We start from the raw sequence: 284,911 nt of genomic DNA, 5'->3' as shown, positions 1-284,911 counted from the left end.
GGAGGGGCCACCATGGGCGGCCATAAGTAGAGAGTGGCAGAGGCGCCATCCAGGGCGACAGAGTGGGTATAACAGGAGCCCTGCTGGATCAGGCCAGAGGCCTACCTAGTCCAGGGCTCTGTTCTCAAAATGGCCAACCAAATGCCCAGTATGGGAAGCTCGCAAGCAGGTCGTGAGCCATGGGCGTCCCCAACGGAGAGGGCAAGGGGGCACTTGTTCCTTCCTGGGTGAATAATGCTCCCAGCTTTCATTTAAAAAATAAAAATAAAAATAGTACGTTTCTAGCATTTGTAGAAACTGAGACAAAACGTACAAGGGAAAACAAGTGAACAGGCAGAGGCTGATCTCTGGCAGCAGCATAGGGCCTAGTCCTCAGCATGTGCTGTCTGGGGTTATACTCTTTTCCCCTGCCTCCTTTCTCTCTAGATGCCCCTTTGTTCCAAGTTCTCTTTGTCATGCCAACTAGAGGGGGGGCAGAGGCAAGAGCAGTTGCCACCTCCTCTTCCTCATTTGCATTGTCTCCCGTGGCAGTTCAGTGCTCCTCATCCTTGCTGTTACACAGCCAGGCCTAGAGCAAGAGGGCAGGCGTGGCACTGGAGGCAGTGGCAACTGCTCCTTGCAACACTACTCACTTTCTGAGGCGCGAGAGCAGCAATTGCCCTGTGCCACCGGACTTCTGAGAAGGAGGTGTTGCTGTGCATGGCACAAAGTGGGGGGGGAGGCATAGCAGACAATCACCCACCCACGCAATGGGGCTTGTAACTCCAAGGAGCTGCTGCTCCCAAGTAGTGTCTGTGAGTTTACCTGAGGCAGTGAGATCTTAGCAGCTGCCTTACAGTGCCAATCCCTGGAAAAAAGGGTTGATGCTAGCACCATAGAATCATAGAGTTGGAAGGGGCCTTATAGGCCATCGAGTCCAACCCCCTGCTCACAGCAGCAAATCCACAGCTGGAGCATCTCCCGCAGATGGCTGTCCAGCCTCTGCTTGAAGACATCCAGCAAAGGGGATCCCACCACCTCCCTAGGCAGTCGGTTCCATTGCCGAACTGCCTTTACTGTCATGAAGTTCCTTCTACTGTCCAATCTGAATCTATGCTCCTGCAACTTAAAACCATTAGACCTAGCCCTACCCTCTGGGGCAGCAGAGAACAAATCTGTACCCTCCTCTGTGTGACAGCCCTTCGGGTACTTGGGGAGTGCAATCATGTCACCCCTCAGCCTTCTCTTCACCAGACTGAACATGCCAAGTTCCTTCAACCTTTCCTCATAAGACTTGTTCTCCATACCGGCTATCATCCTCGTTGCCCTCTTCTGAGCCCGCTCTAACTTGTCTATATTTTTCTTAAAGTGAGGCGCCCAGAGCTGAGCGCAGTATTCCAGATGAGGCCTGACTAATGCAGAATATAGTGGGACTATTACTTCCCTCGACCTGGAAACTATGGCTCTGTTTATGCAGCCCAAAACCGCATTTGCCCTTTTTGCTGCAGCATCACACTGCTGGGTCATGTTCAACGGATATGTGCAACAGGGAGATAGGAGGCAACAGGCCTTCAAAAGGGTAAGAAGGAGCCACCGGCTGCTTAGGGACAGGTGTCCCTTCCCCAGTTAGACTCCGGGTACTGTGAACTTGGTTAGCAGGCTACCCGGTTTAAGGGTAGGTTTTATGTTATGGTGTTTGCCTTTTGTTTCCCAGTCTCATACCCCAACTCCTGGCTGGCCTTCATGGCCTCCAACTCGCAGCTGGCCCTCATGGCCTACAATCTTCACCCCGTTTAGTCATGGCAATAACGGCTGTGGTCAGAATGTACAGAAGTACACTTGGTCACGCCAGTCTTATTCAAAGGGGCAGGCAGTGAGGGGTCCACACTAGTTAGTCTAGGATCAGTGAGCTGCACTCCATCATCATAGTGCGCGCATATGCCTTATGCATTTGTAGTGGCAGAACATTACCTACGGAATGCTATAATTCTCGCATGGAGTGCTTCAGAGCCTTCCGTGAGGGGGCAGTCAGGAGACAAGTGGGCTCCTAAGCAGTGGGGCACTATCTGTCTGAGTGGATGTTCATAGGTATGGCAGCTTGTGGGAGGCATGTTAGCACCTGAGGTTTCAGCTTATAGTATGAAGGATCCTGCCCCGGTGTTCACATTTCTGTAACAAGATTGACTCTTGCCCAGGGCTGAAAGCACACAGGGGCAAGCTTGAACCATCCCAGATGAGATCCTGGATTGGGACCATGAAGTGTTTCCTTTCGGCCCTCTTGATGTTGGGGTTATTTTAATGGGGTTATTATGCTATGATGGGGCTTAAACACCCATACTACAAATTCAGGGTTATGGCTGCCTTATGCACCGACCTGGCCGTGTGGTTCCCTTTCCTGCAGTTGCAAGCCTGGATTCGGGAAGGGGTTTTAACTATGAATGTTACCTTTCATTAACTCTTTTCCAGGGTTGGAAGGCGACTTTTGGACAGAAGAGCTCATGGCCTGGGGTTGGGTATCATAACTCTCTTATAATTAGGAACACTAGAATTCATGGCCCTTGCCTGTCCCGTTGTTCTGGGAGAAGTTTATGCAGGGAGTCAGAGAAGGCCATAAGCCTATCTATTGCCCTAGCATGATCACCAGCTATCAGAATGCAGAATAGGGCAGCAGGGGCAGTGTGAAGGGGGGCTAATCCCGTGAGCTGCGCGCTGGAATTCCCTTGGATTCAATGGGTTACATTGCCCCCAGCATGTTCGCCAGCTTCCAGAAACAGGTATTCAGGAATTCTGGGCCGGCAAGGGCTATATGCCAGAGTGGCCTTTCCGGTGACTCACCTGCTGATATTCCTGATAGACGGCACGGCAGGAGAAGGGGCATGGCAGTGGGAACACTTAGAGGTAAGCTTTCTTCGCCAGGCTGGCGGTTTTTTCCCTATCCCCATCGACCCTTCTCGCTGGACATTTTATGGGTGTAGTGGACCAGTGGGAAACGGTCTGTTCCTTCAGTGAAGACCCAAGCTATTCCAGGCAGTGGCTCATACACTGTTTTGAGGCTTTCAGGAGAAAAGAGGTGGTGGCTGGCTCTACGTGAGACCTCTCTCGACATGCCCTCCAGTTTTGATGTTTCCAGGGAGGGGGGGTTATGCTTGCTCAACGTGGAAGGTCTAGAACGGACCAGAGGTGTAAGGGAAGGCACATACGGTTGACCTTGCCTCAGCGCCCAACCTCTGCCGAAGGATATTTATTCACCCAGGCTAATCTGGACCCCCTAGCTATAGGCCATATATGCCTGTCTGGGTCAACAATACCAGTTTTGGCGTTAACAAAACAAGCATTGCAGGGGCTGGGGTATGACCCCTTCCAGTCTGGAACCTATTCAATTAAAATGGGAGCTGCTTCTATGGCAGCAGGTTTTTGGTTTCCTCCTGGCACTGGTACAGGAAGTGGGACTTTGGGCCTCTGGTGCATATAATGGCTATATTCCCCCCTTTTAGAGGGCAGGGGGATGCGGCAGCCTCACAAACAAGCATTGTAGGGGCTGGGGTACGACACCTTACAGTTGGAACCTATTCATCTCGAATTGGGGCTGCTTTTACGGCAGCAGGTTTTAGTTTCCCACAGGCACTGGTACAGGGCGTGGGACTTTGGTCCTCTGATGCATACAAGGGCTATATTCCCCACTTTTAGAGGGCAAGGGAATGTAGCGGCCTCACAATCTTCATTGTTTTCACAGGTTGCTGGACAGGGATGGAGCAGATGCACAACCTAATATGCAGCCACAGCATGGTCTTCCGGGCACCCTGGAGGGCAGCGAATTTGAGCATGGGCTCGCAGTTGGGCCTCAGTAGAGGGGCTGTTGTGCAGTGGCTGGACCGACAAGGAATGCATGGGGAGTGGCTCCTACCCGCTCTGTTCCAGCAAGGTGTGGTGCAGATATTTCTGCAGGCGATGGTCATCCACCTCGGTGGTAATGACCGCGGCGTGAAGCAGGGCAAGGCCCTCAGCTTACAGGCATGTAAGGACATGCAAGTGATAAGGCAGCGTTGGCCTTTGGTGCGTCTGATGTGGTCAGACATGGCGCGGCATATGGGATCCAGCTGGAATTGATCATGCATGGAAGAAGGTCAACCGGCAAATTCGGTGGGCTCTTCTTGGGCAGGGGGGGTTGGCCATTCCGCATCCCCGCATTCAGCACTGGAAGGGTGAACTGTACAGGGCCGATGGCGTTCACCTGTCTCATGCAGGTAACGACTTATTTTGGGCGACCTGCAGGGGTGTCTGCGAGAGATGTTTCTCGGCAGTGGGGTAAAGGGGGACTAAATAGAGATTTGTCCCCCTTTTGTGGCGGGAAGGTGCGGGAAGGGAAATAGGTAAGGACAGCTAGGTGGCCCCCTTAGGGACCTTTGGAGGTGATTGGCGGTTCCAGAGGCCTGTCTCTCAGGGCTTTACGGCTCGAGGGCAAGATATGGGCTGCTTCTGGGGCCAACTTATCCTCATCTACCCAGGGGTTATACGGCCCTGGGTGGGGATGATGTGGGAAGGCCCCCCTACTCACCTGCAGGGTGTGGCTGGGGTAAAGGGTAAGCAGATGGGCTTACCCTTGCCCCAGCAGGGGCTGGTCGCCCGAGAGCTGTATGGCAAGCTACTTGCTTATAGACAGTTCCCGCACCTAGGTTTCCCTCTGCAGGTCACTTTAAATTGGGTTTTGTTCTATAATTTAAATAAAGTGGCCCTTGTTCAACCCAAGCTGACGTCTCTGTGTTTTATTTCACCCCTCAACTGCAAACGAAGCTCCGCTCGCCGCGCAGCTGACGAGCAGGGCATGATTGCAGGTGGGGGTGAAGACGCTGCCCCCATCTGTTAATGGGGCAACATCGCGCGTCGCGCCCGTGACGTCAGCGCGACGTGCAGCGTAAGGGGCGGGGTCTATAGGACTATTTGAGTCCAGCCGCCACTTCCACCTTCCTCTTCTGCTGCTCGACGCCCACCCCGCCCGCCCTCTTTTATGGTGTGCCTATGGGGTCGCTTCAGGGCCGAGTAGGAATTTTTATCCTGCCCACCCTCATTGGCGGGCAGGTTTTTTGCCTGCTCCACACTATAGGACTGGGAGGGAATCGGGTTGGGGGTGTTGTTTTCAATAGGCAGATTTGGCTCATTTGGCTAATTGAAGTATTCGCAGGTCATGCCTCACAGGACAATGGATTCAGCACTGGTGCGGGAAGGTGCGGGAAGGGAAATAGGTAAGGACAGCTAGGTGGCCCCCTTAGGGACCTTTGGAGGTGATTGGCGGTTCCAGAGGCCTGTCTCTCAGGGCTTTACGGCTCGAGGGCAGGATATGGGCTGCTTCTGGGGCCAACTTATCCTCATCTACCCAGGGGTTATACGGCCCTGGGTGGGGATGATGTGGGAAGGCCCCCCTACTCACCTGCAGGGTGTGGCTGGGGTAAAGGGTAAGCAGATGGGCTTGCCCTTGCCCCAGCAGGGGCTGGTCGCCCGAGAGCTGTATGGCAAGCTACTTGCTTATAGACAGTTCCCGCACCTAGGTTTCCCTCTGCAGGTCACTTTAAATTGGGTTTTGTTCTATAATTTAAATAAAGTGGCCCTTGTTCAACCCAAGCTGACGTCTCTGTGTTTTATTTCACCCCTCAACTGCAAAAACAGGTTGGCTGTATTTTCTGGAGATAGAAAGTAAGTGAAGCCTTGAGACATCCAGTTCAAAGTTGGAATTAACAGATGAGTTAAGCACGTTATATGCTTTTAGGAAGTTCTCCAGCTTCTAGGAAAATACTTGGCTTGATAAGAGGATCAGGAACAATTTTATTGCTTAGGATATGTAACTATAGCTAAGCCAAGAGACTCTGACCAATATAAATGGAACTCCTCTGAACTGTGTTACTAGCACTCCTTCAACATTAACCCCGTTTAGCCTGATAATTCAATAAACACTTTACTGCATCAAACAAAGAAAAAAACCTCTTAAAACAGACAAGATAGGACATTCCAACACTTTTGTATTCTTTACCTTTGAATGAGCAAAAAATTTTTTTTGCTGATGTTTGATAGCTATTCTAGCTATCATTTTAAAGTATTGTTTTTACTTTAATTCTATGGAGGATGATACTTTTTTAAAAAAAAAATGGAAGACATTTGGCAACCATACAATCTAATCTACAAATAACATGAGCCAGTACAAGAAGCCAGATGAAAATCTGGCAGGTAAATAGTGGTGCCAGGCAGTGGAGGCTAGTGGCTCTGATGTCAGTGCGGCAGTGAATCCTCTCTGGATTTGAGTCCTCATTGGGCTGTTTCGGGGGGAGGGTGTCCTTAAAAATGTTGTACTTCTGCAAACCTTAGTGTTTGCCCAAAGCCTGCTGATGTGCCTCTGTTTTTCATGTGGATGTTGCAGTTTTGGCTACATAAGCACCCACACTCTGAGAACGAGCTCTTTATCAATATATATGGCACTGTCACTGTGTTCAACCACAACAGCTTAACTTTCTTCTGACATAGCAGTGTTAAGCATAACACTTTTGTGACACATATCCTTGGTTAGCCAAAAAAGTTTTTTTTAAAAATGAAGGTAGCACATGGGAATCTGAGGGTGACAGGGAGTTATTTCAGGGCAAAGTCTATTTATTCACACAAAGTAATATACTCTCTGTTAGGCACTGGGTACCCTAACAGATTAATGAACTGTCTGTCACGGATATTTATTCAAAGCCACAATTCAGGAGAGACCTTGAGCAGATGTTCTGTAGGCCATGCTAGGAGTACTTTGCCAGAAGCAGAGAGTGCCTTCTTCATTGCCCACCAAGGTATGATTGGACCCCTGAGAGTGTGTGACCAGCTCTTTGCTGGCTGGAGCAGAGAAAGTCTATGATCCGGCTTTGTTTTCTTGGCTTTGGAAGAAAAAGAAGTAGTAAGTCAACAACGGGGGTGTGGGAGTGGGAAGGATATGTTTTAAAAGCTCTCTGTTAACTTCAGGCTATTTACAGTAATTTTGTAGTACAGCGGTTAACTGTTCCAGTCTAGTTGAACTTCTATTTGCAGAAAATAAATTTAAGAATTTCTTCTGCACTGTAGTCATTCAACAGTAAGGGAGTAAGGAATGTGGAAATTTGGAGTGTCAAGCCTTCATAAAACACTTTAAACTGTACAGCAGTTCAGGAAACTTATTTGAACGCCTTCCCACTCCTGTCTAATTAAAAATCTACCAACAGAACAAAGTTTTGCATACTACTTCTGGCTTTTTACTGTACAGCCAGTCATTAAGCACTCGTTGATGCTCTGTGATTTTGTGGTTTGAATATTCAACTAGGAGGGGAAATCCAGGATCAAACGCCCAATAAGCAATGACATTTGCTGGGTGCCTTTGGGTCAGTCGCCATCTGTTAACCTAACCTACCTCACAGTGTTGTTGTGTGGATAAAATGGGAGGAAGAAAACCACACTGAGCCACTTTGAGCTCTTGGAGGAAAACAGGATAATTATATTAAAATATTTCATCTGGAATACAACAGGATCCTTACTGATCTGACCTCTGGTGAGTCCTTTATGCTCCAGTCAACTCAGAACATCATTACTAAAAAGCATCTTTGGCCCACTTCCTATGCTCACTGGACCTATGGACCTCTTTGTGCAGTGGAGGAGCAAATGAGCACACTCAGACACCAAATATGTAATGTATGAGGTGGGCATGTGTCGTGAGCCCCAAGGCACCATCAGGCTCAGGCTTGGGTTGGCAGGCCAGGGAGGAAGATTAGGAGGGAAAAGAGGAGGATTGTGAAGGGGAGTCTGAGACAGTGGAACAGAAGGTGATGGAGGGAGGTCCTTCCTTCTCCTTAAACCTGGCAGCTCTTGATGGAGAGGCAGAAGTCCCGCCTCTTCCCTCTCCTCCTATGGAGGGAAGAACATCGTTGGGGTCTGGCAGCTGGTGACTCCATGTCAGTGAGGCAGTGGAATCTGCTCTGGGTTTTAATCTGACCTTTCAAGGAGCTGCCCAACGTTCTGAGCATCTTTGATGGCTCCTTGAAAATTCAGACTAAAAGCTGGAGTGGATTCCACTTCCCCACTGACATGGAGCCACCAGCCGCCACAGGGGTCTGGGGAGGGCACCAACTTGCAGCTTGCAGTGGATAGACAGTAGATGGAAAGGGGAGGCAGGCTGTGTATTGTCTCCCAGGACCAGGTGGCAGCCTGGAAGAAAGGAGCAGATCCACTCACCTTGATGAAGTGCACACCTGCAAGCTTGCAATTCTCACAAGGGTGAGGAATCCAACAAGTGAGTGTGCTATTCATTAACTTTAAAAGTTTGGCAGGTAGGCATGGTGAGAATTTGCTGGAACAACTCTAGAGCTCCCATATAGTTTTGAACTTCTTGTCCTGACCTTGGACTCATGAACTTGGGCTCTTGCTCCTAGCCTGGCTAGTCCTGCTACCCCTTTGCTTAGGAAGAGCTTTGGGGCTGAAATAACCCTTTGCCTGCTGCTGAGTCTGTACCCTTACTTTGCTTCAGTAAAGATTGATTCCTTACTTCTGAGCAAGAGCTTCTGTGTTGTGTGTTGGACAGGAGGCAGGACAGCATGTACCTCAGAGACCCAAGCACCCATAAATCCAACCTGCATGGTCTTTCCATGTCTTTTGTGAGAGAGGAAAATCATAGGATTTGGGCCTCAACATGAAGCACATATGCTTCCTTCTGCTGTGTTCTGGAGGGACTGGGTATCTGCAACAGAAGAGATTTCGTCCAGCTGTTCTGGATAATCAGTGAGTTGGCTGCTAAAGCAGAAAGCAAGATCCCGAACAGCTGCAGCCCTCAGAGAGACCCTTAGGGGAGAAACTCCTTCCATCTCTTCAGCCTCAGCCCCAGCGAAATGCAGGAGACCTCTCTGTCAGGACGTAAGACGGAGGTAAGTGCATGAAGGATGCCTCTTTGTTACTTACCGTTAGGGATATTCTTAGCATTGTTCTGTTGTTAACATGTGCTCTCTCCATGATAATTTCAAACCCTTCAACTGAAGTCGCTCTCTACCCCAGTTTCTCTTATATCAAACATTGCTTGTCTTGTTTTTCACTCCATTCTCTGCTCCATGCAAATATGTACAGGAACAGGAGTGTGGATGGAAACTTTTTCACCTCAAGGGCCACATTCCCTTCTGGCCAACCCTTCTGGCCACATGCCAGTGGTGGGCAGGCCCGGAGGCAAAAGTGGGTAGAGCAATGGATATAAATTCTGCCTTTGTACAGTAGGCCAATTTCTATACACACACACCCAAGCTCCTCTCTATCCTTCATCCAGGCAAACAAGAGGCATTTTCAGAGTTCAAGACACGTTCCAGCTAGGCAAAAGCACCTAGGGTGTGAAGCAGGGCCAGTGAGGGGTGTGGCCTGGGGAGAGTTCCAAGGGCCTCACAGAGAGGCCTGGAGGGCCGCACATGGCCTCCAGGCCTGAGGTTCCCTATACCTGCCTCAAACCAAGTCAGAATGTTGGTCCATTAAGCCTACCACTGTTAATTCTGAAGGGAAGCAGCAACTCTCCAGAGCTTCTGGTGGAGACAGAATTAACTGTATTAATAATTAATAATAATTAATTATTATTGTGATTTAACTGTAGAGGTGGCTACACCACAGACCACATGTGCGCAGATCATGTAATGTACAGTCAGGGAGCAATGGCCTCTCCCATGCTGTTGATACCATGTGTAGGGTTGCCATATTCCAGTTCCACAAATCCGGGCAGGCTAATTTGCATATAATCCAAATTATTTGCTAATTATGCAAATTAAGCATATTAAAGGTTGCGTTGTCCAGTTCTGTTTTTGTGCCCATAATTACCACCAAAACTGGGGAAGGATGTGAGGATTTTTTTAAAAAACTTACATTTTCAGCTTTTAATGCCCCTAGACCAGTGATTCTCAAACGGTGTGCCCAGGCACACTGGTGCGCCCTAAGAGGTGGCTAGGTGTGCCTCAAATATTATGAAAGTATATTTTAAAAATGAGAAGAAACCCATTTGTGTAGGGTAAGTAATAGTTTTCTATAGTTTGTTATTTTCATTCATTGTTTAAAATATATTAATATATATTTAATTTTGTACATGAAGTGCACCAGAACATTTTTATATGTTTTACACTGCGCCGCAAACCAAAAAAGTTTGAGAACCACTGCCCTAGACTCTAGTTTCCAACACTATGGAATATTTATTTATTAAGAGGGTTTATATCCTGCCCTTCCACTGTTAAAAACAGAGCTCAGGGCACCTTACAAACATAATAAAAATACACAGTCAATGTAAAAACATATAAAAACACAAAATAGAAACAAACATGAAACAAGTCAATGCAGCAATATAAAAATCTAGCATAAAACAAAAAGCCAGCACAACATCAGTTAAAAGCAATATTGTGACTAAGAGGTTTCCTGTTGCAACAATTAGGAAATGTGAAATGACCACTACAAATTGTATCACAGATAAAAATCAAGATTTCAATATTATCAGTTCAGTCAGTCATCTTATCTAATAAGAGTAGTGTCTGAGCATGTGAGAAGTGGCTTTAGTACACTGATTCTCACATACAGATCAGGGAGAGGGGAAACAGAGCCTTCTATGACAAAGACTGGAACTTGATAGAGACTTGAGTGCTGGCACCTCTTTTTAAAAAAATACTGTGAATTTTAGACACACACACCCATCCATCCCTGAGCTGGCAAGGAAATTAAGTAGGGTGATTTTTGGTGGGGAGATGCCTGCCAGTCATTTTGAAGAAGGATATGTATTAAAAATACTTTTTAGCCTTTTCTGAATTGCCAAAGAGAAGCTCTGCCAGGCAACAGGGTGAGCAAGGCTGCATTCCAACACAACTTTACTTGGGAGTAAGCACCATTTAACTGGGTGGGGACAGAGCCAAAAAATGCAAATGCTAATACCTCAACCTTTTCTACACAGAGGTTTGCTTTTATATCTTATATTTGTTCAGGGGAGGGAGTGTTTGGTGGATTCAAACCCCTTTATTCCATCCTCCATGATGCCAGGCAGACACTCCCATTGCATTTACCACTTAAGCCACATTTCCTGAGACACAGAGGCAATTGAGATGAAGGCTGCTTCTCCTTGCTGACTCAACCAGAATAAGGGGTGGAGCTGCACATGTTGATCAAAAGAGCATGTACAGTTTTTACACTGCATAGTTTAAACCGCAAATGCAGCTGACAGGCAAACTAAAATTCTTGATTTTCCCAGGACAACTGTGGTGTCCCTCATTGGCTAAGAACAATGGAAGACAGGAGTAGGCTGGTTTCTCACAAAATGATTGGGAAGAAAACTGCCTCCACATTTTGCCTTGTATCTCTGGATCCACAAGGGCTAGAGACTTGCTTTTTGTTTTTAATGAACGTTGGGAATCTGAGCCACCTAATGGAGTAACTTGGCAATATGGCAGCCCTAAATGTGTGACTCCTTAGTTGTCTTCTTTCTAACATGGACTGCCTTCAAGTCGATTCCAACTTACGGCGACCCTATGAATAGGGTTTTCATGGTAAGCAGTATTCAGAGGGGGTTTACCATTGCCTTCCTCTGAGGCTGAGAGGCAGTGACTGGCTAAAGGTCACCCAGTAAGCTTCATGGCTGTGTGGGAATTTGAACCCTGGTCTCCCAGGTCATAGTCCAACACCTTGACCACTACACCACACTGTCTCTCACTTACACATTGCCAAAAAGAGCACAAGAGAGGACACAGATTTGTACAGATGCACATTTAGAAACAATGACTATAAATATAAGTATTTGTTTGCTTAGAAAAATGATAAATTCTCCAAGCATTTAAAAAATGACGGAAGTACAGAAACCAATTAAAAACAAATATACATAAAACCATGACGAAAAACAAGGATAAACTACAAGAATAAAATCCATAATATTTAAAAAAAGATGTAACTAAATCATGTGTCTGGATAAGCTTGTTGAAAAAGAAAATGTTTCAGCAAACATTTGTTGTTGTTATGTGCCTTCAAGTCGATTACGACTTATGGCGACCCTATGAATCAGTGACCTCCAAGAGCATCTGTCATGAATCATCCTGTTCAGATCTTGTAAGCAAACATCTAAAACAGCATAATGAAGGCACCTGTCTAATGTTAATAGGCAGAGAGTTTCAGAGCAAAGGTGCTATAGGCTTCTCACAAAGACACTACATCTCAGCTTAGTAGATGACCAGGTGACCTGGGTAACTGCTTAGTCTGCTGTCCAGGTGCTCTCCAGGTGCTTCAAGGCCCCTGTTTCCCATTATTCTGATCCTTTAAACCAGACTTGAAGCAGACAGCCCCTCAAATAGAGGATTATTATACCATGGTAAACAGTCATGCCAAATGATCCTGGGAACTGTAGTTTGTTAAGGGTACTGAGAGTTGTTAGGAGACCCCTATTTCCTTCATAAAGCTACAGAGTGGTTTAATAGTGAATCCCTCTTCCCAGAGAACTCTGGGAATTGTAGCTCTGTAAGGGGAAAAGGGGTCTCCTAACAACTCTCAGCACCATTCCCAAACTACACTCACCAGGATTCTTTGGGGGAAGCCATGATTGTTTACAGTATAATAGTAGTGCTTTAAATGTATAGTGTAGACGGGGCCTACTTGTTTCTCAGAGCCAGCCCAAGATATTTTGCTGCGTGAAGCAGAGCAGCAAATGGCACCTCATCCACCCACCAAGTCAAGGTATGTAACGCCCAAGGCCAGCCAAGTCATCGTGGCACGTGAGGCAGAAAATCCTGCAAGCACCTCTTCCCTTTCCCTGGTAGTAAAAATACAATAGCAACAAATTAAATAACTAACACTTTGTTACCTTCTCATGAAACCCAAAGGTCACATCCAAACCATACACTTAAAGCACATGGTTTCCCCCACAGAATCCTGGGAATTGTTAAGGGTGCTGGGAAATGTAGCTCCCCAAGGGGTAAGCTACAGTTCCCAGGATTCTTGGGGAAACCATGGCTGTTAAAATGGTATATATGTGCTTTAAATGTATGGTGTGGATGTAGCCAAAACCTGCTGCCTCACTTACCCTAATGGTTGGGCTGGCCCTGACTGTCCGCTGTACAGCAGGACACACAGCAGCTCTGCTTCTTCCACTCCTGATTTGGTGATTTGTCATTTTCAGCTCCAGATACTTGAAGCAGTTTCACCTTCGCCATCGATTAAATGAACTCCATCTACTAGCACCCCATCTCCCTCCCACTCCCTTCAAAATCTTTTCTGCGAACATTTCATGGACCACCATGGCCTCATCTTTCCTGTGCTGTCCTGTTCTTTTATCAAGTCACATTCTTCTCCTTTCTGTGCACTAACGACTCACAGGTGACCATTACAATCAGCACTTTAGAAACATGCGCTTCTTGGGGCTTAGGAAGTGGAACTGGAGACAATTTCCCCCATGGCTTTTGTGTGAAACTGCACTGAGGTAGTGTCAGCCCCGAACCCATTAATAACGAGGACTAATAATACAGCCTGTATTATGAGGTTTGTTTTAGCTTTCTCGTGAACATATTCATATGTGGAACAATGAATGGGCATTGTAAACCAATTATAAACCAGCCACAGGCGTTAGATCGTCTCTGCCGCATGAGAGACAAAGCAATTGCATAAATACGTATTTTCCTGTGTCTCCTAATTCCTCCACCAGGGAGTCTTCTAAATAAGAATCATCTTAAGTTATTACACTGCACAGGGATGCAGGGAATATCATGTTTGTATCTATAATGCATGCAATGCGCTGACAAGAAATCAGTAGAATGAAAATGAATGAATTTATCTTCCTGGTGGTACCTATTTCTAGTCATAATGCAGCTGACTGAAGACTCGCAAAGAAGCTTGATCGTTAAGCAGTAGAACACACTTGTGTCGTAGCTTCTGCAAAACAGAAAGTACAAATTAGACTTGCTTGGGAATTGTTTTGTGCCTCTTCTTCCAAGCTAATAATGCTCTTTTTATCAAAATGTGTTTCGTCTGAAAATTGGTTTCCATTTTTAATCCAAAAAACTGGAAACAAAGTTTGAGCTAATTAATATCCTCTTCCTTCCCATCACTTATTTTGCCAGGATGGTGGTGGTGGTAGAGAAACAAACCAGTATGGGTGAGAGCTATAGCTGAATGACAGAGCATATGTTTTGCATGCAGAAGGCCCCAGGTCTAAACCTTGATATCAAGGGTAGCCACTTATGTATTGTAAAAAAAAAAAAAAAAAAGGCATTGCAAAAAAAAAAGTGGTCAAATTTGCACATAATTTTAATACGCTAATTTATATATGTGAACACAAATACATCTCACAATAGTAGGAAGACTGTGATCAGGTGACCTTAGTCTGGTGGCCAGATGCCAACTGTTGATGGGCAACTTCATTGTCCTTGCTCTGCCTTCTTATGGTTCTTTATATTTAAACTAGACCAGAACAGAAGAATAGAGGACTTCAAATAGAGGACTGTTCTCCATAAAATTAAGACACGCACTACCAACATCTGTAGTTTAAAGGATCTCAGGCACCACATCTGGGAAAGATCTCTGTCTAAGACCCTCAAGAGTTACTACTGGTTAGAACAGACAACACAGGGCTAGATGGACCAATTGCTTGATTAATGACTTCAGATGTTGTGACAGCATGGACAGCAGCCTTCACCGTGAGAGGGAACAGAGGAAAGCAAACCAGCTAAGCCAACTCATCCTCCTTATCTTCACTGCTGCCACCAAGTGGATATCTTTATTTCTCTCAGGCTGCCTCCACTAAAAATCCTTTGAACTTTCTACACTTTAACTAGCCCAACCCACTCCCAATATCGAGTAGAATAGTATGACAAGGAAGCGTGGTATGAATTACAAGCCTCAGACCAATTTTTTTCAGAACAAACTGCATATGCTTAAGGTTTTTAGTAAGCCGGTAAGTAGAGCAGTTTGAGAAAATGATTTTAGAAAAAAAAGTAATATTGCATTCTGAGTAGTTAACCATAAGTGCGAATAAAAACAAATAGAGATAACATTTCCAGGTATTATTCTAGGATCTTTCTCTAACCAAGTCAATACGTATCAATTAGGAGCCCGCAGTTCAAGTTTGGGGTCTCTTTGTAGTCTTCTCCTGGCTTCTGCAGCAGTGCTGAATCCACCTCAGACAGCCCCAGGCAGAAAAACCAATGGTGAGGGATAAGGGGCGTTGCAATTCTGCCCCAGGTTCCCCGTTAGACATATTAATGGAGGATAGGTTCAGCAGTGCATTTTGGCCATTATCGCAATATGGCAGTATGTCTCTGCATACCAACTGCTGGGGAGCTACAACAGGAGGAAACTATTGCTTGCTGACTTTCCAGACGCATTTGGCTTGCCACTATGAGAAGCAGGATGCTGACCTACAAGGATCTTTATCTGATCCAGAATGGCTCTTAGGGTTTGCTCCACTGTGTAGGACTTCTCATGCTTACTGACTCACCATCCCAAAATGAACAAATACTGGCAGTGCTTGGACTGGGGGAACAAGAAATAATGTGCCAACAGAGAGAGAGAGTAAAAACTGGCAGCATGCCAAGAACAGTGTCTACCCCCAAGTATGTTCCATGTGCCCTTTAAAATGGCTAATTAATATAAATCCCTGTCTTTTTAAACCCAGGACTGAATTTATGGAAGGTGTTTTGGATTATGGTGTTCTTGGCCAGTGTCCCTGGCTCATAATATAACCTGTATTTCCCATTCTTCAGGACAAGCATTCAGCATTCTGAGATGAATTTCCTGTTCATTTCATCATTTCTAGTCTCTCACATGTTTTAGATAAATAAATACTAGAACACAGAACATTGCTTATTGGCTGCATTTGCAAAGCACGTATTTTCCTTGCATGGAAAATGGCCTAGAACATCACCACAGAGCAATTAAACTCAGACTGACAACGTGTCACACACCCTGGATTTTTACAGTTGAAATTAAAACATGAAGGGCACCCCAGTTTTAATACTTTTTGAATAATTAGCATATCAGAACACTGATTCTTGATATATAGATATCAACAGATCAGCCTAGGAATAGCATTTTTCACTATGAATAATATCTTTTTTCACATTTTGAATACTAATATATATATTTTTCTTCCTGAAGGTGTTTCACAGTATGTTACTATATTTATAGTAGCATTCTGTGAAACACTTGCAGGAAGAAAAAATATGTAACTATGTGAGAGAATATATATTATTTAAAAAATTATGTATGAGAGAGACAGTTCCTGGCCTCTATTAAAGTTTCTGTTAGGTCAGTGGCCTTTTTAATTTCCCACAATGCCTTGGAGCAATGCTATGCTGGGAGCATTGTGGGAAATTACAGGATGGGGCAGGCATCAGCACAGCCATGAGCCTGATGCACAAAGGTGACCCATGCTAATGCTAGGTCTGGATAAAAGCCACAGCCATGCTACACCAGATTTCCTGAAGATCCTACATCACTTCACTGATTTTGAAAGCAAAGCCTTAATTCCACATTTAATAGGGGACATCAGATAACACCCCCATGCATTGTAAGAATGTGTGAGTGGAGTTGTGGTGTCCTGCTCCCCATTGCTAATGTGCCTCATGGCCACACACCCTGCCACATGTGTGTTGAGGCCACAACAGGTAGGACTCTACATATTACAAATATCTTAGCCCGATCAGGATTCCCCTTGTATGGGAAGATCTATATGCATAGATTGGTATGCACGTTGAGCCCCTTCCAATGTACTCGGAATGTGTGGACACAGGTCTGTCCTTTGCTGCCCTGAAATCCCCCTCACATGTTCTTTCAACCCGTAGAGTGGTAACAAGAATGCTCTGAAGAAGAGTAAACAAATGTCTGTCAGTTCTTCCTCTATAATATTTCTAAAAATTGTCCTTTTTTCTACTGGGTCAGACAGACGAACCACACACAAATTCTGTCTTCCATTGAATACTGCCATTTCACCCACCCAGAAATATACTTTGCCCCTTCTGAACGCCTCCCAATTTTTTTCTAGTGTCTGTGGGGCACCCCCCATTTTTTTCTGGTGCCATTGTTGTTCACAGCCTCCTTCTATTGAAGCGTTTTCCAACCTGGTGCCCTCCAGATGTTTTGGACTCCAACTCCCATCAGCCACAGCCAGCACAGCTGATAGGAGTTGGAGTCGAAAACATTTGAGGGCACCAGGTTAGCAAAGGCTGCTCTGTTGTTTCACACTTACATTTGTTTAAGGCTGGGTACATGCCACACATTTAAAACACATTTTTGGCTCCAAGGATCCTGGGGATTGTAGTGTGTAAGGGTGCTGGAAATTGTAGCCCTGTGAGAAACAAACTACAGTTCCCATGATTCTTGGGGGGTGTCTTTAAATGTATGGTGTGCATGCAGCATAAGTCTCTTAATAGGTTTGCCCCTTCTTATCTATCTGTGTTGCTTCCTCTGTGTTATTGCCCCTAGTTCCTCTGCCTATCAGACACTAATGTTACCATACCTCTACTCCTTTGTCCAATTTCTTGTCTCTGTGCCTGTTCGCTAATGCCCCCTAGATGTGTGGAATTCCTCTTCCTTTACAACTGCAAATTATCCAGTGTACTAGGTGGAATAGTGCACTTCCCCTTAAGCCACAGTGATCACTGGTCATAGAATAGCCCTTGCACAGGGGTTTTGACTGTTTCACTATTCTTCATTGCACAACTATCCTTTGAAATTTGCACTTCTCTAAATTTTACAGTGCAGTTTTCTAACCATATATATATATATACACACACAAAAATGCATGTATGAGGGAGAAATGTGCATAAAAATTCATATATATAAATGAAAGTTACATATGCAATGCATTACATCAAGGAAAACAGCTTTCTAACTGCATTCAAAATGTGTTTATTAGACAAAATCTGCATAAAATGCTGATGAATTTTCATAAGGATTTTAAAAGAAAAATAACAAATTGCTGCAGAAATGTGTAGAACTGAATTTAAGATAGGAAAAATGAGAAACAGAGAGTACAAACACACTCACTGTTCTGCCGGTTCCAGTGCATGCCCACCTCTCTCTTCTGAAAATGTGGGGACATGATGCTAGTCAAACCCTGCCCCTTTTTACTGTAAAGCCTGGTGGGAGCAGCTTGAGTACATTTTTAAAAAATAATTCAGCTTCAAAGAGATTTCGCAACTGATCTGCAGATCAGTCTGTTTCCCCTTCAGGTGCACCTAATGCACATGCTTTACTCTGGCAACTGGCATGTTCACAACCTTAGACAAGTGAAACTGACAGATTCATCCATCTCTACCTGAGATACATATTCTGTAGGATCCATCATATTCCCTTGATTGTAATTTGTTTTAACTGGTTTTAACATTGTAACCTGCCCCGGGACCTCATGGTGAACGACAGGTAAGAAATCTAAATTAATAACATTTGTGCCTATGTTAAATATGTTGGTGTGCTATTTAAATAAGGACCAGATACAGTTACCATGTACAAAACTCTATAGAAAGGTTTTTCCCTCAATAAAAAGATGTGTTACTAAAAATAATAAAATATAGGCTTATACAGAAGGTATGATACTTCCCGTTTCTGATTCCTTTTTTGAAATGGCAGGAAATGTTTAAAGCAAATGAGTGCTTTCCCTGTCACTATTTGCACAAACGTAATTAACCTCCTTTTCAAGCATTTTTCCAGAGCAGGTTGGCTGTGTGCTGTTCCTCTAAATGCATGTCACTCAAGTCAGTTACTGTGTCTGCAACTAGCTGTGTTCCAGGTGGGAGAGTTTTGAAGGAAGTAATTGACTGCCTAAATGCAGAAGCTCAGCCTTGTGCTGAGCTGACCCAACAGATCCGCCCAATAATTATAGAGCTAGAAGGAGTGAAGAGATATCTATCTAATCCGCATTGTTGAAAGCAGGTCATCCAGCCTTCCTCCTTTGATTGAACTGTACTAAGGAAAACCACTGATCGCTCTGGGCTGGACCAGCAAGTTTCCTGGGTTGCACCTTCTGCTTCTCCCTCTACCCAGATTACACATACGAAGATGCAGTGTATGCGCTGTCTAGCCCAGTATGGCCTTGGTTGAATGGCAGCAGCTTTCTCAGGTCTCAGATAGAGGACTTTCCTAGACCTGCCACCTGAGATTCTTGTAACTGGAAATGGCAGGAGTTGAGCCAGGGACTTTCTGTATGTTCAGCATATGCTCTACTATATAAGAGCTATGGTCACGCCCAAGGCAAACAAGTGGCATGCATGGGCAGCATGTGTGACCATAAGACTTAGTTGCAGGGCCTCATATTTAATTTAATTATTTATTAAATTTATATGGTGCTTTACAACACAGAACATAACAATATTTGTGAATATTTAACACAATATTTGGAAAATGCAAAAACTAAAGCAATTATAGTAAGAAAAAATACATAATAAAATACAAAATTTCACAATGTAAATTATTACCCACCTATCTCAGATACAACTATAAAACATAATGCATATATAACAGCAACAATCTAAGAAATAAGGGAGGGGGAAATCTGGAGCAGGGTATATAAAACCCCAAACAAAATTGTACAAGTACTGTACACAATCTATTCTCTATGCAAAACTAGTGCTTAATTCCCCCCCCCCATCCTCACAGAAAACAACAGACCTTCCCAACTTTCACCTGGGAGCTTTCCTTTCATCACTCCGTCTCTCATGCTTGGAGATCTCCCCTACCTCTGTCACACAGGGTCCTTCCCCCACATGTTTTATTGTTATGTATTTCTTACATTTATACTTCACATTTCTATCGTCATAGGAGCCCAAGGCAGCATTCATGTAGTTCCCAGGCAGTCTTCCACCCAGGCACTGACCAGACTCAGACCTGCTTAGTTTCAGGAAGGTGGTGGCCTCATGTGCCTTCAGACCCCAGCCTGGGACCTGTTCCCTCATCTCCTGTAGTGGCCTTCTACTTACTGACCGGGAACCTATAAAATCTGGGCTGCAGTGCATCACACTCAGCATGAGCAGGCATATGACAGTGCAGAGCAAAAAGTCCTAAATTCAACTGAACCAAGCTGCATAAGCAACTGGTACAAAGAGTTTTGCGCCCTCTTTGGAATGGGAGAGGGGGAATATAAGAGAGCACAGCTCTGGGACTTTGTTTCCAAAGCAGGGGCAATGATATCATCTGCTGGGAGGCCAGGGAATTTCATTGGTCCACCTTGCTCTGGAAAGTGAATGAAGTGATAATGAGGCTTGCAAGTTTGTTTGTGAAAGCTTAGCCCTCAAGGAAATCAGAGAATGAGGAAAATAAGCAAGCAGAGGCTGGAAACCTCTTTCCTTTTCTTTGGTGGGGTTCCTTCTTCATGCTAGCAGTGCAACTGGTAATCCTTCTTTGCAATATTAGCTTGTAATTAGAGATGCAAGCAAAGGCTGCATTTAAGGTGGCTGAATATCATCTTTTAAAGTTCAGTGGTCTTCACAAGTTGAAGCTGGGCAGTCAAAAACAAGCACCACAGAGTTCAATGGAACTTCCACGAAACCATGCCTAGGATTGTAGTCATGCCAATCCTAATAAACAGGTTATTATGCCAAGTACTGCTGCTCTTTGATGTGTGCATGTGTAGGGTATATAGATCAACACAGCTGTCTGCACTTTTTGATTCTTTGGGGGCATGACTATGGGGCTGTCATGATGAGCTCAGTCAAAATTTAGCATCATACCACTGCCTGTACCTATTTCTCAGAGGCTGGATGCATGATGCCTGCATTAAAGAGATTATCAACTCAGCTAATTCTCATGGCAACTTTCAGACTGTGCAGTGGAAAGCCACTAGGTATTTTGATCAAAGAAAAAATGGAAAAGGCATATATAGGTTGTAGCTGCTAGTAGCAGACCACATTTCAGGGGCAGCCAACCAGTTAACCAAAGAGGTCACCCTCATAATAAATAGTGTTGAGTGGCTCAAAATTAATCTTGCAAAATTTGAATCTCAACAGGTAACAACAAAGACTCTGCAAATGTGTCATGAAATGTCTTTGGAGGAATTTGACTTGCACTCATTGAGGAAATTTTAAAAACATATTAATATCTAATAAAAGCAATTTAAGTTAGTAAGGGATTCTTTTCCTTTTCCTATTACAATTTGAGAATTTTTTCTCTGCTTCTTATGCAAGCGACAACTAGTTCTGTTGTAAGGTAATTTGTAATCTTATCTTACTTACTGGCTTGCAGAAAGGTCATAGCGATGAAGGGAGGCGGAGGTAAACACTGTCTGAAGCAAAACTGCACTCGTAACCGTCAAGAAGTAGCCGAAGTCAGGATTTCCCAAAATTAATTAGGTGTGCAAGAGTTAAGGAACGAGAGGCTGTATAATATTGGCAGTTAAAACATAATTTGGCCAACAGATTCAAGAAAATACAAAACGCTCTGAAGAGCTGTTGAGATATTGGTTACCAGCCGGATGCCATTTTTTCCCTTCATCCACTTTTTCAAAGCTTGTGGTCAGGGGTTGGCCAAAGTCTGTTGTCAATCTTGATTATCACATTTCTGTGACCGCTTGGGAGTCGCATTTTCATAATATCTATTCTGGGAGTCAATCTAGGACCAGTCATATTGAGATCCCTCTAAAAGAACTCCCCAATTGGCCACCTGTCTCGACGAAGGAAGTTATCTCGTTAATAGCTAGCTTGAAGACAGGCAAAGCCCCGGGGTCTGATAATATTCCTACAGAAGCTCTTAAATCTGACCCAGAGTGGTGGGCCCTGATCCTTGCAGCTTTATTTACGAGCATAGATCAAATAGCCTGTATTCCTGAGGACTGGGGCCCAGCTATTATCGTTCCCATTTTTAAAAAAGGAAGCCGGGTAGACCCGTCCAATTATAGGCCTATTAGCCTGCCGAGCCTTGTCAGCAAGTTATATGCAAGACATCTGTTCATAAAATTACACAGCTGGCTAGAGCAAGAAAATATTCTAGAGGAGGAACAAGCTGGTTTTAGAGAGAATCGATCAACTATTGATCACATTCTCGTTCTTCAACATCTCATAGAAAAGGTTCCGGTTGTCAACGTGGAATGAGTCTTTTCTTTCAGTCGACTCCGGCTGTTGCTAATATATGTTCTAAATATCTACATTCTCGTCGTAAATCAAGAGTCTCCACAACAAAGAATTGCTTAAACATCTTCGTAATTCAATACTCTGTCCGGCTGGAGAAACAAGCAGGAGTCAAGTGCTAATTAGTCAGAGCACTAGAAACCATTATAAACTGCCTAGGCTGTCAACCAGTCAAGAGTTATGTGTTAAGAACTCGTGTTAGGTGTTCAAGAATTACAGCCACATAATGGTGTTAACAAGGAAAGAGAGACAAGTACTGGGGCTTCCCCCTCCTTTAGAAAGTTTATCAGATAAAGAAACGAAAAAGAAAAGGAAGAGATGAGAGAAGGCTTTGCAGGAAACCCCGTCCCTCCCAGACCAGACTGGAAACTCACCTAAAGAGTTAAAGGGACAACAAAAAATTACGATTTTTTTTCCAATTAATTCTTATCATTGTATTGATCAGGACAGCCGGCAAACTGTATCCTCCCCTTTAGAATGGGCCTTACCCCTTAGGGGTTTCGTTCATAGCGCACTGTCGATTCCACCTGCTCTGAGCCTGGCTGATGAAATAACGCTGGCTGAAAATCAAAATTCTCCTAATATAATAAGGTTACAAGGTCCCAGTTGTAAGGTGACTTCTCCAGAAACTAGTGAACAGTCTTTTAGTAATTCCTCTCCAGCAATCTCTGATTCACCCCAAAAAGTTCATGCAGACCAGAATGCCTGTTTATCTCAACAAGTGGAAGTGGGTCCCTCTGTCGACAGGACTTCAAACCATGACGGAATTTCTGGTTCGGATTTTAAATCCATTCACCCCCTTCTAACAGATGATTTTTCTGGGCAAGGCCTGCCTTTAAAAGGTTGGTTGTTTATGCTGGCGACAGAGTTGGAGCATGTTAAAGCATATCTGAAGGAATGTAATTCGCTTTTAACTCTCTTAGTCACCGCAAAACACAAACTACAAATTACCCAATCGAATAATACTTATGCTCACCCCCCAAAGCCATCTGTGATGGTAGCACCGCCTCGGAAAATGACTATTCGGTCAAAAAGAAATAAATAAAAAGCGACCGCTACTCCAGATACAAAAGAGTAAAAACCTAAAGTCATATAAACCACCTCGAAGAAATAGGATGAATTTCAAGAAACTCTTTAGATTGTTGGACAGCCTACCAGACGAGGAGCGTATGAAGTTAAGTCCGAAAATGGGAAAGCGCCCCTCTACAGATCGCCATCACGTCTCAACTGAAGGTGGAGTTAATCTACCCTCCCCCTTGTCTGTTACGAAGGGGTTTAACCTTAATCTCCCTAGGAGTCCTGTTTGTTTCATTCCCCTTCAGGACCCTTGGCAAGATGCTTTAGAGGGAGTTCAGACAAAACAGAATATTGCGCCCTCAGATGTAACGCCCCGATGGAAACTTGTTTTGAATAGATGTAAACTGGCTTTTGAAAATTACCCCAAACCGTGGGGTCATATTCTACCAGACACTAGAAAAAGACACTTTATAGATATTGTAAGAAATGCGATGTCATCATCTTTAAATTCCAGTGATATTAAACATGTAGAATATCTCTATTATAATGACAACAACGCCCGAGCAGTGGTCACTTTCATCTCTCTGGAGGTCGCCAATCAATTATGGTTCAGTAAAGATTTATTGGCTAAGGTGGGCATAACTACCCTGAGATTCTTTGAAAATCTAGCACCACCTAGTGGTTTAACCTCCTCCCCCCACCAAGACCAACATAGTGTATACTCACTGGCCCAGTTTAATCCCGGCCTGTTGATTGACCTGGATTTTCAAGATCAAACGGGAAGAAATGATAATTCTATTAAAGTCACAGGAGTACAGGTTACGGGTAAGGTTTCAAAAGATCGTCTTAGTCCTCAAATTATCGACTCACGGGTGACAATCTCGCCGAATTTGCTGAATGGGACGATCAATTTAAATTCCCCGGAGGCTATGATTGAGAGAGGAGATACTATCTATGCTTTGCCATCAAGCCCTGTACAAATCATAAATAATGAGAAGAACCATCGGGAAGGACGGAGGGAGGACTCCATAGAGAATGAAGAACAAGCGTTGCTCCAATCCTTCAGCTACTTACCAGCGATCGAGCGGGATGGAATTTTAAACAGAGTAGTTCAACTTATTCTACGTTTATCTGCAATCCATGAGCAGAAAGAGGGTGATCCGACCACACCTCTAGAAAGAAGCTTAGAGATGGAGAATGAGTCGAAAGAACAGATATCAACAGAACAAATTTTAAATCAGCCATTTCACATGACATCTTCACTCCTGGTGTTACAACGAGGGAGTTCACCTCCCAGGATGCCATTTATTACACGATCCAGGAATGGACAAAATTGTCCTTCCATCTCGACGGTTGTAACTGACATAGACTGACAGATGTCAATCCTTTCCTGGAACATAATGGGATGGGCTAATAAGTTTGAGGCGGCAGACCTGTCCCCTTTTTTGTATGATTTTAAGATCATATGCCTCCAAGAAACTTGGGCGTTGACAGACTCACCAGTGTTTTTAAATGGATATTGTGCTTTTACCCTCCCTGCGATCAAATTCCATAGTAAAGGAAGGGGTACTGGAGGTCTCTGTACTTTCATTTCTACGGATTTATCCGCAGAAATTCAAATCCTGAAACCAAACTGTGATCACTATGTCCAGGGCGTAAGGATAACTGGATCCTCTATGGATGCTCTCACCATCATAAATGCCTATTTACCCCCTTTCATGGCTAGAAGACTAGCTCCCGGTTGTATCTGGGAGAAACTATCAGAGTTTCTATCATTCATTGAATTCCAATTTCCATCTGATAGGGTAATACTCTGTGGGGATTTTAATGCCAGGCTGGGTCCTGGGTGGATTGATGGTCCTGCATCGAATCAGGGCCCGGCCCCTGCCATCCCCCTAAATACTAGGATCTCTCAAGATCAGATTATTAATAAACAAGGCTTGAAGCTAGTAGAACTTATTCAAATACATCACCTAGAATGTTTACATGGCTCAGCCGTAGACTTGTCCAAAGGTGCATTTACATACCTTTCGCCTAGTGGAGCTAGTGCAATAGACTTTACGTTTGTTTCAAGGTCTTTAATACCAGAGGTTTATAAGTTTCTAGTGTTAGACAGAATTGAGAGTGATAATTTCCCCACTCTGACAGTATTGAGTTTAGGTCACCCTTTACCCTCTACTGTTTTATTACACCAGGAGGACCTTCAAATAGCCGACCGCAGAATCCATTGGTCCCCAATTCTAAATACCTCGGTCTTGCAATTTTTGGATAGCAGTATTATGCTCTCTCTTAGGAGAGAAGCTATGGACCTTGAGACAGACACACTTAATTCTTACCATCATATTATTACCCTCTTGAAAGCTATGTTAATTCAGAAAGCCCGCTCTAAGGTTGTTCTGCCATTAAGCAAGAGGTGGTTTGACCATGATTGTAAAAATGCTAAGCGCCAAGTAGTTAAATTTGCACGTAGAACAAGAAAGGATCCAACCCCATTCCGTCGCGTCCACCTTACCCACTTGCGCTCCTCCTACAAGTTATTGTTAAGACATAAAAAGGCTCTGTTTGTGAGAGCGCAATGGCAACAGCTCAATCAAGCGCTGCTGGATGGTAATGAGCGTTTGTTCTGGGATATGGTAGCAGGTGGGTCTGGATCCCATAGCTACTCTATAATTGATCAAATTTCTGCGTCAGGGTGGTATGACCATTTTACCAAACTTTACACCGTCTCTGCTGATATTACTGGCCCTCCCCCGCTTCTTAATGAGCTGATCTACTCTGATTGGCCACCGATTACAGTTACCCAAATTCGTGTTCTTATCTCCTCGCTGAAAAAGGGCAAGGCCCCGGGGGAAGATATGATACCACCTGAACTTTTTATTAATTTCCCAGATTGGTGGGCACCCATTTTCGCCAAGTTGTTCTCCCAGATTAACACCACAGGCATTATGCTGGAGGGCTGGAAGCAGAGCATTGTCATCCCTATTTATAAGAAGGGCCAGAGACAAGATCCAAATAATTATCGGCCCATTAGCCTATTGGTCACTGGAGCTAAGTTATATAGCAAATTTCTTCTGCTCAAATTTGAGGAATGGGAAACAGCTAATGGGGTTATTCATCCAGAACAAGCAGGGTTCCGGAAAGGGCAGAGTACCACCGATCACTGCTTTACCCTATACTTCCTAGCTAGACAATCGATGCTGGGTCCCACAAAACACCTTTATGCCGCCTTCGTCGATCTAGTGGCTGCTTTCTATTCAATCGATAGAGGTCGATTGTGGAATAAGCTTGCTCGAACCAATATTGATAAACGCCTCTTATATCTAATCAAGGAACTGTACTCTAATAACAGCATGAGAATAAGAGTGGGAAATAATTTAACAGAGCCAATTCCGGTAAATAAGGGTGTAAAACAGGGTTGTCTCTTAGCACCCGCTTTATTCAATTTTTACCTGAATGACATCGTTGCCGAACTGGCGGGTCCCACCTACTTTCCTCCGTCTTTGGGAAGTAGGAAGGTCTCAATGTTATTATATGCGGATGACATGATACTCTTATCTCTCACCCCCATAGGCCTAAAGAGATTACTAGCGCATTTAGATGGGTATTGTAAAAAGGAACAATTACAAATCAATTATCAGAAAACAAAGATCATGGTATTCGGGAAAAGATACAACAAACATAAATGGGCTATTGGAGACCATCCAATAGAACAATGTTGTTCCTTTAAATATCTAGGGATCCAGTTCCAAGATTCTCTCTCCTGGAAAAAACAAATTGATACCATTAAACTCTCAGCCACTAGGTCCGCTGGGGCAATTCTCAGATTTTATAGGACTGTGGGGGGATATCTTGTGGCCCCCGCTCTGAGAATTTTCCAATACTAGGTCTTACCTCAGATTCTTTATGGGGCGGCTATATGCGGTTGGGAAGTTCTCTCCTTCCCCTCCCTAGAAGCCATTCAAAACAGTTTCATTAGACAGCTTATGCGCCTACCGCCCGGTACTCCTTCTGCGTTCCTGCGAGCTGAATCTGGCCTCTTTTCCATCAGTGCCCAGATTCATAAGTCCTTATTAAAGTATTGGACATCGTTAACTAATGCAACTACTAAGATTCTGGCGAAGGCTTGTTTTGATCTGGCCTTGAAGGCAAGACACTGGAATTCTAGACTTTCGAACATTTATCAGCAATATCATATTGCTTCCCAGCCCCTTTCCCTATTGAATAAAGCTAAACTGAGAGAACAGATTGAACGACATTGTATATGGATGGATAGGTTAACAATCGCCAATTCCAAGTTCTCAAAGTGGTATGGCACTTTTAAATCTGATCATTTAAGGGCTAAATATCTGTCGAATCTTCTATCTGTTCATCTGAGACATGCTTTCTCAGCTCTAAGATTGCAGACAATGCCTAGTGCTATTCTGTCAGGCCGTTTTCAGCAGATCCCATGGGGTCAGAGGTTGTGTATCTGCCAATCGGGCAAGGTAGAAGATCTGCCTCATTACCTACTTGAATGCCCATTTTACTTACATCCAAGATTTAAATACCTTGACTCTTTGATCAAGTGTTTGGGCTCTTGCGGTAAAGAACAAATTATATACTTTCTTCTAGCTGATACTGATTTCAAGGTCACCTATAGGGTGGCTCATTTTGCCCTGGCTGCTCAAAAACTGAGGGCTATGCACCTTATAAATCAGGGCCCTTAGGGTTTTCAGAGGCTGATGTTTTTACAGTTTTAATCGAGCTATTTATAGTTTAATATATTTTGTTATTAGAGTTGATGGTTTTGTTTATATAACTGTCTACGCACAAAATTTAAAATTTTAAAGTTTTTCTTTTATAAATGTTGTGATGGCCTATGGCCTGGCAATAAACTTTACTACTACTACTACTACTACTACTAGAAAAATACTCGAGCAAACCGGGTGGGGCGCTGTATGCCGCCTTCATAGACTTTAAGTCGGCCTTCGATGTCATACCAAGAGACAGGCTCTGGGCTAAACTGGAGTCTGCCAATATCGATAGGCGTTTATTAGCACTCATACGTTGTTTATATCAGGACACCCAAGTTCGTATTAGATGTGATAGTGCAGGCTGCTTGTCCAGGCCAATCACCTCTGCTAAAGGAGTTAAACAGGGCTGCGTTTTAGCCCCCACGCTCTTTAATCTTTACATCAACTCCCTAATTAGAAGCTTGTCAGCGGTCCCCTCGCATTGTCCTACTCTTTCGAATAGGCCCATATTTACTCTTCTGTACGCCGATGATGCCGTGCTGATATCTCTCACTTGCACAGGGCTCCGACGGTTGCTTAAAGCACTGGCTAGCTATTGTAACAATGAGTCGTTGGTCATTAATTATGACAAGTCCAAGGTTGTGGTGTTCTCCAGGAAGCGGAGAAAACATTGGTGGTGTTTAAATGGGACTGTATTAGACCAAGTATCCTCATATAGATACCTGGGGATAACTTTACACTCCTCCGGAGCGTGGCACATACAGGCCAAGAATGCCCTGGCCAACTCCCAGAGGAGTTCTGGCTTTCCTCTCTTTCTATTATATGAAAGGGGGACATGATGTACCTTCTGCCATACAAGTATTTACCACCAAAGTTATTTCCCAACTATTATATGCTGCGCAGACAAGCATTTATGGCAATTACTCCTCTTTCAAAACCATCCAAACTAAGTTCCTTAGGAGTATATTGGGTACTCCCCCGTGTCCCCAATGCCATCTTACGACTCGAAGCCGGCCTTCCCACAATTGAGGCGCGCATCTGGATTCTTAAGTTTAAATACTGGTTAAAATTAATGCTACTCCCAGCCGGTTTGGCCCCTCTCATCCTATCTGACGTCTTCCATTCAAAATGGAAGAAATCTTTAGCCGTGAAACTTTCACAATTAGGTCTCACTACTCCCATTCTTTTGGCGGCAGGTTTCCTTCAAGCGAAGTTGTGCATTACCCAGAGAATTTTAGACACGGAATTCCAAAACCACTTGGTTTTTGTGTGTGCTTATCCTGGTTTTAATTGTTATACAAAGCCTTTTACCCCGGCACAACACCTCGCCTTTCTAGATACCCCCAGGATCAGGAAAGCTTTTACCCTGGCTAAGCATAACATTCTGCCATCTGCCCTATTAGAGGGCAGGTACCGGAAAATTCCAGTTGCAGAACATCTTTGCCCTTGTGGAGCTGGCGTCATTGAAAATGTAAGACATGTCTTACTAGATTGTTCTTTTTATTATGACCTCAAATGTTTGCTTATTGCCCCCATCCTACGAAGACTCCTGGGCAGGGACGCAGAGTATAATGTGAATTATCTTTTAGCAGATACTGATTCTCGAGTCTCTTCCAAAGTGGCAAGGTTTTGCGCAGCGGCCAACAAACTTCGCAAAGCTTTGTTAGCACCCTAATTTTAATATTTCTGAGATGGTTTTAGCCTGAGGTGATGTTTTAGCGCTAGCAGTTGTGTATATGGTGTTCTGTACTGCTTCTTAGAGATGTAATGTGTTTATTTTTATACTGTTCTGGATATGCTGGTCTCCGACCATAATAAACCATTCATTCAATAAAAGCAAGAGCAGAGCATAGACTGAATTTGTTGTTGTTCTTATGTGCCTTCAAGCTGATTATGACTTATGGCAACCCTATGAATCAGCAACCTCCAGTAGCATCTGTCGTGAACCTCTCTGCTCAGATCTTGTAAGTTCAGGTCTGTGGCTTCCTTTATGGAATCAATCCATCTCTTGTTTGGCCTTCCTCTTTTTCTACTCCCTTCTGTTTTCCCCAGCATTATTGTCTTTTCTAGTGAATCATGTCTTCTCATGATGTGTCCAAAGTATGATAACCTCAGTTTCATCATTTTAGCTTCTAGTGATAGTTCTGGTTTAATTTGTTCTAACACTTAATTATTTATCTTTTTCACAGTCTATGGTATGCGAATTGGGATGTATATTGAAAGCTTCCAGTCTGTGGGCCATTGTTTAGTTTTCCATATTTGTTGACAAATTTTTGTCAAATGTGGACAGATTCAATCTCAGTAGCTTGTAGCAACTCTATTAGTAAGCCATCTATTCCTGGTGATTTGTTTCTTCCAAGTATTTTTAGAGCAGCTTTCACCTCACATTCTAAAATTTCTGGTTCTTCATCATATGGTTCCTCCGTGTGTCATCCTGGTATCTCTTTTATAGAGTTCTTCAGTGTATTGCTTCCATCTTCCTTTTATTTCATCTCGGTCAGTCAGCGTGTTCCCCAGTTGATTATTCAACATCCCTATCCTTGGTTTAAATTTCCCTTCTCTAATCTTTTGGAATAGGGCTCTTGTTCTACCCTTTTCGTTGTCCTCTTCTATTTCTATACAATAACGATTATAATAGTTCTCTTCGTCCCTACATACCAGTCGCTGTATTGTTGCATTTAGGGATCTAACCATGTTTCTATCTCCTTTTGCTTTCCTCGCTTTAACAATTTTAAGAGTTTTTTCAGTCATCCATTGAGGTCTTTCTCTTTTTTAAGAAGAGGTTTTGCCTTCTTCCCTTATAATGTCTCTGACTTCACTTCATAGTTCTTCTGGTTCTCTGTCAACTGAGTTTAAAGCCTGAAATCTGTTCCTTATTTGATCTTTAATATTCTTCTGCGATGTTTTAATATTTAAATTGTATTTTGGCATTATGATTGTTTTGTTGTTCTTTAGCTTTACTCTGATTTTCGATATGACCAGTTCATTATCTGTACCGCAGTCTGCTCCTGGTCTTGTTTTTGCAGAAAGTATGGAAGTTCTCAGTCTCCTGTTACCAATTATATAATCAATTTTATTCCTATGTTGACCATTTGGTGATGTCCACATGTACAGTCGTCTTTTTGGTTGCTCAAAAAATGTTTGCGAGAAACAAATTACTGGCTTCACAGAATTCAGTAAGTCTTTCTCTTGCTTCATTTCTATCTTCTAAGCCCCATTTCCCCACAATGCCTAGTTCTTCTGTTCCCTGTTTTTGCATTCGTCCTGCATGATTATCAGCACATCTTGTTTTGATGTGAGGTCAATTTCTTCCTGTACTTCTGCGTAAAATCTCTCCAATTCTTCTTCTGCATTTGCCGTTGGAGCGTAGACTTGGAAGATGGTCATGTTAATAGGTTTCCCGTTAAATCTCATTGATGTAACTCGCTCAGACCTTGCATTATAGTTCTTAATTGTTTTTGCTATAGACTGAATACAAATGCCATTTCATTTATTACATCTTGTGCTTCGCATTTGATTTGCTATTGCATCTTCCTTTTGGCAGGCAACAAAATCATGTGAAGTATCTCTATGGTTTCACCCACAAAACACGTGAGAACATAGTTCATGTACACTGAATAGGTTGGATGACAAGGGAATTTTAGCTGGTAGAGTCTTTCATGTGACATTTCTCCTGATATTCCTTCTTGTACACATAAGGACCTAAGAGCAGCCATGCTGGATCAGGCCAAAGGCCCATCTAGTTCAGCATCTTCTTTCTCAAAAGCAGGACATGAGCAATAGCCCTCTCCCACTACTGTCCCCCAACTGGTATTCAGAGGCATGCTGTCTCCAAATCCTGAAGGTAATACGTAGACATCATGAAGTAGGCACTGATTGTTTTATCCTTCATGGGTTTGTCTATAGACCCCCCCAGACCAGTGTTTTTTGCAGGTGTATTCTGCAACATATCATTGATACAATAATAAAGCATTAGGGGTGGATTTATACTGGATTGTCCACACATCATTTGTCTTTATTTGTTATTCCCAAATGTTACCATATTATTGATATGTGGAAGAGCGCTATTACTGTATAGCACAACAAAAGTGGGACAAAAAACCCTGTGAAAAGATTGGTGGTATAAAAAGTTGCAGGGTTTCAGCAGGAAGCTACAGAACATGAAGCAATTGGAAAACAAAGCAGTATGACCACCCAAAAAATTATTGCAGGTGCCAACAATATTGAAATCAGGGTAGCACAGAATAGTCCTGATACCATGAGCATAAATCATCATGAACACACAATAAAAGGATGGCTGGAGGGACCCTGATCTTCTTTTCAAGCCACCCAAGCTGGTGCTCTTCACTACTATGGCACTAAATCAGCGCCATAGTTTTACCATGTTAAGATAGCATTTCTTTACCCATTCTAAATCTCGCACCATTATTTTATTCAATGATCCCAGGCCCAAAGGTATAGGAGCCCCATCCTCCGCTGATTCTGCTCACTCACGTGTTAAAACAGGATTGGGGAATTCAGCTCCCATCAACCTCATGCAGCATGGCCAATGGTCAGAGATAATGGGAGATGTAGTCCAACAACATCTGGAGGGCCATAGGTTTCCTAGCCTGTCTTAAAGGATCTCAATGTACATTCACTGCCTTTTCTATTATGTGAAGTGCTTTAAAATGCTGTAAGAATGCAATACTGGCTACACTTACAGTACTTACTGAACTCAATCGAACTCACTTCTGAGTAGACATGCATGTCTGAATTGTAAAACACTATATGCTGCTGCTGCTGCAACTACTACAATTCTTCTGTCAATCAGTTGATTCTCTCCTGTCCTGGTAATGATCCCCTGCCTGGCAGAGATGCTACCCATAGCCTGTTCCTCTGGTACTGGTGCAGCCCCCCGTAGATAATTGAACAACTCACCACAGCTTTTTCCTACTGGATCATATAACTGCACAAGCCACATTGCAGAGGGGTTGTGTGGAAGTAGCGCTTGGTCAATTGAACTCTAGATGTCCTGCAACTGGCATTTAAGGGCTTATCCACAGAGCTCCCATTTCAAGGATCAGCAGCATAACCCTATACATATATACTTGGAGTAAGTCCAATTGAACTCAGTGGAGTCACTCCCAGGAAGAATATACATAGGACGGCAACATAAATATACATAGGTTTAACTAAAAACCTATCCCTGAGCCTTAGCAGATCCAACATCAACACGCAAAGTGAAGGTTTCTTCTTCCTTCTAAGTTAATCTATAAGGTATTGCTTGCTATAGTCCATATTTATTACTAGGGCTACAAAATCTGCAATTTGGCCAAAAAAAAATGACAACTGCAAATGCTGTTAAAGAGACTTTCTTGGAATGAAACTGCCTGTAAGCTACAGTTGCTAAATGGACTAGGGTCAATGATTTACATGTCCTGGTGGTGGCGGCTGCTAAACTGCTCCTGCTGAAAGAAGCAGCAAAGTCTGGCTTCTTAAAGCAGGAAAAAGCATGTGAAAGTTCCATTTACTGCAGATCACTGGGCCGACAGCTGTACTTGGTAAGACCTTGGTTGAAAATGCATTACAGTGTGTTGCTGTGATCCAGTGTGTACGTCGGTATCCCTAGTCAGATAATCAATGACAATACTGATCAGAGGTGCGGAGGAAAGGAAGGAAGGGGAACTAAATTTAGCCTCCCATTCACCTCTTGAACAGCTGACTGGTGCGCTACTGCCAATTTTCTGACTGGATCTTTGTGCATACAGGGCTGGCAGTGGGAGTGGACCGTTAACTTGTCCACAGAGCAACTTTTTGCATGCATGGTTCTTCACCCGGTTAAGATAAAGATTTGTACACATATATTGCCCCCTAGCTGGATTAGGGTAAATGGCTAATAGAGCCACAACTCCCAACTATAAATCAAAACAGGGTGTGGAGTCTGCACAGCTGCTTCCACAGGGCTATCTTGAAAGGAAGGAAAGGTCTTTTCACAGCACAGATCCCACAATTTCTCCAAATCCCAAGGACAGGAAACGCTGCTATGTGAACAAGCTGATGGACACAGAAAATGCAAATATAGCAGATTTTAAAACATCATGAATTTCCAGGACACCAAAAATTTATTTTTACTTTTGTTTTCATTAACTACAGAGAACACTTAACAGGGACAGAATTCAGGAAAAGATTTATAAAGTATCTCAAAATATAATTTTTAATAATCTCATCTATAAACAAATTCACAGAGGATTAGCTGTACTGAGGAAAGAGGGAAAACATTTCACTTGAGTGACTCAACAATGCAGCTGGCATCATAGTTGTATGACATCTTTAAAAAAAAGTGATGGCGTATTTAATCTTTGATTGATGGAATTTGGGGAGCCACACTGATCAGCTGCTCTAGATAGAAAAAAAGGGAAGTGAAAGTTGCTTCTTAGAACTATGCATAATGCACACGCGGACACACACACACACACTCCTTCACAGGCTAGACTTGTACAAGTCTAGAGAGATGATGCAATGCCCCCTATAGAACAGGGCTTGCAAGTGTGCTACTACATGTTGTGGACTACTTCATAACAATCTGAGGAAATGGGGATGTCACTTTGAGGAATGCCTTCATTCCAGGAGGGGAAAAGAGTTTGTCTCAAGCTGTGCCAGCAATCTTTCCATCACTGCCTACCAGAAAAAGCTGGTTTTAGACTGTGACTTCATGGAAGCATCTTGGATAATGCCTTGCCAAGCAGCCTCTTGATAATGGAACCATCCCACTGTCGCATCCATTGCCTTTTGTTCAATCACCACCGGTAACTAAGCAGTTCTCAACGTTCTTCACTCATGGGTTGGAGAGCGGATGTCAATGGACGTTGTTTGCTGATGTTTGTTTCTAGATGCTTTCCTTTGCCCTTCAGGAGTTAGCAATGGTGATGAAAGCCAGTCTTTGGCAACAGCAAACAGTGGGTGAGCTTAACCTCAGCATCCAGACTGAGCGATATCCCCACCTGAACGCTTCGTCACAGATAATGTGGTGAATACCTATAAAGCAAAGAAAATGGGGTGGGTGGAGTGGAGAAGAAAACATTTGGATTATGCTGGGGAGAACTTTTAGGTGGAAAGAACTCAAGGCTAGTCCATTCCCTGCCATTACGCTGCATTGGTTGACCATGGGATGTGTGGTCTTGCAGAACCACTGCTAACAACTTTGATGTTCTTATGACATCAAAGCTGTCAAAGACTTGTCCCCTTGGGGTCCCTTGTCCTAGTTCTCCAAGGTCTTAGATACCCTAAGTGCTCTCATCATACAACAGTCCTGCTTTCTTGCCCTCTTTCAAGGTTACTGACCTGACAAATAAAAAGGAAATTAAGGGGAAGTCACATGGCTTTTCACCATAAGTGCCTCTTATCTTTATAAGATAAGATCTTTATCTAATTAAGATACCAGGAAGAGGTAAGACTGAGGACATTGACAAGGTGCTTGGACAGGTTCGTGCAACCACTTCTGTGCCGGATCTTTGCCCTCCTTGGCTAATAAAAGCTAGCAGGGATGGAACAGCTGGCTGGGCCAGAGAGGTGATTAATGCCTCTCTGCGAGAGGGGGTGCTCCCTGGCTGCCTGAAAGAGGCGGTAGTGAGACCACTCCTGAAGAAACCCTCCCGGGACCCAGAAAATCTTAACTATAGGCCGGTAGCAAATGTTCCATTCCTGGGCAAGGTCCTTGAACGAGTGGTTGCGGGCCAGCTCCAGACACTCTTGGATGAGACCGATTATCTGGATCCATTTCAGTCGGGTTTCAGGCCTGGTTTTGGCACAGAAACAGCCTTGGTCGCCCTGTATGATGACCTTTGTTGGGAGAGAGACAGGGGGAGTGTGACTCTGTTGATTCTCCTTGATCTCTCAGCGGCGTTTGATACCATCGACTATGGTATCCTTCTGGGGAGACTGGCTGAGTTGGAAGTGGGAGGTACTGCATTGTGGTGGTTCCACTTCTACTTGGCAGGTCGCCTCCAGAAGGTGGTGCTTGGGGAACATTGCTTGGCACCCTGGACTCTCCAGTATGGGGTTCCGCAGGGGTCAGTTCTGTCCCCCATGCTGTTCAACATCTACATGAAACCATTGGGTGCAGTCATCCGGAGCTTTGGAGTGCCTTGCCATCAGTATGCTGATGACACGCAGCTCTATTTCTCCTTTTCATCTTCTTCCGGTGAGGCTGTCAATGTGCTGAACCGGTGCCTGGCTGCGACAATGGACGGGATGAGGGCTAATAAACTGAGGCTCAATCCAGACAAGACTGAGATGCTGCTAGTAGGTGGTTCTTCTGACCAGATGGTGGATGTCCAACCTGTCCTGGATGGGGTTGCACTCCCCCTGAAGGAGCAGGTTCGTAGCTTGGGGGTTCTCCTAGAATCATCTCTGTCACTTGAGGCTCAGGTAGCCTCAGTGGCACGGAGTGCCTTCTACCAACTTCAGTTGGTGGCCCAACTACGTCCCTATCTGGACAGGGATAATCTGGCTTCAGTTGTCCATGTTCTGGTAACCTCTAAATTAGATTACTGCAATGCGCTCTACGTGGGGCTGCCTTTGAAGACTGTTTGGAAACTGCAGCTTGTGCAAAATGCAGCGGCCAGATTGGTAGACGTGAGTGCAACAGCACTCTCTTCACTTGCAATTCCCAGAAACTGGCATTAAACAATATGCTGCCTCTGACAGTGGAGGTAAACATAGCTACTATAGCTAGTAGTTACTGATAGCCATGTCCTCCATGAATTTGACTAATCTTCTTTTAAAGCCATCGATGTTAGTGGCCATCCATAGTTTAACTATGCGCTGTGTGAAGTACTTCCTTTTGCCTGACTTGAATCTTCCAACATTCAGCTTCATGATACTCCCTGATCCCCTATAAAACAGGGATGGCGAACCAGTGGCCCGCCAAGTGCTGTTGGACTACAATTCCCATAACCCCTGTCCATTTCTCATGCTTGCTGGGGCTGATGGGAGTTTGGAGTCCACCAACATCTGGGAGGTCCACAGGCTCCCCATCCCTGCTATGTAAGCTTCTGCGTCAGAAATGGTCTGAGCAATTGTGGCTCTCTGTTGGGTATAAATGGTCTTCACAGGTGTCATGTAAGACTTTCACCCTTAGGATGATTTTTAGTTCCTAGTTTAGAGAGCACACTGAAAAGCAAATTACAGGAAATGTGGTAAGCTGCCTTTAGTTAAGGTTTATTGGACAACTGCTAGCTTTGTTTTGCAGACGTATAAGTATAGGTAGGAGGATTACAGGAAATCAAATCCACTTCAGTCTAAATGGTTCAAAGCTAGTAATTAGCTAGCATCAAAGTCATCTCTAAGGGAGCATAAATTGAGAGCAGAACAGAGCATCTGCACACGTTAGCTATGCAAATAAGCTCAAAGCTCCTGCAGAAAGCAAGAATGAACGTTCAGCAGGCTGCAACTGCTCTGTATGCAAGGAGTATCATGTATTCATACCCCCTTTAAAACATAAAAATTGCACAATCAGTTTTAAAATTATTATTACTACTACTACTGAATGGGCCATAGCTAAGGGGTAGAGCATCTGCTTTGCATGCAGAAGGGTACAGGTTCAATCCCTGGCATCTCCAGGTTCGACTGGGAGAGCCTGAAACCCTGGAGAGCCACTGCCAATCAGTGTAGACAATACTGAGCCAGATAGACCAACAGTCTGATTCGATATAAGGCAGCTTCTTATGTTCCTATTATTATTATACTGCAAAATAGTAAATGCAGTCATTTTCATGCAACCTTTGACCTCTAATTTTTTATGGCGTGTTCACCACATTAGTTGCATAAAGCAATCGTTCAACATTATCATCCTAGCAATTTCAAATATTTTGTTATTTGAACCCTACATCTGCAGAAAAATAATAATGAATGCAACCTGCAGAGGGGAGGAAAAGAAACACCGCCCACACAACTCATTTTTTAAAAAATTGCATTTAATTTGAACCTATATCATCAATCATACAATTCTTTAAAAAACACAACTAATCTCAGTATTCAAATGTGGAGGAAAAACTAATACGAAGGCCTGCTCTCTCTTGTGCATCATACGGTAAATGTTGTGTAAATACTTCTACTCAGGGCCTACTTCCATCGCAGGGCCTCTCTCCAACTACCCCTTCTTTAACGAAACGGTAAAGCATAACGTCAAGAGTCAAATGCCGGTCAAGTGGTAGCTGGTGCCCATTGGGACTGGTGAGGCAGAAGGCAGTGAGCCCAAACAGTAAGTGGAGACAGAGCCAAGGACAGGCAGAGCCAGCAAATTCTAGCTCTGTCCCCAACCTCCTCCCTGCTGAGTTCTACAAAGGGCAACACTGAGACTAAAGAGGAGGTGGCAGCTGATGGCCAGAATCCCCTCCTGCCTAGGGAGGTTGTAAATAAAAAGGCAAGCAGGTCCGGGCTGGCTAATGACAGACTGAGGTTGGTGGGGCAATGCCTCATTTGCCCTAATGAATTAGCCTCCACTGCTGCCAGTTCACCAGCTTGGACTTGCAATGGGGAGAGCTGCCATACTGTCCTTGGCCTCAGAGAGCATGATGTTTGGGGCCAGCCCTAATGACAGGCCTAGGGGAATGGTAGGCTACTTTAAACACCTGGTTTTCAGCTACCTCATACCGATTCAGACTATTAAGTCACTAGTGTAAAGTGCCCGGTGTTGCTTGGGAATTCCAGAACAAAAAATCAGTGCAGTTTTGAAAGATTCAGTCTCCCATCTTGATTCAAAATGGTGTCAAGTTGTATCCAAATATAGACAAAGCGACAAACAACTTTCCAAAATATACAGTAAATTCTAGTTCAGTGTTGTCTACACCAATTGGCAGTGGCTCTCCAGGGTTTCAGACCAGAGGATTTTCCCCTGATCTACCTGGAGATACCGAAGGCTGAACCTGGGACTTTTTGTATGTAAAGCTTGTGCCCTACCACTAAGTTATGTTGCTTCCCATCTCATTGCAGCATCTCATGGGAATAGGACAGAAGACAATTATCTTGAAAACAAAATTGCTACAGTTCTATAATCCCAGGAAAGACATCTTACGAGAGTGAACAATATCACTTCTTTGTAAACCAAAGCCACTACGCACCTCTGCACAGACTGGATGAATTCCTATCGTGTTGTCTAATTGTTCTTTTGTTATTCCACATTTTAGGGCCGCTGCAAATCCCTGGGTTATTTCTCCAGCATTCGGACCAAGCAAATGGAAACCAATAATGCGCTCCTAAAGAACAAGAGAAACAAGAGCTTCACACACCATAGCCTGGTACAATTATTTTCTTTAGACTGTCCAGAGATTACTTATACCTGAAAGAACTGTAATTAAATATCCTTCCAATCTATTTTTTTTTTTGGTATTTGGATACCTGTCCGAAGGGACACATTCTAACCCAATTGGTATAAATACTCTGAGGTTCGAGTATACAGAAGATGACAACAGTAAGCCTTTCTTGGACTATATAAAGAAAATATTGTTCTGGTTTACATTTTCTATATTAATATATATCAAATGGAAATTGAATTTAATTCGACAAAAGAAAAAAGTCTAAAAACATGAAAAACAGTGATTTCAGCTGATCTCTGTGCTTCTAAAATATTATCACCACCACCACCTCTAATCACTTCTGACATCATGAGGTGATTTACAATGCAATATAATAATTTCCAGTTACAAATATTCTACATAAAAAGCTTTCAGTTGCCGAAACTACAATGGTCAGATGTGGGCAGAAGGTAGATCAAGATCTACTACTAGATCTCTGAGTGACTTGCAGTAGGATCGACAACAGTTTCCAATTCCCAATTGTTTAGCAATAGCAACAACAAGGGCACTTTCCCCTCCTTAAATTAGGCTGGTGAAATAAAGAAAGCCTGGGTTAACCAAGAGCAGACTTTTGTGAAAGGACCATGAGCTCAGTCCTGGTACTGAAAAATTCCTAGGCTCGGAATTTGCTCAGGACACCATGCTCTTTAACTTATGCATGTGGCTCTTGTTGGTAGATCTTGGGGTTCTAGTAAAAGATGTACTAGATCCAATAAGCCTGAAATCTGCGCATCGCTGGGTTGGATGTAATGTCAACCCACCGGTTTGGCACTGTGTGAACAAGCCAAGCTAGAACTTCAGTTTAGCGCATTGCCTCCTCCCTTCACATATAGCAATTCTTTCCTTCCCTAGTTTAAGACAAATCAGTTTGCCACTTTGGACAAAATGGACTGCATACAATCAAGAAATGAAGGACAGAATGGAGTGTGTGAATCTCAGATTCAGATCCATAACACTAAACTATGGTTTGGTGTTATGTCTGAACCACCCCAGTGTCAGCAGGTTTGAAATACATCTTCAGCACAACCCTGTGCAAGTTTACTCAGACTGAAGCTCCAGTGAGTTCAATGAGACTTGCTCCAAGGTAAGCGTGCACAGGACCGCAGCCTTTGAACTCCACTATAAGCAACTCTAATAGCACACTCCCTTATTCTGGCTCTGCAACACTGTTTCACTAAAAAGGTATTTTATGAAAAGCATAGGGAGGTCATAATCTGTAACTAAGGTAATCTGTATCAGCCATGGATAAATAGAAATGCCTTCAAGTCGATTCCAATTTATGGTGACCCTATGAATAGGGTTTTCATGGTAAGCTGTATTTAGAGGGAGGTTGTCCTTTACCTTCCTCTGAGGCTGAGAGGCAGTGACTGGCCCAAGGTCACCCAGTGAGCTTCATGGCTATGTGGGGATTCGAACCCTGGTCTCCCAGGTCGTAGTCCAACACCTTAACCACTACACCACACTGGCTCTCTTATTTAATTCTAAAAGGAGTATTTGTTTAGCCCTATTCAAGTGTTCAAAAGAACATGAATTGGGGAAGGGGGTGAACACATGGCAGCAACTCCCCCCCCCATGGCCCTGCACATGGCTATCCCAGCCCAACCCTCCCAGAAGGAACAGTTGCTTTATGATCAGGATTCTCGATCAGGCATGTTCTGCCAAATGTATTTACAAGCTCTCTTCAGAACTCCCCGCCCAGCGCAGGAAGGCCAGGGATGGAGCAAGCACACTTGCAACACGAGTGGCCTGCTCTCCCTCCCCAATTTAAGCTCTCATGTTTTTTTAACTCTTAAATAGGGTTTACGGCATTGGGTGGAAAGCCACACTTGTGAGAAAATTTCTAGTATAGCCATATCTAAGGTCTAGTTTTCATCAATAGCAGATATAGAGATAAACCTGTTTCTTGACTATACACTTCAGGTTGCACATGGGCACTCGCATGTCTGAATGTTCCTTTTTACAAAAAACATTCCTCACACAGAAAGCCAGATGTTAAAGAGAAACGTTCCAGCCTAGCCTTCTCCCAGGATACTCATTTTCTATGTCCGACAAGAGGGAGGGAGACATTTTTCAGCCTGAAGGCCGCATTCCCTTCTGAGCAACCTTCTCAGGGCCACATGCCAGTGGTGGGTAGAACCAAAGGCAAAAGTGGGCAGAGCAATGAGGGAACATTTTATCTTGGTACAGTAGCCTAGTGTCCACATACACTCACATAACCCTTTAATATCCTCCGTCTAGACCAGCCTTTCCCAACTAGTGGGCCACCAGATGTTGTTGGACCACAACTCCCATCTTTCCTGACCATTGGCAATGCTGGCTGAGGCTGATGGGAGTTGTGGTCCAACAACATCTGGTGGCCCACTAGTTGGGAAAGGCTGGTCTAGACAAACAAGAGCCACTGTTGGAGTTTAAGGACGCATTCCAGCCAGGAAATAACACATTTGGGATGCGAAGCAGGCCAGTGAGAAGTGTGAGCTGGGGAGAGTCCAGAGGCCCAGAGAGGTTTGGAGGGTCGTATACGGTCCTTGGGCCTGAGGTTCCCTACCGCTGTGGTACAGGACCAGCCCAAAGAATGTTGCTGCCGGTGGCAAAGGAAAAGATTGCACCCTACCCAGAGTCCCACAAATAGAATCCAAATGGACTGGGAGCTGAAACTTACTTCAAAACATGCAACAGGACTGTGCCTATCATCACAACAGAAGATAGCAGGTTAGCATGGGTGGGTGGGGGTACAGAGCAGGCTAGTATAGGGATCCCAGGAGGAATGTCACCACCCCACCTCCCAGCATTTGCTGCCCAAGGCACCTGCCTCACTGTCCCCAACAGCAGAGCTGGCCTCATTGGAGCAGAGAATGTTTTTGTATGCAGGAAAATTCAGTGGGTTCATGACGGTTTACCACAAACACACAAGAGACTTCTGAAAAATGCAATTCTTGGCTCAGCATGACATCTTAAGTGTGAATTGTAGTTTGGGTCACTCAAAGCAATCCACTGTTAAGGTGTAATGCTAAGCCAATCATTGTGGCTTGATGCTCCCATTTATATTAGAGGAGGAGTGAAGCAGAAGTGACCTGTGAATTCACAGTAGACCAGTGTTTACTGTGGTGAGCAAATGTAGCCTGTGAGACAAACCCAACTGAGGTGGTTGGCTGAAAATCAACTTCACTACATCTGCAGTTGGTAAGAACTGTCCTGCTGTAGAGTGCATACCAGTATTTGAACAGCAGAGCTGTTTACCACACCAAAAAAGGCTATGAGGAGTTGCATGGTAGGGAGCCCTCCCGCCCCATCCCCGAAGGTACGAGTGTACGGTCAACTTCTTCATCATGAGATGACATGCCAATGAAAAAACAATGATATAAACATGCTGGAAGCTGCAGAGGGTTCCAGATATTTCAGGCCTGGCTGTCACAGTCTCATGACTACTGCAGGAAAATGTTGTTCATAATAGCTAAGAAAAAACATTATTGGGTAAACTGATAACACCAAATTCATGTTAACAGACCAGTGCAAATATATGCTACCTAAGTATTTTGGCTTGAGTGTTTAGCATTGCATTCTGAAAGCAGAACTAGATATGAACACTGGGTACGAACTAAACCAGGAACCAGTAGCTCTCCCGGTATTGTTGGACTCTCGACTCTCAGAGGTCCCAGGCAGCAAGGCCAGGAACGATGGGAGTTGTAGTTCAGCTATTTCTGAAGGGCCACAGGTTCCTCACATTGGCCTAAACAAATAGCTTCTATTTTTCATTGCAGCCCACATATTTTAGGACTGGCCTTAGTTTCTGCACAGTTCCAGAAATCCCTGCTCCCTACTCAGAAGTCCAAGATTGAGATAAATGGGTGAAATAAAATAACACTCATCAAGATTAGAAAACTTGATCAAAATAAACAAGATGAATACCATGGCTAGGATCCAGAGCCTCTTTTTCCTTTGAACAGTAGGCTCCCCTGCCCTGTCAGAAATTGCTTTAGAGACACCCCTCCATTTCAAAAGCAGCCTGAGATAAAGGCAGAAGGATCTGCTTTCCCCACAATTCTTTGGATTCTAGCCCGCACAAACTAAGGCATCTACAACTATTAACCAGATATTATCTTGAACAAAGACAAAAGAGGGATACTGCTTAATGACTGTTAAGTCTAGCTAAGGTATTATTAATTCAGTTACAAAGACGCTGTTAATTTAGAGCTGGATTTGTGGGTGTTTTTTAACCAGCCAATGCTTTCAAGCTAACATTTGTTTGCCAAAACAAGAGAGGAGCTTTATCCAAAGTCCAAACGCCATTTCAAATTGGATGTATGAAGATGACACAAATTCTGCTAGCACCTCAGGTCAGGTATCATTCTGTCAAAAATTGTATCATAGTATATCACAATGCACACAGAAATCAACATCTTAAAAAAATTAAGTCTTCTTGCTCCTTTAGGATGCTGATAACTCTGAGAAACAGCCATGAATTAGCTGCACACTACCATCAGTTACCTTCTCTGGAATATTGCAGATGATCTTTGCATAGCATTTGTTGTTGTCCCGGGATGGGACTGTCCATTCCAGTGGCCAGAAGTAGCTATGGTAAACCTGGGAAAGAAATGAAGGCATTTAAGTGTTTGTGCAGATTCCCCCCCCCCGAAACTAAGTAATAAAAATTAAACCAATACAATGGATTATATGAACCAGTCCTGAATACTTAAGAGGAAGTAAAAATAAGGCAAAAACAGGCCCAGATTTAAGTAAATACCATTTATCTTTAACTGGTGAATGAATGGCAATACTGGGTGGAATAGGACCTCTCCACTAAAGTCAGGAGCACTCATAATCCTTGGACTAGGGAGATGCTCACCAAATTATGTGAATGCACATAGAAATGTGGCTTATCATGACCAAAATTCATCTCCTCCCTCCATTCTCCAGAGTTTGGCCACAATGCTTTCCTGCTCCCTGAACTGTAGCTCTGTCATGTGTCCTCTCGATAAGTGTGCTGGTTGTTTGCTTTTGCATGCCCAAAATGACTCTTCGCATTTGTTTCCTAGGCTTATTACACATGGTGGCACAGGGCTCATAGATCCTCAAGTGCTGTGGAACTCGTCAACGGATACAGCTGTAAGTCTTGCCTTGATATAAAGGCCAGTCACCTCTTAGGCATTCTTGAATGTACAGCATGGAATGTGCAGCCACTACTTGTCAGATAGTGCTGGATGAGTAATACAAATAGGTACAAAATGACAGTGGTATAGTGTCACAAAAGGCAATGAAGCCTAAATACCCAGGCAACCTTGGCTGTGAGATGGGAAGAGAAAAGAAGCATTTCAGGGATGCTCTCTCACAGGCCAAACATAGCCACCTGACCAAATGCAGGCTTTGGTAGGGCAGCTCCACACTATACACAGCAAAACATAACCGTGATATATACACCTGTGTTATACTGGTATTTCCCTCAACAAATATACGAAGCTTGAATGACGCACTTGCATCTTTTAACATTTGCTCACATGCATAATGAACATAGGAAGCTGCCTTATACCAAGTCAGAACATTGGTCCATCTAGCTCAGTACTGTTTAGACTGACGGGCAGCAATTCTCCAGTGTTTCAGACGGGACATTCCCAGACATAGTAGGAGATGGTGGGGACTGAACCTGGGATCTTCAACATACAAGACAGATGTTCTGCCACTAAGCTATGCTCGCGCATGCGTTTTTAGACAGAGGCCTGCTGCTAGACACACCAACCTAAGTGAAGCAACTGTGTGACATGTAATTGTGAAGCCAACCTTGAGGAAGACTAGATGATGTTCCTGCATTTGCTCTTGGTCACTGCAGACTGGGGTAGTCAACATGGAGCCCTCCAGATGTTTCTGGACTGCAGCTTCCATCAGCCCCAGCTAATAAGGCCAATGGACAGGGATGATGGGAGTTGTTGTCCAACATCAGAGGGCACCACATTGGCTATTCCTGCTGAAGACAGTAGGATTCAAAACAAAAATCTGAGGCTCATATACATGCACACATGTAAGAATAAGCATAAGAAGAAGAAGAAGATGGGCACAACGCAGGCTTTATGTTGTATGTGATTTTAAGGATTACCTCAATATTGTCTATCCCAAATGTCTCTATAGCTTTTTCTTCTGAGTAACCACAGGCACCATACTCCAAAGGAGTGAATACAGTGGTGGGAACATTCACATAGTCACACTGTCAAAAAAAATATGTTTTTGTCACAGATCTCAGAAACATCACTGTCAGTAATACAACACTAGGATAGCTTTAACATCTCATAGACTGTTGGTTTAATGTGCCCTGGAAGCAAGGAAACTACAATACGCTTTAAAATTCATAAGAAATATCAAAACCCATATGAACAACACAAGACTTTCTCTCATTGGCCCAATGCACTATCAATCATGTAAAACAAGAATGTAGGGGATGAGGGTGGGGCAGCAGCTATCATCATGCAGGAGTGTTGCTAGGTACTTAAAAGGCTCAGAACACAGGCCCATGACACAAACTTAAGATTTTCCTATGTTAATTTAAGAGGTATATATGCATATTTAGGTGCCTGAGCAAATTAAGTCGATGGATGGATGGCTCCTCACTGGTACTGTGCTTTGCAGCATCCACTATAAGCAATTTTTAAAAACAAATTAAAATGGGGGGGGGTCCAGGGCAAGCAACCTAGTTTTTGGGCTCCTGCTATCATGCCCAGTCAAGTCTGGCACACAAAAGGGAGAAGGATCAGGAAGGAATTTGGAGCTTCCCTGTGAACTGCTCACCCCACCTTATAAAAGCTCAAGTCAGTACTATGAGACTCACTCACAAAGTGCATAGTATTGTCGTGGAATTTACGACTGGGTTCTTTTTGAAGGAGACTTAAGAATGAAGCCAAAGCCTGTTTTAAGGTTGTTTATTTAGCTAAGCGCTTAGCCAGAGTAGAGTACAGGACTCAACTCTCTTCCTCAAAATGGTGGTTAGTTACAGACAGTTATATACCTTTACCTTCATCATAATCATGGCAACAGTTACATTCCATTATTCTATGTTACAATGCTACAATGATGCTCTGCCCCCTGTACCATCCATCCTCCCTCCATTCCTGCGATATCAGTGTCCTTGGCACATCTTCACTCTCTTATAACAGCACTATTCCCTATTGTCTACGTGACCCCCTGTCTAAGGAAAATGGCAGTCAGGCTTGTTCATATTGATCAAAATCCTCCTCACTATTTAAAAGTCAGGGCAGCCATAGCTATTTGGCGACAACTAGGGCTGTAAGATTTAAGTAACAATTGCTAGATAAATTAATTAAAAAGCTTTTCACTAATTAAAAAGGTTCCCTTGATTAATTGGGTAACAAGGTATTTTTTCAAGTATTATATTTATAAAATTGTGCAAAAGGCAAGCAGTCTTAAGAGAGGCAGCCCTTCTTCTCACACAGAGAAACACCTGCTGTAACACACAAATACTTCATCCAGGAAAAAAAAAGACAGCATGCCTTTTGCTTCCAAACTACTTTTAGTCCTGTACAGATTGATCACTCAAAGATGTCTTTAAATCAGGTGACAGTCCTAGTGATAAACCTGCTCACTCACCTTTGTCTTTGCTTCACCATAAAGCCTCCGTACCAACAGCCTTCCTGCCTGAATTGCCACCGGTGTCAGTTCCAGTTTGCCTTCCAGCACATCTCCAATGGCATAGATATAAGGCACATTAGTTTGCTCCTCATCATTGACAGGGATTTTTCCTGTTCTACAAGTTGGTTTGATAAGAGAAAAAAATGAGCAATTTGTAGGTTGTGGATTAAAAAAAATCAGCACCTTGTAAAATTTATTTTACTTATTTTAAATTTCTATCTCACCCTTCCTCCCAAAGGAGCACATTCAGGCTGTTCTACTGCCAGGGGCTGCTGCATGCGTAAGATTGTGCTGGGACCAACTGAGGGACAAGCTTTTCCACCTGCCTCGTCCCCTCAGCCTTGCTCTTTCTGACATCGTTCTGGGGACTGCCCTTTACCAGGAAGATGAATGTATTTGGCTTTCAGTTGTGACTGCTTTTTGAAGATCTTGAGTTGTTTTGCATTAATTTTTTGTAAATTGTACTGTTCTTTTCTTACTTGTATTTTGTATTTGTATTTTTTGTGAGCCGCCTTGGGGCCTTTTTGGCCAAAGGGCGGCACAGAAATAAACCATAACATAACAGGGGAAGAGTCCATTCTGTGTTATTCTTGGGCATGCCAGGATCTGTGAGATGAACAACAAAATCTGCAGCGCCTCATCCCATTATCACCAGAACAACATTTATGTGTATTTGTAGGATACCTCAAAGAGGTGCAAAGGGGCACTGTGATGTTCCTCTATTAGTGTATATATGGTAAGTGCTGTTTGTATAGGAGATACAGGGTAAGTGGAATGAAAGAGGAGGGGGGAGTGAATGGGCAGTAGAATGCTGGATGATTGGCTGAATGTTTAAAATGGCTGACAGTATAAATGGGTGGATGTGAGGTGGAGTGTGGACGGTGGGTTTTTGAGAGGAGATTGTGTGGAGAGTTGGTGGATGTGAGGAGAGGGTGGAGTTCGGATTAATACTAAGACCAGTACCTCAGGAATAGATGAAACCATATGCTTAAGTGCCTTTATAAAGAAATCTTGTTATCTTTGTTATTTAATAAATATATTTGGTTTACCAAAGGCCTGATCCCTGGCTGGGGTTTCACAGACCAGAAGGGAGGGTAAGGTAAATACCAAGGCTGAAGAGTGACAAATGGTGGCAGCGGGGAAGGGAAGAATAACACCACAAGTATTCAGAGCAAACCAGAATTATCTGCATTGATACAAAGGGAGTGGGACAGCTTAAGCACTCAGTCACAGAGGTAACCTGATAGAGAGACTCAGGCAGAGTCTCTGGGAATACGGGTTATAGGACGTGACTGGTGGTGCTGCCTAGCAGGGGGATCTGGTGAGGTCTATGCTAGAGCGGGGAGAGAAACCATAAAAAAGGACAGTCCGGACTGGTGGAGTCCCTGGTGGTGCCTAGTGACAGGCAGTAACCACGAGCAGGTAGGAACCTGACAGGGAGAGCCAGGGAAGGGCGTCACAGGCACTTGTACAAAAGCCCATTTCCTGTCCCAAGGTGGGCACTTCTGTTCATTGAGCAGGTTGGTTAATGATTAAAACAAGACACAGACTGTGAGCTGCCTCTTTGCACAGCACCATGTAAAACAACTGATCCCACAACTATAGCTTTTAAATACCTCTCACTGCCTACCAGTTTATGATAGTTATGGGGCTCCAACAGCCCCTCACGCCTAGCCTTGCAGCCTCACAGCCTCACTCTCACTAATTGACTCATCAGTGTAGCAACTCAGATGGCCCTGGCTTGCTGTTGCCTTCTCCACCTGCTCTCTTTGAGCTGGAAGGAATTATAAGCACCTGGCCCTCTAGTCGCCCACGATGCTTCTACAGGAAGCCTTGTTCTCTCCCCTAATTCTTGCATTGCCTTTGCAAATCTTTTTACAGATAAACATCATCATCAGCCAACATCCATACAGTGAACTTCTGTTAAAGGCAGAGTTCCAACAGCCAGCTGAAAAGTTGACAGCTGTTCCTATGATATACCATCCAAGAAAGAATGAAATCCAGATTCCCAAGTTGCAGAATTGCCAGATGAAGTCCAAATTCTCCTCCCAATATCAGTGAATTAGAATAGACATTAGGGTGCAAAGATAGCGAGGGGCCCGGAGACCAAATCCTATGAGGAAGAGTTGAAGAAGTTGGCTACGTTTAGCCTGGAGAACAGCTGATGAAGAGGAGATATGATAGCAGCCTTCAATTATTTGAAGCGCTGCCACATAGATGGAGCAAAATTGGTTTCCATCACCCCAGAGGGTAGGACCTGAACCAGATGGTTTAAATTACAATGAAAATGATTTAGACAAAAAAAATTAGGAAGCGCTTCCTGATAGTGCCAGCTGTCCAACCGTGGAATTAATTGCCTCAGAAGGTGGTGGACTCTCCATCTTTGGAGATTTTTATGTGAAGACTGTAGGAGTATATTTCCTGCTTTAAGCAGGGGGGTTGACTAAATGACCTTTGGCATACATTCAAGCTCTATAGATTCTATGAAGGACTTTAGAAGGTAAAATGAGACACACCTAGGGTGAATAAACTGCACAGTACATTAGAGAGTTCACAGAGATAACCAATATGAACAGCATTTTTTTCTCATCTGGATCCTGGAACAGGCAAGAGTGAAATAATGCAGACATTTTGATTGTAAGAATGTTAATCGTTAGCATTTTAATTATTGCAAAGGTTTGCCCTCTTGGAGTACTCAGTAATGGGTAGCTGTATATTAAGGAGCTTTTCCTCATTGCAACAGAGCTGGGTTGGAAAGGAAATTTATCTCCTTCTGAAAAATTAAATGCTATTTCTACCCACTGATGTTGCAAAAACAAACAAACAAGCCACACAGGCCCCGTAATTAAATAGTCAAGATATTTAGGCTTACTTTTCATTGATCTTCACTCCAACTTTCTCCAAGCCAATTTTTCTTGTGCATGAATCCCTTCCTATGGCCAGCAGCACCTGTGGAACATCAGCGCTTGCATTAGTCATCTCTCTCCTGGGCAGTGGTGGCTGGTGCCTATTGGGACTGGTAGGGCAGAAGGCAAGGAGGCCAACAGTAGGCACAGCAAGAGCCAATAGCAGGAAACTAATTCTAGTTTTGCCCCCATCCTCCTTCCTGCTAAGTTCTAGGGAGGTAGGTGATAGCCAGTGCCACCCTCTGGGATGGTCAAAAGTAAGACAGCAGGGCAGGTGGGGGCAGAGTCCCACTTGCCCTTAGTGGACTAGACTCCACTGGTCCTGGGAGCTTAGGGAGATTTTTTTTTAAAAGACATTTGTTAATATGTTTATCATTGCATTAGGGTAACAACTGGAAGATCTATCAGGAACCAGGACCCTATGAGACTAATGTCACTGCGAAAAGTGGTCATGGAGGGCTGATTCACACAATGTCGACATACCAGCAGCTATAGCACTGCAATCCATGGAGAAATGGTGGTGTGAACCAGCTGTACCTAGAGACCACCAACAGCTCTTTCCACAGTTGCAGCCACAATTTTTGCATCAGCTGCAAGCATGTGAACAGTTAAACACATCTCCAGGTACAGCCCACATCATAGCTAGTCATGTTTTCCCCACAGAATCACAAGCATGCAGAGGGCCATAAAGCAGTTGCAGTTGCTCATGCAAAGGAGAAAGCTGAGAAACTGACTCAGCCCTCTTGTTACATATCTTAATGCACATAAATCACCTCTCAGAGCCGTTCAAAGTGAAACAGAGAGGACCAACACCAATTTACTTACTGTATTGTATTCCCCTTGAATTGTTTCAGCAGAGTTCTCTGTTGACTGAGATGTGACTCTTAGTAATCCAGGAGTTCCTTCTTTGATCTGTTCAATCTGCAGAATTTTGAACATTAAAACATATGACTGATGTGGCAGAAGCAGATAATTTTGTTCAAATCACGAACGCATCCCCTACAAGTGTATTTTTAATTCCGCATGTTGTTAAAATGAGAGGATTTAATGCAAGACCCTCAAATTCTTTGGAAAGAGCTACTTGTCTGGAATGGATCCTCCCTTTTTATTGAAGCTGTTTTCTCCAAATAGAAACCAGCAATTTAACATGGAAGAAACAGACTTTCAGGTGATTCACATAGAATCTAAGGGCCTGCATATGTGACCCTTGCAGCACACAACTGCTAAAAACCATACTAGATACGATGGCAGTCACATTCATTGTTTATGTGCCTGCCCTGGTCAAGTATAGAGCAGGAGGTGTGATAGGGACTAATGTTAATATCAAAAGGTATTAGGTGCTGAACCCTTCTCCATTTTACCTCCCTCCCACATCCAGGCTGGAATGTTTAAGTGCCTGGGATGACAGACAACAGTGATGTTAAAATCAGTGTTAAAATTATAAAATCCTCACTTAATATGCGACTGGGACAGACCCATGATTAAACAAATGTGCCTGCCCCATCGCATCTTGTTTGACCTTAAATATCATGGATCAACTAAAAAAGGGAGAAAAAATGCCACTGCCATGAAGATTCTGACAATTAGCCTTACATTTTCAACAAAATCTTCAATGCAATCTATAGACACTCCAAAGAAGATAATGGACTGGTGAAAAATATTTGCTCCGTCTCTGCTGCAGCAGCAGATTGAGGTCCTCAAAGGCAGCTTATAAGTGATGTGCAACCCCTTGCTCTTTATAAGTAAGTCATTTTTATGACAGCTCCATGACAACTCTTTTATAACATAGCTGCAGAGGAAATGAATATAATAAAAGTGCTGAAGCTACCTACATTGTTGATTTATACCACAGTACAGAGGATGAAGGGGGCCGAGCTCTCAAAACACTAAGAAAATAAAAAAGGAATTTAATAAATGGAAGCATAACTTTGAAAATACAATGTAGTTTGCTTCCTCTAATCAACTTCCTCAAAGTGCGAAGCCTTAGCCTAAAGGAGTTCCTTTGCTTTTAATAGCTTTGTACCAGGTAGAAGTTTGACAAACGCAATTTCTGCTGTCATTTTGTTCAGAACAAGTGTTCTTTTTGGTTGGTAGGTGGTGAGGCCCTTCCTACTATTGAGCCCATTTTACAGAATGTTGTCTGCCATACCTTCACTTACTCAGGTATCTTCTGTTTCCTGCCTCAAACACCACACACACAAAAATCATCTAACAATATGATAAAAAAACACAAAAAAAACACAGAAGGTGAACCACTGGCAAATCTAGCAAATTCAGAGTCAACTCACATGACTACTCTGGTGTGTGGAAAAGTAGTTCTGAGACTCCTGTGGTCTACACAGGATTGGAATTCTGTTCGTGTTACAGGGTCGATCCTACCATTAGGCAGAGTGAAGCATTCACCTGAGGTGGCAGATGCTGGTTGTTGCAGAGTAGTAGTGTGGAGTTGGAAGAGCTATGTGTACTAGTAGGCCTGCCCTACATCGCCCAGGCTAGCCTACTACCTTCAAGGGTAGCCTTTGCCAGAGTTGAACTAAGGTCATATCTGCTTCATACATTTAAAGCACTATTATACCACTTCATATAGTCATGGCTTCCCCCCAAAGAATCCTGGGAACTGTAGTTTGTTAAAGATACTGAGAGTTGCTAGGAGACCTCTATTCCCCTCACAGAGTTACAATTCCCAAAGTGGCTTAACAATCAATCTCTCTTCCCAGGGAGCTCTGTGAATTGTAGCTTTGTGATGGGACTAGAGGCCTCTTAGTAACTCTCAGCACCCTTAACAGTGGTTGGCCACTGCGAGAACAGGATGCTGGACTAGATGGGCCAATGGCATGATCCAGCATGGTTCTTCTTGCGTACTTATTTGTTTTTCTACCTCAGGGTAGAAAAATGTCTTGGGCTGGGCCCTGCCTCAATTGTTATCAGGATCATAGCAAGCAAGGAGGAGAGATTGACTCTTTCCTCCCCATTCATTATCCCCTTCCCACAAAAAAACAGCCTCCATGTGGCATCATCTGAAACTTTTAATTAAGCCTTGTATGGGAATGATATTTAGGGGATGGGGCTACAGTTAGGGAGGTAAGGAATTAGCCTTCCCTCCCTGCGTACTATAATCCTGAAAACAAATACCCCCACAGCTGTAATTAATTTTAAAAAAAGTGACACAGCTGCACACTAAACATTAAGCATGATGTACAGTTTGACACACACACACAGGTCGTTCAACTTGCACTGGCATTTTCACAAAAGTCTCCTCCCCAGTACTGGGCTAGATAGGTAAAAGGCAGCTTCCTGTGTTCTGAGACATATGTGGTTTTGTAAAGAAACAGGCACTTCTGTAGCCATAAAACAGACAACACAGATTTCTTAAAACATGTTTGTATCAAAGCTACTTTAAAAATTATGTTTATTGGATTTTTTTTGGCAGTTTATTTATTTCATTTGTTAGTTGTTTTTTACCTTAAAAAGCCTCAAAGTGACTTGCAAAATGGAATACCACAGATAAAAACAATTAAAACCAGAAAAATGTAAAACAATATATAATCAAACACCTAAAATGCTCATCCAATAACATAATAATGACAAGTCCAATCTACCCCACCAAAAAGATGAGCGCCGCAACTCTTACCTTACTAGGCACGTGTTTTCTAATGAACTTGACACCATGTTCTTCCATGTGCTCTCCTATTTTGTTTGCCATATCTTGATCAAAGCCTCTCAGGAGGATGGAGCGCACCATGACAGTCACGTCTAAACCAAGACCCGCAAGGAATCCTGCACACTCAAGGGCGACATAGGAAGCTCCGACCACCAATGTTTTTCCCGGGCAATAAGGCAGGGAGAAGAGATCATCACTGGAAAAATAATATGAATGAATACCTGAGACAAAAAATGCAAAGGAAATCCATACACCTGAGATACACCCAAATGCCACTGGTCAATTTTAAGGGGGCGTAATGAATTATTACTTTTTGTTTTATCATTATTTTTGTGTTTTATGAAATTTTGCACAGCATCTTGAAGGGACAATTGCACCCTAAAAGATGGTAGATAAATCAGGTAACAAACAAAGTGGAAGATAGCCAGCAATAGAGGCTGGTGCCAACTGGTAGGGGAGATGGTGGAGGCCAACAGTAGGTGGAGCCAGAGGCAATGACAGATGGAGCCTCCCTGCTGAATTCTACAAGGGCAAAACTGAGATTAGCGAGGAGGAAGCAGATAGCCAGGGACACCCTCTGAACTAGTTGTAAGGCAGCAGGCAGGTGGGCTTGGAGCAAACAAGACTGAGGTTGATGCGTCAGTGTGCCCCAGGTGCCCAAATGCACTAGCCTCCATTGGAAGTCAGAGCACAGAAGAAAAAAATAGTGTATGTATCAAGGAGAATGTAAGCCACATGAAGTGTGTATCTAAAGCAACCAATCACATATCAAGCAGTGTGTTAGCTGGTCATGAATTGAATGCTGTTTACATGGTAACCATCGCCAGGCAAAGGAAGAGTACCAAAGAGATATAGAGGTGCAGATGGCTCCCTTTCTCCACATCCTGATCTGCAAATGGAAGATTTCACACCAGAAACCAGAAAGTATAGGGCTACATCTCACTCTAAGTTTTCTCTGTCTCTAGCCTTCAGAGTCACCTATGAAGCTTAAACCTCCTTTGAGCCTTTCATGTTTTCCATGTGTGATCATTGAAACACAGAGAAGAAAGTGGAGAAGAGGCATTTGCAATGCAAGTGAGCATTCTAATCAACGTAGATCTTATACATGCAAGAAAATAACAAGCAAAGCAAGCAAAGCTTAAAGCTCTGTAAGTGAAAGCTCTTAAGTCTTGCCAAGGTTCGTTAGTGCCTGCAGCCTGAGAGAGAAAGCTTGAAATGCAGTCTGCTGAGGAAAAGAGATACAGATTTTAAGTGAGGAGCTGTTTCAGCAAAATAAATGCTTTTAAGCAAGCAAGACACATGTGAAAACAAACTATGCCGCTTCAAAACACTGTGCTTGAACCAGTCCAGAGTCATTTCACTTATAATACCTGAAGTGACAGCAGGCACTCCCCACAGCACAAAGACACATTTTAGCATTTTATTTTACCTGGTGATGCAATACTCTTTGTCTCCTGGGATGCCCAGATAACGGGGCCTCTCTCCAGTGGCAATCAGAAATTTTTCTGCAGTGTAGAATTTCTCTACGCCTTTGTTATTGGTTGCCTGTAAATAACAATACCAGTATTGTTATATTCTAAGCCTGGGGCAAGAAACATACATCCCAGATAATGCTATGAACTCTCATCCCATTAGGCCAGGTGTAGATGGGGCACCTGCAGCCCTCTAGATGTTGTTGGACTGTCATCTCCCGTCAGCCCCGGCCAGCATGGCCAATGCTCAGGGATGATGGAACATCTAATCCAACAATGTCTGGAATGAAGCAGGTTCCCCATCCCTGAATTAGGCATTTGGTTACGCAATGTACTCCTAAGTGAATCTGGCTGCCATCATTAAACCCTAACGTGTATGTGAAATGGCCCTTGTGTACAAGGAACCTCAGCAGTAACATTTTCTTACAGAAGATCAAGGCAAGGCTTAAGCCCTTTGGTAATGGGGTTGGGGGGAACGTTAAAATAGCCCTCTGCACCAGACCCTGGAGCTCTTTTGCTTCTTCCCTGTGGATTGTTGAGCCTCCTTCATATACATGTTCCCACAGGTGCCCAATTAGCCACAGCCTCATGGAATCCTTTCTCCTTTGCATCTCTCAGTAAGGCCTGGCCCCTGGACCTTGCCAGGATGGTGCAACTTAACTAATTCCAGAAGGACAGCAACCTTAGGCTGTTGTGGGGAGGGAGCAGCAAGGAGTCATCTTAAAAACTAGCATTTATTGTTGCATAAAACTATTCATAGATGAGGGTCCACCTTGGTAGGTGCATGAAGCATTAACCCCAATTGGCAGAGTTTTATTATACACACCACATGACATGGTCTTTTGGTCCTGTTCTACAGAGACCAAAGAGACACAAGAAATGAACAGAGACCCATTTACAACAGCAGTGACTATGGTGATTATTATTATTATTATTATTACCCCACCCTATTTTCCAAAATGGAACTCAAGGCAGCTTCCAGATAAAAAATACATATACATATAAATACATATATAATTAAGAACATAAGATATTAGATGTTTTGCATGCTAATTTCATGCCTATAATGGAAAAAGATTCCAAGTCCCAATTAAAACCAAACATAATAAAATATTCTGATCAATTTGAATCCAGTGATCTCATGCTGAACTTTGGAGTCTTTGTTAAGGTGTGACTTTGAAGTTAACAGAGTACCGCAGTAGACTGAAACCTTCTCCAAAAGATTTCCAAACATCAGCTGTTATGTCAGTTTCTTGTCCATTAATTCTCTTGCACAGAAACTGACCTATGTAGACAAATGAAGGGCATGCAGATAATTGCATATATTATATTGGAGGATATGCAAGTGAATGAGCCCCTCATGGTATGACTGATCTTATTAGGGCCTCTCTAATAGTAATGCCCGAGTGGAGATGGAGACAGTGTTGGCATCTCGGTTTATTGTAGGGCCTGGTTCCTGGGTTTGCATCTCGGTTATGTCACTGGCTTTTGCCGAGAAGCTGTTTAACGATGAGGGAGCTGTTGGTAAGCAAGGACAGGCCCACCCACAGTCTGTTTTTGACTTGCATGCATTTGAGGTCTGCACAGAAAAAATGTCACAGGCCTACAGCTATTCTGGGATTTCATAGCCTTTCAGTTCCCGTTTATAATATTTTTTCTTGTAGACATGTTCTGTGCTGTATGAATCTGACAGCTGAGGATAACGCTTCATGCATCCAACAAAGTTGGCTCTAGTCCATGAAAGCTTACACAACAATAAATCTGCTAGTCTTTAAAGTGCCAAAAGACTCTCTATTGATTTTGCTACTTAATCTGCTTATGCCTCAGATCTGGCCTTGGGACTGCTGAACCCAAGAGTCAGCCTTGGGCAGGGGTGGGGAACCTCTGGCCCTGGAGACTGAATGTGGCCCTCCAGACTTCTCTATCTGGCCCTTGGGACCTTCTCCAAGGCACAACCCTCTCCCCAACCACACTCCCCTCTTCCCCAGGCCACACACCCCACTGGCTTTGCTTCAATCCCTCTTTAAGGGTTTTTGCCAACCAGGCAAAAACCCTCAAAGAGGGATTGAATCAAGGCCAGTGAACTCTGTCCTTGAACTCTGCCTGGACAGAGGATAAAGAGTGATCTGGGAATGTGTGTAGAAATTATCCTACCATTCAAAGCTGAAATTTACTTTCGTTGCACTGCCCATTTTTGCCTCTGGCCTCACCCACCACTGGCCCTCGGAAGGTTGCCCAGTAGGGAATGCGGCCCTCTCGCTGAAAAAAAGGCATGGGGCATTCCTTGCCTCTGCTGCACTACCTTGACTTCCATCCTCTGCTGCTCCGAAACAGCAGAAACACAAGCAACCAAACTGGCATGAAACAAAAATGTTTTCTTCTACATCAGGAACTACCAGTTCTGGGAAAGCTGCCAATTCTGGCTGGATCTTCTCATTCAAAGCACACCTGCCACGCTTCTCTGGTAAAAGAAGAGTTCAAGAGCTGCGACACGAACCGAAATGTATGACAAACCACTCGGGAGGAGAATTCCATTACCTTAATTTTGTGCGGCCCGACAAATTCTCCATAAGCACTCTCATACGTGACGCTGTTCTCTCGGAGAGACACCCTGTAGCCCCAATTTAGCGAGCCAATGTAATTCTGGATTGCTTCAGTCATAGTATCCCAGCTGTGATTTACTGCTTAGGGTTCAAAAAAATAAAAGGCACAGATGAAAGGTCAACTCCTCTGCTTCCCACAGCCTTTGTTTCCCATTTGCATGTTGCATAATAACAGACACGCATAACTCACGGTTTGCCTCTCCTATTTTAAAATTAATTTAATTCCCCAACGTTTGTGGAGTTTTGCTGACATGGCACAAGGACAATAATGTGGGCAAATGCGGTCCCGAGTATTTTGCAGGTGCTGTTGCACAATCTTCTGAAACCACCCAAGCCACTTTAAATTCCTTTATACATACAGAGTTCAAACTTGCTTCGGTATCATTACTGTATTGATCTCACTACTATGAATGGGTGTGCAGTAACAGTCTTCAAACAGCCCACGACCAATACTCCTAGAACAGCCTTCCTCAACCTGGTACAGTCCCTGTTTCAGACTCCTCCCTTCAGTCCCAGCCAGCATGGCCTATGATCAGGGATTATTGGAGTTGCAGTTTTAAAAAAGCATCTGCAGAGTACCAGGTTGGGAAAGGGTATCTTAGAATATACACTTTGGGCATTTCAGTATATGTTTCAAAAGTAGGCCTCCAGCCCTTTAAATCCTGTCCCCACCCCCCTCCCATGGCCTCTTTACTTCTTCCCTCCCAGTTTAACACTCCAAAGAGCAGCACAGTATACACAGCCAACAGATAAGGCAGATTTCTATGTCCATACCTTTTTCATCTAACTGCCACCCAAACTTGGGTGCATCCTTTATGGCTTGCCCAAGCAAAGCTGTCTGGTGCATCAGCTTTTTTGGAATGCATCCTACATTGACACAGGTTCCTCCAAGACCTGCAAGACAAAGATAAAAATTTCATACAGCGACAAGCCAGAATCACCCAATCATGCAGTCAAATCAAATTCACAATCGGTAGAAATATCGATCCTCTATCATTGCTAGTAATCAGACTGATTTTTGAAGGTGTTCAACAAGGGAGTTGGCTCAGTCTGTAAGCCCATTCAGTCCTTTGTAGATAAAGCCAGTCAGAGCCCTGGAACTAGACACATTCATTTCATTTTCCAGGCCCAATTCAAGGTACTCACATTAGTGTCTAAAGCCCTAAACAACTTAGACCCCAAATATCTGAAAGACCGCCTCCTTCCCTAAGACCCTCTCAGGTGATAAGATCAGCAGAAGGGGCCCTTGTAGTACTTCCACCACCCTCAGAACCTGGGGAGTGGTTGTGACCCAGGAGATGACATTCTCTGATGCAGCACCTAAGTTATGGAATTTCCTCCCTACAGAAGTGCATCTTGCACCTTCATGATACAGTTTTCAACAAATGCTGAAGATGCACCTCTTTACTCTGGCAACTGACACAGGAGAGGGAATTCCCGGATGGGAAAAGTTTGACAATTTACCCTAACAGTGAAACTGATCCATTAAGAAATAAACAAAAGAGGTAACAACCAGGTAACTTTATGGCAAACGGGGGAGATTACTGCTTCCTCCCTCAAAAAGTGGCTTTTTCAATGTTTTGAGATATAAAGTCATTTACACTGGATATATAATATTGGTTACTGATCACTTTGATATTTAACCCAAAACAAATTGATAGAAAGGATTGGATCAAGGTTAAATGTCTGAAATATTGTTTCTTGTTTGGTATACTTTGTTTAAGTAGAGCATGGTTTTTTTTTAATAATATGATGGTTGTTTTGTTTATGAATAACACTGTTAAGGCTTCACTATGGAAATAACAATAATTTGAAAAAAAGAGCCCTGCTGGAAGAAGCCTATAAACAAGGAATAAAGGCATTCAGTGGTGGCTGGCACCCTTTGGGACTGGTAGAGTGGGAGGCTGGGGTGCCAGAAGATAGATGGAGCCAGAGGCAATGACAGGTGGGGCCAACTAATTCTAGTTTTGTCCCCACCTTTTTCCCGGTTGAGTTCTACAGGGACTAAGGAGGAGGAAGCTGACAGTCAGTGCTACCTTCTGGGCCAGGGATGGGGAACCTTTGGACCTTCAAATGATGCTGAACTACAACTCTCATCGGTCCCAGAAAGCATGGCCAATGGCCATGGATGATGGGAGTTGTAGTTCAGCAACATCTGGAGGGAAGCCGGTTCTTCACACCTAATGGACAAGCCTCTACTGAAGGCATTAGTCATTTTCCTTTGGTGAAAGGCCAGTGTCAACGGTAAGCATGGTTGGGGACCTGCCAAGGGTCCCCAGCCAATCAGGGAGCCTGACAAGTCCCTTGGACCTACTCTTCCTCCCAACCATTGCAACCTGGAACACAGGAACATAGCAAGCTGTCTTATACTGAGTCAGCTCATCTAGCTCAGTATTGCCTACGCTGAACGGGAGTGGCTCTCTGGGGTTTCAGGCAGGTGTCTCTCTCTGCCCTACCTGGAGACACCAGGGATTGAACCTGGGTCCTTCTGCATGCAAAGCAGATGCTCTGCCACTGAGCTATGGCCTCATTGGTCCTTTGCCTCTCACTCTGGCAAGCATGTAACAGTGCTGGTGAGAAGGAGTGGCAGTAGCTGCCATGCCCTGCTTGCTCCTTGGCTCTGCCTGGCAACAGCAAGCAAACAGTAGCAATGATGAAGCAGAGGAGCAGCAACAGCTGGCAACACAGGTGTAGACTCAGAAAAAAGGAGGTGCAATGGAGGGTGCCTTGCCTAAGGGACCTCCAAAAGCCTGGACTGCTTTGTTCTTACCTTCCTCTCCCTACCCTCAACACTCAAGAGCTATATGGCCTCTGAACCTAGAGCTTCTGCTAAGCTACCACAACTTAATACCTTCTCAGAGATCCGTTGTCCATGAATTTGTCTAACTCCCTTTATGTGGGCCACCCATCCTGTGTGAATTATACACTGTACGAAGCAGTACTTTATTTTGTATGCCCTGAGTTTACAGGCAGCTAAGGTCAAGGGTGAAGAGAGAGGGAGGAAACAATGCAACATGTGCCACAATGCCTAGGCTTGGCAGAAAATCCCAAAACTAAGTGAATGGCTTTATTATTACTATTACTACATTTATATCCCACCTTTCCTCCAAAGAGTTCATGGCTGTGTACATGCTTTTCCTCCTCCCAATTTTATCCTCACAACAACCCTGTGAGGTAGGTCAGGCTGAGAGACAGTGATTGGCTCAAGGTCACCCAGTGAGCTTCATGTCTGAGTGGGGATTCGAACCCTTGGTCTCCCAGGTCCTAGTGAAGTACTGAAACCACAAAGCCACACTGGTATCCCAGAGTAGCAAAGGCTGAAAACCAATGACTTACCCCATCTTGTTCCCAAAGGAGTAGGGACAACAAAATCGAGAACCAAGACCTTCCTGCCAAGTTTGGCAGCTTCCTGGAGACCAAATAAAAAAAAGAAAACCAGAGTTGAAAATCTGCATTAGACATAATGATGGCCGAGTCATAAAGAACAGCTGCTTAATTATGAATTTTGGGGATCAATATCTAGTGTTCAAGTGAGGAAAAAGGGTGGAAAAGTGTGTGTGTGTATTGCATATAGATTTGTTGTGCAGCATGCAGTTTATGAAAGGATGCAGGAGCAAAAGTTCTCCAAGCAAGTGCTAAGCACTGCTCTACTTCCTAGAGACTGCAATCTTCAAGGCTTCAGAGTAAGCCCACCAAGATGAGCAATGCTTACCCCTGAGCAAATGAAGACGTGCAAGTCACATACAGGAACTGGGAACTGAGCTACTCTGTTACCTGCAGGTGCTCCTCCCAGAAAAGCCAAGGCTAAAACCAGCACCTGGCCCACTTCTGGTGCTCAGTGAATGTGACGTAGGAACATTTTTTTTGGGGGGGGGGAATCAGCAGCACATACTACTCACAACCACAAATATGATTATAGGGGCAACACAGGAAGCTGCAGCCACTAAGCCAAGGCTAGGCAGTGGCCCACTGTCATGCAATGAACAGAAGCAGCAGCAATTAAGTTCCAAAAGGCTGTGAGAGCAACTGCCTGGAGGAGGCTGGAACCAGGTCTTATTTTTCCAAAGCATAAAAGGATTCCCACCACCACCAGGGCTAGCACTTTGCACCCAGGTTAGCAAGACTTAAAACATTTCCTGGAAGATCAGATGTAAACATCTAATGATGACTATCCCTGGTCTTGGCCTAGACAATGCAACCCCCAATGCTGTTTAAGAATTAACCTTGCTGGAACAGATTACAGGACTAATGAGCCCACTAGTTTGTTTTCCTGGGGCAGAATGGGATGCCAGGGCTGAATTAAGTTTTACAGTGCCTGGTTGAGCAGCTGACCAAGTGTTTCAGAAAACTGGGCAGGCAAGTCAAAAATGGGAAGGACACCAGCACAGATATTCCAGTAAAATGCGCATAATTCACCATCACCACTGTCATGATAACCGATGTTATTCTATTATTTAATACTATTATTAGATATACATGTCTCCATTCCTCCCAGGAGGAGCCCAGGACAGCAAACAACAATAAAACACAAACATCTACAAAACATATTAAAAACAAACCATCTTACAAAACGTTTTAAATATCCATGTGGTCATATATTGATAAAAATCAACTGCAGGATTTTGTTTGTGAACATGGGACTAAACATCATGAGGGGCAATTTTTGCCCCAAGCGGGTTACTGGTTGGTGTGACAGTCAAACTTTTTGTTATTAGAAAACAATAACACAAAGTTAAACACATTTTCGCTTTGCCTGAAGTCTTTTAGCACGTGTTTGGGAGAGGCTTTTCTGGACAACTTCAATTCAATCCTCCCATCTTTAATTTTATCTTCTGATGAAAAGACAAGATTGGATTTTCATGGCAATTACTTCAGTCACGAGAAAAACAACACTTAGTTGAATGCCACGGAGGCAAAGGAGGAAGGGGGGGGGGGAAATGTAACAACATGAACTTAATTAAATGTTGAAGGATAATTTAGCTGCTTGAATTAGCACAACTCGGTCAAATGATGGGTTGTATTTCATTGTGTGAATGGCCCTCAAGACTTCTGCATCACATGCCATTTAAAATAATGATACTCAGAAACTACTTCTTAAAATTAGCCTTATTCCCAGACATCAAATAATGTGTTTGTCAAGTGAGGCTGGAATGTGAATTCGGCCTTCGCCCCCAGCCATGGTCCACAGATCCCAAGACAGATCATTATGTATGAATATGCTAAATATAATTGAGTTCACAGCCCCTGTTTTGTAGAACTGAGTATGGGCCAAACTACACATTAAATTATTCACACTTTTCTAAAAGCAGACTTCAACCGACCACTTTTTCTTTTGAAGTAAAGGCAGCTGCTGGATCTTGATGTGGAATATATTCCTGGCCTAGATTGGAGATCCACATCAGTTGCTTGATGAAGCCCCCTCCAGACTAAAATGTACACCTTGAAGGGGAAATAGCAGTCATGTAGGGGCAGGGTTTTTGGCAGACAACTGGTACTAGACTGAGATTCAAATTAAAAGCACCTTCCTGATCAGGTCTCCACTGCTTCAGTTTGAAGAAAAAGCAAAGTGGACAGGTTAAGCATTTTTTTTTTTTTTAAAGAAAGCATCAACAATGCAATGTGTTATTTGGCCCTAAACTGCTAACCATGGCCGGGCGTATCGAAGGGGCAGTCACCAGCAAATCTGACATTCACCATTTACTTGGTGTGGTTGATAGCTAAAAAAACAGGCTGGTGATAAATTACAGTGAAGTGTGAGTGCATTATTTAAATAGTCGGATATTGCTCCTTTTGCAGACAAACAAGGTCTCTTGCAGTTGATTGCAGTTGGGGGCACAAGTGTGTAGTGTACTAACGAGTGATGTCAGTTATCTAAAGCCGACAGTGCTTAATCATCAGCATTTCACATTCAAGGTTAAAATAGGAGAGAATTAAATCTTTAATAGTTTTGTCATAGGTTCTAGAGCTATTCCAAGATTCTCACCAAAAAGTATTATTTAGAAGGATTCACTCTGAACTCTAGTCAATTATGTCACCTTCTGTAGAATGGATGCCATAAAGAACTGAGAACGCTGAATCAAAACAGTAATCGAAAGGTTAAGAGGAACTCTCTCCAATACAATACAGGAATTCTCTCTAGTTCCATATTTCCAGATATTTAGGATACAATCTCTGCTCAGTTATCAGGAGGAATGGGGCAGTGGTTAGAGTGCCAGATTGGAATCTGGAAGAAAAGTGTTAAAATCCCTGCTTGGCCATGAAGCTCACTGGGTAACCTTGGGCCAGTCACTGTTTCTCTCTAATTTAGCTCACAGGGCTGATGTGAGGATAAAATCGGGAGGGGGAGGAGAACCATGTTTGTACACCACCTTGAGCTTCTTGAAGAAAAGATGGGATATAAATGTAATAAATAAAACCCATGAGAATTGGAATCCAGATGGAAAACCTGGTCTTCAGTTGGAGCAGAATTATTTCCAGAAAAAGAGAGTTCCAGGTCCGTTCCAGAAGGTGTACCTTATACGGCTCAGTGATGTTCGCAGGTCACACTAAAATTTGCCTTGTATATCCAGAAGTTTCTGGAGGAGCAAAGGGTTGATCTTGTTATCCATCATTTTGCCACACTAATTTTGGAGGATGCACAGAGAAAAGTATCTATACAAGGCCTCTCTCTGTGCATGGCCAGACAGGACTGCAAAATCTATTCCAGACTCTAGAATCCATTCCTACAGCTTGGACAGAGAGGATCCATTCCTAGATATCTTAAAACATATTGGAGCAGGACCATATCCTGGTTTGCTAGATTGCTTTCATGAATATGTGCTTGGTGATCATACCTTGGAAGCTGCAAGTCCACCTGAACCCCCTCCAATGACTATTAGGTCGTAGTCATAAGACGCTCTCTTTGCTTGTCCATTCACTTCAAGCAGCTTATGAAGTGTTCCTTTATGGTACGCCTAAAAAGAGAAAACAAAGAAACCGGTTGGTTAAGAGTGTCCAAATAGCTCATGACACTATGAATCAAAGGAGATAAAGAAACATTACTACTGCAAGGGGGGGAAATGCACCTGGAGGTTTTAGGAACACAGGAAGCTACCTTATACCAAATTAGACTATTGAGACATCTAGCTAAGTATTGCCTCCACCAGCCACCAGGCGCAGGCAGATGTCAGGCCTGTGGGATCTACTCTGTTTTTCACTAGCACACCAAGTTCCACCAAGCACAGCCAGGTGGGGTACAATGGTGGCTTGGGCAAGGGCCAGTTGCCTACTGCACCCCATGAGCCATTCACTAGGAAGATCTGTGCCTGGGTTATTACAGACCAGGGATGCTAATAGGGAAAGATGGGAACTCCAGGTGCTTGAAGAAAAATGTATTTCAGACTAAACACATTTCGGAATAATCCTTCTTCAGGTGCACATACTTCCATCAATTGCATGAACCAATATAGTAAATCCTACAACTGATTTGTGGTGCTTTTTCAAGGATGCTAATGCCCTAACTGAGAGGGGGTGGGGGAAGCCTTTTTCCTGTTGCTATTTTTAAATAATTAGGAGCTGGAAGCTGTTGCCAATCTATTGCAAACTACCCAGACATCTCCTAGTATATCCTTCTCCAACCTGGTGCTCTCCAGATATTGTTGCACTACTGCTCCCATCATCCCTGACATGCTGACTGAGACTGATGTAAGTTGCAGTCCAAAACATCTGGGAGGCTGTCTTAGTTGCACTTACATGTCTTAACTGCAGTTTTACAGACTGACTATTATTAGTTATGTGTTACTTATGTAACACAACCTCTTTGCTTAAAATATGACACCTGTTTATCCTGGCCAATAACGCTGCTATAGTTATTATTAAGAGGCCCACAAAAGTAACCATAACAAGCCCTCTAAGTTGCAAAAAAGTAGCACATTTTCAAATCTTGAAGTTATCCAGGGGTGGATCTTTAAACCTTGATGACTATCTCGACCCCCACTACTAACAATAAAATAATCCTCTTGCAATGGGCATAAAATATATAAGGGTTTAAATTATCAAAATGTTATTGCAGGCCTGGAGGAAATTTCTTGCCTGAGCGTGCCTGCCATTCTCTTGGTGAAATTTAATAGCTTGTTCCTGCTCTCTGCTTTCCATAGTGTGATATGTATTACATGCATTACTTGGAAGTGGGGGTGCTGATCAATGGATGATTCAACCCTGGGGCAAGGTGTTGATTTGATAATCTTCTCTCCCTTTAATCCTATGAACTGAATACTGTAGCGAGTGTCCAGTGTCACTTGCCTACCTTTTTCCTGGAAACTTGCTAGAAACTGAAAGCTTAACTAGGAAAAACTAAGATTACCACAAAGTAAAGGAATTTAGATTTTAAGATTTGATCAGAATGGTTGATTTTAGAGTTTAAGATTTGATCAGAACGGTTGTGATGAGAAGTGCAATCATAACTTTACGTAACGATGGTGTAGGAGGATTCTAAGCAAACCATGAACAAAGTGGGAAACAAGGTTAAACCCTTTCATAGCCTCTCTAGATTGCATTCGGTTACACAAATACATAAAGTCATGGGGGAAACAGATGCAACTGCAAGTCACATCAAGTTAAACCTTAACTCCATTTTTGAAATTCTTTCAGCAAAAATAATGGCAAGGAGCACATGTAACAGGTTACAAATCATTTTTTTTAGCAGCAATTTTGCTGCCCCACTGTTTCCATAACGCTATGCTCCTCATAAATATCCATGCCTCCAAATAATTAACAAACCTGATTTGCCTGTTTGCCAGCATAAGGATCACATTTGCACGCAACTCTCCCCCAGTCACAGGTGGATCCCTGCATTTTACAAAAGCTGTAGGCACAAGGCACGGAGAGAGGTGTAACTATTGCTCCTCCAGCACCATCTCTATGACACGGACATGAAAGCCCAATCTGCTTTCCTGGAAGGGATGAGGAGGATATGGGACGGTGCCACATTGCCTGTTGCAGAGAAGCAATAATTTTGTGAGACTGAGCCCCTGTGGTCAATAAAAGGCATAGTTCCATTTGGCTTTAAATAAAGATTTGCATAAGTACACCACAGAACAACCAATCAAAAGACTACCAGTTTGCATGTATGCGTTTCCTTTACTCAAGTTGCCATTTGTGCTCCAGAAATACAGATAAACATCAAATGATGTCACAGTGCAGCATAGAAGAATTTGGCTGGTAAACCACATCCATAGATTAGCTACCATTTAACCATTACAGTATCTGAATTCCACAAATGCATTTTGACAGCTGGGGTTGGCAGCCAGAACACATATACACATGCACACATACCAATAGTCAGAAAACACCAAGGTAAAGAGCAAGGTCCTTAATTATATAAAATATAAAATTAAAAACAATACAAATACAATAAAAGAAATGCAAATTTGAGAAGCACTAAACACTTAAAGAAAACAGCAGAGCAAACTGTGCAATAGAACAACTAGCGTTTAAAAAGTATATGAGAAGTTGAAAAGCCAGGGAGACTAAAAAGCAAGTTTGCCTGGTGTCTAAAAGGTAACAGATTAGGCACCAAGCATGCTTCTTTGGGGCAGGAGTACCATAACAGAGGTGCCACAGATGAAACAACCTATCTCTGGACACCACCTAGCTTATCTCTGATAGTGGGAGTACCTGGAGAAGGACCTCAGGAGAAGATTTTTAATAACCAGACAAGCTGATGTGAAAGTTAGGCATTCAGCTCTTCTAACTCCCACTCTTCGGGCATGCTGTCTATTCTTGTGTGCTTCAGATCACACTGATCTCCACAAGGCTACACAGTTGGCACACGACTAGCATGGACTGGAAAGTCTTCAGATACAATTTCCAGTGGAGCACCCAGAAAGGTCCCAAGAAAAACCCTTTCCCCAGATTACTTCCTGCACTGCTAGGTAAACACTGCCCTACCCAACTACGAACACCAGAAACAGGCAACTGATGAAGTTCCTCTGTGTAAGCTCTCATGTGCTTTGATGCCATCAGAGATCTTCATATTTTTCAAGTCAGAAAGGAAATATGTGGCAGGGTCTTTTCTGTTTCAGCTCCTATTATGAGAAACACATTGCTCAAACAGATTTTCCCTAGCCCAAACCTGCTTGTTTAGTTTTTAAGAGACAACACAAATTGTCTCTTTTCAAAAGGCCTTTGGGGAAGTTGCTGTGAAAAGGGCTGTTTATCTGTGTTATTTTGCATAATTCTTAAATATTTTATTTTAAAGCACTTTTATGGCATTTTTGTGCTTGCTTGCTCTTTTGTAATTTGTAAACCACTTGAAGCATTTGTTGCATCAAAACAATTAACATTAGCACCAATAATAGATAGGTATCAAGGACTACTTGAGTGAAAGGTGGACACAAATTCAAAATGACACTTCTTTCTGAATGCTTTTATCCTATGGTTTTTTAACTTAAGTCGAAATAACTTAGAAATGCCATGCAATTTTCGGTGCAAGAGCTAGACACACAGGGATGAACAGCCTGTGGCCCACCAGATATTGTGGGACTCCAATTACCATCAACCAAGCCAGCACGGCCAATGGTCAGGGATGATTGGAGCTGCAGTTGAGCAACATCTAGAAGGCCACAGTTGTCTATTCCCAAGAGTGTTGTACTTCAATATGAAAAATATAGCTTCAGATTTCTACTCTACTATGAAACTGACTGGGCATCACCATCTCCCAGCTTAACACACCCTGCGGAGTTATTGTGAAACTAAAATGGTGCTTCAAGTTCTTTGGAAAAAGGGTGGGAGGCAAGGACTTGTCCTTTTGTAAATGCATGCACATACACACATGACATCACCATCTAAGTGTCCTCAGTTTACTTTGACAATGGTTTGAGATTATCTACAGTTCTTTATGACAGGCTGGTTGGAATCTTTCCCCTTCAAACACCCCAAGCCACACAATCCTCTTTCCAACTTAACAAGGTAGGTTCCAGATCTAATTTTGCTGAAACTAAGGAGGTCTGTACCTGGTCATTGTCTGGATAGGGTAACCACCTGGGAACCCAAGTATACACACCACCTTGGCTCTCGCACTCAGGTCCTCCTTGTGGGCTTCCCATGGACATCTGGTTGGCCGCTATGAGAACAGGATGTCGGATTATACAGGTCACTGGCCTGATCCGGTAGGGTCTTCTTATGTCCTTATGTTTTCATAATAGAAGATAGGTAGGATGTAAAATGTAAGAAAAAAGGGGGGATCGAGACTTTAAGATCACAAGCCCCAGACACTTAAGAGACAACATCCTGGTCCCATCAGCACCATACATTTAAAGCATATGGCTTCCCACACTGTGGACTACCCTTCACAGAGCTACAATTCCCAGCACCTTTAACAAACTACAGTTCCCAGGATTCTTTGGGGGGGGAGGCATACGCTTTAAATTTAGGATGTGGACGCTACCCCAGTGCAATCCGGCTCAGAAGTAACTCCCGCTGAATTCAACGGACCCTTACTCCTTGGTAAGCGTGGATTAGATTCCATCCTCAAGGAAGCCTCGGTTTAGACCTTATGAAGACTCTCCCAAACAGCTGGCGAAGACTTGTAACCAGTTTCCTACCTTCACGGTTCCGTCGTAACCTCCTATTTGGTTCTGTTGGACGAACACGACCGGCACTGAGGGCTCCATGGTGAGTTCAACGAGCGCGACTTTCAGTTGCTGCCCATCTTCTGCAAAAGAAAAAATAAAACGAAAAGCACCTCCCGTGCGCGAGGTCTTCCTTTTATGACGCTTTGCACAGGGGAGCGAGCCGAGAGATTATTGGGGGAGGGGGGCGTGGCCTTCCGCCACACAGACGAACTTCCCTGTTTCTCGACAAGTTCCTTAAAGCTTTCCAGTGATTCAGATGCAGTGCAAGCATGACTTGCTGTTTTTGCCCCCCCCCTTCCACTCGTAATTATATGCCACAAATCGAACCCTTCAGAATTCAGTACTTTGGGGCAGTAGTAGTAGTTTAACAGCACACTGAGAATCTAAAAACTTAAGTAAGCCTTTGAAAGCACTCGTATCTCAGCTTAGCTGGACTTCGCAGCGCCCAGCCCTATCTGTCTACTCGGAAGTAAGACCCACTGAATTCAGTGGGGGCTTGCTTCCAGGTAAGGGGATGTATACAGGCCTGCAGCCTCCGCACCTACGTAAAATATGTCTTAGGAATGCGCAGCTCCTACGTGTGTGTTTGAAACACTAAACGTGAAACGCGATCGACCACTGCTTTCACCGTCGCAACGGAAAAGCAGCACTCTACTCTGTTTGCTTTTTTAAAAAATCAGTAATTTTTATTGTCTTTGTAAGTGGCCTAGAGGCTATTTATGTACTGGGCGAGTTAGCAAGTCAAATAAATGAATCAATGTTTCTTGATTAGAAGAGTTGACATAAGCAGAGCCCTGCTAAATCATGCCAATGGCCCATCTAGTTCAGCAACCTGTTCTCACAGTGGCCAACCATATGCCTGTGGGAAGCCCACAAGTAGGACTTGAGTACTATAATAATAATAATAATAATAATAAATTTATATCCCACCCTTCCTCCAGGTTAGGAGCCTAGGGCAGCAAACAAAAGCACTAAAACACTTTAAAACATCATAAAAACAGACTTTAAAATATATTAAAACAAAACATTTTTTTAAAAAAAAATTTTAAGCTTTAAAAACATGTTTTTTTAAAAAAAAAACGGTTTGTAAACACATTAAAAAGCAATTACTTGGACAGATATTTTTGAGAACATTACATTCTTCCTCTCCAGCAGATCTCCTCAAGACAAGGGCAGCTACAGTGTGTGGGATTTACATGGGAGGCTGCAGCCTAACTCCTAAGCAGATCTCCTGGGGTGGGATGGGTTAGGACTCTGATATTGTCTTGCAAGTTGTTTGGCAGAAAGGCTGCAGCCTGTTGTGTGAAGTGTAGGACTGGGGCCATGAACTGCCAACAGGAGCAGATCTACTTGCATTTAAGTCAGGGGTCACCAACATGGTGCCCACAAGCTTCAGGGTGCACACCAGTACCCACAAGATAAATATTCTCTCAGAAATCCACAATGCATGAAGGACTGTTTGCTCTTCCTGTTCAGTTCCTGTTTCCACTGGCTCAGACTCTCCTACATTGAACACATCTCCTTAAAGATGCCCACATTTCACTGCATGCCAGGACTGGACATCCACCTTCCCTTCTGAACAGGGGACAGGTGCAAATAACTGCTGTCTGTCTATGAACACAGCTGTGACTAAAGTACATGCCCTTTTCCCTGGGGGGGGGGCTGCCTGCTCCATTTTGTCATCCTGTCTCTTTTTCTGCTTTTAGATGTAGTGGCCATTTTATAACTGACATCCACAGCACTTTCTCAAACTTCCAGATGTGCCCACTGGCCCAAAGCACTGTGAATATTCACAACAAGAGTAATTCGTAATAACACAATCACATGCATCACTTTCCTATGCTAATTTTGACACCTTGAGTGGAAGAGATAACCTTGGTCTGGATTGCGGCCTAAACAAATGGAAAACAACATACACATAAAGTATGTGTCATGGAGTTCAGTCATTTCACACTGGAGTCTCCCTTTGAAAGTCCTCCGTTGAAGATTCCCTCAAGTCAGCAGCAAGTGTCATGAGAGACTGAAATATTCTCCCATTGGTTTTGGAATGTTGCCATTTTTGATACCAGATTTGTGTTCATTTATTGTCTCAGGACACAAACAGATAACACAAGCGAAAGTGTACCTTTCTTCTTTATTTCTCCAGAATATTATCAATTTTTCAAGTACAGTATGAGAATTCATATGGACTACTGCACTGGAACTACTCAGGGTACTTTGGAATACTGGCTAGGATTGTGGAATGGATCCATCCTGAACACCACATAGTAATGTCTTTTTGATTATTACTTATGCTATGTTACAGATGATGATCTTGCTATTGTATATCACTCCTCTAGTCTCTTGTAAATAATTCCCCTAATTAACGGGGGTGGGGAAGTAGCACTGCTGATATTACTTTCCAACTTCTGTTATTGGGTAATTTATATGAGGCCTAAGGCTTTATATAAATCCAGGTTAAGTGAACTTTGGATCAAGTTTCAGCGAGATAAAAGGGACTTGTTTTCAAGCTGCTGTGTTTAGGATAAGGGTGCCGCATTTCAGATCAGCCAGTTGAGGCTTTATATAAACAATTTTAATACTCTTAAATATCTTGGTCTTAAAGTAGTTTTTAAAGAAACAATTAGTTTTCTGCCACCTCCCAAAAATTACAGGGTAGATGTAGACACAGGCAGGATGGAAGACATTGTGTAGAGCTTTTTAATGGGCCACTCCCTTTTGTACTGGGCAGGCTGCCAGATGCCGCATGACAAAGCAAAAAAGCACTTGTTCAGTATCATGGCAGAGATCTAAAGCTAGGTTGAGGAACCCTTTTCATCTCAAGGGCCACATTCACTTCTGGGCAATCCTTAGGGGGCCACACACCTGTGGTGAATGGAGCCAGAGACATGCACACTTTACCTTTGTACAGTTTCGACACACATTCACACTCCTCTCTCTATACACCATCCAGGCGTAATCAGAGTTCAAGGCCACACTCCGGGCAAGCAAGAGCACTCAAGGAAGGTGTAAAGGAAGACAGGTGAGAGGTGTAGCCTGGGGAGAGTCTCGGGGGCCAGATAGGGAGGCCTGGAGGGCTGCATTTGACCCTCGTGCCTGAGCTTCCCCACCCCTGATTTAAAGGAGCATGGGGTCTCTCCTCTGCATGCATGGCCCTTTCACTGCAGCATTTCCCACCATGCAGATAAAATAGAAATGCTGACCATTTCTTTATGCCATTCTTTTTGTTCAGAGTTTTCATCACGCACCATCTCTGTAATTCTTACAGAATCCTTTAAGGTAGGCAGTATGACTGTGCAGTGGCTTGCGTAAGATCACCTAGTGCAGCCTTTCCCAACTAGTGGGCCACCAGATGTTGTTGGACCACAACTCCCATCAGCCTCAGCCAGCATTGCCAATGGTCAGGAAAGATGGGAATTGTGGTCCAACAACATCTGGTGGCCCACTAGTTGGGAAAGGCTGACCTAGTGAGATTATGGCACAAGGCAAGAGTTGAACCGCTGGCTTTCTGGTTCACAGCTTAGATCAGAGGTCACCAACCTTTTGGACCAGAGGGCGCATTTCAAATTTTGAGAGAGTGCTGGGGGCAACAGTCACAAAATGGGGGCCATGGGAGTGTGGCATAGCTAGTCCAGGTGCGAGAATCTAGATCTAAAGGAAATTGATATTTTACCACTTAAAGTTGGCATTGGTTTATGGTCTCCAACACCTTGATAACACTACCTGTTTGTTACTGACTCTTCATCTAACACACCATTTAAAACTGATCTTGGCTTATATAAGGACTACTAGTTTTTTCTGCTATCTACCTTACAAGGAACCAAGATGTCCCTATTTGTGCTTTAGGGGCAGAATTGAGTGACTGCAGGCTTCTGTATTTCTCTTTGAGAGAACAGTCTTCCTTCTCCACTGCTGTAGTCTCTATGGTGCAACTTGAGATCATGGACTCAATCTAATTAACAGGACAGTCCTATCTATGTCTACTCAAGAGGGGCTATTGTGTGCATGGGGTATATTCCCAGGTAAATGTGTTTAGTGCTGGAGCCTAAGCCTGCATTAACACCTCCCCCATTCTTTTTAAAGACTATTACAATCTCCAAATTTTGCTTTGTCTTCTTTTTCCCCAGCCCAAATAACAGATCTGGGGAACTTGAAAACTTGCTCACTACTTTGTGACATTTTACTCTTAACACAGGTATTAGGTCTACTGTTAACAGTGTGGTGTAGCAGTTAAAGCATGTTGGACTAGGACTGGGGAGATAGGGTTCAAATCCCCACTCTGCTATGGAACACGCTGGCTGGGTGACCTTGGGCCAGTCACAGTCTTTCAGCTAACCTACCTCACAGGATTGTTGGGAAGATAAAATGGACAGGGGGAGGAGAATCATATATGCCACCGTATACTTCTTGGAAGAAAGATGGGATAGAACTGTAATAAATGAATTTAAAAAATATTTTTCCCCTAATGGACCTGTATTTTGCCAGAAATGTAGCATGGCTTTCATCTAGTATTAAATGATTTAAGTATCTTTAGACATTAACCACTATCCTATGCGCTCAACTTACCCCTAGGCTGTAATTCAACAAAAGGGGGAAGATGCATGTAAATAAGGCACTTCTCACCATGTCAGTTCACTGACATCAGTGGATATCAATTTCCCAGTGTGACTTCACCACGCCATATGTTAATCATAGGTGGATTCCGAAATGGATATTTAGCAGGAAATGCTTATTTTTTAAAGCATTTGCAATCTGCTTTTCCCTAGACTCAAAGTAGTTTTCATAAAAACAGTTTTAAAAAGTATATAAACCAGGGGTCACCAGCATGGTACACAAGCACCTGCAAAGGCTTACCCCTGATGCCTCCCCCTACTGAAATTAGGCTTGACAGAAGCATTCTTTTGTCACCAATAGTACAGGCTGTAGTGAGTGCTTAGTTGCGGGTGTGCGTGGTGCACGTGACAGTTTCTTTGGTTTGCAAATGTGCCCACGGGCCCTTCAAGGTTGGTAACCCTGCTGATGACACGCAGCTCTATTTCTCCTTTTCATCTTCTTCAGGTGAGGCTGTCAATGTGCTGAACCGATGCCTGGCTGCGACAATGGACTGGAGGAGGGCTAATAAACTGAGGCTCAATCCAGACAAGACTGAGATGCTGCTAGTGGGTGGTTCTTCTGACCAGATGGTGGATGTCCAACCTGTCCTGGATGGGGTTGCACTCCACCTGAAGGAGCAGGTTCGTAGCTTGGGGGTTCTCCTAGAACCATCTCTGTCACTTGAGGTTCACGTAGCCTCGGTGGCACAGAGTGTCTTCTACCAACTTCGGTTGGTGGCCCAACTACGTCCCTATCTGGACAGGGATAACCTGGCTTCAGTTGACCATGCTCTGGTATCCTCCAAATTAGATTACTGCAATGCACTCTATGTGGGGCTGCCTTTGAAGACTGTTTGGAAACTGCAGCTTGTGCAAAATGCAGCAGCCAGATCGGTAACAGGGACCAGACAGTCCGAACATATAAAACTGATTCTGGCCCGCTTGCACTGGCTGCCTGTATGTTTCCAAGCTCAATTCAAGGTGCCGGTTCTGACCTATAAAGCCTTACACGGCTTGGGACCACAATACCTGATGGAACACCTCTCCCGATACGAACCCACCCATATACTACGTTCAAGATCAAAGGCCTTCCTCCGGGTGCCTACTGCAAGGGAAGCTCGGAGGGTGGCAACAAGGGAGAGGGCCTTCTCAGTGGTGGCCCCCAAATTATGGAATGATCTACCTGACGAGGTACACCTGGCGCCAACACTGTTATCCTTTCGGCGCCAGGTCAAGACTTTCCTCTTCTCCCAGGCATTTCAGAATGTGTTTTAAATTGTTTGTATATTGTTTCAAATTTTAAAATTGTGTTTTAAATTGTTTTTAAAATATGTGTTTTAAATTGTATATTTGTTTTAATGTTTTTGATTGCTGTAAACCGCCCAGAGAGCTTCATCTATGGTGCGGTATACAAGTGCAATAAATAAATAAACCCATGAAGAAAACATTAAAAAATCAGACTGTATTCAATCCCTTATCCCTTATATACCCAGTAGGTCACTGTGGTCTGCAGGAGAGTTTCGCCAAGTTCAAAAGATCTCACAAGCCTGCTCTGCAGTAACTCAGAACAGGGCTCTGAGTGTGGTTCCGCCTGTTCTATGGAACAGAATTCCTATCAAGATATGAGAGGCACCCTCCGTCTGCACTTTGCAGAAAAAGTTGAAGACATTTTTGTTCTGACAAGCATTCCCAGCTGAATGAATAGGTCTCTTCTATGGGTGCCTGCTTGGTATTGTTTTAATATGTGTCTGTTGTTATTGTGCTGTTTTTAACTGTTTTTATTGCATTTGGTGTAAACTTGCAATGTTTGTGGAAGGCGATTTCTGAAAAAACAAATAAAATTGATACGTAAAGTAGTCCTATTGAATAATATTATTTATTTATTTATTAGATTTATATCCCGCCCTTCCTCCCAGTAGGAGCCCAGGGCAGCAAACAAAAGCACTAAAAACATCATAAAACATCATAAAAAAAGACTTTAAAATACATTACAACAAAACATGCTTAAAACATACTAAAACAAAACATCTTAAAAAACTTTTTTAAAAAAAGCTTTAAAAACATATTAAAAACCAATTCCAACACAGACACAGACTGGGATATTAGCCATAGATAACATTAGCACTATTAATATATTACTCTGAATGTGAGCAGGGTGGAATTGATTTGTGCCTGTTTGCACCTGCCAGCCCTGCACACACACACACACACACCCAATCTCCAGGTGCATTCAACATCATGTCTGAAAGATGAATAGACAGAGCTGTATGTGCTTTCAGATGATATGCCAAAGGAGGATGGGGACACTGTCTGTGGGTTCAATCCTATCCCTACCATTATGCACATTCAAACTGACATCTAATTCTAAACAGATTCAGAGGCAGTGTGTGACTGAATGCCAGGGGGTGACCAACACCTGGGAGGGGACTAGCCTCATGTCCTGCTTCTGCGTTTCCTGTGGGCATCTGGTTGGCCGCTGTGGGAAATGAGCAGTAGACTAGATAGGTCTTTGGTCTGATTCAGAAGGGTTTTTCTTATGTTCTTAACAGTGCTATCTTTTGGGGTTGTAAGGACATGGCCAAAGACTGCAAATGTATCCATACTTACTTGACAGTAAGTCACAGTGAATTCAGTGGGAATTACTTCCAGTAAACATGCATAGGAGTGGGCTGTAAGGCTCCCTGGCAGACTGGTAGAAGAGGACGGATGGAAAAGGCAACAGAGAGAGAAAGGGAGGGAGGGGACCAAGTTTCTTGTGAGCTTCAGACAACTGATTGTGTAACTTCTTAAAATGCTGCGAGAGAAAAGGAACTACCGTACTGCTTAAGTATGAAAATGCAGTCTTTAGTCTGCCTCCCCAATACACGGATCTAAGATTAAGATCTGTGCTCTGTGTATCACAAGGCAATAAACAAGAGTAACCAGAAGCAGACATAAAAAAAAGAACACACTAAGGCATCAGGCAAAGTTTTGAGGAGGGGTAACAGCATTGAAAATTAGCACAACTGCACCATGTGAGGTTAGTTTAGAAAATAATTTTGGCTAGAAGTTTTGAACTGATCACTTGGAGTATGCGATTATTTTACAAATTAACTTACTGCAGACAAGAAAAATTGCAGACAAATATGTATCTATCTTTTACATTAGAATCTCTTGTCAAGGTAGGTTTATTGTTGATGGGGACAGGACTTTTTCATTTGGGGGGAGTGTTAGGAGGCTGACAGCGAGTGCACCTGCCAAGCACACAGGGACTGTACTAATCTCCATGCTAATCCCCACTAGGTCACAAGGCAGATGTGTTCTCCCTGACCCTGCTGTGAATGTTTGCAGTGGGTTTCACCAGAGCTTTCGGCATTTTCCCAAGACAGCACAGTGTTTGTGGTGGATCAATTAGGGCAGTTAAATGAATCTTAGTTCATTAATAAAATGAGTTTTTACTTGATGAATTGCTTAAATTTGCAGTTTGCACATGACTAAGGCCACATTCACACCATACATTTGGACTGCCTTCAAGTCGATTCCGATTTATGGCGACCCTATGAATAGGGTTTTCATGGTAAACGGTATTCAGAGGTGGTTTACCATTGCCTTCCTCTGCGGCTAAGAGGCAGTGACTGGCCCAAGGCCACCCAGTGAGCTTCATGGCTGTGTGGGGATTTGAACCCTGGTCTCCCAGGTTGTAGTCCAACACTCTAACCACTACACCACACTGGCTCTCACTACACTATTATTCTACTTTAAACAGTCATGGCTTCCCCCAAAGAATCCTGGGAAGTGTAGTTTGTGAAGGATGTTGAGAGTTGTTAGGAGATCCCTGTTCCCCTCACAGAGCTACAGTTCCCCAAGTGGTTTAACAACCAGCCCCTCTTCTCAGAGAATTCTGAGAATCGTAGCTGCTGTATGAGGGGAATAGGGGTCTCCTAACAACTCTCAACTTCCTTCACAAACTACACTTCCCAGGATTCTTTGGGGGAAGCCATGACTGTTTAAAATGGAATAAAAGTATGTGGCCTAAGACAATAGTTTTGAAAAATAAAGCATACTTTGTTTTTAGGTGGTGCATTGATATGTTGCAACAGGTATTATTGTAAAAGAGGCGTTGTCTTGTGTGAAAGTGGAATGCCTCTTCTAAAATGTGCTTGCCATCTGCAGTTTTTATATGCATAAATCTAACATTTTTAAAACAACTACCAACAACTATGTTGCCTGATTCATCAGGGATACCTGTTCAGTTGACTGATTAATCAAACTGATGAAATCTTGCAGCCTTACAAATTGCCTTCTTTCCAGTGGTAAGTAAAAATTACCTCTGGGCAAGGATAGGATGATGCTTCTTAAGCATTAAATAATGTAGTAATACTACTCATCTCTCAGCATGTGTCTATGTGTTTAATTGCCACTTACACTCCAACCCTTATCCTGGAGCTCTGGGGATTAGGATTTGAGAACAGACTGTCTGCCCCAGCCCTGAGAAATTCCAGATCTTCTTTGCAGAAAAAAAATAATAATAGTCCTTGGTCTTGAAGCAGTGAGGACAGGTACTCTGACACTAAAGCTATTTGTATGCATAGGTAGAGTCGGGCCTCATTGTCAGATACTTGGTAAGGGCTATGGCACAGTAAAAGGCCCACTGGCAACTGATGTAGATTCTCCTTGCCTTCACCACCCACTTTGAGTGTCATGGAAGGTGTAGAGGACACACCAGTCAGGAAGCTAAACAAGAACTTTATTGTTTCTCAAGAACAGAACAGCAACAGAAGAGTCCTGGCTATGCCCAGATACACTAGGTGGTGCCTTCTAGTGATTAAACTAAATAATGCTAAAATCAGGATGCTTGCATCTCTTGCTCTGCCCCTGAATAAGAGAGCCACCAAGCAAGCAAGTGGCAGCTGCTGCATTTCCTTGCCACCGTCACACCTGTCTGCTTCTTCACACGCTTCGCTCCTGAGAGAGAGCAGCAGCCTCTACCACTTGTTTCACCCTGCCCCCTCTGCGTAGCAGTGGGGATTGGGCCCAAATTCCAATACACAAATTCTTGCAATATTGTTGTAGCTATTATTTTTAGGTTACGGAACAGGCAAAACCTAAAGCAGAGGTGGGGGAACCTGTGTCCCTCCAGATGGTATTGGTGGGACTTCAACTCCCATCAGCCTCAGCCAGCATGCCATTGGTCAAGGATGATGCAAGTTGTCATCCAGCTACATCTGGAGGGCCATGGGTTCCCCAGCCCTGCCCGGCCCTGTGGTGTGTCATTGGTTGCTCTTTAAGTGGAGAAACTGCTGCCAGTCTGGCTCCTAGCTAAGGCGGAGGGTGTGTTAGACCAAACACTGCAAGTTTGCAGCAATGCCAAAGTGCGCATGAGATACACCAGGACACATAAAAGTTAAGTTGTATGTAGTAATTTTGAAATAAAATATCCTTTACAGGAGGCAGGGCCGGGAGTCTAAATTATTATTATTATTGTCTTTATTTATACCTCGCCATTTTTCCAAAATTGGAACTCATGGCGGCTTCCAGATCAAAAATACATATAATTAAAAACATACAAAGTCTACATTAAAATAAGATTAAACTATTTCCAATATTAAAACCATACACACATATAGCTAAAAGAGTTCAAACTAGTTTAAAAATGATATAATAGACATTAGCAATGCAGCACCCTTCACGCCCTATCCTCAGCCTTCAATTCCAAAGGCTTGTTGGAATAGGAAGGTCTTTGCTTGTCGGCGGAAGGACTGCAAAGAGGGGGTCATTCTTACCTCCCTAGGAAGGGAATTCCAAAGCCTAGGGGCAGCCACCGAGGAGGCCCTCTCACGCGTCCCCACTAGTCGTACTTGAGAAGATGTGGGGATTGAGAGAAGGGCCTCTCCTGAGGATCTCAGGGCCCGGGCAGGCTCATACAGGGAGATACGGTCTGATAAATAGCCTGGACCTAAGCCGTATAGGGCTTTATAGGTCAACACCAGCACTTTGAATTGTGTCCGGAAACAGACTGGCAACCAGTGGAGCTTTTTTAACAGGGGGGTAGTACGGTCCCTGTAACCAGCCCCAGTTAACATTCTGGCTGCAGCACGTTGTACCAACTGACGTTTCCGAACAGTCTTCAGAGACAGCCCCACGTAGAGCACATTACAGTAATCTAAATGGGATGTAACTAAGGCATGTGTCACCGTGGCCAGATCAGACGGCTCAAGGAACGGGCGCAGTTGGCACAGGAAGCATGAAGAAGCAGACAAGGGAATGGAAAAACTCCACTAATGCACTGGGTGCAATTCAATAGGATTTCCATCCATTCCCAGCACAGTTAACTGAAGCAGGAAAATCTGATTCTCAACAATTTCCAGCACTTTCGCAGTGAAAGTCCAAGCCTTTTATGCATGGCCACTTTAAGAAAAGAGATTTTAGAACTGCCTGAAAGGGCTGTGTCTTCCTCCGTACCTACTTAAATATCTTAATAGTAAAATAGTGTTAAAAGTTCCATGTCTGCCTTGAAACTACAAGCAGGTGCAGAGAGGAGAATACAAGGACTTTATGTGGAGCTTTTAAACTGCCACACCTTTTGCACTGTGCATACCCTTAGTCACAGCATGACAAAGCAGAAAAGGCAGGGGAGCACACTGTTACTCTTATGGCTAGTATCTAACGATGTTGATGTTATATGTACAATATGTATCTATATTCATTTCTGCTGCAATACATTACCAAAGCTGCCTGTTTTCACTGTAGCTGTGTCCATTACACTGATATATTATTGTTGCTGTTTATCTGTAGAATGTATATGTTCCCTTGCAAACTTGAGGTTGAAACCTCACAGAGGGTGGAATGGCTTGGGGAGAGTGAACAAGAAAATGGCATACTCCTTCCTATTTTCTGCTCCAAATTGCACCTGCCAGAAACAGGTTTCCCAGTTCAAAAATGGGCCATCACATCAATGCTAGGTGTGTAGCTAGGGCCTCAGGCCTATTCCTTTATTACAACCTGACAGTTCTTCCCCAATGGAGGCAACACAACCTGATTTTACTTGATGACATTTGATATAGTGAACTAGTGTAGCAAATGTTCCAAGAAATGTCTAGAGATCATGATATACATTGGTGGGTTCAAATTTCTTTTTCTTTCATTTTTTGGGGGAAGATTTTCAAGGATCTGGTAGAAATGTACCATGATGTGACCAGACAGGATGATGATGATAACAACAACAATAATTAACCAAGGAATCCTGGTGTATGTGTCTCCACCCTGGGAGGTGAAGGCTCCTGAAACATTCAAATAAATCCCAACAAGATGGCTTTTAGACTAAGATGTCCTTACTTCCTTACTTTTCTTCAGCATAATGCCCCACCCCCCAAAAAGCAGGAGTGAACAGACACACAGTTATAAAACCAGTTCAGCACAGCAAACTAATTTTAAAAGGCAGCTTGTGTCAACTCCAGTGTGCCAAAAAGTAGCAACCTTAATCCGTGTGGCCCTTAAATTTGTGCACACATGGCTTGGCACATTCAGAGCAAATGGTAGCTTTTGTAAGATCTGGCTTTCCCCAGTGCCACTTCCACAGTGGTGGCTTCCCCCCAGTGACTGTAACACAGAAAAAAGAAATGGAAGGAAAGCTACCACAGCCGAAGAGCTAACAACTAGCCTAAGGATTCAGCGCTTCAGTTGCTTATTCAAACAGTTCGGCTCACACTAATCCTGCTGTGATTAGCTCATTACACCGAGGCGCTTGTGAGTCTTGGGCACTCAGCGCTGCCTGCCTGATACAAAATCCCCCCTCTAGAATTGTCAGGGACTCTGTGGCTTAAACAGGGAACCTCACAGGCCAAGGCTGGGGCCTGGCTGGATGTCATGACTCCACGGTTGGACTCCTCATGATTGGGCAGCCAACACCAAGGAGGAGGCAAATTCCTGGGGGGGAGGTTCCCTTAGTCTGAACACCAGAAGACCCACACCACTAGAAACCCCTATGCCAGAAGAGTCCCAGGAGATAGTCCTGCCATCTTCTCCTTGGCTCGAGGAGGTTGTTCTGCCCTCCTTCTCAGATTCCAAGGACTCTGCTTCTGAACCTAAAACAAAGCCAAAGACACACACACACACACCCCTCCAATTAATGCTTGCAAAATTGGGTAGGAGCCCTTACACTTCCCCAGCAAGGGGGGATGGGGTAGTGGAGCGAGCCATCCTGATTAGGCTGTAGACTATAGGCTTGTTCCCACATTATACTGAACTGTATAAGCCATCTCCACACGTGCAAGTGTTAGTGTGAAGGAGTGTGCACTTGTTGACTTGTACAACTCAACTACTGTGTACACAGGACACAGATTGTACACCTGTGGAATATATGATATGAACACCCTTTATATCAACCTTCTGTGAGCTTCAAGACTCCTCCAGATGACTTGTTTATTCAGCATTCATCTCTATTTGCTTGCACGAAGTTTGCACAGTTGTTTGTCTATGTTCAGTCTTTATAGAGCGTTCTTTCTGATTTGTTTACAGGATGGTTATATGACAATGAAGGTTCATCCCAATTTCATCCTGATTTGCTTGCAGGCTGTTTATATGTCTTCTCATTAATCACTCATTCATCTCACACTTTTCAATGCATTTCCCCATCACTTTCCTAGCATTCCAAGTCTTGGACATTTAAATTAAAAAAATGATTTGTTGCGCTAGGGTGACAGAGTGCTTTAATGATTTTTTATTATTTTAAAAAGTTATATACCACCCTTTGTCAAAAGACCACGGGTGGTGGTGGTTACAACATAGAACATAACAAACAATATATAAATACATAACATAGCATTAAAACAATACAAACAATTAACAGTTATATAAATACAATTCGAATAATAAGGAATATATAGATAATACATAATGGTACATAATAAGCAATACATACTAAGCAATTTATCAAAATATACACAGTGCCATCCCAGAAATAAACTTTAATTGCACAAACCTACTTTTGCAGTATGTGCTTGAATCCCTTGCACAAAATTATTTATTTTATTTATTATTTATTTATTATTTGATTATATCCTGCCCTTCCTCCCAGCAGGAGCCCAGGGCAATAATCTGGAGGCGGACTGGTGCTGAAGCACTATCTGAGCCTACTTTGCTTGGGTCTAGCCAATTCTAATCTGGCTCAATTTGGAGCTGTCTAAGGTCCTGCCCCTTCACCTGAATTTCTGTCCCTGTACTTCCTCTCCTGCTAAACCTCCAGTTTGGCAGGCAAACTCCATCTGCAGCAAGATGCCTAGTGAGCTATCAAGGCCTTTGGGTACTTTGATCTCAGAGCCCTCTTTAGGCACCGAGGGAAAAGTGTCAGTCCCTTTGATTGGCAGGCCATACAAAGCCTATGGATTGGACAGACCAGGAAATCCTGGGAACCTTGCCTGATTAGCAGAGCAGAATGTTTCACCTGATGCACTTCAGACTCTAGCTTAAGGTCTGGGTCTGACTCAAGCCTCAGTTCCAGTAATGGACAGCAAGTAATTGAGCTGGAATACAGCCAGCCCAGGATTGGATTTGGATACTGCTGCCCATGACCCCAGCTGGAAGCATCCTTATGGAGGTAAACTATTTTTGAATCAAGAGTAATTTCCCCCCTTCTCTTCTTACTGCTCTCTTCAGTGACCACCAAAGCAACTCTACTTTATACCATCTGCTTTTGGAAACTGCCGTGAAAAGGCCTATCCCTTTAACTCAGGACTGACTAACCTTTTTCAGGCCTAGGAGGAACTGTTTTGCATGCAGAAGGTCCGAGGTTCAACCCCTGGCATCTCCAGGTTTGGCTGGGAGAGACTCCCTGCCTGAAACTCTGGAATGCCGGTGCCAGTCAGCGTAGACAATACTGAGCTAGATGGGCTAATGGTCTGGTTCAGTATAAGGCAGCTTCCTATGTTCATGGACAATTAGCAGGGCCTGCGCCAAGCATGACTGAGACCTTGGGCATCAGCCTGCCCTGGGCCCATGGTGCCATAGCCCACCCACCCCATAGAGGCAGCACGGGGCTAAGCCCACCTGCGTGTCCCACCTACCTCTCCTGCCCCTGTGAGAGATGTGCATGCTGTGTGCACATGCCTGCCATCAACCAAGATGGCAGTGGGGGCGTCAGCCCCTTAGGGAAGCCCCCGCCACCGCGCATGTCATTCACAGGGCTGGGAGAGGGAGGTGGGGTGTGCGTGCAGGCTTATTGAAGCCTGCACTGACTGTATGGGGTGGGGTGCCTGGGAGTTTCCTCTTTGCAAGCTGTGGCAGGGTCAGGAGCCAATGCTGCCGCAGATCATGGAACGGCAGCCCTACCCTCCCACTCTAAGGAGGGGCCCTTCGGGGGTCACTCTGGGCTGCAGAGGCCCTTCGCTAGGGCCCGACCTGGCTGCCTTTTGGTGCCAGCCCTGATAATCAGTCATCCCTTCAAGGGCCGCTTGCTAGTGGTAGGCGTGACCAAAGTAGGTGTGGCTAACACACTCACATATGTACTCACCACACATAGAATATACATGCTCATACAGACCACACAGTCAGCACACATGCATATCACACATATTCAGGCAGGCAGATGCAGATTCAGACAGGCACACAGAGAGAGCTGTTGTTTGACTAAAAGCTTCAGCTGTCTCAGATCTTTAATCACAGCCTCACTGTTTGAACACACAGCAATTGAGGAAGTCATCTCACAGAACAATTGAATGGGTTCTTCACTATCTGCCAGGGGTGGCGGCAGTAGTTATTTGCATATAAAAAGTCAAATGTAACTGCCTTACCTGTTTGGTCAAGTTCAAGAGAAGCATAGGAAACATCCATGGAATTGAACAGTTGCTTCACCTACATAAAAACACATTGCATAAACACAGTGTAACTAATCCTTTGACAAATATCTGGAAACAGCAATGTGGTGCAGGCTGCACGGAGCACATTGCCCCAATAATTGCAACAATGCCGTTGGCTTCCAGTGCATTCTTTTCAGTGCATGACTTCAGCTGCATTCATTTTATTTATTTGAACATTTTTAACCAAGGTAGCTTACAGATAAAATAACAATCCAATAAAACCAATAAATAACCCCAAGTGTAACCCAGTACAATAAAACAAAAGTTAACCAACCCAAGCAGCCATTAAAATAAGCACAAGCTGAGCCAGCAAAATATCTACTGCATGGGGTTGGGGCTGTCACATACATCTCACAGCTCATCCCAGACACCCATTTCCTATGAATTTGTTTTCATTGATCCTCAAATAAACATTTCACCTGTCATTAACCCTGAATAATTGTCAATGGACAGTGGCTGTTGGTGGCTCCATGTCAGTGGGGCAGTAGAATCCATTCCAGGCTTTAGTTTGAACTTTCAAGGAGTTGTGCTCCTTGAAAAGCTCAGACTAAAACCTGGAGTGGATGCCACTGCCCCACTGACATGAAGCTACCAGCTGCCACTTCCATGAGCCCACACTTAAAGAGTTGCAGAACTTTCCCTGATGCCTACACCCACACAGTGCTGTTAGACTCTGACACTGTATCACTGTATGTAGGGACAGCATCAGTGTTGCTGTGATTTGTTTTTTAAATGGTACTATTTTGAAGAAGACTAAATTATCTCCTTCTGTTACAAAGCATAAGTGTGAATAGAATTTCCATCAACTGAACATTGCTTTTTATTGTTTTTACAGGTGTAGTTCCTTTAACAAGTGTATTATAGACTAATTCATGAAAGTTTATGCCACAATACATTTGTTAGTCATTAAGATGCTTTAAAGGCTCCATTGTTGTTATGGCTACAACAACAGACGAACACAGCGTCTCCCTGGAAATTGTCACCTGTGGCTATAGTCTGTCCTACCCATCTGTTTGGCTTCATTCTCTAGGGCTCCTGGCTAAGAAAAGGAGGTTTGAGGTTATATTGAGTCTTTCTTGATTATGCTTTCTGCCATGGCACATTTTTGTTGGAAGAGCCCGGAATAGTCTTCGGAATGACAAACAGCACAGGTAATGCCAATCAAGTTATGACAGTCAATTATACATGTTATAGCAATTACTCAGGGTATGGTCTAGAGCCATATGTTGCTGCAACCTTACCGAAGCTAAGCAGGTCTAGATCTGGTCAGTACCTGGTTTGGAGACCATGTACATCAGGGGTGGGAGACCACCAGCCCACAGGCCCAATTAGACCTGCCAGGCCTCTTCATTTGGCCCGCCAGGGCATTTTAGCCAAGCCACATCCAAACTGCCCTACACCTGACACCATATATGGGTAGACAAAATCCCAAAAGGGGATTTGCAGGCACCACCTAAAGCTAATTGGCAGTCCTTGCAAAAGCCCTGGGCAAGCTTTGAAAGGGTCTTCTGAAGACCCCTGTGAGCAAAAAAGGGCACCTAATGTCATTGTGAAATCAGGTAATTGGCAGGTGGGCAGCTCTCCCCACCCGTCAAATTGGCTGTGAGTGATGCGGGAAGATAACTGGTCCACTGTACGAAAGGGATGTGTCAGGAAATATGCACAGGGAGTGAGCTGGGGTGGTAAGGCCATGGAGGGTTCCGAAGGTTACGACAAGAAGCTTGTGCAGGATGTGAGAGCAGTGGCAGATGTCAGTGGGGCAGTGGAATCTGGTCCGGGTTTTAGTCTGAACTTTCAAGGAGATGTCCACGGTGCTGCAGGATTCCACTGCCTTACTGGCATGGAGCCACCAGCCACCTCTCTGGGAGTGAGGCCTGTGAAGAGTGATGCTGTCTACAGCACAATGGGCTTATTAATATGGGGCATGTGAAGCCAGATCTCAGTCTTATGTCAAGCTTCAGAAATTACTTCTTTTCACGTGACACCCATTGTGATTGGCTGCTTTGAAATCCAAAGTGATCAGAAGGGGGGGACTATCCTGTAAGGCTCAATGTCCTTCCTTATCAAGGTTCAAGAAGATTGTCCTATCTATTTAAGGGTGCCTCCAGACTGTCGCTATTTTGTGGGAGGGATACAAGCACATACTGGAAATTTAGATTTGTGCTATTAAAGTGGATTAAAATGCTCTGTCGCCCTAGCAGAATGAGTCTATTTAGCAGTTAGGAAAATAATGGGGAAAGGCACTGAAAAGTGTGAAATGAATGAATTGCCAACAGGAAAACATGCATGTACCCCGCAAGCAAATCAGGATGAATGCTCATTGTTGCAAAACCACCCCACTAACAAATCAGAATGAATACTCAATAAAGGCAGGACACAGTCTAGTTTCTGCATAAGCCCTGTGCAAGCAATTCAGGATGAATGCTCAGTAAACAGGTTATCTGGAGGAGCACTTGTGGAAACTAACCAGGTCTATTCAGAATTTAAGTCCTACTGAATTCAGTGGGGCTAGGACTGTAGCTTAAAGCTCATTAGTGCTGCTGAAGATTATTATATCCATGATGACGCTGGCAAGGAAGGGTGATTTTTTTCTGCTGATGTTTCATTGCTGGTGATTTGTGGTTTTATTACTCTTAGGCTGCTTTTCATTATGGTTTTGTTGTAGGCCACCTTGAGAAATGTGGAAAGGGAGGTTTTTTGAAAAACAACAGTATTTTAAATAAGTAAGTTAAATAAAGACCAAAGGCAGGATAAATCCAAAATAGGATGCAGAAACTCTTTAACAGCCCGATCCTATGCATGTTTACTCAGCAGTTCCACTGACCTGGTTCACATATCACATTAAACCATTATTAAACTAAATGATGGTTTAATGTGAATGTGCAGGGTCTGGGGGACATGGCTGAAATTGTGGGCACTTTGTTCCTCCCTTGTTCCTACTCTTGCTGCTGCCACACTGCAGGAAAACAAGCCATGGTCTGGCTTATCATGTCATCTGAACCCAGGCTCATGGTTTGTTTCTCTCCAAAGGAACCATAGCAATCAGCCAAAAATAGATACTGTCTTCTGCATGAGCAAACCATGACCCTATATTCAGAAGTAAAGTTTTAAGTCAGATCATGGCTTATTTCCCAGCAGTGCAGCAAGAGCAAGGAAGGAATGAAGCGCCCATGATTTTAGCAGCATACAGCAGCACCCTGCACATTTAAACCATGTTTAGTTTAACTATGACTTAATGCTGGAGCGAGAAACCTTTCTCAGCACAAGGGCCACATTCGCTTGTGGACAACCTTTCAAGGGCCACATGCCAATGGTGGATAGGGCCAGAGGTAAAAAGTGGGTATAGCAACAGATGGGACTCAAAGGCCTCATCTGCACTATGCGCAGCAGTATGATACCGCTTTGAACAGGCATGGCTTTCCTCAAAGAATCCTGGGAACTGTAGTTTGTTAAGGGTGCTGAGAATTTTTGGGAGACCCCAATTCCCTTCAAAAAGCTACAGTTCCCAGAGTGGTTGATTGTTAATCAATCCCTCCTCACAAGGAACTCTGGAAATTGTAGCTCTGTGAGGGGAATAGGGGTCTCCTAACAACTCTCAGCAGTGCTCTTAATGAACTACAGTTCCCAGGATTCTTTGGGGAAAGTCATGACTGTTCAAAGTTGCATGATAGTGCTTTAAATGTATAGTACAGATGGGCCTTACTTTTGTACGTCGTTGTTGTTGTTATATGCCTTCAAGTCGATTCCAACTTATGGCGACCATATGAATCTTTTTTGGATATATTCATAGGGTTTTCATGGTAAGAGGTATTCAGAGGTGGTTTACCATTGCCTTCCTCTAAGCCTACGGCACCCGGTATTCCCAGGCAGTCTCCCATCCATGAACTAACCAGGCCTGACCCTGCCTAGCTTCCAAGATCAGCCGAGATCGTACATGTTCAGGCTAGTACGGCCGTAGTACTTTTGTACACTAGACTACATTCCAGCGACACAGAAATCAGAGGTTTCTATGCACACCCATCCATCCTCCAGCCAGGCAAAAGCACTCGAGGAAGTTACAGGGTAGGGATGGTAAGAAGTATAGCCTGGGGTGTAGCCTCAGGAGGAGGAGTAGCTTGGGAGACTCCCGAGGGCCTGAGGTTCCCTATCCCTGATTTAATGTCATGTGCAGACCAAGCCCCTGTGTTCAATGAAGCTTACTCCCAGGTAAGTGTGCATAGGATTGCAAACCAACTCTTTTGACAGCAAACTCTCACAATTGTAGTGTTACAAGAATCAACACTAGATCAAATGACCTTTTACAAGAAAGCTGGTTCCTGTGGGAAAGTGCGAGAACGTGCACACACACACGCACACAAGTCTGTCTTCCCTTGCCCTTTTTCTCTGCCAAGTTTTGGAGGGGGTAAACAGAAAAGAAGAAACCCAGTCAATGTGCCGCTATTAATTGTGCCATTAGGCTGGGCTCCTTTGTGCCTGGAGGAAGGCCAAGATGAAAATTTAATAAATAAATTAAAATTAATATGCCATAGCACATACTTTTCTATAAAATTACATGCACATCTTGGGCCAGCCCTGGCTATTCAGACCACACTGTTGTAATATAGAATCCAAGCACTTGAACTGAGAAGCCCTAGACAGCAATCAGATCAGTTCTTGGTCACATTACTCCTATTTATGCTATATGCCTCAGTGCTTGTTGCGCCTTAATCACACCAGACTGAAGTGCTAAACAATTCACAGAAGCTTGCCCTTTTGACTTAAAGATGAGTTAGAAGTTAGGAAAGTAAAAAGTGCTTTACTGAACCCATGTCCTTGATACGGTAGTTCAGGATAAGCAGAGAATGGTGAGGATTTGAAGAGATGGAGATGCAGAAGACATGCATAAATAGTCTTAGTTCAGATGAATTGAGAAACTATAGTTTCCTGCTTTAAGAATGAGCCACAATATGTATAGGCCTTGCACGCTTCTCCCTTGCTTCTCCTCATCTTCTGTGCTTGTGAAAAGATCAAAAGCATCCATTTTCTCTTTTAAACTAACCACAGTTCCCCATGAAATCTGAATTCGAGGAACTATGGTTTATATAAATTATGGTTAATGAGAACAAAGCAGGACCAAACTGTTGTTTCAGATCCTGCCTTGTTATTAACATTTAACAAAAACAGCTGTTCCGCAAGTCTGGACATCACAGGGAACTCTTGTTGTTGTTGTTGTTGTTATGTGCCTTCAAGTTGATTATGACTTATGGTGACCCTATGAATCAGCGACCTCAAATAGCATCTGTCATGAACCACACTGTTCAGATCTTGTAAGTTCAGGTCTGTGGCTTCCTTTATGGAATCAAGCCATCTCTTGCTTGGCCTTCCTCTTTTTCTACTCCCTTCCGGTTTTCCCAGCATTATTATCTTTTCTAATGATTCATGTCTTCTCATTATTATGTGTCCAAAGTATGATAACCTCAGTTTCATCATTTTAGCTTCTAGTGATAGTTCTGGTTTAATTTGTTCTAACACCCAATTATTTGTCTTTTTCACAGTTCATTGTGCAAAGGTCTCCTCCAACACCACATTTCAGATGAGTTGATTTTTCTCTTATCTGCTTTATTCATTGTCCAGCTTTCACATCCATACACAGAAATCAGGAATACCATGCTCTGAATGATCCTGACTTTAATGTTCAGTGATAACTCTTTGCATTTGAGGACCTTTTCTAGTTCTCTCACAGCTGCCCTCCCCAGTCCTAGCCTTCTTCTGATTTCTTGACTATTGTCTCCATTTTGGTTAATGATTGTGCCAAGGTATTGATAATAGTTTGAGAATTACTGCATTCCCTGGGATCCCCTTTCTTTGGAATTGGGATGTATATTGAATGCTTCAGGTCCAGGGGCATCACTACCGGGGTGCGGATCGCACCTGCATGACACCATGAGGTGGGTGACACCCAGAGCCGCACCCCCCGCACTCCCGCTAGTGACGCCGCTGCCCCCCGGCACCCGGTGCGGTGCACACCAAAAGCAGGCGCCTGCTCGCTGGCAGTGAAGCCTGGACGGGCCTCCCACCATCAGCATGGAGTGTGGCAACCACACGCGCGAGACCAGCCACCCCTGTCCATGCCCCTGGGAGGGCGCGCACTGGAGGTCCACACCCCCCCCACACACTCCCGCTAGTGATGCCGCTGTTCAGGTCTGAAAGCTTCTTCTCTTCATAGGCACGAGAGAGAGAGAGAGAAAGAGAGAGAGAGAGAGAGAGAGACAGCATATGGTGCAAGCAATGATGATGGCAACAGAAGCAGCAATGAGGAGCAGAGAGAGTGCTTGGGCATTCTTCAGGTAAAGACATGCAAGATATTTTTTATAGCAGAGACCAATCTAGAAGTGACCTAATTGTATTTATTCCAAAAATATATTTCCTCTCCATGGTCAAGCACATAAAAGCCAGTTCTGTTCATTTAAAGCAGAAGCTGGCTACATATAGCAGTAATAGAATGGTTCACTGGAATCTTGGGCTTGCACACTCCCTCCTCAATTTTCATTTGCAGGCAAGTGCAAACCACGGTTTGGCTATTCAGACAAACCAGCACACCATAGTTTGCAGTTAAATGAGCACTGGAAGTTACTAATCATACTACACAAAGGAAGGGAGGATTTGAGCTTGGGGCCTGTTCTTGCAATGCCAAACCCTGGTTTGATGTTATGTCTGAATGGCTCCATTGTTTTTACTAACAGTTTTATCGTTCCTCTTCAAATAAATTGGCCAAAAACTTTTTAAACATATTCACAATTGATAATACCAAGTCACTTAATAGTTTTATTCAGTTGTTCTCCCCTCCCATGATTCCAGCTGTGTGAGAGGGACGGTGAGGAATTTGCTCTATGGGTGTAGGTTTCCCTCATGATTTAGTAAAATGGCTGTGCAGGGTTCTAAATCATGTAGACCGTTTGTGTATGTAGAACAGGCTCCCTGCCATTTCAGACTTTTAGCCCCAACATGTGGACAGCAGGGTGTTGGACCAGCAGGGGCCACAATGGCCGGGGCAAAGCCAGTAAGCACATCCCCACTCCCCCACCGCACAATTGGACTCATAAGAGGAGAGAATAGCTGAAAGGGACTGCTGGTAATTAACAATCTTGTCAGGAGCCGCTGGGACATCAAACTGCATCTGTGCACAGCTGTCCCATGTAGAGATGGAAGGATCCACCAATTTTGGTTCTCACAGCGTCTCATTTTTCCAATCTGAAATTCAGTTCTCCACATTTCTACAGAAATTTGCAAGTTTTTTTTAAATCATCATAGAAATTATTCAGCATTTTCATGCAAATTTCTCCTAATAAACACATTTTTGTATGCAGTTTTGACTGATGTACACATTTTTTCAAGCAGCTTCTCCCAATCTAATGCATGCTTGTCTGTTATTTTCACAAATATATACATTTATATGCACACTTTACTCTAATATATGCATTTTTGTAAACACTGCTTGGCTGCAGAACTGCATCACAAAATTCAGGTAAGTGCAAATTTCAAAGGATGGCTGTTTGTTGTTTCGGAAAGTGTGAGTTTGATAAATTTTAAACACGAACCAAATTGAATTTCTCTCCCATTTCTAGTGGTGAGCCACTGAACTGCTGGCTGCTGATCTACTTAGACAACAAAGTACCATCAGGCCCTGGACTCCCTCCACTTACCCAGGCTGGCCGTTACATCCTTCTGGACAGGAAGGAATATATGAGAGCTTCTGATTCCAGCATTGGAACACAGCCTTCCTGAGCTTTTGGATGTTCCTATATTCTTTGACTGCTCTCTGGTCCTGACTTCTGTGTTGATCAGGGCCGGCGCCAGACATGTTGGGGTCCTTGGGCACCAGCTTGCCCTGGGCCCCAGGGCACATGTGTGCGCACCTACCTGTCTCTCGCAGGGAGGGAGCTTCTTCCGCCTGCCCGTTCACTGGCTCCGTCTCTCCTGTCTTTTGCAGCTGTGCGGGCTGCTATACGCGCACATCGCTGCCATCAACCAAGATAGTGCAGGAGGCTTCAGCCCCTTAGAGAAACCCTGGCCCCCATCTTGGTTAATGGTAGTCCTGCGCACGCAGCCCATGCAGCCTCAAAAGATGGGAGAGACAGGTAGTTGGAGCCAGCAAACAGGCAGGCGGAAGCTCCCTCCCTGCAATCCGCAGCAGATTGCGGAAAAGGAGCGCTGCTCCCCCCCCCACCATATCAAGAGGCCTCTGTGGCTCCAGGGGCCCTTGTCCAGGGCCCAACCTGGCCACCCTTTGGGACTGGCCCTGATCCTGACTCATCCTTTATCCTCTAGCCCAGACCTGCGGCTTGCTCCTTGTTTCTGCCTCTTAATTTGTCCTTTGCTTCTGATTCACTCTTTGGTCTTACTACTGCCTTTGTCCTTCAACTCTGATATCCTAGTGTGGCTCTTGGTTCCTGGATCACTGCAGACTGCTGCCCTGAATAATGTTATTGATAATTATATGCTCATTATAAGTTAACTGACAAATAACGTAATCTATATATAATATATTTGTAATTAGCCTTAAATTTTCCATGATTTAAGAATAACAGGTACATATGATAAGAACTATGTACAGGTACATTTGATGAAAATGATGCACATAAATTGTTTGGGGTGTGGGTTTTGTATCTTCAGTTTTGCATTAATAAATAAAATAGCCACTTGCATTAATTTCCAAAACTCTTCAATAATTTTAACTTAGCATCCATACTCTTCAGCTACAAAATACTGTATCACTTTGCATAAAAATAAATGCATTACCTCAGTACATAAGCTGCAAGTTGTATTGCTGAAGATCATAACATCATTTTCTTCTACAAGTTCCTGGATGATTAATTTCCAGTCTTCAAATAAAAATATTACATTAATAGTAAGATTAGATGTTCAGTGGTAATAATGAACATTATTTATGCTCAAAGGTAGATGGATAAAAATCAAATATTTTAAAATAAAGTAATTAGTTTAAAATAATAAAAATGTAAATACTGTTTCTCTTAAATAATAACTAGATATCTGGATATATTAGCCCTATAGTTAATTTCTAAATTGAATCAATGCCTCTACCAGATACATTAAACTAAAAGGAGATTCTTCTATGTAAATTAACTAATTTAATAATTTTCCAAATATGAATATTTACAGTCTACCAATCAAACATAGCAATCTTCACCTGATGAAAATAAATTGCTCTAGTCTCTTCAGTAACTATCAAACTTTACTTGAACCCTAAAGTGCCCCATGATATTCTGATTAGTAAGCTAGCCCAGTGCTCTTCAATATTTTTTAGTGATCAAGTGATCTTGATAGGCTGGAGCACTGGGCTGAAAATATCAAAGTTCTACACCTAGGAAAAATAAACCAAATACAGTTATAAGATGGGGGATACTTGGCTCAGCAATACTATATGCCATAAAAATCTTGGAATCGTTGTTGATCACAAACTGAATATGAGCCAACAGTGTGATGTGGCTGCAAAAAAGGCAGATGCTATTTTAGGCTGCATTAACAGAAATATAGTTTCCAAATCATGTGAAGTACTAGTTCCCCTCTATTCAGCACTGTCTAATGTATTTGTATGTCTATTTTGTACGTCGCCCAGAGTGGCTGGATAACCAGCCAGATGGGTGACTAATAAATTCAATAAATAATAATAATAATTATTATGCCTCATCTTGAGTACTGCACCTAGTCTGGACATCACAATTTAAGAAGGATGCAGACAAACTGGAACAAGTTCAGAGGAGGGCAACAAGGATGACTGGAAACAAAGCCCTATGAGCAGAGACTGAAAGAACTGGGCATGTTTAGTGTTGAGAAGAGAAAACTGAGGAGAAATATGATAGCACTCTTCAAGTACTTGAAAGGTTGTTAAACAGAGGAGGACCAGGATCTCTTCTAAATCATCCTAGAGTGCAGGACACGGAATAACGGGCTCAAGTTACAGGAAGCCAGATTTCTGCTGAACATCAGTAAAAACGTCCTAACTGTTAGAGCAGTACAGTAGGGACCCGCTTTGCGGTGCTCCGCTTTGCAGCGTTCCACCAAAAAGGCGGCTGTCAATTGCAGAAAGGCCCTGCTCCTACGGTGCTTGTTCCACTTTCACAGTGTTTTTTGGGCGTCGGGCACCATTTTAAACAACGCTAGTCAATACGTTCCGCTTTACGGCGGATTTCACTTTACGGCAGCGGTACAGAACGGAACCTGCTGTATGAGCGGCGCCCTACTTTACAACAGTGGAACCAATTACCTGAGGAGGTGGTGGCCTCTCCAATAATGGAGGCATTCAAGAGGCAGCTGGACAGCCACCTATCGGGTATACTTTAAGTTTGATTCCTGCATTGAGGAAGGGGTTGGACTTGATGGCCTTAAAAGCCACTTCCAACTCTATGATTTTATGAATACCAGCTGCTGAAAACCGCAGGAGGGGAGAGTGCTCTTGTGCTCAGGTCCTGCTGGCGGGCTTCCCAAAGGCATTTGGTTGGCCACTGTGAGAACAGAAGAACAGGATTAGATGGGCCATTGGCCTGATCCAGAAGGCTCTTCTTATGTTCTAATTAGGCCGGGGCAAGCCCCAATTTGGCCCACAGACCATTCCCCCAAAACCATGCCCATCTGCCCCACACTTGATGTCATATGCCTGGATTGGACCTCCTTTGTTGCTGACCTCTGGACTGGACTGTTACTTTTTGATGCTACCCTGGGATCACTTTTTGGACTCAGACTGATGTGCCTGGCCCTCGTTTGTCTTTGCCACAGTATGCTTCACTTCTCCTAACATTGTTTTGACAATCTTGTGTATAAGACTCTAGCCAGATTGGACACTAAAGTGACAAAATGATGGCAGTCTTAAGAAGGTGTCATGGGTCCTGTAGGGTGGCCAAGCACTACAATATGGCTGTGATGTCCAAAGGCAGCATTAATCATAGCTGAGCTCACTAGCCTCTGCTTTGATAGCCTTACACGTGATTACAACCGAGTTTCAGTCAGGTGTACAGGGAACCAGTTGTTCAGCTCTAATTAAAGTTAATAGAGATGTCTTCATGTAGCTAAATAAATTAGGTTTCAACCTCAAGACACTTTCAGAGCATTCACAAAATTAATTACCCAAGCCTAGCAATTGAGGAGACGTCGTACAACTCAATCCTGAATTTCCTGAACATTCTCATTTCTTTCTGCTTTAAACAATGGAAGTCTTTATTATAGTGCTTTCAAGGAACAGATTCAGAGCAGATCCCCATTTTTTTCAACCATCCTAAGAGGGCACAGAACAGAAGATACTGCCTTATAACAGGCCAGACTATTTAAGGAAGGGCCATAGCTCAGTGGCAGGGCATTTGCCTCACATGCAGAAGGCCCCATGTTCAATCCACAGCATCTCCAAGTAGGGCTGGGAAAGTCCCCTGCCTGAAATCCTGGAGAGCAGCTGCCAGTCAGTATAGACAACACTGAGCTAGATGGACTCAGTATAAGGCAGCTTCCTGTGTTCCTTTGTGTTCATCTAGCCCAGCATTGTCTGTGCCAATATTTGCCAACCTGGTGCCCTCCAGGTGTTTTGGACCATAACTCCCATCAGCCTCAGCCAATCATCTGGAGGGCACCAGGTTGGAGAAAACTGATGTCCTCAAACTGTGAGCAGAACCCCAGGATCTCTGGCAGAAGTCTTTCCCATCACCTGCTGCCTGAACTTTTACACTGGAAAGTCCAGGGACAGTGGTGCAGGTAGGCAATGTTAGACTCTAGATCTAATTGTCTTTTCTGGGAGAGGGGAGGCTGTTTGTGATAATGTATATGAAATACTTTAAAATGTGATAAGGATACCTGAAGGACCGTCTTACCCCTTATATACCCAGTCGATCATTGCACTCTGCAGGTGAGGGCCCCCTGCAGATACCATCTTATCAAGAGGTCTGTTCCACACAATGTAGGAAATGGACCTTTAGTGTCTACCCTTTGGAATTCCCTCCCCTTAAATATTAGGCAGGCACCATCTCTGTTATCTTTTCAGCGTCTACTGACGACCTTCCTTTTTCAACAAGCCTTTTAAGTAGAGACCTTATCCCAGTCTGCGTCTGTGTTGAAATTGCTTTTTAAGATGTTTTGTTTTAGAATGTTTTTAAAGATATTTTGTTTTAAGATGTGTTAAAGTCTGTCTTTAAGATGTTTTAGAATGTTTTTAGTGGTTTTGTTTGCCACCCTGGGCTCCTGCTGGGAGGAAGGGTGGGATATAAACTAAGTAAATAAGTAAGTAAATAAATAAAAAGCAAGCCCTGCTGCATTTGGGGGCTGTCCTGCACATTCTGCTGAGTAAGGCTCTGGATGTCTACCCAAAGTCCTGTCCCGATGGCATCACTGGCCAGGGACTGAATCCTAGATAGTCCTTTGCATGCAGAACATATGTTCCGCAACTGAGCTATGATCCCTCTCCAGATTCACCTGCAATCCACCTGTGAGTTGCTAGTTTTCTTGCTGAGAAGAAAGCAGCTGCCTATTGGGATTCTTGCACAGAATGTGGAACTCGGTGGTATACTTACACCCTTAAGCAAGAGTGCATACTTTGGATCAGATTAATTATATGATCTACCTGTTTAGAGGTCTGAGCATCCATCTTTGCTTAGTATATTTAGAACACCTGGATGGGATAGTAACCTAGTTTGGTTTGTTTTTTTAAAAACAACAACGCAAGACTGTCCAGCCCACCCATTGTGTTTATTAGAGGCTTGCTGTATGAAACGGCCACAAGAGAGTCATCATTTTTTTTGTCAAGTGGACAGAGCAAAAGGCAAAGCTCTTAAGCTCTGCACTTATTCATTAGCTTTGAGAAGAGAATCAAAGAATTGGCAGAGATATCCAAAGCCATTTAGTCTCCCCCCCCCCTACTGATGCAGCAAATCCATCACACAGAATCATAGCATTCTAGAATAATAGAACAAGTGAACTACATTTGAATTTATAGTTAAACAATGGAATTTGCTCCCATGGGAGCCAGTGATGGCCACCAACTTGGACAGCTTTAAAAGAAGATTAGACAAATATTTATTTATTTATTTATTTTATTTATTTAAAAAGTTTATATCCCGCTTCAGTTCCAAGGAATTCTAAGCGGCAAACAATAGCATAATAAAACAACATAGTACAGTATAACATACCAAACAAGTTATAAAACATTATAAGAAATATACAGTATATCACACATTACAATTCAAAAGCTAACCGAAATAAAAAGGTCTTAACTTGGCGACGGAAACTAAACAGAGAAGGGGAAGAACGAATTTCCTGGGGAAGAGCATTCCAAAGAGTTGGTGCCCCCACTGAGAACAGTTTATTCCTAATGCCCGTCTGGTGAATTTGGGAAAAGGAGGGAATATTAAGACCAGGGTCTAAAGAAGATCTTAAAGGACGTGCCGGTTCATAAAATGACAAACGATTTGATAGATAACTAGGACCTGAGCCCGATAAAGCTTTAAACGTTAAAACCAGGATTTTAAACTGAACTCGATAGGAGATTGGAAGCCAGTGTAGTTGTTTTAAAAGCGGAGTAGTGTGAGCTTGGACTTCCGCCCCAGATGCCCCAGTTAGCATCCTAACAGCTGCTCTCTGACTTATGGCGCCCCTTTGAATAGGGTTTTCATGGTAAACGGTATTCAGAGGTGGTTTCACCATTGCCTTCCTCTGAGGCTGAGAGGCAGTGACTGGCCCAAGATCACCCAGTGAGCTTCATGGCTGTGTGGGGATTTGAACCCTGGTCTCCCAGGTCATTGTCCAACACCTTAACCACTACACCAGACTACACCACCCACTAAACTCTCCATGAAATTCATTTCATTTCCATCAGCTTAACCAGCCACTTCCAGTTGCTCTAGTCTTCCTTTTAACCCCCTTTCTCCCGTTAAATTTCTTCCCTCACTTTTATTTCTATGGTTGAAATAAATAACAACGAAGGCCAGAAACATCACTAGAACGCAGTGGGTCAGGAAGAGCTATTTGCATGCACACCCGGCATCATTTATAGGCAACGATAGCTTGGGCAAGACCCGTGATGCTCTATCTGTCAGGAGGAACCTCACTATAGTTATCAGTGACGGTAGTTCCCTCCTGTGGCTGGACGGGGATTCGGGTTGATACCCAAGCCCTGAGCAGGAGGGGACCTAACAGAAAGAGACGCTTCATTGGACACACATGAGTGGCAGGAATTGGGGCAGCAACCACCTCGTCCGCTCAGAAGGTGCTTCCTGTAGGAACAGCATGGTCCGCTTGCAAGCGGGACAGTGAAGCTCTGGAGCTTGTGAGTGTTTCCTCCGAAGTAAGCCCCGCTGTGGTCGGTGGACCTCCTCTGTAGGCAAATATGTATCGGATTGTAGCCTAGTGTATTGCCCGCTCACTTGAGGGTGAGCCCTGTTGAGGCTTACTTCTGAGAAAATAAGAACTAGGTAGTCATTTGAAGCTGCAGCCTGCATACGTATGCACGGGAGCAGGGCCGACCCCAGGCATGCCAGGGCCCTTGGGCACCAGCCTGCCCCGGGCCATTGCACACCCCTTCTGCGATTTGTGGTAGGATTGGTACCGCGGATCGCAGGGCGGGAGATCACAAGCCACCCCTCATTCCCCCACTCTACTTACCTTTCTGTCTGCTGTTTTTTCGGTGGCGTGCCTGCACGTGTAGGTTTCCCATCAATCAAGATGGCGGCCAAGGTTTCCCTAAGGGGCTGGAGCCTCTGCTGCCATCTTGGTTGATGGTACGCATGTGTGCTACACGTGCACATTGCTGCCATCAACCAAGATGGCAGCCGAGGCTTCAGCCCCTCAGGGAAACCTCGGCCGCCATCTTGATTGATGGCAAACCTGTGCGCGCAGCCGCATAAAACAGCAGAGAGAAAGATAGGTGAAGCGGGGGAATGGCAGGCGGCTCTGAAGCTCCAGCCCTACTATCCGTGGCAGCAATTCTGCCGTGGATTGCGGAAGGGGAGTGCAGGGGCCCCTGTAGCCCCAGGGGCCCTCGGCCCGTGCTCCACCTGGCCGCCCTTTAGAACTGGCCCTCAATGGGAGTAAATCACACTGGACATGGCGGGACTGACTTCTGAATAGGCAGGTTGCATAGTATTGCGTTGTATACCGGCAATTTGAGCAATGCCTGCCTGGGGAAGTCAAGCTCCTTGAATTTACAAGAAACACTGAAACAGCCCCCCACTCCCCTTCTCCATTAGCAATACTCTGGAGGGAGTAAACATGTAAATTTGGGGGCAGGGCCACAAGGAAACAATGATTCTAATTGTGAATGGAAAACAACGGATTGGAAGGCAGTGTGAATCTTACAAATCTATCGCGAAGGGAAAACCTGCATCTTTAATCCGAAGTTCACCTCCTGTGTGAATCAGCCCTTGGTTTGATTGGCTGAGGAGCCTCCTAAGACCACCAAATCGGTCTGGGGCAGGAAACTTGCACTGTTGTACCTGCTGATGACTCACTATCTGTGCCTATTCACTGTCCCCTCCATTCAGCTTTTCCCCAGTTTAATTGTATGTCTTGGAGGCCCACTTCTCTCAAGAAGTCCTTGCACACATAACCAGTCTGCTCATCCTTTTACTCCAGATTGTCCTGCAATTCAGCTTTTTTGGTCTTCTCCAAGAGGCTGATCCATGATTCTCTCTCTCAAGCCTACTCAACCTCGTGGATGCCCACCGGAACAGAACTCTCCAGCTCTAGCTAGATCCCCTCTCCTTGCCTCTTCTCCCCATCTCTCTGCCACCTCTCTGTTTGTTCTTCATGTCCTTTTAGGGGAATAAAGATTTCATGTACTACCATAAAGAAAGCTTTTTCTATTTTTAATCCATATTAAAGATCTTGGGGTTGCTGACAGGTTTGGGGCTCTATGGCGATCTACAAAGGTGTACCTTCCTTTGGCCAACCCATCACTGGATGCCCTTTTTGCTGGATGTCCATTGATAACAAGGAGGAGGGCTAGCTACCAAAGAACTCATGCTGAGATGCTGCTAGAACCCCAATATACAGCCAGTTGCAACCCTATACTCTCAGGTCACAGTGAAATTCAAGGAACCATCTCCCTATCTTCCGCTCAGACTGGAGCAGTTAAATAAGATCATTCTATTTCTTCCTTTGATCTCTGTCTCTCCCATTTCCTAAATCTCACTGTCTTTCTACCATCCTACAGTACAAACACAAGTCATTGCGTCCAAGCATTCGCAATGCATCTAGGCCTCCCTTGCAGCCCTGCTGAATCGCAAGCACCACTTCCTACTCCTTACACAATAGCCAATAGACTCTACACCACACATTTCAAGCACGTCTGACATGCATTTAAAGCCAATGACTTCCCACAAAGAATCATGGAAATTGTAGTTTGTTAAGGGCACTGTGAAGTTGTAGCTCTGTAAGGGAGAAACCATAGTTCCCAGGATTCTTTGGGGGAAGTCGTGTGCTTTAAATGTGCATTGGATGTGACTGAAATGTATGGTGTGGATTTGCCTGTGTCTATTTCTATCCATATCAAACCAAACTGCAAACGGATGGTCCAGGCAATATGTGCTTGGGTAGCCTGTATATAACCTTACATTAATTAACCACCACTGTATCTGAAGCTTAAAATTGCAAAGTGACCTTACTCCAACCCCCTATAAGCTCATCTACCAACAGCATTCTTTGAATTCCCACCCACTCCTATTTCATGCCTCCATGTTGCTCTTTGAATCTGAGGATAGAAACACACTCACTGTTCTGCTGGTTCCAGTGCAACTCCACCTCTCTTTTCTGAAAACAGGGGCACATGATGCTAGTCAAACCCCATCCCTTTTTACTATAAAACCTGGTCAGGTCAGATCAACTGCGTTTTCGTTTTTTAATTCAGCTTCAGACAGATTTCACAACTGATTGGTAATTGAACCCGTAGCCCCTCCAGGTTTGGCCCATGGAAACACTTTGCTCTGGCAGAGACAATGATTGGCCCAACACTTTGCTGTGGGAGGTCCTGAAACATCAGAAGTCAGCAGTGAGGAAGGGAGATAGGTCCAGCTGAGGGCAGAGTTGCTTCAAAACACAGCCAAAAAAACCATTCTTGCTATTTTTGAAGAGACTAGTGTGCCCACAGGATCAGATCCTCTCCTTCATCCGGATCAGTTTGCTAAGGCTTTCCCCCTGCAAAAATCCAGGCTGTAAAATCTTACCACTGCCACCTACAATGTGCTAATCATAACCTGGACTGGCTTTTTACAGGCCCTTGTATATGGCAGTTTTTCAAAGGAGGAATGATGGTGTATGAGAAAAAGACTACGTTGGCTCAGCTCAGGGCATGGCAAAGTAGTAGCGGGCATTTTCCACATGATCAATTCTGTTGCCTGTGGCCAAGAATCAGTGAAAAATAACAGCTGCTGCAGGCTCAAACACTTGTGTGGATGAGCTGTAATTTAATTCTAATTCACACATTAACCTTAACTTGGAACTTACAGAAGAGGGCTACTCACATAAGCAGCTCAAACTATTTGGGGAAGGGCCGTAGCTCAGTGGCAGAGCATCTGCTCTGCATGCAGAAGGTCCCCAGGTTCAATCCCCAGAATCTCTAGGTAGGCCTGGGAGAGAACCCTGCGTGAAACCCTGGAGAACTGCTGCATGTGAGCGCAGACAGTACTGAGCTAGATGGGTCAATGGTCTGACTCGGAATAAGGCCTCTTCTCCCAGGCATTTTAGCATGTGTTTTAAATTGTGTTTTTAAATTGTTTTTAAAAGATGTGTTTTAAATTTGTATATTTGTTTTAATGTTTTCAGTTACTGTAAACCGCCCAGAGAGCTTCGGCTATGGGGCGGTATACAAGTACAATCAATGAATCAATCAATCAGGCAGCTTCCTATGTTCCTAAGCTACACACTGATTTCAGCCACCATACCCATGGGGAAATTCCATGACTTTCAACGCCGCAAAATGCACCTTTCAGATCATGAATGTTGCTTAAGCTAAGAGATGTGAGCTCTTCTCAAGTTACACTTGCAAACCCAATTAGATGGTTCTCGTTGCCTAGCTCCATGCTACACAGGAGGCCCACGACTGGATACTTTGACAAATTTATGGAAGGTTATCAAATATAATCTATAATTTTAAATGTGATAATTATCATTACAAATATTCTTTCCTTCATAACTTTTCAAAGAAGTTCTTAATATTTTACAAAGGGAAATAGGAGTATTTTAGCAAAATATTTGTGTGTGTGTGTGCATACTTTAATAACCGCTGTAATTTCTATATTTGTAACATTTGATCTTTCATTGCTTATATCTTCACATATTAATTTGTAATACTTTATATAATATCTGAATAAACAATATTTTTTAAAAAAAACATTGACAATTTTATTTTTGATTTGAAACTGAGGGGAGGGGGCTTAATCTTCCCTCTCACATGTTGCATTCCTGACTTAAACCACCTTTACCCCCTGGCCAGGCTGCTGTTACTTCCTCAGGGGAAAATACAGGGTCTTTGAGATACAAAAGCTTCAAGGGGGCAACTCTGTAGCAGTCTTGATGCCCCATCCACATCTACTGTAGTCCCCAATGAGGTGTCCAGTGCAACGTCTGCTGCAACTTCTTGGGATTGGTTTCAGTTGATGCGGCCTGATGATGTGGGTAAGGTGCTTGCAATGATGTGGCCAGCAACGTGTCCCCTTGACCCTTGCCCTTCTTAGCGTATTAAAGCTTGCTGAGGGAGTTTGACCAAGTGGATCTAGGGTGTGCTCAATGCATCGTTGTGGGAGGGGGTGGTTCCAGTCACCCTGAAATAGGTGGTGATCTGACCACTCCTGAAAAAGCCCACCCTGGACCCATTGGTTTGTGACAATTACCGACTGGTCGCAAATACCCACTTCTTAGGGAAGGCGATTGAGAGGGTTGTGGTGCAGCAATTGCAAGTACTATTGGATGAAACAGATTATCCTGACCCTTTCCAGTCTGGGTTCAGGCCTGTTTATGGGACTGAATCGGCCTTGATTGCCCTGATGGATGACCTTTATCGGGAGGACAGGGGGAGTGCAACCCTGTTACTCTTACTTGATCTCTCAGAGGCTTTTAATATCATTGACCATGGTATTAGAAGGATCTGGGCTAACTTGGTGATATGGGTATCGGGGGCACTGTTTTACAGTGGTTCCAATCCTATGTCCAAGGTCGTTTTCAGAGAATAGCATTGGGTGATTGTCTTTTGGACCCCCGGCAGTTGTGCTGTGGGGTGCCGCATGGTACTATCTTGTCCCCCATGCTGTTTAACATCTATATGAAGCTCTTGGGAGCGGTCATCAGGAGATTTGGGGCAATCTCAGTACGATGACGATATCCAGCTCTATTTCTTTGTAGCATCTGAATTGGGAGAGGCCGTGCAAGCCCTGGACCGGTGCCTGGACTCGGTGGTGGGCTGGATGAGGGCCAATAAACTGAGTCTGAATCCTAGCAAGATGGAGGTTGCAGTGGGTTGGTGGTTCTGGAGCTCAGATAATTGGTCAGTTGCCTGCTTTGTATGGGGTCGTACTTGCTCTGAAAGAGCAGGTCCGTAGTCTGGGGGTGCTCCTGGATCCATTTTTGTCACTAGAGGCCAGGTGACCTCAGTGGCTAGGAGTGCCTTTTACCAGCTTTGGCTAGTAAGACAGCTGCAACCATTTCTGGTCAGGGATAGCCTGACTACTGTTGTCCGTGCACTGGTAACCTCCAGGTTAGATTACTGTAATGCGCTCTATGTGGGGCTGCCCTTGAGGTTGGTCTGGAAGCTGCAGCTGGTGCAAAATGTGGCGGCGAGACTGCTCATTGTGGCAGGATATTGCCAACATGTCACCCCACTGCTGAAAGGATTGCACTGGCTGCCCATTTGCTACCGGGCCAAGTTCAAGGTTCTAGTTTTGGTGTACAAAGCCCTATACAGATTGGGACCAGGACACCCGAAAGACCGTCTTATCCCTTATATACCCAGTCGATCACTATGCTCTGTAGGTGAGGGCCTCCTGCAGATACCATCTTATCAGGAGCTCTGTTCTGCACAACATAAGAAATGGACTTTTAGTATGGCGGCACCTACCCTTTGGAATTCCGTACCCTTAAATGTCAGACAGGCGCCATCTCTGTTATCTTTTCAGCACCTATTGAAGACTTTCCTCTTTCAACAAGCCTTTTAAGTAGAGACTTTATCCTAGTCTGCGTCTGTGTTGGAATTGCTTGTTAATATGTTTTTAAAGCTTTTTTTTAAAACCCCAATATGTTTTTAACCTTTTTTAAAAGATGTCTTGAAAGCCAAATGTTTTGGACTGCCCCTCTCATCAGCCCCAGCCAGGACACGCTAGCTAGGGCTAGGGATGGGATCCATTGGCTGATGCCGCTTCAAAAGCATTCCATCGACCTAACAGGCAGTATTGATTCAAGTTCATTCTTTGTCCGCTATCTGCTGCTTTTACCAATCCAATTTTTCCCTCTCTAAAATTACTGAAAGGAAGTATTGATAAATGAAAGAAAATATTGATAATTTGAAAGAAAATATGGATAAAGGAAAGGAAAGCAGCTTTGCCTCCACCTCCTCCCCCCCCCTTCCATTGTGACTGAGGCTGGTCAGTTTTCACATTAGCAAGCAGAGATTGGCCATTTTCTTTTTGGAAAAGAAAGGAGGAAAGCAGCTTTCAGTGCGCCCCTCCCCCCCAGGAAGCCCTGAGTCCTTAAAGTGGGCAAGACTTGGCTTGCTTCCTTCTGCTTGGATATTGGATAATTTGAGCGGAGAGTGGTGGCAAAGAGAGAGAAAGACTTTTACTGCTATGCTGTGCTGTAAGTACAATCAATAAAACAACAATATATTGGGGGGGGGAATCCGGTGTCAGGGGAAAGCTGCTGAAGTTCGGAACAAACAGCATCACTTTGCAAAGATGGAGAATAGGCAGACCTCTGAAAAATCCAGTGATAAACCCAAATTCAGCAGAATTCTCACCCATCCCTAGCTAGGGCTGATAGGAGTGGTAGTCCGAAGCATCTGGAGAATACCAGACTGGTGAAGGCTGGCAGAGATTGACTTCCCTTCCTTCTCCTAATTCTGCTGCTCTGATCAATTTTATAGTCTCCTACAGTTGCTTGGGGCGGGGGGGGGAATCCCCAGCACCATGAGATTTGAACATGGATTTTTCCACATAATGGGTCTGACCTTCAACACAAACACCCAAATATAATAATAATAATGCTTTGATTTGGATTCCTGCATTGAGCAGGGGTTGGACTTGATGGCCTTATAGGCCCCTTCCAACTCTACTATTCTATGATTCCAATATGTAAGATGGCACATAGATTTTAACTCTCCAGGGCAGAAAAATGCCTAGTAGACTGTGGTCGCTAATGTAAGAGTTGAGTATTAGCTGTAGATGAACGTTGAGTACAATTTTGTTTAAAATTAGATACTCTCTAATTGCAACCTTTTGCTGTTAACTGAGCTAACACACAAACCCTGTTTCTGTATTCAGTCGTCCTCCTTTTGCTGATAACATGGTCAAAAAGGCCCTTTAAAAAAAGAACTGCACTCACTTGATTCCTCAGTGATAGTGGTGTATTCTCTCTGCTGTTGGTAAGGTTGAATGCTCTCAGCACAACAGGTCTCTTGACAGCATCCGCATATTGCTGTGTTTTGTATTAGAACAAAAGAATATTAAATGCAGCCTTTCCAGCTGCCTTCACTTAATGCATCAGCTCTTATTTATCACTTATAAATAGCAGCTTCTGACTAAAGAGTGGAGACTGGAAACCAGATGGGAAGGACCAGTGGTAACGTAAGGCAAGGATGGGGGGATTGGTGACCCTCCCAATGTTGTTGGATTTCAACTCCTATCACCTCTCCTGACCATTGACCATGCTCAGTTCCAGTGTGGTGTAGTGGTCAGAGCACTGGTTCAGTTCCCTGCTCAGCCATGAAGCTCACCGTGTGATCTTGGGCCAATCACTGTCTCTTAGACTAACCTACCTCGCAGGTTTGCTGTGAGGATAACAACGGGAAGGACCATGTACGCAATTTTGTGCTCCTTGGAGGAAAGGTGGGGTAGAAATGTAACAAATAATCAAATAATTAAAGTGACCGTGCTTGCTGGGAGCTGGAGTCCAACAACGTCCAGAAGACCATAGGAAATGCCTGTTCTAGGGCAAAAATAATCTCCAGTGGGATTTGACTGACAGGTCTTGCATGCCACTGATCCTCATGCCATGGAATAGGGCCTATTTTCCTCTGAGCGAGACCTGCAGGGGATCATACTGTTTGTTCTCCTCCTCTCACGTTTGTTTGTGAAGAACATAGTAGCCTGCCAGTTTTGAGTCAGCTCTGCTTGTTTTTTCCTGCGCATCCCGCAGGCAGCTTTGGTGTGGTGCCCCCTGGTCCTTCCTGCTCTCTGCTTGCCACACTCTGTAATCTGGATGAGTATCACAGGCTGCATTCCTCCCTTATGTAGGCTAATGTGCCAGGAATGTTTGGCTAGGTAGGTTCTTGCACATCTGCACAAGAACTTCCTGCGGGCCTGCTTTAGTACAAAAAGGAAAAGCTAGATGCTGACTCTGTAGGACAGAGGTGGGGAACCTTTGGCCCTCCAGATGAAGGCAGGATGATGATGATGATTTACACTTATTAGTCACTTGTTACCTACAGGTCTCCAAGCGCCTTACAGCACATTAATGGATAGGGAGTAGAGGTCAGATGCATAAAGGATGCAAGTGCTACATGCAGCCCCATTAAAACAGCTAATCTTTTTAGACCCTGTTCAGATTCCTTCAGTTCCAAGTATTCTATATATCCTTTCATCATTTGCAGAGATGTGGGTTTTCTGGGAAAAAAATCTAGAAAAAGGTCCCATGCAGATGAGAGTACTTTGCACAGGAAAATTTTTCCTTTTCTTTGGAAATTTTACCAATGCCTTAGAGAGCAATCTAATGTAGCAGGTCCACCTTCCCCTTCTCCCTCTGTTACATGAGCCAAAACACAATGAGATAGGGAGAACGCAGTAAGGGGCTGGCCCCTCTTGTCTCCTCTCTCCCCATTTTTGCCAATGTGTGTGATAGGCAGCTATGTGCTGGAAGGGGAGGAAGGAGGGGGAGTTTGTAAGGTCAGATGCATAAAGGAGTCCACACTTTATGTACCTGACCTTTATGCATCCGATTCCACACTCTGTAGACTCCTGGAATGAAGGGGGTGCAGAGAAAGGCAAACAGCAAAAGTAAACAAAAAAGGACATGCCTACCAGTATGGATGGGGAAAGAGTTTAATCCGAGTATGAAGGATCATCTGGACTACCAGGGGACAATGCAGAATAAGGAAAGCATGGATTTTTAGCAATTTTACATGATATGGATGACCCCTCAGGCAGTATGGCCAAAGCTGAGAGATGATGGGAACTGTAGTCCAACAACATCTGGAGAGCCACAGGTTCTCCACCCATGAACAAAGCCTGAAATATGTCCATAAACTTTACCAAATACTCCAAACTAAAGCTAATTGTAGATTGCAATGTAATTTCCTATTGTTTCTATTGGCCACACCTGGAGGGGGAATGGGTTGATCTGCCAATCAGCTGCGAACTCTCTGTGAAGCTGAATTTAAAAAACAAACACTCAAGCTGATCCCATCAGGTTTTACAGTAAAAAGGGGTGGGATTTGACTAGCATCGTGTGCCCCCGTTTTCAGAAAAGAGAAGTGGAGATGCACTTTAGCTGGCAGAACAGGAAGTGTGTGTCTACCCGAAGAATGGGAAATGCTGCAGTGTATCCCCAGCTTCAAATACAGGAATGGGGAATGTGTGACCCTCCAGATATTGTTGACTACAACTCCAATTGTTCTTCACGATTGGCCATGCTGGCTAGGGCGGTAGGAGTTGGAGTTTAACAGCATCTGAAGGGCGACAGGTTACCCACCCCCAGCTTAGCATTACATGTGAATGCAGCCATATTGGAAGTTTGGATGGAAGAGAATTAATGTAACCGGTGCTAGAGACTCCCTTAATAGTCAGTGGCAAGATTGCCAGGTGCATCTGTAAGGGAAACTACAGGTAAATGGTCTAAGGCTAGGAAATGGCTAGAGAAGATTTCCCCTCTCTAGCAAGGGGAGGTGAGAAGCTAGCTGTGAATGGAAAACAACAGAAGCATTTTGTGAGGGAGGTAAGATTGTAGTTTGGAGAAGAGACAGAAGGTGCGGACAGATGGTGTTTACTGTGTTCCTCATGCAGCATCCCACATTTCCATCACTGTCATCTAAATGCCAGCCCATGGGCAATATTAATCCAAGTAGTTCCAGTAGTACAAGGATCCAGTAGTTCAAGGATTTCTGTTTGCACAACAACACTTCCCCTCCCTCTCCTCTTCATGCACACCCAGCACCCATGCCAAATCTGCTCCAGAGGGTTTGGGGAACCCCAGAACAGTTTGGGGGGTGCAGAATGAGGAGGAGGAAGAGAAATTCTGTTGTGCAGCCCAAAGCCCTTGTGCCAGCAAATCTCCTTTGTTGGATACCGCTCCATATTTTTTCTCTCCTTTCAATCCAGATTTACCCTTTTGAGGGAAAATCTGATAACCTTTTTTAAGAACCCTATTGACAACAACCTGTTTGCAATATCTCAACAACATCATTTGTAGTATTAGTATTAAGCTCTGCTCTGCAAGCACTCTGGGCTCCATAAGCGAAGAGCATTTTGAAGTACTGGCTGCATCCCTCTGGATGATGTGGGGCAGAAGACCTGGCTGTCCATTGGAGTGTTTAAGCTACACCTCCACCTATGCTCAACCTGTATAGTTATAAACTAAAATATTACAAAATGCCAATAAACCTCCAAATGGAATCAAATCTGGATGATGCCCTGGAACTTCTCACCTCTTGGGGAAGCGAGGAGAGCATGACAAGATTTAGGATTGAGCTGCAAGACTGCTAAATCCTTACTTTTGACTTTCAGGTGTCTCTTGAATACCTTTTTTGCACCTCTGGGGTTGCCAGTCATTTTAATGATGGCTTTGTATTTCTTTTAAGTGTTTTGATGTTGCTGTACGCTGCCCTGATATTTTGAGAAAGGGTGGTATATAAATACTTTTATAAATAACTACATAAATGGCCTGTAGACAGAAGGCTTTGTACTTTGTGGGTAATGTCCAACATTAGTCATAGAGCCATTGAAATCAATAGAGTTAAGTCTATTTATTTCAATGGGTGTACTCTGAGTTTGACTTCCGCATTGGATATCACTCTGTACTTTGAATATTTTTTATTTCTTAATTTCATGTGGTTGCTATGTTGTGACCTGCCCTGAAATCTTAGTACAATGAAGGGTGAAATATAAATTTTACCAATAAATAAATGCTTTTTTATAGTGCCTATTAAACCTTTTCTATTGTTTTCAAGAACACTATTGCCTGGGCATATAACTTTTTTTTCTTTTTAAATTGCCTGTGTCTGAATCCATGCGATTCAAAAACTTGGCTCCTGAATGCTTTTTGGTCCATTAAAACTGTTGCTGGCTTGCTCCAAATTTGTTTGATGGAATGAAAGAATTACTGGTATCTTCATACATTCATGCATTAGCTGGATGGGTACCACCTAAACACATTCCCTTATGGGAAAGGACTTCATATGGGAAGGAGCTTGCTATGTGAAACAGCCTTATTCTGTGTAATCTCCATGCGACCAGTCCTACACTATTTGTTGTGGAGAGGGGGCTGGTGCTGATATGGAGACCAGAGGAAGCTGCCATTGGACCACCTAGCTCAGCACTGTCTACACTGACTGGCCGCAGCTCTGCGCGGTTTCAGGCAGAGAACGTTCCCAGCCCTGCTTGGTGATGCCAAGGATTGAACTTGGGACCATTTGAATGCAAAGCAGATGCTCTACTACCAGATGCAACAGCCCAATTTGACATTCCACAGATGGGGCCAATCTATGTAGCTAGCTGTTCAGTCCTGTAGTTGGGGGGGGGGAAATGGGTGCACCGCCTCCCCAGCTGTGCTTCACCCTCACCCCGAATTTTGGGGGGAAATTGTCTTTTTAATTTGTGAAACAACAGACAATGACAGCCTCCATTTAAAGGATGACAACTTGATTTAAGAATAGGACCCTCTGAAAAATTCAGTGAATAAGGCAGGGTGAGTGCACAACAAAAGCCTCATTTGGAACAGCCCCCAAAATCTGCTCACTCAAGAATTTCCCTAAATGAGGGTGGAGTTTTCATTATCACAATCACCCTATCATTACTTAAAAGAACAGCCTTCATAGTAATGTTACCCTTGAAGAGTTCAATGTCAGAACTTTATATTATGGGCTAGAGTTAGACTCCCTTGTACTTTCCTTTGCTCTGCTTTTCAGTTTCAGTTTCAGCTGTGTCCCCTAATGACCCAACATGAAAGAACCATGTTTATTTGCCTGCAGTAAGAAGCAAGAGTTTGTTTATTCTACAGTTATTATGATAAGTAGCACAGGATTAGGTGCTAATTGCTAAAGGGTGAAATAAAAAAATGCCTTAAACTGATTTGAAAAAAAGTTACCCTTTGCTTTTTAAAAAAAGCATTCACTATACTCATAATCATAGTGGCTATTTTTTCTTCTTTATCTTGAGTACTTAATGGGAAAAGATTAACAAGAGCCCCAGAGGAATAGAAAGACTGCTATGCACACTACAGTTAGCTGGCTGGCCGGCCGGCCACCTAGACTGTAATTCAGGCCTAATTTCTGATATCCCAATGTGTGCAGCTCAGTATGCGGCCTTTTCAGGATTTCTGGGCAGACAAATCAACCCACCAACAGTTAAAAAATATTTGTTTTCCACAATTCATTTCCAATCACTTAGTTATTTTATAGAGCAACCACTTAAAAAGTTTTCCCTTGGTTCTCCAACAGGATGAATGAGGGATCTTAAAGGAGAGTTAACATCTTATGTCATCCTCTTGTTCACTGTATCCTTAAGATCCTTTTTTCTCATGAAACAAAAAATATGCCAGTCATTTAATTCCAGATGTTCATGCTAAATGTATTGTTAACTTGACCTTTACACAGCCCGTTATGTAAGTTAACACACTCTCTGCATGGAGGAGGAGTGCAGGGGGAAAGGACATTGCCTTTTTCTTTTCCTTCCCCTTCCCCTAAACTGGTTCTCACATCCTCATCACCTGTGGTTGGGGGGGAAGACTGGTTGGTGCTATGCACTCCTCCCCCCAAATGTTTCACCTAAAAATGTAGCTGCCCCATCTAACAAAGAAGGCTGGCTACAGGACCAGAGCTGCTTACATACATTATAGCAGATCTGTGGGAACTGTTAGCCTTCCAACTACTGCTGAACTACAGCTCCATCATCCCTGGCCATTGGCCCCACACTGTCTGGGTCTGACGGGAGCTGCAGTTCAGCAACACCTGGAGGGCCAACATTTCTCCACACCTACTTTACAGAATCATTGAGTTGGAGAGGACCTTGAAGACTGTCTAGTCTAACTCCCTGTTCAGTGTAGGAAATTCAGAAGTAGAACATCCAAGAGATGGCTGCAAGAGTGTCTGCAGAAATATTTTTTTGGGGGGGAAGGGGAAGGTCTATGAATTGTTATGACAGGCCATTGGCAACTCACTCCACCCACCTTTGCATTTAGAATTCTGGGGGAGGGTTGCCCCTCCAGTTGCATACACCCTTGGATGGCTCTCCACCTTCCAGATAACTGATTCTGTTGTTGAACTGCTCTTACCGTTTAGAGGTTTCTCCTAGTGTTCAGCCCAAATCTATCCTCCTGTAACTTAAGCCCATTAGATCTACTCCTGCCCTCTAGAACAGCACAAAATAAGCCTTTATCGACTGCAGACACATCACTGTCTGGAAGCCATTTTCAATGGCTTCAAAATAATACTTTTATGGGCTCCTGCTGGGAGGAAGGGCGGGATGTAAATCAAATAATAAATAAATAAATAAATAATTTTCAATTATTATTTGCATAATAATTGTTTTCTCTGGTATGCACAAACAAGAGCTACTACAGCATAGTGAATACAGTGCCAGATTTGGGTCTGGTAAGATCCGTGTTCAAATTTCTGTTAAGATGCTACCTTGCATCATGTCAGACTATTTTTATACATGTAGCCCAGCACTGTCTGACCAGCAGTGGATGTCCAGTGTCTCAGGCTGGTTGCTCCATGTCAGTGGGACAGTGGAATCCATTCTGGGTTTTAATCTGAAATTTCAAGGAGCTGTCCAAAGTCAGACTACATCCCAGAGTGGATTCCACTGCCCCACTGACATGGAGCCACCAGCTACCACTGGAAAGAGGTCTTTTCCCATCACCTACTGCCTCATCTTTGCAACCGGAGATACCAGGGATTGAACCTGGGACCTTCTGCATGTAAAGCATGTGCTCTACCACTGAGCGATGGCCCACTCCCAGCTCTTCTTCCACCATGAAGCTCACTGGGTGAGCTTGGGAAGTCACCAACTCTCAGCCAGCTTCACACTGCTAAACCCATGGGAAGCTGGTCACCAGGGCAGCCCTACCAGTAATTTTACTACTGCATTGCTTAAGCGTCCACAGCATCTTTACAAGGAAGGAGGATGGAGGGAAAACAGAACAAACTGACCCTGTCTCCAGTGACACACACACACACACGGCCACCTCACCAGGTCTAGTGGTTACCAGCCGCTACTGGCTAAACCATGTATTTTCATCTAATAAATGCAAATTAGTACATTCATACTAGGGTAGCCACATTTTTTACTGTCAAGTTTCTGGTGTTTTTTAAAGCTGCAGGAAGTTTGCAAGGAAAACTTTTTGTGATATGGATATACAGTGATAGAGAACTGCACCTCTTGAATTAGTGCCTATCATGCCACTGAGAAAGGTACTGTAGCATAACAGTTAAGAGGCTGAGCTACAAATCTAGAAGCCCCTGGTTTGATGCTCACCTCTGTCATGAATTCACTAGTCCTTCTTGTCCTCAGCTGTCTGTCTGGCCTACCTTACAAAGTTGTTGGAAGGATTAGAATGTATGTGAAACAACATGTTTAATGTTAAACAGCACAATCCTATGCACTCTTACCTGGGAGTAAGTCCAATCACACACAAAGGAAGTTGCCATATGCCATGTCAGACTATTGGTCCATCTAGTTCAGTGTTGTGTGACAGCAGCTCTCCAGGATTTCAGCAGGGGACATTCCCAGCCTCAGCTGGCAACTGGATCTTTTACATGTAAAGCAGGTGCCCTTCCCTAGGAAGCAGGACTTGCTCCCAAGAAAACTTACACAGGATTGTACTGCAAAAGTGCTATACCAACCTTTGCCTACCTGGTGCCCTCCAGATATTTTGGACTACAACTCCCATCAGCCCCAGTCAGCATGTGTAGACCAAAATATCTGGAGGGCACCACACTGGCAAAGGCTGTGCTATCCAAAAGAAGCCTCAGTCAAACACTATTTTGATTTTTTCATCCATGAAGCTTTCACAGAGTGACCTTGGGCCAGCGAGTCACTCTAACTTACCTCACAGCGGTTGTTGAACTGAGCCCCTTAGAGGAAGGACAGGATTTTTAATAAATAAATAAATAAATAATATAACATATATTTTTTAAAGTGTATTTAAAAGCATTTCTAAACCCCTTAATATTTTTTTAAAAAACGCTAAGTGGCACACAACATAAAAACAATAAGCAATACCATTAGAACAAATATACTTAAAGAGGAAGGGCAGAATTTTTTTGAAAGTCATAAATGAAATGAAGTGCATATAAACGTAGCCACACTACCAACAAAAATTAATAAAACGTGTTAAGTGTGGAAGGACCCCTTCCCTCCGTTCTAAGAGCAGCAACAGGTCCGCGTGGCTTTACCCACCTTTGGAGGGAGTGGCTTTAGCGCTCTGCTTTTGGTTGGCGGCGGCAGCGGGCGCCTGGCGGACCACTTTGCCCTTCCTCACTGAGCTGCCCATTGCTCTGGTCTGCGAGACCGTAACGCCTGCGTCTCAGGCAGTTCGGCCCGCTTGCATCGCCCCCTGCTGGCCGTTTGGCACAAACACCACTAAAATTAGATGCCGAGTAGTTACCTCAGCAGGGGGAGAGGGGGGTATTTGAAGTCTCTCTCTCCCTTCGTGTAAGCAGTGATGAAGGTTCCCAGATCCGAGGAAGCGACTCCGCGGCATCTGCCAGCCCTTCTAGAGTTTCGTGCTGATAGAAGGAGCTATCTGGCTTCTCTGCTATCTTGCCAAGAGCCGGTTGCGATGGCAATCGAATCTAAAGCAAATGAATTAAATCCCAAACTAGTAAAGGGAAGGTGCGACCGTTCGGGAAAGGGAAGGTGCGACCCCTGCTGGCCGAAAGGGCTGCTGCTACTTTATTTATGGGCAAATGGAAATGGACCGTTGTTCCTTGATTCCATAAAGGAAGCCACAGACCTGACCTTACAAGATCTGAACAGGGTGGTTCACGACAGAACAGATGCTATTGGAGGTCGCCGATTCATAGGGTTGCCTTACAAAGGCCGCCGCTCCTGGAGCAAGAAGGCCTTGTCGGAGGAGGCTGGCCCAGCTTGTTGGTAGCTAGGCCTCTGCTTGGGAGTCGTCGCGCCGGGGAAACAGGCTTGGTAGGCCCGAGAGAGAGGGGGGGCAGGCAACTGAGCTGTGGAGTGAGCAGATTCAGCCCCACTACACCTTCTGCTATTGCAGACAAATACCCCCTGGGTCATTGCTCCCACTCTTTATGGACTCCATAACTGAAAGTAAACTGAGCTGCTAGAGCCATGAGGAGGGGGAATTGGCAGATTCCTGGCCAGGAGAATTCACTTCAGGCAAGAGCTTTCTTCTTTTGGCATCCTCAACACTCCCCGCAGTGCTGCCTCCCATACTGCTCAAACGTTGCAGAGGTCGCTTCTGAGCCAATAGCTTTGGATTTAGGATGTTGATCTGCCCACTGTCATCTGAAGTCTGTACTGCTGGAGTGCTACCATCCTTACCAGAGGAGGAACCCTTATTTCTGGGACGGCCCCCATCTTTATCCCCACGCAGTTGCTTCATAAGGCTTTTGGGGTTTTGATGCTTCCAACTCAGTAGTCTCAAGCTGAAAGAGAAACCACTATTAGCTGGCCACTTCATCACAGATGCCACAGAATCTGGCAAAAGCAGCTAGGTTGGTGGGGACTAGAGAGAGGGCTTTTTCGGTGGCGGCCCCCACTCTCTGGAATTCCCTCCCATTCGATCTTCGGCATGCCCCTTCCCTGGGTACCTTCCGCCGAGCCTTAAAAACCTGGCTGTTTGGACAGGCCTTTGGGAACGCCGGGGTGGGCTAATTACATACTGAGTGCCCGTTGTTGTATACTGCATATGTTGTTATTTTGTTTACTGTTGATTGTACTGTATTTTTATTGCATTTTATTGTATTTTATTTAAATTTAATATGTACGTCGCCTAGAGTGGCTTCGGCCAAATAGGCGACCTAAAAATTAAATTTACATTTACATTTACATTTAAGTCATGATCGACTTGAAGGCACATAACAATAACAATCCGTTATTTTTTGTGAGTTCGCCTGTATTTTTAAAAAATATAAAAATATGTAATATATTAAATATATATCGATTTTTGGTTATGTCAGTCAAGCCAGCTATCCTATTGTTATTGCTGTTATTTTTTTAGTTCAGAGGCAGCGGCGTCACTAGGGGGGAGTGCAGGGGGGTGCGGACTGTGAGGCTTCCTTCCCTGGCTCTCCCTGTCAGGTTCCTACCTGCTCGTGGTTACTGCCTGTCTCTAGGCACCACCAGGGACTCCACCAGTCCGGACCGCACTCTCTTATGGTTTACCTATCCGCTCTAGCACAGATCTCAACAGATCCCCCTGCTAGGCAACCACCAGTAACGTCCCAATACTAGTATTCCCAGAGACTCTGAATACTGGTATTGTTATTCTCTTCACCGCTGCCACCATTTGTTACAGTTCCCCTTCAGCCTTGGTCATTACCTTACCCTCCCTTCTGGTCTGTGAAACCCCAGCCAAGGATCAGGCCTTTGGTAAACCAAATTAAGTATTTATTACAGATAACAAAGCTAACAAGATTAACAAGATTTCTTCTTAAGGCACATAAGCATATGGTTTTACTCAATACTAATCCGAACTCCACCTCCCTCCTGGCAAACAACTCTCTAAACCCCACCAAGCAACCCTCTCAGTTCTCTTCTCCCCCCCCCCGATTCCACTCTCACTCTTCCTTTCAGCCATTAAAATTTAAAATTCAGCCATTTTAAACACTCAGCCAATCATCTCGCATTCTACTGCCCATTCACTCCCCCTCCTCTTTCACTCCACTTACCATGTATCTTCTAAAACAACAACACTTACCATATATACATTAATATAGGAACATCACATTCCCCCCCCCCCTTAAACAACAGCAGAGTATTATTCCTGTTCCAGGATTTATACGTCGCGTTAACAAATAAAAGTCTCTATGGGGAAAATGTCTTTCTTTGTTCCTCTGTCTGGTCACGTCACTGCAGTCCCAGCCACTTGCCTGGAAAGTCCATCGGCCAGTACATTGTCCTTGCCTTTGATGAACTGGAAGTCCACTTGATAGTCCTGTAGGGCCCAGGACCACCTCTGCAACATAGTGTTATGGTTTTTCATAGTCTGCAACCATAACAAGGCCCGATGATCCGTAGTCACTGTGAATCTTCGTCCCCACACGTATGGGCGCAACTTGTTCAGTCCCCACATGACCGCTAGGCACTCCTTCTGGACCGACGAATAGTTTTTCTCCCTCGGCGTCAGCTTGCGACTCAGGTACGCCACTGGATGTCTGGTGCCTTCTCTCTCCTGTAGCAAGATGACTCCCAGCGCCAGGTCTGACGCATCTGTAGCCACGATGAATGGTTTCTCATAGTCTGGTGCTATTAATATGGGTCCTTGGCACAAGGCTTGCTTCAGTAGATCAAAAGCCTTCTGACATCGTCCATACCACACGCTCAGAACACTTCTTCTTTGTTAATTCATGCAAGGGGGTTGCTATTTCCCCAAAATTTCTCACAGACTTCCTATAAAATCCAGCCACACCCAGAAATGCCCTTACTTGTTTTTTGGTTAAGGGGATCGGCCACGCTTGTATTGCCTCCACCTTGCTCCATAAGGGGGTGATTTTCCCACTCCCCACCTTATGTCCTAAATAGATTACTTCCTTTAGTCCAAACTGGCATTTCTTAGCTTTTATTGTGAGGCCTGCTTTTCTTAAGGCCTCCAATACTGTTGTCAGGTGTGGGACACGCTCAGGCACCGACTTGCTAAAAATGGCTACGTCATCGATATAGGCCACTGCAAAATCTGACATGCCTCGCAACACAGTATTGATTAGCCTCTGAAATGAACTTGGTGAGTTCCTTAGTCCCATGGGTAAGGTCACAAACTCATATAACCCATCTGGTGTACTGAAGGCAGTTTTGGCTCTGGATTGCTCGTCTAGTTCCATTTGCCAAAATCCTTTACAGAGATCTAGTGTAGAGATAATGGTTGCTGCCCCCAATAACTCTAACATTGCGTCTAGCCTAGGCATAGGATACGCATCTGGGACAGTAATTTTATTGATTAGCCGATAATCAATGCAAAACCTGGTCGTTCCATCTTTTTTCGGAACCAGGACAATACTTGAGGCCCAGGGACTGATGGATTCCCTGATCACTCCTAATTCCAGCATCTCTTCCACCTCCTTTTTGATCTCATTCAAAACTTTCCCATTCACACGGTACGGAACAGATCTGATTGGGGCATGATCTCCAGTATCAATGGAATGTATAACTATGCTGGTTCGGCCAGGTTTGTTGCTAAAGAGATTCCTATAGGTTTTCAAAACTCTCAGAATCTCTTCTTTTACTTCCTCCTCTACCTCCTCTGACCATTCCACTTGATCTACCCCTCCTTTGTCTTTGCTTTCCTGTACCAAATCTGGAAGTTCAGGCCCACTTCCCTCAGGGAATAAGGTAACTTGCAACACCTTTGCATCCCTGGTATGGTAAGGCTTTAACATATTTACATGAACCACTTTGCTTTTGTTTAATTGGTCTGTGGTGATTACATATGTCACTGTGTCAAGCCTTTCTCTGATGGTATATGGTCCTTCCCAGTTAGCCTGTAATTTGTCATGTTTCCTGGGTATGAACGCCATAACCATATCTCCCACATCATACACACGTTCTCTGGCTGTTCTGTCATACCAGTAACTTTGCTTCTCCTGTGCATGACTCAAATTCTCTTTCACTACTTCCATCATTGATGTTAATTTATTGCGGAATTCCAATACAAAATCTACTACAGAAGTTTTGTACTCTCCCAGAGTTCCTTCCCATGAATTTTTTAGCAGTTCCAAAGGTCCCCTCACTTTTCTAGTAAACATGAGTTCAAAGGGTGAGAAGCCTGTTGACTCTTGAGGGACTTCTCTGTATGCAAACAAGAAGCATCCCATCATGCCCTTCAAAACTCCATTAAATCTGGTTCTGTATTTGCTAGGTACTATCAATTGCTTCTCTGGTTCACATTCATCCTTTCTCTCAGCAGCCATCCACAGTCTATATAAAATCCCATTCTCACACACAACTTGATTCCTCAGTTTGTCAGTGAAAGGAATCTGTTGGTCAGGGCTTGTTCTTTTATCTGCTTCAAACTTATATCTTTATGCAGCTCTTCCCTGAATTGCTCTGCTTCTTCCCCAGAGACCACTTGATACAGTCTGTCTCCTTCACCAGGCCTGCTAGTGGTTGCTATGGTGACCTGAGGCTGGTAAACAGATTCCACCCTGTTTGTTTCAGCCCCCCTTAATATGGCTTCTTTTTCTCTGCCAATTTGCTGTCTGGTCACTGCATAGATCTTTCCTTGGGCGCCCATTACATCCCTTCCCAGTATTACTGGTTCTTGTTGCTGGGCATTAATGCCTACTTTATATCGGCCCTCTCGGCCTCTCCAAGTCATATCCACCAGGGCCACAGGCAAACTTTCTGGTTGACCTCTCACTCCTTGGATAGTCACAGTTTCCTGTGGTAATATTACCTCAGATTTTATTAAATCTGGCCTCAGTAATGTCTGAGCGGCACCAGTATCAAGCAATGCCCAATAATTTGCCCCTTGTACACTCACTTCCTCTCTCAGACTTGAATCAAGGTCTGTTACTTCTGTCCAGTTTATCTGGCAGAACTGAACCTTTTTCGCTGTTTCTAAAGCCTTGGGCTCTGTTTTCACTGTCCTTGTCTGAGCAGGATTACTAATGGGGTTGGCAACCTCACATTGAAAACGTAGGTGCCCCGGTCTACCACATTTGTAGCATAATTTCTCCTCACTTTTAGGGTACACAGATCCACTCTGGGGTGTCCTGTACCCTTCAGATTTTAATGGAGGACTCACTCGCTGTGGTACCACATCCCTTCTGCCAGCACTATATGGTCTGGGTTTAAACTCTCTTGATGTTTTCCCCACCCAGCCAGTTCTATTGGAGGCGAAGTGATCCGCCATCTCTGCGGCCTCCTGCACAGATGTAGGGGAACGGTCTTTGACCAGGAGCCTTATTTCTGGTGGTAACTGATGGTATAATTGATCCAGTATCATGAGGCTTTTCACCTCTTCCACTGACTGAGCTTTGGCGCTACTCATCCACTTTCCAAATATATCCATCAACTTTGCTCCCAGTTCCACAAAAGACCTCCCTGTCTATATCTGGCAATTTCTGAAAAGCTTTCTAAAATAATCAGGCCCCAGTCTGAATCTTTTAAACACTGCTTCTTTGAATTCAGCATAGGTGACGGGCCTGTCTGAGGGGAAATATTGGTATACCTCAGCCAATTCCCCTTTAATCAGATTTGATAAATACTGCATGTATTTATCTTCAGGTAGCCCCCACAACTGAGCTGCTTTTTCAAAGGTGCTGAGGTAAATTTGAGGATCTTGACCAGGCTCATAGACAGCAAAGTCCTTTGGAGTAATTTTTATTTTTGCTCCATCTCTGTCCTTTCTTGTTTCATCAGAATGAAACTTCTCTCTTTCAAATTTTAGCTTTTCTACTTGTAATTCGGCATCCACTGGTCGTTGCTTCTCCCTCTCCTCAAACCCCATTCTCATTCTCTCAGTTTCCATCTTCAACTTCTCAGCTTCCAACTCTCGCTGTTTATCTTTTTCCTCAGCCTCAAAGACCCGCTGCTTTTCTTTCTCATCAGCCTCCCTCCTCAATCTCTCAGCTTCCAACTCTCTCTGTTTTTCCTTCCCATCAGCTTCCATCCTCATTTTCTCAGTTTCCATCCTCAACTTTTCTCTCAAATACTCTATATAAGCGGGATTGCTTAAGTATCCTTCTGGGATCTCTTCCCTGACAGGTTGTTTTTGCTGGGCAGTTGCAAATCCTATAAGTGCTACCCTCAATTCATCTACCCCTTTACCCTCGTGAGGTAAATTGAATGTTATGCACTTCTCCACCAGCTCCTCTCTTTTCATTTTTATGTATTCAGCCATGGTGTTTGAGTTCACTCACTCTTTGCCACACACTCTTTGCCAGTCACTCTCACAAGAAATCTTGTTTTGTTATTTCCGTTTGCCACACAACTATTAGGGATTCTCCAGTATGCGTACCACCGCTACAGCCAACACCTGTGACGTAGTCTCCTTTGTTCATATCTGGATTCTCTGTTGTTCGTATCCCACTGCTACTGACACCACGTGTGACGCCCCCTTTGTCACCACGTGTCTTTGGGACTCTCTTTGGTTCGTATCCCACCGCTACTGACACCACATGTGAGGCTTCCTTCCCTGGCTCTCCCTGTCAGGTTCCTACCTGCTCGTGGTTACTGCCTGTCTCTAGGCACCACCAGGGACTCCACCAGTCCGGACCGCACTCTCTTATGGTTTACCTATCCGCTCTAGCACAGATCTCAACAGATCCCCCTGCTAGGCAACCACCAGTAACGTCCCAATACTAGTATTCCCAGAGACTCTGAATACTGGTATTGTTATTCTCTTCACCGCTGCCACCATTTGTTACAGTTCCCCTTCAGCCTTGGTCATTACCTTACCCTCCCTTCTGGTCTGTGAAACCCCAGCCAAGGATCAGGCCTTTGGTAAACCAAATTAAGTATTTATTACAGATAACAAAGCTAACAAGATTAACAAGATTTCTTCTTAAGGCACATAAGCATATGGTTTTACTCAATACTAATCCGAACTCCACCTCCCTCCTGGCAAACAACTCTCTAAACCCCACCAAGCAACCCTCTCAGTTCTCTTCTCCCCCCCCCGATTCCACTCTCACTCTTCCTTTTATACATTCAGCCATTTTAAACACTCAGCCAATCATCTCGCATTCTACTGCCCATTCACTCCCCCTCCTCTTTCACTCCACTTACCATGTATCTTCTAAAACAACAACACTTACCATATATACATTAATATAGGAACATCACACGGACCTCTGGTGCGTGCCCTCCCAGGGGCATGGACAAGGTGGCTGGGCTTGCGTGCGCGCGCACTGGAGGCCGGCCAGCCACCCCGTCCATGCCCCTGGGAGGGTGCGTGCCAGAGGGGCACCCAGTTGGAGAAGGCCTGGGAATGCTGGCGCGCCTCCCTCACCCCGCCGACACTGCTCCCGGTCTCGCCCGCCTGGCCACCCACCTCCAAGGAGGAGTTGGAGCAGCCTTGCCGGGCAACGGCACGGGGTGGGGCGGCTCTGGGTGTCACCCCCCTCATGGTGACACCCGGGTGCGGGCTGCACGCTCCGCACCCCGGTAGTGATGCCCCTGTTCAGAGGCACATGTGGCTTTCCTGATGTTGTTGGACTAAACTCCAACAACAACAATAATAATAATAATACCTGCAGGGGCACAGGTTCCCTGCCCCTGTTTTAGTAACTCCTGTTTTATAGATTTTGGGAAACGGGCCGACTCAGGGCCAGCCCAAAAGAGGCTGAGGCAGAGGCAGAGCAAAACATTTTTCTTGTCCAAATATGGTATTTCTTGGGTCCCATCAGGACTATACATTTAAAGTACTATTATATCACTTGAAACAGTCATGGCTCCCCCCCCCGGAGAATCCTGGGAATTGTAGTTTATCAAGAGTGCCAAGAGTTGTTAGGAGACGCCTGTTCCCCTCACAAAGGTAAATTCGCAGAGTTCCTGGGAAGAGGGATTGATTGTTAAACAACTCTGAAAATTGTAGCTCTGTGAGGGGAACGGGTCTCCTAACAACTCTCAGCAATCTTAACAAATTACAGGTCCCAAGATTCTTTGAGCGAAGCCATGATAGTGTAAAATGATATAATGCTATATGTATAATGCATATGGGACCCTAAATAAAAGACCATTTAAAAAGTGTCCATTTTGCCCACCGCAAAACATGCTTGAGACATTGCCTTTGGTGGAAGTTTGTTGTTCTCCAGTTCCACTGACAATTTTAAAAAATGGTGCCCATACAGGTAAACAAATACCAGTGCATGTGCCCACAACAGACCTCAGGTTTCTGGAACTCCCCGAGAGTGGAAAGAACTGAGAGGAGGGGACAACAACACACTGCATGAATACATGTCTCCAACCCCAGCCACGAGTGTGGACAGGAAACACTGAGATATTTCAGAGGCATAAACCTGAAAGTGCTCATGTGTGGCGGCCGCCACTGCAAATGCACACGTTAATGTCCTAGTGCGGACACAACCTTTTTTTTTTGTAAGTGGGAAAATGATATACTTCTCCAGGTAATACATTTGCTGCCACTGTGATTGTGGAATGTGGCTCTGCCCTTGTTGGATGTTTTTACAATATGTTTAATGACCTTCACTTCCATGGCTTTTATTCATTCATTGAAAACCTTGTAAGCCTTTCATTCATTTGAGGCTTGTGTGCAGTCTCCCATTATTATCAGAGTTATTATTTATTGTTGGTTAAGCACCTATACACCAGTTCAGCACTATGCAAAAATAAAACTTTCTTTCAAATATTTCTAGGCCACCTTTTTTAGGCCAAAATGTCTCTCAAGGTAGCTTACATAACAAGAATAACAGTGCAATCTAATACATGTCTACTCAGAAGTAAGCTCCATTGGGTTCAATGGGACTTACTCCCAGGTTAAGACATCATTCCCTCCTCCCAATACAAATAAATTAAAATAATAGTTAAAACATTTCAAAAGCCAGTACCAGACTTATATAAAATTAATTTAAACAGCTAAAAGGAGCATTTAAAAACCAAGTTTAAAAACCATCATTGAGCAAAGTAAGCTGTTAAAAAATTCAACACTACATTGCTGTTGCAAGACACCTTCAGTATTTCAAAAATACTGAAAATGACAGACAGAAAATGGCAGCACTTTTGAAACAGAGTTCAACTGATGCCTCCCCCCCCCCGGTCCTGCTAGTGCCAACATTTTAAAAAGTCTTGGTCATAGCATTTTGGCCTTAACAGAACATTTCTGAAGAATGCCCCTAGTCAGTGCTGTTGCTTGCTGCTGCAGCCACACACTAGTGTGAGTGAGCAGAGCTCAGCACACCAAAGAAAAGTCAGAGACGAGAGAGGCCCAGGGGATTGCATCCTCCTGAGCCACTGAACAGTCTAGGAGCTGCTGGAGCTGGAAAGAGGTAGTATAAACCTAGCAAAAGCAGCTGGGTACTGCTAGCCCATTCAGTCATTGCTTTTTTCCGGCTGCTTTTGCAAAGACCAAGCTAGGCAGGATGGATCTTGGGCTGCATGCTAATGTAAATCTAGGGACAGTTCTCTCTCATTCCCGTTGAGCATAGCCTTTGAATTTTGTGCTGTGCTGTGAAAAAGGGACTCCGTTTCTCACAGCACAGCAGCACACTCTTCCCTCCCCCCTTAGCCTGACAGAATGAGGTAGGGGCTTAGCAGAGTCCCTCTCAGGCCCTAAGCTCTGTGTGTGACTGCATATATGTTGAGCAAGTGTATCTCCGTTATGTGTGTTAAGTGTGTCTAGGGGGGATATGTAACTATGTAACCAGTTGTCAGTTTTTTTTCTTGCACAGGATAGTCCCATCATACAAGGCACATACAAGGCACACATTTTCTGAAAGCACACCACAAACAGGAAGCATCCAAAAATATTGTAGAAATAAAGAATCCATACTTCTTTCTGGCATCTTTGAGATACAGTTTTCTTTTTTGCACAACATATAATTTCTGGTGACACATTTGTGGTTGCTTTTTTGGGGTGGGGTCATATCTGTATCATTGGAAATGACTCCTTTAATTTTTCCAGAGCCATAGCTGTTTTAGCTCCCTTGCTGCAAAAATGCCAAAGAGTCTTGAGGTACCTTTAAGACTAATACTTTTATTATGGCATAAACATTCATGGATAAAGTGGTGGACTGTAGACCATGAATGATAACGCCCTAATAGATGTGTTAGTCTTTAAGATGTCACTAGACTCTTTGTTTTTTTTATTGTATTACTCTGTGCATGGTGGGGCCTAAGAAGAATAAGAAAAAACATGGACTTTGGTACAAGAAGTACAAATTCACCTGAATCTTTTTAGTGTTCTTCAGCAAAACTTTTGCAGATTGCCTGGCTTTCTGCAGGTCTTGAGTCATGTGCCTGGGAGAGAGGACTCAGAGCCAAGTGGGGAGACTTGAGTGGGCCCCAATTAGTGTAGTGACAGGTAGAGGGAGATATGGCATTGCGAGGACTTGCCAGGTAAGGGGAACGCGGCCCAGGCAGTTAACAACTGTGCCTTGTTCCGGTCCTCCCCACACCCGCAGGTTTGTTGGTTGCCCTATCAGCTAGCTCTCAGACCTCCGGATGCTGCTCCTAAACACCAGATCAGCGCATAATAAGATCTCCCTCATTCATGATTTAATTGTGGATAAGGCAGCCAATCTGGCATGTATAACCAAGACCTGGGTGGGTGAGCAGGGAGGAGTCAGTCTCTCCCAGCTATGTCCGCCATGGTACCTGGTTCAGCATTAGGGTAGACCTGAGGGTCGGGGAGGGGGAGTTATTGTGGTCTATAGGAGCTCCATCTCCCTCTACAAGCACCCTGTCCATGTGACTACTGGTCTGGAGTGTTTTCACCTTGTGTTGGGTCAGCGGGACAGACTGGGGATTCTGTTGGTGTACCGCCCACCCCGCTGCCCAACAGATTCCCTAGCTGAGCTGACAGAGGTGGGCTCAGGTGTACTGTTGAAATCCCCCAGACTCTTGGTTCTTGGGGATGTCAACATCCATGCCGAGGCCACCTTATCCGGAGCGGCTCAGGATTTCATGGTTTCCATGACAACCATGGGACTGTCCCAATATGCCATTGGCCCAACACATGTAGCAGGACATACTCTAGACTTGGTTTTTGCAACTGGACATGGAGATGGTGAACTGAATGTGGGGGGGCCTTACATCAGTCCCTATGTCATGGACAGATCACTGCTTGCTGAAGTTTAGACTTATAGCGGCATTTCCCCTCTGCAAGGGTGGGGGACCTATTAAGTTGGTCCACCCCAGAGACGAATGGATCCAAATGGTTTCCAAAGGGCTCTGCGGAGTTTTCCGGCTGATAGGGCTGGCACTCCTGTCGAAACCCTGGTTGAACTGTGGAATACAGAAATGACCTGGGTAGTTGACATGATTGCTCCTGAGCGCCCTCTCCTGTGTAGAGTTTGTATGGCTCCATGGTATACCCCAGAGCTGAGAGTGATGAAACAATATAGGAGACGGCTTGAGTGCAGATGGAGATGAACTCCTGGTAGATACGGTTACACACTGGTAAGTGCCTATGGTAAGCTGTATTTAGGGGCAGTGAGGGCAGCAAAAAGCCAGTATTTTGCTGCCACTATCAAATCATCAATTTGCCGCCCAGCGGAGCTCCTCAGAATTGTCCAGGGGCAACGTGTGTGCGTTGTTGCGTGAAACAGCATACGTTACGTTGGAGTTAAGTTGCTCAAGAAACTTCTCAGATGCATTAGATCAGGTTAAGAGTCTTTTATTAAGACATTATGGCTTAAGGCTTTAAGATCCCCCCTTCTAGGAGAGAAGTTCTCAGTTCAAAGACATTACACAGAAGACTCAGCTCAACACAGATAGCTGCTAGAACTGTTCCCAGTCTATCGCGATGGTTACCATAGCAACAGCCTTGGCTGTCCGTTCCCAGACTGGGCAAAGACATAACTCCCCCTAGTTACAGTTTTTCAGACTTGATGGAAAACAAACTCAGTGACAGTGCGGTTCAATGGTCAACAATCCCCCCTTTTTCCCATCATGTCTGTAACTCATTACAACAATAACAACAATACATTTCTCCAATACATCTTGCAATACAGCTTACATTTCAGTACAGTTCAGAACATCTCTGCACATTTAGCTAAAACTTTATTCAATCAAACTTTGGCTGTACACATGTCAAATACAAAGTGTCAGGATCCATGTCCACCAGTTTATGCATTCCAGGACTGGTAATTACCCCCACAGTATATCTTTCTGGCGGTTTCCCTATGTTTACTCTTGTAGAACGTCTTAATGGCACTAGGGCTTCTGCTCTCTCTGCCCCCCCATCTGTGCTTGTGCTTGGCACAGCCTGCGCAGGAGATTCCATTTCCTCAGCCTTACGTTTCTTTGATCTTCATTTCCCACAAATGAGCTCATTTAACGCATCTCTGAGAGGAATATGTGTGCCCTCCACCTTTATGTCTGGATTTGGCTTAAATGTTTGTGATTGTGTGTCATCTGACCCTGTAAGAATGACTGTTTCCCTTTGATCCCAAGGTTTTTCTGAGACTTTAATGCTTCTGCTCAGAATTAACTGCTGTGTTTCTGGACACCAAACTCTGAAATATGCATTCTGAAATCCCAAAACAAAACCTTGCTGCGCCCTCGGTGCAAGTTTGCCCCTCCTTTTTCTCTGTGGAATGTGTACCCGGCTGCTTTGCACTCTCTTAGGCATTAACCTGATTGCATTACATGAAGATTCCATGTGAGCAGTAAATACTGACTGTGTGCCTTTTACAGCTGTCTTTTTACAGCTCTGGCGGTCATTCCCTTTCCGCCCCATTAAACTCAAAGTATCAGCACACTTCACACCCATGGTCATTCTAAACTGCCCCTGTGTCATGAATCCCTGGCAGACAACTTTGCCTCTTCTCTGCACAAAACATTTTCCTCTATCAAATGTTACACAATACCCAGAATTCACCAGTTTTCTCACAGACAACGTGTTATGATTCAGTTCTGGTACAAACAAACAATCTGACAGTATTCCCAACTTGTCAAATCTCACCAGACCTCGGGCTTCCACAATCTTTTGCGATCCATCAGCTAGTTGCACAAAATCCCGCAAATTTTCTGAAGTGTAAAACAAACTTCTGTCTTTGATTAATACATGGCTTGCCCCGCTGTCAACAATCCAGTCAACAGGTGCTAAATCTTGAGAATTCTGTTTACAAACAAAGTTCACACTTCCCTGCTTCAAGCCTCCGTCCCTGGAGTTTCGCTTGACTGCACAGTCTTTCTGGAGATGCCCACGAGCCCCACAGGCATAACAAGCCTTCAGCCGTTGCTGCTTGTAATCCTGTTTGCTTTCGACAGCCTCCTTCTGCACGGCACTTTTCGCCTCCTTGCTTCTGACAGCTTCCATCAGCTCGGCTCTCTGCGCCTTCTGCCTCCGCTGCCATTCCTGGGACAAATCCTGCAACGCGTCCCACATCTGTTTAGCCGACGGCTCATCTCTCACACACATCAGTGGAGAATCCGATAGAGCCAAGATTATAAACGCCTGCACCCTCTGATCTTTGCGCTTCCAGGCTGCGGTCAATACCGCCGGGGGTGGTCCATCTATAATGTCCCATAAATCCTCTTTTATCAGAAAAGCCCGCATCCTCGGCTTCCAGCTGCCATAATTCTTTTCCGTCAATCTTTCCATTGGCAAGCCTCCCCCAGACAGGTTTACAGCCATGTTGCTCACCTCTGTCTGGTACAATCAATCAAGCTGCCCTCTGGAACTCCGTCTGCCGTTCAGACCAGCAACTTACTCCCGTGTAATGCGCTGTGGATCTGGGCCCATAACCCTTGTTGACGTGTGTGCGTTGTTGCGTGAAACAGCATAAATTACGTTGGAGTTAAGTTGATCAAGAAACTTCTCAGATGCATTAGATCAGGTTAAGAGTCTTTTATTAAGACATTATGGCTTAAGGCTTTAAGATCCCCCCTTCTAGGAGAGAAGTTCTCAGTTCAAAGACATTACACAGAAGACTCAGCTCAACACAGATAGCTGCTAGAACTGTTCCCAGTTTATCGTGATGGTTACCATAGCAACGGCCTTGGCTGTCCGTTCCCAGACTGGGCAAAGACATAACTCCCCCTAGTTACAGTTTTTCAGACTTGATGGAAAACAAACTCAGTGACAGTGTGGTTCAATGGTCAACATATTACACGCTAGCCCCAAGGACATGGTAGAACCATCTGAGGCCCGCTGTAATGAATTTGCTAGGCACTTCCAGGATAAAATCTTTAGCATCCGCCAGGACTTAGTCTCCAGTGTTATAGCAGGTGAATCAAGCGGGGTATCCAGAGCACAGCCTTGTCCCGATTTCTTGAATGAGTTTCAGTTGGTACAGCTTGAGGACGCTGACAAGGTGCTTGGACAGGTTCATGCAACCACTTCTGTGATGGATCCTTGCCCTTCTTCACTAATAAAAGCTAGCAGAGATGCAACAGTCAGCTGGGCCAGGGAATTGATTAATGCCTCTCTGTGAGAGGGGGTGGTCTCTGGCTGCCTGAAAGAGATGGTAGTGAGACCACTCCTGAAGAGACCCTCCCTGGACCCAGAAAATCTTAAACTATAGGCCGGTAGCAAATGTTCCATTCCTGGGCAAGGTCCTGGAACAAGTGGTGGCAGGCCAGCTCCAGACACTCTTGGATGAGACTGATTATCTGGATCCATTTCAGTCGGGTTTCAGGCCTGGTTTTGGCATGGAAACAGCCTTGGTCGTCCTGTATAATGACCTCTGTTGGGAGAGAGACAGGGGAGTGTGACCCTGTTGATTCTCCTTGATCTCTCAGCAGCTTTCAATACCATCAACCATGGTATCCTTCTGGGAAGACTGGCTGAGTTGGGAGTGGGAGGGGCTGCATGGTGGTGGTTCCGCTCCTACTTGGCAGGTCGCCTCCAGAAGGTGGTGCTTGGGGAACATTGCTCGGCACCCTGGACTCTCCAGTATGGGGTTCCGCAGGGGTCAGTTCTGTCCCCCATGCTGTTCAACATCTACATGAAACCATTGGGTGCGGTCATCCGGAGCTTTGAAGTGCATTGCCATCAGTATGCTGATGACACGCAGCTCTATTTCTCCTTTTCATCTTCTTCAGGTGAGGCTGTCAATGTGCTGAACCGGTGCCTGGCTGCGACAATGGACTGGAGGAGGGCTAATAAACTGAGGCTCAATCCAGACAAGACTGAGATGCCGCTAGTGGGTGGTTCTTCTGACCGGATGGTGGATGTCCAACCTGTCCTGGATGGGGTTGCACTCCACCTGAAAGAGCAGGTTCGTAGCTTGGGGGTTCTCCTAGAACCACCTCTGTCACTTGAGGCTCAGGTAGCCTTGGTGGCACAGAGTGCCTTCTACCAGCTTTGGTTGGTGGCCCAGCTATGCCCCTATCTGGACAGGGATAACCTGGCTTCAGTTGTCCATGCTCTGGTAACCTCCAGATTAGATTACTGCAATGCGCTCTACGTGGGGCTGCCTTTGAAGACTGTTTGGAAACTGCAGCTTGTGCAAAATGCAGCAGCCAGATCGGTAACAGGGACCAGACGGTTCAAACATATAAAACCAATTCTGGCCCGCTTGCATTGGCTGCCTGTATGTTTCCGAGCTCGATTCAAGGTGCTGGTTTTAACAGAGCTCGGAAAAGTTACTTTTTTTGAACTACAACTCCCAATTCAGTGGCCATGCTGGCTGGGGCTGATGGGAGTTGTAGTTTAAAAATAACTTTTCCAAGCTGTGGGTTTTAACCTATAAAGCCTTACACGGTTTGGGACCACAATACCTGATGAAACGCCTCTCCCGACACGAACCCACCCGTACACTACGCTCAACATCAAAGGCCCTCCTCTGGGTGCCTACTCCGAGGGAAGCTGGGAGGATGGCAACAAGGGAGAGGGCCTTCTCAGTGGTGGCCTCCAAATTATGGAATGATTTTTCTGATGAGGTGTGCCTGCCGCCAACACTTATCTTTTTGGCGCCAGGTCAAAACTTTCCTCTTCTCCCAGGCATTTTAGCATGTGTTTTTAAACTGCTTTTTAAAAATGTGTTTTTAAATTTGTATATTTGTTTTTAATGTTTTTAGTTGTTGTAAACCGCCCAGAGAGCTTCGGCTATGGGGCGGTATACAAATGCAATAAATAAATAAATAAACAAACAAAACATCACCATGAGATACATTATTGACACAAACATTTCAACTTCCTTGCACAAAATCTGGAACTGTGCCAGTCCACCTGCTTCATTGCTTCATAAACACTAACTGCAACAGCCGCTTAACAGCTATTCCATTGGCTCTCAGCACGATTCCAAAAAAATATGGGTTGTCTTATAAGGGCATATGGCACAGTTCCCCATATAGCTGAAATTCTTGCACTTTATGAAAGTCTCTGCTCTGGTACTACACATTCCACTAATGTGAAAGCTTTCCATGCAGACAGGTAAATCCAGGTAAGTCCTATTTCACCTTCATATCCACATGTTGAGATAATAAGCAGAGGATAAACATATACCCAAAACAACAGAGGCAACAGTAACTGACCAGGAACGAGACCCTAGGGTCATAGTGGATAGCTCAATGAAGATTATGACCCTTATGCAGTAGCTCAATGAAGATTATGACCCTTATGCAGTAGCTGTGAAAATGGTGAAATTCATCTTAGGGATCATTAGGAAAGGGGCTGAAATAAAACTGTCAACATCATAATATTGTTATACAAATCTATAATGCAACCACACTTGGAATACTGTGTACAATCCTGGCTGTCTCACCTCAAAGGGCATTGTAGAACTGGAAAAGGCAGCCAAAATGAGCAAGTGGTTAGAGCAACTGCACTATGAGGAAAGGTTACAATGTTTGGTGCTTTTTAGTTTAGAAAAACCTGAGGGGACACACACACAACAGAAGAAGAAAAGATTATGCATGGTGTAGAGAAAGCAGAGAAAGAGACGTTTTATCCCTTGCTCACTTGAACTCATGGACAGCCAACAAAGCTGAATGTTAGAAGAATCAGGACAGACAAAAAAGAGTACTTCTTCATACAGTGCATAGTTAAACTATGGAATTTGCTCCCATAAGTTGTAGTGAAAGCCACTGCCAAGAAAAAGAATTCTTAGGTTCAGCGAAATGGTTCTTTTGCTCAGACTTCTGAGTAGAGAGAGTGACCTGTGTGAAAAAGTTTCTTTCCCCCTAATTGGACATGAGTTCATTCTTGCACCTGCGTTATCTGGTACAAGCTACACTTCAATGCCATGATGGTGGTTCTGCTAATTGGACTGGATGCCTCTCTGGTGAGATCTCATGGTCGCTCCACTTCTGGAAAGTCACAGTCAGCTAGCCGATTGGCTAGGAGAGTTGGTTTGCTGTTATTGGGTCTTTTGCTAGAAAAGTAACATCCCTTAATTCCATGTCTCAGATCATAGTTCCTAACTCTGTGGACATTCCTGTGCTACTTGCTGGTTTCTGTGAAGTCAGTTGCTCTACTCGGTTTGTATTACAGTTAGGCAAATTAGCTTTGTAGTTTTATTTCTTGTCTTATAATTCTCTTAATGTACCTTTGTACTCTTAATAATCTTTCATAATTACCTTTCTCACTGGTATACAGGTTCTTTTTTGAAGCTATTTTTAAACATTAAGAAATCTTCTACTTTTATTTTTGGGTGTTGTTTCTTGGAAATTTGCTTTGGATACTAAACCAGTTCTTTGGCTTCTTGGTCAAACTGCTGCTGAGTAACTTTTGAGGCTTAGGGCTCAAGAGACAGAGAGCCTGACTTATAGCTCTTGTCTTATTGAATCAGGCAATCCAAAGTACCAAAGTTTCCCAGCCCAGTTGGTTAGACTTAAGGAGCGGTGGCAGTTTCCGCTTTGCAAGGTTGCGTTTTACTCTGATCTTTTGGCACCTATTCCTTCAACAAGACTCTGGTCCCAGGTTTTGGGGGCAGTAGTTCTTGACAGCCACCAATTTGGATGGCTTTAAAAGAGGGTTAGTAAACTCATGGATGATAAAGCTATTAGTGGCTACCAGTCATGATAGCTATATTCTGCCTACACTGTCAGAGGCAGTGTAACAGTTTCTGGGAATCACAAGAGTACTGTTGCACACAGGTACTGCTTGCAAGCTCCCCATAGGCATCTGGTTGGTCACTGTGAGAACAGGATGTTGGACTAGATGGGCTTTTGGCCTGATCCAGTGGGGATTTTCTTAAACACTTTGTTGCCTTGTTCTGTGTTTGGGGATGCGGAGCTGAGGTACATGCTCAAGGAATATTCTTTTTTTTATTTGTACTGAGCCTTGATTTCATTATACTTTTCTGGTGAACTGAAAAAAATCAAACAAAATAGTTTTAAAAGGGAGTGAAATTGCTAGATTAGAATTTGTAAGTAAATTTTATTCCGTTTAAGATGGAATCAAGACTAAGGTTTTTCTCTCCTACTTCTGGTGTTAAATCATCACAGCAAAGGAAAATTGGGTTATTACCAATTATTGCTACTGTGAATAAACAATTTTGGGTACCTCCAGACTGTCAGTATTTTGTAGGAATGATTAAATCGCATACCATAACCTCAGGTTTACTGATTAAAAGTGGATGAAAAGAGCTATGTCACTCTAAGGCACTAAGTCCAGGGTTAGTTTTTTAAAAATAAAACATTCTTTTTACAGTTTGAAAACTGATGGAAAAATGCATTAAAAAGTATGGGATGAACAAATACCTAGTGGGAAGATGTGCAAACATCCCACAATCAAATCAGGATGACTGCAGGATGAATGCTCATTGTTTTATAACCACACTTTAAACAAATCAGAACAAATACTCAATAAAGATTGGATATACCTTAACCTCTATATAAGCTTAGGGTAGAGACAGACTTACTGATGTGCTGATTCCACTGTATCTCCACATCTGTTTCCAGAAAACAGAGACACATAACAAAAGTCAAACTCACCCCTTTTTACTCTAAACCTGGTCAGATCAGCTTAAGAGGGTTTTTAAAAAAATTTAGCTGCAGACAGATTCTGCAACTGACTGGTAGATCAACCCGTTGCCCCTCCTGTTGTGGCCGATGGAAACATTTTGCTGTAGGCTCATGCAGAGACAGTGATTGGCTCAACACTTTGCTGTGGGTGGTCCTGAAAGATCTTAAGTCAGCAGTGGGGAAGGAAGGTGTGTCCAAGTCACTTCAAAATGCAGCCAGAAAAACCATTCTTGCTGCATGTCCACAGCTTACTGCAAGCAATTCAGGATGAATGCTCAATAAACAGACTTTGGGTAGAAACACACTCACTGTTCTGCCAGTTCCAGTGCATGTCTACCTCTCTCTTCTGAAAACGCAGGCACACCATATTAGTCAAACCCCACCCCTTGTTTACTTTAAAACCAGGTGGGAATAGCTTGAGTGCATTTTTTAAAGAAATCCACTTCAAAGAGATTTCGCAATTGATTGGCACATCAATCCATTTGCTCTGACAACTATTGTGTTCACTGTCTGGAGGGGCCCAAAGTATTTTGTAGCACCTTGAAAACTAACACATTTATTAATATGGAAAGCTTTAGTGGATTTATTGTCATTTATGAATCACTTCCCATGAGGCATCACAAAGCAACTTACAATACAATGAAAACATACATAGAGCAATTGTTATATAAAATGACAACACCATATATATAAAATCAATTCAAAACCAATGCAGATACCAACTGGGGTAAGATTCCTCCACTTAGATTTGTTGAAAGATGAGCATACTCAAAAGGACAACAGAGATGGCGCCTGTCTGATTTGTAACGGGGGGGAAGTCCAAAAGGTAGGTACTGCTGCACTAAAGGCCCAATTCCAACAGGCCTCCATAGGATGATATCAGCAAGATGCCCTCTTGCACAGTGCAGTGATTGGTTGTATATGTAAGGAACGATAAAATCTTTTAGGTATTGAATCCTTTTCATCAGATAAATGAAGTCTTATCAGTTGGCAGATGTGTGTATTTAATTTATTATGGAATCATTTCCTATGAAACCAAAGGAGGTAGATAAAAAATATCTGTGAACAGCAGGCTTAAAGTGACAAGGAAAAGCAAAAAGTGCAGTCTGTGACAATCTAGTTAAAAGTTTAAACTAATGCAAAATAAGTACAGTAACTTCACAATAGCAGTTAATAGTGATAACACAATTTAACTTAGCAGCCAAGCAAATTAACTCCTGTAGTGGTGTGGTGCAGTGGTTAGTGTGAGACTGGGACCTGGGAGAGGTGGGTTCAAATCTCCGGTCAGCCATGAAGCTCACTGGGACCTTGGGCCACTCACAGTCTCTCAGCCCAACCTACCTCACAGGGCTGTTGCAAGGATAAAATCGGGAGGCGGGAGGAGAAGAACCCTATTTGTGAGTCACTTTGAGGTCCTTGGAGAAAAGGTGGTATATAAATGTAGTAATAATAATGTAGGACAGGAATCCATTGTCCCTATTTACACCCAAACGAATAGAATCAAACACTGAATAGCTGAGGGCCATAGATAATTCCGGTGAGACCCTCTCTTTATCCGCCGGCCCTTGCGCTCCTCTCCAAAGTTATTATGGGATAATGCCTTTAAAATGCCACAAGGCACCCCCTCTTGCTCTTTGTTGCGACGAGTTAACAGTCTGTGGAATTTGTCACAACAGATAATTTTTAAGGATACGTGTTGCACACAAAATGCCTGCCCGTGTGAAGAGGCGACCTGTGCTCAGAGAAGGTCGACAGAAAACGGGAGGGAAGGCCGGCATCTTGCCTCAGGTGGACCACGCGCGGGGTCTGGCTGAGGTGGGTCTGCGCATTAACAGTACGCGGTTGGCCTCCACATATAAAGCACAGCGGTATCAGAGTCCGCGCGCCGCCGCTAGGAGATTGCTCGTGTCGGCGAGGTTTCATTTCCAGCCGCGCAGCTGCTTGTGAGCCGAAGCTGCAGGAACGGTAACAATAGCGGTGGGAGGGAAACCCAGAGCGGGAAGAGCCGCTGAGCGGGAGGGGCGCTGGGTAGGAGGAGGAGGCGGCGCGGAGGGAGGGCAGGCCGGCTTCGGGAAGCGGTGCTCCGCGCTGGGACTGGTTCCTTCGCAGCCATTTTCTGTCCAACCAAACAGCCGATTTGCGGAGGGAGCCAACCAGGGCCGCACTGGAGGTTTGTGCCTGGCTCCGGCCAATGATTGGTAACCGGTTTCACTGCAGGCTCGAATGAAATGTCCGTCTCCCTCCCCGGGCTTCGGCGTTGCCGTCGCGCCGTCGCTGAGGGGACCAGGAAGTGCGGGGAGCAGGAGAGAGAAAGCGAGAGAGGGAAAGATGGGGAAAGAAAGAGCAGACCCGAAGCTCGGGCCCGGCCAGCTCCCTCCTTCCCGCCCGGGTCTTTGTGCTACCGCCGTCGCCGTGTGAGAGGGGAGGGGAGGAGGCGGCGGCGCTGGCGCTAACTGGCGGACGGAGGGACGTTGCTTGGGCCCCTGAAAGGAAAAAAAGGGAGCCGTTGACAGAAGGCCTTTCAAGGGAGATGGGCTGTTGTGACAGGAGCTGACCCCTAGAAGAAGAAGGGGGGGAGCGGGAGGAGCGTGTCATCACGCGCGGGGGAGGAGGGGGTTGTGTGCTTCGTGTGGAAGGGGAGAGGGGAGCATATTCGCCGCCTGAGTAAATAATCCTTCCAGGCACCTTCGCACTCCTCTTCCCGCTTTTCTATCCTGGGGAGCTCCATTGAGTCACCCCGGGATGAGTAGCGCCCCCCCCCAGTGCGCGGCCAAGCCTTTTTTATTTTAGAAGCTTTTCTAATGTTTCCTAGCGGTGACCGCCCTTTCTCTTCCCCCTTCGTTTTCCCCTCCTAGGGTGGAGCTGGGTCTATTTATGTAGAAAAGCTTTTGTCTGCTTCTTGCTTTCCACCCCCTCCCACAATTTGTTTTTAGGTTCACTAAAGAAAATGGGGCAGGGGGGTGATCGATTGTTTCCCTCGCCACCACGGTGGCGATGGTCTAAAGGTCTCCCCTCTTTTTATCTTCTGCCACCCTACCTTTGCACATGCCTGCCTCTCACTGTTTCAAGAATGGTGGTGGTGGGGTTTGGGGGAGGTAGTAGACTGGAAGATGTCAAAAATGTTATGCGCGTTAGGGGAGCTCCAGTTTTTGTCTCGCTTCGTCCTGATCTCAACGCATAAGATCGTGAAAGGTGGGTGGGTTTGTGGAGCTCTGATGCTGGATGTGGACTGTCGTTTTACTGTCTTGTGTGCATCATTTTCTTTGTGCTATGCCTCCGAACATTCAGATGATACCAGTTGCTTCTGCCTTGTTATGGAAGATTTGTCTTTTATCTTGCGCATGCGGGTTTCTTTCTCTCCTCCCCAGCCTGTTTTCTTGTCAACTCTCTTGTTGCTGGATCATAAGTATCTTGAAGGCATAGGGATTTAGCATGTGTTTATGGAAGTCTGAGAACACTGTCTGCTAGAGTTCATACCCAACACTGGCATTGTTAAATCAGAGATATCTCTTCTCCCCCCCTTGACCCTAGTCTGAATGTGCCCATGGGTGGTGAATTAGTTGTGTGAATCTATCTGCTAGAGTTCAAAATGGCTTACATGGTCATGAAAAGCAGCATACAAATATACAATAAATAATAAATACATTGAATTCTGTGAATTTCTTAAAAATGTAACTCACTGTTAGACCTCTATTCTTTTATGCTTACCACATTTTGTTCTGTCCAGTAAAAAAGTCTGGAGATAGAAAAACCAGTCTTTTACAGTTGTGTGAACTTGCCCATTTTTAAGGCTTCCTGTTTTATTAGGGCAACATGTGTTTCTCCTTTTATTGAAATGCTTTGGAATTACCCAGCAAAATTTCTAAACAAATACACTTTGTATACAGAGAGTATGTGATCTCTTGGTTTCCTGGAAGAGACTACCAACAATGTGTAGCATTAGTTAGGCCTGTTCTTAAATGTTAATGTAAAAAAGCAATAGCTTTTGTGAACTTCAGGTGAATCAAAAGTTCTCCTAAACTGTTTGTGGTAAGAAATATTTAAAGTAATTTTGTTGAAGGGTTTATTTAAAGAAATAAAGGAGACAGTTTAAGTATACTAATGTGTAAAACCTTGGAAATAATTTTTATTTAAGGTTCAGGGCTCACCATGGCACAGTTACTAATATATAAGTGTATGTAGATTTTTTAAATATGTTATAGTTCCAATAGTGCAAGTCCCCTCCCACACACAATTCTATTTATGCAGGAACAAGATAGGTTGGCAGGGGAGAACTTGTATTAGTTGTCTTTGTCTACATGTGGGAACATGTATGCACAAATTTACAAGTTCTGTGGCAGATAGAGCAAGATATAAAATGTATAAAGAAGAGTACATTTTGGGCTTTTTCATTTATGAAATGCCTAATGTGGGACTGTTTGGAATGTTCCTGTTCATGGTGCCAGTTCTTCCAGGACACTCGATTCCATTCTTTCCAAGTTTCCATCCTGTCTCCCACACCCACCAGACACTCACTATTCTGTGGCCACTGAATCTGGTGAGTCCTAATTGGGCTTTTTTTCCTTTCCTTTTTTTTACACCCTATTAGGTTTTTTCCCTAAATACTTCTTTGTACTACAAACATTTGTGTCCCTGCTGAGACTTCTCATATGTGGATGGTATCATTGTGGCTACATAAGGATTGGCACTCAGAGAATGAGCTTGTTGTTAGTATCTAGGATACACATTAAAGCTTTTCTGGAAGAAAAAGTATGGTTTTCTTGTATAAAGATAAGGGAATCTTTTTGCAGCACTCTTCTTGATTACAGCATGACCTTAACTAGCCTGAAGGCAATCTGATATGCTCTAGTGCTCTAATACTATATGCTGAGTAGCAGCACTGGAAGTAACCTTGCTCATTAAAATCCTTTTGCAACTCTGATCAGTGCTAGTTTTCTTAAGAACAACACCCAGAATGAGCCAAGAAGCAATGCATTTTTCAAAACTCCTAAAGAATTAAATTCATTTTAAAAACTTAAAGAACTGGTGAGATGGTCATGTGTGTATTTATTGTACAATTGTCCTGTAGTTAGTAGGAATGGATTCAAAATCCTGAGACAGGAAACTGCTTAATTAAGGTTAAGTAAAGTACTGTTTATTTATTTATATATATATATATAAATTTAATTTCTTCGTCGCCTATCTGGCCAATGGCCACTCTAGGCGACTTACAAAATTATTAAAATACAATTAATAAAATACAGTAATACAATAAAAACAATAGATCTGCAACAACAATATTAAAACTGGGTAGGAGGCATTACAGTTATCGATTAACCCTCCCCGGATACCCCGAAGGCCTGCTGAAAAAGCCAGGTCTTTAAGTCTTTCCGAAATACATTTAGGGAAGAGGCATGCCGGAGATCTTGTGGGAGGGAGTTCCAAAGAGTGGGGGCCGCCACTGAGAATGCCCTCTCTCTTGTACCCGCCAATCTGGCTGTTTTTGTTTAGGGTTGTATCAACTTAATTTTACTAGGAGAGTAGACTTGTTGAAATTAATGGACTCAAGTTAGTCATGTCCATTTTCAGTGGGTCTGCTTTGAGAGGACTAGCATTGAAGAAATGTATTTCTTGGTTGCCTTCTACTGAAATAGTCTCAAGGTGACTTACACATAATAAAACATAAACATTACAACAAAAAGCTTGAAAGCAAAACACAACAGAACAATGCTGAAAAGCATCCCATCTTGCCAAAATATGTCATAACTGGCACAAAAACAGTTAACAGTTCCCCCCATTTTTTCACTTTTCAGGGAGAAACCAACCCCTCCTTTTTTAAAAAAAAAGGAAAAATCCTGTTTTTTTTCTGTATTTTTCCAGGCCTTCACATTTCTTTGCTTTACTGCTTTATTAGCTGTGAGATTTAGTAAGAATCCTATTGCAATGTTGCCTTTCCCTCTTCTCCCGTGTGTAGTTACTACAGTTCAGTAATCCTCTTCCACTTAACTATACTTCTACCATCTATAATGGATCTGGATTTTGTTGTAGTGGTTAAGGTGTTGGACTATGACCTGAGAGACCAGGGTTCAAATCCCCACGTAGCCATGAAGCTCACTGGGTGACTTTGGGACAGTCACTGCCTCTCAGCCTCATGAAAACTCTATTCATAGGGTCGTCATAAGTCGGAATTGACTTGAAGGCAGTACATTTAATTTTTTTTTAGTTGCACATGTGATGAACATTCATTGGGTTTGGCCCCTAACCCCCTCTTGGTTGTATCATGTTTATGCAGGAAGAAAATAGCAGGGCTTCTGTTATCTATGAACTGGGAGTGACCCAGAAGAGGTCTTTGTAATCTGGTGTTCTTTCAGGGCCTTGTCTCTATCATTTTCATAATAGGCTTTTGAAAAAGAAGCTGAATCAGTGACTTCCAGCAGTGTTAACTGCTCTGTAGTGCAGATCCTCAGAATGTCCTGAATTTCTAGAGAAATAGTTGCACAATGTGACATTTCCATGTTGCATTGCTCTTGTGTTCCGTTTCAGTAACCACAGCCTTTTCATGGTTTTACCAATGTAGTTATACAACAGTGTTTTGTTGCAAAAATTGACAGTGATAAACTTTTGAGCATATAAAAATAGTTCACATTCCAAATGACAATTGTGATATAAGATACCTGTAGATTTAGACAACTAATTAACAGTCCATTATAAACAAGACAAGACATGCCAGCAATGGCCTCTGGAAAGGATCCATCAGTAGAACTATTTCATGTAACATTAGAAGGGTCACTTTCAATTCATGGAAGCTTTCTTTCATATTTGGAGTCTACATTAACTCTTTCAAAGAACAGTCTTGGCAGAATGACAGATCCTAACAAATCTGTGTTCTGTACAAAATCTTAAGAGTAGATTTGTTATGTGCCTTCAGATCGATTACAACTTATGGTGACCCTATGAATCAATGACCTCCAAGAGCATCTGTCATGAACCACACTGTTCAGATCTTGTAAGTTTAGGTCTGTGGCTTCCTTATGGAATCAATCCATCTCTTGTTTGGCCTTCCTCTTTTTCTACTCCCTTCTGTTTTTCCCAGCATTATTGTCTTTTCTAGTGAATCATGTCTTCTCATAATGTGTCCAAAGTATGATAACCTCAGTTCCATCATTTTAGCTTCCAGTGACAGTTCTGCTTTGATTTGTTCTAACACCCAATTATTGGTCTTTTGTTTGCATCTCTTTTATAGAGTTCTTCAGTGTATTGCTTCCATCTTCCTTTTATTTCATCTCGGTCAGTGTGTTCCCCTGTTGATTATTCAACATCCCTACCCTTGGTTTAAACTTCCCTTTCATTTTTCTAATCTTTTGGAATAGGGCTCTTGTTCTTCCCATTTTGTTGTCCATTTCTATTTCTATACAGTAACTATTGTAATAGTTTTCTTTGTCCCTATGTACTAGTTGTATAGTTGCGTTTAGGTGTTTCTATCTCCTTTTGCTTTTGCTTTCCTTCTCTCTTTAACCATGTTAAGAGTTTTTTCAGTTATCCATTGAGGTCTTTCTTTTTAACAAGAGGTATTGTCTTTTGCATTCTTCCTTGATAATGTCCCTGACTTCAGTCCATAGTTCTTCTGGTTCTCTGTCAACTAAGTTTAAAGCTCAAACCTGTTCCTTACTTGATCTTTATATTCTTCCGGGATGTTATTTAAATTGTATTTTAGCATTATGAGTGCTTTGTTGTTCTTCTTTAGCTTTACTCTCATTTTTGATATGATCAGTTCATGATCTGTACCACAGTCTGCTCCTGGTCTTGTTTTTGCAGAAAGCATGGAACTTCTCCATCTTCTGTTTCCAATTATACAATCAATTTGATTCCTATATTGACCATCTGGTGATGTCCACGTGTACAGTCGTCTTTTTGGTTGCTCAAAAAATGTATTGGCAAGAAACAAATCAATGGCTTCACAGAATTCAATAAGTCTCCTGCTTCATTTCTGTCTCCTAAGCCCCATTTCCCCACAATTCCTAGTTCTTCTCTGTTCCCTACTTTTGCATTCCAGTCCCCCATGATTATCATCGTATCTTGTTTTGGTGTGTGATCAATTTCCTCCTGTGCGTCTGCGTAAAATCTCTCCAATTCTTCTCTTCTGCTCTTGACGTTGGAGCGTAGACTTAGATGATAGTTATGTTAATAGGTTTCCCATTTAATCTCACTGATATCACTCGCTCAGACTTTGCATTAGCTCCTAATTGCTTTTGCTACATCACTTCTCACTATTAAAGCAACCCCGTTTCTTCTTGATTTCTCATTTCCTGCATAAAATATTTTGTAGCTGCCTGATTGAAAATGTCCCATTCCCGTCCATTTTAATTCACTCACACCAAGTATTGTAATGTTGATACGTTCCATTTCTTGCTTGACAATTTCTAACTTTCCCTGGTTCATGCTTCTCACGTTCCATGTTCCTATTGTGTACATCGTACAACTCCGGACTCTCCTTTCACATCTGTGCGCATCAGCCTCTGGGCTTCCTCTTGACTTTGACCCAGCTGCGTCATTAGTCACAGCGCTACTCGTACTTGTCCTTTGTTCTTCCCCAGTAGCTCGGTGAGTGCCTTCTGACCTGGGAGTCTCATCTTCCAGCACTATCTCGTGTTGCATTTTGGATACTCTGTTCATATGGTTTTCGTGGTAAGAGGTATTCAGAGGTGGTTTACCATTGCCTTCCTCTGAGTTTGGATGCATCTTATTCTGGTGTCTCAGCTTTGACCATTCTGCCTTGGGTGCCCCTTGCTAGGAGTCTAGCCTCTTGGTCTGGACTCCTGACGGCATTGCTCTCAGCTTCTTCAACACTCTCAACCCCCCTCACCACGTTAAGGTGTGCATCCTAAAGGGGGTAGAGTAGATTATGTCATATGTTTTCTTTGTCTTCACATTTTACCTTAACTAGTAACTTTTTATGTCAAAGTTAGGTGAATGAAACTTGATTTAAAGCAGGGATGGGGAACCTGTGCCCATTCTGATATTGCAGGACTACAACTCCCATAATCTCTGACCATTTGTTATATTGATTGGGTCTGATGGGAGTTGGAATTCAACATGTGGAGGGCTACAGGTTCACCATCCCTGATTTAAAGGCATTGTAGTTTTGTTAGCTGAGGTGTGCTCACAATTGAGACCAAAGGCCTTGTAGGCTGCCTTCATAAAACAATTGCTGCTTTTGACATAATGCTGCACTATGATTAGTGTTATGGCAGCCTTTCTGAACTTGGTGCCTTCCGGATGTTTTGGGTTACAACTGCCATCATCCCTGGTCATTGCCTGCGCTGGCTGAGGCTAATGGGAGTTGTAATCCAAATCATCTGGAGAGCATCAGATTGGAGAAGGCTTTTACAGGAGTGAACCTAGTCTTCCCCAAGGCTTGCATGCTCTCCCTCCCCTTGTCTCCTCCTGCACGGTCACAAGGTGATAGGAAGCTTTCACTCTTGTTTAAGGTTTAACTGCAGTTTAACATGTTGTCTGAAGCCTGAACTTTGGTTATTCTTATCTATGGTTAGTGAAAAGAATCTAGCTTCTTCCACTGTGGTCTCCTGGTCTTGGTCTTATTCCATAACGCTGTTGTGAAGAAATGCATCCTTTTGTCTGTCCTCATATCTCACATGATGTTTCAGCTTAATTGAATGGCCCCAGGTTCTAATATTATAGGGATAAAGAAAAGCTATCCACTTTTTCCACACTATCCTTACTTTTATACACCTCTGTCATGTTCCCCTTACTTACCTTTTTTCTTATTAGCCCCAGATGTTTTAATATTTCTTAGAGGAGCTGCTTCAGCCCTCTGATAGTTTTGGTTGACTTTGTCTGTGACTTTTTCAATTCTACAATATTCCTTTTATGATCTGGCAAGTATTTTCATTCATATATACATATATATATATATACATACATACACATATATATATATATACATTTTAAAAATTACATCAACTCTATCCATCCCTCTATTAAGTTTACATTTAATAGTACAAATGACAATCCGCACATCCCTTTTCTGGATGTCCTTCTTACCATTGAAAACAACAAAATAGCCACTGATCTCTACAGCAAACCCACTGATGCCCACACCTATTTAAACTGGAAATCCTGCCATCCTAGGCATATAAAGAAGATCATTGTGTATAGCTTAGCTCTGAGAATCACTTATTTGCAACACTGAAGATAAATACCAGAGAAGGATCACTGAACTTAAAGAACACCTTCTTCGAAGAGGATATTCTCCACATATTATGAATTGCAACATCCACTGAGCCTCCATTCTGTCCAGAGAAAACCTCTTCCATCATACTGAGGTGTCAAAGAGCAGAGAGCAACGGATTCCATTTGTGGTAGATTTCCATCCAGCATCTCCTAACTATCACCGAGCCATCAAGGAGAGCTACCCATTGCTGGCAAACTCTGAACATCTTACCAGAGCCATCAGCAGGCCTCCTGTTATAGCATTTTGCCAACCTCATAATTTGCGCAGACTGTTGGTGAGAGCTGTGCTTAAGCCACCTATCACCAATCCAGGGTCTCATCCTTGTCACTCCAAACGCTGTATCACCTGTGTGTACCTCAGGGAGACAGCCACTTTTACAAGCACTAGGACAGGCAGGACATATTACATCAAACAGAACACCACCTGCAGGTCCTGCAATATAGTTTACATCATCGAGTGCAAAAGACCAGGATGTCATATCCAATACGTAGGAAAGACCACAACTGACCTACGCACGCACTTCAGGAACCACAAGTTGGCAATTTTGACAAAAAAAGTGGAGCAACCAGTTGCAAAGCATTTTAACATTGAGGGTCACAGCCTGTTGGACTTTTCCATTACAGCGATAGAGATGCCAGCAGATCCAGCAGCATTGACCAAAAGGGAGAACTTTTGGGTTTACTCTCTGGACACATTGGCACCACATGGCCTGAACCTGGAGGACAGTACCACCACTACTTAGCTTCTGCAAATGAAGCCCCTCTGAGCATTCCATCCTCAAAGCTCTGTAACTGCCACCTTGGTAACAGCATTTGTATGTTGGCAGCTGATGAAGGCGGAAGCTGAAACGTTTTGTTAATATAATAAAAACCTCTGTTTGGTTAATCACAATTATGTTTATATACATATACATACATATATATAGTTCCATTAGTGACCTTACTGTGGCGTAAACCAGTTAACCCTATAGAGCAGTGGTTCTTAACCTTTTTTGGGTCATGGCTCCCTTTGAGAATCAAATGAAAGTTATGGACCCTCTCCCTAGAAAAAGTACATAAACACAAATACATGAAAGTTTGCATACCATTTTATTGTATTGCATTGGAAATGGATTTTTTTTGTGCCTGGTTCACAAACCTCCTGAAGCCCATCCATGGATCCCCTTGGGGGCCATAGACCACAGGCTAAGAACCACTTCTATAGAAGAATAACAGTGAAAACATTAGATCATTTTCCTATCCTCATTTTTTTCTGAAATATTTTCCTAGAATCAAGGTTTAGGAATCACAGAATGCTTCCATGTATCTACTTGCTGTGACAGGAAAATGGAATTTTGAGCATAGTGATGTTTGGCAAGTAAAATGTTTCAAAGAATAAGGTTTTATTAAAGTTTTAGTGAAATAAATTTTTTTAAATATGCATCAGTTACTTCTACAGGTGATGCATAGTGCCTTATGTGCAGGAAAGTAAGGTAACATTTTTATTGTATTGCATTTACAGTTGAATATTGGTAACATATAGCTTTAAGTAAATGCTGTTGGTACAAATCTAAACACTGATGCCAAAGTGAAGCAAACATTTGCAGACCTAATGATGGCAATACTGAGTCCTTGATATTTGATTCTAGGATAGGAGTTCTCTTATTGCCAACAGTGGTACACTGGAACAAATTGTGGCACATAGGACAGAAGAAGAACTTGGATACTGTAGCTGGGCTTGTTAGAACAGGTAGATCTCATTAATAACCATTTGGAGACAATTAGAAACAACTTGTCACTATCCTTATTTACAGAACTAGCTGTACAGTTTTTATTTAAGCTTAATGCGTTTCCTGAAGTAAAGCCACAGGGTGAAAGAGGTCATCCAAACAAGTTAATATTTAACAGAAACTTAGCATTGTTTCATGAAGAATTTTTGGTGATTTCATAAAACACTAGCCCCTATTATGCAGAATATGGCACTGATAATGTCTCTTGGAAGAGCTCTGTTCTTTAGAGTAACTGATAATTAATCATTTGAAGTGTAGCTTTTTAGTTTAACCTTGGACAAGGTGTATATTTCAGCCCTGGTATATGATCTGCTTCTCCCTGCCCTCTGGCTCTTTGTGGGCAGTTGCTTTTTTCACAGATACAATAAAGAGATGCCATAGCTTTATGAAGTACTGCTGTGTGCTAAAACTCTTCAGTAGAAGGTTTAGTTTCAATAATGAGCTATTCAATGTTAGGTAGTGAAGATCAAAGAAAGTACATGTGTAGTGAGCATTTAATACTGTTTTGTATATTTTCAAATCTCATTTAGATATTTGGGTCAGAAATTGGCTCAGGTTTTTACGAGTAATATGTTTAGTAAAGTAGAGTGAACTATTCTAAAAAGTCATGTTTTTATTCCAGATGGATGGTGATAGTTCTACAACAGATGCTTCTCAGTTAGGAATTGCTGGAGACTACATTGGTAGTAGTCACTATGTGATACAGCCTCATGATGGTAAGTAATGCATTTGTCAGTGTTCATTCTTATGACCATTTTTCATGTTGCAGCTTGCAGGCCTGTGGAAGAGATGTGTCTGATCAGTGAAATTTAGCACAAAGACTGTAAGAGAAGGCACAAGTCTGCAAAACAGCCCTGTAATGAATTAATGACTCTTCTGTGAAACAGTTACTCAGCAGTGATTGTGTCAATGTTGCATCATGTGGGACTTGTATGTCATACACTGCAATCCTGTACACACTTACTTGGGACTACGAAACTCAATGGGAGAACATCAGTCATATTTAAGTCCATTTCAATGGGTCTACTTTGAGTATGATTCAATAAGGTATCATCCAGTGAAATACACTTAATGAGTAGTATTGTATTGCAAGTAATATGAGAAGTGGCTAATACTGGTATTGCTTTTCTACCATTCTTCTACCACTTAGATACATTTTTTCTTTTAACAGTATTTGATATTTGTTTCATCCGTTGTTGTTTTTTAAAAAAACAATATTGTGGCTCTCCTTAAGAATATTAATTCTCCCTCTTGTTGGTTTATAATATGTCTTAGAAATCTATTTCCCTTGAGTCTAGTACTGTAACATTCCAAACATGTAAGAATGTAGAAAAAGCCTGCTGGTTTCAGCCACAAGCCTATCTAGTCCAGCATCATGTTTCCCATAGTGGTCATCCACATGCCTTTGGGAAACCCAACAGCAAGACAAGAACACAGTAGCACTCTCCTGCTTGTGTTGCCCAGCAACTGGTATTTGGAGGCAGGGTGCATCTGAACCTGGAAGTAGCATATAGCCAGCATGACAAGTTGCTATTGATAGCCCTGTCCTTTTAATTCACTTTTAAAGCCGTCTTAAGTTGCTGGACATAATCGCATCTTGTCGCAAATTTGATAGTTTGTCAAGAGTGGGGAACCTCTGGCCCACAGGTCAAACCTGGCCCACCAGGCCTTCCCATTTGGCCTGCCAGGCCATTATGAAGAAGCCACACTCATTCACCCTACACCTAACATCATACATAATGCCAGCTGTGGGGCAGGTAAGGGTGGGGCTTCAAGGGAACAAGTGGGCTCCTGATTGCTGCTTTGCTGGAATAAGGTATGCTCCCAACCACCTATCAGCTGATGGGTAATAGGAGTGCACCTTGCTCAATGAAGGAAGTGGTTTCCATTTGATGGAAACTGGTTCTCCCTTCCAGTGCTGCTCTTTGAAGCTGCTGTATGCTGATCCTTTCAACCTCCCATGTCCAAGGTTGAAGGCATCAGCATGGGGCGGGCTTTGCAAGCCTTCCCGCTTCCCCCTGCCAGAGTGGCGGCAACAGCACGGGGGGGGGGGGCGTGGAGGAGAGAGAGAAGCTTCCCTTTATCTCTCCCCCCTCCCTATGCTGCTGCAGGAAGCAGAAGCCTGCATTTTAAAATGCAACAGCAGGTACTTGGGAATTGCAGTGGGTGTTTTGCAAGCCTTTCCATGTTCCCTCTGCCTCTGTAGCGGGTGGGTGGGTGGGGAACAAAGGGGAATCTCCGCTTTGTTCCCCTTTGCTGCCGTCACTGCTACTGCAGGAAGGAAGAGAAAGAAGCCTTTGGCAGCAGCTGGAGGGAAAGGGAATGAAGGGGAGAAACTTCATTTCCCCCTCCCCCCCCCCGCTTGCTGCAGCTGTTGTAGGAAGAGCTGCCCTCAGCAGCAGCAAGCACTTGGATCCCCACATGGGATTTTTAACAGGTGAGCCTGTCATTCATAGGATGTCATAATGATGCCATGTGATTGACAGATGGACAGCCCTATCCACCTGTCAAATTTGGCCTGTGAAACCAATCCTGATAAAGATCTGGCCCATAGACCCAAAAAAAATTCCCTACCCCTGCTTTATGTGCTGTGTAAAGAAGTAATTTCATTTATCTGTCCTGAATCTCCAATCATTTAGCTTAATTGATGATGCTGGGTTCTGAAATAGTGAAATTTTTTTATTGCAAATTTGTTTACGAAAAGAAAGAAAGGAAGGGGGGAGAACAGCAACAAAACAAAACGGGAAAACAGATCAGACAAACAAAACCCTGTCAGCTCACATTAACAATACAATAACCATCAATACATCCATCTTAATTTGCACATATAGCTCAATATATTTTATCTCAATGTGCAGCACTTGTCTTTTTACTTTGAACAACATTTGTCATTTTCTTGCCCATTCACCCACGTCTGAGATCATGTTGGAGTGCTTCACAATCTTTTTTTTACCAGTTTGATTCCGTGTTAGCAAACTTGACCACCTCACAGTTCATCCCTAATTCTAGATTATTTATGAAATGTTAAAAAGCATTGGTTTCAATGCAGATCCTTTGGGAAACACACTTCTCACATCCTTCCATTGTGAGAATTTTTCATTTATTACTACTCTCTGCTTCCTTCTCTTTAACTAGTTATAACAATCCATGAGTGGTCCTGTCTCTTAACCTAGGACTGCTAAGATTGCTCAGTAGCCTTTCGTGAGAGGCTTGCTTATTAACACTTTCAAAGAACTTTAAAAGGTTAGTGAGACAGGACTTGTAAAATTGCAGAAGCCATGCTTACTCTTCAGAAAGACTTGTGTTTTTTCCCCTTGATCTTTTTATCTTTAATGTTTTCTGTCAGTTTACACTGAACAGAAAGGTGTTAAGCTAACCATTCTGTAACTTCCTGGGTCCCTTTTAAAAGTTGGTGTTACATTGGCAGCTTTTCCTATCCTCTGATATGGAGGACAATCTTGGGGAGGTGTTACATATTTGTGTGAGAATATCAGCAATTTTGTATTGAGTTTTTAAAGATGGATACCCTCTGGATCCAGTGCCTTATTAAATTTTAATATGACAATAAGTCCTAGAAACTTCATCTTTTGTCACCATATTTGCCTCTGTTCTTCAGACTCTCTTCCTGAGAGAATTCATTTGGCTTCTCTGCAGTCCCTTGTTCCTCTATAGCACACCATTAAATCTCTTACCATGTAATGGCCCACCTGCCTCCTTAGCTGGTTTCATGCTTCTGAAGTATTTAAAGAGTTATTTTCTGTTGTTCTTGGTGGTGGTCTTATGTTTTTTAGGGACGTGTGTGACGCCCTTCCCTGGCTCTCCCTGTCAGGTTCCTACCTGCTTGTGGCTACTGCCTTTCACTAGGCACCACCAGGGACTCCACCAGTCCGGACTGTCCTTTTTATGGTTTCTCTCTCCGCTCTAGCACAGATCTCACTAGATCCCCCTGCTAGGCAGCACTACCAGTCACATCCTGTAACCAATATTCCCAGAGACTTTGCCTGAGTCTCTCTCTCTCTCTGGTTACTTTTGTGACTGCGTGCGTATGCTGTTCCCAACCCCTTTGTATCTATATAGATAAGTCATATAACTCTGGGTTGCGCTGGATACTTGTAATGTTGTTATTCTTCTCTTCACCGCTGCCACCATTCGTTACTGTTTCCCTTCAGCCTTGGTAATTACCTTGCCCTCCCTTCTGGTCTGTGAAAACCCCAGCCAAGGATCAGGCCTTCGGTAAACCAAAATAGTATTTATTAAATATCAGAAATAACAAGATTACTTTTCTAAAGTTACATAAGCATATGGTTTCATCTATTCCTGTGATACTTGTCTTATTATTAACTAGAACTCCCACTCCCTCTTTCTCCACACTCTTCTGACATCCACCAACTAACACCCACCACCAAACACCACCAAAACAACCCACCACCAGATTCAACTGTCATTCTTCCATTTATACTCTCAGCCATTCAAACGCTCAGCCAATCATCCAGCATTCTACTGCTCATCTACTCCCCCCTCCTCTTTCACTCCACTTACCATATATCTTCTATACAAACAGCACTTACCATATTTACATTAATACAGGAACATCACAACGTGCTCTTCCAAAAAAGTATTTCATTCCTTAGTTCTTCTAACGTTTTTCTTGTACAAGCTTGTATTCTTGTTATTTTTTGTTTGCTTGTTCTCATTTTGGGCAAGAATTCCATTTTCTGGAGAAAGCCTTCTTGTTCTACTAGCTTTCTTGACTTTGGCATTCTCATTGACTTAAAGGTACTTTTCCTGATCAGCATCTGTTCTAGTTGAGTTTCAATTATTGTAGTTTTGACTAATCCTCAACCTTCCTGGAGATAGTTGAATCTCTTTACTTTCACCTTCCTTTTTACCAGTCCCCCCCCCTTTTTTTTAAAAAAGATTTCTTCCTTTGGAAGTCAAATGTGATTATGTCGGGCACTGGTTTTCTACTTGATAACTGTTGAATTTGGTCACTGTTTTCTGTTAGTTCAACAAAACTTGTATCTCGTATCAGGTTTTAGGAGCCGCTCAGGATTAAGTCCAAGGTTACCTCCTCTCTAGTCTGTTCTATGACCAACTCTCCTGAGTATCAGAATTTTTACCTCTTGTGACCAGAAACCACAGTTACCAGTCTTTGTGAGGAAAACTGAAGGCATCCATTATTTCAAAACTTCTTAAGAATGTAAGAATAACCTGCTGGATCAGGCCAGTGGCCTATCTAGTCCAGCATCCTGTTCTCATAGTGGCCAACCAGACGCCCATGGGAAGCCTGCAAACAGGACCGGAGTGCAATAGCACTCTTGTAATTCCCAGAAGCTAGTATACTGCCTCTGACATTAGAGGTAAAATATAGCCATCATGACTGGTAACTTTATCATTCATGAACTTACTAACCCTCTTTTATAGCCATCCAAGTTGGTACCTGTCAGAACTACTGGCCCCAAAACCTGGGGACCAGAGTCTTGTTGAGGGAGTAGGTGCCAAAAGATCAAATAAAACCCTGCAAAGTAGAAGCTGCCACCACTCCTTAAGTCTAACCAGTTGGGCCAGGAGACTCCCAAGCTGTACTCTGGACTGCATGAGATTCAATAAGATAAGAGCTATAAGTCAGGCTCTCTGTCTCTTGAGCCCCAAGCCCCAAAAGTTACTCGGAAGCCAAGGAACTGGTTTAGTATCCAAAGCCCAGTTCCAAGAAACAACACCCACAAATATCAGGGATATATTTATTAATAATTTTTTTAAAATAGCAGCATAAAAGAAGAACCTATATACCACTGAGAAACGTAGTTATGAACGATTATTAAGAGTACGAAGGTACATTTAGGGAATTACAAGACAAGAAATAAAATTACAAAATGAACTTGCCTAACTGTAATGCAAACCTAGTAGAGTAATTGATCCCACAGAAACCAGCAAGTAGCACAAGTATCAGGAACCATGATGTGAGGCATAGAACAAAGGGTTAAAGTTACTTTTCAAGCAAAAGGCCTAATAACAGTGAACCAATTCTCCTAGCCAGTCAGAAGGGTAGCTGGCTGTAACTTTCCAGAAGTGGAGTGTACATGAGATCTCTCAAGAGAGGCTTCAGTCCAATTTCTCCATATACCCCAACAGACAGTTTATGATCAAAGGGAGAGGTCCTTCTTGCGGTATCACTGCTGTGGATAGCTAGGAGGTTTCAAACACGAGAAAAGGTTTCTTTCTTGGTGGTCGCAGCCCATTTCTGGAATCTCCTCCCAAGGGAGATGAGGCAGTCTCCTTTCTTGGCTATGTTCAAGTGGAATTTGAAGACATTTTATTTATCCAGGCCTTTGGAAAGGGATAGGTACATTAGATACTATAGTTTTTATAGCTGTCATTCTAATTATAGTTTGTTGAATATTGTTTCATTGGATTTTATGTTGTTGGCCAACCTGGCAAGATATATATGTAATAAATAAAAAATCTCAAGGTTGCTCTGAGCATTGTGGTGGTGATGGAAAATAAGTACCTAATACTAAGTTACTCGAGGGGCATGTTCTTGCCACTCCTAGAGACTCTGGAGTAGTCTGCCCCATTTGAGATTTCAAGTTTGTTTTGACTCTTGGGCCTCTGACATAAGAGCACCTGTGCCCCCATGACATCCTCCTCTGTCCTTTCTACAGCGTTTGTATCTAGAGTTGGTCATACCCAACTAATTCTATTTCAGTAGCTGACTGTTATACCCACTATGGTCTCCTTTAAAACACCACACTCCAACTCCACCATCTTGGCGCACAGGCTTCTAGCATTAGCATATAAATATCTACAATTGGTGACCCTCTCTGGCATGTGTGTTTTCCCATACAGTCCTTTGGGATCTTTGTCTATCAAGTCCCTGGGTTATGGTGTGAAGGGACATATGGCCACCATGTTGCTGAAGCTAAGCAGGTCTGGCCTGGTAGGTGCCTAGATGGGTGGCTACATGTGTTTCAGGATGGAAGAAAGGAGAGATAAATGTAAGAAAATAATTCCGATATAATAAATAACTATGGTAAGCTCATGGATTATTTCAACCCCATCCCCATTTGTACGATCACAAACATGCCAGGGCTTATCATTGACTTCAGTGCTAAATTTCTTAAATTAATAAAAAATCAGCTAGGCATTTTTTAAACTTTTAAACTGCAGAAAATGAAGTTCAGAGTATGGGGCAAGGTCTGTAATAGAATTACAGGTACTCTGCATACAGCATTCACAGCAACAGGAGAGCCACCTGCCATGGTCGACGCCGCTCACCAAGCTATGGCCCCCGCTTTGCACGGCCAGCTCTTACTCGCCCTGGGGGAGGCTTGTCAGCTGCACCGGGCAGGCACTGCTGGGGAAGTTTAAGCAACTCCATCCGCTGCCTTGCTGCTCCCCACGGTCAAGGCCTAGGCCCCTGAGCCCGAGCCACCTGACATGAATCACCACCAGCAGCAGCAGCAGCAGAATCCCGGGGAGCAGCAGCTGAGTGAGCCCAAGGAGGTGAAGATGGAAGAGTTAGGAAATATTGAATATGTCCGTGTTGGCGGCCTGCTCCTGCTCCTCCTTGGGCCTGGCGTCGGCACTGTCTCTGGTGCTGGCACATCTTTGGGGCTGTGACCTGGAGTTGGTGATGCGGCAGGTTTTGTGGCAATGGGCCATGGCTCCTTGCAGGACTCGGTGGACTTCAACATGGCCACTCCTGCTTCATCTCGCGCTGCCCCCTGGAACTCACCTTCCACTCCCAGCACTTCTACATACACAGCCTCATCAAGAACATTGTCCTTGTCAATGTCACCTTCCAGCGCAGGGGCGGCCTGGGCCTCCAGCTGCCCCCGCATCCTTTTGTTTACCTTTTTTAGGATCCCCGGGAAGTTTGTGAGACTTTGGGGGCAATTTGTCTGTGTTGGACCCTGGGTGAGAGCCAGGGTGGCTGGGTGGAGTCCTGGGTGAGAGCCAGGAGGTTGAGAGATGTTGAGTGGAGAAGTGCAAGGCAGTTTTAATACTTATTTGTTAATTTGTATTATGGCTTTATTGTATATTTTTATAATATTTGCTGTTTTATCTTCTGTACACCACTTAGAGATTTTTGTATAAAGCGGTATAGAAATGGCTTAAATAAATAACACATTTTTGCCCTCACTTCCTAGAGATTTTTCAGTACAAATGAATTTCCACATAACATATAGTTGAGGTGATCAAAAGTTGACCATGTGCAACCAATATTTGTGTGTGTGTGTTTTTAGATACAGAGGATAGCATGAACGATCATGAAGACACAAATGGCTCCAAAGAGAGTTTTCGAGAACAAGATATATACCTTCCAATCGCAAATGTGGCAAGGATAATGAAAAATGCTATACCTCAGACAGGAAAGGTAATACCTCAAAGAGAACTTCAGTAGCGTTCTTTATTTCATCTGTAACATAAGAAGCATAGATTTCATCACAGAGTTGGAAAAAATATGGCACAGTCATTGGGTCACATTCAGTGGGCTTTTTAAGACCAAATATTTAGAGTTCCTTCAGATATGTTGGGAATAGGAAGGACAAGTTGATCATGCTTCCTGTTCCTCCATATCTCCATCTGTCCAAAACAGAAATTTTGCATCTGCCTCTCATGGATAGATTCCGTTCTCTAAATCGGAGCCTTCTCCAACCCTGGGTCCCCAAATATTGGACTACAAGTCCCATAATCCCTGACCAGTGGGCATGCTGGCTGGGGATTGTGGTCCAACATCTGGGGACCCAAGGTTAGGGAATGCTGCTCTAAATGAATGGCAGTTTTGCTTTTTAACTTAAAAAAAAGTCATTCAGAAAAGAACATACTACTTATTCAAAATTTGCAAATCTTTCTTCATTAAGGTATAGCATATACTTTATTTGGTTTTTAGTGGATTAATTGGACAGAAATGTTTAGTTCTGTTGGCAGTTCTTCTGGGGCGTATTTTAGGATTCAGATTAAAATGAGAAGTGGGATTGAATTACTAGATGATTTTTTTTTTAGATTGCTAAAGATGCAAAGGAATGTGTGCAGGAGTGTGTAAGTGAATTCATAAGCTTTATAACGTCAGAAGCAAGTGAGAGGTGTCATCAAGAAAAACGGAAGACTATAAATGGAGAAGATATTCTCTTTGCTATGTCTACCCTTGGATTTGATAGCTACGTTGAACCTTTGAAGTTGTATCTTCAGAAATTCAGAGAGGTTTGTAATCTTTCATTTGCAGCAGTTTCAAATTTTGTCTATTGTGAGTGGGGGGGACGACCTGGGGAGGGTGGCTCCTGCTCTGTAATCTGTGCCAGTATCGGGTCACAGGGCACATACTCAGCAACCTGATACTAGTATGGATCGCAGAGCAGGAGCTACACCCCCAGCCACAGGGGCCCCTGTCAGCTGCAGGGCCCCTCAGCCAGTGCCCAACATGGCCAACCGCTGACACCAGGCCTGGCAGTCGTCTTTGTCTCTTCCCGTATGTTATGCAACGGTTTACTTCTTACCTGGATCTGTCGTTTGACAAGTAGACTTTCTATCCTCTTTACCTTGCATCTATTTCACTTTGTGTGCTTATCATGGTCAAGAGGAACAGCAGCTGTTGCCCACTTGCTCTCTGATTTTTTACTTACTTTATTCAAAAACACTTCTAGACAGCATTTCATATTTAAAATACCAAAGTGGATTACAATATACCAATACCTTTTTGAAGGATGGTGGCTACTGCTGCTACTCTTCATTGACATCCCATAGTACGGAGTGGGGGGTGGGGTGGGGGATTGCAGTAAGGATGGGGAGGAGACACTGGTGGCTTCTCTTCATTATCTTCTCCTTCATGATCTTCATTTGCTGCCCTGGGCTCCTGCTGGGAGGAAGGGCAGGATATCAATCAATCAATAAGTTAAATAAATTACCACTTTCTTGCTTGTTGTCCTACTGCTGGACAGATGTGGGTAGCACAATGCAGTCCCTTGCTAGGATCTCTGCCCATTCCTCCTTCCTCTTTTTCAGGTTTAATGTTGCCATTGAAAGGGTGGTGTGTGTCTGTGTGACGTGTGCTAGCAGTAGATCTTCTCTTCTTAATGGGCTTTGGCGCATATAATGCGCTACAACACACAGCTTAAATTGGAAACAGCCTGGCCTTTGAAATCAATGAGAAGCTGCTGCAGTTTCAAATGCACAAGCGAGAGCTTGGGCTGCTACAGACATGCAATCTCTTGAATCTTCCTAGTTATTTCAGTTGACATTAGTTCTAGCTCTGGAACCTTTTCAGTCATCCTCTTTCTGGCAGCTACTCAACTGTTACGAACTTGTCTATAAGATGTAAATGAGAGGTCACTTTTGCTAAGTACCACAGATCCCTCATGATAAAAGCTGAAGGAAATACCACACATCTACACTATGCATACACTATAATTCTTGGTATACAGAACATGCACAATTAAAGACTTCTGTACTGGAGACATAAGGTTTGAAAAATTTGCCACATAGAAACTGTATAGGTGTTCGAAATGAATGCAATTATTTCTTATGTGCCTTCGAGTTGATTATGACTTATAGCGACCCTATGAATCAGTGACCTCCAATAGCATTTGTTATAAACCACCCTGTTCAGCTCTTGTAAGTTCAGGTCTGTGGCTTCCTTGATGGAATCAATCCATCTCTTGTTTGGTCTTCCTCTTTTTCTATTCTCTTCTGTTTTTCCCAGTATTATGGTATTTTCTAGTGAATCCTAACTTCTCATTATATGTCCAAAGTATGATAACCTCAGTTTCATCATGTTAGGCTTCTAATAATAGTTATTTGTCTTTTTCGCGGTCCATGGTATCTGCAAAGCTCTCCTCCGACACCACATTTCAAATGAGTTGATTTTTCTTTTATCCACTTTTTTCACTGTCCAACGTTCACAGCCATACACAGAGATCGGAAATACCATGGTCTGAATGATCCTGACGTTAGTGTTCAGTGATACTTCTTTGCTTTTGAGGAGCTTTTCTAGTTCTTTCATAGCTGCCCTCCCCATCCTAGCCTTCTTCTAATTTCTTGACTATTGTCTCCATTTTGGTTAATGACTGTGCCGAGGTATTGGTAATCCTTGACAAGTTCAATGTCCTCATTGTCAGCTTTAAAGTTACATAAATCTTTTGTTATTACTTTAGTCTTCTTGACATTCAGCTGTAGTCCTGTTTTTGTGCTTTCCTCTTTAACTTTCAACAGCATTGGTTTCAAATCGTTACTGGTTTCTGCTAGTAGTATGGTATTGTCTGCATATCTTAAATTATTGATATTTCTCCTCCAATTTTCACACCCCCTTCATCTTGGTCCAATCCTGCTTTCTGTATGATATGTTCTGCATATAGATTAAACAAATAGGGTGATAAAATACACCCCTGTCTCACACCCTTTCCGATGGGGAACCAATCGTTTCTCCATATTCTGTTCTTACAGTAGCAGCTTGTCCAGAGTATAGGTTGTCCATAAGGACAATCAGATGCTGTGGCTCCCCCATTTTTTTTAAAGCATTCCATAGTTTTTCATGATCTACTTAATCAAAGGCTTTGCTGTAATCTATAAAGCACATGATGATTTTCTTCTGAAATTCCTTGGTCTGTTCCATTATCCCACGTATGTTTGCAATATGATCTCTGGTACCTTTTCCTATTCTAAATCCAGCTTGGACATCTGGCATTCTTGCTCCATATATAGTAAGAGCCTTTGTTGTAGAATCTTGAGCATTATTTTACTTGCATGGGATATTAAGGCAGTACTTCGATAATTACTGCATTCCCTGGGATCCCCTTTCTTTGGAGTTGGGATATATATTGAACGCTTCCAGTCTGTGGGCCATTGTTTAGTTTTCCATATTTGTTGACAAATTTTTGTCAAAATGTGGATAGATTCAGTCTCAGTAGCTTGTAGCAACTCTATTAGTATGCCATCTGTTCCTGGTGATTTGTTTCTTCCAGGTATTTCACCTCACATTCTAAAATTTCTGGTTCTTCATCATACGGTTCTTCCATGAATGAACTGTCATCCTTGCATCTCTTTTATAGAGTTCTTCAGTGTATTGCTTCCATCTTCCTTTTATTCCATCTTGCTCAGTCAGTGTGTTCCCCTGTTGATTATTCAACATCCCTACTCTTGGTTTAAATTTCCCTTTAATTTCTCTAATCTTTTGGAATAGGGCTCTTGTTTCCCTTTTTTGTTGTGCTCTTCTATTTCTATACTGTTGTAATAGTTCTCTTTGTCTCTACATACTAGTTTTAAGCAGTTGAAAATTCTTATATCCTCATACAAAACATTATTTTTGCTTTTTCAAGGCCATGAAAGGAGAAAAGGGTATTGGAGGAGCAGTCACCACAGCAGATGGCCTTAGTGAGGAGCTCACAGAAGAAGCATTTAGTAAGTATCACTTGAAATTACTTGTACAGATGTTGCTATTGATAATTTACAAGCTTCTTCCAATCTCAAGTGTTAAGTATTTGTGTAACAGGTTTATAACTAACAGGTTGCAATCCACTAAGTACTGCTGCCATGAGGCATATGTAGAAGCCCATGAAAGTTGCATTAAAATGAACTGGAGGCTGTGTTTTGTAGCCCTTTAGGCTGGTTTGTACGTGCATGTACATCTCAAGTTGCATTTATATTCCACCTTTACTCCAAGGAGCTCAAGATGGTGTCCTTGGCTCTTCCTCTTTCCTATGTCCCCCTCCTAATATTTTACCATCAAAACCTTGAGATGTGGGTGAAGTTGAGAGTTACTGGTCTAAGGTCACCCAGTGAGCTTCATGGCTAGGGATTTGAATTCTGGACTCCAGGTCCTAGTCCAACATACTATATACTGCAAAATAAAAAGATCTTCACCAGGTATCAAGGAAATGCCTCTGGGGAGGGCATTTCACAACTGGGCTGCTACCATTGAAAAGGCTCTTTACCATCCATTATGCCTCATTTGATGGGGGCACCTGGATAAGGGCTCCAGAAGATGATCTTAATGTCCAGGTAGGTATATGTGAGAGGAGGCAATTCTTCAGATAGTCTGATCCCATGCTGTTCAGTGGTTTAACGTTTAATATCAGCCCTTTGAATTAGCCCTAGAAATGATCTGGAAACCAGTGCAGATAATGCAGCCCTGGAGTAAACTGATTTTATCAGCTAGTTCCAGTTAATAATCTTGCTTTTTTACCAGCTGAAGTTTCTGCAACTTTTTCAAAGACATTCCATATATTCCTCATTGCAGTAACCCAGTTGGGAATTTACCAGGCTATGGATAACTGTAGCAAGGCTAAGTCAATAAAAGATGCTTTGAGCCACCAAGGCTATGCCTCCAGTGACCATTCTAGATCCAAGACCACTTCCAAACTGCAAAGATGATCCTTGAGACAAAGGTTGGCTGATATGTGGCTTGCCAGAAGTTGCTGGACCAGTGGCCATGCTTTCTGGGGCTGATGGAAGTTGGAATCCAACAATATCTGGACTCCACAAGTTACCCTCTTCTGCTTTGAAGGAAGTGCATCACTCAGCTGGATGACTCACTGTCTAGCAGCTCATTTGTCTTATAGATTAGGTCTCAGGTTATTGGTCCCCATCCAATCCCCATTACTATGTCCAGGTATTCAGAACATCAGCTGCCTCACCTGGATTTCTCATCAGTTTTAGGAAGACTCATAGCTGAATATGTGAATTGGCACTATATATGTGAAAAGTGTGTGTGAAGCAATATTGAAATATTATTTTCAGTATTTAATCTGTAGGGACTCATTCACAAGTGCAGATCACCAAGTCATTTGTCTATAGTTGGATGGATTATTGAAAGAAGTGGATGCACTCTTGTTGTGCATCAATAAACAGGACTTTATCCCTCAGTCATGACCAATACAATTCAATCCAGTGTTAGTTAGGATCAAATCCTTCTCTCAAGAATTGCAAGCAGGAAAGTGGCCTGTCTCACCTAAGAATTGAACATGGGGTCTATATTCACCAACAACTGCTGAACAGGGAGGCTCCACAACATATTACATAAGATGCAATACAGCTGCACCACCCTACCTTCAATTGTTTTGCCATACCTTTCCAGCATGGTGTGCATGAACTTATCTAAAACTATCCTTACTCATTCCTGTAGTAAAGTCAAGTCATTGTAGATGCATATATACAGTTGCCAACAAAGGAGTGGTTATAGATTATTGTTATGTGCCTTCAAGTCGATTACAATTTATGGCGACCCTATGAATCAGTGACCTCCAAGAGCATCTGTCATGAACCACCTTGTTCAGATCTTGTAAATTGAGGTTATAGATTATGACTTAATTAAAACTGAGTTGAAGTTATGATGATGAAGGTCAGAGCTACAGAATAAATGCTGTTCCATTGCGAAGGTAGAACTCTTCCAACAGATATTCCTAGTTCTCTCTACTTGATAGAGGGGTGTTTAGATAAGTTCATAGAGATTATTTTTAATTGGGTACATCTCATTTGTCATACACTCTTGTGTTTTCCTTGCTGAGTGTGAATAGGGAAATGCTTTTGAGTGCCTGCAAATATAATTGATGGCTCAAAAGTGGTGAGTGGGAGGAGTTGGGAAAATCCTAGTCAAACTCTGTGTCAGAGCTGTGTTAACTATAACTTACCTCAGGGTGGGGAACCTTTTATGCTCCATGGGCAAGGTCCTTATCAGGATCTGCCTCACAGGCCAAATGGCCACTCACCTGTCAATCACATGGTGTCATTGTGACATCACATGATTGGTAGGTGGGCAGGGGCACCCACCTGTCAAAATCCCTTGTTTCCCTTAAAGCTTAGCAATTGGGGAATTAAAGGGGGAGGGGGGGAACTTACAAAAGCAGCTTCCAAGTCTCCTACCCTCCCCTTTTAAGACAGCCCCTGTGTTCCTGTTTGAGCAAATGCAAGTGCAGTAGCTATCTTAAAGCCTTTGCAAAAGCCTCTTTGGAGTGGCTCTCATGCATGATCTGATTCAAAGGGTGCTTTTTCACACAGCTTTAATTCCTGCTTAGCTGGTGAGCGGGGATTAAATCCTGCTGCTTTAGCTGTGTGATCTTGTTCTCTGCTGAGAACAGGATCACACAGCCAAGGCAGGATTAAACCTGTCCTCCTGCCGATCACGTGACATCCAGGTGCCTACTCCGAGGGAAACTCGGAGGATGGAAACAAGGGAGAGGGCCTTCTCAGTGGTAGCCCCCAAATTATGGAATGATCTTTTTGACGAGGTGCTCCTGGCAACACTTTTTGATGAGGTGTGCCAACACTGTTAACTTTTCGGCACCAGGTCAAGACTTTGATTGATTGGTTGGTTGAACTTATATACTGCCCCATAGCGGAAGCTCTCTGGGTGGTTTACAGTAACTAAAAACATTAAAACAAATATACAAATTTAAAAACACATCTTTTAAAAACCAATCTAAAACACAATTTAAAAATTTAAAACACATGCTAAAATGCCTGGGAGAAGAGGAAAGCCTTGACCTGGTGCCAAAAAGATAATATAATTTCCTCTTCGCCCAGGCATTTTAGCATGTGTTTTTAAATTGTTTTTTTTAATTGTGTTTTTAAATTGTTTGTGTTTTAAAATTTGTATATATGTTTTTATTGTTTTTAATAGTTGTAAACTGCCCAGAGAGCTTCGGCTATGGGGCAGTATATAAATGGAAGGGAGGGAGGGAGGGATGTGGTTTGGGGGAAATGGCTTCATGGACCAAATTGGACCCCTTGGGGAGCCAAGATTGCCCCAAAGGCCAGAGGTTCCCCATTGAGGTGCATCATCTATGTCATAAGAACATAGGAAGTTGTCTTATATTGAGTCAGACCAATGGTCTATCTAGTGCAGTATTGTCTACACTGACTGTCCCAGATTTCAGGCAGAATTCTCTCCCAGTCCTACCTGGAGGAGCCGAAGATTGAACCTGAGACCTTCTGCATGCAAAGCAACTACTGAGCTATGTCCCTTTCCTGAAAAGACTGAAAATATTAATATATGAAAGGCCAGTGTGGTGGCTAGTCTCATTCCCAACTGAAGGCTGTAACACATAAGAGGAGTGTTTAACTTGGAAGTTTTCCCCTTGGTGTTAGTTGTAACTTTTTTCACTTTCTAAACTAAATGCTGCTGCCTTTTCACTGTTTTGAGTCTAAATTTCTTGTCTTCACCTCAATTTCTGATTCAGTACCTTTGTTTCACTGTTTTAGCATGTACTGATTAAAAAGGTTTAATTTGATTGACAGTATCAAGTGACTGTTTAATAGTATACTGGATATAATTAGTTTTTGTTTTCCAGTGAACTCATTAAATTTGGGTTGGTGTATTATTCTGTGTGAGGTCAATTCCTTCACTAAACTGGTTTCTTTCTTCTAGCTAACCAATTGCCAGCAGGCTTAATAACTACAGATGGCCAACAGCAAAATGTTATGGTTTATACAACATCTTATCAACAGGTACATTCTCCTCTTTTCTTTTTCTCTTGATTTATATTTTAATCATCCCAATTTCTGCATCTGTAGCTGATAACGAGGCAAGTAATAAACAAGTCAATTAGTTCTAAATAATCACTTTTAATAGTCGAACCTTCTAAGTAAACGTATGTTTTTGTAGCAATTTGTTGAAATTAATCCAACTTTATTTTGCATTCTCCAGATCTCTGGTGTTCAGCAAATTCAGTTCTCATGATTTGAAGAAAGCTTTGGATTTGGGAACTTGAGGGAGACGGGCAAAGAAATGGGAATACTAAAGGAGAGGAAACTTTGGTTTAAAATGGCTGGTGAAGAGAAAAATGTCACTTTGTATATACAGATAGCTGTAATGTAGCTGCCTGAGGCTTGACTAATTGAGATGTGAACTCTGACTCAAACCTTTTTTCATGAATAATTTTAAAAGAAATTGGATTTTAAAGGTATTAAAATATTTTTGTTTTGTACAAGAGTTTGTTGCTCTGTATAACTCCTGTTTGCATTGTATATTGCAATTTACTACTGTCAGAGATTTGTAGACAGTTTCTTATTTTCATATTGAATCATGTTACTTTTATAATTCAAGTAAACAGCTGGGTTTAATTCATGTTTACCCTTTGAATAAAACATAAGGGTACAGTTCTTTTTGAATGCAAGTTGCCTTTATTATAAAAATTGAAATGAATTTTTGTTTTGTAACCGTCTTGCATGACTAAAGTTGCGTTAACGTATTTATTAATATTTTAACTCTGAAAGAGAATTCCTTGAGCACCAGCAGTTCAGAAGAAGTGCTCCCAGTGTTTTAATGTAATGATTGAATTAATGTGAATCCAGAAGTAACCAGTCTCTAGATCTTAGCATTAGAAGCGTGGGACATAATCTACTAAGAGCTACTTTGCACAAATTTCGTAAGAATGAAGGAGTTTGACAAGAGCTGTTGTCTTGTGCAGGGCTAGTTCTGTGGATTGTCTGGTGCCCAATAACAGTGTTACCTGTACATTGTAGTGCAGTCCCTATTTTGCAACAATTAGAAGTATGTAGTAGAGTGTTTTTGTTGATTCCATTGACTAGGGGCATTCGTCTCACTGCTTTTGAAATAAACCCTTTTTAATTTATTATCTCTCTTTAAAGAAACCAGATTCTGTTTACTTGTGACAGTTTACTTTTGGTAAATTAGGTTTTTTGTTTTTAACATCAACATTTCTATGCTTGGTGGGAACTCTCAAATGTTTATAACATTTGTACAGAGTGTAGGTTTAAGCTTTTGTCTATGGTTCTGAAATGGAAAGCTTATGCTTCCATTTGGCTGGATGTTTCCTGTCTTTGTAATAAACTACAGCAGCCTTTTGGGCCCCAGATGTTGGTGGACTGCAACTCCCATCAGTGCTACCTAGCGTGGCCAATGATCAGGAATTTTGGGAACTTTAGTCCCGCATCATCTGGGCACTCAAAGGTTGGGAAAGGCTGAAATGTAATATACCCAAATACTACTACTTAATTTTATATATGGACAGATTGTGCCAAAGACCACATGTCCTGGTACATTAGTGTCTAGAATGGGACAAAGATTATGATGGGGCAGCATAATACTGTTGATATTAGAATAAAAGCTACTGGCATCAGCTATACTATAGCTCAGAGCAACTGCATAATGACAAGAGGTGATCCTCCACAAATGAAATAGTCCTTGGCTTTGAAAAGCTGTGATGTTAACACAGCATGGGGAACATTTTTCTGTTAGGAACCATGTTCCCTCAGGGTTAATCTGGCAGGAGTGGTGGAGCCAAAGCTGGAGGTGGGTGTGATCAAAACTTTTCATTGGAGTACCTTCCTTTCCAATTTTCCCCTCCTTGCTACACACATGAAACTAAGCCAAGGGCTGTATTTTAACTGCCCCTAGTACAGCATTAAAGCTTTGAGTAGGAAACAGCAATTAGCATCTTCTATTGCTTTCCTTCCTTTGCCTTGAGCCATTGTCCTGCTCTTCAGAGGCCCTGTAGTAAAGTTAATTGCTGACTTGTTTTATGTGACCTTTTATTATTTATTTATTATTTGATTTTTATTCTGCCCTTCCTCCCAGTAGGAGCCCAGGGCCAGAAACAAAAGCACTGAAAAGACTTTAAAACTTCATAACAACAGACTTTAAAATATATTAAAACAAAACATCTTTTAAAAAAGCTTTAAAAACATATTTAAAAAAAAAGGTTTAAAAACATTAAAGCAATTCCAAAACAGATAATAAGGAATAAGGTCTCAACTTAAAAGGCTTGTTGAAAGAGGAAGGTCTTCAGTAGGTGCTGAAAAGATAACAGAGATTGCACTACCTTAATGATCTACTTAAGTTAAAAGGTGTGGCAGAATCTGAAGAACTGTTTGTCTAGAAGCCTGATGAGCAAACTGCCAGCTAAATTTCCTGGAATATAATATGGTACACTGGTCATCTACTGTTTTTACTAGACTCGATACATTTTGGCATGAATCTCCAATCATCCATGGATTCTTATTACTTTATGGTATAGTTGGGCTTCTGCTGGGAGGAAGAGTGGGATATAAATCAAATAAATAATTGCCTCCTACACACCAGTGCTATCAGTGATGCCTGTTGCGGTTGTGTTAGTGTACATCTGTGGCATGACAATGGAAGGAACAGCATATTGCAGGGACACAAATGTGATACAGTACCTATATTCCAACCTGTGGAACACTTGCATTATGACAATTCAGTACAAGTCAGTGTCCCAGGGCCTTTAGAGAGGAGATGTGATGCAGCAGCCTTGCTGAAATCAAATCTGTCTGCGTCTGGTTAGGGCCTGCATGGGAAAGTGCTGGGGAGCCTCATGTATGCTACACTGAGTTCCAACATGGAAGGTAGGAAATAAAACATTCTGAAGGTGAGAACTCCGTAATTAACAGATCAAAAGTTTATGAATGATGAACATACATGTCCTGAAGGATTGGAGTCCTGAGTGCATTCTTGCATTGTAAAGTGGATGTTATGTCCTAATTCCATGGTTTTTAAAACTCGTAAGGAACTGAAGCACTTGAGACTTAAAAGGATTAGATTTATTTAGTCACTTCATCTAACTGATGCCTTCTATAGGCACCTGAATGGCCTCAAGTATGATTGCTCTTGGTATAGTAGTAAATTGCTCTGATTAGGTGCCTGTTGGTGGTCCATATTGCATTTCTTCTCACATTAGCTTAACTGTCATTTGCATGTTTTAGGTTTGATTGGCATTGTAATTGGCACAGTCTTCTGTATTACCTACCTCTAGAAACAGGATCCTCCGTGGCTCAGAGTGGTAAGCGGCAGTAACGCAGCCGAAGCTCTGCTCACGGCCGGAGTTCGATTCCAACCAGGGGCATCACTAGGGCAGTGCGGCAGGTGCAGGCCGCACCGGGTGACACCACCAGACAGGGATGACACCCAGAGCCGCCCCCCCCCCCAGGCACTGCCTAGGCACCGAGAGCCTTCACGTGCCACGCCAGCTGCCTTCCTTGGCTGTTAGAAGGTGGAAGAGGCGGCGGCGCGCTCCTGGGCCCTGTTGTTCGGCTGTGCGCGCGTGCTACACGCGCACGATCACTCACAGTCTCAGGGAGAAGGCGCTGCAGGCCGCACCGGGTGACACCAACCCTAGTGACGCCACTGATTCCAACAGAAGGAGAAAAGTCAAATCTCCGGTAAAAGGGGTCAAGGTCCACTCAGCCTTCCATGCATCCGTGGTTGGTAAAATGAGTACCCGGCCTATGCTGGGGGGTAAAGAAAGGCCAGGGAAGGAACTTGCAATCCCACCCCATCTATACGGTCTCCCTAGTAAACATCGCAAAACATCACCCAAAGAGTTGGAAACGACTTGCACTACAAGTGTGGGGATACCTTTACCTTTAGAAACAGGAGAGGGAATGGAAGGTACTGAAGCCTTGAGACCTTGCTCATTCCTCCTAACTGCCATATTATCAGCAGGCACAATCCACACAATTTCAAGCCTATCTTTGCAGCCATAAAGGCCAAAAGCAATTTAAAGGAAAGCTGTAGCTTTTTTAAGAAGCTAAATTCTGCCAACACCACAGTTGTGGAAATGCAACTAGACCTACTTCTAAACTCTGCTCCTTTAAAAGTTACACATAAACATATTTTTTTTAAAAAGTACACAGGTAAACTTGATTAGGACAATTCACTTTATTATTACAAAGAAGAATGCTACTTTTGTTGTACAAAATATTGGATTTCTTTGTAGACACTACTTCAGTCATTAGACAATAACTAGCTGGCTTTAACCATATCCCCAACATTCCAGTTAACTATGGTATCATTTTTGTTAAAGTCTATGGCTTGCTGATGTGTTCTACTTCAAAACTATGGTCAGATATTGCTATAAATCATATATAACATTGGCTACGTTCACAGAATCATATCATGCCTCAATAAGACATAATTGAGGCTTTTGCCAGTGAACACAGCCCTTTCCTTCACTGTGTGAGCAACGAAGCCTCTATTTAACTATGGTTTCCCATACCATTCAAACTGGGAAGCTATTGTTACTGGCTTTGGAACCGACTAGAATAATAAACCATAATAAACAAATGTCAAATGGTGGTTTAATATTTTGACTTCTCCTGAAATTGGTAACCATAGTTTCCTGCATCAGACAAAATAGGAACCTATGGTTAATAAGAAGCTTCCTGTTTTGACACTCCATGCTGCAACGGAAGAAGCAAAGGGCCTACACGTGCAGGTAAAAGTCTTGTTCATATTGTGGCTTATTAAGACAAGATATAATCATTCAAATCCAGCCAGTTTCTTGTTCACAAAGCTAGATATCCATTGTCACAAAACATCTTAAGTGAAACCGATGCAGTAAGTCATAAATAGCATGGACATTTCTACTTATAACTTTCATACCAAGTCCACTATTCCTTGAAGTTGCTACAGGATGGATTCAGATTTATACAGGATGTTACACATATACTTTAACAATTGCAAACAAAGAGTATCCACCAGTTTCTTAAATAGCCTAATTTATCTTTTCAGTGAAATTCTGATGGGAAAGATATCCAAATATACTGAGTAGATATTGACGCTTAAACAGAATAGGCTTCAAATATAAACTTTAAAATGGGATGTATACATTTTAAGTGCTATTGACAGAAGCAGGCCACAAAAATAGTTATACTATGTAAAAGGGGGGACTACAGAAAACTGATAAGCATGTTACTAATCTCACGTTATATAGGGGAAGGCTGTAGACATGTGACAAATTTATATAATAGCCTATTGGCGTAAGCACACTTTACACTGAAAATCATGTCTGGATGAACACTGCCACAAATTTACCTTTGGTAGTCATGACATACCCTTAAAAACAAGTGCAGAAATATATGAACTCAAAGTGCAAAAATACAGATGTACTCAACAGATCATATTGTTAAGTAATGTATCTACAATCAAAGGTTATTAGTAGCTAAGTAGCCACACAACAAGAATTCTCACATTCTGTAACAGCATGCCTCCCTAACAAAAACATTTTTTTAAAAATACACAATTGTTTAGTCTCCCCTTACTATGAAAAGGTTCTTTACAACCCTATGGCAGCTCTGGATCCAATCCAGAGTTGGAAGTAGTGTGTGGTGACTAAGGAGGCGGGAAGCACGTTGCTTGTCTATGACAACTCAGGGAAGAACTGCATGTTCCTGACAGCTACATATATGTCATCACAAAGCCCTTCCTCTGGCTTTGAAAACCGTGGGTGGTAGTCAGCAAAGTCACTGAGCTCACAAAATGACTTCCCCTCACACAATGGAACTTCTCCATGTGCCCTCACAACCCCCAAATCTGCTCTGGAGTATTGGGGAAAACCCCAGAGCAGATTTGGGGGTGCAGGAATGTGCATGGGGGGACAGAAAGATGTTCTACTGCCTGAGTAGACAATGTTCCACAAGTAGAGTGACTTCATTGGATATAACCCCATGACTGTAATTTTTTTGAAGTTTTATGTTTCACAGTACGAGTCAAGAACAACTTAAGATATTCTGCATTCATTGTAGCCTGTGTAATTTTAATGGCCAAGGATATTCAGAATCTAACAGCAGCTTCACACTCTTTCTGAATGGGTGTTAAATATATGAATTGGGAAAGGGTGCATAACGTGAGTGAAGTAACGTTGATTAGTTTCACCCTGCACATGGCAGACACATTTTTATAAAGTTGCAACACTGACATCCCCTTTCCAACAGAATGATGAAAATTCATCTCAGAAAAAGTGACTGTGAAGTTCCCTTGGTGAACTGGATGTATAGAGCATTTAACTGGCAGTTATGGGTGTCATGGCATTTTCAGCTCGATATGTAAAATTCATCAAGCCTAATATTGCCATTTCTCACTATCATATACAAACCTTAAATTATGTAATCCCCCCATTCTTTAGGGAGTAGCCCACAGAAAGTGCTACTTATTACTATTTCAAGAAAACCTACAAAATATGTTAGCCATTGTTTTTTGCTGGCATTATAGATTGTGCTGCAATACTTAAACTGCATCAGCATATCCATATTTCACTGTTAATGGAACGGCCACAAGTTTTGTTCTGATGTACTGAATCTCCTGGTGGTCATTTGACCACATAAATATTTTCTTTACCATATTAGTCAGTGCGGAAGCTAGTTGAGCTGGGTTTTACACAACCCACAGACTTTGGGTAAGTCACTTTCTCTCAGCTTCAGTTTTCCTATCTGCAAAATTGACTACAAGTGGCCTTCCTCAAAGAAGTCATGTTAGTGTGAACAAGGAATGATTGTAAAGCACTAGCATTGCCCTGTCCATTTTAAAACTGATCTTGTAGATCAAGTAGTTCCCATCTTAATTTATTAGGCATTGATGGAAAAAATGAAGTGCAAAATATTCACTTTATTGCACATATGCATTTAAATCAGGTTTCAAAATTAAATCTTAATGCCAATGGATGAAATCCATAGGAACCTGCACAAGGCCAATTCAAACGAATGTAAAGAGCATAGCTGTTTACAAAAAGATGCTCATGTTGGATTTGCCTTTATGTGACATTCACCTAATTCAACCTTTGCCAAGCTGGTACCCTCCAGGTTTGAACTACAGCTCCCATCAGCCCCAGCCAGCACCGGAGGCACCAGGTTGGTGAAGGCTGACCAAGTATACTGGCAAAATTCACCTCTTTTATGCTATAATTTGGTAAACAACTGTTTATTTATAAAATGGCATCCAACTGCCTCTATTTAGTACACTTGTGTGTTTAGGAACAGATTAACATTCCTATTAAGAGTCGCTTCACATGCAACACTTTTGCTACAAAAGAGTAGGATAAACATACATTGCCATATGTGAACGTTGTCCTGGTGTCTATTTTGCAGTGCACATATTGTTTTTTCCCTCTACTCACTTGTAGGAAAAATGTGAAGGAGCCTGAAGCGGCTGGCACATTAGTGATAACATGATTAAGGTAGAATGACTACTAAACACTATAAGGATATAAAACTAAGGCAAAAACAAGCTATTAAGAAAACTAATGGGAAAAATGTATGCCACAGAAGCATGCAAATATGTGCAAATTTGCTTTAACTTTAACGTTTCTGGAAACAAAAAATGTTACAAAGTTAAATTCTTATTAGTGCAAAATAGCATGAATATTCCAAAACAAAGCATACAGTTTTCTTTCTTTTTTTAAATGAAGCATTTACCATGGAGGACTTTAATATGTAAAGACTCTTGTAAACATTCAAAATATCTACAGATTTAACATTTCTACGCCCACGAGAAACTAAGAGTAGTGCATTTACACTGACATTGCTTCTCGTAACAGAAGTGACTAGTTTAGTAATTTGCATATCATCGGGGATACTTTCAAAGATTAGAATATGTGTTTACAAACACTAGAAAAATTTTACAAAAATGAATATATTAAAATATTCTATACATTTTAAGTTACTGTAAACTAAAAATTTGCCTTGTACTGAAACAACATGATGAATATGGAATATAAGCCAAAAGAAAACATCTACATGTAGAGAAAGATGGGGGTGAGCAACTTCATATATGATCACCTACATATTTTGAATTAGCTTGCAAGTCTTCAGGGTTGCACCTGTTAATGTGATGTCACTATGTCTAGACAGCTAGTTAGAGTTTATTGGAAGACTCACTTCTGCCCTCTGGCATCATATCACCCTTGCCTCTATTGAAAAGCATGAGGGCATCATGCCATGTAATACAGACAGTCAAAAAAGGAATATAAGTGGGCATAACAGATGAAGCCTGAAATTCAAAGTGGCAAATGAGAACAGTTCATCCTTGTGAAAATCATTCATCTCTTAACTACACAACACTTTACTAAAGATTATTTTTAGTCCCTGCTTGAGCAGAAGAATACCAGCGAAGCAGAGCACAGGATCTGTTGCCTCAGTGCAAAGACCAATGCTCAGCTCTTCCCATACAATGGTTTTCATTCCCTACAAATCATTTCCACCAGTAAAGTTGAAAACCTGGGGAAAATGACACACATGCTTGACTTTCAGACCAACAAACCTATTCCAAGAATTTGGGAGAGTTTCAGCATACCCTGTCAGACTTATGGATACATATTTTACTTGAACACAAAATCTTCTCATGTTTTTAAGTTTTCTTGTATGGGTAATTTGGAAACAGTATATTTAAAGCAACCCGTTACTAAAACGGGACAGAAAAAAAATGGGAGACAGTTCACATTCATCTGAAAAACTTACAAGTGAAAATTATGAAAATCAACATTAATTGTATCAAGGCAACTACAGTAATGTTTGAAAACCAACTAGTTCACTTTCAACCTCTCCAATGCTATATATTTACTGCAGCCTTTGAACAACATGTTCTGTAATAGTTCTATGGATCGTAATCCACAGGGATGTGCAAATAACCTACATTTTGGGGTAGCATTTCTTTCAGCTGCTCCCCAAACAGAACCCCCGAACTATATTTTAAACTTCTCTGAGGATGGTTCCAGACAGATATTGTGGGATCCTTGTGCATGTAGGTTTTGGGTGGCATCTACAGAACATCATTAGCATCAAACTGCCAGCCCATATTAAACCCCCCAAAATTTATTCTCGATTAACCCTTTTCACGGAAAATTCCAAATTAAAAAAGCCTGTTCCAAACAACCCATTTGCAATTTCTGAAGAACCCATTTACAATATTAAATCCCTGTCTGGAAGCACCCTGAGTTTGTCTTAAAAACTGTTTAAAGGAAAATCAACACACGTTTATGCGTTATTCCTCCTGATGGGCTTCTTTAAAAATGGTCAAGCCAAATCACAAGCTTGCTTTTTAAACTCGGCAAAATTTAAAGTGAAATTGACCGTCTATGTCTAGAACAAAAGCTGCATTATAGAGTCAGACCATTGGTCCATCTAGCTCAATAATGTCCACACTGACTAGTGGGGCTCTCCAGGATTTTAGACGGGAGCCTTTCCCAGCTTTATGCGAGATGCCAGAGACTGAACCTGGATCCTTCGATGTGCAAAGCACATGTTCTACCACTGAGCTACAGCCCTTTTCTGTGTCTTGGAAGCTAACACAATTGGGGGTCTATTTGCTGGGAGCTATTGGAAGGAAGACTCACCAAAAATCTAGATGCATATGTAACCCTCTGAATATCAGCTAGGGACTCTAAAGTGACCATACTGGAAGAAGTGGTATGAAAAATGCAGTCACTACAGGTCCAGTTCTGCACGACTGCAAAGTGTTGATACTGTAAAATGAAGTATTTGGAGGATTTACAAAACACCACTGGTGCTATTTCACAACTTGCAACATAATATGCTGTTTCTATTTTGAACTTGATGTTTTCGTTTCTGCAAAGGAAGAAAAAATGTTGTTTAAAACTTCCAGAATCCAGGACAGCCAAATTCAATCATACAGATAAACCATTTAATATCAGAATACAGTAGGGCCCCACTCATTCAGCGGGTTACGTTCTGGAGCCCCGCTGTAAAGCGGAACACATAGAATAGAATGGCGCACGATGCCTGAAAACCACCGTAAAAGTGGAACAAGTGCCGTATGAGTGGGGCTTTAGTCTAATTGCGTCTAATTGAGGCCGCTGTATTAACAAATCGCTGTAAAGCGGGGCCCTACTGTACTTGAATTTAAAAGTTTGGTTTTAATGGCTTGCAACTGCCAGCTTGCAATTATAACGAACAGTGAAGTCCCATGGAAAGGAGATTCATCCTCTATTTCCTAGCCTTTTGCAAGTCCTCCAGAGCAGAGGTTCCCAAACTGTGATTTGCAGACCACCAATGGTCCACAAGCTTAATTCAGGTGGTCCACAGTGTGTCTCTGAAGAACAGTGGGAGCGGTGGCAATGAACAGCAGGCACAGCATATTATGTAAATGTACTGCCTTCAAGCTGATTCCGACTTATGGCGACCCTCTGAATAGGGTTTTCATCAGGCTGAGAGGCAGTGACTGGCCCAAGGTCACCCAGCGAGCTTCAGGCTATGTGGGGATTCGAACCCTGGTCTCCCAGGTCGTAGTCCAACACCTTAACTATATTTCTATTGCTTCTTTTAGTTCTTATATTGCATTTTATTATTATTGTATTTTATGGAATGCAAACTGTAATACAATAAAATATAAGAAATAAAATAAGCAATAAAAATACAATTAAAATCATAAACCGTCTAGCACAGCACATTACAATTGCTACAACAGGCAGAAAAATCATTAAATGGTCCACCAAACCCTCAGTAATTTTCAATGGGGGGAAAAAGTTGGGGAACCACTAGTCTGGGGCAAAGCTTCATGTGCACTTGCACATTGATACCCCACTCTTCATTTCTCTATGTCACACACCCACAAATCACTTGGTGGGCCCTTTCTTCATTTTTATTTAAGGCTGCACTGCTATGTTAACTTGCCAAAACATTTTATGCATCTTTAGCCTAGTGCTTTCTTTTGAATCCTTTGTTACCCCTTCCTCCTTTTTCTCTCTACATCACACAGTACAAACTCTTCTCCCCCAGCCCGATTTTCATCTCTAAGCAATCCACCTTTTCTATGTTTCTACAGGCCTACAGGTCTCTCCGTGTTCAATCTGAATATGACAGCTCTTGATGGATCAGATCAAAAACCCATGTAATCCAGCTGTGTTCAACACTGGCCCGTTTGATCCCAAAGCAACTGGTCCTCAGAAGAATAGTGCCCTGAATATGGAAGGTCTGATTAATTATTGTGGCTAACAGATGCTGACAGACTAATCTTTCAAGAATCTGTCTACTTCTTTTCAACTCATCAACACTTAAGGGAGTGAATTACATAAATTAATTATGCACTGTGTGAAATATTCAGGCCTATTCTTAATCTACTACTGATCAATTTTATTGGGTGGCCCTGGGTTCCAGTATCAGAAGAGAGGATAACACATTTTTTTTATAATTTTATCTATCTTTTCTCTCAACTAGCCTTTCCTCATAGAAAAGGCATTCCAACCCCCTGATCATTTTGTTGTCCTTTTCTGATTCTCTTCCAGTGCCAAGACACCCCCATTTGAGAAGGGCAACCAGGACTGTACACAGTATTCCAAATACAGTTGCACCGTAAATTTATAAAGGCATTATGATACCTGCCATTTTATTTCAAATTCTTTTCCTTATATTTCCAAACACTGAATTTGCCTTACTCACTACCAACATGCTGAACTAATTTTTGTACTGAATTATTCCCATTATGACCCCAAAGAACAATGATAATTTTAGCCAGTTCACACCCCATCAGTGTATATGTACAGTGGCGAGAAAAAGTTTGGGAACCCTAACAATGGTAATTACAGAACTTCCATAGTTTTACTGTGAGAGCCTTTGTGAATCAAACCCAGACCTTTTCTAAATATTCAAGAGGGTTTATCTTAACCAACTCCATGTCTTGTGAAATAAAACAATGTGTAAATTAGGCAAACATGGAGTACATAAAGGTCAGGATAGGTGCAAAAGTACCTGGTGCATCAGTTCAATTAAAGGGAATAATTAGAATCAGGTGCTTAAGTAATTAGGTAGGTCTACAGGGGTGTGTTTGGGAGGCCCCACCCTATAAAAGGATCAGAAACTTTGTCAGTTTGGTCTTCACCATACAGTTGTGTGGAAACACATCAAGCCACAATCAAAAGACATTTGAGGACCTCAGAAAAGCAGTTATTGCAGCTCATCAGTCTAGAAAGAGTTACAAAACGATGTCTAAGGATTTAAGGCTCCACCAATTCACTGTCAAACAGATAGTCTACAAATGGAGAAGGTTCAAGACCACAGTAACTCTACTAAGGGGCGGTCGTCCTACCAAAATCTCTCCAAGAACAAACCAGCGCAGCATCCAGGAAGTCACAAAGAGCCCCAGAGTAACATCCAAGGATCTTCAGGTCACTCTTGCCTTGGCTAACGTGAGAGTTCATGACTGAATGATTAGGAAAATACTGAAAAAGAATGGTGTTCATGGGAGGATAGCCAGGAGGAAGCCACTACTCTCTAAGAAGAACATTGCTGCCAGTCTGAAGTTCATGAAAGATCACACAGATGATCCCCAAGACTTCTGGAACGTTCTCTGGACAGATGAGTCAAGGTAGAACCTTTTGGTCTCAATGAGAAACACTGAGTGCGAACAAAAGAACCAGATTCCAACCATCAAGCATGGTGGTAGGAATGTGATGGTTTGGGCCTGCTTTGCTGCCTCAGGACCTGGGCAGCTTGCCTTCACTGACACAACCATGAATTTTTAAGTGTATCAGAAGATTCTAGAAGAGAATGTCAGGCCATCTATCCAAGAACTGAACCAAAACTGGGTCATGCAACACAAGCAGATCTATCAAAGAATGGCTGTGGAAGAAGCAATTCAATGTTTTAGAATGGTCTAATCAAAGTCTAGACCTAAACCCCATCGAAATGTTGTGGCAGGACCAGAAGCGATCTGTTCATGCGCGATAATGGACTGGATGGGGGCTAATAAACTGAAGCTCAATCCAGACAAGACTGAGACGCTGCTGTTGAGTGCCTTCACTGCCCAGATGGAGGATGTTCATCCTGTTCTTGATGGGGTTACACTCCCCTTGAAGGAACAGGTTCGTAGCTTGGGAGTTCTTTTCAATTCTTCCTTGTCTCTCGAGGCCCAGGTGGCCTCGGTGGCACGGAACGCTTTCTACCATCTTTGATTGGTAGCCCAGCTACGTCCCTATCTGGACAGTGATGACCTCGCCTCAGTTGTTCACGCTCTGGTAACTTCTAGGTTGGACTACTGCAATGCGCTCTACGTTGGGCTGCCCTTGAAGATAGTTCGGAAACTACAGTTAGTCCAGAATGCAGTGGCCAGACTATTGATGCGGACCGTCTAAGGCCCTCCTCCGAGTGCCATCACATCGAGAAGCTCGGAGGGCGGTGACTAGAACCAGGGCCTTTTTGGTGGTGGCCCCCGAATTGTGGAATAGTCTCCCCAATGAGGTACGCCTGGTGCCAACGCTGCTATCTTTTCGGCGCCAGGTGAAAACCTTTTTATACTCCCAGGCATTTTAAAATTTTAAATATTCTATTTAAAAAAAAAATGTTTTATAGTGTATTTTAAAACAGTATTTCATTACTGGTATATTCTGACATTGTTTGGTTTTTGTTCTTTGTTTGTTTTGCTTTTTGATTTTCTTATATTTGTTCTATTCATATATTTTTCTTGTTTTATCCTCTATGTACACCGCCCAGAGAGCCTTTTTGGCTTAGGGTGGTATATAAATTAAATTAAATTAAATAAATCAATAAATCAATAAATAAATGCAAGGAAAACCTCAGATGTCATTGAGTTGGAGTAATTCTATAAGGAGGAATGGGCCAAAATTCCTCAAAACTGATGTGAGAGACTTTACAGGAAACACTTTATTTATATATAATTAAATTTATATCCCACCCTTCCTCCCAGAAGGAGATCACAGCGGCAAACAAAAACACAAAAAGCACCTTAAACTATCTTTAAAACAAAAGACTTTAAAACATATTCAAAGAAAACATCTTAAAAACATTTTAAAAACATTAAAAACATCTTAAAAAGCAATTCCAGCACTGACACAGACTAGGATATGGTCTCTACTTAAAAGGCTTGTTGAAAGAGGAAGGTTTTCAATAGGCACCGAAAAGGTAACAGAGATGGCGCCTTAAGGGGAGGGAATTCCAAAGTGTTGGTGCCACAACACTAAAGGTCTGCTTGCTATGTTGTGCGGAACAGACCTCCTGATAAGATGATCTCTGCAGCAGGCCCTCACCTGCAGACTGCAGTGATCAACTGGGTATATAAGGGGTAAGATGATCTTTCAGGTATCCTGATCCCAAGCTGCACAGGCCTTTGTACACCAAAACTAAAATTTTGAACTTGGCCTAGTAGCTAATGGGAAGCCAGTGCAATTCGTTCAGCAGCGGGATAGCATGTTGGTGATACCCTGCCCAGTGAGCAGTCACACTGCCACATTTTGCACCAGCTACATCTTTCTGACCAACCTCAAGGGGAGGCTCACACAGAGCACATTACGGCAATCCAGCCTGGAGGTTACCAGTGCATGGACAACAGTGGTCAGGCTATCCCAGTTCAGAAACAGCCACAGCTGTCTTACCAGCCAAAACTGGTAAAAGGCACTCTTAGCCACTGAGGTCATCTGGGCCTCTAGCAACAAAGATGGGTCCGGGAGCATCCCAGACTACAAACCTGCTCTTTCAGAGGGAGTATGACTCCATTCAAAGCAGGTAATTGACCAATTATCCGAACTCAGGAACCACCAACCCACAGCACCTCCATCTTGCTAGGATTCAGATTCAGTTTATTGGCCCTCATCCAGCCCACCACCAAGTTCAGGCACTGGTCCAGGGCTTGTACGGCCTCTCCCAATTCAGATGTTACAGAGAAATAGAGCTGGGTATCATCAGCGTACTGCTGACACCTCCCCCAAATCTCCTGATGACTGCTCCCAAGGGCTTCATACAGAACAGCATTGCGGACAAGATGGTACCCAGTGGCACCCCACAGGGACCAAAAGACAATTGCCCAATGCTAGTCTCTACAAATGACCCTGGAGAGATTGCAACCACTGTAAAACAGGGCTGCCAATATTCATCTCACCAAGTCAGCTCAGAAGGATACTATGGTCAATGGTATCAAAGGCAGCCAAGAGATCAAGTAAGAATAACAGGGTCACACTCCCCATCTTTCTCCCAATAAAGGTCATCCATCAGGCAACCAAGGCCCATTCAGTTCCATGACCAGGCCTGAACTCAGACTGGAAAGGGTCAAGATAATCTGTTTCATCCAAGAGTACTTGCAATTGCTGGGCTACAACCCTCTCAATCATTAAAAAGGGAGTATCTGCGACCAGGCAGTAGGTGTCACAAATCAATGGGTCTAGGGTGAGCTTTTTCAGGAGCAGTCAGATCACTGCCTCTTTCAGGGCAGCTCAGACCACTCCCTCTCGCAAAGATGTGTTGACCACACCCTAGATCCACTCAGTCATACCCCCTTGGCAAGCTGTAATAAGCCAAGAAGGGCAAGGGTTGAGAGGACACGTTGCTGGCTGCATCATCGCAAGCACCTTCTCCTCCTCATCAGACCACATCAACTGAAATTGATCCCAAGAAGCTGTGGCAGCCGTTGCATTAGATACCTCACAGACTACAGTAGATGTGGATGGGCATCAAGACTGCTATGGAGGCGAGCAACTTTACTCTCAAAGTGCCTTGCAAACAATTCAGTGGGCCTCTGAAGGGTCTAAAACTCCATTTTTTGGAGTTGATGTTAACAGATTCCCGACAATACGAAAAAGCTCCACTGGATGGCTACTTGAGGATGTGATGGAAGCAGAGAAGTGGGCCTTCTTTACCGTCCTCACCACCACACAGTAGACACAGTTGTGATGTTTTACTCATGTCTGATCAGCCTCACAGCATGTCTTTCGACGCTTGAGCTCTAGCTGTTGTCTAGCCTGTTTCATTGCCCTTAGTTCACTGGTGTACCAAGGTGCAAACTGGACTCCCATCATGCTGGGGGGCGCTCAGGGGCAACTGTGTTAAGAGCCCAACATGTCTCATTGTTCCACAGTGTAACAAGGGCTTCAACAAGGTCACCTACTCTAACTAGTGAAACTCCCCCAGGGCATTCAGGAATCCTGTGGATGCCTTTAGTCTCCAGGGGCGGACCATGTTAATCTGTCCACCACCCCTGCAGGGGAGGATTGTAGCCGTTAAGTCTAAACTCCACCAGGAAACGGTCTGACCACGACAATGGGATAACATTCACCCCACTATCTCCAGACCACCCTTTCCTCCATATGGAGCAAAAACCAAATCCAGGGTGTGCCCTGCCCTATGTGCTGGACTGGAGACAACTTGAGATAGTCCCATGGTTGTCATGGAGGCCATGAAGTCTGGAGCCAGAACACTAGAGGTAGCCTCAGCATGGACACTGAAATCACCCAGGAGTATTGTTCTGAGCTCCTTCAATACCACAATGAGATGGTCTCAGCCAGCTTGGTCAGAGAAGTTGCTGGGCAGCTGGGTGGATGGTACACCAGCAGTAACCCTAGTTTACTGTCTCCTCAGCCTGACACCAGGTGCAGGCCCTCACAGCCAGCTCCAAGACAGAATGGTTTCCTGGTGACAGAGATGGAAGTTCTATAGACCACAGCAATCTCTCCCCTGTCCCTGAAGCCTGTGCTGGTGTTGCACCGAGTATCCAGGTGGACAAAGCTGGGTCAAGTCAACTCCTCCCAGCTCACCCACCCAGGTCTGGTAATGCACACCAATTCGGCACCCTTATCCATGATCAAACGATTTGATGAGTGTGGTCTTATTTTCTACCGATCTGGCATTAAACAACAGCATACAGGCAAGTGGGCACAGCAGATGAACAACCAGGAACCCGTCCATGAGTGGAGTGGGAGCGAGGAACAAGGTGTAGATAGCCTTGCCCTCATCTTCCATGGTACTTGAAGTACTTGAAGTCCATGGTACTTGAAGTACTTGAAGTCATTGCTGCTCATGGAGGTGCCACCAGGTACTGAATCTAAAGGCTCACATACTTGCTCACACATGGAAATTGACTGTTGAATCAACTGTGGATACATAAATATTGAAAATGCATCATGTTTGTGTGTCATTTGTTTGATAAGCTTATCTATTGTTCTTTATCTAGGATTACAGGCTTCAATTAAGATCTATTAACATAGGTTGGAAATATGTGACAATCCTAAGGGGTTCACAAACATTTTCTCGCCACTATATTGTTGGAATATTTTGACCTGAAGTGCAATACTTTACAGTTACTTGATTCCCATCTTAAACTTTGTTCCCCACTCACCCAGCTCTTCAGTCTGCTTGTTTGTCATCATCCTGAATAATCTGAGATCATCCACAAATTTGGCTCCTGATCATTTAAAAATTAAGTCCCCCCTTTCTTACATTGTGATCTCTTCTCTCTTCACAGCTGGTTCCTCTGCAACCCCAGTTTCTTTAATTTTACTTCCTTCAAGCTATTTACTCTGTTCCTATCTCAGCTCCCCCTGCCCAATTATCTCCACTTCTCACCGAGTCTGGCAGCAACAGAACACTTGACTTTCACTTTCCCAGAAAATCACACACTGAAGGAGTCTCAGATTCCAGAGGCCATGCTGTATTGCTGACTGTCACAGGCTGCAAAAACTTGTACCAATTCTACTATTCACCCCTGAATCCTGGGGGAGGGGGAACCCATAAGGACATAAGAAGAGCCCTACTGGATCTGGCCAAAGGCCCATCAAATCCAGGATTCCGTTCTCACAGTGGCCAACTAGATGTCTATGGGAAGCCTGCAAGCAGGACCTGAGTGCAACAATGCTCTCCCCTCATGTGATTCTCAGCGACTGGTAATTCAGAGACATACTGTGTCTGACAGTAGAGGTGCAACACAGCATGATCCTCCATGAATTTGTCTAAACCCCCTTTAAAGACATCCAAATTTGTGGCCATCACTACATCATGTGGGAGCAGATGCAATAGTTTAACTATGTTCTGTGTGAAGAAGTACGTTCTGTTGTCTGTCCTAAATCTTCCAACATTCACCTTCATGGCCCCAATATCTAGTATGGTCCCAAGATCTAGTATCATGAGAGGAATAAAAACATCTCCATATCCACTTTCTCCACACCGTGCATCCATCTCACTGTGGTTGGGCAGAAGTTCCCAACAAAGAGGTGGGAACGGGCTGCATACAGTCAGAGAAGGTGCCACAAATGGCCTGTGGCCCTTATGTCTTTGCAGACCTGCCCTATGCAGTACTGGTGCAGAATCAACTTGTGTCATTCACAAGTTAGGTTAATTATCTAGATCAAGCGTCTCATGGTTCCCAAGTTAAAATATATGCCTGTAGCTAATTTTGACTTGAACACTGTTGTTGTTATGTGCCTTCAGGTTGATTAGGACTTATGGCAACCCTATGAATCAGCGACCTCCAAGAGCATCTGTCATGAACCACACTGTACAGATCTTGTAAGTTTAGGTCTGTGGCTTCCTTATGGAAGCAATCCATCTCTTGTTTGGCCTTCCTCTTTTTCTACTCCCTTCTGTTTTTCCCAGCATTATTGTCTTTTCTAGTGAATCATGTCTTCTCATAATGTGTCCAAAGTATGATAACCTCAGTTCCATCATTTTAGCTTCTAGTGACAGTTCTGCTTTGATTTGTTCTAACACCCAATTATTGGTCTTTTTCACAGTCCATGGTATGTGCAAAACTCTCCTCCGACACCACATTTCAAATGAGTTGATTTTTCTTTTATCTGTTTTTTTCACTGTCCAACTTTCACATCCATACATAGAGATCGGGAATACCATGGTCTGAATGATCCTGACTTTGGTGTTCGATGATACATCTTTGCATTTGAGGACCTTTTCTAGTTCTATCACAGCTGCCCTCCCCAGTCCTAGCCTTCTTTTAATTTCTTGACTATTGTCTCCATTTTGGTTAATGGCTGTGCCGAGGTATTGATAATCCTTGACAAGTTCAATGTCCTCATTGTCAACTGTAAAGTTACATAAATCTTCTGTTGTCATTACTTTAGTCGTTTTGACATTCAGCTGTAGCCCTGCTTTTGTGCTTTCCTCTTTAACTTTCATCACCATTCGTTTCAAATCATTACTTGTTTCTGCTAAGAGTATGGTATCGTCTGCATATCTTAAATTATTGCTATTTCTCCCTCCAATTTTCACACCATCTTGGTCCAATCCCGCTTTCTGTATGATATGTTCTGCGTACAGATTAAACAAATAGGGTGATAAAATACACCTCTGTCTCACACCCTTTCCGATAGGAAACCAATCGGTTTCTCCATATTCTGTCTTTACAGTAGCCTCCTGCCCAGAGTACAGGTTGTGCATCGGGACAATCAGATGCTGTGGCACCCCATTTCATTTAAAGCATTCCATAGTTTTTCATGATCTACACCAGCTTTTCCCAACCGGTGTGCCTCCAGATGTTGTTGGACCACAACTCCCATCAGCCTCAGCCATTGGCAATGCTGGCTGAGGCTGATGGGAGTTGTGGTTCAACAACATCTGGAGGCACACCGGTTGGGAAATGCTGATCTACACAGTCAAAGGCTTTGCTGTAGTCTATAAAGCACAGGGTGATTTTCTTCTGAAATTCCTTGCTCTGTTCCATTATCCGACGTATGTTTGCGATATGATCTCTGGTGCCTCTTCCCTTTCTAAATCCAGCTTGGACGTCTGGCATTTCTTGCTCCATTTACGGTAAGAGCCGTTGTTGTAGAATCTGGAGCATTACTTTACTTGCATGGGATATTAAGGCAATAGTCTGATAATTACTGCATTCTCTGGGATCCCCTTTCTTTGGAAGTGGGATATATATTGAAAGCTTCCAGTCTGTGGGCCATTGTTTCGTTTTCCATTTTTATTGACAAAGTTTTGTCACAATTTGGACAGATTCAGTCTCAGTAGCTTGTAGCAACTCTATTGCTAAGCCATCTATTCCTGGTGATTTGTTTCTTCCAAGAATTTTAAGAGCAGCTTTCACCTCACATTCTAAAATTTCTGTTTCATCATATGGTGACTCCGTGAATGAATCTGTAATCCTTGCATCTCTTTTATAGAGTTCTTCAGTGTATTGCTTCCATCTTCCTTTTATTTCATCTTGGTCAGTTAGTGTGTTCCCCTGTTGATTATTCAACATCCCTACCCTTGGTTTAAACTTCCCTTTCATTTTTCTAATCTTTTGGAATAGGGCTCTTGTTCTTCCCATTTTGTTGTCCATTTCTATTTCTATACAGTAACTATTGTAATAGTTTTCTTTGTCCCTATGTACTAGTTGTATAGTTGCGTTTAGGTGTTTCTATCTCCTTTTGCTTTTGCTTTCCTTCTCTCTTTAACCATGTTAAGAGTTTTTTCAGTTATCCATTGAGGTCTTTCTTTTTAACAAGAGGTATTGTCTTTTGCATTCTTCCTTGATAATGTCCCTGACTTCAGTCCATAGTTCTTCTGGTTCTCTGTCAACTAAGTTTAAAGCTCAAACCTGTTCCTTACTTGATCTTTATATTCTTCCGGGATGTTATTTAAATTGTATTTTAGCATTATGAGTGCTTTGTTGTTCTTCTTTAGCTTTACTCTCATTTTTGATATGATCAGTTCATGATCTGTACCACAGTCTGCTCCTGGTCTTGTTTTTGCAGAAAGCATGGAACTTCTCCATCTTCTGTTTCCAATTATACAATCAATTTGATTCCTATATTGACCATCTGGTGATGTCCATGTGTACAGTCGTCTTTTTGGTTGCTCAAAAAATGTATTGGCAAGAAACAAATCATTGGCTTCACAGAATTCAATAAGTCTTTCTCCTGCTTCATTTCTGTCTCTTAAACCCCATTTCCCCACAATTCCTAGTTCTTCTCTGTTCCCTACTTTTGCATTCCAGTCCCCCATGATTATCATCATATCTTGTTTTGGTGTGTGATCAATTTCCTCCTGTACTTCTGCGTAAAATCTCTCCAATTCTTCTTCTTCTGCATTTGACGTTGGAGCGTCAAACTTGAACTTGAACATTAAACAAGTTAAAATGGGCTCAAGTTGCAGGAAGCCAGATTTCAACTGGACATCAGGAAAAACTTCCTAACTGTTAGAGCTATACGACAGTGGAACCAATTACCTAGAGAGGTAGTGGGGTCTCCGACACTGGAGGCATTCAAGAGGCAGCTGGACAGCCATCTGTTGGGAATGCTTTGATTTGGATTCCTGCATTGAGCAGGGGGTTGGACTTGATGGCCTTATAGGCCCCTTCCAACTCTACTATTCTATGATTCTATTATTCTAAGTTTCCACAAACTAACTACCTGTACATCTTATACAGAAAAGTTAGAATGTCTAAGTAAATCAGCCCCTTTACCTTGGAGCCATCGAACTTGAGTGGCCGGTCCATATCCCCTTTCATTCTTTGCTGAGATCCTAAAAACGATGGCAGGTTTGGATGTGTGATCAACGTGGGCATTTGCAAGCTGGGCAGCAGTCACTGTGCATGAGGTCTTAAGGCCACAATAGATTTTCATAAACATAAGCTGATGAGGATTTTCATTAAGTTGGGTGGTTCTTATAGCCAAGTAGGCTGAATATTCCAAGATATTTCCTGAAGGCGAAACAGGAGGTTCCCATGAAAGGTGAATACAATCTGCACTCTGAGGAAAGGGAGAAGAAATTAATTTCACATTGTGTAGCTACTAGTATACAATATTTCATTATTTAAGCAACAGAGAAAGAAAGATTTATATTTCAGGTTTATTTTGGAGAGAGAATTTCAAGGTGCCAAGCCCTTTGTGCTTGAGGTTTTATCCTAATTTCAGACATGTTTAAAGGGTCCTCTGTAGTGAGGAAAAAAACACAAAAGTACACAGAGGCGCTGTGTGCTCTGACCTTGGAAAAACAATTGCCACTGTCACCACCTAGTACTCCGCATTTGTAATGCACAAAGTGCTTTACAGATATTATCTGACTAACCTCTCTAACACCAAACTCTGTCTCTCTCTCCCTCTAGCCCATGTTAGCCAAACTCACTCTCTCTTCCTTGTTCCCCTCCCCCACCTTCTATTTTCAAGCCTCATCAGGTCTCTCTTTCTTGGGGAGACCTGCTCTCTTTATTCCCTTTGCCATACTGCAAACCCCATTTCTTTTTTCTAATTCTTTCCTTAAAATCTTTTCCAAAGCCCCACAAAATCACTATCAAAGCCTCCCTTATTTCTCTCCCCTTCTGGTTCTACCTTCAGCCAATGACCCCCTGCCCTTTCCCTGATCACATCCTAGATTTCCTATGTGTATCCTGGAATGTTTTTAACAGTAACTCTTGCATTGGTTTTGAAACTCTCCTAAACTCAGCTTAATATCAGCATACTGGTTCTTGATTTTGTCTAAATGTGCTAATTCACTTTTTACATAAGCTAATTCCATGTTGATATCATAAATTTATTTTTGCTTTATCTATGGGTCTGTGTTAATTCTTCGGATGCCAAACTCTACAGAGCAGCCTTTCCCAACCAGTGTGCCTCCAGATGTTGTTGGACTACAACTCCCATCAGCCTCAGCCAGCATTGCCAATGGTCAGGAAAGATGGGAATTGTGGTCCAACAACATCTGGAGGCACACCGGTTGGGAAAGGCTGCTATAGAGTGCATCCAGGTCTCAACATCCAAAAGATCCTTAGAATGGAGTGTCACATTGCATATGAGAATCACAAGCTTGTGTGCAAACTGCACACTTCATAACATCCCCTTCTTTATTTCATTTCAAAGACTGCTTACTTTGCTCAGAATGCATTATAAAAGCACTGGCTTTTACTAAGAATAGTGATCTCCAAGAGGGGCCTCTTTAGGTTTGCACAAAACAAAACACAAATCTACATGCCTGATATTTCTTACCTTGCTAATTTTGACAATGGAAGGTGCTCCAGGAAATCCTGGGATGCAAGTCTTAAATTCGCTGACTTTACTGAATGGCCCTATGCCACAGCCATTAATTGCAGCAACCCTGAACCTGTATAAAGTGCCAGGAGCAAGATCCTGTTTCTTAAGTAAACTGTCATTTGGAACATCTGCATTATCTACCTAAATTTAAAAAAACAACAACACAATGACACATTGACCATTAATTTGCTCCATAGTGTAAAAATAAAAAAGAAACTCCAGCATGCTATTTCTTTGCAGATGGTCCTCAACTGAACCCCTGCTAGGTTCAGCTTTCTCGTATATCAAGCCATTAGGATATTAAAGATACATGGAACATAGTTTCATGAAAGCTGAATGCTTTTAAAACCCAGTAATGTCAATAGGAGAATTGAACATATACTTAAATGTCTCCCATTGTGATCATAGGGCTTTTAATGTGCTTAACTTTAGCTGTGTCCATGGGCATGTCATCCTAAAACGTGAGGAGCAGGAGCACAGAAAACTATAGCAAGAATAATATGGCAATAATGGGAAGGCCATAGGGCAACAGATATAAGAAATAAAAACATATTAAAACAAAACATCTTAAAAACATCTTTAAAAAACAACTTTAAAAACATCTTAAAAGCAATTCCAGCACAGTCACAGATTAGGATAAAGTCTCTACTTAAAAGACTTGTTGAAAGAGGAAAGTCTTCAACAGCTGCCGAAAAGATATGTGCCTGTCTAATCTTTAAGGGGAGGGAATTCCAAAGTGTCGGTGCCACAACACTGAAGGTCCACTTCCTATGTTGTGTGGAACAGACCTTCTGATAAGATGGTATCTGCAGGATATTTTACATTGCATTGCATTTGGACATGGGTTTGTATTTTATATACGTTGTGAGTCACTTTGTTGAGCATGGTTCTCAAAAAGCAGATTATAAATCTTGCAAATAAATACATAAATGAATGAATACTAGAGAGAAAGAAAAACAATAAAAATTATCAATAGGGGGAAAAGACAAGTGGGCAACAGATTTTAGAATATGTAGGTAAAAGAATTAACAATTACCGTGCTGGAAATGATGGCCTTTTCTTCTGGCAACAAATAGAACTGATTCACTAGAGCACTGTTGCTTTGAAAAATGCCAACATCATACCACCTTCGTTCTTGTTTTCTCATTCTTGCATTCTGCCTTGGTGGAGAAGTTTTCTATGGTTTGGAGAACAAGTTTCATTAGCATGTGGAGAGTCTACATGGCAATAATTTACAAAACATACATACATAAACCCACAAGATGTGCAAGTAGGAAGGACAAGGTAAGGGAAACTAGGGATTTCCCCCCCAGCCATATTAGCAATGATAACTTGGTCAACACTGCGGTATCACACACGTTTGGTAGCATGGCGACACCTAGTATTTACACAGCCCCACCTTCCCCAGCCTGGTGTCCTCCCAATGCTGTTGGATGCCCAACTCTCATCAGCCCCAGCCAGTATGGTCAATAGTCAGGGATGATAGGAATTGTGGTTCAAAACTTCTGAAGGGTATCAGATGTGGTATGGATGATTTAGTGCATTTCAAGGATTCAAGCACTTCATATAGATTATCTCAGTATTTTTTTAAAAAGTCCTCTAATAAGTATTATCTCTATACTGCAGAAGATTTATGTAACTTTAAAGTTGACAATGAGGACATTGAACTTGTCAAGGATCAATACCTCGGCACAGTCATTAACTAAAATGGAGACAACAGTCAAGAAATCAGAACGCTAGGACTGGGGAGGGCAGCTATGAGAGAACTAGAAAAGGTCCTCAAATGCAAAAAAGTATCACTGAACACTAACGTCAGGATCATTCAGACCATGGTATTCCCGATCTCTATGTATGGATGTGAAAGCTGGACAACGAAAAAAGGGGTAAGAGAAAAATCAATTCATTTGAAATGTGGTGTTGGAGGACAGCTTTGCGCAATGGACTGTGAAAAAGACAAATAATTGGGTATTAGAACAAATTAAACCAGAACTATCACTAGAAGCTAAAAGGGGTCTGGTTTTTTTCTCTCTCTTTTTACAATTTGAACTCTTGATTCTCTCTGACTGTTTTGTGTATCGCCATGAAAATTTAGAGGGTTGTTAAGCTAGCGTTTCTGAGTTCAGGACTATACGTTTTGTATGGTTTTGTTTTGAAATGAACTTATGAGAAGCATCAGAATGGCATGGGGGTTATTTTCAATATTGCAGAATGCAAAAAATCCATGCTGACTGTATAATAGTAAGATCAGCAGACTGAGGCCCACTTACTGGTACCATAATCCTCGAAAAACCATTTCCAGACAACCAAGAAAAGGGCCTTTACAGTGGCAGCACTCACCATATGGAACAGCCTCTCCTCAGAGATATAGCATCTACCATCTATGTTTTCAACACATGCTGAACACTTACTCATCTACCCAGATGTTCCCAAATGCAATGCTGGTTGTTAATAGATGACACATTCTACCACCTACTGAAAATTCTATTTTCTGTGATGAATGGAATTGCTTGTAGTAAGATTTGATTGTTTAGGTTATGTTTTAATTGCATTATAACTGAATAATAAAATGGTCCCTTGGACCCACCTGAAGGGTGATTTTCACAGGTACGCCTGCCATCAGATTGGGTAGTACAACCATCTAGCGTCCGAAGGCAAGAATGCACTAGAGTTAAAACCTGGGGCTCGAGCCCCTCCTACTCCAGTCTTCATGATGACGAGTCCGAAGTGGTAATCTGAAAGTAACCAAAGGGCAAAAGCCCCAGCAGCAAAGAAAATATACATAGCAAATATCATAGAACTTGCAACATAAGAACAGGTTTTAAGTAAAGAAAATCAGACAGAGCACGAAGCACATAGATTGAACTATATACGAAATACTGAACCAATTTCCCCAGAAATCCCCCACAAGGGAGGGACGTGATGGCAGGCGTACCTGTGAAAATCACCCTTCAGGTGGGTCCAAGGGACCATTTTCCACAGGTAGCCTGCCATCAGATTGGGATGTACCAACGTAGCCCCCTAATAGGGAGGGATTCCTAGGAAGTTACAAATCAGAAATAACGTGTTGCAGGACACGTCTCCCGAAAGAGGCGTCAGCTGAAGCATAGCGATCAATCTTATAATGCTTCACAAAGGAGTTAGGGGTAGCCCATACCGCCGCTCTGCATATGTCTGTAAGAGGAGCATTAGTTAGGAAAGCTGCCGTAGTGGCAGCAGACCTGGTCGAATGGGCCGTGATGTTAGACGGCACTGGCAAATTAAGTGACTGATATGCAATAGAAATACAGGCTCGAAGCCAACAGGACAAAGTGGATTTGGACACCTTTTTTCCCAAAGATCTCGGATGAAAGGATACAAATAATGCGTCTCTCTGTCTAATATCCTGGGTGCGAGAGAGGTAAACTTTGAGCGCTCTCCTAACATCCAGCGAATGCCAGGCCTTTTCGAGGGGATGGACCGGCTTTGGACAAAAGGATGGAAGTACAATGTCCTGGCTACTGTGGAACACTGAGTTGACCTTAGGACAGAACGATGGATCCAGCCTCAGGACTACAGAGTCCTTATGGAATACGCAGAGATGACGGGCCGATGACAGGGCCTGTAACTCCGAAATCCGCCTTGCGGAAGTGATAGCCACAAGGAAAAGGACTTTAAAAGACAACAGTCTTAGAGGCACCGAGGCAAGAGGCTCAAATGGAGGTCGCTGTAATGCCTGCAAAACTTTGGAGAGGTTCCAGGATGGAAAGTGGTGACGTACCGCTGGAGAGAGGTGGGTAGCTCCTCTTAAGAAGCGTTTGATGAGCGGGTGAGTGCCTAGGGGTGCTGCCGATGAAGAAACAGACAGAATTGAGGAGATGGTGGAGGCCTGTCTACGCAGGGTGTTCGGTCTGAGTCCCAATGTCATGCCTCTGTGTAGGAACTGTAGAACGTGCTGTACAGTGGCTTGGGGTGCTGAAAAACCTTTAGAAGTGCACCAGCTGGAAAAAGTACGCCAAGTACTCTGATAGATTCGAGTAGTTGACGGACGCCGAGATGCTAAAATAGTGTTTATGACCCCTTGAGACAGACCAGCAGAGATCAACTGTGTCCGCTCAAAAGCCAGGCTGTCAGTCTCAGCCAGTTCGGGTCCGGATGCCAAACTGGTCCTTGGGAGAGAAGATCCGGCCTGATTGGAAGAGTCCAGGGAGCCGCCATTGACATCGAGAGGAGGTCCGAAAACCAGGGTCTGCGAGGCCAGTAGGGTGCTATGAGTAAAATCCGTGTCCGTTCGAGTCGGAGTTTTGTCAATGTCCTGCCTAGGAGTGATATAGGCGGGAAGGCATACAGGAGCCCATGTGGCCATGGTGTCGTCAGCGCATCCACTGCTTCCGCCGTTGTCTCTAGGTACCTTGAGAAGTAACAAGGCAGTTGGCAGTTTTGGCTGGAGGCGAAGAGATCCAGTGAGAGGGGGCCGAACCGCCGCTGAAGGAGGGTGAACACAGCTGGATGAAGTTTCCATTCTCCCGGATGGATCGTTTGCCTGCTGAGCCAGTCGGCCGTAACGTTTAGCGTGCCGCTGAGGTGTTCTGCTTGTAATGACAGGAGGTGGGACTCGGCCCCGTCGAAGAGTCGTGTCGCTTCCTCCTGTAGAGCCCTGGACCTTATGCCTCCTTGTCTGTTGATGTGAGATTTCACGCAAACATTGTCCGTGCGAATTAGGACGTGTTGTAGAGCAAATAGTGGCTGGAAGTGTCTTAGAGCGAGATGAGCAGCCCTGAGCTCCAGCCAGTTGATGTTGTAACTTAGTTCCTGGGTTGACCACACGCCTTGGACAAAGGTGGAGTTGCAATGGGCTCCCCAGCCGGACAGACTGGCATCCGTGGTGATTAGGACTCTGGTTGGGTCCCGGAACGGTGTCCCCTTGGTAAGGGAAGTTGTGGATACCTACCAGCGGAATGATTGCGTCAGAGATCGGCCCAGAGGAATTACGCGATGGTTGGACTTGGAGATGTCTGCTTGAAAGGGTAGGAGAGCCCATTGTAAAGGTCTGGAATGATGTCGGGCCCACGGAACGATGTGAATGGTGGAGAACATTGCCGCGAGAAACTGGGCCAGAAACATGACATCTGCTGTGGGGCGATGTAGAAGTAAGTTTGCCATGGCTGTGATGGAAGCAATACGGTCTGGGGACAGAAAGGACATGGCTAGGGACGTGTCCAGTATTGCCCCTAAGTGCTGGAGGCACTGAGTTGGTTGTAGATGACTCTTTTCCGCATTGATCAGCCAGCCGTGAGAGTGTAGTGCCTCTAGGGTGAACTGGATCTGCCTGTTGGCCAAGTCCCGGAAGCCTGCTCGGAGGAGGAGGTCGTCGAGATAAGCATAAATATGGACCCCCTGGAGGCGGAGATACGCCAGCATGGTGGCCATCACTTTGGTGAAGACTCGGGGGGGCCGAGGAGAGGCTGAATGGAAGGGCCCGGTATTGAAAATGGAGGTGGCCTAGTGCAAATCTCAGGAACCGTCTGTGACCCGGGCAAATTGGGATGTGTAAGTAAGCGTCCTTCAGGTCGATGGATGCGATAAAGTCCCCTTGTTGTAGAGCCTCTACAATAGACGCCAGAGATTCCATCTTGAAGTGGCGGTATTTGACGAAGCGGTTGAGGCCCTTGAGGTCTAAGACCGCCCTCCATGAGGAGTCTCGCTTGGGAACCGTAAAGAGGACGGAGTACACGCCTTGTAGCCGTTCGGATGGGGGAACAGGCTCTATAGCGGCTATCTCTAGTAGATGTCGTAGTGCGTCCTGCATGATCTTTTTGCGTGCCCTGGAGACGGGGGAGATGCAAAATTTGTCCGGTGGTGTCCGCCAAAATTCTATATTGTAGCCCTGGGTGAAGAGAAGTCTGACCCAGGAGATGTTTGTCAAGTTTAGCCAGATGCTGGAGAAGGAGAGTCTGCCTCCAATGGGGATGGAGTCAGAACTGCCTGCGTTGACGGTTTCCTCTGCCATATGCCTGCCTGCTCTGGTATTGGCCCCTGTATTGTGATCGTTGTCTGGACCAGGGTGCCTTGAAGGGACGGAAATTTGTAGGCCTGGTGTCCCGTCCTCGTCCACCGGGTCGTCCTCTCCGAAAGGGTTGGAAGGAACGGTAAGGGGTAAACCGTCATCCGGGTCTGCGGTCGTCTCTTTTGGCCGTAGCTAGTGCAGGTTTACGATTGTCCTTGGGGTCGACAAGGACTGCTTTGAGAGCGTCCTCGCCGAAGAGCATATTTCCCGAGTATGGAGCTAAGGATAAGTTGGTTCTGGCAGTCGAGTCGGCGTCCCAATGTTGGAGCCATAGAGTACGACGAGCTACAATTTCGGCTGCAAGGGCGCGTGCACCGTGATGGGAAGCGTCTAATGTGGCGTCGGCCACAAAGGCAGCAGCCTTGTGTATCTTGAGGATACCTTTCCTTAGTTTGGCGGGATCCGGGTTGGGTTCGTCAAGGATATCCTCTAACCACATCATGGAAGCCCGTGAGAAGATAGAGGCAGTAGAAGAGGCCCGGATGGAATGAGCGGAGGCCTCATGGATCTTACGGAAGACAAAGTCAAGCCTCCTCTCATAGGGGTCCTTGAACAGTGATTCGCCTTCCTTTGGAAGGAGAGAACGGGATACAAGATTGGAAATAGGTTGGTCCATCCCCGGGACGTTCAGAAAGGACATGGATTCCGGGTCCAGGGTATAGAGCTTGTTGGCTAAGGAGGAGGAACGACGTGGACGAAGGGGACGGGCCCATTCTTCTCTGGTCAGTTTTTTAATGGGGTCTGGCACGGGAATGAAGTGCTGCACTGATCTGGGGGACTTGAGAACTCTGGCACCCTTGACAGGAGGGACAACCGGTTGAATAAGTTCTGGTTGAATGCCAAGAGTGTCCAAGACTCTACGTGACAGACGAGAGAAATCCGCCGGGTCAAACAGGCGATAGGAGATCTCTTCCTCCTGGTCAGATTCCCCACTCCATTCATCCAGGTCAGTCTGAAAAACGTTCATGTAGTCATCAGACTGAGATTGTTCTACGTCCAATCTACCCCTGACCACCTCATATGGGTTAGGAGAGGGTAGTGGAGCATCAGTATTGTCACTGGGTTGTCTCGCAGAGCTGGGCTGTCGTGAGGTTCCGGGCTGAGAAGACAAATGTAGAGTAGGCTGGGGATGAGATAGGCACCCCAGCAGCTCTCGTAGTTGTTGCAGGAAGTCAGGGGTCAACTGTATCCCTGGGGGAGTGGAAGAAGGTAGTGCCTGTTCCTGAAGAGGAATTTGAGGCTGCCCATGCGGAGTTTGAGGAGCTTGACAGGGGAATCCTTCAAACTCTTCCTCTGAAGACTCAGAAGGAGACTGGAAAAGTGCAGGAACGGCTGCATGGCGAGGTTTCTCTGGGAGTGATGATACGTAGCGTGCTCTCTTGGGCGCTCCGTGACCAGACAGGTGTTTAGTCTTTGCTTTTGCCTTGGCGTGTTTATGTTTAGCTGGCTGGCGTGGGGATGGATGGCCTGCTTCAGGGGATATTGTCACCTCAGGGTTCAAATCCGCCATGACAATCTCTGAATGACGCCCACAATGGGGAAGGAGCGGTAACAGAGCCAAGGTAGAAATAGTATAGGACAGACTAGAAACAGTATGACAGGAGTGAGTACGCCCAGTACGAGAAAGGTAACAACTCAGGTAAGGTTGGCGCCAAGCTAAGTACACGCACACAATGGGGAAGGTGCGAGACCGCTAGTTACACTGCCAACTTGGCCTTGAGCTAAGTACACGCACACAATGGGGAAGGTGCGAGACCGCTAGTGACACTGCCAGAGAGGTAAGCTTTATTTAAAAATTGCAGTGTGGCCAAGGTTAGATACACGCACTCAATGGGGAAGGTGCGGTACCACCAAGGTGCACAGACTAGTCAATTGGATGTGCACCTACAAATATACACACACACAATGGGGAAGGTGTGGTATAACAGGGCTACTGGATGTGCACCTACAAATATACACACACACAATGGGGAAGGTGTGGTATAACAGGGCTACTGGATGTGCACCTACAAATATACACACACACACTGGGGAAGGTGTGGTATAACAGGGCTACTGGAGGTGTACCTACGAATATACGCACACACAATGGGGCAAGTGTGGTATAACAGGGCTACTGGAGGTGCACCTACAAATATACGCACACACAATGGGGCAAGTGTGGTATAACAGGGCTACTGGAGGTGCACCTACAAATATACACACACACGAAGAGGAAGGTGTGATATAACAGGGCTACCTGATGTATCTGAAGGGAATACTGATTAAGTGAATATAAATTTGATAACCGGAGACTACACAAGTCCCACAACAGGGCTACTTGCTGTGTCTGAGGGGAATACTGAATAGGTGAGTATATGTTTGTTAACAGGAGAGCACACTGCTAAAAAACAGGCGAGAGGGGCGATATCAGTAAGCGTAATTGAGCCCAAGCCGGGTTGAATGAACAGCAGGGCTGAGGGGCTTCTGTAAAAAAATAGAAGAAATTGCAATGGCGGCCGCCGAGGGAGCCGCAGCCGCAAGCTTCCCTAAGGACAGAAATAAATAACAATGGCGGCCGCGATATAGGGGTTGGCGGGAAAAACGGGAGCGCTACAAGAGGCTTCAGAACGGGCGGGGTGTCTACGAGGGAGCCGCAGCCGCAAGCTTCCCTATGTAGAGGCTAAAATATAGACTGAAATAAGGAGGGGGGAGACCGCAGCCGCGGAGCCCCCGCTAAACGAAAAAACAGCAACCGCTGCTGTTGGAGCCTAACAGCCGCGGAGCCCCCGCAAACACGAGAGAGCAGCAGCCACTGCTGGAGGAGGCTGAGAAGGCTGAGTAATAAACGGCAAAAAGGGGGAGGGGGGGACCGCAGCCGCGGAGCCCCCGCTAAATGTAAAAGCAGCAGCCGCTGCTGGTGAAGCCTCAGGGAAGAGCCCCGAAGAAATCAAGAGGTAAAAAGATAAGAAGAGTAACAGAATGGAAATAAGACTTAGCTACGCTCTGTCTAAATTCAGATCTGCCTCGGACAGAGGCAAGAATGAAGACTGAAGTAGGAGGGGCTTGAGCCCCAGGTTTTAACTCTAGTGCATTCTTGCCTTCGGATGCTAGATGGCAGTACTACCCAATCTGATGGCAGGCTACCTGTGGAAAATTGTTGCTTTGCTTAGCTTTTTTCATTTGTGAGGTTTGTACAGGAGACATTTCCAAAGGACTGAACCAGACATGAGGAGATGGTGGCATGTATTCTGTTGCCCTATATATTTAAAAACATGACATTAAGGTGTAACAGAAGTTAAGTAAACAAGGGAAATATGCCAGTGCAATATGCCATACTAGCAATATTCTTTACTTTAAAATTTCATGTACTTACAGGCAATTGTACAACTGAATCATTTGGACTAACACAAGCGACTCCTGTTGATGGAACTGCAGTCTCTTTAACTAAAATAATAAAAAAGAGATTAAAAACTATTATTAATTCAGGAAAAACACTTGAGCTACTGACAGCTTTATTTGCTGTTGTTCAAATGTATTTCAAAGAAAAAAGTTCCATCAATTTTGTGTGTGATGTACATGTAGCTAAATGTTGACCGTGCAATAATATACAATTACTACACCACGAGTTTATAACTGTGTGCTAAGTGGAAGAAACAGGTATGCTAGCTTGGAATCAATACATATAGGTGACTTTGATGAGTACAAAAAGATGTCTGCATCAAGCACAACACCCCAAATGGTAAATTTCCACCATTAAAAAATGCTTAACAAAATTGTTCAGGTATTTGTTGTACGTGAGGAATTTAAAATAGAAATTTTAGGTGTACAGAATTTGTAGAAAGAGTAATAGTTCAAAATATGTAACAACTTTTTCAAAACTCAAGATATAAACACCTAGAAACAAAACAATTAAGTGTTTGCATGCCAAAATTAATGGTTTACTGTGAACATGCAGGTAGCTCCCACTTCACTCCTCCCCTAGAGCAAACAGGAGCAACAAACCATAATCCTTGGTGTAGCATTACATTTGAAACTGGAATTGTGGTTTGTTTTGCTCCTACACAAGCCACAATGTGAAGCCAAGGTTGTTCTTAACTTTCCAATCATGGTTTGTATAGAGCAAAACAAACCACAGTCCCAGATTCAAGCATAACACTAAGCCAGGGATTGTGGTGTATTGCTCCCAGTTCAACTAGAGAAGCAAAGCAGGAGTGATCAACACATTCACAGTAAAGCGTTCATTGTCATTTAGCAAGTGTATAGGAGTATAGGACCTTATAGGAAACTGCACTCACTGAAAAGTAATTATTTATTGCTTAGATACTTTATCCACTTAGCTCATATAAAACTGATTGTTTCAGACATGTGTGTCACAGATCACCAGAGAAATTATTAGAAATCCATAAAATGGTACTTAAAGAAATAATGTGTCTAATTGAGAAGTAAAACAAGTTAATCTAAAATTCCAAAAAATATTTTTTTCAGAAAACATAGCTAAAAAAAAGGGAAGGCAAATAAGTGGAACACAGGAGGAAAAAATTCTACCCCAAACTGTATACTTTTCACCAAAGAATCTTAAAATGGAGATCTTTTGGTTAAATGTTGGGCAGACTAAAGCATGGACTTCAGGCTTCTGACTGCCAAAGATTTCATCTACATTTGCAGCAACTAGGGCTAATCTTCAACCCAGTCTCTAGGAAAGAATGAGAAGTTTACAGTCACAATTAAAAATAAATAATAGCTAAGATTATCTTAGATACAGTATATATATATGACAGTATGTGAAACAGGTTCAGGTTTTGAACTTGTTCACAACCGCCCCATTCTGTACTTGATGACTCATTTTAAAAGCCTGCTGGGTTACCATGTTTTGCGTGGAGATACCTTATACAGAAGTGTCAAAGTTTTTGTATCAAAGTCAAGTAATTCATTTACATTTGAAATCTGTGGATATGGGGGGGGAGAGAGAGAAGCATATACTATATTGCAAGAATGACCTCAAACAAGATGGCAACTACAAGCTATTTGCCTTCTACAGATGTGGCCCACTCTTGTCCTTTAGACTTGGGCCCAGTCTAAAATATTCAGCAGATGCAAGTGGTTCAGTCCTGAAGTGGAAGCATGGAACACTGTACTACTCCATGTTGCAGATGTAAGACACCATTTTCAAAGCTATTCTATGTTAAAAGTGTTTTTTTTTATCCACAAAAAATAACATAGCAGAGAAAGGTTCTAGCCTAGCCCAACTGCTGCTTTGCTAGCTTTCCAACTGTAGAGAGATAGTGTTTGTTACACAGTGAAGCATTCAAAAATGTGACACACACACACACCTGCCTTGAAGTGGCGTGATGCATTCTACCATCTTGATCTATTACACATGCAGATCAGGCCAGCCCTGACTCTGCTTTAAGACCTTTTGCCCCCTGAGGCAAAGGACAAGATGGCATCCTTATCCCATTCCATGTACAAGAGCTGACTGGCCTAGCAGTTCAATCTTAATTCAACACTGGCAAAAGGAGAGCATCATCCACCAACAGGGTATGGGGCAGCCCATGCGGAACACAGAGATCAGTCCTCCAATAGAGGGGAATACCCAGAAGGGCTCAAGAAGAGCGACCAGGGGCCTACTCTTGCTGTCTCCTACTTCCCACGGCATCCTCTGCCTGAGGCACCTGCCTTATTCTGCCATCTCTGGCTGGCCTTGCACATGGGCCTAAGTGTGCACACCAGGGTTTCTCTCTTCTTCTTCTTTTTACACTATTTTAATGACCCTGAGCACTAGCTTTCTGCATAAACATCAAAAACTGCTCTTGAAATATCAAGAATTTGCCCTACACCTCTGACAGGGGGCAGGAGAAAGCATGCTTTTCAGAAATACAAGATAAGCAAGCTCTATTGCATATTATCTATTGCATAATGTCAAAGCCATTTATTCCAGCTAGATTTTAATGACAGCTCAATTCCTATCAAGGTCTTTGATACTTTCTCATATTGCTTATCAGAAGTATAGAGCTCTAAACAGAAACTTTGTTCTGAGCTTGGGGCCTTGTGCTGGGAAAGGTCTCTTACATCCTAGGCCAACTGGCCATTTTACTTCTTGTACCCATAATAAATCCAACTACATCCTCTGCAAAACCATCTGTTCATGTGTAAATACTATTTTCATTCAACCTGGCTTTAGCTGACTTTCATATTTTAAACTGAAAGCACAAGCAAATGTTTCTGTCCTGCTTATCACCAGCTGCACCTCACATTTAGATTTCCATTTATATCTTCCATGTAAGCTTCTTTTACCTAAAGTGCTAGCAGACAAACATGAAGGAGCACCGGACTCTTTGGAAATGGAATGATTTTTCTCTGAATTTTCAGGTTCCGGGACCTTCCCTTTAGTTTCTGAAATGGAAATTTGCACCTAGACAGGGAGAACAATAAGCAATTAGTTTAGAATAGTGGCTCTCAACATAGCCCTCAATCCCAAGGGAATCCCTCATTGCGATGTGCCTCAGCCACTGCCACACAGTCAAAACTCTTTCTGGGACAGCAAGAACAGCTTTGGCAGAATTTTCCATTTATGTATCTCCACTGCCCACTTCCATTAGACTGTGTCTCACACACCAGAATCAGCAGCAGATGCCTCTGTTGCTGCCCACACAGGGAAGGAGGGCCCTTTGACTGTGCCTTGGCTTGTTGTGTAGTAAGGAATCACTGCATGGAGCCAATGTTGCTTCCACTTCAGCCTGTGTACAAATTAAATTATGGGGCCTAGCCAGCTCATTGACCTCCCCACAAAGCCTGACCAGCAGGGATGGGGAATCTTTTTCAACCCAAGGGCCACATTCCCTTCTGGGTAACCTTATAGGGGTTACGTGCCAGTGGTGTATAGTAGGCTAGTTTTTACACACAAACACACATCCCTCTCAATCCTCCATCCAGGGAAGCAAAAGTAATTATCAGAGTTCAACAACACATCCCAGCCAAGCAAAACCACTCAATGAGGATGTGACACAAGGCCTGTGGGAGGCGTGGCAAGAAGAAAGAGGGTGTAGCTGGGGTGTGTGTGGCCTGGAGAAGAAGCCCAAGTGCCAGGGAGAGAGAGGTCTAGAGGACCATACTGTATTTGGCCCCAGGGCCTTCTGGGGACATCTTAAGTTGTGTGGGTGAGGAAAAGCACTAGACACTGTGCTGAAGCTTCCACCTAAGGCAAGGTCTTTTGCTTGAGTAAGAGCAGGAGGCTTCCCATGTCTCACTAAAACATTACTTTCCCAGAGGATTGGGGTAAAGTAGATAAATATTTATTTAGTCTATTCATATCCCACCCAACATCCAATGATCTCTGTCAATACAACGCCATGAAACACAATCATTCTCATAAAATACAATACAGCAGCAAATATCGTAAGAAAAGCATTTAACAAAATCTTAAGTATACAGTCATAAGCCTGAGTGAATGTCGGGGGGGGAATTTGAGTTCCAAAGCCAGGGTGCCAAACAGAAAATCCCACCCTTCTCTCCACACCAGATGTATAGTTCCCAGTAATAGAACTCTGTGGAGGGCGTCCCCCACAAATCTTAACTCCCAAGATGAAGAATAAAAGGAAAGGCACTACCTCAAGTAGATTGGTCCCAGTTGTTTAGGGCTTTATACATCATCTGTAAAACCTTGAATTTGGCCCAGAAACATATTGGCAGTCATTAAGGAGCTTTAGAAAGTACTGTAATATGGTGCTGACTGGCGAAATCACTCAAAAGACAGGCCAGCACATTTTGCACTAGCTGCAGTTTCCGAGTAGTCTTCAAAGGTAGCCAGAAGGGAATGCGGCCCTTCAAATAGAGCACGTGACATTAATCCAGATGGGAGGTTATTAGAATGTGGATCACTGTGCCCAGGCTATTCCCGTCAAGGAACTGCCACAGCCAAAGGACTCCTTTTCCAGATCAGCAATTTTTTAGCAAGTCATGACTTGGTTTAATCCAATGGCTTGTGACTTTATTCTGGGCTGTGAGGGGCAAAACCATTAGCTGTTGGCTACAGCCTTAGAAGGACAAACTAGCAAGGATTGTTAGGAAAATACTGTATACTTCTATCAAGAATACTTAGAAAAACCTTATTAATAATCTTCACAATACTTACATTGTTTGGGGCTTTACTGAGAGTTTGGCTGTGGAGATCTAGCTTAATTCCTGGGGGAAGGACAATATTCATTAATTGCAGGTTTTGCTGCAGAGAAGAACCATCTTTCATATAAATGTAAAAGTGCTCAACAACAGAATCTCACAGATTCCGGGCTCCTTCTGGGCGGAATAAAAAATTAATAAATAAAATAAATAAAGCTTGTAGGTGCTCTGAAGTTTATTATTCTATTTAGTTGTCACACAAACTCAGTTTCGTTCCACATCACTATCAGAAATACACGAATACTAACCTAGTGTCAAAACCTCCATTTCTCATGATAACATATTCAAAAATGAAACATATAATATACATCCTTGCTCTGTCACTGATTATTTCACACAGAATGGTCAGCTTATCTTAAAGCAGGAACATTTAAATTCCAGAGTGCTGGCTATATTTGCATTAGACAATAACAGATTGTGTTGAAGTAGAAGGATTCAAAGGGGATTCCTTGAAGCCAGGAGTTGCAGTAGAGGAACACTATGATGAAGTCCCCATAGAAGAGCTTGTTGAAAGGAAAATTCATATTCATCTCAGGGTTTGTCTTCATCCCACTTTTTTTAACACATCCCTTCAAGTTTACTAGACTGAGCAATGCACAATTGCAAACATTAACAGTAGATTAAGGGGCCAGGGAGTTCAAATGTGTAATTCTGGAAGGAGAAAACTCTTGTGCTGATGGAATGGACAAGGATCAGTTATGAGACAACAAAGGGCAACGCTGAAATCAACCACAACAAATCCTAGATACTTTACAGACATCCTATGTAAAGTGTGTCAGAGTAGTCCAATCTACAGGTTACTGAGTCTTGCATGATCATGGTCTGGCTACTTAAGCTTGAACAACTACTTTTCAAGGAAAAGGCGCCATAAGCATACCAGCCAAAACTGATTAAAAGCATTCTTAGACACCACTGCCAACTGGGCATCCAAAAGTAGTGACAGATCAAGGAGCATGCTCAACCTGCCTCTTAAGATGAAGTACACCTCCATCCAACAGAGGACTAATTGTATCAGCTGGTACCCCAGCCAACAGTACATCCATCTTGTCTGGATTTAGTGAGGCATCAATATGCCCTAGTCAAAATGTTCAAGTTAATTTCCAAACAAGAGTTCTCAGTTCTAATCTCATGATGTTTCTCCGAAGAAGAGTACTGCTGACAACTTGTTGGTCAGTCAGGGGTTTTATAAATAGGACATTCTATTAATTTTTCTTGCATGCTCTTTTCACTTTTTTGTGGTTGTTGCAGGATGCAGGTTCTTCCCTCACATTTATGAGGTATGAAAAACAAAAGCATCAGTATCTTCTCTCTTTTCCCCATGCCAAATTGAAACTGTGGAAGCCAGATTCCTGCTCTATTTGTTTTTATTATTATTTACTGCATTTATATCCCACCTTTTCTCCAAGGAACTCAAGGTGGTATACATGGCTCTCCCCTTCCTCATTTAATCCCCAAACAGGTAGGGTAGGCTAAGAGGCATTGACTAGCTCAAAGTCACCCAGTGCGCTTCCTGGCAGAGTGGGGATTTGAACCCTGGTCTCCCAGGTCCTAGTCCAACACTTTAACCACTACACCACACTGGCTCTCTACTGTTCTACTCAGGGCTGTGGAGTCAGAGTCAGAGTCGTGGAGTCGGAAGCAATTTTGGGTGGGGTCGGAAGAAATGTATTGACTCCGACTTCAAAATAAAATTAATATTTTAATATTAATATTAATTTATTAATAAATTAATATACACTTGCCATTTATGAAGGAGTCAGAGTCAGACAATAGAAAAATAGAGGAGTCGGAGTCGAAGGTTTGACATACCGACTCCACAGCCCTGGTTCTACTTATAAGGGTGACACAGTGGTTACGTCATCTTATCCCTATGTACTATCCTTGGAATCTAATCTGATAGAGAAAGCACAGAGGTAATCAGAGAACTGCCCAATCACCACTGGTCCCTTTTCCTATCTCAAAAGAGCATTTGGAGCTATAGAAAAAAAATACTTTCAAGTTGCTTCAAAAAAATAACACACTTCACCCCTTTGAAAGAAAAACCTTGCAATCATATTGCCCATATTACTTATAAACATTTTTTCTAAAATGGGCCTTGCACAGTTGTACCTTGCACAGTTGGTGATGGTGCCTCAGGTGCCATATTAATAGGTATTTCAGCTGCAACAGGTGATGGCATGTCCAAATTTAACTGAAGAAGATACCCTTCAACGGTAGGAACTTCATCCCATTTAACTTGGAAAGAATTAGTAGTAGCTCTGATCAGCTGTACCTGTGATGGAGCTGGTGGTTTCTCTTAAAAGGAGAACAGTGAGCTCTCATTATTGTTAGGATGTAGGTTTTTAGGGCAGCTTATGATTTTTCAACAAAATGTTTATTTATATAATATGATACCTAAAAAGGCTTCATTCTCACAAGTTGTCAAGCAAAGCCAAAAATACATTTTTGCACCAGTTTCTATCTATGACCCCAACCTTCTCCGTCATTTTGGCAATAAAATGCACTGGTAGGATTGCACGTGTCTCATTAAAACTGATACTGAACAAACTAAAGAAATCCAGGAAGGCTTATTAGGATGTTCGCCAGTTCATGGTTTTGTCTGCCCGACTATAGAAACATCTCTTTCGGGTCTGAGAACTCACTTTGGGGAGCATATGCACACATGAAAATTGTAAATCAGGCATGACAGAGGTTCCCTACAAAAGTGATAGGCAATTAGCCACCTAGCAACCAGTCCAGTCACAAACAGCCACCAGGTTGCCTATAACTTGCTTGTGAGAGATAGAAGTAATCTTTGGTCACAGCCAGTCTTGTCAAATCTGGCTTCTGGACTGCCAGAAACAGCAAGGTTGCACCATTTACACATTTCCTCTCTTCTTCCCAGAGTAGACAAAAATCCCAGTCAAAGTCAGCTGTGGCTGAGCTGGTGGTTGCATGCGATACAAAGGAAGGAGAGAACTGACTTGATCCTTTGCTTCTGAGCTCTGGCCTACATAACTGCCTATCCAGTCTTGTTGCTGAACACTGCTTGGCACATAGCACCTAAGTGCTCATATATAATTAAGAAAATGCATTTAGTGTATTGCAAAGTTAATTCTTTTCTGTTTTCAGTATATTATTCTGTATGAATTTTGTAAGAATGGAACGAACAAGATACAAAACAAATGGTATTATAGGAATAGGATACTGTAAGGTTTGCTTCTATATCCTCACAGAATCTATACTTTGAGCTATTTAATTTAGTGTTTTATGCATTGGTGTTTTAATCTTTTTAATAGTACAGCACTTCGTTTATATAAGAAAATCAGTATATTAACAAGAACAACTAAAAGGACTAGGACCAGTGCATACTTACAAGAAAGTAAGCACCAATTAACTCTGAGAGAGACATGCACTGCATTGTGCTTCATGCCATTAAGGCCACATATCACCCAAAGAGCCAGTTCAATATAAGATTCCTACTCCACCAGTCAATGTGATCAGCTATGGATTCAAGTAATCCCTCCTCTGCTTTTCCCTCATATATTCAGATCCCCCTGTTCCTTGTCTGAGCAAGCCTTAGTTTTCTCTAAACCAGTGACTGAAACCACAGCTTGAAATAAGCCTCTATGTCTAATTCAGAAGCAATTCACAGCTCATGCAACCTCTGTGCTAGCCAGTTTGGATGTGATGGCAAAAACAAAAAAAGGAGGAAGAGAATCAGAGGGGGGGAGGAGCATGCAAGCCTATGCCATTTTCCCAATCCAAACCATGGTTTGGGATTTGGGAATATTAAGTTAAAATCAACCCTAAATGTGAAGGTTCAGAAGAAGGATGGTTCTTAAACATTTCAGATGTACAATAATGGTGTTTTTGAAAGTTTCAAAATAAATAAATAAATAAATGGATGTAAGAGTTAAATAAGCTATAATGACCATGTGTAATATTATTGAAAAGTATTAACTGGTTAACTCACCAGTATCTAGATACCAAAGATCCTTGCAGCAAACTTGATTGTTCCAAGCTTTTCGGTATCCATCTCTGCCACTCCATATATACAGGCGAGTGCCAACTATGACAGCACAGTGGCCAGCTCTTGGGCCTGGCAACAAGTTATTTTTGTCTTCTAGGCAATCTGAGATTAGACTCATCCATTCTGTGGTATCTGGTAAATAAAACAGATGACCAAAATCAGTGTTTGAACATAGAATGTTTTTCAACACTTAACACTATATTTACTAATGCACAACATCACTTAGAATTACCTATCTATATAACAGATATGAGCAGATATAAAGTTCAAAGACAAGTCTCTGCACAGTTTTTGTTACAATAAAATGCAAATTGGCCAATTTTTCTACTGTAAATTCTGAATTTTAGGTAGGAATCCAAGGAAACTGTATGGATGATTTCTGATTGCATCATTCACATGCACAGGATAGACGCTGCTGGTTTTTGAAGAAATTTTGTGCCCCTGACTGATTATATGACAAAACCAAGACAGACATGGTTTATTATAAAACAAATAAACTGAAGAGCAATTGTTCATCTAAAATTGGTTACAACTCCAAGTATTTTTTAAAAATGTGTTTGCTTCTTTCCCTTTGAAGAAACCTGAGCATTTAACTCCACCAGAGGAGCCATAGGATTTGGCAGAAGCAAGATGCACCACTGCCATGACAAGATGTGCTTGTGGGACAATCTGCTGGTGAAACTGTTCCACCAGCAAAGACATGCGAGCGGAATAGCTAAAATAGGGTGCAGTCATGGGCAGCAGACAAGTATCACATCCTATATTCCCTCAATCAACAACCACATATCCCTGTCAACAGCACAATATTACATCAATTCTGATGCAGGGAATTTCCCTTCCATTGACTTCAGATATGTCCCCATTAACCTGAGTTCATTTGTTCCCGCCATACATGGACAGAACGTGGGCATTGCTCCAGATTGGTGAACACTGCTGGAGTTTCCAAGGATGCTGGAAAGGCTTGCCATTTTTACTCCATTTTTGTATTGTTTGGTTGTGTATTTTTCCTCCTTCCCATCTGAGCTGAGCTGAATAGTAGGGTGCAGACAAGGCAACCATTTTTAAGTATAGGGCAGTTTTATCACAGAGGGAAGTGATCAGGAGACATATACCACTGCTGCGTAGGGCTAGGGCTTAAGTGGACAGGTACACCTCTTTTCTCTCTGCCACCCCTTCTCTCTCCCTTTCTTCCCTTTACTCTCTTTCTCAAACACACAAACCCCATCCATCCATCCATCCACACACATGCAGATCTTCTATTCTTACGGCCCTTCGGCCTGATCCCATGTATGTTTACTCAGAATAAGTCCGAGAGAGATGTTTCTAAGGTGCCTTCCCAATGCCCCCATGGCGCTTTTCCCCTTTCAGAAATATGACAATAAGTGTCACATGGTTCCCACTGGAATTGAAATCCACAAGGAGGCAGCAGAGACAAACCCTCACTCCAACCTCTTTCCCTCAGGGCTCCCCACCTTAGTCCAGAGCAAAGTGGCCTTCTGGCTCACCTGTGTAACATGGTCCAGAGAGGCAAGGGAAAGCAAGAAGAGGCAGTCACATGTATGAGCTTGGAGGCCTGACAGTGGAGCATGGTGGACAGAGCAAAGGACAAAGGACTCCAAAGGACACACTCTGGGGCTGAGCCTCCAAGTTCCTGCTGCATCTGTGGCAATTACAGGAATGGGAGCCACCATAGACTGTATAAAGTATGCAATATGGTGGCTATTCTGCCAGCACAGTGACAGCATATCCCCTTCTCCCTAGCACAATTGGTATAGAAGCTTGCTCAGTAAATTAACAACAAAAGCAAATGAATACTAACCTAAGTTTAGGTAAGAAAATGAGCCAGTACATTTCCATTCTCCATCTTGAGAAGACAGATTATCATCTGTGCTCTGTGGAACCCATCCACCAAAAATGTACATTCTGCAAATATAAGGGTGATGTGGGAAGAGACAAGCTAATTTATTTTCTAAGGCTTCTTTTTGCTACATTAGTTTCTCAGACTATTTTAACAACAACAATTATGTTTCCCTTGCCTTTACTAATTGGAACTTGATTCATCCCCCCTCCCCCATTCCATATTGTTAACTGCTTTTGAAGCGGCTCTAGAGCAGCCTTTGCCAACAAAGTGCCCTCCAGATGTTTTGGACTACAAGTGACAGAGGCTAGTGGAGGCTGCTTACAGAATTTAAAACAGCCTGTAATGTAGGGAAAAGGCTGCTTGCTTGCTAAATCATAAGCATTATCTTTAGGTTTTAAGGAAGTTATTAAAATACACACACAATGATAACCAGTCATTTTAAAAACTGTACTGAAAATACTAACATTTAAATTTCATTCATATTATTTCTCTATAGCCTAATCTTGAAAGAAAAGGAAGATTATTTTGTTTTTTCCTCTGGGAAAGTGCCTGACAGAGTCACAAGCAGAACAGATAGACAATGGATGTCTTTTAAAAACATAAATGAAAACTACCACAATGTTTGGAGGGTAGAGTGAAATCAAATCTGGATAGGACAGCTAATCCCTGTCTGCAGGAAGCCAGATCAAGTTACTACAATATATCCTTGAAAGGGTCTTGGACTACCAGCTCTACCATCTTTCCCAGTGGTTCATCATGAATTATCCTTCAAAAAAACAAAAAGAACTATATAGATGAACTTTCTGCAGGAAAGAACCTCAAACTGCAGCACACCTTCCCTCTAGTGTATTTCATGTGTCTACTATAAGTAGGACTGTGCTGAAACACCAGCTACAAGAAAATCAGATTTCACTGATCCAATGAGAATCCACTATTTCTACATATAATTCAAAAATCATAGTTATATGGGATCCCAGCGATAAGTTTTCCTAAAATTAAAACAGTAGTTGTCAACTATCAAAATTATTAGTGTTTTTACAAAACACAATCTAAAACCTTTCTCAGAAACAGTAGGTAGTTACAGATAATCATGTATCACAAGGCTGACTACTGTGGAGCACACTGAATCAGCTTCAGAAATGAAATATTTATAGCCGTCTGTCACACTGAAAGCCAGCTGAATCATGCCCTTGCTTAAAAGTGGAAATATGGAAATGAAGAGGTATGGTAAAATTTCTCTCACCAGATGGCTGGAATCGACTGACACTGTATTCCTAACCTGTTTACATCATAAGAAGCAACCATAAGTAAAGAGCTGTCTGTAGCTATCTATTATCAGGCATTGGAATGTTTTAACAAATATATTCCCACATATCAAAACCATTTTACAGATTTACTTTTCATAAACCTACTGGGCTAACAGTGGCAAAATGGAGTGGGGTATGGGATTGTATCCATACAATATAACATAACAAAATGCAAGGATTCCATGAATGGCAGGAAGGCACCTGTAGCAATACTGGATGTAGAACAAATCAATCCCTCACATGGGGGGAGGGGAGAGAGTGTACAGAGGAAGATGCAATGCACAATTCTACCCATGTAAGGCAATATAAGTATTTGTCATCTCAAAGAATACACAGGTTTTAATTAAGCTAGAAGCATTTACAGCAGAAGCGAGAAACATGTGGCCTTTCAGATGTTGTTGGGCTCCAGCTCCGATCAGCCTGCATGGCCAATAATTAAAGAAAATGGAGCTGGAGCCCAACAACATCTGGAGGGCCAGATTCCCCAAACAGATGTCCTAGTCAGATGTTCAATCCAACATACAGTGAGTGATGGTGTCAGGGAAGTCAGGATCCTGCCCATTCTGTTCTTGGTCTCCTCTGGTCTTCCACATTGGAAGCCATGCTTGCATAAGTGGCCTACAGATGATGTGGTTCAAGGCCTACACAAGATAGGGTGGGCCTACATTTATAGACAGCTATTGAAATGTGACACCCAGTGTGTAAATGTTTGAGAGGATGGGATCAAGTGGGCACAATGGAGGGAGGTGGAACCAGCTGGCACAATCCCAAACTCCCATGGTACACTGGATCAGATATCTGAATATAGCTGTGGCTGTGTTAAAATGGCAGTAATAGCACCTTTAGCAATCAAATGTCCTTATTCAAGTTCTTATCTAAAACAGACACTCCTTCCCACACATCTCATAATTTTCTTTCAGCTAATAAAAAGTAACTTCAAGAAAGGTCATTTATCAGTATTAATATTTTAACATACACTAGAAAAAAGTACTGGAATACTATAATTATTTTTAGCAGAAGCCTTTTCAAATCCAGCCACAGATACTATGATCAAGCTAAGCCAAGCTTCCCTGTTTCTAAGCTACAATGCTGCACCTCTTGATATTGATGGAAGGGCTTGCCTAATTTTATTTTATTTTCATCCAAACGATGACACAGACTCTCTCATTAATTTCAGGTAACTCAATGTGGAAAATTAAATGTTCCCAATATAAAACAGTTGAAAGTTTCCAGGCATTCACTAAAATGTAAGTAATACATATGTTTCCACAGTTGTCCCTCAATCTGTAGGAGAACTTTTCATAAGGCTGAAGCTGTTTGCATTTCACAGAGATGGACACAGGCAGGATCTCTAAATACAAACACTAGAGTAACAGTCTCCTACTAAGTGTACCTTTCTATAGGTGAGCTTTTAACAACAGACATACTTGTTTCCTATTACATTGGCTGTATGGAGACTACGGGGAAGTGGCACTGTCCCTTTAGTTTCTGGTTTCGACCAAGTCATTGTTTCTATCAAGGAAAAAAAGAGAGAGAAAGCATATATTGGGGATTACTTCCTTGAACATTTATGTCTACACCCAACAAGCATGTACATGTCATTTTACATATTTTAGGAAACTGTACATAGATGCTAGGAGTGAATAGTTTTGAGAAAGATGAGACAAGTCTTTTGAAATACATGCATGCAGGTACTAAATATTATTTATTTAGTGAACTGTAGATATATCAAGTACAGTATTTGTAGATATTTAATAAAATTACATTTTAAATAGTGACATTTCTTTTCAATTTCAGGTGCCGTGGAAATCTATGATCTTCCACAGACGTTTCAGGACTGAAGCTCATTTGCTCTCAAGCCATGTTTATGGAAGACGACAGCAAAACAAAATATTGTTAATTTTTCACTGGCTCATTATCTCTCAACAAGGATCTTCAGGGAGAGGCTTTGACTTTCACAGACCTCCTGCTCATGTAAATGCTTCCAAGTTATGAGGACAGCACATGGACCAAAATATCTGCACCACCTCTAATCTGCCTATAATTCTTGAGTAATGTACCTTGTGGCATGCTGACAAGATAGATTCTAAGCATTGTTTCTGCAAGTGCAACTAGAGTTTTAGGATAAAGCCTTTACAACCTCCATCAAAACTTCAATCAAGGCTATTTCATTTTTAATTATCTAAGGCAGCGAACAAGGATTTAAAAATGCACTGCATGGACTATTCATTGTAAGAGAATTGCTGAATATTTTACCACATTCTTGACAATTAAATGCAGCATTATAAATCCCACTAAAAAGGGCCCTCCACACATTTTTTTTTAAAGTGCATACCTAAAATATTACATCTTAATGCAGCAAACAGGTGTTTGAAAAATATATGATATCGCACATGTACACCCAACAAAGACCCAGGACTGGATACAGCTTTGTTCAGAATGTATAGTAAATACTTTGATGTGCTGCTGTGTGCTGTGTGAAACAGCCCTAAGGTGAAGTCAATGTGTTCCACAGGTTCTCACACACTGCAATTAAAATTATAAATCCTTCAGAATAAGTCAGTCTTCAGTGTGGAAAAACACAAAACTTCACTTGCCACTTAACTATACTCACCTATGTCAAGCTCCCAAAAGTCATTAAGTCGACAGCCAGACATCCCTCCAAAAATAAACATCTTTGGATTTCCTGAGTCTTTTCTACAGTATATAACAGCTGTGTGAGATTCTCGGGGTGAAGGCAGCACTCCTTTGGTCACTGGAATGCTCCATCCCATGACTCCTGACCCATGCTGTAACTCCAGTTCATAGAAATCATTCAAATATCTAGGGCATGAAGAGATATAGAAAAGGAACACTGAATTATATCTGGAACTACTGTGAGGAAACCTTAGCTCATCGACATACTACTGTTTTTACAACATTGTCTGCTGGCCAAATTGTATGTCTTTTTGCAGGGCCAGCTAGATATGACAGAGAGCTAAAGAGATATCACATTACTTTGGAGTTCTCTTCTCCCAGAGACCTGCCAAAGCCAATTTGTGGGTTGTATCACAGCTCTATGTTTATCCACTGAAATCAATGGATGTTAGTCTTGACTGACTTTAAGTCCATTGATTTCAGTGGGTCTACACAGAATGTGACTTAGCCAGATACAACCCTGTGCATCTTCCAGAAGCATTGTAAGACATTCTTATTTGAGCTGGCTTTGGGTGGCCAGGGAAAGGAAAGGGCAAAGTAGAATTATTAACATGTTACCCACCCTGAGCTTTTGGGTTAGGTTAGGCTTCCAGTCCAGCTAATTTACCTATCTTCCAAATTGAAATATATACAAAAATGCTGTACCTTGGGATGTTCAAGAGAAACTAATAGGTTTTGAGATTTTACAAATTATGGTTAGAAGAGTTTCTATAGCATTAATGTTTTTATTTGATTAACGCAACCTTCCAAAGCCATTGTTACACTATATTTGTTATAAGGAAGTTTCAGTAACAAAGCTTTAACATTAACATTCGTAACACTAACTGATGAATGAGCACTTTTTTTTGTTTCCAAACAGCAAACGTACATAATCCAAATTCCTGGAATTCAGGGTGATCAAATTTCAAGAGCTGGTTGCTGATCTTCGTCATCAATTCTGAGGGAAGTTAACACATACTCCCCTTTCAGTGTAATTCAGGTACACAACATTCTAATCCTGTTGCCACAGAACTGTTTCCCTCCTTTTAACTGTTCAAATATTAGAAGAGCCAAACAAGTAATTCTAAATATTCTGTTCCGGTTTCATCAGCGTACCTGGGAATGTTATTGTTTGAGTCTTCACTCTCATTTGCCAACCCACCAAACAAGTAACATTTGTTACCATACAGAGAAAAGCTGTGGCCTAGGCGAGGACAAGGGGGCAAGCCTGTTGACGGGTGCTGAGGTCTCATTTTTTTCCACAGCCATCGACTTGCCTTGAAAACAGAACAGGAGAGTGTTAAGAAAACGTGTCCACTCACAAGTTACAATTAGTGGCTTAGACACGAAGAAATGCTTGTGGAAAGGGATTGAGGGAAAGGGACTGTCTCAATCCTCCTCCCCCTGTAATCCCCTGCATCTCCTGAGGGCCAAGTTTACGGTCAGGGGCTCTCCTGAATTGTGTGGGTAGTGGTGCAGGTCAGAATCACCTCAGATCAGGCACAGGCACTTTTCATGAGTGGAGCCTTAGGAATTAGCTGTTAAGTAGAATCAATATGGCTTACTTCCACATAAAACAAAAAACTAAGATGTTTTGTGGCTACAGTGTTTTTTTAAGCTATTTTAATAATCATGATATAACGTTACATACCACAGAAATCTCTAGTTAAATGTTGTCATATATAATCCTGCTTTACAGTACCCAAGGGTTTTCCCCTTCCTTTTTTATGATCTAAGATTTTGCTTATTTTATCTTCAGCATCTGCATCTGTGCTAGAATTGCTTTTTAAGATATTTTAAAGTTGTTGTTTTAAGACGTTTAGGATGTTTGCTTTTAATATGTTTTTAAAGATATTTTGTTTTAATATGTTTTAAAATATTTTGTTTTTAAGATGTTTTAAAGTGCGTTTAGTGTTTTGATTTGCCGCCCTGGATTCCTTCTGGGAGTAAGGGTGGGATATAAGTTTAATAAATAAAATAAATAATAAATAATAAAATTGTGACAGGGGAATTTTTCAATGGTGGTGTCCAGCATACAGAAAAGCTTCCCCAGCTAAGTTTGCCTGCCAGAAACTTTACAATATTTTCAGGACCAGGAAAAAGCCATCTTTGTTACCAGGCGTTTTAATCTGCTGGTAGTTAATTTCATAGATTTTACTTCCTGTTTTATTATTGTATTTTTGTTATGATTACTTGTTGTATACTCCCCTGAAACTCAAAAGATGAAGGGCAGTATAAGAACATTTTCAACAATTAACAGTGCAGTCCTTTACATTTCTACTCAGAGGCAAGCTCCACTGAGTAGAATAGGGCTTACTTCCAGATAGATGGGTAGAGGATAAATCCTTGACAGCTAATTCACATAAATCCCAAATGAACACATGGTAGTGGGAGCAGTCTGTAGCTGTGTGTACCATTTATCAAGCATATGTTGTCAAACACTGTGCATTCATTTTTAACATGTGAAAAATAGATAGCTGCTAAAAATATAACATACACGCAGTGCAATCCTATACATACACTTACCTGGGACATTTATAGTTACATTATACATTATACATTATCCTAGCACTCTCACCCTATTAGTCGAATATAACAGGTTGTATTTGTTTCTTCACAGCTAGATAAGTGTGCTTAAGTTATACCATACCTGTAATTCATATAAGTCATTACTGTATCTTCCATATTCAACCATTCCTCCAAATACTAGTATTCTGGTTCCATCACAGACAAATCCATGGGCTGCACAACCTGGTGGGATATCTCCTCTAACGGCAGGAAGAAACCATTGGTTTGTAGCTAAATTAAAACACACATGCACACTCAAAAAAAATTCTGTGACCAGACCAGATGCTTGAAAATGCAGTTCAGGGAGCAATCCAACTGCTATTTATGCCAGGCTGAGGGGAGGTGGATATGGCAGACCCCCAGCTCAGCTGGCTGGGTCCCGGGGCTCAGCTGCAGCAGAGTTGGGACCCTGCCAGCTCAGCTGGAGTCCGCCAGGGAAGCTCAGCCCGCAGAAGGCCTGAAAAAGGGGTATTCAGGGGGGGGGTCAGAGAAGGGGCTGAAGGGAGAGGACTTGGGCAACATCCAACTCATGTTTGGTGTGCTCCTGCAGGTCCCAATCCAGGCCAAAATTACACTGGAAAAAAGAAAATAATTACAATGGAAGTCTACGGAGAGCTCTTATACCCCAGTAGGGGTATTCATAGAGCCAGCAATTACTTTCCAGTCTCCATGTGCAGCTCCCGGTTGAGTCCACGTTCAGTCAGCCCGGAGGCTCCTGAATGGCTATTGGATGCTGCAGACTTTCCCACCAGCTCCTCTTCTGCTGGCACCCTTTCCACCAGCTTCCCTTGAGTTGGATCGCTCTGTTAGTATTTTTATTACTGAACAAGATGCCAAAAGTTAGATTTAAACATTAAATACTAGAATGAAGACACCTTTTTAACAATGGTAACTGATGCTACATTAATTAACACTTTAACCATGTGTTTTAGATCCTGTATTTTCAAACAGAAGTTTAACTCTTTCTTGTCTAGAAAGTCTAATTGACAGTATAACTAAATATTCAATTCTTTCTTTCCTTTGTTGGAAGGTAATTTAGAAATTAGAGGATCCAGAAGGCTAAAGTAAAAATACCAATCACTCAAATGTATTTCCTCAGCTAAGCCAGCTATCTTGGATCAAACATATGCAAGCAGACACACAAATCTTAGAAAGCTTTGCGGCCAGATAAACAGGGTTAGGGATAATCTTAAGAGTACCTCATTATCCTCATATTACTCCCCACTCACACAGCTTCTCTGCTCTGAAATCTATTTTGGGTAATAAGCAGAGGGAAACAGATATAGTAAATAAACAAACTCCTAACAACTCTCAGCACCCTTACCAAGCTACAGTTCCCAGGATTCTCTAGGGAAGCCATGACTATTAAAGTGGTAGCATACTGCTTTAAATGTAAAGTCCTTCGAGTTCAAAGCGCCCAGGTGCCTCTTTTTTCTTTGACACATGCCAGAGGCGTATCCGAATCATTACAGCAAACAGATCGAGTCTTGTGGCATCTTAAGAAGGAATAGATATTATTATTAATAATATGTAATTATTATTATGACTGAAGCTTTAATGAGCAAGAAACGATTGTTGTAGCATAAGGCTCTACTCCGTCTTTAAGATGCCACGTTCTTTGGGGCTCTCCTCGTTGACATACTGATCTCGCCCGGAGCTGGCCACAGGCCGATTCCGGCTGCGAGTTGATGATGGTAGGCTGGCGACGGCAAAGCAGCACCAGGTGCCTGGCTGCCTCGCAAGTCCGAAGCGGGCAGCGCCCCAGCCCAGCCATCTGAACCAGTCTTGCTTGCCCGCCTGCCTCTCTCTTTCTCCTTCCCACACCCCGTACCAGTGTTGTACACATGCAGCTCATCGGCGATGCCTTCGTTGCCGCCGCCGAAGATGATGACCAGCTCGCGGATCGCCACGGCGCGATGTCCGTGCCGGGATCGAGGCACCGGCCCCGTGAAGGAAGAAACCCGCCTCCAGTTGAGGGCAGCGGCACCCGCCGCCATCTTATCCCCCCACTACCACAATGCACCGCGGCGGGATCCAAAGCGGCCGCTGAGGACGGCTTACAAAACAGAAGAGGCTGGACGCAGAGGGGGAGTCGAGGGGCGCTTCTTTGCATAGGGCCGTTGGGTTTCCAAAATAATGATGATATATTGCTAATATGCTATATTATGTAACATTGTCATATAATTCATATCATAATATAGTATTAATCAAATAAATATATCGTGTTTATGATCAACAATTTATTGTTAATATGTTATTTTAATTCATAATATAATTATCAATAACAAATATTATTAATATTAATAATAATGACAATAATAATCACCTCTTCTTTGTTTACAGTTTTATCTCTTGTTATTCCCACTACAAAGACATGGGGGGTGGGGCAGAGAGAATAAATGCTGGCACCTTAAATCCAGTACTCATTTAATTTCCTCTCCCTCTCAAAGGGAGCAAAGTGATTTTTAAAAACTTTTTTAACATTGAGGGCCAGATTTTACTTTTTGAACGAAGGTAAATGTGTGCCAGGGCTCAGTTTTAGCATGTGGCTGTCAACACCAGGGCCAATTCTGAAACATTTGTAGTATTTTAGAAAAAAGTTTTTGTAGTGATTCTGCTTTTAATTATATTTCTATTTATAAACCACACTTGGAGTAATACATACATAAATTATGTGAGAACAGTTGGGAAAAGGCCCCTGAGCAACTGCAGAGTGCAGTTTTCTTCATCATATGAGGAACTGGGGGAAGTGGTGTTTCTATATAGACAAAGCATATCTTATTCTACAAAGTTAAGGCTGAAGGAAATGTGCCCTGGCCTGTCTGGAGAAAGGATGTGCTCTAGCATGTGATATCCTCAGCGCCTCTGTGCCTGCCTAGGGCAACAGCTAGCTGGCATGTGGTTGAGAGGCAATCTGGGAAGAACTGGCAGGAAGTCATAGAACTGAAGGAGCTATGCTGGGACTAACTTCATTGTCTACATAGTGACACCTAGAATCAGCCAGCACACAAGTGTGCAGTCTTTGTCCAATGCATTATATAAAATGATGCCAATCACTTCCTTATGTTTTTTATTTATTTTTTCAATTAATTTTTATTCTAATTTTCAAAACCAAAATAATACAAAAAGAAAGCAGCACAAATCAATAACTAATACAATACAAAAAAAATACATATATATAAAAATATTGACTTCCGATTTGTCATAGTTCAGCTATAAATCTATAATATATAACAAACCTATCTCTTAATAGATTATAAAATCACCTTCCTCCAGCGGTTATCTTAGTTGGTTTCAAATCTCATTAACATCATATCATTTTAATATTCCACAAAAAGTCAAAGAGAAGTTTCCAATCCTTGAGATATATATCAATCAATTTTTTTTCTAAATAAACATGCCAATTAATGCAGCTCATCAAATCTACTAAATCCAGTAATTTCAAAACACTATAATTCAACTATAAATCTATAATATATAACAGACCTATCTCTTAATAGATTATAAAATCACCTTCCTCCAGCAGTTATCTTAGTTGGTTTCAAATCTCATTAACAACATACCATTTTAATCTTCCACAAAAAGTCAAAGAGAAGTTTCCAATCCTTGAGATATATGTCAATCAATTTTTTTTCTAAATAAACATGTCAATTAATCCAACTCATCAAATCTACTGAGTCCAGTAGTTTCAAATCGCTCTTCTGTCATTATCCATATTGGGTCCATCTTCCATCTTTACGCACCCAAAAATCTTGCTGTCATAGTCATATAATAAAAGTCTGATAGGAATTTCCTCCATCACAGATATTTTCTTACCATCAAATCCAAACGTAACACTGAAGTATTGTTTCAAAGCCGCATCTCTGCTCCTCTTTTCCACATGATACACTAGTACATTTCTTGAAGGTTTTTCCATTGACACAAAACAGGGATTAATTCTATTAACTTTCTCCATTTCAAGTTCCATCAAATCCTTCCAGTCCAGGAATTTTTTTGAACCGATAATATCTTTATCTCCAATCTCTTCAATTCCTTCAGAGACAGCGCTGTATTCCAAACTGTAATATTTATCTCCAGGATCCGTCACAACCAGGAAATCCAAATCTTTTTTCATGTCCATATTTAAGCCAATCTCCATAGATTGAACCTTGCCTTTAATTTCTCTTTCATCCTTTTTTTGTTTTCCAGATCTATCTTTATTCTCCTTTCTCATAGAATCCTGAGTTTCTTTCAGCTCCTGTCTCATTTCATGAAATTCAGTTCTCCACGCTTGTCTATTATTTCTCAGTTCTTGTTTTATTGAGTTAATCCCATCCATTATTTTCTGAAGCATGTCTAGAAATAAAGTCCCTTCTTGTACATCCATGATCTTCTTAATTGCCATTCTTAAAACCAAAAGAACAAAACTCCTTCAATTTTCAATGTCCCAAGCAAAGAGCAGTTTATTTCTTTATCCAGTTACAAAGGAGTTAATCTTTCCAACCAACTAACGTCACACGCTAGACAGTCCTTATCTCTTAAATGTCCAGAAGTGCAAAAACAGCTTTTAGTTCACAGCGTTCAAATAACTAGTAGCAGAGAGAATGAGCAGATTCGTCAACAACAACAACAAAAAAAGTAGATCAGAAAAAATAGTCCCTTATATATATTACACAAAAGTCTTGTAAATCAAAAAGATTTCTTATCTCTCCCAATCAGAAAGCTCTCATCCGTTGTAATCTTTAAAACTCAATTTTCCATGTCAGCTTTTTGCAATAAAAAAAAAAGATAAGCTATTTATATTTTCTTCCCCCTTAGTTCCTTAAATAAAGAAGGAAAGTCTTACCTCATCTAGGTTATCTTAATTGCTGTTACTTTGACAAATCTCTTTAGCTATATAGATAAGAAAATGATAAATGTAGACAGGAGGTTTGCCTGCTAGTCCGTTAAAAAAAAAACGGGTCACTTATCCAGCTGAGCTAGCATAAAATCCTCGCTCTGTCTGAACTGCTGGAAGACAGACAATTCTGACGAATTATGTTTTTTATTAAGGGACAGATCTCTATATGGCAGCATAGTGTCAACACATTCACAGCACGCCATGCTCACAGCCCATGTATACACACTACACTAAAATGCAGCCACTGCTACATATATTACTTTAGGGAGCATGCATTTGCATTCACTTTTTCTGTCTTTGAGGAGGCCAGGTGAATGGAGGGTACTGCATGGGACAATTGAACACTATTATTTTTATTTATTAAAATATTTTAATCCTTTCTGTCCCATTGAGCCATCTAAGGTGGTCAGCAGTCTAAAATCATATGGTATAAATAATAAAATATTGCAACAGAACAAATAAATCAACAAATAAATAAAATGGAGCATTACAAAATACAATGTCAGCAGCAATAATCAGTAAAACACAATCCCAGGAACAAACTTCCAAGCACCACCTAAACCAGATACTCGCAGAAACAAATGCATCTCAACTGTAAGCCTAAAACAGGACAGAAAGAGGAACAGGAGAACTTCCCAAGCCAGTGTGTTCCAAAGTCTGGGTGCTATCACTGAAAAGGTCGTCTCCTGTGCTCTCATCACTGCACCTCCAATGGTAGCGGGACTTGGACTAGGACCTCGTGTATGCTGGTAAGTTTATATGGGGGAAACAGTCTTTAGGTACCCTGGTTCCAAACCATATAGGGATTTAAAGATCAAAAACAGCACCTTGAATTGATCTTGGAACCAAACGGAGTTTTGAAGATGTTTGTTTTAAACAGGCTTCTGTCCAAACCCTAGCTGATGTATTCTGAACACTTTTCAACAGCAGCCTTGTATAGAGTACATTGTAGTAATCCAATGTAGATGTGAACAAGGCATGTGTATTTATTTCTGGTGCAAGAGGTCAGGTCAGATAGTGCAATCAGGAATGTTAAAGGTTTGAATCAGAAACACAAGTGGAGATCTCAGACTGGAAGCCCCCTGTCCAACATGTAAGCTAGAAAGCCATTCTTGTGGTTAATTGAGGAGAGGCTTTATCATACCCCTCCCATTTCTCTCTGAATTTGATGGCAGTCAGTCAAACCTTATTTTTGGTATTTGGCCACATCCCTCTTCCAGGAGCCAATGCATGCTTTGGGGTGGGGCTTTTTTCAGAAATACCTATCAGCACCTATCTACATTTTCGGAATAGTGGGCATAAATAGCTGTTTGTAATGGCATATGTTGTTATGCTTAAAGCTCATTGATCCTACGCTGGCAATGTCAAGCAGCAATGAGAGCTTTTTGTGGCCTTGATTATATGTTAGATCACATTGGTTCAATGAACATGTGCAAAACACACCTATGCTTGTTTTGTTTAAATTGAGCTACCACCAGGAGAATAATAACCCAAGGGAAAGAAGAGAGAGCCCTGCACCCAGATCTCTACCATTAGGCAGAGTGAGGCTGTAATGTTCTGCTGTGGGTGCAATTGCCTCTGGCAGCAGATGCTGGGGGACAGTGCCAGCAGCTCTCTGGCTGTTCCCCCTTGTTGGAGGACACAGCTGTATGTATTACACACCTTGTCCTGTATTCCCTAAACTAGGCTGCTGCCTCAGGTGCAGTCGAGGATGCTTTCCCATCAGTGGTGTTGAAGAAAGTTTCAACCACCAGTGCAATTGGCATCTGTAGATGGGGTGCTATCTTGTCTTTTGCCTCAGGCAACAAAATACCTTGGGCTGGCCCTGGCTCTAGCTACAGGTACTGGTGTATCATTCCTTGATCTTCACAGGTTCTGCCAGCTTGCCTCCAACACTGTCCACTGTCCACAAAGGATTAAATATGTTCTTTATTCCTGTATCCTTTTTTCTGTATGTACAGCTGTTTGTTTGTTTGTTTTAGAATATTTATAACCCACTAAACATTACTAAATACCATAGCAGTATGCAACAATAAAAAACAATACAAGTAAAACAGATAAAACAGTTTTCAAAAAAAGAAAATCAGATACTGCCTATGAGTCAACTTGTCCTTCTGGTAAAGCCTGTAAAGACAACAAAAAAGTTTTAGCATCTGACAAAATGTGTACTGGGTTGGTGCCTGTCTAATTTGAGTGAGCAGTGTGCATTGAAGGAACTAGTCTGAACTATCTATTAATATGTATGATATATGTTGATGTACCCAATTTTTTCTATATAGTTTTTGTTTCCCAAGAAGAGCATGCATTTAGATTATTACTTCATAAACAATAAGTAAGGTCCACTGTCCTACAATTGTTCTTCTTTCATGCAGGTACCGATAGATGCTGCCCTATTCATGACGATCAGAACTTAATATTAAGTGCTAATGTAATCTGAGCTCAGAACTGTTGCTGAAGTTTCTTCTTTTTCCCCTCTCTCTGGAACTTTCTGTCAGATGAGGATCAGCCAGAGTGGGAGGAGGAACATTCACCAGTTCTGGTGCTGCATCGTTCAACACATCTGGAAGTAGTTTAAGCGGTTCTCTCCACATAAACTCCAACAGGGCAATGTCTGGATTCTGTGCGGCTCTATAGCAGTACAGAAAAGAAGGAAAAGCAGTTCCAACTTCCAGGTCAACCCCAAAAGAATTTTAAAAGACATTTCTCCATCCAAGTACTTTGCAGCAACTACAGAGGACCTTCACGTCTCTCGCCTGCAGGATTTCAGTGGAGATCCTATGAGAGAGGACGTTCTAGCATGAATGTTTACAGCACTGGATCATCTATCTAACAAGAGCAGCTGCCTTGCAGTTATTTTTTTTTTGGTGAAAGAATTCCCAATTGCTACGCTGCCTTTGAAAGGTAAAACATTTAATTCTGCAGGAAATATGGCAGTCACAATTTCCTTTTCTGATCCCCCTGCTGCACCCTCTAGTTTTGTTATATGATCTTGCAATTGTGTCTGGAGATTGTCAGTATTCAGTAACAAATTCCCAAGTGCTTCAGTAAATGTCTGCAGAGTAACGGGCTAACATGATCTCATTTTCCAAAAATGAAAACTCCAGCTTTTGTTATGATCCCCATCCCCCCCCACACACACATTAATCAAAAAGCACTATATTTGTTATACAGGTTTCGTAAAGTTTGGATGGTAAACTTTAAAATCTGGTGCAAGTTACACATATATGATTGTTTTGCGGGAAAGCACAAGGCACTTACAGCTTTGATGTACTGCAGATGGTAAATACATACTGAAATGTGGTTTGGGGCACCAGGAAATTCCAAGTACAGAAATGCTTTATTTACTTACAGCAATTATTGCATAGAATATCCATGCCGGAAAATGTATGTTTCTTGTACACCAGAAAATAAGTTTCAGAAATATGGTATTTTCTCAGATCAAAAGGAGTTAGGTTTTTGTGTGTGTAACAGTCATATAGTGAAACCTTGTTGCATATGCACTTCTGAGAAGATCTCTACACATAGGAATTTAATTAATTGTGTAGCCTAGTGGTGGGATGCTAAGAGTTCACTCTAGCTTTCAGACCACTCCCCTGGGAATAGGGATGGAAAGATCTGTCAATTTCAGTTCCCTCAGTTTCTCACTTTCCTAATGTTAAATTCATTCCTCTACATTTCTGCCGCAACCTGCAATTAAAAAAAAATCTTCATAAAAATTCTCCACCACTTTAGTGCAAATTTGTCCAAAGAAACAAATTTTTGTTGGCAGTTTTGACAACAGTACACATTTTTGCAAGCCATTTCTCTATCATGTCATGCCTTTTTGCATGTCATTTTCATTCACATATTCATTTTTATGCACACTTTCCCTAACATATGCATATTTGTAAATATTGTTTAGTTGATGAACTGCATCCCAAAATAACGTGCATTTTGAAGGATGCTTGAAATGTGAACTGAATTGAAATTCTCACCCATCCCTGCCTGGAAATCACTTCTCTCCCAGCCTGGAAATCACTTCTCTCCCAGCCTGGAAATCACTTCTCTCTCTCTCTCTCTCTCTCTCTCTCTCTCTCTCTCTCTCTCTCTGTGAGAGAGAGAGAGAGAGATAAGAGGTGTCACAAAGAATAAAATAGAATTTATTAAAAGAAAACAAAATAAGATACATTAAACTTCACATAAAATTAAAATAAGTTTAAAACTCCACATACAAGTATACATAAAACAGAATTTGATATTTGTTTTTACTAAAACTACTAAACATTAAGCATTTAAAAATTAAATTAAAAATTGGGGAAATACATGTCAGAATGAATTTATACCCTTAAAACTCAGAATCTCCACCATGCTGGTCTGAGTTTTATTTTATTTATTCATTTAATTTATATCTCACTTTTCCTCCCGAAGGAGCCCAGAGTGGCAAACACAAACAAAACAATGTAACAAGAAAAAGAAAAGCATACTAAAAACAGTGAAAAACATTACAAAACACAATTACAATTAAAACTATTCTAAAACATAGTTAAAAACATTATAAAACACAATTAAAAACATTCTTTCATCATCAGTGATCTTTGCATTGCCAGAAACAGTTCCCTTCAGTCATCAAATGCCTAGGTAAACAGGAATTATTTCAAATTCCTCTTGAAATTCAATAGTGATGAAGACAGATGCACCTCACTGGGGAGGGCATTCCACAAACAGGGAGCCAGCACTGAAAAGGTCCTGCCATGGGTCAGTGCCAGCCCGGCAGCCCTTGGTGGTGGTCCTACCAACAAGGCCTCACCTGCAGATTGTAGGCTCCAAGATGGTTGATGGTGGGGAAGATGCTCTTTTAGATACTTGAAATAGATTCCACATATATTTTTGTGAAGCCTGAGTTGTTTCCTGCAAAAGAGGCTACTGATTAGTTCCTTGTAATAGAAAGCTTAATTTTTTTTTCACTCTTCAGTATTTCAGGAAAAAGGTTCCCCTCTCCTGATTTAGGCCATATGTCATAACAGTATTGATGAATCAATATAAGATCCAATATTATCATACTACAGAAAATCAACTATAGGATAATAAAAAAAATTGAAATGAGAATTATAAAATCCCCTAATTTTATGGCTAAAGCTATAGCAAATAATGCCACCTTTTGATTATTTTTTTTTCCTTTTAATGGTGACTAAATTGTGTGCTGGATAGAATAGCTGAAATCTATTTAAACACAGGCCCAGGCAATTCTTCCTTTACACAGGTGGTGTCTACAGAGGTATTACCGAAGATCTTCAAGTATCCCTACTCTGCAGATAAGATACAAAGCTGAGATTCACAATTGATTTCGCAGCTGCAATTCTATTTAAAAATAAATGGAGTTATTGAATAGTGTGAATTTTCAAGCTATATGGTGTCTGTAGATAGGACCTATCTAGATATATGACAGATGTGGGATTCCCTGGCTGTGAATAACTATCAAAGGCAAGTAAAGGATGCATGTTCTCAAAATCACTAAACAAAGTTGTAGCTTTCAGTGGCCTTATGTAAATATAGTATATAAACTGTTAAACCTGAGTCTGTCAGGATCTCAGCGTGAAACATGAAGTATAGATAAAATGTGTATATGTTTGCTATGTTTTGACCTTCCCATCTTTGTCTCCTATTTCTTCTTTCAACCACAGATTACAAAAAAAAGGACTGTATGGCTCTGTTACGAAAAAGTAAGTCATTTTCAGTTAAAAAAAATACTAATTTTAATAATTAGGTCCCCTGTTTTTAATTGAAGCCTAGTGGTAGTGGTAAGAGGTTGTTGAGTATCTGCAATTTTGTCCATAGATGGTTGCAGAGGCCAGCAGATAGGTAGGCCATAGTGAGGCACACCCCTTGTTAGTTTAGCATCTGGACTTGGAACAGCACACCGTGGAACAGGAAACAAGAATAAATCTAATCTGCAGGGTATAGGTTGTGGTAGACCAAAAAACAGGAGCCCTGCAGTGTTGGTCCAGCACTGGTCTGAAGCCTACTATGGGGCAAGCATCCTTAAAGGTGATCAGCTCTCAGTTAAAAATGAAGTGTTACGTTTTAGAGGTTTGTCATCATGCAAGTTTAGGTCTCCTGTGGCCTTTGGAGTTGCTGTGGAGGTAAAGGCATGGTTCCTGGATGTCCTGAGCTAAGGGAGTTCCAGGGAACAATAATCAGTATCTGAGGATGCTGGCAGAAAACATTATCAGGAGCAGAGGATAAAGTAGGAATGGGGAACCTGTGGTCTTCCAGAAGTTGTTGGACTCCCACTACCATCATCCCCAGCCAGCATGGCTGATGAGCAGGAAAGATGGTAGTCCAACCACATCTGAAGGGCCACACATTCCCCATCCCTGGGTTAGAGGAAGCATGGTTCCTTGGAGATCTTCCTCCTCTTAATCTGTAGGATGTTTTGCAAAAAGAATTGCCTGACTGTCTGCTTCCCAAGACGATCCAAGGAGAGACTCTCTCCCATTTTCAGGGGCCTTGATGTCCAACAACTTCTTTTCTGATACAAGTCTGAGTCCTGGGCCAAAACATCATATTTAAAATGTTGCTAGGCTGTAAAGCTAATCATGGAGTACAGAAACCCCATACGTCTCAGTAGATTATTTAGATGTCTTAATTCAACGAAGAGGCCAAACATGCATTTTAAACTCTGCCAGGGGCCAGGGAGCTTTAGGGGAAATGATTTGGAGTAAGGAAGCATCAGGATGGGAAAGGGTTAAGCATGCGCCTCCTCCCATCACTTCTCCACTCTTGATCATTCCATCGTGAAGCATCTTTTTGGTTAAAAAAATAGTGTTGGAATTCAATTACTCATGTTGGCACATAACATGTAGCTAGTCCCTTATTCTTTCATGAATTAAGATCTTTAAATAACCCTACTGGAATATATGGGATTTCAGTACTAGATTGGGATGGGAAAGATGCTCATCACACAGCAACCTGACAGCTGACAAAACTGTAATGAAGTATATCAAGGTAGAGAAACTATGTGGGATTAAGAGATGTGAAAAGTGTGTTTTCTTATTCCTAGCATAACCATCATGTGTCTGCATCAGTGTCATGTGTCTGCTTAGATGTGTTTATAATACTATATACTAGCACCTTGGAGTAAGGCCCACTGAGACCTTATTTCCTGAACAGGATGGCACTATCAAGTTGCAGTCTAAAATGCACTTATGCAGGGGTATGTCCTATCAAACTCTGAGTAAACATGCTTAGGATTGTTAATGCATACCATATTGATTATTTACTAGCTGTCCTTTCTATTTCAGTTAATCAGATCCTATTGTTCCTTCTTGTTTTGACTCTGTGTGCTATTCTGTATAACAAAGTTCACAAGTTGCCATCCACCATGATAAAGAATGAAGCAGGTAGGCACCCATAGTTAGAATCTATTTCTATCTGTACATTACCAAGGCAGAATTATTTATATTTGTATTACATGATAATAGAATCAGAGTTTTTGTTGCTTTTTCTGCCATGTTTTCTTATACTGATGCTCAAACACGGTATAAGAAAAGGGCCTCTGCACAGGTATGAGCACAGGGGCAATATCACAAGGAAGGAAATATGGCAGCCAGAAATAGGAGGTATATGGAATGTGACACAGCCAAGTGGTACTTTTGGAAATAAACCAGCTAATTTAATTTAATTTAATTTAGATTGTTATTTATTTATTTACCAGTAGCCTTGGAACCAGTGGTGCTCAGGAATTCTAAGAAACAAAAAAATCAGTGCAGTTTTGAAAAGTTTGGTCTGCCATTTTGATTCAAAATGGTGTCCAACTGTGTCCAAACATAGGTGAAAACCTGCTCCTTGATCTCAAGAATCATCATGCAAACTTGGTTACAATATATTAAGAGGTGTCCAAAAGGAATAACGAACAAATAACTTTCCAAAACATATAGCAGATGCATACGTACATATATGCATTTCTATACCACTAAATCAAGAAACAAATCTTCTCAAAACGGTGTACATAAAATCAACATAAAATTAAAGGGGAAAGCATAAAAAAGCAAAGATCAGAAGAACATAAAGGAGGGTCACATGGCAGGGTAAGCTTGTGGAAATAAAATGTTTTAAGATGGCTGTAACGAAATCAGATTTATTTATATGGTTTAAACTGTTTTGAAATTGTGTTCAAGTGAGAAGGTGTTAATAGAATGTTAGTAGGTGCAGATGAGATATGACTGACAGGTGGGAGGGTATGTGTGAGTGAGAATTCTGAGGGGAGTGTTGAAGATAAAAAATATTGGGGTTGGACAGTTAGAGTTAGAATTAGGGATTAAGAAGAGAACATCCAATCAGAAGGGCTGTGGTTTTGGGGGAGGATTTCATTGGGATTAGTGGGTAGAACTGATAGGTAGGATACAGACAATAACAACCTATTCATTTACTAGCACATTTAATGTCTTGTATATAATAAAGTTTATTTGTTTAATTCAAAATCCCATGTGTCAGTTTGGTGAACCATGCTACCAACCTAAGGTCCTATTCTGTACCTATACCTATACCAATTTTACAGACAGATTACACCAGTGGTCATCTTTTGGGGAGAAGGTGGTGGGACTGAAGCTTGTGGTTCCAAGGGCTGAGGTGGGCTTCCTGGGGATTTCCTGATCCGCGAGTTTAGAAATCAGGAGGTGATAATCTCAGAGACACAGGAATGTCACAATGGCATTAAAACAAAATACAGAAGACACTTGCTTAATAAGCAAAGACCATGAATTCCACAGTTTTTTTAAAGACACAAGCAGAATTTACTTACAACAACACTCTGCAACCACCTCCTTTAGGAACTTTGGTAAAATACTGGATGAAACAGACCTATATAAGCTGTGGGTAATAACACATGTGGTTTTTTTTTATATATTGTTAATTAGTTGATTTGGAGAGCCCTGAGGAAATGGAAGAAGAAATTCCTGTGGTGATATGTGCTGCTGCAGGCAGAATGGGTGCAGCCATTGCAGCAATCAGCAGCATTTACAGCAACACTGATTCTAATGTCTTGTTCTATGTGGTTGGACTAAAGAATGGCATTCCACATATCAGGTGAAATAATGTGATGGTGAATTCAGTGATATAGGGCTCAATCCTATACTCAAGATCCAGCAGCCGTTGGATTTGATGGGTGCCCCACTGCGCTGGTAGAATGCAAGATACATTACCACCATGACACATATGCCAGTGGAACACCAAGATATGCTGGCAGACTGGCTAAAATGGGGCAGAATCATGGGTGGAACATGGGGATGGATGAAGAGGAAGAGTGACAATTAGTCCTGCCAGGATCCTGTCTGAATAGTCAAGGGAAAATGTGTTTGCTGTGCTCTTCCCTCAGCTCCCTTGCTAGTGTGTGTCAGTGCAATGCAAAATAATATCTAAAGCTTAGTAGACTGATGGACAAGCTGAGCGAGTGGCTGCAGATCAAACATCTGCTTCACCATGTGACCAGTTTGAATTCCATGTGGAAAGTCACATTTGTAAGCTGAAATGTTAGACACATTAGGTGACTAAATAATATAATTTGAAATGCAGTGTTTGGGAGGGTTTAGAAATTTTTCATAAAATTTCCCCCCACCATTTATTTAATTGTTTTCTTACATTTATACCTTGCCTTTCTTCCACCAAGAAACCTAAGGCAGCATACATGTGGTTTCCATGTATTCTCCCATCCAGGCACTGACCAGACCCAGACCTGCTTAGTTTCATCAAGATGGTGGCCTCAAGTGCCTTCAAATCATATCCTGGGACCACATCCCATGTCCTGTATTGTGGAAAATGTACCATGCAGTGCAAGGCTGGGGACAATAGGACCATGGATGCAGTGGGGATACAACAATACACTAATTGCTTAAGGTGTTCTCTAATATGTTTCTTTTTCTTTTGCATTTCAGAAAGTGGATTGAAAATTCCAAGCTGAAAGATATAAAGTTCAAAATTGTGGAATTCAACCCCATGGTGTTAAAAGGGAAAATGAGACCAGATGCAGCACGTCCTGAGTTACTTCAACCTGTAAGCATCCAGACACTGTAGAACATTACATTTAAATGTTTCCTTTGCAAGATAAATATAGGGCAGAGGATGTTTCTTAATTTAATGAGCATCTGATAAACTTTGTATTTTCTTGGCAAAAGCTGCAGTCCATGCATATTTGTATAATAAGCCTACCAAAAGCTAGAAGACATGGGTGAGTGTTATTTGGTTCAAGTAGCTCAAGGAAGTCCATCACAGAAAAGGAGAAACAACTTAGAGAAGGATAAGGCTATAAATGGTTGCTAGTCAATTACTAGCCCACCCACCCTAAGAAGGGGCCCTTCAGGGGCCCTCAGCCAGCGCCCACCTTGCCACCCTCTGGCCCTGGCCCTGGTAGTCATTATACCTATATACTGTCTCCAATATTAGAGACAGTATCCCTCTGAATACCAGTTGCTGAGGATCATGAGTGGGGAGAGTGTTACTGCATTCTTGTCCTGCTTGCAGTCTTCCCAGAGGCATATGGTTGGCCAGTGTGAGACCAGAATGCTGTACTAGATGGGCCTTTGGTCTGAGAATTAATTTGAACCAGGACAAATCAGCCCAGAACCTGCTGCAAATGTCATGGCTAAGCTCCATAATATGAAAGTGTGACATTAATGTTTCTGTATTGATAGAAACGTCTACTTTACATGTTCTACATGTTCTGCTCTACATGGTCCTCCTTTAGCAGTAGAGTTACTAGGATGCTTCCCAGAAATTCACACCCATATATACGGTCTGCCTTGTAAACGTCGCAAGACGTCACCCTAAGAGTCGGAAACGACTCACACTATAAGTGCGGGGACACGTTTACCTTTTACCAATGCAAAAGTCATTATTTTAACCTAACTAGCAGAAATTGTATGTCTTTATGTAGGGCTGCCAGGTTGCAACTTAGAGACTGACAATGTACTTTTAAATTATCTGATGCATTCTTTCCCATGTTCTGTCACCATCCCCAGCCTGCTCTAGTGAGGAACATCAAGCAGCAGAAGGGTATGGACAAAGGACTGGGATGAGAGTGAGGGGAAGAATGAGCAGAAGCTGCTTCACCTCTTGCTCCATCAGGGAATCTAAGGATACATGTTGATCTCAAGGTTGCAGTCTAGCAGGCCTACTTTCCTCCAACTAGGTGTACTTTTTGGCAGGTTTTCATTGCAACAGTGCTAGAAGAACCATTTCAGTGCTTAATGGTGGTTGTTTCAAGCATTAGACTCCAGAATCTGTTTTAGGAATCATTGGATACAACTTGATCTGCCCCCCTCCCCTGGCATGCACACACACCTGAAAAGCACTTAGAGCAGCCTTTCCCAACTAGTGGGCCACCAGGTGTTGCTGGACTACAACTCCCATCAGCCTCAGCCAGCATTGCCAATGGTCAGGAATGATGGGAATTGTGGTCCAACAACATCTGGTGGCCCTCTAGTTGGGAAAGGCTGACCTGGAGGTTATAACAATAGTAAGCAAATTGGGTAGCAAATGTTGGTCCATAAGAAAAACTCCAAAATCCAAAGTTGGGCAGTAAACTTTCAAATTCCCCAGAATTCTTCATCAGACAAGGGGCTCGTCTACACGGCGGTTTACTGTGTGTTTGGTGCTAGTCACATCTCCTTTTAATTCACATGTTTCTGTTCTGGCAAACAGAAGCTATCATGCAGTTTCCCCCCTGTAAATCCATACTAACCCAATCCACCGATAATACAAAAAGGGAAGAAAAAGTCTTCACTCCCTCTCTCTAGTGCTTGCAGATGCTTTGCTCCGATGATTTCAGGTTAGGGTTGCCGGGTCAGAAGCATGCCATACCCTGAGATTTCGTGGGCACTAGTGATGTCATGGGGGCAGGTAGTAGTGATATCATGGGGTGAGCCATAGTGATGTCATAGGGGCAGGGCCGAGTGATGTCATGGGGCAAGGCTTAGTTATGTCACAGGGGCAGACCTTAGTGATGTCACTGTCTCATTTGGTGCCAAGAAATGAAGGAGCACTCAATTCAGTAAGGTTATCTCTCTTTATTAAAGTTAAATCAATCTTAAAAGCCCTTCGACTCATTCACCTAACAATGCTTTCTAGGAACTAATTTCCCTGACTAGCATTGACTAAGCTGCCCTCCAACTACAGACATAAACTCAGCACCCCCTCCTTGTCAATGCCTCCTGGATCCTGCGAGAGCGAGGGGAGGGAAGCTGGAGTTTGACTTCCCCCTCCAAAGGAGGCGGGCCTGACAGTCTGGGCAGGCGTGGGAAACTGCTGAGCATCCAGCTGAGAATCTGCAAGTTGGTCAGGTGGCTCCTCGGCCACTGGGGGAGGGGGAGTGCTCTCAGCAGCATCTTCTGACAGTTCTTCCTGAGCCTCCACAGAGGGAGAGGGAAATTGGAGATGCTGCAAGTTCTCCTCTGTCAAACTTTCATGTGCTCAAAGTCAAGAATCCTTCTCATGCCCTTCTGTCCTGGGGTGGGCCCTAGTTATGTCAAGCATCAAACACAGTTGCTTGGAACATACAATTCAAACAAAAACATTTCTCTGATTGGAAATCAAGACAGAAATCTTAGCTAAAAGATGGAGCCTGGGTAGGGAACATTTAATCTAGCCTACTTGCTTCTGGCAAGAAGGGTTTAAGTGCCCTCAGGCCAGGCCAGTCACCAGAAGGCCATTGTAGGAAGAAAGGACCCTAGCGTTGTAGAGATGTTAGATGGGAGCACTCAGGAGTAAAGATGGATACCCTTGAAGGCTGCAATTCTAAACACACTTACTGAGCCCCATAAGAACGCAATAGGACTTACTTCTGTGTAGATATGGTTTGGTTTGTGCTGTTGATAAAGCTTGACTAGGGATCCTCTGCAAAGACATCCATATCCAAGCAGGGTTGGCAACACTAGGGCTGCCAGGTTCAGGGCCTGAGACTGATCCTGAGAAAGTCAGCCAAGTGCAGGTGTTCTTGCAACATTGTAATGGGAAAAACCACAAAGTGGAATTCTCCCTCTCCCCTGCACAACTTTTAAAGATACAGAAGACCTCTTGGTTGCCAGGCCCTGCCTCCAAGAGGTCTTCTGTATCTTTAAAAGTTGTGCAGGGGGAAGGGAGAATTCCACCTTGCGGTTTTTCCCATTATAGTGTTGCAAGAACACCTGCACTTGGCTGACTTTCTCTTCTCCTAAAGATACAGGATCAGTCTCAGGCCTTTAACCTGGCAACCCTACAGAGGGGGGTTACCATTACCTCCCTTTGAGGCTGAGAGGCAGTGACTGGCCCAAGGCTCAGAAAAGGTGCTTTTTCCTGCTTTCTGCAAATCTCACAAATTGAATAAGTAAGCTTTCCGTCTTTTTCTCTCTTGTGTGTAGGAGTCAGACAGGTTTAGATTTTGAAGAGGGCAGTGTTTTGCAAACTTCCCAATATGAAGCTTTAATCCAGTACTTGCTTTTCCAGAGTAAACATACCCAGAGTAAACCCCATTGAATTCAATAGGACTTCCTTTTGAGTAGACATTGTTAGTACTGTAAATTGGTGGGACTTTTGAGTGAACATAGGAAAGAATTGTGGTTGTGTCGTATATCTTTCTCTCCTCCTCCAATCCTATTTTTAAAGCAATTAGGCAGGGCTTACTTAGGTATCACTTTTTTATTATGTAGGAAACTAATACTGATTTTATTTTATTTTTAATGTTCTGCAATGGTCAACTGGTTTTGACAATAAACTATTATATGGGGTGTATGTATTTTTACATCTCCAGTGTGTGTGTGTGTATGGGAATCTTTCCAACAACCCTGTGAGGTAGGGTTGCAGTCTGGAAACCAAGGCAGCTCACAATAAGAAATAAATCCCTTTAAAATCCAATAACCATAAAAACAAGTATAAACAGTTGCAAAACAGCTTAAAGTGGCATGATTCTGAATTTTGGGTTGCGTGAATGAAGTTGCTTATCACTTGAGGTTGCAGTTCTGTCCCTGTTTAAGCCCCACTGAATACATTGGGACTTGCTTCTGAATAAATAAACGTAGGATTGCACTATAAATATCTTTACAGATTGTGTAAATAATAAACATATTTTATAGTCATGCTTATACAAATATTTCTTCATTTTTCATATTTTTGGTTAGGAATCCTGAGTGGTTATGGGATGCTTAGTTTTCTGCCTTACTCGTAGGAATCTTGTTGTGGATGGTATGGTATTGCAGCGTGTCTGCAGTTGTTGTTGTTCCCAAGCTGCTGCCTATGAAGATAGACCAAATCATGTGTGCTTTCTCTCTGTCAATTATATTCACTGGAATTGGGTTGGCTAATGAAGTGAGTTTATAGCAGCCCACAGGGGAGACAGAAAAGGGTAGAGAATCTTCTTACTCATTACTCAGACCTCTTTCTGAAGTGAAGGGTCAAATCTGTAAAGAAATGTGGATGTTAAAAGGTAGGGGCAGGGCATTCCAGGCAGGGGGTTGCCAACCCTACTTGGATATAGATATCTTTGCAGAGGATCCCTAGTCAGGCTTTACCAACAACACAATCCAAACCATATCTGCTGAGAAGTAAGTCCTATTGAGTTCTATGGGGCTTAGTCCCTTAGTGTGTTTAGAACAACAGCCTTCGGGGGCATCCATCTTTACTCCTGAGTGCTCCCATCTAACATCTCCACAACACTAGGCTCCTTTCTTCCTACAATGGCCTTCTGATGACTGGCCTGGCCTGAGTGCACTTGAACCCTTTTTGCCAGAAGCGAATTGGCTAGATTAAATGTTTCCTTCTCAGGCTCCATCTTTTAGCTAAGATTTCTATCTTAATTTCCAATCAGATAAATGTTTTTGTATGAATTGTATGCACCAAGCAGCTGTGGTTGATGCTTAATGTATCATGCTTAATGACATCACTTGGACCCACCCCATGACATCACTCGGGCACACCTCCAACATCTCAGGGTTTGGGATGCTTCTGACCTGGCAACCCTAATTAGGACAGCTTTTAGACTCAGTTGTTTCAAGATATAGCTAGATGCTATATTTATCAGGTTACACCTGGGATACTGTGAGAAAAAAATGGCCAATCCTCATTTTTGAAAACACAAAGGCTGGTTGTTACCCAGATCTACTTTTCTTCCACCGCTGAGTTGCCCTGTATTTACAATAACAGGGAGCATGATTTTCAGTCAGGTTGAGCCCATTATTTTTATAAATTAAACCAGCAATACATACACCCAAATAAAAAAACACCCCTGTGCATTGTGTGTTGTTAAAATCTCATCTCTAGAGAGGAAATTTTATTGCTTGAATGATAAGTATTTTAAACTGGACCCCTACCACAATACACTGTTGAATGTTTTATGTCTTTGCTGACTCCTCTTTTTTAATTCAACAGCTAAACTTTGTTCGATTTTACCTCCCTCTGCTTATCCATGAACATGAAAAAGTGATATATCTAGATGATGATGTGATTGTGCAAGGTAAGTCATTTCTTCAAAGAAAATAAATCCTAGAAGGTTAAAGATCGAGAAATCTGTATTCTGTAGGTCTATCATCACAAAAATGAAATTTGAAATTGATTACTTTGCTGTGTCCTGTGCAAGAATTTTTGAAAACAGGTAGCAACCCAACACTGAAATCCCAAAAGGGTGGTAGGTTTTTGCACTGGAGAAGAATGGCCTACAAAGATAGCTAAGATAATGAGGATAGACTTACGAGGTTTCTGAATAAACCTGGCTTTTTTTAAGGTGACATCCAAGAACTGTATGACACAAAGCTAGCCCGCGGTCACGCTGCAGCTTTTTCAGATGACTGTGATCTGCCTTCAACTCATGAAATTGTCAGAAGTGTAGGAATGCAAGTAAGTAGTCCTTGTACCACAAAAGTCCCTGCTGTATTTTTCCACATCATTTTTCTGGGTTCATGTGTTTCCCTTTTCTTCACACTAATCTCAAGGGTGTTGAGGGTATTGGAATGTGGTAATTTGTTTTTCTGGTACTCCACTGGTGTAAGGGAGGCAGGTTGAGAAACCTGCAGATCTCATGGGAGAGCTCCAACAACAGCCTGTAAAAGCTGCATGATCTCAAGCTTTCATAATCAAATACACACCCACAGTTATGTGATTAACCGAGTTTCAGGCTGTGTGACTCTTTACTACTTGTATCAAGCAATTGATTCTAGAGTTATATCTTCTTTCCTGTGTACCCATCGCTGCATTTTAAGTTGTTGTGACCCGTCCAGAGAACGTTTGTGATGAGGGGCCCAATGTAAATCATAATATAACAAATATAAGCTCATAGACAATCCCTAGGCTTCTCCAAGTTTCTCCCTTATAGATTGTGAATTGCATTGTGTATCCATAAACATGCTGTCCATTGCCTGCCCCCCACCCCCAATGGAACAGGGAATGAGCAAATGCTGTTAGCTAAGCTACTTACTTAGTTAAATTTTGAGAATAGCTGGATTAATTTTAAGTAATCACATGTTCTTTTCTTTCGTCTAGAATACCTACATGGGGTTTCTGGACTACCGAAAGCAAACAATCCGAGATCTTGGCATAAGCCCCAGCACCTGCTCCTTTAATCCTGGTGTCATTGTTGCCAATATGACAGAATGGAAGCACCAGCGAATCACAAAGCAGTTAGAAAAATGGATGCAGAAAAATGTAGAGTATGTATAACCAGCTCTTTGTCTTATATTATTATCCATTTATATTTGAGCAATATTCAGAATCTTTGAATGTGCTTCCTTTTACAGTTTATATTGTTTTGCTGTACTTGCAAAGTATTAAACTAACATACACAGTACAAATACTCTCTTCCGTGTGTTCGCTGTGTACTAGCTCAGAACTTCAGAAGTCATGCTTGCGTCAACAATACACTCAGCATTCTAACAAACCATTTTAACAAACCATTAAGGGCAATCAACATGAAACCTTTTTCAAATGCACACTAGGAGGATGTTCCTCTGCTTGGCTTACAAGTTGTAAGCCAGATGGTTTCTGAGGTTTTTTAAAAGAGCTCAGTATCATGACAAAAAGCTCAACTTTTAAGCCAAAGAAGCTGAGGAACTGTAGCATACTACCACCCCTCCAGGGTATGGAGGTACATGAGATCACCACTTTTCTGAAGCTGGCAGGTCTGATCAGTGCCGGATGGGTCATCCTGGGTACCTCATGTATGCTCCCTTGGGTCCATGATGGAAGAAAGGCAGGTTCTAAACACAAGAAAATAAATGTTTCCTTTGTTTCAGCAGCTTTCTTTTGAAAGGAAGTACACATGGAAAATATCCACGAAGAGCTTACTAATGACAGCATAAATGCTATCTTTTTAATGTTTCAGACATATACTACTAAATGAAAAAGAATCGTTTGCTTCAGTTACACAACTATTTCAAATGCTCCTTTTTAAATGAAGTGTGCTCTGGTTTGCTATTTACCACTTTCCCCCATGAAATTATTGAAAGACCAAAATTAAACAACTGTAAACAAACATTTAATTATTTAAAAATATTTTGCAGAGAAAATCTGTACAGCAGCACGCTTGCTGGAGGTGTGGCAACCTCCCCAATGCTCATTGTATTCCATGGAAAATACTCAAATATTAATCCTTTATGGCATATTCGACATCTAGGTAAGTTTTAGATTTGTAAGTTGTACAAGTTGGAACAAAAAGATCCTCAAGGGGCCCTTAGAATAATTTTGTATTTTCTTCTTGCTACCGCACCTGTGTTGTCTGAAGCTTGGCAGAATGTGACAGCATATACATCACAATTATTATCTGCAAATTAAACAAATCATGTATTTTTATAGAAGGATGCTGGTGAAAATTTATAGTGTTTAGTCATCCCATATTGAATAAAAAATAATTCAGAGTTTTTATCTGGGTTATCAGCTAGACTGGAGTTCATTTGGTAGCTCTTTGATAAGTTCGTTGGGGATAGTGTTGTGAATTGAAACCTTTGGGCCACACTCCAGAGTAAGTTGCATGTAAGTTCCATTGGAAGTTAGTTGCAACTAGTTTAAGCTCCATTTAAATTGTTTTTTAGCATGTTTAACTTCTTCTGGGTTGAGCTGATAAGTTATATCCAACAAAGCTGGCCAGTTAGTACAAAAACATCTGTCTGTGCAACTGGACATCCTCTCCCCACACTGCCTCCCCCAATCTGTTCTGTGGGTTCCCAACTCTCTGGAGCAGATGGGGACAGGGCAAGGAAGTCTTGTGCAGGCGGACGCTCTTGTGCTAGTGGAACACCTTATCATAGAATCATAATTAGAAGGGCCTATAAGGCCATTGAGTCCCCCCCCCCGTTCAATGCAGGAATCCAAATTAAAGCATACCTGACAGGTGGCTGTCCAGCTGCCTCTTGAATGCCTCCAGTGTTGGAAAGCCCACCACCTCCCTAGGTAATTGGTTCCATTGTTGTACTGCTCTAACAGTTAGGAAGATTTTTCTGATGTTCAGTCAAAATCTGGCTTCCTGTAACTTGATCCCATTATTCCATGTCCTGCTCTCTGGGACAATCAAGAGATCCTGGCCCTCCTCTGTGTGGCAACCTTTCAAGTACTTGAAGAGTGATATCAAATCTCCCGTCAGTCTTCTCCAGGCTAAACATGCCCAGTTCTTTCAGTCTCTGCTCATAGGCTTTGTTTCCAGTCAACTGATCATCCGTGTTGCCATACCCTGAACCTGTACCCTTCTTAAAATGTGATGTCCAGAATTGATGCAGTACTCAAGATGAGGCGTAACCATTGCCAAATAGAGGGGAACTAATACTTCATGCGATTTGGAAACTAAACTTCTGTTAATGCAGCCTAAAATAGCATTTGCCATTTTTGCAGTCACACTGCACTGTTGGCTCATATTCAGCTTGTGATCAACAGCAATCCCAAAATACTTCTTGCACGTAGTATTGCTGAGCCAAGTATCCCCCAACTTATACCCGTGCATTTGGCTGTTAAATTTCATTCTGTTGGTTTGCTCTAGCCTATCAAGATCCCTTTGAATTTTGTTTCTGTCCTCCAGGGTATTAGCTATCCCTCCCAATTTTGTACCATCTGCAAATGTGATATGCCCTGCATCTTCTCATCCAAGTCATTAATAAAAATGTTGAAGAGCACTGGGCCCAGGACCAAGCCCTGCGATACCCCACTTGTTACCTCCCCCCAGTTTGAGAAGGAGGCATTGATAAGCACTCTTTGAGTACGATTCTGTAGCCACCTGTGGATCCACCTGATAGTTGTTCCATCCAGCCCACATTTAGCTAGCTTGCTAATCAGCATATCACGTGGCATTCTGTCAAAAGCTTTGCTGAAGTCAAAATATATTATGTCCACAGCATTCCCACAGGGAGGTTACCTGATCAAAAAATGAGATAAGATTAGTCTGGTAGAATACAACTGTTTATCATTTATATTATGTAAAATGTCTCATAATTGCAGTTTTGCAAAGGCCGGTTATTTTTGCCAATATGTCATAAAGACCAAAATACACTCTTTCTAGTATTATTTTAATAAAACCATGGGGTGTGATCCAGCCAGTTAAGTATTAAAGGCTGCAATCCTGTGTGCAGGATTTTCTGGGAATTAAATCCCACTGAACTCAATGGGACTTAGGTCTGAGTAGACATGTGTAAGATTGTGTTGCAAATTACAGTGGGAAAGTTAAGCAAGTGTTTAAGCTAAGACTGGATGATATCCATACTATTTTTATTTTAAGAGTGAACAGTTTTCTAGTAAGGGCTCTGTAAAACTTTTATTTTTCTTTTAAATTCACATAGGCTGGAGTCCAGATGCCAGGTACTCAGAGCATTTTCTTCATGAAGCCAAGTTACTTCACTGGAATGGAAGATACAAACCTTGGGACTACCCTAGTGTTCACACTGACCTATGGGAAAAGTGGTTTATTCCTGACCCTTCAGGGACTTTTAAATTGATTCGTCCCAATAGCTGATGTGTCATTTACATTTTTAAGGCATAAGGATTAGTCATTTGCAGCATGCACAAGATACCTAATTCTATACAATATTTTGCGATGTGACATTTCCTCCTTTGTTGCACATAAAGCTGCTGCATGTCTGTAACTGAAGACATGTCTCAAAATTAAATTAAATGAACAGTTCACTGGGGTATGATAAAGCAGGCACAGTTTGGTGAAGCTTCTATTTTAAGTCATGCCATTAAGACTACAATGCTTAGGAGAAAGTACTTTATAAAAATAGGGACTTGTTTTAAGTCATACTCTGTAAATAAATGTTGTTTCTTGGTAACAAATTGTAAGTCTTTTTGAATAAAAAAAGGTTTGCCTTGAGTTTAGAACAAGCAAAAGCTAAAATTAAACATCAGTTCTTTTATTTATTTCAAATAATTTATCAATTTCTTCTTTTTAACAGCACAAACAATTCAGCATTAAGACTTAAACAATGCCACAATTAAGCACCAGAAGATACTGCAACAATTCCTGGTTTGTTTGGGGAGAGGGGGGTTGCAAGAAATTGGCAGAAGTGTTAGTTTTTAAAAGCACCATGTTTGAGAATAGATGTGCATTCACATTTCATTATCCTGTTTCATTCCTAAAGTATTTAATGGATGCCCTTTCAAAACAAGATGTTCCCTTTTCACACTTACAATAGTTTCTATTGAGCTATCTATCACCTGTGGTGATAGCTTCATAAAAAATAAAAATTGTTCCAGATCCCTGATGCAAGGCACTTCAAGCACTTGCAAGAAAGTGTCCATTTAATTGTACAGGTTGTAATCCTGAACACTCTTACTAGGGAGTAAATCTCCCTGAACATGGGGGGGGGGGGCGGCTCAATTTTGAGTAAACATACATAGGACTGCGCTGCAAGTGAATCATTTTATAGATCAGTGAGCCAATAAGTAAATTTCCACAGCAACTAACCAACATGACCAGAACCAGAATATACATATCAATCGTAATAAAAAAACAACAATATTGGGTTTGTGGATTAAAGCACATGATTTTGGAGAAAGATCATAAACATGCTTATCTCTTAATGAGCAGTAAGTGAAAACATTCTGGAAAAGTTTCATAGCTGCTAGCAGGCTATGGATCTAGTTTAAATTGATCCACTCAACTCATAATTCTTGATGCTAATACACACAAGACATTTTTAAATAAATCCAGCTATTTGTGGCATACTTAGTGATCTAAACTATGTATACATTATGGAGACACAGTTCTTGCGCATAATTCAAGTATCCAAAGCACCTAATCAATGGATTATCAAAACTTCTGTTTCATCCTCTTATTGCTTTTATTTTTAAGCCATCTCTTCCCCTCTTGAGACAAAGGGTGGGGAGAGAAGGAAGCAAAATATTAGGCACAGGCAGGACACACACTCCCAGTATCAATCTAAATTTATAGACATCAATTTAAGTATAAAGACAATGGGAATGATCCACTTGCATTGTAGATTCAAAACCTGCATGTAAAGGATTCTAATAGAGCTAAATAGAGGCTGTTTTCTCCCTCTTCTGCCTATGCATTCAGGCAGTGGATCATTAGGAGGGGCGTGAGGCACACCTCCCTTACTCACATCCAAACTTCCCTCTTCAAGCTTAACTTGCAAGGCATGGAGAGAAAGTGTTTGACAGGCATATGGCGATGCGCAGACCTCCCAGTCCCCCAGCATGCTGTAGCAATGCCTGTATTAGCACCCATGAGTAAGTGGAGGAGAGGGAAAATAAGGCAAGCTATCTTCCACATGTGGGTGTTGTGCCTGCAATGCAAATTGTGCCCAAAACCATTAGGAAATGCTTTGTAAGTGGATAACTGTCCATTTCCCAGGGTATGCTTGTAGCTGCCTAACTCTTAAACGTCACACCATCACCACCACCGCCATAGTCTTGGCCAGCAAGGTGTGGAATGCTGTTTCCTAGAAGGGAAAAATACTAAATTCTGGAACAGAGCTTTTCAGATCAAACCTTTCCCTCCTGTTTCTTTCGAACATTTTCCTCTTTTGGTGCCATGTGTGTATTTAGGAAGCCTATACATAGCATGCTGGTTTCCTTCCCAAGATGGCTCTTTATTCTTGCTAAAAGTTCTCTTGAAACACTAAATCAGTGTTAGGGAACATGTGGCCTTCAATATACTGGGAGCAGTAGTGTAGTGGCAAATTCAGAAGCGCAGGGGCCCTTCATGATAGTCACAGCCACACCCCCTCCCCTCCCCCTCCTTTTTTTTCTGCTGCTGGATTGAGATCCTTGTTAACGCCTTTGCCCACCGCAACAATGTTCCTCGGAGCCAATGAGCATGAAAAAGAAACGTGTTAGCTACTGAGAATAATCTTTCACTCTGATTGGCTCCAGTCAGCAGAAAAGGACAAGGAAGCACGATAGAAGACTCTTCTCAGTAGATAACACTCCCCTTTAATGCTGATAGGCTCATCTGATGCCAGAGTCTTAGAGACCCGGCTGGGAGCCTGTTCTTTAAAAAGTAAGAGGCCTAAGACCCCCTGAATGACTACAGTAGGGCTCCACTTATACGGCGGGTTCCGTTCCAGACCCCCGCCGTAAAGCGGAACCCCATTGACTTTAATGGGCCGCGTCGCACAAAAATGACACGAAAACAACGCAAAACGTTGCAAAAGGGGAAAAAACCCTTTCAAATTGAAAATGAATGGTGCCGCATCAGCGGAACGCCTTAAAGCGGGGCCCTACTGTACACTCCTGGCTGGGACAACAACTCCAATCATCCCTGATTGCTGACCATGCTATCTGGGGCTGATGAGATTTAGAGTCAAACATCATCTGGATGGTCATATGTTCCCCAGGCCTGAGCTAGATCCTTCCATTCTGAGTTCTGCACTACATGCTGTTCCCCATATAGCTCAACATTCAGATGGGAGGTAGAAGGGAATAAAGTATTTCCCTCCATTTCCCTGAGACAAGTGACGATGACACGGGTATCAAACTCTCACAAAGGTGTGCACACTCTTCCCATACCTCTCTTCTTGACATGCTCCCCCCCATATCTCACAAACACTAATGAGCTGTTCACACATGCATGTTTATCATGGACCACAACGGATAAGGCAGAATTTCCATTTCTCAGAAGGAGTGCTTTTTAGGGTTGAGCCAAAAGCAGTGGAGCAGAGGGGAAAACCAAAACATTTACACTGAGTATCTTTTATCAGTACTGAAAGACGTTCCACCACTTTCTGTGATTTTTCAAGATCGTTGTGAAAGGCTGTTAAAAATGTTCATCTTGAAATCCCTTATAGGCGAAGATTATCCTCAAAATCTGAATAGGAAGCACTGCCCTCACTCTAAGTGACTTCACTTGATCTTAGTGACATAGTCAAATCTGACTGACTACATAGCACTGTAATGTCACCACATCCAGTACTTAATCCCTGACTGAATGAAAAGGGGGGGGGGGGAGGACCAACTGAAACAGCAGCAGACAATCTATGAAAAAGGTAGGACGAAGGTTCTTAACCCCCACAAAATAGGTATTTTTGAGCTGAAGAGTGAACCTGGTGATCATTTGGCTCCGCTCTAATGCTTTTCAATGGAGGTAGTTTACACATTCAAGTGCCAGCAGTCAACTGACGTACATATATGCATGCATGTTTTTTTCTGCTATAAAGCAAGACTCTTTCACATCAGAGGTAGGCCTGAATGTCTATGACTGTGTGTAGCAGATTTGCTGGACGATAACTTGCTATGTCACTACCAGTAACAATGTCTGATCTACAAGCAATTTTTCCTCTCCTTAGATGTACTAACACACCCATGAAATATCCCAACAGATGAAGGGATAGGTTAAAAATATACATTCACAAACTACATTACAAAATACAGATTTAAAACAAAAAACAGGTCTTCACCAATGAGAAGTCAGTTTTGATAAAATTGCAACTATGGAACAATTTAAATATAAAAGTCTCATACAAAAAAAAAGAAAAAGGGAAGGCTCTCTTTAAAAACGTGTACATTTTCTTAATACAACCTAATTCATAGGGGTCTACATCTACAAACACAAATGGTTATCATAAGAGAAGTAAGAGGTAAAATGCAATTAAAAATGCTTCAGTTAGAAAACTGAGGTACCATTCTTGACAACTGCATTTAAAAAACCCCTGAAGAACTTAGGCTGGATTGAAAAGGCAGACTTTAAGCATTGCTTCCTTCTTCCTCTTGTGGTCTAGAATTGTTGAACTCTGGAATCTGGTCTGTGAAAGACTGTGTCATCCACTGTCCATTGGAGACATCTCCAAAGGAAGATCCACTGCTATACTCTGCACTGGTTGCTGCATAAAAAACAAACCAAAATGACTTAACCATGCAGTTGATATTATGGCTAAAGGAGAAAAACACATTTCCCCAAATGCTGTTACACATTTTGCCTGCCAGGGGACACCCCTCTGTCTGTTTAACAGGACTGTACCGAGCGGTGGGTGGGCTATGGAAATCTAGCCCCTTCAGGGAAATTGTAGCCTGTTCCCCCTCCTGAAATGTTCAGCTACAAAAGCCAGCCAGCCTCTAGCTGTTTTATTAAGAAGTATTTTTGAATGGTCATATTCTAGCCAATTCCCTTATAAAAAGCAAAATTTGCTTCCAGCATTCTACCAATCAGAATAAAAGCACACTGAGGAGGACTAACAAACAGCTACATGAAACTGCTTATATACTGAAATCTTCCATCGAGGCCTTCCTGTCAATCTGCTTGCTACTGAAGCAGAAATGAGTGGTGACCCATCTTGGAATGCCCTCCTAAGGAGTCTCGCTTTGCACTGATAGTTATTCCTTCAGTGATACGTGAAGTTCTTTTTATGAGTCCAAGCTTCTTAGATGCTGTTTTAACAAACAATTTTAATTGCATGTGGCTTTAGTTTATTCTTCTTTTATAAATAATTATTTATTGTATTTGCAATTTTTATTTTATTTGTGAGCCACTGTAAGAACATTTTGGGGTTGAAGGGATAGAAATACATGATATTAAAAACCTTACATTTGTATTTTATAATTTTATTTCATTAAATGTGATAAATGAATTGAATAACCTTGAAAAACTTTAAACATAATTTTTGCATCTAGGATTTGCCATTTCTCACTAACTTACAATCCTTCCCCCTCCCCCCCAACAGACACCTAGACTCCTAGGCTGTGGCTTATTATCATTATTTAATCTTACAAGCGATAAGCTGAGAGTGTGAAAGACTGAGGAAATCACAAGGTAACTGAAAAGACTAAATTTGACATCCGTACATTTATATGGGTTTCTCTACATTTGATCTTTAAAATGGTTATAAAAAGTTACATGTGAATACAGAAAAGGAGTTTAGGAGTCAGAGTGACCCCTATTTTACAACACCTAAATAGTTTATATTTTTGTGTTGAGTCCCAAACGGACTGTTTCACTTGTCTAAAACAAAAAAATAGTAGAAATAATCCCAGTTATTGTCTGCATTTGGAAACATGGATTAAAATGAAAAGAAAACCAAAAATTCTCCAAACTCTACCTGTTCCATTTGAAGGCAAGTTACATTGTTCTCCATCACTGGTGGTTTTCTCACCAGAAGCACCCCCATAAGCTGCTTCATAACCTGGATCATATTTTTCTTCTTTGACAGCCATCTTCTTAGCATCCTCTGAAGAAAAAAATACACAAAAAGAGTAAATCAGATCTTTAACTCTGAAGCACTCCTTTCACTCCTTCTTTCAACAGGGTAAAACTGCTATCCTACCCTCAAGTAATCTAATTATACACTAATTATATATCATTGTAAAAGGTCCAATATAAAATCTTATTTTATATAATTATAAGGACAGTTGTAAGTTTTCAACTTATCAATGAGTCTCCAAAATATATGAAAAACTTCCTCTCTCAATAAGTATTGAAAGAATAATCTTACAGAAGAAATCATGCAATGGATTAACAGGTTATATTCTGCATACATTTATGACAAACACATTTAAAATAGGTAACAACTGCAGTCTTCCAGCAATTGCCTAGGCCTCCGTTATTTTATTTATATGGATTAGGTATTTAGGTACACTGACTGACCGAGATGAAATAAAAGGAAGATGGAAGCAATACACTGAAGAACTCTAGAAAAGAGATGACAGGATGACAGACTTATTCATGGAGCACCGTATGATGAAGAACTAGAAATTTTAGAATGTGAGATGAAAGCTGCTCTTAAAATACTTGGAAGAAACAAAGCACCAAATTTTGGTCTTCCCACCAAACGTCCAAATTTTAACTAAAATCTGTCAAGCAATATGGAAAACTAAACAATGGCCCACAGACTGGAAGCGTTCAATATACATCCCAATTCCAAAGAAAGAGGATCCCAGGGAATACAGTAATTATCGAACTATTGCCTTAATATCCTATGCAAGTAATGCTCAAGATACTACAACAAAGGCTCTTACGACATATGGAGCCAAAAATGCCAGATGTCCAAGCTGGATTTAGAAAGGGAAGAGGCACCAGAGATCATATCGCAAACATACGTTGGATAATGGAATGGACCAAGGAATTTCAGAAGGAAATCATCCTGTGCTTTATAGATTACAGCAAAGCCTTTAACTGTGTAGATCATGAAAAACTATGGAATGCGTTAAAAGAAATGTGTGTGCCACAAGCATCTGATTGTCCTGATGCACAACCTGTACTCTGGACAAGAGACTACTGTAAGGACAGAATATGGAAAAAATGATTGGTTCCCCATCGGAAAGGGTGTGAGACAGGGGTGTATTTTGTCACCCTATTTATTTAATCTATATGCAGAACATATCATACAGAAAGCAGGATTGGACCAAGATGAAGGAGGTGTGAAAATTGGAGGGAGAAATATCAATAATTTAAGATATGCAGACAATACCATACTCCTAGCAGAAACAAATAATGATTTAAAACGAATGCTGATGAAAGTTCAAGAGGAAAGCACAAAAGCAGGACTCCAGCTGAACGTCAAAAAGACTAAAGTAATGACAACAGAAGATTTATGTAACTTAAAAGTTGACAATGAGGACATTGAATTTGTCAAGGATTATTAATACCTTGGCACAGTCATTAACCAAAATGGAGATAACAGTCAAGAAATCAGAAGAAGGCTAGGACTGGGGAGGGCAGCTATGAGAGAACTAGAAAAGGTCCTCAAATGCAAAGATGTATCACTGAACATTGAAGTCAGGATCATTCAGACCATGGTATTCCCAATCTCTATGTATAGATGTGAAAGTTGGACAGTGAACAAAGAGGATAAAAGAAAAATCAGCTCATTTGAAATATGGTGTTGGAGGAGAGCTTTGCGCATACCATGGACTGCGAAAAAGACCAATAATTGGGTATTAGATCAAATTAAACCAGAACTATCACTTGAAGCTAAAATGTTGAAACTAAGGTTATCATACTTTGGACACATAATGAGAAGACATGATTCACAAGAAAAGACAATAATGCTGGGGAAAACAGAAGGGAGTAGAAAAAGACGAAGGCCAAACAAGAGATGGATTGATTCCATAAAGGAAGCCACAGACCTGAACTTACAAGATCTGAACAGGGTAGTTTATAACAGATGCTACTGGAGGTCGCCAATTCATAGGGTCGCCATAAGTCATCGTCAACTTGAAGGCACATAACAACAACAACAACAAGGTATTTTGAGCAAATCATTGTTAGCTTGACTTCATATGCTGTACCTTGTGCAAGCTGCAAATCAAATGTATACTGCACTTCCTGGACCTCTGTGTTTGGCATAATGCCCTTCAGCTGATCCCTTAGATCTTTCAGCTTTATGTAATAATGAACTTTGTCTTGTGCACGAGGAAACTGAGCACATCTTGCACTGGATGATGGCATAACATAGCAAAGCTGTAAAAACAAAAATAAAAACCAAGAGAGCAGGCAATGTTAAATCAGAAGTCACTAAACTGGCAGAGGATATTTCATTTTTTCCCTAGTTTCAATAATCTCAGTCACAGGTAGTGAAATCTTAAAATTCTTAGGTGCATTAGGCAGCATGCTTCTGAAAACTGGATAGTGGAAGCCACAGAAGGGGAGAGTGCTCTTGAGCTCAGGTCCTGCTTGTGGACTTCTCATAGGCATCTGATTGGCCACTATGAGAACAGGATGCTGGACTAGGTGGGTCCAGCAAGAGTCTTCTTATGTTCTTATGATAATGATAGCTTTTAAATTCTTCCTCTTTCAACCAGCCTTTTAATTTGAGACCTATCCCAGTCTGCGTCTGTGTCAGAATTGCTTTTTAATATGTTCTTAAACCTTTTTAAAAATGTTTTTCTATCTTAGACAATGTTTTGAAAGCTTTTTTTAAGAAACATTTTTAAATATGTTTTGTTTTAATGTGTTTTAAAGTTTGTTTTTATGATGCTTTAAAGATTTTAGTGCGTTTGTTTGCCGCCCTTGGCTCCTGCCGGGAGGAAGGGCAGGATATAAATCAAATAATAAATAATAATAAATTGGAGGGTGTTTCCTTCACCTGTGTATGTTTATATAAATTCATCCTTCCACAAAAAAGAAAGTTCTGTAGTTACATTCCTAACTGCAACAGGAACTTACTGTTTCTGTGTCTGGGACCTTATGTGGCTGCAGTCCAAATTCCAACTTTTTAACTTTTACGCCAAAAACCTCTTTACTAAAAATGTCATAAATACCTACAGTGAAATTAGAGATAAATTGATTGTTAGTCACAACACAAGATCAATGGTATTAAAATAACGTAAGTCTTGTAGAGAAAAAACCTCACATTTTCCATTAAAAACTGCTATTTTAGGTTGATACTTCTGCAATTTTTGCACCAGAATTCTTCCTCCTTCCCGAAACTCTTTGCTAAAAAAGAAAAAAAAAGCCATAAATATATGATAGAACTGCAACTACCAGTGTTCTACCATACGGAATTTAAACTTGACCTACCTGGAAAGGTCCTTACTACCTGGTGTTGTCCTTTCCACCATGTTTGTAAATCCAATACCATATTTATGTGGTAATGTATGGTCATCCATATGATTCAACTGTTCTTCACTTAGCCCAGACAAAAAGAGACACTTCCCTACGGAGCCAGAAAATATATGATTCTCATAGTTTATGTTACAATGTAGTCAACTTCTTATCACTGCTCAGACAACCAGTACTTTAACACCACTGCACCACAAGGTTTTTGGCTCTCTTATTGTATGTCTTGGCTGCCAGCTTGCCACTTAACGTGCTGCTGATGTTTATGGATGGAGGTGAGATAATCTGTATCTCATCCTGTGATCTCTTGGCATTCCACTTTGAGGAATTAATTCTGAGTTTGCACTATTTTACTGGCACCCATGCATCCATTCACTGTTGCTTCTAGCAGAAACCAAATCTTGCCCATAATACAATTTCTCTAGCCCTTCTACAATCAGAAAATTCAAAATTAAAACTGCATTCTTAAAATTTTAACAGATCATGAAAGGAGGTACTTACAGAAGTGGTTTCCAGGTCCTGGGTAATGATGGCCTTTGTAAGCTGCCATTAAACCTGGATTTATACCAATCTAGAAAGCAACACATCAATGAAACCTTTTTTTAATGTATAAAGCATACCACGCATCTGATAAATAAAGACAAAGAGCAGAACAAACTACTGCACAACTATCTAGACAGGACATGAGATGCTTATGGTTCGTAAAGCTGATCCTGGAATTGGGATTCAACCAGTGATGGATGGGACTTGTACTCCTCTTGAAAACACAAATTCATAGTTTAGTGATTCTTTCTGATCTGGCCTTGACCCTGGATGACCAAGTGTTGGCTGGACCAGAGGATCCTGTGCACAGTTGAGACTGGTGCACCAACTAACCCCATTCCACAGAAAGCACATTTGGCCATGGTGAAACATCCCATAGTTATATCACGTCAGGTATGTATATACTCTCTAACCACCTGCCTTTGAAGAATCCTCAGAAACTACAATTTGTCCTGAATGGGGTGGACATACTGGGGTGGTCTGGAATGGGGTGGACATGAACTGTTAACAAATGCCAAATATAGAGAGTGTGCAACTCCCTAACTGAAACAGCAGCACCAATTCTGGTCTGTTCCTGGGCACAAATCAAAGAGCTAGGAATACCATGAACAACCTGAATAGTTTAGGACTGGGTTATCTAAAGGGTTGTCTTCTCCTGCCCACCTATTCAGATTATGCTTGGAAGCCCTCCTACATGTCCCAACATCCCCAGATCAGGGAGACGGTCTTTTTCCTATATGCTTTAAGTTGGATTCCTGCATTGAGCAGGGGATTGGACTCGATGGCCTTATAGGTCCCTTCTGCTCTACTATTCTATGATTCTAGGCTCTGGAACTCTCACCTGAAGGAAGTGCATCTCTCCCCCCCCCTTTTAATGGCCTTCCAGAAGGTAGTAAAAGCTTTCCTTTTTAAGACGATGTTTGGTTTTAGATGATGTCTTTATTGTACTGGTTTTAACTGTCTCCATTTTCTTTGAATAATGCTTACTGCTGTGCTGATAGAGAACTGTTGTTTTCTATTGCCGTTTTCATGTTTTTTCTAATTTATGTTTTTAAAACTGTTAACCTGTTGCTTTATTCTGTAAGCCACCTTGAGTTTTTTGAGGAACAACAAGATACGAATGTTTTAAATCAATAAACATAAGTTTACCACTTTAAGTTGCTAGTTTTAAGTTTAGTTCAGGATACTGAACTAAAATTTGAAATAACTCAGGAAATGAGAGACGATTCACTTTCCAACAGTTTTAAAGTTAAACATCAAGTCATACAAGATCTGTTGTAAATACTGATTTGAAATCTCAAATTTGAAATACAGTAGGGCCCTGCTTCTTGGCGCCCTGCTTTTTGGTGTTCCACTAATATGGCGCCAGCTGGACGATCAGCTGGAGGGGGGGCTGGAGCTTCCCGCTCTCCAGCTGATCTCGCCGGAGGAGAGGAAGATCAGCTGTAGAGTGCTACAGCTGATCTCCTCCTCTTCTGGCACGATGAGACTCCCGTGCTCGAGCTGATCGTGCCGGAGGAGAGAAAGATCAGCTGTAGAGTGCTACAGTTGATCTCCTCCTCTTCTGGCACAATCAGTCTCCCACGCTGGATCTGACAGCGCTGGAGGAGGGGAAGATCAGTTGTAGCACGCTACAGCTGATCTCCTCCTCTTCTGGCGTGATCAGACTCCCACGCTCGAGCTGATCACGCCAGAGGATGGGAAGATCAGCTGTAGTGCGCTACAGCTGATCTTCTCCTCCTCGGGGCAATCAGACTTACACTTGAGCTGATTGCGCTGGAGGGGAAGATCAGCTGTAGCACGCTACAGCTGATCTAACCTGCTGATCGCACTGGAGGAAGAGAAGGTCCGACCCCCAAGCTACAACTGATCCACTTTTCAGCGGTTTTCTCTTTTCAGCGGGGGTCTGGAACCTAACCTGCCATATGAGTGGAGCCCTACTGTACTTATTTGAAACAACTGGAAGTTTCTGTGCTGAATCAGAGGAAAATACTTTAAAATAGCGAAGCAAAAGTGGAAACAGACCTTAACTCTTTGCTGGGTATAAGGGGGGGGGGATTAAAAAATGGTCACTTGTAGTCCCCAGCCAATCTAAAAAAAATAATCACTTAAGCAATTCTCTTCTTACTATTCTTTTTGAAATAATCAGGATTACAATCCTATCCTGATAAAAATCAGTAAGCGATTTTTCATCAGCTTCAGTGAAATTAGGATTAGACTTTAGACATACGTTACCAACAGTCACTAGTGAGAAAGCAAGAACTCTACATTTTGTTTTAGATGTCATAATCAGCAAGATTTCAAAACATCTTAGAGTCTAACAGATTTATTGTGACATACATAAGCTTTCATGAACTAGAGGACACTTCATCAGATGAGTAACAAGTTATCCTTGGTTACTGGGAAACACACAGAGAAAAAGGTTAAACTGTAGAGCTAAAAGGCCGTGAGATATAAGGGAGAGCAAGAGGTTTGTAACATTTCTCAAATATCTACAGTGGAAAAACAGAATACTATTGTTGCAACAAACTAGCACATATATCCCTCTGGAATTTATTGTCAAGTTACTAACTGAACTGGCCTCAAAAGAATTATCTACAGATAAAAGCTTCTTACATTTGACTTACAATTACAATGTCCAAGTTGAAGGTCAGTATATCAGGAAGAGTTTTGGTCAACAGTTCAGCTTCAGATACACCATTAAAACGATCTACTTTCCTTTTGACTTTAAAAGTATCTGTAATTTTTTCTTGTTTGCCTTTTGATTTGGCAGCTTTAGCAGCAGGTTTTTTGGGTTCAGAAGATTTACTTTTTCTCTTCCTTCCTTTAACAGCTGTTGAAAGACAAAAGGAAATGACTTTTTAATGTGTCTTTTCCAATGGAGATGGCAAAAGGCTATTTAACCAGAGTTGATGTGAAATGATATGTTTAAAAATATTTTTCAAAATTGTCAAATATCTAACAGCTATCTAACAAAAATTGTCAAAACAACCAAAAGTTAAGAGAAAATCACATATTTCCAACTTATCCACCCTGTTGCTGGCCTTGTCAAGAACTTTAGATCACTCCTACTGTTAATATTTATCTTTGGACAGATCACCTGCTAGTACACGCAAGTGGCTGCAAATGATCTCTGAGCGTCAAACCTGCTCCCAGTGCCTGATTCTGGAGAAAGTACACAACAGAAAAATTACCTGAGAAATCTTAAGTTATGAAAGTTTAGTTTTTACAAAATGAATTCAATTTGCTATAAAGACGCAATAAAAAAATGACCAGTCTGAATCAATATTCTGTGTTGCACATTGTCCTAAGTGATGTTTAAGTAACTATATGGCAATCAATCATATGGTTATGCTAAAAACTAAGACATTTTATTATTAAATGGTATTCAGAAATTTATAACAATGCCCAAGAATTGTTATCTGTTGCTGGTGGTTGGTAATCCAGTATTTCTAATATAGCTGTAGAATAGTCATATGTTGCTAAATCTGAAGTCTTTAATATGCTGGCCAACCAGAAACACCATGGGATCATTTTCTGGACTACTAAACACAAAGGTCAATTAGGAAGTATGCAAGAAAAAGAAGAGATTGAATATGAAGGGTTGCCTTGACAATCTGAGACCAAAGTAATACATATATGAATAGTGTGATATGGTCAAGTAATGTGCCTTGTTCCCATAACTTTTGACTTTTACTGTATGTCACAGAAATGCAGAGTTATACATGTTCTATTTTAAAGTAATTCCCATACGAACTGCTGCTTCATCAATTATTAGAAAAACGTATAAGCTCAAGCTAGAAGTATCTACTCATGCCTCTCTTACCACATTTTTTTAAAAAGGTCCTTTTCCACATTAAACATTGTCCTGAAAAAAGTACAGGCCAGCAATGGCACCACTCCGAAGACTGAAGGGTTTTTTTATGGTTGCTGTACATCGCTCTGATGTTTTATGAGAGGGCAGTATATAAATGCTTTTATAAATAAATAATTTGTTAAAACCTTTCGATGAAAAATTTAAGATACCTTGAACAGGTTCTGGAACAATGTTTGAATCTAAAGCCCCCTGAAGAACTTCCTCTTCATTCATCATCTCCATGTTTGGAACTGCAGTCATCATTTGATGGAATGGAAAAGGATAAAATGCTGGCTGAAGAGCAGTATAATGCCTTTTAAAAAAAGGATTAAAATTACTATTTCAAACTCTACTTTAGAACACAATTTCAAATGGTATTTTCCGTGTATTTTCAAGGTTGACTTGGTGAATTTCTTCAGTATTTGGCAACACTAGTATAACATTATCATCCTAACTGTATATACATACACCGTATCCCTGTTCTCACAGGATCACAGTCAAGATTAACAATTAGGTTACTTCCAGACAGGCGCTTATGGTGCAATTGGTGCTGCTCAGGCTTGCAAGTTGTGTTTTTCTGCAGCAGCCCCATGACACTGTTGGCATTAAAGTGCCAAGCCATATCCCCCCTCCATTTAATTCAGATTTACCCTTTCCAAGAAAAATCTGATTAACACAAAAAAACTGTTGCCAATGACCCATTTGTGATAAATTACCCATGAATAGATATATTCCTTGCCTTTTGTTTGTTAAAAACACGATCAGAGTGGACATAAGGTTGATTCCCAAAGCCGACTTTAAAAACAAAGATGTGATCTATAGAGCTATATTTCCCATTTGCATGATCTGGGAGGACAAAATACTGTAAAATGCTAGAGTCTGAACACAACACAGATCAATTCACACCAACCTGCTTCAAGCACTTAAAAACCCTGCAAACATAGCATCCTGGTGGATATAGCAATACATACAACCCATACTGAAATGCACTACTTCATTGGAAGAAGTACTGTAGGCAGGGCATCTACCTGGAATGCAGAAGGCCCCAGGTTCGATTCCCAGCATCTCCAGGTATAGTTGGGAATGTCCCCTGGAGACATGCTGCCACTCAGAACTAGATGGATCAATTATCTGACTTGATATAAGGCACCTTCCCATGTGACTGCAGCAAGTAAAACTTTTTTAAAAATAGGAAAATAGTCATGCAAATTACAGCTGGGAAGCTTGACTGTCAGGAGTCAGACGCTAGTTCATACCCATAAGCTGTGTCCATAGACATATGCAGTTTATTTTAGAGCATCTGAACTGGACCGTTATTGCTGTTGTACTCTAATCAAGCAGGAACTAGTACCTGCTGTTAACAATCATTAAGACAAGTTAGTGTCCACCTTTTAAGTGTAACTGAAAGGGTGCCAGGAGAAATCCATCCTTTCACCACTCTGGTTGCAAATTTGGTAGGATAGTGTAAAACAATAGCTCATCCATATTATATATCTTAAATATGCACCTTTAGAAAGGATCTTTGCTTTCCAAGGCAACTCTATTAAGGAACAGTTTTGAATTAACCTTCAGCAGAGGGCTAGTTCTACATAAACAGCTGCGAGATGGTAAGCCTGTTTCTAGATTGTACCATTTCAGTATGCAGGCAGAAGCTCACATTACTAAATGCTCTTCAATATTTTAAAAAAAGTTGTCTTGCACATAGAAAAACAGACATCTAGCCTCTTTCTGACAAGACAATTTTCTATGTGCAGGCAGTTTTTGATATAGAGGAGTATCATGTACAGTGAGTACATACCTACAATCTGAAGTGGTTCAGTGCACAAACACATTAACCACCACATGAGAAGCAGGCCTGAAACTGTATTAACAAGACATATTGCCAAAATGTGTCAGATGCTTATATTATTCCTAAATGGTTGGCAGTTATTGTCTGTGTGCTATCCTATGTAGCTTGGAAGAGCTCCTCACTGGCCTGTTCTGGCCACTCCACCATTCTGCTGGGTCTTCTGATGCTTTTCAGTAGCAGGGAGTAACACCCCTTTTGAACAGCAACCACAATCAGCTGCCATCTGTGGTAGTCCCCTACCATTTTAAGTAATGATCCAACCTATAGGTCTACAAAATGTATTGATGTCATAGATCTATGGCCTGGGTAGAACTTTGGGTAACATAGGAGCCAAACTTAGCTCCCATTCAAAAGCACTACCGCCCATCCACAACTGAGATGTAGCCAGGGGCCCAGCAGAGGACAATGAATGGAGGACAATGAATGGCACCTTTATTAAAACAGCAAAGAAATCAAGCAGCAACCACTTCCACCAGCAGGGCTTTGGGGTGTGTGTGTGTGGAAGCATAGCATCAGCACCATACCAGAGACCCTCAAGTCTGGTACCAGCCCTATATGTACATACATATACATATATATATTATTAAAATATTTATAACCCACCCTATATTCAAGTGATCTCAGGGCATAAAACAAACAAAACACTTAATTACAAATTAAACATAAAAACACAGAAGCAATAAAAACATAACAGCAATAAATACACTTAAAACATAAGTGATGACCATTCACACACACACGAGTCATGGCAGTAAGAGGTAATCTAACCAACCTTGTTAAAATATATACACACACACTGTGTATACACACACACAAGCACCAAGGCCTCTGTTCTAGCCAGCCATTGCGTGTGCTCGTGTGTGTCTATAACACACACACTCACATTATTAATAATACACAGAAGAGCCCATAACCCGCATCCCCCCGTACTCAGGCCTCGGCCTTTAGCTAGAGCCTGGGAAGTCTTTTGTACTCGGCGCAGTCAGACTCCATGACAGGAGGAAATCACGGGGGAGGGCAACAATGGCCCCACCGCCCCTGCGTCTTCTTCAGCCCCCTTTCCAGCCCAGCCGAGCCCAGCCCGGCCTCCTTCGCTTCAGGTACCTGGGCCCCGGCTCTTCGGCTTCCATTTCTGACGCCCACCTTTCCAGCTAGAAAAGGCCTAACGAACTTATGGCTAGTCAACAGGAGCCAAGCCCAGCCCCCACTCCCAACTCTGTGCCCCCCGTCACGGTCCCGACCCCTCCTCCGCAGCGCACCTTCCGGCCTGCCTCTCTCTGATTCACAGTACGCCGGTGGCTGCCAGCCGGTAGAGATAGAAAAAGGCTAGACTGACAGACGGCGCGGGTGTACATAGAAATCAACGGAGAACTCGAGATCTTTACCGCGGCTATGATTTCAGGAATGCAGGGAGCTGCCTTATAATGAGTCACCCCATTGGTCCATCTAGCTCAGTATTGCCTCTACACGGACTGGCAGCAGCACTGTGATGCAGGAGATTGAACCTGGGACCTTCTACATGCCAAGTTGATGCGGTCAGCTACGGCCGTAGCGGCAGCGTCCAGCCCCAAACAAAAAGGAAACAGCAAAGAGACATTTTCTTTCTTACTTACTCAAGTCTTAATTCTTAGCGGTCGGAAGAGGATTTGCTGACCAAGGCCGATGGGAATTGGGAATCTAACAACATGAGGGCCACCGATTATTACTAGAGTTGCCAGGTTCAGGGCCTGAGACTGATCCTTTATCTTTAGGAGAAGAGAAAGTCAACCAAGTGCAGGTGTTCTTGCAATCCTGTAATGAGAAAAACCGCAAGGTGGAATTCTCCCTCCCCCCTGCACAACTTTTAAAGATACAGAAGACCTCTTGGAGGCCGGGCCAGGCAACCAAGAGATCTTCTGTATTTTTAAAAGTAGTGCAGGGGGAAGGGAGAATTCCACCTTGTGGTTTTTCCCCTTACAGGGCTGCAAGAACACCAGTACTTGGCTGACTTTCTCTTCTCCTAAAGATACAGGGTCAGTCTCAGGCCCTGAGCCTGGCAACCCTAATTATTACCCGTCTCTGAGAGGTTTGCAAGTTTTTCTCTAGCCAATGCACCATCCCATCCTTACTATATCCGCCCTGCTGCGCGCTTGTTTCAGTAGGAGATCAAAGCAGACATTCTTCGTGTAGGCATGTTTGCACCATTTGGATAGTAAAAAAATGCACTTATTTCATTTGACCGTTTAGCACTTTCCGATTTTCATTTGACCGTTTAGCACTTTCTGGAACAGCTTTCCATTCTTAATTCCAAAAATGAACTATTTAGGACTTTCCCCCTAAACATATTTTAGTTTGGAGCGCCGCCGCCGCGCTAGATTCAAAGAAGAGAATCGCAGCCAAAAGCGTCTTCCAAATTTTCACGGTAGTTGATACTCTGATTTACTCTCTATTTCTATCTCTAGGATGCATGTATGTTACTGGGGTGGGTACCTGTTTGACACGTGACTGCTTTTGCTCTTGTCTTCCGAGTTCTGTATTGGTTCTTTGTCTGGCCAAAGACCGTCTTTTAGCTTGTCCTTGACCAAATCTGTCACGCCCTGCTATAGAACCAGCGTTAAAGCGCAATCGGGAGCTGCTGGTGCAGGTGAGTACGAACTTTAGGGCGATGTTAGCAACCAGTTCTATGGAAGAAGCTCCCCGCACCCACGGGGAAGAATTTGTATTCCCTTTTGAAGCTGGGGAGGGGCGCACGTGGATCTTGTAGATTTGTTCGATTCTTATAGACTTGTTCGATTTCGGGGTGGGGGAACCATTCAAACAAGCGGGGATAAAACTTCCAGGCGACCCCTTTCTTCAGTCTCCAGTGACTGTTATGCTTACTGCGGTGTAGGAAGTCCCCAGCTGGAGGAATTGAAGGAGCAGGTTTGGGAATTCACACCAGGCATTTATTCCTCTTTAAACTGTAATGGCTACCCCCAAAGGATCATGGGAAGTGTAGTTTATGAAGGGTGCTGAGAGCTGTCCCCTCACAGAGCTTCAGGGTCCAGAACTCTCTGGGAAGAGGGGCTGACTGTTAAACCACTCTGAAAATTGTTGCTCTGTCAGAGGAATAGGAGTCTTATTCTTCTTCTCTTGGCGATCACTCGTGACCGAGTAAGATTGTCTTCCAAAATATAGTCTTTAACAATGGATCCGTCTGAATCTGTATCCACCGCCGATGTCTCAGACCATGACTAGGGACTTCTAGATTTCACAGTCCTGCCCCCGTTGCCATTTGCCAATCGCCATGGGACTTTTGTTATGGAAGAAGCCTGTGCGTGAATTTGTTTTATGTGGGGAGATCAGTGCACCACGATCAACACACAATCTTGACAGAAAAAGGCTTTGATCCAATGGCATGGGTACCATGACGATTGGAAGTCCTTTATCTGCTTCAGCCTTCATCTGCCTTCACAGCCGTTGTAACATACACATTGTTATCCTCCACCTGTTCTGCTGTTGAGGATTTTCTTGGATCGTTCTTTGTCTGGTTCCTCTCCCTTGACCTTACTGCCATGGGTGACCCTGCTGGGAGTACATGACTCCCGACGGCATCACTCACAGCATTCATTGGAACACACAAGCCCACTCACCCCTACAAGGTGATGATCCAGTGAGGGGAGTAGGAGTCTACCAACTGTCAGCACCCTACAAAAACTACACTTCCCAGGATTGTCTGGGGGAAGCCATGACTGTTTAAATTGGAATAATAGTGGAATAAATGCCTGATGTGGATGTGGCCTTAATATAGGCAGCTGTTTCTCCAGAGTTTCATATTGGGCTCTCTCCCAACCCTACCTGGAAATGCTGGGGATTGAACTTGGTACCTTTTGCATGTAAAGCAGATACTCTGCTACTGAGCTACCGCCATATACCAAGTTATATAGCCCTTTGCCAATTAGGTGATTCTCAAGTTTTTCCCCTCCAGGTATTTTCAGGCCCTGTCTGTGTTGTTTTGAAAATGACAACTCTTGGTGGTTTTAAGTTCTGAACAAGTAGGTTTGACAAACAGGTTTACAATTACAGCCTTAAATTTCTTGGTTCTTGGCCTGTGATTCTTTTAAGAAGCTGCAAGAGTCTTTCGTTATTTAAACTGCAATAAACTAACACATTCTTGGTGGAAGATTTTTTCCTACACCGGAGCTCACTTTGGCAGATGCATGTAATTTTATCTAGGATCTAAAGGACCCTAACAGTACAATCCTATGTACATCTGCTCAGAAGTAAATTCCACTAAATATAAGGAGAGCCTGCTGGATCAGGTCAAGGGCCCATCTAGTCCAACACCCTGTTCTCCCAGTAGCCAACCAGATGGCTGTGGGAAATCCGCAAGCAGGAACTAAGCACAAAAGCACTCTTCCCTTCTGCAGTTTCCAGCAACTGGTATTCAGAAGCATACTGCCTCCAATTGTGGAGGGAGAGCATGGCCATCATGGCTAGTAGCCATTGTTAGCCAATTTGTCTAAGCCTCTTTTAAAGCCGTTGTTGCCTCCTGTAGGAACAAGTTCCATTAGTTTACCTATGCTCTTTAACTGTGCTGTGTGAAGTACTTTCTTTTGTCTGTCCTGAATCTTCCAACATGCAGCTTCATTGGATGTCCACAAGGAATAGTGTTATGAGAGAGGAAGAAAAGCTTTTCTGGGTGCCATGCTTAATTTTACCCACTGCTGTCATGTCACCTCTTACTCCCTTTTTCTCTAAACTAAAAAACCCCCAAATATTTGGGCCTTTTCCTCACGGTGGAGTGGCTCCATCTCCTTGGTCATTTTGGATGCCCTTTTCTGAACCTTTTCAGAAAACATTTGGACTTTGTTGGGACTTACTCCCAAGTCATTGTGCATGGGATTGCAGCAGAAAACTTTGTATTTCCATCTCTGTAGTGAGGATTCGCTGTGTGACTTTGAGCAAGCTGTTCTTGTTTGGTTGGCCTTGTTTAAACTTGCCATGATGAATGCAATAAGGCTTATAGGAAAAACACTTTTCTCACATGTATACTTGGATTCAGTGTCTCTTGTCACTCCCTAATAACGCATATACATGGGATTGTAGCCAACTAAATCATACTCAGTGTAGACCCACTCAAATCAATGGACATTAGTTAAGTCCATTGATTTCAGTGGATCTACTGAGTATGACTTAGTTGGCGACCACCCATGGTGAGGACTGCTAGAATGCCATCTTTCTACTCTAGACTCCCTCATGTCTCATTTCCCTCCTATATCATCAGATTTCATGCGATGGAAAACCATTTTTTAACTAGTAGAAATCCTTGTCTTCCTCTTTTGCTTGTATTCCAGGTGCCGCTGGTTCCTTTTTGCCATGCCTGCAGGAGCCTCTTGGCCGCGCTACTTGAAAATGCTCAGTGCAAGTATGTTGGCCATGTTTGCTGGTGCAGAAGTTGTCCATCGTTATTACAGGCCCGATCTTGTAAGCAGCTTCTCCCCACCACGTTTTATACATTTGTTTGATATATTGCTTTCTGTTTTTCAAGACTCCTCCCCCGCCCCGGAACCTTAGATAAAGTAATGCGATGCAGTAACATTGGGACTGCACCTACCCCCTCCAACACATGGCATAGCTCTGAGGTAGCATATCTTTCAGGACTGTAGGTCTTTTTACCTTTTGTCCAATGGCAGAGGAGGAGGGGCCACCTTCAGCAGCTGGGCCTCAGATGAGCAGATGAGCTATAGCTCTTGTGTTGCTGGATGGCTCTTAACTCTTTTCTCCAGGCCTGCGGGTTTTTTTCCCCTTTGGCCCAAAGGCAGACCGTGAAGACATGCATTTCCTCAGAACCTGGAAGTCCTAACAATGGGATTGACTTCAATAAGCACATAGGAAGCTGCCTTATACTGAGTCAGACCATTGGTCCATCTAGCTCAGTACTGTTCACATTGACTCTCCAGGATTTTAGACAGCAGTCTTTCCTAACCCTACTCTGGGATTGAACTAGAGATCTTTTGCATGCAAAGCATGCACTCTACCACTGAGCTAAAGTCCCTTCCTAATGTGTATGTGATTGCATAATGTGCATAGAAGCACAGCATAATATATATTTAAAATACCATTGCTGTTTGCAAATACAGTGCCCCCAAAAATCTAGTGTTCAGGGATCCTAACAAAGATAATTTACACAAAACCTGGTTCAGAATATTTCTATATTGTTTTGGGCCTTTATTTCAAAATGTACATTAGGATAGAGGCATCCAGTCCACATGTGGTTCTTCTACCTGTAATAGTTTCCAGTAATAATTGTAGCTATAATATATATATATACAGGAATACCCTGCTATACAGACCTTCACTTAACGTACACTCACTTTTACGGACATACTCCATACTCCACCATGCCCGTTTACGTACACTTGCTTCACACTTACGGACACTTAATGGTGCGTGGGGGTGGAAATAGATGCGATCGCGCCACCGCAAATCAGCTGGGAGGCGTGATCGTGATCAGCTGAGAAGCGTGGCAGTGCAGCAGCAGAGGCTTTAGTGCGGGGCTTTGAGGCTCCGCAAGAAGGAGAGGTAAAAAAAAGTTTTAAAAGGTAGTGCTTCACTTTAAGGACATTTTCGGTTTATGTACTCGCTCTGGTCCCATTGTGTACGTTAATTCGAGGTATTCCTCTAGTGGATTTTGTGGCTTTGGATATCAGTATGACTGATTTGTTTTGTTTTTTTGTAGACGATACCTGAAGTTCCTCCCAAGCCTGGAGAACTCAGAACAGAACTGTTGGGCCTCAAAAAAAGAAACCAGGAAGTTCAGGCTTCACAACAGTGATAATACACAGAATGTGATTGCATTTGTCCATGAACTGGTCTAATATTTATAACTGAACCTGTACCATTTGACAAGCTTCTGGCAACATGGGATATACAAGTTCAGCTAGCTTTTGTCTGTTTTCTGAAAACATGAACTGTTGTTACTTTTAGTCCCTGTTCTTCATTGCCCCCTCCCATGCAATACAAAGGCAACCCATTACAGTGTTGCAAGAAACCTGCACTTGGCTGAATTGTCTCTTCTCTTAAAGATACAGGCGGGCCCCGCTTATACGGCAGGTTCCGTTCCGGACTGCTGCTGTAAAGCGGAAATCGCCGTAAAGTGGGAACCCATTGAGCATAATGGGGTGTATTGTGCAAAAATGCCACAAAAGCACAAAACTGGCTTTAAAATGGGGAATTCCTGTTGCTGCATTAGCAGAATGCTGGAAAGTGAAGCGCCGGTAAGCGGGGCCCTACTGTACAGAATCATTCTCAGGCCTTGAGCCTGGCAACCCTACTGCAGTGTTGTCTATTGACCTTACAGCCTGGCCTTTTTGGGCCTAGGGAAAAGTCTGCCAGCATCTCAGCAGCCCCTCCATAGAAAATAAAGGAGGGCTCATCCAGATGACCCTGTCAGCAGACCAGATGGATCAATTGCTGTATCCAGCTCACTGTTCAGTAGTGGGCCTCCATTAAGCTTGTGTCAGCCTTCCTGGAAGTGGCTGTAATGTAGCTCACCTTACTGTGTGGGGCCTTCTAGTACATCACTGGCCTCAAGCAGGAAAGGCTCTGGGAGGGAAATGACCCACCACCACCAAGAGAAGGCCCTGCTGTTCTTCCTGAAAGGATAGATGGTTCCAGTGGTGGGGAGGACAACCCAGCTAATGAAAGCAGCTTTGGAGCCTGCTTAAGTTTTAAATGTCTAGTTGTAATGGGGCAGATACCTCCTCAGACAGCTAGTGCACTGAACTTCCCACACTTGAAGAAGCTATGTGAAATTGTTTTCTGTACTCTGACTTTGGCTACAATGCTAATGCTGCTTACCCAGAAGTAAACCCAACCAAATTCAATAGGACTTACTTCTGAGTAGACACAGCTAGGTTTGCACTCTAGGTAAGAGCAGCCAGTTCATCATACTTCTGAATACCCAGGAGTTATATTTGCTGTACCAATATGACTTTTCTGTAGAGCAGGATCTCACTGCCGTCATTCATGCTTAGCAACCCTAGATTGACAAATACATTTTTTGTACAAAGGACTTAAAGGATAAGTTCAGAATCAACAAATGATATGAAGCTCAGTGTGTCATGTGACCACATACACCTCTGCTTTAGTTTGTGTTGTTGCTGGTAGATGCACTTCCACAGCCAGAAAACCTGTTTTCATCTTTGCACAAGAACACCTGTCTTAAATAGAACAGCTGCTTAAAAGTGCATTGTAAGCACCTGCAGACTTGTCAACTACAGTTAAAACTGTGGAAGAACAAAACGTTTTCTCAATTAAGCACTGCAAGTTTCTGGAGAAAGATATGCTTGAAACTTGAGCTGTAGTAAGACTTCGGTCCCCAACTAGTGCTTGGAATGCCATTGTTTCCTGTTTGTATCTTAAAGATGGAAGACATGAACATTCAGATATTTTTTATGTTGTCCCAATACAGGAGCTACTTAGGTTTTAAGTGAAGTCTACAAGTTGTCCTACTTAGACTGCAGGGTACCATCTTGTCCCCCATGCTGTTTAACGTCTATATGAAGCCCTTGGCAGTGATCATCAGGAGATTTGGGGTGAGGTGTCAGCAGTATGCTGACGATACCCAGCTCTATTTCTCTGTAACATCTGAATCAGGAGAGGCCATGCAAGCCCTGGACCGCTGCCTGGACTCAGTGGTGGGCTGGATGAGGGCCAATAAACCAAGTCTGAATCCTAGCAAGATGGAGGCACTGTGAGTTGGTGGTTCCCAAGTTCAGATAATTGGTCAGTTGCCTGCCTTGGATGGGGTCATACTCCCTCTGAAAGAGCAGGTTTGTAGTCTGGGGGTGCTCCTGGATCCATCTTTGTCACTAGAGGCCCAGGTGACCTCAGTGGCTAGGAGTGCCTTTTACCAGCTTTGGCTGGTAGGACAGCTGCAGCCATTTCTGGACCTGGATAGCCTGGCCACTGTTGTCCATGCACAGGTAACCTCCAGGCTGGATTGCCGTAATGCATCCTGTGTGGGGCTGCCCTTGAGGTTGGTCCAGAAGTTGCAGCTGGTGTAAAATGTGGCAGTGAGACTGCTCACTGGGACAGGGTATTGCCAATGTGTCACCCCGCTGCTGAAAGAATTGCACTGGCTGCCCATTTGCTACCGGGCTAAGTTCAAGGTTCTAGTCTTGGTGTACAAAGCCCTATACAGGTTGAGACCAAGATACCTGAAAGACCATCTTATTGTTGGGCTGTTGACCCATAGGCATTACTGTCTCTAGTTGTTTTCCATAAAGCCTGCAAGTTTGGAGAAGTAACTGTTATCTCCTGGCCTGAGAGAGAGCAGACATCCAAGGCCAGCGGTTGTCATGGTAATGTGAGATAGCAACTGGGAAAGTTCTAACAGAGTCTGTAAGTTGTGTCTTCTGTATATTGCCTCTGAACTGAGAGGTTGTCTTCTGCGTTTACCTTCGGAGAGATATGTACCAGAAGGGGGGGTGACTGAAGAAACTCTACATGTATTTACTCTTAAGCCTGTTGGCCCTAATGTCTTAATAAAGACTCTTAACCTGATCTAATGCATCTGAGAAGTTTCTTGCTCAACTTAACTCCAACGTAACGTATGCTGTGTCATGCAAGAACCGCCACCATCAACAGGGTTATGGGCCCAGATCCACAGCGCGTTACACAACAGTAAGTGGCTGGTCTGAACGGCAGACGGAGTTCCAGAGAGGGCAGCGTGATTGATTGTGCCAGACAGAGGTGAGCAGGATGGCTGTAAACATGTCTGGAGGCTTGCCGATGGAACGACTTAATGAAAAGAATTATGGCAGTTGGAGGCCAAGGATGCGTGCTTTCCTAGTAAAGGAAGATTTATGGGAAGTTATAGAAGGAAACCCCCCGGCAGTACCGACCGAGGCCTGGAAGCGCCGAGACCAGAGGGCGCAGGCATTTATAATCTTGGCTCTATCGGATTCTCAACTGATGAGTGTGAGAGATGAGCCGTCGGCTAAACAGATGTGGGACGCGTTGCAGGATTTGTCCCAGGAATGGCAGCGGAGGCAGAAGGCGCAGAGAGCCGAGCTGATGGAAGCTGTCAGAAGCAAAGAGGCGAAAAGTGCCGTGCCGAAGGAGGCAGCCGGAAGCAAGCAAGAGCAGCAGCGGCTAAAGGCTTGTTATGTTTGCGGAGATCGTGGGCATCTCCAGAGAGACTGTGCAGTCAAGCGAAACTCCAGGGACGGAGGCTGGAAACAGGGAAGTGTGAACTTTGTAAACAGAAGTCTCAAGATTTAGGACCTGTTAACTGGATTCTTGACAGCGGTGCGAGCCATATATTAATCACAGACAGGAGTTTGTTTTACACTTCAGAAGATGTGCAGGACTTTGTTTTACTTGTGGATGGATCGCAGAAGAACGTGGAGGCTCGAGGACTGGTGAGATTTGATAAACTTGGAATACTGTCAGATTGTTTGTTTGTACCAGAATTGGCTCATAACGTATTGTCAGTCAGAAAACTGGTGAGTTGTGATTTTTCAGTATTGTTTCACAAAGACAAATGTTTTGTAATGAGAGGAGATCAAGTGTGCTTGCAGGGAAGCCTTAATGATTCACAGTTTAAAATGACCATGGGTGTAAGGTGTGCTGATGCCTTGAGTTTAATGGGGCGGAAAGGGAATGATGGTCAGGGCTGTAAACAGACAGCTGTAAAAGGCACACCGTCGGTATTCACTGCCCAGATGGAGGAGGTTCAAAGAGAACTTGAAGAGCCATCATCATTTCAAGCAATCAGGTTGATGCCTGAGGCAGAGCAGCAAAAGTGGCAGCAGCCATGCAGGAAGAATTAAAGGCCATGCAAAAGAATGGCACGTGGACAGTAGTAAAGTTACCCATGGGTAAAAAGGCCATAGGTTGCAGATGGGTGTTTAAGAAAAAGAAAGCAAGTTCCGGGGAAGTACAGCGGTACAGGGCACGTTTGGTAGCCAAGGGATTCACCCAGCAACATGGAACAGATTTCGATGCTGTTTTCGCCCCGGTTGTGAAACATGAGTCTATTCGTGTTCTGCTGAAACTAGCAGCGATGCAGAAAATGCACATTAATCACTATGATATAGGGACTGCATTCCTCCATGGTGATTTAGAGGAGGAGATATACATGGAGCTGCCTCCGGGGTCTGTGTCACAGGAAGGGTTTGTGTGTAAGTTACATAAGTCTATCTATGGATTGCGGCAGAGTGCACGCTGCTGGAATGAGAAATTGGACAGTGTGTTACAAGGGATGGGATTTCAAAGATGCAAGGCAGATCCCTGTGTATATGTCCAGAGAAATGGAACACAAACCAATATCTCTGCTGTTTATGTGGATGACATCATGTACATGTATCATGATCAGCAAGAGGAAAGGGAATTCAGGGAGCAACTGGGCAGGCAGGTGGACACAAAGAATTTGGGGCCTGTCACCCACTATTTAGGCACGGATATTGTGCGTGCAGAAGACGGAAGCAAAACATTGAGTCAGGAAAGTAAATCAGATCATAGAAGAACGCAACATGACAGAATGCAATGTTGTGAAGACTCCAATGGTTGTGGCTTTCCAACAGAATGTGCAGGAGACGCCCTGTACAGAACCTGAGAAGTACAGGCGCATAATAGGGAAATTGCAATATTTGGTGAAGGTGTCTCGCCCAGACATCTGTAATGCAGTCAGCATTTTAAGTAGGAAGGTAGAGCATTGTTCAGAGGCTGACTGGCAGGGAATTAAAAGGGTAGTGCGTTATCTGAAAGGCACGAAGACAAAGAGTCTGGTTTTGACAGGAGCAAAGACAGGAGATCTTGAATGTTTTGTGGATGCAGATCATGCAGGGGAGCTGAGCAGTCGTAAGTCAACCTCTGGCATAGTTATGATGTGGCACGGATCTTGCATTGATTGGATTAGCAAGAAACAAACTGTGGTTGCAACATCAAGTGCAGAAGCAGAGTATGTGGCCTTATCCCAGGCCTGTAACGAGTTGCAATGGTTCACAATGCTCATGCAGGATTTAGGCATGGAGATACAACTACCAATCACTGTACATGAAGACAATCAGACCTGCATCAAGATAGCCACATCAGAAGCTCATACCAAAAGAACAAAACATATTAGTGTCAGATACTTTCACGTGAGGGATTGTGTGCAGCAGGGGTTTGTTACCCTGACATTCTGTGATACTAACATAGTGGCTGACATCATGACCAAGCCGTTGTGTGAGGAGAAATTTGGCAAACTGGTGACAAGGCTTGGAATGAGTTGAAATTTGATTGAATAAAGTTCTAGGTAAGTGTACAGAGATGTTCTGAAATGAACTGCAATGTACTGAGATGTAATTTGGATCTGTATGATGCAATGTATTGAAATGTATTACCTTTGTATTGTAGAAATGTATTGCTGAAATGGAAAAGTTATAGATGCAATGGAAAGTTTTGCAGTCTTGATGGAAAAATGGGAATATGTTGGGCTGTTGACCCATAGGCATTACTGTCTCTAGTTGTTTTTCATAAAGCCTGCAAGTTTTGAGAAGTAACTGTTATCTCCTGGCCTGAGAGAGAGCAGACATCCAAGGCCAGCGGTTGTCATGGTAACGTGAGATAGCAACTGGGAAAGTTCTAACAGAGTCTGTAAGTTGTGTCTTCTGTATATTGCCTCTGAACTGAGAGGTTGTCTTCTGCGTTTACCTTTGGAGAGAGATGTACCAGAAGGGGGGGTGACTGAAGAAACTCTACATGTATTTACTCTTAAGCCTGTTGGCCCTAATGTCTTAATAAAGACTCTTAACCTGATCTAATGCATCTGAGAAGTTTCTTGCTCAACTTAACTCCAACGTAACGTATGCTGTGTCACGCAAGAACCGCCACCATCAACACTTATCCCTTACATAGTCAAATGCCACTCTGCAGACGAGGGCCTCCTGCAGATACCATCTTATCAGGTCCATTCCACACAACATAGGAAACAGACTAAGTGTGGCAGCACCTACCCTATGGAATTCCCTCCTCTTAAGACAGGCACCATCTGTTATCTTTTCTGCACCTATTGAAGACTTTCCTATTTCAACAAGCCTTTAAAGTTGAGACCTATTCCAGTTTGCATCTGTGCTGGAATTGCTTTTTAATATGTTCTTAAACCTTTTTTTAAATGTTTTCAATCTTAGAAGGTGTTTTCATAGCTTTTTTTAACTAACATTTTTGAAGATGTTTTGTTTTAATGTGTTTTAAAGCTTGTTTTTATGATGTTTTTAGTGCTTTTGTTTGCCGCCCTGGGCTCCTGCTGGGAGGAAAGGTGGGATATAAATCAATAATAATAATCTTCATGTAATGAACAGAAAAGCAATGCTATCCTTCAATTTAACCTCTTGAATAAAGCTTTTAAAAATACAGCATCTGGAAGTTAAATTGGGCATTGTCCATTTGTTTATGAGGAAATGAGAACTGCTACAGAACCTGCCTATCATAGCTGTATGTAACTTCTGTGTTTTAGATGCAGAAATATTGCAGAGCACCACTGATTGCAATTTCCCTTCCCCTCATTTTAATATTCCCTTTCATACTGTTGAATAGTGTGCCTTTTTCATAAAAAGCTAAAGACAGCATAGTTGGTTCTCCCACCACCTAAGCTGTTACTCACTGAACCCCATGGCTATGTGGCCAACCCAGGTGCCTTCAGACCTTAGTTATAACTAAGGCCAACAGCTATAAAATACTTCCTGTAAAAAAAACCTGTAAGTTTCCCCTTTCCACTTTGTTCCCATTGTTTTTTCTTCAACAGGGATGCTGAACTAGCAGAATGACTTTGCTTACATTCAAGATAAGTAAATAAGCTGTCCCATACAGCAAATGGTGTGAACATTTTAATTTTGTACACATGACAAGATTTTACACCAAGTAGTCAGTTAAATAGTACAAATTTACATTGTGAGGAATGTTTAAAAAATGCAACTTAAAAAAATCTTCTTCTGCCCAGAACCCTAAGCCTCCCCCCGAACATTTTACAGTGAAAAAAAACCAAAAACAAATTTAGTTCACATTCCTGCTTCATCCTAGACACAGAATATTATTTGTGAGAGTGCACTTTACAATTCATCTTTTACATCTGTGGGCTCCTGAAAAAGAGGCAAAGAAAGGATTAAATCAAAACACTTAATGACACAGAATATAAAAGCAGTGGTCTCAGTGCTCTGTTTCTAGACCTGCTACTGAATAGTGAGCCATTTTTATTACTATTTGTTGTCCGTTGGCCATGTTGGCTGGGGCTGATGGGAGGTGGAGTCCAACAACACCTGGAGGGCACCACATTGCTCTAGAACTAACCAAATGGCATTAATATATTGGCTACAACTTTAAATGAGCCAGCTTGCCTCTACACTAGAACTGTTCTACTAACCAGAAATACAAGGTAATATTATTTGGGGGAGAGAAGAAATAAGATGTCCTTTTGAGAAACATGCATTGGAATTCCATTGTTAATGATGTAAACATGAGTGCTTTGAGATAACAGTATATGCCATTGTGGAAGGTCTTGCTTTAACAACAGTTCTTCAAAGTAAGTAACAAGAACTTTGGACCAATGATGACAATATAGCCCCAATTGTTTTTTAAGTTTTCCAGTAATTCCTGTATAGAACTTCTACAGCTAATGTCAACTACTGTTTGACTGTAGTGTTCAGCAAAAAGAAAGATCCAGCAAAATTAAGCTAGATATCCTGAAGTCCAGTATGGCTCCGGTTCCCATATTTGAAGTATGCAGTGACCATAATAATCCTTTTAAAAGGTCAAATGTATTTTAATGAAGTTTATATCCTGCTTTTCCAATTCACCTGAGCTGAGGCAAAATATGATGGCTGAGATAAAAGTTAGGGCTCATCCAAATGGAGCGGGATAATCCATGTTTTCCATATCCGGTTTGTCATCTGACAGTCCTCACTTTGCCTATTTGTTCGCTCTTTCCCGATAAAAAAAAAATGCTTTTTTTGCGCCCGCACACGCAGCGGGAGGACCCATACTACTTCTCGCTTTCCCAGCTCCACCCATAACACTCCCCCTATCAGCCAATTGGTCCGCAAAATATGACGTATGCTCCTCTCCCCTTTGCAACGAAGCACAATATCGTGCACGCGCCTGATTGTAACAGCACAAAAGTTTGAATTTCCTGTGGGTGTAATGGAGTTCCTTGCCGCTCGCCACTCTGGAGCAGGGCCAGCGGGGTGTGTGTGTGTGCTGATATGCCAATAATTCCTGTATTTTTGTGTGGTTGTATTTGCGATATAATGCAAAAACGAATGTATGTGTTTTTGCCTTTATGCATGATAAACATTCTGGAGATACACAGGGCTGGCAAGTCTCAATCAGCAGAGAGAGCAGAAGGCTGCAGGGAAGAATGAAATCCTGGCCTGGAGCCAGGGGTTCCTAGCCAAAGGATGCTGAATGCACTCTGGAGAGGGAGAGGGGGCACCTGGCACCCCTTCCTTCTCCATCGCCTGCTGCCCCTTTTGCTTGGCGCCTTGCCTGGCAGCACACCCTGCCAGCTGCTGCCAGGCTGCCTGAGCTCTCCTCCCCTTTTCCCCACTCTGGCTGGCTTCTCTCTGATCCACCCTTGGGCTTCCAGGGTGTTCTAGCCCACCACTTTGCTCTACAAGCGGCTGGAGCGAAGGGGCAGCAAAAACGATACCCAGCTCTCCTGAGGAGGGGACCAAGGGCTCCAGGAGCTTCATGGGGGATGGGGCACCCCTCCAAGAGCGTTCGCCACCCCCCATCTCCCCCTCCCCCTCCTCCCCAACAGCCAGGCTTGCACTGCAACTGCCTGCTTCCTTCCTTTGCTCCGGCTGATCCACGTTAGGCAGCCGTTCCCACCCCCTTCACCAAGCCGCTGATCAGCTGGGCTGACAGCTGAGCTGTCAGAGTGCCCCACGGCTGATTCGGGAGCCCCCTTCCCTCACTGCTTGCCGCCCAGCTCTCCCTCAGGCTGGCAAGCATAGCTTCAAGGAGCCTGTGGGAAAGAGGCTCCTGCAAGGAAAGGGGTTGCCTGGGAGCCTCCCTGGGGTCTCCCCTCACGTGGGGGTGGCCTGGCATCACTGCCTGCTCTCTCCCCAGCTGGCCCTCACCAGCAGCAACCCCTTCCTCCGCTCTCCTTCCAGAGCCTCCTTAGATGGTTGTGGGTGGACATCTAGCAAACCACTTATATGCCAATAATTCCTGTGGGTTTTTTGGTTGTATCTGCAATATTTCGCAAAACCAGTTGTATGCTTTTCTGCCTTTATGCATATTAACGTTTCTGAAGATACACACAGCTGGCAGTTCCACTTATTTCTCCAGAACAGCTCCCCTCCATTCTCTCTCTCGCTCTGCCTGCCTCTCCCTCCCAGCGTAGGCAGCATCGGCAGTGTCAGGGAAGAGCTACTGAGAGAGGCTTCCCAACCACTTCGGGCAAAACTTGATGCTCCATTGCCTTAACCCCCCTTCTCCCTTTCCTTTCCGTGGCCCTGTACAAAGCACCAGGCTCTCGCTTTTCTCCGCTGTGTGTGCTGTGCATGTCTGTCTGTCTCTGAGTGAGGAGGAAAGAGCAAAGCGAGCTCCCTGCACCAACCAGCCACACTTGAGTGAGACCAGCCAGGAAAAGGGGGGCTTTACCAACAACCACAATCGCCGCCCAGTTCGCATGCTGGCTAAAAATTAATGGCTGTTTCTGGTTCTGCACAGTAGAAGTTGCAGAGCCCCCCCCCCAACACCACCCCATTGCTCTGATTGGTTCAGTTTTCCCAGGCTTTCCCTGGTCATTTTCGAAGATGCACAAAAGTGGAAATACATGATTGGCTGTGAATGAGAGAAGGGGTATGGGGAAATGCCCAAGCACTGCCCACGAAACGCCTCCTGCTCTAAAGTCTGCGGTATTGCATCCTAGCACCTGAAGGTATAGCGGATGATTCCTGGTTTAAAAAAGCAAATCGCATTTTTTGCGGTAATGCCAAAGCGGATTTAACAGCGAGAAAGTCCGCTTTAACAGGTGACGTCGCATGGACCATGGAAAATTAATGAACACACAAAGCGATCATATCGCAGATTATACAGTCGTCTGGATGAGCCCTTAGTCTACAAGACAAGCTAAGTAACTTTCCCCACCATTCTACACAACCGCACTAACCTTTTTCTCTGTTTCCTTGTCTTCAGCATCTTCATCAGCTTCTATTTCCTCTTCTTGTTCAACTTCTTCAGCAGCCTCTTCTGGTTCTTCAGGCTCTTCTTCCACCTTCCAGGAATAGTTTTATTTAGCAATACAGAATACTTCCATACCCATATGCCTCTATCAATTTGAGTATGGGGGGTTAGAGACACTGGACAGTGTACGATTGGTAATCAAGATTTACACCAACACATTTGCAGTATCAGTTGATTGGCAGGTGGACAGGACCCACTCCTGTCAAAATGGTCCACTAAGGGTTGAAGTCCCCAGGATCTGGCCTGCCAGCCAGGTCCAATTCCCTACTCATGCCTTATACCTTAAGATGACTTCCAGGAGCCCAGGCCACATGCACCTACGATTTGTTCAAGCCCCACTCATCATCCCTCTAGTTTAATTTGCACCAAACTGGGTCTACACTGAAGGAACTACACCACAGAAGCACCTCTTGAGTAAGTCTGAGGGAAAATGAACAGAATAGGAATGACAACTTGCAGCTGGTTTACAACAGTTTTTCCTATTCTTATGTACTAGCCTTGATTATAAAAATCCAAGTGGTTGAACAGCTAGATATTTTGTTTTCTGTTCTGCTTTTAATTAAAAACTGATTATAGCACTGTGTGTAGTATTTTACCAGGTTAGCATTTAACCAGATTAACATGTGTTCTAATGATTCTGTAAAGTACCAAGTATTGTGCTTTTAGAACAAAGAGCTAATTAAACTAACATGAGGGGTTATTCCACCACCACAACACTTGCTTTGACATGTTGACTAACCTTTTCTTCTGGGTCAATGTTCAGGCTCAGACGAAGCATTCTTTCTATTCTTTCTCCATATTCCTTTGTATCTGGTAGCAGATACCCTGATCTTACAGTAGCGGTCTCAAATAAAACCACAGCAAGGTCAGCAACTGTTTGATCCTCTTCATTTTCCTGATTAAGGAGGAGCCAAGAATTAATACAGCAAAATGAACTTTTGTTGTAGCTATGAGTTTCCTGGTTTCCACCAGACTGGTATACATGTAGCCAAATAGGGTGTAGTGTGAGTTATCCAGCATTTGGCATTGTGTTACAAAGAGGAGCAAAGTTTCTGTAATATAATTTTGAAGTTAGAATTCAAGAAGATCCATTAAGACCCAACTAAGACAGATTACCAGTATCCTGAACTTTCTTACCTGAACGCGTCTAAGCATGTCTTTTATGAGAGGATGTCTAGGGTTGATTTCAAATGTCTTCTTTTGGCTGGCATAATAACTATGAAGAAAAAAATATTTTAGAGTAATTACACTCCATTGTCATGTTACACTATTTTGGCATGGGACTTTCAAAAAGAAACTTGCTAAGCAATTATGATACTTATGCATTACTGTACTAGAGGAGAATCAGCGAGTTATCTGTTTATTCTAGGCAAAGAAAATTGCTATCTGGAGTAGGACAAAGTGTTGTGCAGTGCGATCCTATGTGTATTTACTCAGAAGCAAGTCTCACTATGTTCAGTGAGGTTTACTCACAGGTAAGTGCCTAGGACTACAGCCCAAGTGTAAGAAACTGCCATTTAATGTTGCTGCATCAGTACCAAACTCACATCAGAAAACTGGTTTTAGAGCCTTTACATTAAGAGATTAACATGAGAAGATTCCAAAGGCATTTTTGAAATATTCCACTGCTTATATTTACTAACTGAACCCCAAATTTGGTTACATCTTTTGCCCACTGCATCTGGATTGATACTATTCAAGGATTAACAATAATGTATGCAGAGAAGGAGCTGACGTATGTACAAGTACTGCAATGACACATCTGAGAAGTGGGAATGCTTTGGTACCTTACGTGGATGGCTTTGGTATAGCATGAGCATTTCTATATAAAGAAAAATGTGAGCCCTGAATCACTCATACTGCAGTTTGCAGCCCAACAGACAGGTGGCACTGCAAACTATAGCACAGCAGTAGAGGAGGGAAGCAGCAGGGAGCAGCTCAGGCAAGCCATGGAGAAACATTCCTGATAGGCCAGTCTAAAAGGGGAGGATGGAAAGCCTGGGAGGGTGCCTTAACCAGCTCCAAAGCAGAGGGGGAAAGTGTGTGTGTGTGGAGGCTTAGCCAGGTCTAACCCCCCCCCCAGTAACTCATTAGACCAGCAGTGGGGAACTTTTTTTTGCTCCCACCCTGTGAGCTAACGTTAGGTGTCAGTCATGTAACATTACAATTATGTAATTGACATTGGGGCTGCCCTGCTCAGTTTTTAAAGTTGGTCCACAGGGTGGGAACAAAAAAGGTTCTTCACCCCTGGTTTAATGGAGTTCTTTGGGGGGTGTTGCTGAGGTCTAAGGGTAGAGGGGTTAGTGAGGGGTTGGGGTGGGGTTTTAGGCAGGGTTGACAAGCAATGCGAGCAGGAGCAGAGCCCCTAGTGTAATCAAAAGCTTCCACTATTATCCCCAATGTAGATTTAGATGACTTTATATGGATTGGCTAGCCCTTAGATCTTCAATAAGACAGGATTAAAATGGATTGCAACTAAAACTTTCCCCTATTTAATCAAGTCAGCACCTGCAATTAATTCTTCCTTTCAAGCTCTGCCCCCCCCCATATACTTTGGAAAAATGAAGATCAGCATGAGCTTCAATTTTCTTTTCATACATCGTAGTGTGGATCAACTTCCAATATGGACAATTGAGAACTGTTTTAGTTACTTGTATACAGCCTTTCTCAGGATCAAAGCAATTATCTTGGGTATAGAAACAAGTTGTCAGCTTAACTCAATAGCATTCAGCAGCCATCACACTCACTTTATCAGATCATCCTCCAAAAAACTACTTAGTAAATGTCTTACAGCAACTTTGGAAGCATGCAAGGTGGTGCCATTCCTGACCTTTTGGACAATCATTCCAGAGTCTTGGGAACAAGCAGTAACAACCCAGCTCCTAGCTATTCATTATTTTCTCACATAATGTAACTACAGTAAACTGCGCTCAATAAAAAAAGTTCTTAACTAGCATAGAGGTTCAATACAGGGAGAGGTGGTATCCAAGGCTGTAAGCCTGCACACAATTAACCCCACCTGGGAGTAAGTCCCATTAAACTCAACATGTCTGAGTAGAAATGAATAGGTTTACACTGGAAGACATGTTGGCCCTAGACTAAGCATAACAGATTGAATGCCATGGATTCTATTTGAATTCTGAATTAATGTCCTCCGTTTTGAGACTATTTTATGGAATAGTTTCCACTTGCTATGCTGAGATTTCCCTTTCAACTGTCAAATTATCTGAGATCTGACCTCCAAGATCTAAGGCACCTGCTAGAAGCTAGGGCCAGTGCAAGACAGCTTTACGATGCAGACAACGCATAGCCAGATAAGATACCCTAGAAGTTCTAGAGATGGAAGTATGTTATCCAGACCACTAGCAGGTACAGAATTGATTAGAATATGTAGGTCAGACACAGTGACTACAAAGCACTTAAGAAAAGTATCTGAATACTTACTTTGTTGAGATGTCTTTGCCAGTCTGGTAAGCCTGAGCCTTCATAATTCTTTCCATGTTGCCAGACCATCCATACTGACTAGCCACAAGAGCACATGGGGACTCAGTTAGTCGCTGGGACAACACTGCTTTTTCAATCTACAACAGAAATACTATTGTGAGCTCAAACACAGCACCGAAATGCATCACTGAAACAGCATAATGAACATCATCACTACAGGTACATACCTTATCCTTCAGAGCTTTCTCTTTCATCCAAGTTAGAAGGGGTTCATATTCTTTTTCTAAAGCTTCACGGGCTTCTTTTGACTTTTCACTTTCATCAAACTTTACTCCTTCCTTTGCTATATTCTGGAACCTTTTGTTATCAAACTCTGGAAGAGCCTGAATACAATATTCATCTACAGGCTCAGTTAGATATATTACTTCATAACCCTTCTTCAAAAGCCGTTCTACAAATGGTGAAGATTCAGCCTACAAAGCAAATATACGAAACCTGAGTACAACACACATGCTCCCCAATGCTGTAAGGGAGGTAATTTTCATTACTAGCCACACATTTATGCAGCCTGAATAAGGCATTAAATTTACCAGTATCCCTCTGCAATGAAAAGTAACAATTACAGCAGGATTCACCGACTGATTTTTTTTTACCTCTTTTCTGCTTGATCCAGCCATAAAATAGATTTTATCTTGTTTCTCCTTCATTCTTTCTACATATTGGTCTAGACTAGTAAGGTTGCTCTCATGGTGAGAAGATTGGAAACGAAGCAATTTTGCTAGTCGAGTACGATTTGAATGATCCTCAATAACTCCAAGTTTCATATTTGTGCCAAATTCTTTCCAGAATGTTTCATTGTATTTTTCTTCGGCAATCTTTTTAACCATATCAAGTGTTTTGCGGACAAGTTTCTTCCTGATAACCTAAAAATGATGCAAACAAGGACAATTGCATTAGACAACTTTCAGAGTTGGAGAACTGTTAGATTTACTACAAATTATTAGCTCAAGATGCATCACAATTGTATGTTCCTATGCAAGTTCTCTTATTAAAATCAACCTCAACCTGTTCTTTCATGACAGACTCATCTGTATGTGGAGAATGGCTTCACCTTTCAATAAAAAGAGAAAACTTTAGCCTTGCCTTTACACAAAAATGAGATCCTCACAATCCCAGCTATTTTTTTTTTAGGTATTGTCAGTTCTACAACCCATGCTATAAAACCACATCCCTAGAAAGCCCTAGTTATATTGAGCCCAACTAGTAAATGACACACCTTTAGAAGTTTGTGCTGCTGGAGAGTCTCACGAGATACATTTAGAGGAAGATCATCTGAATCTACCTGCAGTTAAAAATAACATTTTAGAGAGGCTAAAGCAGAAAAACTGGAAATGTAAGTGGTCATTGCACATTGTTCCTGAAGATACTTACAACACCCTTAACAAAGTTAAGATACTTGGGCATCATGTCATGGAAGTCATCTGTGATGAATACTCTCCGGACATACAGCTGCAAGACAACAAAGCTGTTAATAACTGTTTCTGCAACTGTCCTGGCTTCTACAGAAGGAGTTTACATCATTTTTACCTTTATAAAGTCACTCTTTTTGGATCCATATTCATCAAATAAGCCACGTGGAGCAGTGGTGGGAACAAACAAGATGGACTTGAATGTCACCTCTCCCTCAGCAGTGAAGTGGATGTAAGTCATAGGATCATCAGGCTCCTGCAGAAGGAGTATATGGTGTTAGTGCTTCTCTCATTCAAGCAAGGACCTAGTTTCTTCAAATGCACTGCATATAGGCAGCAAGTTGAGTCCACAGCATACCAACTACCGGAAAAAGGTTTCCAGATCAGAGGCATACCTTGCTAAAGCCTACGCACGTGCCCTGAAGATCAGTTCTACAGATTTCAGCTGCTCACCTTATCTTGTGCCCACAACCCCATTAAGCCATCAATTTTGATGGTTAATACTGCAGTTAATAATTCTAATCCCAAAATGCTAGAGCAAGCTCACCTTAGAAAATGATTTGTAGAAAGCTTTGTATTCATCTTCTTCCACTTCTTTAGATGGTCTCTGCCAAATTGGCTTGATATCATTCATAAGCTCCCAGTCCCAGACAGTTTTTTCAACCTGTAAAATATTTCCAGCATTAGTCACAGAACACATGTCAGGTTTTTATACATTTAGCTTACATTATTAAGCAAGTATAACAGTAGCAGCTTTCTATACATATCAATGTAACCCCACTCTAACTGGCAAGCTACTAAACTACGCACCACACAAGCCCAATAGCTGCTTATTCTGTCATGATAGTAATCTAGGAAGTGACAATGAAACAAGGATGGGTACTGATACTGTTAACAGAATACCATCAGTAGCAGGTACATTTATAAAAATATTTGTATATCACAATTCCATAAAAATACAAAGGCTGTTTATGACAATTAAAAAATGAAAACCACATAAAACTTAAAACAGATAAATTAAAAATTGATAGGAATACAATTTTAATTTTTCTAAATTACCCTCCAGCCAATGGATTCTAGAAAATAGATTATCTGGATATATGGAACCACACACACACAAAAAGAAAAATGAAGAAATATTACCTTTTTAGTTTTTGGTTTTTTGTCCTCTTCCTCCTCCTCCACTGCAGCTTCATCATCGGGCTCATCTTTGTCTTTCATATCTTCTTCCTCAAGAGGTTCTTCTACAGTTTCAGTCTGCAGAAACATTCAAAGTTCCATTCACTTATTTTGTCAGGAGAATTTAATTAAATATGCGGATCTCTGCTAAGGGGACGATCTTAAGCATTGACAAGTTAATGAGTTGGAGCGAGTCTGAACCTGTCTTGCTGTATTTCGCAAGTATGGCTGCAAGCATTCTACAATATCTACCAAAAGCACCACATGCCAGCTCAGTCAGGAGTGGCGCGCATAAATGGAAAAGCAAAAGCTGGCTCCAACAAATACTGGTGAGTAAGCACTACCCAATGACCATCATGGAAATTATTTTACTGCACCAATCTGTTGGCCAGCAGGAATTTTACCTGGATTGGGACCCGTGGGAGCACCCCAAACATGAGCAGAATGTCCTGTAAAGTCCCCCCTGCCTCCTCCACTGCCACACTGCTGGAACACCCTGTTTTCAGGCCTTCTGTCTGCCAGGCTGGCTATTCCCGGAGGACCCAGCAGGGTCACAGCAGTGTTGTGGTACTGCCAGGATGAGGGGCTTCTGCCGGCAGAGTTCAGTGGCACTGGGAACCTGTCAGCTCAGCCAGGGGTCTGCAATTCCCCTCAGCCCAGCAAAAATACAAGTTGGATTGCACCCCATGTCAATTGTCTAGCAACCACAATATTGAACGTGAACAGCATTTCACCTTTTTGAGTCTCCAGGGAATTAGATATCCTTAACAGATTAGGATTAATAAGCATTTTACACATTGCAGTGTAAAAAGTGATCCAAGAAGAATCCCTGTGTGAACTTGACTCTGCCTACTGGGTATGTGAACAAGTTTCAGTCTTGCTTACAAAGCCGACTGACTCAGAAAGAGATACTCTACAAGTTGCTTTGTAGTCACATTTGCTGAAGTGGGGATCTATCTTTTAAGATAACTTGTCTGGGTAGTTTGTTTCTGTTCTTTACCACTGATAACAGCAGCACCTAAAGCTTTGTTTCTGCAAGCAGACTTTCAGCTTTAATACACTCAACTTGTGTAAAATGTTAAAAATGTAATTTGTATGAAGCAATGATTACCTTGCTACTCCACACGTATATAGGGAAATTTATGAACTGTGAGTATTTCCTGACCAAGTTTTTAACGGTATCCAGCTCAAGATAGTCTGAAGCTTCTTCTTTCAGAACAAGACTGAGAAATAGAAAAAAAAAACATTGTTACGCTTAAGTCAAAGCACCAATTTGTATTATTTTTGTTTTCACATGAAAATCAGAACTATTGTTTTATACTTATAAGCTTCTGGACCAAGTAAGCTGAACTGAAACACCAATAAAAATATTACAAAGCTGTTCATTTTATTATGTAAGATCCAACTGGTAAGTACCACCACCAAGTTGGCAGCTCAGTCTGGATATGGCCAATAGATAGTTCTGACATTTCAAATACTGTACATTCTTTTCAAAAGCAAGTTTGCCAACTTTGAGTACTTCTAGCCTCTCTAGCAGTAATTTGCTATAAATACAATTACACTAGAACATGTTAATCATTTTCTAGGAGTAATAGGGTTCTAGGAGTTTCATTGCTAGAGAAGCCCAGCAGCTTTAAAAATCTGATCACTTACCTATCTTTCATAAGGCTGTTCTGATATTTTGGCAGAATTAAATTTTCAGCCATTTGAGCCATGGGCAGGTGGGAAGTCATCCCAAAAGTATGAGGGAAGAATTTAACGATATGGCGATTTTATGCACTTACCTTAAATATTAAAGTTATGAGATGGTTGTAAACTTTAAGGTAAGCTCCAACCCTTTGCTCTCAGTAACAATTTAAAATAAATTATTTCCTTCCCTGTGAAAGAGGCAGAAAGTTGACAGACAGCAGGGGGCTGAGGAGGGCAGAGGAAGGAGAGAATGTCCTGAAATTGGCAAGTGGTGAAAGGGAGAGCAATTTTCTCCCCCTGAAATTCTCCCTTCCATATCACAAATTGCAACTGTGGGTTTCTGTTGGGAGGTTTTTCTCACCAAGCTGCATAAGGAACAAATTATTTATTAAACAGCCCATGCAGGAACTTGCAGAAAGCTGGTTGTCATTTATCCCAGTCTCTCTATTGTGCAGGGATTAATATTAGATTAAGCATGCACTACAGAGGCTTTTAAGTATAGTTGTTTAAAAATACACTGGTGTCCAAAACGAAAACTATTGCCCTGCCATACTAACCAGAATGAAACCTGAAGTAAATATAAAACCAGACTCTGTCATAATGTTTAGATAGATCCACAGTACAGAGGTTTTATCAAGAGTTCTCATCAGCAAAACATGTAGCTCCGTTTAAAGATTTAATTTTAATATGACGACATCTTAGATGAAATATAAACTGATCCAAGTTACTTTCTAGGCAATTCTAATGACTTAATGGTTTTAATAATGAAGACATTCAGACAATATAGCACAATCCCTGGTGCTTTCATCTACCTCTCCCCCAAGAAGTTCCAACACCGGTTACAGAAGCTGGGCATCCAACCCAAGAGCCAATTGTTATCTGCTATCACATACGATGATTGATTAAAATCAAGTTTTTCACTTGTACTTTATATCCAACAACCAAATCATGTTATTTTACAACTAAAATTTGTTTTATCTTCCCTGTACAAGGGAATGCTTATGACTTCTTAGGTAACATGTTCTAATGAAGTTACAGAATACACATCTTAATTCATAAACTTGCTGGCTATCTGCATTAATCAAATTAATATTAACCAACTTATTCTTTTAAGAAACTTGCATTTTTAAAAATAATTTTATCCACCCGCTGTCACAACTACATTTATTTCAAAAGCTCATCTACTAAGAATTAATCTCGACTCTCCAGTTACAAGCACCTTCTGCAGCTCTGTACAAATAAGAGCTTGTTCTGCAGATACTATAGCATACAATAGTTGGAAAGCACTTTGTCCTACTTGCAGTAAAAGCCACTTCCTACAGAGCTACAACAGCACACAGTTCTGCAACTTATTAGCAAATATTAGAAAGTATTCATCATCAGATGTCCTTGTGTTTCACAACATAAAACTGTGACACTTGGGAACTAAATTCTTTGGATCCAGCCACAGAGATCACACCAGTGAAGGGACATAAGCCCTTATCTTAGGCATTGAAGCAGAGAACCCCTGGGTAGGGACATTTGTGCCTTATGCTCCAGGCTTTATCTTTGAGAATCTGTGGTCAGGTCTAAAATTATGCACAGTGTGCAACAGAAGACAAACATCTATACCTGCTTACATTCACGAGTAAGGCATCTGCCTCAAGAACATTTGAATACTTACGTTATAGTAGTGCCTCGTCCCAAGGTGTTTCCTCGAGGATCATCAATTACAGAGAACTCATTTGAGTCAGATTCCCAGATGTGTTGAGTGTCATTGTTATGCTTTGATGTGACAATAACCCTGTCTGCCACAAGGAAGGCTGAGTAGAACCCAACACCAAATTGACCAATCAACTCAGAAGTTGACTGGTTCTCTTCCTGCATCTCAGTGATCTTACTTAGAAATTCACTTGTGCCAGACTTGGCAATAGTACCCAAGTTCTTTATTAGCTCTTCTTTAGTCATGCCAATGCCAGTGTCTGTAACATGAAGCATATTCTTCTCTTTATCACACTGCAAAAGACAAGAACTAGTTTGAGTGATGTATCAATTCATTCAACACATACATCAGTATGTGCATGACTTTGTAAGTCATTCCATTGCAAGACTGTATTCCCTCTCTATATTCTATTTCCTACAGTCTCTTCCTTAACATGCAGTAAAAACATGTCACTTTCTAATAAATGGATGAAGAAACTCTTAAAATGGTTAGAGAAGGAAAGCAAAAGGAGATAGAAACACAGTCAGAACCCTAAATGCAACTATACAACGACCAGTACGTAGGGACAAAGGAAACTATTAGAATAGTTATTGTATAGAAATAGAAAAGGACAACAAAATGGGAACAAGAGCCCTATTCCAAAAGATTAGAGAAATGAAAGGGAAATTTAAACCATGAGTAGGGATGTTGAATAATCAACAGGGGAACACACTGACTGACCAAGATGAAATAAAAGGGAGATGGAAGCAATACACTGAAGAACTCTATAAAAGAGATGCAAGGATGACAGATTCACTCAGAGAAACGATATGATGAAGAACCAGAAATTTTAGAATGAGAGGTGAATTATACGTTGGATAATGGAATGGAGCAAGGAATTTCAGAAGAAAATCACCCTGTACTTTATAGACTACAGTAGATCATGAAAAACTGTGGAATGCTTTAAAAGAAATGGGGGTGCCACAGGGCCTGATTGTCCTGATGCACAACCTATACTCTGGACAAGAGGCTACTGTAAGGACAGAATATGGAAAAAACTATTGGTTCCCCATCGGAAAGGGTGTGAGACGGGTGTATTTTATCACCCTATTTTTTAAATCTGTACACAGAACATATCATATGGAAAGCGGGATTGGACCAAGATGAAGGAGGTATGAAAATTGGAGGGAGAAACATTAATAATTTAAGATATGCAGACAATACCATACTCTTAGCAGAAACCAGCAATGATTTGAAACGAACGCTGATGAAAGTTCAAGAGGAAAGCACAAAAGCAGGACTACAACTGAACGTCAAAAAGACAAAAGTAATGACAAGAGAAGAGTTATGGAACTTTAAAGTTGACAATGAGGACATTGAACTTGTCAAGGATTATCAATACCTCGGCACAGACGTTAACTGAAATGGAGACAATAGTCAAGAAAACAGAAGGCTAGGACTGGGGAGGGCAGCTATGAGAGAACTAGAAAAAGTCCTCAAATGCAAAGATGTATCACTGAACACCAAAGTCAGGATCATTCAGACCATGGTATTCCCGATCTCTATGTATGGATGTGAAAGTTGGACAGTGAAAAAGGCAGATAAGAGAAAAATCAACTCATTTGAAATGTGGTGTTGGAGGAGAGCTTTGCGCATACCATGGACTGCAAAAAAGACAAATAATTGGGTATTAGAACAAATTAAACCAGAACTGTCACTAGAAGCTAAAATGATGAAACTGAGGTGATCGTACTTTGGACACATCATGAGAAGACATGATTCACCAGAAAAGACAATAATGCTGGGAAAAACAGAAGCAAGTAGAAAAAGAGGAAGACCAAACAAGAGATGGATTGATTCGATAAAGGAAGTCACAGACCTGAACTTACAAGAACTGAACAGGGTGGTTCATGACAGATGCTCTTGGAGGTCGCTGATTCATAGGGTCGCCATAAATCGTAATTGACTTGAAGGCACATAATAACAACAAGGGAATCTGTGGCCCACCAGATGTTACTGGACTGTAACTTTCATCAACCTTGACCACTGGCCATGCTGGCTGGGTCTCATGGGAGTTGGAATCCAACAATATTTTGGAGGGCCACAGGAATGTCTTTGCACAAATTAGCTTAAAAATTATTTTTAACATTAAAAAATAAAAGAGACACTGTACTCCCAAATTGCAGCACAAAAAACAAACTGGCATCTTACCTTGATTTTTACTGTTAGTTCTTCATTATCAGAAAGAGCATTTTCATCAGTTAGTGATATCAGCCGTATTTTATCTAGAGCATCAGATGCATTTGAAATTAATTCCCTCAAGAAAATCTGGAATGACATTTTAAAAAGTCAGACACATGTGCATATATATTTTTGTATCAACTGTCTCATAATGTTTATAAAGCTTACCTCTTTATTTTTGTAAAGAGAGTTGATAATAAGCTTCATCATTCTGTTTACTTCAGCCTGGAATGCAAACTTTTCTGACTTCTCTCTAATTTGTTTTATCTGGGATGCATTTAAGCCATCCAACTGAATAGACTCTTCTTCCCTGTAGACAGAAATGCCAGATTGTCCATTAAGCCTTTATTTTTAAGGAGTACAAGTAAATTAAGATTTTGTTTTGTAAGCATGGATAAATGTCCCCAAATACCCAGCCCCAAAATCCAAGTCTGAGGCAACAACGCAACTCCCGCTCCCCAAACGTGGAACTTGTCTGCTCTGGGCTGGAATGCTGGCCTCTGTTATAAGCAAATTTCACATCCCAGATTTATACAATTAGACATTAAGATATTCCTCCTTTTCCGTGATTTCTAGCATCTTGGACAATATATGTGCCAAATTTCCACTTGTTTTGAGAGAGAAAGACACTTCAGGCAAGTGTCACATTTTCTGGAAGTCGAGGCATCTTGGATTACAAGTATATCAAGTTTCAGGGCTCTAAATCACAGTTACTCTAGCAATTTTGGTACTTCAATTAGTGAGTGATATCAGATCATATTTGTGAACACAATTCCAGGATGGATGGAGGTTTCATCAAGATAGTTGAGCGTAACAGAACAGAGCTCTTAACATGTCATGTTCTATAAATGGCATGTTAGAAGTAAAACTGCAAGAATCAGCAATCAATGAGAAAGAAAAGCCCCACAGCAAAGCCTATCGCCTTCCTTATCAGCAATTGATTCTAGGAGCTAAACCTTCCTAGTATCTTGCTGCTGGATCAAGACAGGACTGACTGCGATCTAAGAAATAAGCTATAGGGAGATACAGAGCAAGTTCCAATGTAGTGCAAGCAGGTATCTGCTAGTGCAACAGGGCTCATCTGTCCTGCCCTCCTCCCTCAAGCCCCAGAGCAGATTTAGGGGAGGTGATTGCACAGGTGCAACCAGAAGTTCCACTGCACTAGTAGAATTTCTTTTGCGAAAGTAGTAGGCAATAGCTGAATCTCACCCAGGTTCCTCACATGATAATTTGGTCTCCCAGCATAAAGCCAAGCTGCTCTTTAACAGCCAACGCTCCCTGTAGCTGTGCATGTGCCAAATACTACAGAAGGAGCACTTGACATACTTATCCCACACACACAAATTATAGTTTCAATTCTAGTTGTTGCCCATTATCCAAGGATTTCTCATTGCTGCTTGATTTCTCATCTTCATGACATCTCTTGGTTGCAATGACCCAGAACAGTGACACATGCTTCATATGATTGCAGTTATCATCTCAAGCAGGTCATTCAATATTAATAAGCCCACAACATCCTATAAATGCTAGCCCTCTTTTGGAAAAGTAAACATGCTTATTACTCTAAGCTTCAGTTTAACAATAGTGTATTTAACACAGCACTAGTATTTCCAAGTAGATTATGACTAGAACTCTTTATACAAGTTATTTTCTTGTGTTTGACACAAGTTACTATTCACATAAGACTTTTTCCAGCTCCACGAAAAGGTGGCAAACATTCTACAGAAAGAAAGATATCACAAAGCCACAAATATGTCACATATGACCCAATACAGTTAAGTATTTTGAAACAAGATGTTAAATTTACACTCCAACCCTAACTACCACTATTTGGAGGTATACTTCAGTTAAAGCAAATTAGGAGGCATGCATGCAAAGAATCAATTTTAAATTAAGGTTTACATGGATTTCTAAAAACAAACCTCTGAACAACTTCATCATCTGTTCGCGATCCTTCCCTGCTTTTACCAAGGTCATCTTCCACAGTGCCATCCACATCAACCTCATCAGCATGGGCTGAAGCTACAAAACAATTAATTTGGACAGGTTAGTACCAAAGCAGTCACTCAAAGCAAACCTGCTGGTCCCTGTACACATGCAACATAGGGAACAGATAACATTTTATGATCGAGTAGGAAGTGGGGCTCAACAAATCCCCCTTCATATTATACAGACTTGCATTGCTCCAGTCAGGAGCAGGGAGCCTACAGTTTGTATCTGTGGAACCATCTGGGTGGTATCACTCCCACTTACACCTGAAGTGTATACAGGGTAAGTATATAGGTATATAGGGAGAGAAAACTGTTTTGCATGAAAGCAAAGCTGATGAAGCAAGGTTTCAAGCCACACCCCATGAGAACAGATTGGCCAAAAGAGCCAACTGAATAGGCCAATACCATGGACCAGCTAGAAAGATCTATGTCAGATTTCAGAGAGATGGTAAAGACAGGGTACAGCAGAAACAGGCAGCAAGTGGTGGCCCCAAGAGAGGATGGTGAAATCATCTCTTTGCTCAGTTAGCGTGTTACTACAGGACTAACATGTGCTGCGAAGTGTCAAACATGGCTGGTATTCCCCAGCCAATACCATCCAAGGTCCAAAGTCAGCACTATATATTAGAAACGCAAGTTACAGTACCATTTTTGCTTAATCTCCATCCGTGGTGATAAATGGTAACCCTCCTCAAATATTTCCTGCTGGGCCAGATTTTGAAGGACTCTTAATGAACTGGGCTTTCCTAAACTTCGCATAACTCCAGAAGACTTCACCTCCCCCCACACATTGAAGACTCATTTCAAGCGCCCCCCCCAAAATAGTCCCTTTGATTTAGAGAGAGCTTATCGATAACGTCTGTTACAACGCCCCCCACAGACTCTCGCCCACACCCCACATGCAATACTTTGGCACACGTTATTTCTTGAGAAGCAAGAGTTCAATGGGACTCCCCCATCAAAAGCCTTACGGCAATCATGAAAAGTGCAACGCTCAGCATAGTTTACTCAGAAAGTAAGCCTCACCGAGACAGACAAAGCAGGCACTCTGGACTGCTGCCTTACAGCTAATTTCTCTGCCCCCCTCCCCCCGCCCATTCAGTCCCTTCCTCCTCCTCACGGAAAAAGGAGGAAACGAGAACCACCCTCATAAAAACTTTAAAGCCGAGTGAGGAATTGTCCTGAGGTAATTTATTCGCACGGCAAAGCAGTTGAGGGAGCTCCCCTCCCGCCCAACGGTCCCGCTTGCCCACCCACGGAACCTTCCAGAACCCCCCCTCCCCGCTCACCGGCCAAGAGGAGGACACAGAAGAGGCCGAGTCCCCAAAGCGGCTTCATCGCAATGGTGCCAGAAGGGGATTGACAGGAGAACTACCCTGAACAGCACACCTGCCTTCCACGCGCTCTGCAATGCAAGTGATTGGACCCGTCGACAAAAATTAAAAACCCTCCCCTCTCCAAAAGGCTTCTCTTTACTCACGCTCCTCAATGGCTAAAACGACTAATCGACGCCAGCCCGCCCCCCTCTTCTCAAGCTTATCACTAGCAAACGCCGGGGGTGGGGGAAAGGGGCCCATCGGTCTCGCCAATTGGAGCGCACCACGCCAAACACAGAGCCAGTAGGAAGGCTGGAGGGGAGGGGCGGAGTTCTCTCCCTGCCAATCGCTGCCTTCCAGGTGAGTTTTCCCCGCGCCGGAGCGTGGCTGGGTGCGATTGGTTGTTGCTATGTTGAGAGGCCAATCAGTGTCAAGGGCGGGAGTAGTAGGTCTTAGTTACACTCCTTTTTTCAAACTACGGGTTTTTTAAAGGAAAAAATTAAGTTGCCGTTAGTCTGTCTCTGAATGTATCTCTGACAGGTAAGCACGAGATTCGAAGTACTTTTTATTAATCTAAGGATATATTCACACGTTTTAGAGGCCCAATAGTGTACTTCCGGGTCAGTAAAGGCTAAATTACTCGTAACTATGACAACCGTTACTTCCGCTTTTGTACGGATCTTGTCAAACAGATGTAACTACTTTCTAGGGAGCGGTGTTAACACGAAGTTTGTTCTTAAACACAAGTTTTCCTCTTCTCTTGGTCCAGATACGCGTTTGTCGACTTAAGAAGTCCAAATGTTAAAAGAGTTTAAAATGAAGACTGCAAAGATGCTCCCATCATGCAATGCTCCACAGGGTGCGGGTGCTCGCCGAATATTTGCGTTCTCTGTTGACGTCCCTGCTGCTTTGCATGCTAGGAACCGCCCCCTTATATTGGACGAAGGGAGTTGTAGTCCCTG

General features: G+C 42.6%; 7 protein-coding genes across 22 annotated transcripts; 3 read left to right on the top strand and 4 right to left on the bottom strand.

Annotated features, from left to right (window-relative positions):
* Nucleotides 1–33,896: 33,896 nt before the first annotated feature.
* TXNRD1 (thioredoxin reductase 1) lies at nucleotides 33,897–69,198 on the bottom strand. 6 transcript variants are annotated; one of them, XM_061638893.1, is made up of 16 exons: nucleotides 69,001–69,198; nucleotides 68,410–68,583; nucleotides 66,176–66,388; nucleotides 64,252–64,371; nucleotides 60,755–60,827; nucleotides 58,193–58,312; nucleotides 57,354–57,499; nucleotides 54,773–54,888; nucleotides 53,314–53,539; nucleotides 50,508–50,603; nucleotides 49,649–49,725; nucleotides 46,735–46,891; nucleotides 45,233–45,340; nucleotides 43,633–43,728; nucleotides 38,914–39,048; nucleotides 33,897–34,828 (listed from the first exon to the last, which is right to left on the bottom strand). In XM_061638893.1, the coding sequence occupies exons 1-16, from the start codon at nucleotides 69,067–69,069 to the stop codon at nucleotides 34,766–34,768; spliced, it is 1,989 nt and encodes a 662-aa protein (XP_061494877.1). In that variant the 5' UTR covers nucleotides 69,070–69,198; the 3' UTR covers nucleotides 33,897–34,765. The 6 variants fall into 6 exon arrangements, with proteins under 6 accessions (XP_061494877.1, XP_061494879.1, XP_061494880.1 ...); XM_061638895.1 differs by having other exon boundaries at nucleotides 57,354–57,496; nucleotides 69,001–69,197; XM_061638896.1 differs by lacking the exon at nucleotides 68,410–68,583 and having other exon boundaries at nucleotides 69,001–69,193.
* A 66,299-nt stretch (nucleotides 69,199–135,497) lies between these two features.
* NFYB (nuclear transcription factor Y subunit beta) lies at nucleotides 135,498–163,187 on the top strand. 4 transcript variants are annotated; one of them, XM_061638891.1, is made up of 7 exons: nucleotides 135,498–135,588; nucleotides 146,245–146,338; nucleotides 153,869–153,999; nucleotides 154,629–154,826; nucleotides 157,934–158,015; nucleotides 161,980–162,059; nucleotides 162,259–163,187. In XM_061638891.1, exons 2-7 carry the CDS (start codon nucleotides 146,245–146,247, stop codon nucleotides 162,289–162,291), a joined length of 618 nt encoding a protein of 205 aa, XP_061494875.1. In that variant the 5' UTR covers nucleotides 135,498–135,588; the 3' UTR covers nucleotides 162,292–163,187. The 4 variants fall into 4 exon arrangements, with proteins under 4 accessions (XP_061494875.1, XP_061494873.1, XP_061494874.1 ...); XM_061638889.1 differs by lacking the exon at nucleotides 135,498–135,588 and adding an exon at nucleotides 135,673–135,793; XM_061638890.1 differs by lacking the exon at nucleotides 135,498–135,588 and adding an exon at nucleotides 136,255–136,815.
* On the bottom strand, nucleotides 153,654–213,708 carry HCFC2 (host cell factor C2). 6 transcript variants are annotated; one of them, XR_009764382.1, is made up of 16 exons: nucleotides 213,527–213,708; nucleotides 211,778–211,926; nucleotides 210,244–210,404; nucleotides 209,066–209,274; nucleotides 207,879–207,963; nucleotides 205,103–205,206; nucleotides 203,227–203,415; nucleotides 201,381–201,566; nucleotides 199,228–199,277; nucleotides 197,391–197,508; nucleotides 194,470–194,540; nucleotides 186,108–186,248; nucleotides 185,027–185,212; nucleotides 183,508–183,793; nucleotides 155,316–155,478; nucleotides 153,654–154,041 (listed from the first exon to the last, which is right to left on the bottom strand). XR_009764382.1 is itself a non-coding variant. In XM_061638886.1 (16 exons), exons 3-16 carry the CDS (start codon nucleotides 211,820–211,822, stop codon nucleotides 171,904–171,906), a joined length of 1,857 nt encoding a protein of 618 aa, XP_061494870.1. In that variant the 5' UTR covers nucleotides 211,823–211,926; nucleotides 212,895–212,945; nucleotides 213,527–213,614; the 3' UTR covers nucleotides 166,246–171,903. The 6 variants fall into 6 exon arrangements, 5 of the variants coding, with proteins under 5 accessions (XP_061494870.1, XP_061494871.1, XP_061494867.1 ...); XM_061638886.1 differs by lacking the exons at nucleotides 153,654–154,041; nucleotides 155,316–155,478 and adding exons at nucleotides 166,246–171,929; nucleotides 212,895–212,945 and having other exon boundaries at nucleotides 213,527–213,614; XM_061638887.1 differs by lacking the exons at nucleotides 153,654–154,041; nucleotides 155,316–155,478 and adding exons at nucleotides 166,246–171,929; nucleotides 212,353–212,516 and having other exon boundaries at nucleotides 213,527–213,581.
* Nucleotides 213,709–219,083: 5,375 nt separating this feature from the next.
* On the top strand, nucleotides 219,084–236,850 carry GLT8D2 (glycosyltransferase 8 domain containing 2). Its single transcript, XM_061638882.1, has 10 exons — nucleotides 219,084–219,475; nucleotides 222,235–222,273; nucleotides 223,855–223,953; nucleotides 225,469–225,637; nucleotides 226,483–226,600; nucleotides 231,944–232,028; nucleotides 232,296–232,408; nucleotides 233,051–233,217; nucleotides 234,067–234,179; nucleotides 236,326–236,850. Exons 1-10 carry the CDS (start codon nucleotides 219,376–219,378, stop codon nucleotides 236,496–236,498), a joined length of 1,176 nt encoding a protein of 391 aa, XP_061494866.1. The 5' UTR covers nucleotides 219,084–219,375; the 3' UTR covers nucleotides 236,499–236,850.
* An 18-nt stretch (nucleotides 236,851–236,868) lies between these two features.
* TDG (thymine DNA glycosylase) lies at nucleotides 236,869–253,478 on the bottom strand. 3 transcript variants are annotated; one of them, XM_061638880.1, is made up of 10 exons: nucleotides 253,357–253,478; nucleotides 250,065–250,207; nucleotides 248,666–248,871; nucleotides 245,997–246,066; nucleotides 245,457–245,592; nucleotides 245,290–245,372; nucleotides 245,103–245,197; nucleotides 244,226–244,397; nucleotides 242,038–242,166; nucleotides 236,869–240,825 (listed from the first exon to the last, which is right to left on the bottom strand). In XM_061638880.1, exons 2-10 carry the CDS (start codon nucleotides 250,156–250,158, stop codon nucleotides 240,689–240,691), a joined length of 1,122 nt encoding a protein of 373 aa, XP_061494864.1. In that variant the 5' UTR covers nucleotides 250,159–250,207; nucleotides 253,357–253,478; the 3' UTR covers nucleotides 236,869–240,688. The 3 variants fall into 3 exon arrangements, with proteins under 3 accessions (XP_061494864.1, XP_061494865.1, XP_061494863.1); XM_061638881.1 differs by lacking the exon at nucleotides 253,357–253,478 and adding an exon at nucleotides 253,003–253,093; XM_061638879.1 differs by lacking the exon at nucleotides 253,357–253,478 and adding an exon at nucleotides 252,848–252,957 and having other exon boundaries at nucleotides 236,870–240,825.
* A 721-nt stretch (nucleotides 253,479–254,199) lies between these two features.
* On the top strand, nucleotides 254,200–264,511 carry LOC133390384 (ubiquinol-cytochrome-c reductase complex assembly factor 6). The gene is made up of 3 exons (XM_061638878.1): nucleotides 254,200–254,366; nucleotides 257,059–257,188; nucleotides 258,444–264,511. Exons 2-3 carry the CDS (start codon nucleotides 257,081–257,083, stop codon nucleotides 258,537–258,539), a joined length of 204 nt encoding a protein of 67 aa, XP_061494862.1. The 5' UTR covers nucleotides 254,200–254,366; nucleotides 257,059–257,080; the 3' UTR covers nucleotides 258,540–264,511.
* Nucleotides 264,512–265,565: 1,054 nt separating this feature from the next.
* HSP90B1 (heat shock protein 90 beta family member 1) lies at nucleotides 265,566–284,157 on the bottom strand. Its single transcript, XM_061638876.1, has 18 exons — nucleotides 283,923–284,157; nucleotides 282,565–282,664; nucleotides 280,811–280,952; nucleotides 280,613–280,729; nucleotides 278,384–278,715; nucleotides 276,143–276,254; nucleotides 274,996–275,109; nucleotides 274,400–274,516; nucleotides 273,971–274,108; nucleotides 273,815–273,892; nucleotides 273,660–273,725; nucleotides 273,037–273,306; nucleotides 272,611–272,856; nucleotides 272,384–272,520; nucleotides 270,077–270,155; nucleotides 269,679–269,834; nucleotides 268,866–268,970; nucleotides 265,566–265,830 (listed from the first exon to the last, which is right to left on the bottom strand). The coding sequence occupies exons 1-18, from the start codon at nucleotides 283,969–283,971 to the stop codon at nucleotides 265,801–265,803; spliced, it is 2,388 nt and encodes a 795-aa protein (XP_061494860.1). The 5' UTR covers nucleotides 283,972–284,157; the 3' UTR covers nucleotides 265,566–265,800.
* Between the last annotated feature and the right edge of the window lie 754 nt (nucleotides 284,158–284,911).

This window comes from Rhineura floridana, chromosome 8 (assembly GCF_030035675.1).
Source record: "Rhineura floridana isolate rRhiFlo1 chromosome 8, rRhiFlo1.hap2, whole genome shotgun sequence".
In the NCBI taxonomy this organism is placed as follows: domain Eukaryota; kingdom Metazoa; phylum Chordata; class Lepidosauria; order Squamata; family Rhineuridae; genus Rhineura; species Rhineura floridana.
The sequence above is the reverse complement of the archived record's forward strand: the minus strand, read 5'-3'. Positions and strand labels throughout refer to the sequence as shown.

Coding starts and splice junctions, on each gene's coding strand:
- TXNRD1 (XM_061638893.1), bottom strand. CDS start 69,069: ATGGAGCCCTCAGTGCCGGTCGTGTTCGTCCAACAGAACCAAATAGGA. Junction 57,500..58,192: donor GTGGCAGTTAGATGAAAAAG/GTATGGACATAG, acceptor TTGAACCCTAAG/CAGTAAATCACAGCTGGGAT. Junction 49,726..50,507: donor TTCAAGGGGAATACAATACA/GTAAGTAAATTG, acceptor GATGTTCCACAG/GTGCTGCTGGCCATAGGAAG.
- NFYB (XM_061638891.1), top strand. CDS start 146,245: ATGGATGGTGATAGTTCTACAACAGATGCTTCTCAGTTAGGAATTGCT. Junction 154,000..154,628: donor CTATACCTCAGACAGGAAAG/GTAATACCTCAA, acceptor TTTTTTTTTTAG/ATTGCTAAAGATGCAAAGGA. Junction 158,016..161,979: donor GCTCACAGAAGAAGCATTTA/GTAAGTATCACT, acceptor TCTTTCTTCTAG/CTAACCAATTGCCAGCAGGC.
- HCFC2 (XM_061638883.1), bottom strand. CDS start 213,692: ATGGCGGCGGGTGCCGCTGCCCTCAACTGGAGGCGGGTTTCTTCCTTC. Junction 194,541..197,390: donor TTTGTCTGCTAGCACTTTAG/GTAAAAGAAGCT, acceptor TTATTATTTTAG/TTAAAGAGACTGCAGTTCCA. Junction 171,930..183,507: donor TCAAGTTCGATGGCTCCAAG/GTAAAGGGGCTG, acceptor CTTCCTTTGCAG/AAACGAAAACATCAAGTTCA.
- GLT8D2 (XM_061638882.1), top strand. CDS start 219,376: ATGTTTACAGCACTGGATCATCTATCTAACAAGAGCAGCTGCCTTGCA. Junction 232,029..232,295: donor TGATGATGTGATTGTGCAAG/GTAAGTCATTTC, acceptor GCTTTTTTTAAG/GTGACATCCAAGAACTGTAT. Junction 233,218..234,066: donor TGGATGCAGAAAAATGTAGA/GTATGTATAACC, acceptor AATATTTTGCAG/AGAAAATCTGTACAGCAGCA.
- TDG (XM_061638879.1), bottom strand. CDS start 252,873: ATGGAAGCCGAAGAGCCGGGGCCCAG. Junction 246,067..248,665: donor TCAACTTGGACATTGTAATT/GTAAGTCAAATG, acceptor GTTGCTTTCTAG/ATTGGTATAAATCCAGGTTT. Junction 245,593..245,996: donor AGGACCTGGAAACCACTTCT/GTAAGTACCTCC, acceptor CTGGCTCCGTAG/GGAAGTGTCTCTTTTTGTCT.
- LOC133390384 (XM_061638878.1), top strand. CDS start 257,081: ATGCCTGCAGGAGCCTCTTGGCCGCGCTACTTGAAAATGCTCAGTGCA. Junction 257,189..258,443: donor GTTATTACAGGCCCGATCTT/GTAAGCAGCTTC, acceptor GTTTTTTTGTAG/ACGATACCTGAAGTTCCTCC.
- HSP90B1 (XM_061638876.1), bottom strand. CDS start 283,971: ATGAAGCCGCTTTGGGGACTCGGCCTCTTCTGTGTCCTCCTCTTGGCC. Junction 274,109..274,399: donor TCTACAAATCATTTTCTAAG/GTGAGCTTGCTC, acceptor CTCCTTCTGCAG/GAGCCTGATGATCCTATGAC. Junction 273,893..273,970: donor AAAAGAGTGACTTTATAAAG/GTAAAAATGATG, acceptor GTTGTCTTGCAG/CTGTATGTCCGGAGAGTATT.